Consider the following 288,358-nt stretch of genomic DNA (forward strand, 5'->3'; position numbering starts at 1 on the left):
GGAGGAGGGTATAATAGGAGAGATTGCAGCAACTGGGGAGGTAGGTGTAAGGGGGAGGAAGCTGTAAGGGAAAGAGTTTGAAGGGGGAAGGAGTTTGGAGGGGTGATGGAGTTCGGAGGGGGAAGGACTTTGGATGGAGGAAGGAGTTTGCAGGGGAGCAGGAGTCCAGGAGCAGAAAGGAGTCCAGGGTGAGGAGGAGTTCACAGCGGAGAAGGAGACCAGGGGGATGAAGGAATCCGGTGGGCGAGGAAGGAGTAAAGGTGGAAGAAGAAGTAAGGGTGCTTGAAGGAGTAAGGGGGATGGGGCATTCAGGCGAACATGCAAGGAGGGGGCGGGGGGGCGGTCTGTGGAGTTGATGACTGCCTCCTGGGGAGCAAAATTAGGGTGAGCATTATAGGAGGGAATGATGAGAATGAGAGAGGGCAGAGTGAGCTTGTGGAGTGGGAGGGTGAGGGTGTGACGGTAGCAGTGGAAGGGATAGCGAGGGTAGTTTGGGTGAACATAGAGGCCGATACAGACCCTAAGGTGGGAAGGAGGAGGTTGGGGAGATCAATGAGGTTGGAAGTGGGATTCTCGGGAAGGTAGGAAACGTGCATCTTCACCTGGACATGCCTGGACAAGAAAAGGGTCCTGGCTTGTAGGTGATAGTGGGGAGGTGGAAGGTGATGCCAGGAGGACCAACAATAAAGGGGGAAAGGGCATGGGTGACTGGGGGAGGGGAAAGTACAGGGGAACTGAAGACATACTTCACCAGTACCACATTGCAAAATCAATAGTGAAAGGCTCCTCATGTTGGGCAGGAACAAGTGCTGCATGGGAGTGCTACTAGTGGGTGGGCAGAGATGCAGGGCAGCTCAGATGGCCAACTGAAAGAGAACCCCAGCAGATAGCATTGAAAATGCTCAGGACATTGAGTTGAGTGTGATGGAGAAAGCATCTGTGGGAGAATGCTTGCATGAGGCTGCGAAAGACCTTCACACACACACACACACACACACACGCACACACACACACACACACACACACACACACACACACACACACTCCTCCCTCCAGAATCATTTGTGGGCCAGCTGCATGCAACTGAACTGCTAGTGGGTGGGGAGAATGCAGGGAAGACTCGCAAAGCCTGTAAATGAAGCTGAAAGACACCATGCCACATTATTCAGTGAAACTGAATATATTTTCAGATTATAAAGTGACAAAATGTGTTCATCCATGCAACCATTTGTGTTCAGAAATTCTTAACTTTTCTAGGCCTATCAATTCTTCTAGGTGCTGCCCTGACATCCACAGCAAGTGTGGAGACAGCCTCAAGAATGATTGGCCCTGTTGCCTCTGATGACTTTGGCGTATGCCCTCTGAAAAATCAAGGCCTTGGGGGCCCTGGCTTGCTTTGGCTGTCTTCCTGTGAGCCAGCTGCTCCCTCTGTGGTGACAGGGGACAAGGTTGAGGGGGTCACAGGCAAAGGGGACATGGTGGGAGAGGACAGCCTCTGAGATTCCTGAGTGGATGACCCATGGGTGTCCAGCTGCTTCTCCTCCTCCATTTGGGTGCCCGAGGGCCCCTGCCTGACTCCTTGAGGAGAAGGAGAATCTGGACAGATGTCAAAGTGCCCTGTTTCCCTCTCGTGTTGCCACTGCAGGAACTCACCCATGGCTACCACGATGGAGTGCAGGTCTGTGTGCATCTCCGCATTTTGTTGGACCAAGGTCTCCATGGGGTCTGCCATCCTTCCCATGGAGACCTCCATATATGCACATGTGAGCACCACTTCATCAGAGAGCAGGCAGGCACACTCCCCCAACTTGCGTGGCACTATGTTGAGGGCTTTCAACTGTTCTTCATGATGTTCCTCACCTTCTGCTCACTCTCCATGATGAGTTGGAAGGCCGAATTCAGAGGCTTTTCATCTGACTCGGATGCCTCTTCACCAGAAGTCTCCCAAGTGCCAGGGATCTCCGCTGAACCTGCCTCTTCCTGCTGCAAGCACGTATCCATGCGGTGACCACCAGATTGTGAACCCAAGCCTGCTCTAGATCTAGGTTCCACCAAAGTGTGTGTCTCTGCACTGGTGGAGGGTACGGGTAAGCACTGTGATGGGTCTTCCAGGCTGCTTATTTCCAGCTCTGGTCTGGCGGTGAGGACCTAGATGGAGCTGAGGGACCAGCTGGCTGAGGGTGTCAATCGCTTGGCAGAGCTCCTTGTGAACCAAGTAGAAATGATTTATGCATTGCAGCAGAGTCAAAAGCGTAGTTGCATTGAGGGAGGGATGATGTGTTGCAGGATCCTCACATGGGTTTTTGCCGCTGACCTCACCGTCATCGCAGGCACAGTCCACGTCCTCACCAGTCAGCGCGCTCCTCAATGTAAGTGAGGGGCCTAATCTGAGCCACTCCACACCCAGCCTGGGACCTCCCCCTGCTGTTGTGAGCCAACTTCTCCTGCATGAAAATAAATGGAGACAGTGTGAGCAGGAAACATGGCACTGCATGGAATGTTCATGTGGTGAGCGAAGCATGGATGGGATGAGGGCGTGAGCTCAGAGCCTGATGGAGATGTGAGGGTGTCTGTGAGAGTTAGTAGTGTTGTCGCTTAAGGTGTGAGATCCCTGTGAATATGTGAACGGTTTGTGACTGTGTGAATTGAGAGGGATGAGAGTTACTTACCCTTGCAGAACGGATACGACAATTCATCCTCTTTCTGCACTGGGTGGCTGTCGTCTTTTGCAGGGCATTGGATATCGTGGCAGGCCTTCACTGCATCCAATCATCTTAAATCTGTGCCCCCTAGTTCACAATCCTTCTATCAATGGGGATAATTTCTCCCTATCTACTTTGTCCAGACCTTTCATGATCTTGAATATCTCTTTCCAATCTCCTCTCAACCTTCTTATCTCCAAGAAGAACAGCCCCAGCTTTTCCAATCTTTCTACATAAGAGAAGTTCATCATCCCTGTAACCATTCTCATGAATCTTTTCTGCACCCGCTCTAATGCTTTCACATCCTAGCTAAAGCTTATAACTCAGAACTGGATGCAATATTCCACTTGAGGCCAAACCAATGTTTTATGCCAAACCAGTGGTTTAACTTAACTTTTGAACTATATGTCCCTATTCATAAAGTCCAGCATCATGTTTGCTTTTTTAATTGTTCTCTCAACCTACCCTGATACTTTCAATGATTTGTGCACATATACCCCCAGGTCCCTCTGCTTCTGCACTCCCTTTAGAATTGTATCCTTTATTTTACATTGCCTCTCACCATCCTTCCTAACAAAATAAAACACTTCACACTTCTCTGCGTTAAATTTCATCTTTCATTTGTTCCTCCTCTCTCCATTCCACTAATGTGACTATGTCCTTTTGAAGTCTTCACAGTTCACAATACTCCTGTAGATTTTGAAATTGTGCCCTGTCACACCAAAGTCAAGGTCATTAATCAAGAAGGGCAGTGTTCCTAACACGGACCCCTGGGGAATCCCATGATGAATCATCCTCCAGTCCAAAAAAACAACTCTGCAGCACTACTCCATTTCCTGTCACTCAGCCAATTTTGAATCTTTGTTGCTACTGTCCCTTTTATTCCATGAACTCTACCTTTGCTCACAAGTCTGTTGTGCGGTACTTTATCTAATGCCTTTTGAAAGTGTTTAACTGACATCCTATCTGCTTATTTAATTCAGTGTTAAAGATCTCCTGGTGCCCTGATTAAGATCCCTCCTCAAAAAAAGCAGAGTACATGGTCATTTGTCTCACTGCTATTTGTGGGACTTTTGCTGTGTGAAAGTAATCTGCTGCATTTGTTGACATTGATGACAAAGCAGTTAAATGCTTTGAGGTGCCTTGAGGATGTGAAAGGTGCTCTGTAATTACAGATTCTTTCTTATTGTGTTCAGTTCTGGTCATCGTGCATAAAGCGGATGCACATGCAGTGGACATGTGAGCCAGGTTACTTGCACTAGTGGAAATAATATTAAATTAATGCAAATAATTAAAACAGAAAAACTTTACTTAAGAGATGTGTATCAACTATAGCTCAGTGAGTAGCACTCTCACTTCCTGAGTTAGAAGGTTCTGGATTTGAATCCCATTCTAGACACTTGAATACATAAATCTAAGCTGACACTCCAGTGGAGTGCTGTATTTTTGGCAGTCCTATTTTTTGATGAGATGTTGAGCCAGAGCCCAATCTGTTCTCAAGTAGATGAAAAAGATCCTGTGACAGTATCTTGAAGAAGAGCAGGGGAGTTACCCCAGTGTCCTGTTTAATATTTATCCCTCAATCAACATCACCAAATAGATTATCTTGTCATTATCAAATGGCTATTTGTAGTAGCTTGCTGTGTGCAACTTGGCTGCCATGTTTCTTACATTACAACAGTAACTAATCTTCAAAGTACTTCATTGACTGTAAAGTGCTTAAGGATGTCTTGAAGTTGTAAAAGGTTTATAAATGCAAATCTTTCTCTCTTTAACAGACAAGAAATGCTTGGAACAATCTGCTACTCAGTGCATCAATCAAAATAAAGTTAGATCATAGTCTCAGAGAATTAAGGTACTGGGAATGAGCTTCAGTGGGCTGAATAGTCTTTTGTCAGCCTTTAATATTATGTTCCTACCACTTTAAATGAACTGAGACTGATGATCAAATTTGGGACCTTCCTGGGATAGTGCAACCAAGTCATTTACCGCTTTTGCCACCCGTTATGTTTCTAACCATTGTTCACGGTAACTAGAAGGTAGTGGTGATGTGATGGGAAGGTACCTCAGTCAATAAGGGAGTGTGTGAAAATTAGAGGCAGAGGAATCACCAATTCAATCAGTTCTGGCAGATACTTGGAAGAGCTGGAAATGGAAAAGTTGAGGACTATGAAAACAAAAACATTTATAACCCTTTGAAATCTACAATCTACAGTCAAGATAATTATTGGATTTTTTAAAGGGGAAGATCATATACTCTGGTTTGTATATTGGTGTAGCTGTGGTACATTTTCTTAACATGATATTTACAAGGAAGTACAATAATGGCGTAGTTATGCTTGTGTTAGTTTGGACAGTGGGATAGAATGGAGAGTCAGATAACGGTGCTTTTCAGTTGTGCGAACATTCCCACACCCATACAACTACGTTTGCTAACTCCGTGGTTTGGGGTGATGAATCAAAGCTACAACTCTGAATGCAATGACACGGCTTGTTGGTATTTGATGACACGTTATTTTTAGTAAAAACGTCTACAAAAGCATGGTTTCAGTGATTTTTAATAATTTACTTTAAAGATTTTAAAACCACCATATGAATCAGAAATGACTTAAAAGATTGCCTATAACAGTGATTAACAAAACTACAAATTAACCACACACAAGCAACTGACTTAGTCAAGTGTAAGCTTAGCCAGGAATATTAGAATGCAGGTAAAAAAGTGAAGGCAAGAAAGGACAGCACAGTGCAACCTCCAGAAGTCCAGGGGATAAGAACTTACTCTCAGGGGCTTTGAAGAACGGCGTGTGCTTTCGTTTTTAAAGTTTGCATTTTTTTGTGATGGATAGGGGATAGGTGAAAGGATGAATTTGAGCACAACCACAATAAGTATCATCGTCTCCCCTACCCCCAAGCACACAGGTGTAATTTATGTCGGCAGACCCTGAGCGCCAGCCTCTTGCAGCAGTTGGGAGTGCTGACCTTCCCCTTTAATAATCAGGAGGGGAGGGGGGTTAGTGACGTGTCAATGGAGAAAGCCTTGGAGGGTGGGGGGGGGGGGAGAGAGAGACCGAGAGAGAAAAAAAAAATCCGATTAAATCCCTGAATCAATCGCCATTTTATTATCAAAAATCCTGCTCGGATTGGAAGTAAGAGCGGCGACGGCGAGGCCCGTGAGGGAGGAGGTGGTGGTGGGCGGCGGCGAGTCCTCGGGTATGAGCGGCCTCTTGACGGGGCGGGGGAGAGAAAGAGGGAGGGAGGGGCCGTTAGAGCCGGGAGCGGGGCGGTTATCCTAGAGAGAGAGAGAGAGGGTGGGGGGAGAGGCAGTAACCGGGGGCCTCCGCCCAGCCCAGCATCACTGAGCAGATTGTTGTTGTGAACCGGGAGGGATTCTTCCCCCCACCGCTCCCTCCTCCTCGCCCCACCCGTTAATGTGTTTTTAATCGGTTCACACCCCCTCCCCTTTTTTTTGACATTGAGTGCAGGGAGCCCCCCTCCCGCCGCCGCCGCCACCACCGCCACCTCCTCCTCCTCTTCCCCCCCCCCCCCCCCCGTCCCAGGTGTGAGTCTCTGGATATCTGACAGGCGACCGGCGGCTCCTCATCTCTCTTTTTTGTTTCACTACATTGTATATTCCGTTTTATTGACATCCTTTTTTTCTCTTTTTATTTATATATAAATTATTCATTACAAAGTGAGCGTGTGTGTGTGTGAGAGAGAGAGGGGGAAGAAGAAGGAAGATTAAAGCGAGAAAATGTCGGGCCAGACTATCACGGACCGGATTGCTGCGGCTCAGTACAGTGTGACCGGCTCGGCCGTGGCCAGGGCTGTCTGCAAGGCGACCACCCATGAGGTGATGGGACCCAAGAAGAAACACCTGGACTGTAAGAGACTTTCACCTTCATATCTTATAGCCCCCCCCCCCTCCTTTGTACTTGCCCTTCAGTGTTATATCTCAGGATTCATTGCAAACGGTGCGTTTCCGTGTCTAAATCTGCCCAAACGCAAATCTGGGCTTTTTAAAAAAAATGTTTTTTTTAAACTTGCCAGTATTTTGCTGTCCTGTCCCTGATGTTTTGCAGTTTTTAATTCTATTGACGTGTGCCGCCAGTTTGCTCACACTCCTGCTATTTTAATGGATACTGCTCGCTGGCGTTTCCATTTATTCCCAGGCATTCGCTGGTATTCCTGGCTCTGGGTTTTATTTGCTTTTCTCCATCACTGGTATTTCTGTTGGTTGTAATGGAGTCTCAGTTTGCAAAAAAAAGAGGGTTGTATTCATTGCTCTGGATGCAGGAGGTAACGGTAATGTAGCACCAGTGCCAGAAGTATAATAAATATTTTACTAGCAGAATTGCTGAGGAAGTCTGGTTGTTTAATTTTTTAAACATCGCAAATAAAAATGCACTTTCTGAATTTGGTACACCGAGCGAATGATCGGATATTGCAGGTAAATGTGTTCGTCATATGCAAGAAAGCAGGATTTGGGTTGTAATCCTCCACTTTACTCGCTTAAGTGGAAGCGTATAAAATATGTAGATTTCAGTCGGGTAAAATTTTTTCTCGTTTCTTGAGAATGGCACTGAGAGAATGTATAATGTCCGATTTATCACGGGTTGCAGTATAGTGGGCTACAGAAATATTCAGCCGCATCAGCACTTTTTAGAGGGGAGGAGTGGGGGCGGATTCAAATTGATTTCTTAAAAATTGCAGCTATCGGCTTGTGTCTGAATGGTGCAGTTTACTGAGCATCGATGATTCTGATGTGGCGGTGATCCTTCCTACCCTGCCCCCCACTCCTCCTTCTGTATTGCTAATCCCTCTGGATGTTGCTGTTTAAATACTAGCTCTTGGCTCTGAAATTAGTGTATTTAGATTGTTCAAATGATTAATACTGTGCAAATAGTGAGAATAGTTTACAGTTGTGGTATTTTATAATACTTATAATGGTATATTACTATTCTTTCCTGATGCTGCAATAAACTAGTCAGCAGTTAATATTTAAGCAGAGAAGACTTAATGAACTTTAAATGGTGATTTTATAATTTCATTTTAAATAAAAAATATCTAAACAATCCTCACAGTTTGATTTCCATCTATATTTCTGAAATGAATAGCAGCATACCTTTGGTTATCTATGGCTTTCCTTTAGAAATCAATGCCACATGGGTAATTTCTCTCAGATGTAGTACTGATAAAAGTCATAAACCAATAGTGAAGAGTGTGACTAATTTCTCCATTTTATCATCCCCCGATATTGACACATTGCTGTAGACAAATTACCAGATTATTTTAGAAATTGCTGTAAAAATTGCACTTCATTAAATAGCTGAGCCAGTGTTTTTGGTTTTAAAAAAACATCTAGGTAGTTAATTTAGTATTTTCTCATGAGCTACCATTTTAAAAATTGCTGATTTTTGTTTTTTAGTAACAGCACTGCAGAGTTTATGCAGTAGTGTACATGAAGGTTATAGAAAATATACATTGTGCAACCTTCGGGTTTCCTTGCCCCTCTTTTTCTTGAAGGCGTGGACTTGTGGTGTGATCCTAGGGCTACTAGCTGCTGTCCTATACTGAACCATATTTTGCATGAACTTGAACTTGAAAAGGGAATGTGGGCAGGCTATATGTGCGTGGGGGAGGGTAGCAGTATAGGAACACTGCGCAATCTTGCCATTGCCTAATGTCCATACACGTGCACTTTTCAGCAGAGGTCACTGGATAGCCATCGGTAATGGGAACACCTAATATACTTTTTTAAAAATCTTTACCTACCCCAGGGGTGTTGATTGTAGTTTGAATACCTGTGCTGGCTGTCACCCTGTTTGAGATTAACCATCTCAACACAAGGATTGAACTTGGAACCTTCTTGGTCTGTTTGACTCGAATCTGCACTGGGAAGTGCAGTTAGCTATTGAACCATGGGGAACCCCATAGGATTTCTTGAATAATGAAACTGTGAACTTAGCCTGTGGAAACATAAATTCAATTTCTACATATTTACAACAGATTTCTAAATTTAGAAGCAGTAGTTTGACATTTGGCAACTTTTAAGCCAACCCAAAGTATTCATATGCATATCTAACCTACCAGCATCTTAAATCTACATAAAAGCATCTCATACTTCCTTTATGTAAAGGAGGAGCTCAAAGTGGTGCTCAAATTTCAGTAGTTCCCTCAGCAATGCAGCAAAGGTAATGGTGTGTGAGGAGATAGAATTACTCCTGGATCAATTTAGAACACATTTTATAATGGTTTCAGAAAGTAGTGCATAATCCATAAAGATACTGATGTATGAAAGTGGATTGCAAAACTGTAATCCAAACCAGGGGTTTGTGTCTTGTCTTTAAATTGCAGGAGCTGGTGCCTTTTGCTACTGGATCACAATTGAAAATTTACTACAGATCTCATGGATATGATTTGTTCTCCTGTTATAGTTTGGTGAAGAGTGTTCAGATTTTGACTATTCCAGTCATTAACAAGAATGCTTTAGTATTTTAAAGTTAGTGACTTTGATCTTTCATTCTTCTATAGAATGTCTATAACCCATTACTAGTTTCAGCTGTGCCATGGTGTCTTATTAATAAGTTGTGCACCTACTTACAACACTGTCTTTTCAATTTGGCAATGCATTTATTTTCCAAGTTTTCTGTGGTGGGGTGAGTGGGAGCCCATTGCAAAATGGGCACTTTGCTAATCAGGCCTGTTGTTACTACTGTCTGTGCAAACAAAAATTTGTATCTCAAAGCTTATTTAAACCAGTATACCAATATACTATACCAGTAAGTCAACAAATGTAAAATGAGTAATCGACAGAAATCTTAAATTCTGCCTCCCAACAGACTCTGTGATCTCCCTTTTGGACTCTTTTTGGCCAAAGGGATAAGCGTAAAAATCATGTGCAATTAAAATAAGTGAAATCCATAAATTATGTAGACAGAACTTTGAGGCACAAAGTAAATTAAAGCTCTATACCCAAGTTTGCTAACAGTACTAAGTTAGATGCCACAGTACTTGGTGTAGCTGGGAGCAGAAAATTGCTAAAAGGCATAGATTAAGTGAGTAGGCAAAATTGTAGTAAATGGAATTCAACATGGGCAAGTACCGGGTGAATTGCACTGGACTTGAGAGACCTACCTATTTTCTAAATGCTGAGAAGATAGGAACTGTGGATGAGCAGAGGTTTAGTTTTCCATGTGCCAAAATCACTCAAAATTAGTGAACAGGTAGAAAATATGATTAAAAAGATTAATGGGTTTGTTAATATTCATCTCAAGGGAGCTGAAATACAAAATTGTGGAATTTATGCATAATGCTGCTGTTTGCCCTCATCTGGAGAACTGCATTCAATTCTTGGTATTTCATCTCCGGAAGTATGTTTAATGTTTGAGGGGTTGTGGTGCAGATTCGCCAAAATAATACTAGGCTAAAAACGTTATATCGAGAACAGCTTGCATGGACTCGGCTTATATTCCACTGTGTATAGAAGATTCACGGGTTATCTAATTGAGGTGTTTAAAATGATGTGGTAGGGTAAATAGAGAGAAACTATTTTCCCCAGTAAGGAAATCCGGACTAAGGGCATAGGGAGTGATGGCGGCATAGTGGCAGTGTCACTGGACTAGTAACCAGAGGCCCAGGCTAATGCTTTGGGGACATTGTTTCAAATTCCACCAATGGCAGCTGGTGGAACTTAAACTAAATTAACAATTCTGGATAAAAGCAAACTACTGCGGATGCTGGAAATCTGAAACAAAAACAGCTGGAAAAACTCAGCAGGTCTGACAGCATCTGCGGAGAGGAAAACAGTTAACGTTTCAAGTCCATATGACTCTTCATCAGAACTAAAGAAAAATAGAAATGAGGTGAAATATAAGTTGTTTGAGGGGGGTGGGACAGGTAGAGCTGGATAGAGGGCCAGTGCTAGGTGGAGGCAAAGAAGAGATTGCCAAAGATGTCATAGACAAAAGGACAAAGGGCTGTTGACGGTGGTGATATTAATTAATGTCACCATTAGCACATTCCTTAACTAATATCACCACCGTCAACACCCCTTTATCCTTTTGTCTATGACATCTTTGGCAATCTCTTCTTTGCCTCCACCTAGCACTGGCCCTCTATCCAGCTCTACCTGTCCCACCCCCCTCAAACAACTTATATTTCACCTCATTTCTATTTTTCTCTAGTTCTGATGAAGAGTCATACGGACTCGAAACGTTAACTGTATTCCTCCCCACAGATGCTGTCAGACCTGCTGAGTTTTTCCAGCTATTTTTATTTTTATTAATAATTCTGGAATTCAGTAATGGTGACCATGAAGCTATCATTGGCACAAAAACCTGTCGAGTTCACTGATGTTCTTTTTAGGGAAGAAAATCTGCCAGCCTTACCTGGTCTGGCCTACATGTGACTCCAGACCCATAGTATTGTGGTTGACTCTTAACTGCCCACTGAAACTCAATTAAATGGCAATTAGGGGGCAAGAAATGCTGGTCTTGCCAGTGACACACAGATTTCATGAAAGAATAAATTGTTAAAAACCTTAAAATTACAGCTAGACTGTTCAGGACAATCAGGTAGCACTTCTTCACACAAAGAGAAGCAGAATGTAGAACTTTATGCCCCAAAAAGCTGTTGTGACCAGGTCAATTTAAAAATTTTAAAACTGAAAATCATAAATTTTCATTAGGCAACAATATTGCAGGAATGAGAGTAGGCTATTTTCACCCTCAAACCTGTTACAGCATTCAAGGAGATTATAGCTGATTTGTGACCTAACTCCATTGTCCTGCCTTTTCCCCATATCCTTTTATATGTTTTGGTCAACAAAAAATCTATCAAATCTCAGTTTAAGATGAACAATTGACCTAGCATTAATTGGCATTGGCGAAAGTTTCAAAATTTTACCATGCATTGCAATTAAAAGTGTTTTCTAACTTCACTCCTGAATTCTGTAGCTTTAATTTTTAAATTTTGCCCCTGACTTCTAGAGTTCCCAACCAGCAGAAATAGTTACTCTGTTTCCCCCTTAAACTTTGCTCAAATCAACTCGTAACTTTCTAAATTATAGGGAATGCAAACCTAGTTTGTGTAAACTCTTAAATGCCCTCTGAACAAGGGCAATTAGGGATGGGCAATAAATGTTGGCCTAGCCAGTGACGCCTACATCCCGTGAATGAATATTTTTTTAAAAACTGTCCTTGTAACCCTAGGAGTCCAGGTACCATTCTGTTAATCCAAGTTGCACTCCCTTTAAGGCTGTTGTATTCTTCCCAAGGTATGGTGCCCAGAGCTGCTAACAGTACTCCAGGGGTGATCTAACCAAAGCTTTGTATAACTGTTGCAAAACTTCCTACTATTTAAATACAAACATTCAGCACTTCAATAATTTTCTGATTATTTTCTCGACATGTCCATGACATTTTAATAATCTATGTACATGAATCCTCAAGTCACTTGACCTCCACTATTTCTAGTTTTTCACCATTCAGAAAATAGTGTTCAATCATTTTTTTTAAGTCCAAAGTGATGACCTAATTTGTCTACATTGACATCTATTTGCCATAAATTTTGCCCATTGACTTAATCTATTAATATTTATTTGTAATTTTATGCTTCCATCTGCACTTCCTACAACACCACCTATCTTTGTGTCATCAACAAACTTGGATATGTGGCTTTCCAACCCATCACCTAAGTCGTTAATAAATGCAGTGAATAGTTGAGGACCCAACACAGATCCCTATGGGGCACCAGTGGTCACATTGTGCCAGTTATTGATATCCTTTCTCTCTCTCCTGCTCAGCCAATTTCCTAATCAGGTCAATATTTTGCTTTCAATTCCATGAGTTTCAACTTTAACAGGTTCTTATGAGGAACTTTATCAATTCCTCTGGAAATCGTATAAATAACACACAGACATTTCCCTGTCCATATTTTAGTCACCTCTTCAAAAAAAAATTCAATCGGCTTTGTCAGGCAGGATTTACTCTTTATAAATCCATGTTGCTGCTCTCTGATCAACTAGTATTCATAGTTAGGGAGCAAAGGTGGGTAAATTGAGCTTAAGATACAGATCAACTCTGAACCAGTTGAATGTCAGAGCAGATTCAAGGTACTGAATTATCTGATCCTGTTCCTATGTTCTTAAAATTTCCTGTTGTGACACATTGTATTGATGCATGGAAAATATTCCTGCGTTAGTGAATCTGTATGTAATCTTCAAGTGATACGGCTGGATTTTAAGTTCCTGACACACTGTGAAGTGGATAGCACATCAGAGATCTGGAAGTAAGGGCAGTTCGTCTGTCAGTGATTTCCTGGCAATGCTAGCATTTATTGCCTATTCCCACTTCCAAGTGAGAATGGTGTGTGATATGGAGGGTAACTTGGAGGTTGTGACATTCCCATGCACCTGCTCTTGCCCTCTTGGTAGCAGAGACCACAGGTTTGGGAATGCTATTGAAGAAGCCATGTTGTGCTGGTGTTGGAGGGAGTTAATGTTTGAGGTGGTGGATGGGGTGCTGATTATATGGGCTGCTTTGTCCTGGATGCTGTTACACTTGAGTGTTGTTGGATGCACTCATCCAGGAAAATGGAGAATATTCCATCATATTCCTGACATTTTCCTCATAGAGGATGGAAAGGCTTTGGGGAGTCAGGAGGTGCATCACTTACTGCAGAATAGCCAGCCTCTGACCTGCTCTTACAATCGCAGTATTTATGTGGTTTGTCCAGTTATGTTTATGGTTAATGATGATCCCCAAGATGATCTTTTTGAATGTTGAAAGAGGGTGTCCATATTCTTTTTTGGAGATGGTCAGTGACTGGCACTTGTGCAATGAGTGTTATTTGTCACTTATCAACCCAAGCCTGAATGTTGATGCATTTGGACATGGACTACTTCAATATCTAAGGAGTCATGAACGGTACTGAACATTGTGCAATCGTCATGGAACACCCCATTTTTGACATTATGATGGAAGGAAGGCCATTGATGAAGCAGTTGAAGATGGTTGGGTTTCGGAAACTATCCTGAGGAGGCTTTGCTGAAATCCTGGGCTGAAATGATTAGCCTCCAACAACCACAAAATCTTCCTTTTGTTAGGTATGACTCTACCCAATGGAGAGTTTTCCACCTGATTCCCTTCAATTGTCTTCACTTTTTTCTAGGGGCTCCTTCATGCACATTCAGTCAAATGCTGCCTTGACGTCGAGGGCAGTCACTCTTACCTCGCCTTGAATTCAGCTATTTTGTTCATGTTTGACCCAAGGCTGTAATGAGGTCTGAAGTGAGTGGTCTTGGCAGAATCCAAACTGAATATCAAGGAGTAAGTTATTGGTAAGTGCGGTTTTATAGCACTGTTGATGACTTCTTCCATCACTTTGCTGATTGAACATAGGCTGATGGAGCAGTAATTGGCCAGATTCGATTTGCCCTGCGTTTTGTGGAAAGGATATACCAGGCAATTTTCCATTTTGTTGGGGAGATACCAGTGTAGCTACAGTACTCTGGAATAGCTTGGGTAGCAGCTAGTTGTGGAGCACATGTCTTCACTGCAACCAGAATGCTGTCAATGCCTTTACCCCTTACTGTGTCTTGTGTACTCAACGTTTTCTTTATCATGTGGAGTGCATTGAATTGACTGAAGATTAGAGTTCTGATGATGTGGACCTTTTAGAAGGTGGCGGAGATGAATTATATTCTGGGAACTTCTGGCTGCAGATGGTTGAAAAAGTTGCAGCCTTGCCTTTTGCACTCATGTGCAAGACTCCATCTTTATGGATTCAAGTATGGGGATATTCATGGGATCACCACCTCGTCCTACGCCAACGCCCCCACCCCCAACTCATATTTATTGTTTAATTGTCTACCACCATTCATGACTGTCAGGATTGCAAAGATTTGATTTGACCGTTAGTTGTAAAGTTGCTCTGCTTTGCCTATAACATGTTCTACAGTTTGGCATGCAGGTAGTCCTATGTTGTAGCTTCACCAGGTTGCACCTCATTTTGAGGTTTGCCGATTTCTGGCATGCTCTCCTACAGTCCTCAATGAACCAAGGCTGTGCTTTGATAGAGTAAGGAATATACCAGACATGAGGGTACAGATTGTGGTGAAGTACAACTCTGATGCATACCCTTAGAGCTTCTTCCAAGTGGTGACCAACAGGGAAGCACTGATTCATCAACTGAATGAGAGCAGTAAGTGGCAATCAGCAGGAGGTTTCTTTGCTGATGTTTGTTTGACCTTTGACCTGAGACTTTATGGGATCTGGAGTCAGTGTTGAGGACTCCCAAGGCCACTGCCTGTTGACTATATACAGCTGTGATAATCTTTTAAATGAAAACCAAATCAACAAAATTGGGATAAATCAGGCACAGCCCCTAATTCAGGTCAGCTGTAAAACCAAGAACAAAGTTTAAAGGAAACTTACAAACTTGAAATCAAAATGTGATTAAAGGGCTCAACAAAACACCCCAGTCCCCGCGGTGCCCACCGAGCACGGAAGGCCTCGAGAGTGCCAGCAGACACCGCGTGCTCCTTCTCCAGGGACATCCGGCAGCGAACGTAGCCACGGAAGAGGGACAAACAATCGGGCGGGACTCCCCCGTCGATCGCCCGCTGCCTGGACCTGTTAATGGCCAACTTGGCCAGGCCCAGGAGCAGGTTCACGAGGAGGTCCTCCTCCTTCCCGACCCCCTTCCGCACCGGGTGCCCATAGATCAGGAGCGTGGGGCTGAAGTGCAAACAAAACATCAATAAAAGGTTTTTCAAATAACTAAAAAGGGAGTGCAGCCTACAACACCCTATGTATACATGGTCCACGGACTCCACAAGACCGCAAAAAGGGCATGTGTCCTGAGAGTCCGTGAACCTATGCATCCTCTTATTATAAGGGACTGCTGCATGCAACACCCTCCAACCCAGGTCCCCGATAGAAAGGGGGAGGACACCTCCGTAGAGGGCCTCCCATCGGGGGCCTCCGCCGCCGGACGGCAACAAGGCAAGCCAGGGCGTGTCCGGTCGACGGACAAGGGCGAGAAAATGGAAGGTGTGCAGCAGCAGTCCGTACAAAAAGCCCCTCTTTGCCGTGCCAAAAGGCACAGAGGGCATGTCCCCGAGGCGGCTCATATTGCGGGGCACCAGCACCCGAGGGAGGGTTCGGGGCTTGGGGCCAATGTGGAATTCCGTCCGAACGGGGGAACGCTCAGACGGAAGACCACCGCGCACCTGGGCCACCTCAAGACCCAAAATAACGTCGGGTCCGAGCACGACCGTTCTCAGGTCTTGGATGGCATCGGCTGCGACCTGGACACTCACAGACGCGCGTCGCGCCAACTCCTGCGGGAGCATCCAGCCCAGTCCTCCGCCACCCAGCACGTCCCCGATCCTGGTCACCCCTGCGGCCACAGCCTTCCTCTCCGCCAACCACTGAAAAGGACGGAGGGGCGGATTCCTGAGCAGCAGCTCTCTGACGATAGCCGCTACTCCTGACGGGGGAGAGCTGCGTCGCGAGGCGACCACTTTCCAGACTTTGATCAGGTCCTGCCACTGGGACAGGACGTAACCAGAGATGGTGAAGGAGACTGCTATGTTGGCTGAAAGGTATGATTCTGAGAGTATGACTCAGCTTTTGCTACTCTCCCAATTTTGACACAAGTTCATGTTAGTGAGGAGGAATTTGCAGGGTGTATCTTTGCTATGTCGGAATCCGGTACTTGTGTCGATGCTACATCGTCTATGCGGTTTTAGCAGTTTTGATATAATTGAGTGTCTTGCTTTCAGAAGGCATTAAGAGTCATATAATATTGGGTAAGGATGGCAAATTTCCTTTGCTGAATGATATTAAGGATTCACTAATAATCCAGTAAGTTGCTGGCCATCATGACTCCTGCTAGTATTTTTAATTCAAGATTTGATTTAATTATTTGAGTCTCTACCCATATTAATTTGGAGTTGGGAGCAACACAGAGGCAACTGGCAGAATAGACTCTGGGTGTCCAAAGTCTGTGCCTCAACTTATTGATTGGGGACTGTAAGGGCCTAAAGGGAGGTGCTCTTCCTACTGACTGGAGAAAGAAGCCTGCTGGTAAAGCAATGTAGACGTGGCTGGAGGTTGGCCATGATGTCAGCATCAGGAGTGTGGTACCGTGCTTGTGGGTTCAATACCTAAAGTGGTTTAATGACTGAAGCAGGGCAGGAAAGGGTGGTAGAGGTAGAAACCCTCATTGCATTTAAACCCCCACCTACCCAAATCTGAGTGCTTCTGCATATTAAAATTCAACCTATAGATCTGTTTAGCAGCAGCTTTCTGTGATTGCAATGTCCTCTGAGATGCTAACTCCAAGCATACTTTGCACTTGCATTGCCGTCGCTCAGATTTTTAATGTAAATCTATGTAGAAGTCAATGTGCCTATTTTTTAAAAACCACCCTTCTGCTCTGAGTACTGGCAAAAGCAAATGCAGCCAAATTAGGTCACGATACTGAGGACTGAGGGCTGTGCTAAGTTTCCTGTAAACTAATGATTATCGGAAGTCTGGGAGTGGGTCAACTGACCTTTTTTTTGGAAAAGTATATTACTGCTAGAACAACTTCCGCCCCTGGAGCTATTTTAATGCGATAAAACTTACAAAAGCAGTAAAGAAAGCTAGGAATGGTGAATATTCAAAAAATATGCTGTAATAAATGTCCTTCCCCCTTAATATATTACACACTGTTTATTATCAGATGTTGGTAAAGCAATACACATTATAGATGGCTACTTTACTTTGGTATGGAATGCACTTAGAAATTGGATCACGCTGGGTGTGTATTTGTGGGAGAACTGGTCTGACACTAAGGCCGGGATTTTCCATGCCCACAAGCGTCATGTGTGTTCGGTGGCATAAGCGGACAATGTGTCAAGAAGGCCAAAAATCAGTTTCACAACGTTGTGAAACCAGTTTGCCATTGCACACTCCGCCCGCTGATGGTGGGCCATGTTCCCTGCCATCGGACGTCGGAAATCTGATTGTAATACATACCTTTATAAGGGCAACCTGCCTGACTCATTCCCCTCCAGCCCCCGGTTCGCCTGCCCACGTTGGTGGGAAAACATATCGCCATGTTTCACAACAGCGTATATAAGGCATGCACTTGGCTGCACTTCACTTAAGACCTCAAGTTTCCTTTGCTTACCGTGCTTTGGTCAACACTCGTAGTCTTCAGCGCCAGGCTTTACAGACAGCACCACATCACCTTCAGGGGGGTTCACAGGTAGGTCTCTACTTACCAGATCAGCCATATGTGGGTGGCTTTTTAACAGTTGTAGTGCAAGGTCTTCCTTAGGGAAGGGAGAAAAGCGGCCTCAAGCAAGGGAAGAGGCTGCAGGACGAGAGCTGTACTGGGGAAAGAGGATATCCCAGGGTGTGGGTGGGGGTACATGTGGATCTGTGCAAGTGGCCTCAAGATGGTGAGGGCTGAGGAGACAAAGTCAGATAGACATGAGGGTATGTGTGTGAGAATGGGTGGTGATGTCCCTTGAGCTGGCAGTGAGTGAGATGCTAGTGAATGTGTGATGGGCTTGAGTGTGAGAGTTTAGTGATGAGATGTTTGCCATACCCTGGCTGCATTGGATGAGATCATTCATCCTCTATCTGCATTGGATGTCCAACCTCTTCTGTGCAACATTGACATTGATCACCACTGCCAAAGTGGTAATGTAGCTGCCCCTCCTGTGGCCAGAGCGGGGGTAAAGGACATCACCAAAAGGTGCTCGAGGGCTGTAGTCTTCTTGCCTTTAGGGGCCATGTTGTCATTGCTGCAGTCCTGGGTTGGAAGCGCTGAGCGTGGCTGTACTTTAAATGTGGTGCTTGGGGTGATGAAGCGGTGAGCTGATGATGTGTCGGGCGAATAAAATCCCGCCCGTCAGGGAAACGGTGTGTTTCCCAGGAATGCATAAGTAATGCAGCATGAAAACTTGCTATCCTCTACCCCCCCCTCTGGCTGCAGGAGGGGCAGCTACATTACCACTTTGGCAATGGTGATCAGTGTCAATGTTGTACAGAAGAGGTTGGACATCCAATGCAGATAGAGGATGAATGATCTCATCCAATGCAGCCAGGGTATGGCAAACATCTCATCACTAAACTTTCACACTCAAGCCCATCACAAATTTACTGGCATCTCACTCACTGTCAGCTCAAGGGACATCACCACCCATTCTCTCACACATACCCTCATTGTTTTACTTGCCTGCTACTGCACTTAGGGCAGAATTGTTCCAGTTTTGCACTAGGTTTAAGTATGATTTGAATTATAAAGTGAAAAAGGAAATAGTCCAGCATTTTTTAGGAGTTTAAATGGTTTATGTTCACAGAATCACAGAATTGTTATAGCACTGAAGGAGGCCATTCGGCCCATCATACCTGCCCTGGCTAGCCAAATGAGCAATTCATTTAGTGCCATTCTCCCACCTTCTCCTTGTAAGCTTGCATGTTCTTTCTTTTCAGATAACAGCCAAATTCCCTTTTGAATGTTTCATTTGAACCTTCCAGACTTTAACCACTCACTGTGTGAAAAAGTTTTTCTCATATCGCTTTTGCTGCTTTTACTAATAACTTTAAATCTGTGCCCTCTCATTCATGATCCTTTCACAAGTGGGAACTGCTTCTCCCTATCTACTCTGTCCTGGTGCCTTGTGATTTTGAATACCTCTATCAAATCTCTTCTCAGGCTTTATCTCTCCAAGGAAAACTATCCTAACTTCTCCTTTATCTTCATAACTGGTTCCAAGGATGAGGAACTTTATTCTCGTGAATCTTTTCTGCGCCTGTGCCACCTTATGTTTCCAAAACTGGGCACAATACTTAAGTTGAGGTTGAAGTCTTATGTAAGTTCAACATTACCTCCATGCTCCTGTTCTCTGCCCCGGTTAATAAAGCCAAGACAGGCCAAATTTCTTGTATGCACATCTGAGGAGACAGAGGTTTGCAAATCTGTTGTAGAATGGTTTAAAAAAAAACTGCAATCATCTGTAAAATCCTTTCTATATGCATCCCTAAAATTCCACCATTTTTCTCCATATTTGGAAAAACACTGGAATGGCTAAATTATTAATGTAAGTGTACATTTATCAAAGTAATGTAAATTAATTGACTCAATTTTATAGTTACTAAACCATAAATTAAATTGAACTTTTTCAGAAAAGAATTAGGAACTCTCATCAATGACCCCATCCAATAAGATTTAAAATTTATATATTGAATTAAGTATTCTGTTGCACTTCTGGGGGGATTTTAACATCCCTCCCTGCCACCACACCACCCCCCGCGCCCCCCCGCCCCCTAAAAAAAAAAAGAGGGCCAGTTTGCATCTGGTGGGAATGGGAGGCTGAAATGCTGAAAGTCTGAATCTTGATGGCAACCTGCCTGCTTTGGATTTTAAAGAGGATCAGGTGACCAACCCGCTCCAAGGCATTGGGTTGGCTCTTTTTAAATATAATGAAACTGTGTGTCTCAATTTTATTCACCGTTGAAATTTAATCCTGGTTCAATGGGTTTCAGACAGCTAATCAAGTTGAGGAACTGTTGATATCAGAAAGTAAGTGACTTTCTAGCGTGCCGGCCTGACCAATTTCCCTTCCTCCTCCCTTCCAAATACTGAACCTAGGCCTCTAATCTAGGCCCTCGTTATTGTTTGTGGTGCGGACCTACCTGGTTCTGTGACCTCCTATGGACTTCACCCCACCTCACTGGATGCCAAGATTGGCTATAAGCTGAGTTCCTGACAGGGAACCTGTTGGAGACATCACCTGGATATGGTGGAAATAAAATTAGTGTTTGGGGAATTCCTGGTTTCCAGTGCTCTGCCAGCACCCCACGCACATACACATGATGTTCTCTTGTGTGCTCTTGGTTCAAAATTTAAATTCCTCATACCATACTTAGAGTTGCATTCTAATTTGCCTTGCATAGCTTTTATTCAAATTATAGTATGCTTTTTCATTATTTAAGTACTTAATTTTAATTTGCAGTGTTGTTTCATTAGCTCACTGGCAAATTGATTCCCCAGTTTGTATTTTAATTTTTTAATCTGTATTAAAATATGCCCATTTTCCCCTCTTCCCTGGTTTTGTTGTCTAAGCAACATTAGTGTTTCACAAATTGAAAAGTATTTAGGTTTCTATTTTTTTATATCATTTGTTATTTGCTGCATTATAACTTAGTCAAAGACTTGCAGAACATCAAATTTTTAGGTGCCTTGCACTATTCATATTTGCATGTGCAGATAAACTGGCTATAACATAAAAAAATTATCATACAGCAATATTCATTTAACTTTTTGTATCAGGGTTTAATTGAGAATGATTGAATGGGGGAACTGAGTTAGACACCTTTTTAAGTGATAGTTTTATACTTAATATGTGGCAAAACTATTACTTAGACTTTTGGTCCAACGGAGAGAATCCTGAAGCATGTTACCACTTGCTGTTAAAATGCTCTTAAATCTTTATATAGGAAGGACTAATGGTTACAAGAGGCTGAATGTAGCATGCTGAATTTCACATCAGCCTCCCCCACCACCCTTTTTGGAGTGCCAGTAACTCTTTGGTACTTCGTTCAAATGCTATTTATGAACCTGCATGAATACTGCATTTCTCAGTAAAGGACCTTGGATCTCCTACCAGAACCACCCATTTCTCTAAGATCATCCTGGAGACCAAAATGAGACCAAGCTTTTCTCCAAAGCCAAACATCCCAATCTCATTTCCCTGTTTTTCCCCTCATTAAACTCCAACACGGAATTCTTTGTTTCTAAGATGAGATCTGTTAAACTGCCTCTGCTGCTTCCACCGCCCCCAGCCCATAACTCCAACAAGCAAGACGTAACCTTATTCTATTCGTGAACCTGTCTGTCTCTAGTTTCTTTTCCAGCTCTCTGAATACCCACTCTTAAATTCATTTCATCCATGGCAGCTACCTCCTTACTTCCTTGACTATTCTCACGAATCTACTATCGACTTTGCTTCTCTTCTTGGCAACCATATTAGCTGACATTGTTAATGATTCATAAGTTCATAAGGAGCAGGAGTAGGCCATTCAACCCATTGAGCCTACTGCGCCATTTGATAAGATCATGACTGATCTTACTGTTGCCTTAACTTCGCTTTCTTGTCTATCCCTCATAATCCTTAATTTGCTTGTCAGTCAGAAATCTAACTCCACCTTGAATGTACTCAATGACCCAGCCTTCACTACTCCCTGTGGAAGAGAATTCCAAAGACTAATGACCCTCTTAGAGAGGAAGTTCCTCTTCATCTTAAATAGAAGACCTTTTATATCCTAAATTTCCGTACAAGAGGAAATATCCTCCTAGCTTCCAGCTTGTCAAACTCTCTCAGAATCTTACATGTTTCAGTAAGATCACCTCTCATTCTTCTAAACTCCAATGAGTATAGGCCTGAGGAATCAGACAATTGAGCCTTCTCTGAACTTATGGAGGGATAAGTAAGGAGTCCAAAACTGTGCACACTACTCCAGGTATGACCACTGTCCTATACAGCTGGGGCATGACTTCCCTACTCCATCCCCTTTGCAATAAATTACAACATTCCATTTGCCTTCCTAAATACTTACTGTATCTGCATGTTAACTTTTCGTGACTCATGTACAAGGATACCTAGATCCTTCTGTGCCGCAGCATTCTGCAGTCTCTCTCCATTTAAACGATATTCTGCTCTTCTGCCAAAGTGTCAATTTTTTACCTACTCACTTAATCTATCAATAATCCCTTTGTATCCTCCTTAGAACTTGCTTTACTACCTACTTTGTATCATCAAATTTAGCTGCAATACAGTCGGTTCCTTCAGCCAAGTCATAATATAGATTTTAAATAGTTGAGGTCCCAACACTGATCACTGCGGAATTCCACTAATTATAGTTTGCCAACCTGAAAATAATCCATTTATCCTGACTCTGTTTCCTGTTAGCTCACCAATCCTCTGTCCGTGCCGTTATATCACCCCCAGACCATAAACTCTTACCTTGTGCAGTAACCTTTTATGTGGCACCTTTAATGAATGCCTTTTGAAAATCCAAAGACATACAGGGGAAGATGGTTTTGTGGTAATGCCGTTGGAGTAGTAACCCAGAGGCCCAGCCTAATATTCTGAGGATATGGGTTCAAATCCTATCATGTTAGCTAGTGGAATTTAAAATCAATTAATAAATCTGTAATATAAAGCTAATCTCAGTAATGGTGACCATGAAACTATAATCGGTTGTTATAAAAGTCCATCTGGTTTGGAAAATGGCCTAAATATGATTCTAGATCCATAGTAACGTGGTTGACTCTTAACTGCCCCTGCAATGGCTTAAGCAAGCCACATGGTTCAAGGGCAATTAGGAATGTGCAACAAATGTTGGCCTTGCCAGTGATGCCCATATCTCATGAATAAAAAAAATGCATCTACTGGTTTTTCTTTATCCACTTTGCTTGTTATGTTCTCTAAAAACTCTAATAAATTTGTCAAACATGATTTCCCTTTTGCAAAATTATGTTGACTCTGCCAGATTGTATTATGATTTTCTAAATGACCTGCTATTACCTCTTCAATAATGGATTCTAGAATTTTCCCAGTGACAGATATTAAACTAACTGGCCTATCGATTCCTGCTTTGTCTCCCTCCTTTCTTGAATAGTTTTCTAATCCACAAGGGCCTTTCCAGAATCTAGGGAATTTTGGACGATCAGAAGTAATGCATCCAATATTTCTGTAGCTGCTGCTTTTAAGACTTCTAGGATGTAATCATCTGGCCCAAGCAACTTGTCAACCTTCAGTACCATTAGTTTCCCTAGTACTTTTTCTCTAATGATTGTGATTGTTTTAAGTATCTCCCTCTGTTTACTTCTTTATTCCCTACTATTCTTAGGATGCTTTCTGTGTCTTCTATTGTGAAGACATACAAAATACTTGTTCAAAGTCTGCCATTTCCTTGTTTTCAATTATTAATTCCTTAGTTTCCATGTCTAAGGGACCAACGTGTATTTTACTGTTCCTTTTTTCTCTTTCATGGGATGTGGGCATTGCAGGCAAGGCCAGCATTTATTGCCCATCCCTAGTTGCTCTTGAACTGAGTGGCTTGCTAGGCCTTTTCAGAGGGCAGTTGAAAGTCAACCACAGTACTGTAGGTCTGGAGCCTCATGTAGACTCTTTCCTTCCCTAAAGGGCATGAGTAAAACAGATGGGTTTTTACAAGAATCAGTAATAGTTTTACTAGCTTTCAATTCCAGGCTTATTGATCGATTGAATTCAAATTCCACGGCCTGCTGTGCCCCATGTCCCCAGAGCATTAGCCTGGACGTCTGGATTGCTAGTCCAGTAACATTGCCACTATGCCACTCTCTCTTTCCCCCACCCCCATATACTTGTAGAAGTTTTTACTATCTTTTTATATTTCATGCTAGTTTTTTCTCTTACTCCAATTTCTCCCTTTTTTAAAAAATCCTCATGTTGGTTTCTAGAAGTTTCCCAAATTTTTGGGTTACCACTAGTGTTTGCAGCATAATATATCTTTTCTTTTTCAATTTGATACCATCTCTAACTTAATTTGCCACGGATGGTCCATCCTTCTTGTAGCGTCTTTCTTTCTAAATGGACTGTATCTTTGTGAATTATGAAATATCTCCTGAAATGTCTGCCACTCCTTCTCTACCATCTTAGTTTTTAACCTATTTTCCCAGCCAGCTCTGTCCTCATACGCTTGCAATTGTCTTTATTTCATTTTAAGACACTAGTTTCAGACCCAAATTTCTCACCTTCAAACTGAATTTGAAATTCTCTCCAGCAGTGTTGACTGCTCTTACCCAGAGGATCCCTTACAATAAGGTCATTAATTAATCCAGCCTCATTTCACATTAACAGTGTAACATTTTGGATTCAGGACCACAGGTACCTAAATAGGCAGTCGACTAGTCTTAAGTAATTTTAAGATGGTTCATTAAGTTAATTAAAAAACAACAGTTTAGATGTTAACTAATTAGACAAGAAAAATAGTATAAGACTCGTAACAGCTTGTGATAACAACATTCCACACTCTAATCAAAATGTTAGGAAACTCTTGCCTTGATGATGATCTCCTCACTATCTGGTCCATCTTCCATCTGAAGAAGGCAGCTGCCCAATGAGCACTGCCACCTCACCAGCATCTCAGCCGTATACAATCCCTCAGTAGGACCTCTCCGTATATACTCACCCTTTGGAGGGCCCGGTAGGTTACCCGGTGTCAATCACCTATCTAATTAAACTGACCAATGGATACAGGGACAGGTACTCAAAACATCAGAGTGGTTACCACCACACCCCCCTGGTTCGTCACTCCGCTTGAGGTCAGCGTTTTAGTTTACATCTTGCTGAGGGTCATATCCTTGCCCTTGTTAAACTATTGCATAGATAAGGGGGTACAGAAGACACCATCTAAACTTCGAAATCACAACATGGACTAAGCGACCTTGCCTGTTTCCTCAGACTGTTTATAAACTGTTGCCTTTTTAGAAAACCTTTTAGGGGGTGTTATATTGTGCAGAAAATATTTGTTTTTCTTAAGCTCCAATTTTTTACAGCACGTCTAAAATAGCTGGTTCCTGGTTGGTTCCATGAAACTGTCCCAAATATGCTCTATGAATTCACCCTCCAGGCTATTTTAGCCATTTCAATTCATCCAATCTGTGAACATTTAAAATTTCCCATGATTGTTTGTGTAAAATTCATTTCTGGGATGTGGGTGTTGCTGGCTAGACCAGCATTTATTGCCCATCGCTAAGTGCCTTGAGAAAGTGCTGGTGTGCTGCCTTTCATGAGCTGCTGCAATCTATGTGGTGTAGATAACCCACAGTGCTGTGGAGGAGGGAATTCTAGGATTTTGACCCAGCAAATGTGAAGAAATGGCGACATGTTACCAAGTCAGGATGGTGAGTGGCTTGGAGGGGAACTTCCAGGTGGGTGGTTTCCCGTGTATCTGCTGCCCTTGTCCTTCTAGATGGTAGCGGTCGTGTGTTTGGAAGGTGCTGCCTAAGGAGCCTTGATGAGTTTCTGCAGTGCATCTTGTAGGTGGTACACACTGTGCGTCAGTGATTGAGGGAGTGAATGTTTGCGGAAGGGATGCCAATTAATTGAGCTGCTTTGTCCTGGGTGGTGTCAAGCTTCTTGAGTGGATGGACTTTGGGGAGTCAGGAGGTGAGTTACTTGCTGCAGGACCCCTAGCCCCTGACCTGCTCTTGTAGCCACAGTATTTATTTGGCTAGCCCAGTTCAGTTTATGGTCAATTGTAACCCCCACGATATTAATTTTTGGGGGATTCAGCGATGATAATGCCATTAAACGTCAAGGGGTGATGGTTAGATTCTCTCTTACCCAAGCCTGGATATCGTCCAGGTGTTGCTGCATTTGGACATGGACTGCTTCAGCGTCTGAGGAGCCACAAATTGTGTTGAGTATTGTGAAATCATCAGCGAACATCCCCACTTCTGACCTTATGATGGAAGGAAGGTCATTGATGAAGCAGCTGAGGATGGTTGGGCTGAGAACACTACCCTGAGGAACTCCTATAGTAATGTCCTGGAACTGAGATGATTGACCTCCAACGATCTTCCTTTGTGCTAGGTATGACTCCAATCAGAGAGTTTTCTCTTGATTCCCATTTACTCCAGTTTTGCTTGGGCTCTTCATGCTACACTTGCTTACAAATGCTGCCTGGCTGTCAAGGACAGTCACTCTTATCTCAATACCAATTTATCTCTTGGTTTATACTCTATATGCTACAGTGTAACTACTGTCAGGGGGGTCTATAAAGCACTCCCACAAGTGATTTTTCTTCTTTTGCTGTTTTTTTATCTCCATCTGAACTGATTTTACATTTTTGATCCCCTGAACCAATGTCATTTCTCACTGCTATACTGATCTCATCCTTTGTTAACAGAGCCACCAACTGCCTTTTCCTTTCTTCCTGTCCTTCCGAAATGTTACATATCCTTGAATATTTGGTCATTTTGGAACTGTGTCTCATAATGGCTGTCATATTGTACTCATTTCTATTTGTGTTATCAATTCATCCACGTGTTAGGAAAGCTCTGTGCATTTGGATAAAGAGCATTTAATGCTGTCTTTTTATCATTTTTCCCCACTGACCTTATTTTCTGGTGCACTCTTATGTTTGTACATTCTGTCCCTTCCTGAACACTCACTCTGCTAGGGAGACAAAAAACAGGAAACTAGAGGCCAGTCAGCCTAACATCTGTCGTTGGAAAAATGCTAGGGTCCATTATTAAGGAAGAAATAGCAGGACATTCAGAAAAGCTTAACGCAGTCAAACAGAGTCAACATGGTTTTGTGAAAGGGAAATCATGTTTGACAAATTTGCTAGAGTTCTTTGAGGATATAACAAGCAAAGTTGATAAATGGGACCAGTAGATTTGGATTTCCAGAAGCCATTCAATAAGGTGCCACATAGAAGATTATTGCACAAGATAGAAGCTCACAGTATTGGGGGTAATATATTAGCATGGATTGAGGATTGGGTAACGCACAGAAAACAGAGTCGGGATTAATGGTTCTTTTTCAGGTTGGAAAGATGTAGCTTGTGGAGTGCCACAAGGATCAGTCCTAGGCCCTCAATTATTTACTATCTGTATTCATGACTTGGAGGAGGGGGTAGAGTATAATGTATCCAAATTTGCTGACAAAAATAAATAGGTGGGAGGGCATGTTGTGATGAGGACGTAAGGAATTTGGAAGGGAATATAGACAGGTTGATTGAGTGGGCAAAAACTTGGCAGATGGGGTGTAATGTAGGAAAGTGAGGTCGTGCGCTTTGGTAGGAAGAATCAGAAGGCAGAGTATTATTTAAATGGAGAGACATTCCAAAAAAGTGCAGCACAGAGGGATCTGGGTATTGTGCATGAAACACAAAAGGTTAGCATGCAGGTGCAAATTAAGAATACAAATGGAATTTTGGCCTGTATTCTAGGGGGTTGGAGTTTAAAAATAGGAAAGTCTTGTTACAACCGTACAGGGTGTTGGTGAGGCCACACCTGGGGTACTGTATACAGTTTTGGTCCCCGTATTTAAGAAAAGATATACTGGCATTGGAGGATGTTCAAAAGAGATTCACTCGGCTGATTCCTGGGATGAAGGAGTTGACTTATCAAGAACGGCTAAACAGGTTAGGCCTTTATTCATTAGAGTTTAGGAGAATAAAGGATAATCTTACTGAAACATGCAAGATTCTGAGGGAGATTGACAGGGTAGATGCTGAGAAGATGTTTGCACTAGCGGGGGAATTTTGACATAGTTATAGAACAAGGGGACACTCATTTAAAACTGAGATGTGAAGGAATTTCTTCTGAGGGTAGTAGATGTCTAGAATTCTCTACCCCAGAGAGTTGTGGAGGCTAGATCACTGAAAGTGTCTAAAGAGGAGGGAGATAGATTTTTGAAATATTGGGGAGTTGCGGGCTGTGAGGAGCTGGCATGAAAGAAGATTTGAAGCCTGGGGTAGATCAACCATGATCTTATTGAATGGTGGAGCAGGCTTGAGGGGCCAAATGGCCTACTCCTCCTATTTCTTATGTTGTCTCTGCAGCCCTAGTTATATGATTCAAAAGTACCCTGGTCCCAGTGCAAATCCTGTGAATGCAATCCCAGTGCTATAGCTACCTCTTTCCCTAGCACTGGTGCCAGCCCCCATGAATTGAAACCCATTTCTCAATTTTTGAGCCAAGTATTTAATGCTCTAATATTATTTGCCATATGCGCCTTTGCTTTGTTGTGACTAGCTAGGCATTTTCAGAAAAAAATGGTCTTTGGCACTTCTTTCAAACTAACTCTACATCTTCAACCTCACATTTGCTGTGAAATTTTTCAATGTTTTGTCATCTTTCAGAATCATGCCCATCTCTCCCAAATGCCCCCTTCTAAACCATCCCCCAATCAGTTTTCTTACCATGCTCAGCAATGAAATAGCCATCAACAACATCTTAAACAACATTCTCCATGACTCTGGTTCTTTGTGCCTCTTTATCTTTCTGAACAAATGTGCAGTATTTTGTCCAGCAATGCATCTCCCTTGGTCTCCAGCTTTGTGAGCTGCCCTCACTTAGTCCCACTTTTGCCTAACCGATATGTTTGGAGTATCTCTACCAATGACTTGTCAGCTTTGTCTCAGTGGTAGCACTCTTGCCTCTGAATCAGAAGGGTTTAACTCCCATTCTAGGATTTGAGCACAAAATCTAGCTAGCACTTCAGTGCAAGGGTGAGGGTACATTGTCAAAGGTGCTCCTTTCATATGTCACGTGGACATAAATGATTCTACAATACTACTTGAACAACAGCAAGAGAGTTCTGCCAGGGTTCTAGTCAATGGTTATTGCTCAACCAAAGTCCTTAAAGGTCAGCCATTTAGGACTAAGATGAGGAGAAATTTCTTCATTCAAAAAGTTGTGAACCTTTAGACTTCTCTATCCCAGAGACTGAATTCTCAATTGTCAAACATATTCAAGGCAGAAATCAATAGATTTTGGATTGTAAGATAATCCAGGAATATTGGGATTGGTTGGGAAAGCAGAGTTAAGGCCCCAGAAAATAGTGAATGGTGGAGCAGGCTTAAAGGGCCATATGGCCTGTTCCTGCTCCTATTTCTTATAAATTCTGGTTATTCATTTTATTACTGTGCTCAAATTGGGTTTTGTTTGCTTGTATAACATCTAGCTGTAAAGCATTTTGGAATGTCATGAGGGCATGAAAAAAGTTATATAAATGTAAATTTTTTTTTCCTTACAAGAAAACAGTTACCCTTGTCATCTTGGCTCCAAGGATCCATCCTTGGCCCACTGCTCTGACACCTACATGTTCCCCTTTGCTGACACATCTGCAGACACAGGGTCAGCTTCTATGTATACACTGACACCCAACTCTATCTCCATCATCTCGTTCTCAACCCCTCCACTGCCTCTGATACTGCTTGCCCAGCATTGAGTCACCTTTATGACCCGGCATAAACACCTTGCTGCAAATTCTGAGACTGCTTTCTTGGACTGAAGGAAACTGGCAATATTAGTGTCATATATGATCTTGAGCTTAAATTCCAAACCCGTATGCTCTCTGTCATTAAGATGGACTACTCAGATCCACTGGTGGCTAGTGACTTCAAAACTCCGGTAATGCTTTCTTTGATAACATGGCATGCTCAATGATCTAAGCTTCAGCTGATCCTATCCTAACTCTCATCAGGTATTATATTGCATCATCTGTATTGTCACCAACCAATATTGGCTCCAGGAGGTCAATGCCTCAATTTAAAAATCTGTTGATTAAGCCCACCATGGCCACCCCCCCCCGAATCTATCTCTAACATTTTGCAGTGTAATCACCAATCACTCCCCTTTCTGTTCCTTCAGCTGCACCATTGGTGTTTGTGAATTTAATTGTCTTGATTCCTCTACATTTCCCACGTTTTCTTTTAATATATTCCTGAAGGCCCACCTCAGACACCAAATTTTTGGCTCATTCTTCTAATTACCCCTTTGATCAGTGATTACTGCATTTCTTTTTCCTCTGTGACAAGAAATGTTGGTCAATTTTAAAGGTGATATCTGAGGGAAGTTATTAACCTCAATATTGTAGAGTGATTGTGAATAGCTATATTCTGCAAGACCATTATACCAAAGCCCAGATTAATCAACTTGATATACAATAACCTGGGATGTTCCCAGCTCTTCCAAACACAGTTAGATTAGCTATCCATGAAGTGTCTAAAGGTTATCTGCAGATCATATTTCACTTCTCTTTATGATCTTGTATGATTTTGATGCCTGTCTCAATAGTTGCAAAGCTTTATGTATGCAGCTGTTGGCATTTGAGAATAATAGAGTGGTTGTTTTACTGATAGGATAATGGCTGGGTAACTGATTTGTAACTATGCCAAGTCTTTTTGCTTGCCCTTTGTGCGCAAACTCAGAAATTTCTTAATATATCCATGAGACCTTCAACTTTTCCCAACTTAAGATTCAGTAGTAGTTTTGTCTGATGCTGCAAGTGGATGAGAAATTGCTAAATTTTACATGGTGGTAAGTCAGCTGAACAGAGACTAGTAATACCATATACTTTGTGCTTTGACTCATTGAAAGATTCTGACCCAATATATAACACTGAAGGCAAAACTGGACCTGGTTACTGAGTTTCTTCAACTAATTTCCCCCACTTCTTCCAGTTTATGCTCCTTTCTGAGAATGTAGAACATTTGCTTACAGGGTGATGAGCAGATCAACTATTCTTGTTCTGAAGCTTAATTGATTTCATATAACATAAGCAGCGAGGATAGAATATGTTCAATATTAAAGATCTTTTGATTGGAGCCTTAGAATTGGAGACGGCCTGTTTTTAAGCTAAGCACTTTCATAGCCTGCAATGGGAAGTACTTCAACCATGCTATGACCTTTATTTAGTCTGTGTAGCTGACTGCAGAGTCTACACAACTTTAAATATAGATTTGTGAAAACAACTTTTAAAAAAAAAAAATTTTGGTTTGGGTCTTCCTGAATAAAAGAATAGCTGCTTTAGTTGCAAAGAGCAGAATCCTTGATCCATGATCCAAATTAGATTCCAAATCTATAGAGAAACAAAAGTTGCAAGATGTGCTTCTGGAGAACCAAACCATAGCCTATGGATCACAGTTGGTCTAAAGCCTGGCAATCCGTCCCACAAAGCGGAGGCAACTCTATTTTAATTGTGCTAGAGTTACTTATGAGCTGACCTAGTGATAGACTGTCCAACAATATCCATTACAAGCTTACCGACTCCCACAGCTACCTCCAGCTCCTCACACCCTGCTTCCTGTAAGGACTCCATCCCATTCTCTCAGTTACTTCGCCTCCCTCGCATCTGTTCTGATGATGCCACTTTCAAAAACAATTCCTCTGACATGTCTTCCTTCTTCCTTAACCGAGGTTTCCACCCACGGTGGTTGACAGGGCCCTCAACCGTGTCCGGCCCATCTCCTGCGCATCCGCCCTCACACCTTCCTCTCCCTCCCAGAAACATGATAGGGTCCCCCTTGTCCTCACTTATCACCCCACCAGCCTCCGCATTCAAAGGGTCATCCTCCACCATTTCCGCCAAATCCAGCATGATGCCACTACCAAACACATCTTCCCTCCGCCCAGTTTCCTCTACATTGGAGAGACCAAACGCAGACTGGGTGACCTCTTTGCAGAACACTTACGGTCTGTCCGCAAGCTGTCCCTGTCGCTTGCCATTTCAACACTCCACCCTGCTCTCATGCCCACATGTCCGTCCTTGGCCTGCTGCATTGTTCCAGTGAAGCTTAATGCAAACTGGAGGAACAGCACCTCATCTTCCAACTAGGTACTTTACAGCCTTCCGGACTGAATATTGAGTTCAACAATTTTAGATCATGAATTCTCTCCTCCATCCTCCCCCCCTTTTTTCCCAATAATTTATATAGATTTTTCTTTTCCCACCTATTTGCATTATTTTTAAATGTATTTCCATCCATTGTTTTATCTCTACCTTTTAGCCTTTTTCGATTCCTTCACCCCACCCTACCCCCACTAGGGGTGTACCTTGCTTGTCCTGCTTTCTACCCTTAATTAGCACATTCGTTAGATAATATCACCACCTTCAACACCTCTTTGTCCTTTTGTCTGTGACATCTTTTGGTTATCTCCACCTATCACTGGCCCTCTATCCAGCTCTACTTGTCCCCCCCCCCCCCCAAACCAGCTTATATTTCACCTCTTCTATTTTTACTTAGTTCTGTTGAAGGGTCATTCGGACTCGAAATGTTAACTGTGCTCCTCTCCGCAGATGCTGCCAGACCTGCTGAGTTTTTCCAGGTATTTTTGTTTTTGTTTTGGATTTCCAGCATCTGCAGTTTTTTGCTTTTATCTATTATGAGCTGACCTTATTCTACTAACATTCATGCATTTGAAAAAGTATGTGCTTACCACTGTTGGATAGATGCGAAATCCAGCATTTCACCTTAAAATTCATGCAGTTTAATAAGAAATGTGATTTTAAAATTTGCAGCTTGTAAGCTTCAGGCATGTGTCTAAGTGGCCCATAAAAATGGGAAGCTCGGACTTCCCTAGTTTTGACCCCATTTATTTTTTATTGGGAAAACTAACTTTATTCAAATGCAGCATTTTGTGGATTTCTATCCTTTATCAATTCAATAAAAGGCTTTGAATTTATAACAAACTAGTTATTCCATAAATACCTTGAACACGTAGTTCAAGATTTTTGTAAATCCTATTTTTATGTAACATTTCTGTACATTATTCGTCTGTCTGCCTCCAGCTCCAGTGACCAGTTATTTCAAGCAACTTAATTTCTGTAAAGGTAAAATATACATTGCTATTGGCCATTCTCCCAAGTTAGTATGTATATAGTAAACTTATTGTATGCAACAATAAATATTTAAAATTAGCTCTTAAAATTTCTGGTCTGACAGATCGAAGTCAGCAACTTGTTTTGGCTTCCGGAATTCAGATAAACTAAGAGATCTTAAATGCTGAAAAAAATAACTTTTTTAAAAAAATTGAAGCCATGTTTAATGGTCTTGTTGTAAAGGAGTTTGAAAAGATGTGGACATCTAGACTCAATAGTGATCCTGTGCAATAATTTCATTAATTAACAAAGCAAATAGAATGCTGTTTATATTGCCAACTCAGTAGAGAATAGAGATAATTTAGCAACCTGGTTGGACAACTACTGTGCCTGTGCAAATTTCCAGTGTAAGTCTGACAGGTGAGTTTCTCTTGCAAGTCCAAAGTTGCAAATATTCCTTGAATGAATTCAGATCTAGTTTGGATTTTGTCTTTGTTTTTCTGCCACCTTTTATTTCCATAACAATGTTATTTCCTAAGAATTCTTTCTTAACTCAAGAAACTAATAATCAGTTATATTTTAAAAAGTATTTCAGGACACTAAACTACAACTTTTGTGATCTAAGACTGTTCTGCTAAGCTTTTATGGCTCTTCAAGCTTCATTTTTTTTTCTGGTAGAAAGATTTTATTAATTATCAAAAATGTGCTCCTGTAAAAGTAGTAGATTCTTAAGTTTCAGATTGTAGTGTGATTGATTGTAATCAGACTTGCCTTGTTGATTGAGAGAGCTTGGCATTCCAATCCCCAGGTTATACATACGAGATTTGCCCAGTCAGGATACTTGTTTATCAGTTAGCTGACATTCTATTTGAGCCATTAATTTTCACCACGGGGAATCCCTTTGGATGGGTTTGTTGTTTGTTTTGTCTCAATCTAAATGTACAGTAGAGGAGAAACCTTCCTATTTTCAGACATGGATGGAGATGATTACATTCAGTGGTGGATATTGTCAAATATTCCCATGTTACTGAGAATATAACTGCTCCCTTTGATTCATGAAGCAAACTGTTGTGCGCACACCCTCCAAGAATTTTTGTTTAATGGCAGACTTGGTGTTAGGAAATCTTCTACCCACCCACTACCCTCATGCCCCCCCACACCATGCATAGTATTTTCCAGCCAGTGAATACCTTCAGAGTGTAACTACTGTTTTCTAAATGAATGATGCAGATAATTTGTGTGCATACATGTTCCGTAAACCACCCATGAGAAATGACCAGGTGGCTTGTTTTTTTTAGGTGGTGGTTGACTGACTAATTTACCAATAGCTATTTGTTAATTGGAAGTAAATTAACAGTTGCATGCCACCAGATTTATTGGTGTAAGAATTGAAAAATTGTGTATTTGCACATTTAGCAGGTACTACCTTATAATTGTCTTGAGGCATAATGCAAGAAATATGACTTATTATACAAGATATGAAATTGTGCAAAAAGTCAAAATTCACCCAGAAAAAATATCTGCTTTACAAATTTGCAGGCAGACAACTACTACGTAATGTTATGGCTAAGTCTGCCACAGGTTTGGCTACCTTTGGCACAGTTTTTTTTTAAAAGCAAGAGAAGTGGTTATGTTGTATGCTGTAATGAGGCATATCACAAAATTGATCTTGTTTACTCGGGGCACAGGAATACTTGGCAATGCTGTAGGGTATTAGTGGTGTTAAGATTGCAGTTTGTTAGAATGTTATTTGGGACTTTGCCTTCAATTTAAGGTACAAGAAAGGGGTCATGTGACCTATTCTGAAGTCTGTCTGACAGCAAGCCTGGGTTCGATTGTTAGGGATTAAAGGGGGCCCAGAGTTTTACCAGAAAGAAGGTGCAAACTTTTTTTAAAAAGTTATCTGTCTGAATGGGTATCGTAACAGTAGGGTACATTGTACTAAGTTGTGATATTTTTGCATTCTAGCCCTGTCCTGCCCAGTAAGCAGTAGTAAATTCTTTTAAATTTTTACATTTAATGTACACTACTTCCCATTGTTTTTCTCCTGTCATGGGGTTAATGTTGTCCATTTCTGAAGTCGAGTAAAGCTTTGAATCTTAACCTATTGAGTATTTCAACAGTTCTCAATATTAAGTTTTTATTCTCTTCATCTACCTTGTTGTCCTTTTCATTAACGTGATTTGTCTATCCATTTCTCTTGCAAACAGTGACAACTTTTTGGTTAGCAGTTATCTTTCTTACCAGAATTTCTTCAGCTACTTGCTGGGCAAGGAGCCTTCTGTCCTTGCCTTTCAGTGGTTTAATCTAATTATCTCTCTGACATAGCTTGTTATGATCACAGCAAGAAATTTATCGCTGTTAGTTTTGTGTCATCCAGATTTTCTTGTCACTTCTTGTTTGTACCTCTTAGCTCTCCATTTATTTCTTCTGTTTATAAGATGTTGCTATGGGAACACCATGGGCTCCAGCCGTGCCTCCCAGATTTTAAGACCTGTAGAACACTTTGTCTCAACCCTGCTTGTAGTCCCCAGAATGACAGCTACCTTTGACTGTGGTGGTGTTGCTTCCTGCTATTGCTCTGATATGGGGACTTTCTGTTACCTATGCTTTCAATTTCAATCTACCCCTTCACATCGTCTTTCACTGACCCTTCCCTTCTTGGTAGTGCTCACTTTCCCACTTGTTCACTCTCTCTCACTCTTGTGTGCTGTCTCACCTATGTTCCTTTATCCTTGCAATCAGTGTCCTCACCTCCTGACTCCCCAAAGCCTGTCCACCATCTACAAGGCACAAGTCAGGAATGTGATAGAATACTCCCCGCTTGGCAGGTTGAGTGCAACTCCCACAACACTCAAGAAGCTTGACAAGCGCTCCATGTAATGTGGATAATGGACTTTAGTGTGCATCATTAGCATTAGCTTGGTAGCACTGCTGTGGATTGCATTGGCCAAGTCCTGAAGGACACAGCTGTCAGACTAGAGCTTGCACCAGGGGCTAATGGAATCAGCATAAACTAACCTCATTCTTGCCAACCTATTTGTATCAGACACATTAGTTCACAATAGCACTGGCAGATGTGAGACCACACAGACCTCGGATGTCTCCATTATGAAGTGTGGCACTATCACTAAGGACAAAGCATTGAAACTCAAAACTGATTATTCATGAGATGCTGAGAGCCATCAGTGACAGCATTGTATACTTTCACAATCTGTAAGCTCTAGGCCTGGCACATCTCTAACTTTGTGATTACAATCAAGCTAGGATACCAATCCTGGTTTAATGTGTTTAGAAGTGAATGCTGGGAGCAGCACCAAACATATGTTAGCTTTTTTCATTCATTCATGGAATGTGGACTTCGCTGGCTGGGTCAGCATTTATTGCCCATCCCTTGTTGCCCTTGGGAAGGTGATGGTGAGCTGCCTTCTTGAACAGCTTCAGCCTATGTGCTCTGTGTGCACCCATAGTGCTGTCAGGGAGGGAGTACTAGCATTTTGACCCAGCGACAGTGAAGGAACAGCGATATATTTCCAAGTTAGGATGGTGAGTGGCTTGGAGGGGAATTTCCAGCTGGTGGTTTTCTCATCTATCTGCTACCCTTTTTCTTGATGGCTTATTGGCTTAGTGGCAGGAGGCAGAGAGTGATGGTCGAAGGTTGTTTTTGCGATTGGAAGACTGTGACGAGTGGTGTACCACAGGGATCGGTGCTGGGACCCTTGCTGTTTGTAGTGTCTGTTAATGATTTAGACATGAATAAAGGAGGTATGATCAGTAAGTTCACAGATGACATGAAAATTGGTGGTGTTGCAAATTGTGAGGAGGAAAGCCTTAGGTTACAGGATGACATAGATTGGCTGGTAAGATGGGCAGAGCAGTGGCAAATGGAACTTAATCCTCAGAAGTGCGAGGTGATGCATTTTGGGAGGACTAACACAGCAAGGGAATGGTAGGACTCTAGGAAGTAGAGAATCAGAGGGACCTTGGTGTACATGTCCATAAGTCTCTGAAGGCAGCAGCACTGGTAGATAAGGTGGTTAAGGCGGCATATGGGATACTTGCCTTTATTAGCTGAGGCACAGGTTATAAGAGCAGAGAGGTTATGTTGGAGCTGTATAAAACGCTAGTTAGGCCACACTGGAGTTGTGTGTGCAGTTCTGGTTGCCACACTATAGGAAGGATGTAATAGTACTGGAGAGGGTGCAGAAGGAAGTCTCCAGGATGTTGCCTGGGCTGGAGCGTTTCAGCTATGAAGAGCGATTGGATGGGCTGGGGTTTTCTTTAGAGCAGAGAAGGCTGAGGGGCTCCTGATAGAGGTATGCAAAATTGTGAGAGCCATAGATAGGAAGAAACTTTTCCCCTTAGCGGAGGTGTCAACAACCAGGGGGGCAAAGATTTAAGGTAAGGGACAGGTGGTTTAGAGGGGATTTGAGGAAAAATATTTTTGCCCAGAGGGTGGCTGGAATCTGGAACATACTGCCTGAGGGGGTGGTAGAGTTAGGAACCCTCAACATTTAAGTATTTAGATGAGCACTTGAAACATCATAGTATACAGAGCTATGGTCCAAGTGCTGGAAAATAGGATTAGAATAGATAGGTGCTTGATGGCCAGCACGGACACGATGGGCTGAAGGGCCTGTTTCTGTGCTGTATGACTCTGACTCTGGGGTTTCCTTACACAGGTTCGAATCCTGTCATCTATTTTTCTCATTATTCCTTAGTAGTGGTTTTGTGTTTGGAAGGTGCTGCCTAAGGAGCATTGGTGAGTTCCTGCAGTGCATCTTATAGATGATACACACTGTTGCCACCGTGTGTCAGTGGTGGAGGGAGTGAATGTTTGTGGATGTGGTGCCAATCAAGTGTGCTGCTTTGTCCTTGACGGTGTCAAGTTTCTTGAGTGTTGTTGGAGCTGCACTCATCCAGGCAAATGGAGAGTATACCATCGCACTCCTGACTTGCGCCTTGTAGATGGTGGACAGGCTTTGGGGAGTCAGGAGGTGAGTTACTCACCACAGGATCCCTAACCTCTGACCTGCTCTTGTAGCCACTGTACTTATATGGCTAATCCAGTTCAGTTTCTGGTCAATGGTAACCCCCCCCCCCCAGGATGTTGATAGTGGAGGATTCAGCGATGGTAATGCCATTGAATGTAAAGAGGCAATGATTAGATATTCTTTTGTTGGAGATTGTCATTGATGTGGCACTTGTATACCGCTTGTCAGCTGAGGCCTGGATATTGTCCAAGCCTTGCTGCATTTGTACATGGACTGCTTCAGCATCTGAGGAGTCGCGAATGGTGCTGAACATTGTGCAATCATCAGCAAACATCCCCAACTTCTGACATTATGATGGAAGGAAGGTCATTGATGAAGCAGCTAAAGATGATTGGGCCAAGGACTCTACCCTGAGGAACTTCTGCAGTGATGTCCTGGAGCTGAGATGACAGACCTCCAACAACCACAACCACCTTTCTTTTGTGCCAGATGACATTTTTGTACACAGCCTACCTGCAAACAAAACACCAAAAGTTGCAAGCTATGGACAGCTAAGCAGTCTCAAAATAAATGAGTGAGGAAAAATCTCTAGTCCACTAAATTCAGTCAAGAATGATTGTCAATATTGGGGCAGAGAAAGTGGATTCTCAGTGAACATATTCCAAAGTGAAGCCAGCCTGTGAATGCAAAAGATGTGTGAAGTATTTGCAAGCATTTTCAGCCAAACATGATCCTACTTGGTCTCTTTCCACCCCCAGGTTCTCTACCATCAAAGATGAGTATCCAGCCAATATGGTCACTGATAGTAAAAGAGAATGCACTAATCTCACACAGTCCTGATAACATCCTGGACCACAGTGCTGAAAACCTTTGTACCAGAACTAGCTGCTTTCCTAGTCAAGCTGTTCCAGTAGAGTTATGATACAGCATTGAAAGATGCATTTAAGGGGAGGCTAGATATGCATATGAGGGAAAAGGGAAATGGAATAGAGAGTTATGCTGATAAGAGTTAGATGAGGGAAAGATGGAAGGAGGCTCAAGTGGAGTATAAATGCCATTATGGACTGTGGGCTGAATCACCTTTTTCTGAGCTCTATATTCTATGTATAGAAATAATAGATTGGAAGTACTTTTCTCCCACACCGTAAATATTTTTACGGTTGGCATTGTCTACCTTTGCTTTACTAATATGTGGAACATGTAATCATGCAACAATGTTCGAGAAATTGCTGGTCAAGAAACTAATGAACCATAATTAATTTATTAGTTTTTACTCTTCTGGCGAGGGCCACTTGCCAGCCCTAGAGGTGACCTTTTACATGTTCCCCATCCCAAGAGATTAAAGCTCCATGATTCATTTTGTCTCTTCTAAAAACTTTTATCTAAATTCATTATAAAGGTGCCACGTTAGAAAAAATATTTTGGTTATTGCTTTTTTGAAATGTCACAGAGGGACCTTGAGAGACATAGCCGTGGAGGTGTGAGTTTGGTGTTCTGTTTCCATTCCACCATTCACTTGTCTTGAATGGTTGCAAATGTATACAACCTGAACCTAAACAGAATAAACAGCACTTTTTGAAAGACCTTCCACCTGAATGAACTTCCAGTTACATGAAAGCTGCATAACTACTATATTTCTTCTAATCTGGAGTACTTGACCAAAATTTTTTAATATGTAATCGAATTAGTTGATTTGGATGCTAAACTGTGTTTCCAGTACAGTCAACCATTGGTTTTTATGTACATCTTATCTATGTACTTGAGTTTATTACTAAAGTGATTTTTTGGCAATATTACACAGCTTTTGGAGAATATAGTTTTCCAAGTTATTTTGTAATGGAGAACAACAGATGAGACTGACATTTGACCTGACCTGAAGGTGAACTCAATAAGAATGTACAATGCAAGAATTACATCCTTCTTTGTGACTACAGAATATAGAAGAATTGTACTTGATATTTTACTTTGTCTGTTGCATTGGCAGGCAAGTTATGCCTTTTTGAGCTATAGCCCAGTTACCTTGTGGGCTGCTCAGTCCATTGACTTACCCCATCAGACCAAGCAATGAAAAGAGAAGCATGAAGCTACGAATTGCAATTGAAAGCTGTTAAGGTGGAAGATACAAGTAGAAACATGTACTGAGGAAGTTTGCTATAGAATTGGGCATTGAATGAGGACCGTGAATGCTAAAGTTTAGGCACTGCAAGCCCTATTGCAATCTGGGGGAGGGAAAGAGAGAGAAAGGATGGATATAATTTAAGGAATTGGTCACTCTTTTTTCACTTTCCCATTTTGCAAAATTACCTGAGACATCGATATTGAGAGATAGCGATTGAAAGGCAGCAGCACTTGGCCTTAAAGTTCTAGTTGTGGCTAAATCCAAGCACAGCTCTTGTAATCCACAATCCAACATGGTTGCAGGAATCCTTCTGGGCTTTTGCTTTGTAATTAGGTTTTTCCATCTTGGTCATCAGTGTACGCAGATGCTGGTTTTCAAGGTGAAGTTGTGGATCATATAGCGGATGACAATCATTCTGTAAAGTTTTGTGTGGAGGGGTTGCACTGTAATGTCTTTGGTTCAGATATATGAAGTGATGCTTCAAGATACCAGTGAAATAGTTGATAGTTTCATAAACTTCATTTTGTGTGCACGCTTCTACTCTTGATTTCTGTTCAAGGGAGTCAAAATTACCTCAAAGGTCCCTCAATGCCTTAATTTTATGGAAGAACCTGGTTCTATGTAGGATAGTAATGCACCAGGTCCAAAATGAATGGATGTATATAAAGCCTTGTTCAGGTTGCCCAAGGTATTCTCATTTGTTTTTTCCCATTGCTCTTTCAAACTACTACAATGTAGTGGGACAAATTGACATGATAATTCTTCATTTATTCCTATTGGGTAATTGTATGCTGTGGAGCACAGGGCTCAGACTACTGATTCTTTAGCAATTGAGTTGTTATTCTCGTATTTTTGTTCAAATACTGGCTTCATCTTTCTCCCAGTCCATTAGCTCAAGGGCTAAGTGGATCAGAATTAAGCCCTTCTAACCAAGTTTGCAACCTGATTCATATAGATTTGACATCAAAGCACCATAAATGTATGTTTCTTTCGTATGTCCGAAGATGTGTATTTCTAACAGATTATCATTTCATAAAACCATAGCATGGTACAGCACAGAAAGATGCCATTTGGCCTGTCATACTTGCACTGGTTCTTGGATAAAGCTATCTAATTAATCACATTTCCCTGTTTTTTCTTATGGCTTTGTTATTTTTTTTCCCCTTTTGAGTATTTATCAGTCCTCATTTTATTGAATTTGCTTCCACTATCCTTTCAGGCAACACATTTCAGATCACAAAAACTCTACAATAAAGGAAAAATGCTCCTGTTTTTACTTCTGGTTCTGTTGCTTATCTCTGTCTGTGTCCTCTGGTTACTAACCCTTCTGCCCCTGGAATAAATTTCTCCTTTTATTGTACTTTATGAAAGCTATTCGGGATTGAATATCTTTATCAAATCTTTTTTTGATCTTCTCTGCTCTCGGAAAAAACAACCCACGTGCCCAATCCTCGCCCATAGTACTTGCATGATTGGCAGCAAAGTAGAGAAGTCGCATAGTCCAAGTGGGAAGCATCCTAGTTTGCTGAGGGAAGTAAAAGTTGAAATACACAGAGGCTTTGGCTACAATCTTTTCAATGGCCCTTGGGTATGGAAATGGTTCCAGAGGATTGGAAGGTGGCAAATACTGTATCCCTGTTCAGAAACCAAGCAATTACAAACAATTTCAAAATGTAAACCCCAAGACCTGCAGGAATTGTCAGATTTTGGTAACTTGGACTCCACAGCTTTGATTAAAATGAACCTGTGAAACACTTTAGCTAGCCCCTGCAGTGAACAGGGAATTGGGAAATTTAATGCCCGCAGCATACATTTTCTCTTTGAGTTGACACAATAGAAGAGAAAAACAGTACCTGTCCCAGTTATGTGGAAACCTATTTTGATTTGCAGCTTTGCCCAGCTGCCCCTTAAATACATTGCTATTCTCCTCCAGTACTCCATGTGATAGGAAGTCTCATATTCTCCTAGCTGAAGTTTCTCCTGAATTCCTAATTGGATTTATTGGTGGTTATTTTATTTGTGGATCCTAATTTTGGACTTCCCCACCAGGAGAAACATATTTTCTACAAACCCCTTCATATTTGTAAAGACCTCTTAGTTCACATCTCTTTTTTTGGCTTGCTTTTGACTTTTTTGTAGTTGTACTCTATGCCAAAAATTATATTGGAGTGTTGCGCACAGAAATAAGTGCCAATAGCTACAGTCTGAATTGTTCAGAAGGGACAGCTCCTGCCTTGCCAAATTCCTGGTTTATTTTAAAGAAGTGGCATCTCAAATGGATGTTGGAAAGCCCCCTAAAGCATTCCAACACTTTAAAAGAGCCTTTGATAAACCTCTACTTGAAAAGCTGCTGTAGAGTTTAATACAATGAGTATTGGAATAAAATGATGAAGAGAATCTGACTATTTAGCAGTGAAGTCTGATTGTGGTACTTAAAGAATTCTTGCACAGGATGAGAGTGTCACTGGGTAGACCACCCCTAATTGCCCTTGAGAAGGTGGTGGTGAGCCATCTTCTTCAATTGTTGCAATCCATGTGCTGTAGGTACACGCTGTTAGGAAGGGAGTTGCAGGATTTTGACCCAGCACTAGTGAAGAAATGGTGATATGGTGCCAAGTCAGGATGGTGTGTGGCTTGGAGGGGAACTTACAGGTGCTGGTGTTACTGTGCAACTTCTCATGTCCTTCTAGGTGGTAGAGGTCGAGGTCGCAGGATTGGAAGGTGCTGTCAGAGGAGCCTTTGCCCGTTGCTACAGTGAATCTTGGAGATGGTACACACTGCTGCCACTGTGTTTTGGTGGTGGAGGGCGTGACACCTCATTTCTTTAGGTGTGCTTGGTGCTGCTCCTGGCATGCTCTCCTGCACTTTTCATTGAACCAGGGTTGATCTCCTGGCTTGATGGTAATGGTAGAATGGGGGATGTGCCAGGCCATGAGGTTACAAATTATGGTTGTATACAATTCTGCTGTTGCTCATGGCCTGCAATGCCTCATGGATGATCTGTTTGAAATCTATTCCATTTAGCTTGTTGGTAGTGCCACACAACACGATGGAGGTTATCCTCAATGTGACAATGGGATTTCATCTACACGAAGACTGTGGTGATCGCTCCTACCAATACCTCCATGGATAGATGCAACAGGTGGATTGGTGAGGATGTCAGGTAGGATTCTCCCCCTTGTTCGCTCCCTTATCACCTGCTGCAGATCCAGTCTTGCAGCTATGTCCTTTAGAACTCGGCCAGTTTCAGTCAGCAGTGGTACTACCGAGCCACTCTTGGTGATGAGCGTCGAAGTCCCCCACCCAGATTACATTCTGCATCTTTGCCACCCTCAGTGCTTCCTCCAAATGGTGTTCAACATGGGGGAGTAAGAATATGAATCAGCTGTGTTGGGAGGGAGAGGGGGGCAGTGGGCGATATGTGGTAGCCAGCAGGTGATTTCCGGTTTCCTTGCCCAACTGATGCCATGAGACTTCAGAGTTGATGTTGAGGACTCACAGGGCAACTCCCTCCCAACTGTGTGCCACTGCCGCCTCTGGGCCATACCCAGGGGTGATGGTGTCTGGGACATAGTCACCATACCTTACAGACAATGTCAGATTTGACTAGTCTGTGACAGCTCCCTCGATTTTAGCACAAGTCCCCAGATGTTAGTAAGGAGGACTTTGCAGGTTCAACAGACCTGATTGTGCTGTTGTTGTTTCCAGTGTCTAGGTCAATGCCAGATGGTCTGTCCAGTTTTGTTCCTTTTAGACTTCGTAGCAGTTTGATACAACTGAGTTTCTTGCTAGGCCATTTCAGAGGGCATTTAAGAGTCAACCACAATGCTGTGGGTCTGAAGTCACAAGTAGGCCAGATTTCCTCCCCGAAAGAGCCAGATGGACTTTTCCGACAATGGGCTAGCTTTTAATTCAAGATTTATTAATTGAATTTAATTTCCACCTGCTGCTGTGGTGGGATTTGAATCCATATCTCCAAGCATTAGCCTAGGCTTCTGGATTGCTAGTTCAGTGACGTTACCACTATGCCACTGCCTGCCTTCATGTAATGTTCAATGTTGTAAGTGAACTTGGTTGATCAAATTTACAGTTTATACAAAATTGGATAACAATAGAGATCAATGATGCAAATGTAGAATTGCAAGACATAGTCAATATTTGCAAAAAGAACAATAACAGTAAAAATCAACGCAAGTAAGTACGAAGTCATATGCAACATAAAAATAGGAATGCAGTAAATGTCAAAATTGTTAGCAGGTACACAGAAATCTATCTGTGATACACTCGATCCTGATTATGTCTGTCACATCAGAGCAACAATTAAGCAAGCATGCACAGGCTGAACTAAATTGCCAAATCAGTAAAATAGAAGTCTCAGACTTTCCTAATGAAGCAGAGGTAACACAGAATTTGGGAGTTCAAATCGTATCATGACAACATTAAAAATGTGTTGGTGCCTGACCTGTCTTTCAAGGTAAACTATCTGTAGGAGACAAAGGTACCAGTTTGAGGAATTACTTCTATGAAGAAGTGTATTTAATTTAAAAAAAAATTTCTGGCTCGGTTAAATTTTAAAAGGTATTTTAGATGTTGTAACTGTAGTATAAGGGCCTAGCACACATAGGGTTAATGTGGGACTGAGCACAGAATTGCCCACAAAGTGATCTAAGCGGGCAAATGGCCTGCAGCCAGGGTCAGTACAGAGCTGTGTACACCAGCAAGCATGGAGACGGCTCCTAGCTTGTACCCTTTACTGTATATTTGTAAATAGTTCTAAGAGCCAATAAAGACTTAACTAACCTACATATGACCATATGAAGTTTCTTCAGACCTACCAAACTGTAACCAACACCCTACAACATAGTGGCAGCTTGTGGGAAAAACCCAAGACCTTGCAAAAAATGCAGAGAAAAACTGAAATGCTTGAAGACTGACAAAAAATTCAGCAAAGCAGTCTGACCTGAAAAGAAGTTGCAAAAGTGCAGAGGAAAATTTGCCAGCAAAAAGCTCCAAAGAAAGGCTCGGAAGCCAGAGGCAGAAATTTAAAATTTCATACTGCAGCAGGAAACTCCATTGAGTCTCCTTTGGAAGTTCAGCTTCTAACCCAAGAGAGCTACCGGGGTGAGCTAAATCTTTTAAAGCACCAGACTACAGCAAGTCCTGAGAAATCTTTACAAAATGCAGAGTCAGAAGTGCAGTTTGTTGGCGGGGGTGGGGGGGGTGGGGAACAGTCACTAATACCCAATCCCCAAGTTGGTGCCTGAATATGTGGCATCTGAGGTCAATCCAAAACAGAAAAAATAATTAATTTAAACCTGGGAGAATTGCAATTTTTAAACTCAGTTGAGAGCAAGCCAAGCCAGGATTTGACAAGTCACAACTTTCTAGTAAAACGCTGAATAAGAGAAGTCTGCAGGCAGTCGATAAAGGCAACCATTGTTGCAATTTTTTTTTCCAAGCTGAGCGCAATCGTCATTGTAATGGTTCCGCCAAAACTGGCAAGTGCAGGAAATCCCTTTGTCTCTAAGTAAATGACAACACCATCTTGAAATTCAGGAAATTATTAAAGCAGAACCTACACCTTCAGATCAATTTGGACTAATCTAAGGCCCAGACCAATCACATAACTGAGGACTTTTGAGAAAAGATTCCCAAAATATGGCATCGCTTCAGGTTTAGACAAAGTCAGAGGCGCAGCAGGTTAACACACAGCATTCCTTTGTAGGCCCGATCGCAGACGACATCATTGCAAGACTGAATCAGTTCATCATCCAAATTTGAAGAAGTACTAAAATCATTCAACGTTTATTTTAATCTAACAATTGAGATCAGCCAGGAGAGCCTGTCAATTCATTCATCAACGATCTGTACAAGATGGCAGAAAGTTGTGAATACAGAGACTTAAAATCTAAACTCATCAGAGCAATAATAGTTGTAAGAGTAGAGGGTGATGCGCACTCTAACCTCGTGCAAGCAAAGGAAGATCAGGATTGCCCTGGAAAAGATAGTTAGGCAGTCAGAACTCTGAGCAGCACAGAACCATTTTAAGAGGAGAAAGTAAACCACAATGCAGAGGCTAGCCCACAGTCCAGCTAGTTAAACGACAAAGACACAGACACTCCAGACCAGAGAAAGCAATACCCAAACCAGTCATCAGAGCGACCATGCCAGTGCTGTGGAGCAAAACGTCCCCACAGGTGAGATCAATATCCTGCAGTTCCAGCCCAGTGCTTTCACTGCAGCAAACCGTGCAAGACAAAAACTCTAAAACGCACAGAAGGCCCAAAGATCATCCACGAGGTCGAGACTGCAAGCCCGGAAGAGAGAGAGCCATGCTTCTTGGATGAGTCAAAGATTTTTGGTTTCTCATTTTGGAATGCAGGCATATAGCAATTTAACAAATTTTAAATTAGTCACAGGAACCAGCATAACAGCCCTGTCAGGCAAAAAAACCACGGCCGACATCCCTAATACAGGGCAGGAGGCTTAAAGCTCCCGGTGAAAGGCAGCCTGCAGGCGACACCAAGGTGCAAGAATATAAGAATCTGTGAGACCCTCTTTGTGATCTACCGCCATAATTGTTCATTACAAATCCACAAAGCCTGTGTTGAACTTGACCTGTTACAGAAGATTGACGAGGTCAGCCAGCAAGGGCCTGGCTCCAAGTACAAATGAGAGTTCCTGAAACTTTTCACAGGACTAGGGCAACTCAAAAACGCATACACTGAGAAGGGATGCTAAACCTGTGCCTATTCACACCAAGTAAGATTCCCCCACCCACTTGGGAAGCAGGTGCAGCTGTGGATGGACTACATGGGAATCGTCTCCCCAAACACACAACCAACCACATGGTGTTCCGGGATGGTCCCACTCCCAAAACCAATTGGGTCCATCTGTATCTGCGTCGACTGACACGTAACCAGAGAAGTACATCCCATATCCTCAGTGGACAACAGCCTGACTAAACTCTTGAACACAGCATTTTCAAAACTGGATGCAAGCAGTAGTTTTTGGCAACTCCCTCTTGATAGACTCTAGGCTGCTGACAACATTTATTACCCACTTTGACAGATTCTACCTTAACTGCCTGCCATTTGGAAATGGGTTGAATGACCCTCCTCTCCAGTTAGCTTTGCAAAAAGTCACTACAACAGACTTGCTTGCTAACCATCTCGGGGGGGAAAAAAACTACCTGAATGTTCTGTATGTAGCAATATCGTCTTCCATTGGTTAGCCTCCCTTTTTTTTCCATCCCCTTTAGCTTCAGCTCGTCTAAAACATTGTGCTCACAACCTATCAGGTGGCAAGTCCCACTCACCCATCATCCTTTGTACTTGCTGACTCCTAAATTGGTTTCCAGCCATCCATTGCTGCAGGTGAAAAATTACCATTTTCAACTTCAAATCCCTTCATGGTCTCTATCTTTGTAACCTCTTTCAACTCTGGCAGCTTATGCATCATGCTCTCTCTTCACCCCACCATTGTTGGAATCGATGCATTCAGTTTTCTGGGTGTAAACTGTGGAATTTCCTCCAAGTTTCTTAAGTATTTTTTTCTTTTAAGACCATATCTCTTTGACAAAGCTTTTAGTCACCCCATTTGATATCTATTTCTATGAATTGGTATTAACTTTTGTCTTGTGAAGTACTTGGGGTGTTCTCCTATTTCAAAGGGACTACATAAATGTAAGGTGTTGGGATTTTCTTCTCTGTATGAAGTAGTTTTGGATTGTTACAGGCTACCACACTCTTGACTCTTTCTGACTATATATTATCAGAAGTAGAAGCTAAATGGTTTGCTTGCCAAGAGATTCCAGCCATCCATTTCCACTTTGAGATACTTAAAAGGTTCTATGATCCAGTTCATTGATGTGTCAAGTTGACTAAGCTTTTAGTCAACCTAGCCACCTTGGGAGATTTGGTTGATGAATGCTGTACAATTTTTAGTCATATGATTTAGGTGGCAACCATTCATTTTTCTAATTTTGATGGACCAAGTGTCAAACGTTTGAACTCAGGATTTTTTTGCAAGTGCAAATTTCTTGTATTTATGAGGCCCATAGCTAATGTGTATTTTCTTGGAATTGTGAAATTTTATCTGTATGTCGACTGCATCATTTTTTTTGTATCTTTTATGAGAATGAACTTTTCTAAGGTTAGATCTGTTTTACTTAAGGTTATACCTGACTTTTATGTCAATTCCTGGGTGGCTAATAATTGCCTGGAGTTTGAAATCTTTTGTACCTGCATTGTGGAAACCTCAGATTAATATGTGAAGCAACCATTTTAGCCATCGCCTATAAGGGAGCTACGTGAAGCAACTTTCATGTTTACGCCAAGTGTTATTCTCTCTCTAATATTGCCTTGCTCGTTTGGTTTACATTGTTGAGTAAAACAAGATAAAACATTCAAATCAGCAATAGTAGACATATTCCCATGAATTGTAAAGGTGGTGCTGCAAAGCTGGAGGCATATAGTAAATCACAGGCTACTCATGCAGAAAGGATCCTACCGAATATAAAGGGAAGCAAAATAGAAATTAGAACAAGTAGAATCGGGTGTGAAGAAAGACTAGAAGTTAGCAAAAAATGAAATGGGAGGTAGAGAAGGAAATCTTATGAGGTGTAGCACAGTGGAAATGCTGTGTGCTTAACTTTGTTTGTCACAGAAGATTGTGATAGAATGAAAGCATACGAGGAAAGGTGAAGCAATTAGAAAGGATAACTATAAAGTAGAATTTAAAATATTGCTGGAACTTGGTGAAAAAATGGCAAGTCACTGGCTTCACTCAAAGTGGAGGGGCGAGAGAATTGTCAACTCCCACGCCCCCACTAGAGTCGCATGCAGGGTAGAGGGAAAAGAAAGCTTTAAAGAAGGTAATAGAGAAAATGGGAAAAAAACATTGGCATCCCATTCTGTTCTATCTCATTAATTTTGCAAACAAGATTGTTTCTGCAGACTTGAGAGAGGCACTTGAGTAAACTTCTGTAATCTACATACATGCCGGGGGTACTATCTGTTGAGTAAAAACTACACTAAAGTTAATCAGGTCAGATTATGTTACTGAATAGCAATTTATGCATGATGATTGATTCTAACACTTGGCATGCTTGGTAATTGGCATGATTGGAAAATATCTTTTAAATTGTGATCTCAGAAAATTTACAGTAAATTGCTAAATGTAATTTACTCTGGGTTTTGTCTTTAATTATGTTTACGTGGTGAAAAATTGGATCCTCTTTAAAAATAAACTTCTGAAACATTTTGCAAATTGTGAAATGCTTAGAGCAATCTTTTCATATTCCCCATAATTATTACCATTTCATTAGAAAATGGCTTTCTAGTAAAATAGCTAAGTGACTGCATGATGACATGTGGAATGTTGTGATGTTTTTGCTCTTTTAGATTATCTTTCTTTTCTCTATCTTGGTCACTACAGAATTTTAAAGATGTAAAACAAATTGCAGAAATGGTCACATTCATTTATTTCATTTTCTGTATTTTAAATACCTTGGCTATCTGACAATCCAAAGTCTTAAACTCATTGCTTATAACAATCATATCTACATATGGTTCTTCATAATTATTACCATTTCATTAGTTCCTTGAACCTCATCACTGTCAAGGTTCAAAGGGATCTGGGTGTCCTAGTGCATGAATCACAAAAGGCAAGTACAGCAAGTAATTAGGAAAGCTAACAAAATGTTATGATTTATTGCGAGGGAAATTGAATATAAAACTAGGGAGGTTATGCTACAGTTGTACAGGTCACTAGTGAGACCGCATCTAGAGTACTGTGTACAGTATTGGTCTCCATATTTAAGGAAAAATCTAAATGCATTATAAGCAGTTCAGAGAAGGTTTACTAGGCTAATACCAGGAATGGGTGTGTTATCTTATGAGGAAAGGTTGGACAGGTTAGGCTTGTATCCACTGGAGTTCAGAAGAGTAAGAAGTGACTTGATCGAAATCTTTACAATCCTGAGGGATTTTGACAGAGTGGATGTGGAGAGGATGTTTCCTCTTGGGAGAATCTAGAACTAGGGATCACAGTTTAAAAATAAGGGGTTGCCCATTTAAGGCAGATGGGGAGAAAATTTTTCTGAGGGCTGAGAGTCTTTGTAACACTCTTCCTCAAAAGGCAGTGGAGCAAGATCCTTGAATATTTTTAAGGCAGAGCTAGATAGATTCTTGATTAACAAGGGAGTGAAAGGTTATCAGGGCTAGGCAGGAGGTTACAATCAGATTAGCCATGATATTGAATGGTGGAGCAGGCTTGAAGGGCTGAGTGGCCTACTGTTGCTCCTAGTTGGTATGTATGTAACCAAAGATGTTCAACAAGATAGCAGCCAATGGACCCCTTCATCTTGTCTGTACTGGCATTTTTATATATGGCAAACTTGACCATGTTGTTTGCCAGGGATTGGTGTCAGCAAAACTTGTCCCTACCTGGTATCAATGGAAAACTGCCATGGATAAAAAGCCCCATGGAAACCGTTTGTAGGAGCAATCAAAGCAACTGGGGGATTTTTCTTCAATAAAACATAATCTTTATGGTGCTACTTAAGAAAATAGCTGGAAGCAAATGCAGCATATATTCTAATAGCTGACAGCCTGTAACTAAATTTGGCAAGGGAAGCAAGAGTTACTCCTGCTGGGGAGGAAAAAATGAGTAGGAAGGAGCAGGCATATTGTGTCATCTGGTGTTACATTGCCAAATTTTTTTCTTTGCAGGAAGCCAAAATTATTCTTCTAACACTGCTAGATTCTGAAAGGACACACCTTTTGAACATTGCCTAAAATTCAGGATGATGCTCCAATCAGCCAAAGCTACCACTAATCAGACAATTCAGTTGAGTTGCTTTTTTGCAAAACTGTTTGGCCACCATTTTGGACACAGTAAATGGGAAAGGTTTAGGACTAGAAATAAAGATTGTAAATTTTTAACCGTATTTATTTTATGTTTACAACAAAAGTGGTTAGTCTCATCTGTGCAATAGTTTTTTTTTGTGATTTTTAACATGTATCTAATCACACTTTTATTTCTTGGATGCCTGTAGTTCCTTGAGAACCCAAGGGTTTAAATGCAAAAGCTTTCATAAAGCCATCAAATTTGACGAAAGAGATTCAAGGAACCCTACCAAAACAGATTAATGGGGGTTGAAGGAAAACCCTCCAGTCCCATCTGACACAGAGACAGATGTTGTTGATGTCTTGATATGAGTTATCGCTGTCCCAAGATAATGATGCAGGAGTTCCTTAGGAAAGCGTCCTCAACTGAACTAATCTGAACGGTGTCATCAATAATTTGGGCACTGTCAATTCCAGTTTTCGGCTTCATTCATAACTGTTCTCATGAAGAAGCAGTTTGGACTAGCCTACAGCAAGACCTGGATAATACCCAAACTTGGGATGGCATTTACACCATAAGTGCTGCAAATTAACACCTGTCAGCACTGTTGAGTCCTCGACTATCAGGATCACCATTGACCATATCACCCCCATGTTTGTAGTAGCAGTGCAGGATACTCTGATGTGTAGCTCACCATATAATTCCTCAAAGCCCCTTCACCCCTTTCAAGTCTTGTCATAACTATGATTGAATACTCGTCATTTGCTTGATTTGAGTGCAGCCTAAACCACATTGTGGAGGTTCAGTGACATCCAGCGCACAGTTTGCTTCATCAGTTCCTTTGTCACTGTACTTGTCATTCATCTCCACTACCATACCGTGGCTGCAGTGTGCACTATCTACAGGATACTCTGCAGCAACTCGCCAGTGTTACCATGACAATATTTTTTCCCCTCTACAACCTGCACCATCAAGAGGGAAAAGAGCAGCAATATTGTTGGAACACCACCAGGTTGCACTCCGATCCTGTTGTGTATGCACATTGCTGTTTTCAATTTGTTGTTACTTGTTCGATATTCTGGAATTCCTTGCTTAAAATGGAAGTGGGTGTACAGACTTGCCACAGTTGGAGGAGAAGGTCCGCCACCACGTTCTCGGGCCAACTGGAGATGGACAATAAATATGTCCTTGTTAGCCTTGCCCATATCATAAGCATTTTTAAAAACAAATAGCAGACTATAATGTCCAGGGGTTTCTGAGTTGATCAGAAGTTTGGCATTCATAGTGTAGTGATTTGAGCTTTACACTTTTTGCTCTCTCCTTTCTGCCAGGCATTGGATGAGACTTAAAGTCCATGTGGAAGTCATTATTAGAAGCTGCTAAAGTCATCAGTGTTTTTTTTATATAACACAAAACAACAAAGTATGAACTTTGGAATTTTGAGATCATTCACAGGAGTTTTCAGTGACTACATTAAAGCAGATTAGAAAATGACAGTATGGTAACATTTTTGAGAAATGAAACTTTGTACTTTGATTTGTTGACTTTTTAAAAACTCTTCTATAATGTAGTCTACATAGTTCAAATAGTTGTATGTTGTTCTAGTGTTGTCCAGTTATTATTTCAGTGCCAAAGACTTATTCCTACAAATAAGTAATCCCAGTGAATTGAAGTATATGCATACCACCTGTTAATGCACCATTGCCCAGGAATCAAGCAAAACAACCCAGTTTTGTAAATTGTTCACTGAAATTGTGATGAGTACTTTTAGCCAAAATTCACTGTTTGTGAAAACTATAAGCTACTAATTGTGTTTATTAAAAACAAAAATGAAGCAGTTGCAAATTAGCAATGTTTTTAATGTACTAATCAGTCAGTCACCTGTCACTCCCAAAAATTGAGTTTAATAATCTCCTTGATCTTTGCATTGAAAGAAAACTTCATTTGACTATATGATAGTTGCTGCACTTCAGTAATTTGTAGTTTCAGATGTTTTTGATTGAGCCTTGGCATACAAATCTTTCCTTAAATTTGTTTAGACCATTAATGCTGTAGATGGAACAAAATATTTGGCAAAATACTCTGGAGCTCTTTCATTTGGAGCAGAACTCAGTTTATCCTCACGCCTCAACTGACACCTGAAATGTCTCCACAGATGACTTGCACATCAAGGGGTGTGGTGTTCGTAGAGACTAGAAGGCTAACATAAAAGCTTCTAAATGTTGCTCTATTGTTTTCCTGACCTGATACGACTTCAATCTTTGCTAATGTCAGCCTTCTGCAATTTGAAACTTTGTTAACCTTTGTGTATTTGCATTCATTTGCTATTTCAGTTTTACTACTGCTTCCCTTTATCAAAAATAAGATGCCCAGTAAATAGTTCCCTGTTAGAAGCTAATATTATATACTCTTACAATACTTAATTCTTTAAGGAAGCAAGATTGTCTTCTCAACTTACCTAGAGGTACTGCATTTGATGTAAATACTTCCTATCTTCTACAGAATAGTAAACTCTCCATCCAACAAGCTGATCAAATCACTGGAGAGTGATATTGACAAGCGAGCAAAATTTCAGCATCAAAGTTGGTGATGTAGCTCACCAATTCTTTGTATCCCAAATTTAAATTTTTCAAATCCTTGGTTTAGCGATGAGAACGTTATGACATCCAGGGTAAATGTTGCTGGAGCGGTTGTTGAGTGGGAAATCTCATTCCCAATTGCTATAACTGTTCTACAAAGGCTATATTTAGACAGTGATTGAATTAAACTTGCTCCTGGATTTTCTACAGTTTAAAGCTGTGCATACCAGCAGACTGGATGCAAAAGTCCAGGGGAACTTGCACAAGTTAAGCCAGAAAGCTCTTGGTGGTGTTCTTTTCCAGGCAGAGAATTGTATGCAAATACTATTTATGCTCAGCTGCTTCACTTAAAGGTTAATGGTTGCATAGTTGAGATCATGATTTGCTGTTAGTGGAATTTGAATGCTGACGTTAGAGCTGTTTAAGTGAAAGAGGTTAGCATGCTGTGTGTGTTGTGATAGTGGAGGTAAGCAAAGCTATTTGAATACATGTTTATGCATATTTATGTGTCATGACCTGAAGTGATGTAATTACCCATGTGGTGTGGCTATGATAACTAACTCGGAGCAGAGTCTCTAAATGAAGCACCATGTACAACATGTATGCTGACTCCGAGTTTTGTGTTACCTGTGCTTAGGTCAGTACACATCAGTGCAGTGAAACTAAAATCGGGTGTTAATGCACCTTCAAGTGGGATTTGAAATACTTTATTTCAGGCCACCATTTTTGACGTGTATTATGCCATTGGAGTGCACGCAAATTAAATGAGCAGAATTTTAAAGGATCAGTTGTATTTCTGCTTTGCATTTTGCCCTTTCTTTGTGATCCATGTGTGATAATCTGCATTGTGGTACAGGTAGAACTCTTTGAAAATGCAACCATAACAAAGCCACTTTCATTTCATATAGCACCAATAACAGAAAAGTGCTTCAAGATGATTCAGAAGTTTCATTTATGGGGGTGGGTACCTTGGGGAAATAACTGCTGAACCAAAGAACGAAAGGTGACAAGAAGCTTGGCAAAAGAGTTTGAGTTCTTAAAGGACAAGAGAGTTTTGCAGAAGGAATTTCAGAAATTGGGAGCAAGGTAACCAAAGTTACAACTGCTAAATGGGCAAAGAGAGGAGTGATGCAGCAAATGTTGGTGTCTAGAAGGTGATTGGAACCGGAGAATGCTGGCAGTTTGAGGGATGAGGTTTAAACAGTTGCCAATTGAACAAATTTTCTTTGTAAATCCTGACCAGCAGCAGTTGGATTGGTGTGGATTGGTGTGAAGGAATTAAACTTGTTAGATTTTTTTCTCCTCCTGTTTTAAGAAACTAATCCTTAAATTAATTGGCAATATCAACTTAAATGTTGACTGCACTAGGTTTTGTCTGCGTCAGATTTTGGCAAGAACAAAAAAAGGTATCAACGTATAGTTCTAGAACACTGAGAAGTTTGAGAAAGGAAAAGCTATCCCTATTTTTTTTTTCTGACTATAGCCATCATTGACTTACAAAAAATGGGCGCTTAAGCCCAGTGCATCACTGTAATGCATCCATCTTATTACATGTTTGCTAATGTTTCATAAGAATTCAATGTCTTGGGGTCAGCTGGCACATATGAGTAACTCTAGATTGCACACTTGCCCACAAGGACCACCTTACGAAGGTAACCCAGTAGATCCAAGAGCAGAAATGTCCTCCTAAACAAAGTTGTAGGCTCAACTTGGAGAGCTAATGTGCAAATGTTGTGCAGCTTGGCGCTGGCTCTCTGCCATTCAGTTGAAGAATATTGCGCTCTTGAGTGGTTAAACAGTTCTCGCACAAAACAAGTTGATGTTTGATTTTTTAATAGTACATTGAGAACAATAATGGATTCGTAGACCAACAAATGGCTACCTATGTAGCAAAAATCTTCAAAGACTCTAGATGTCACAAATGCCACTTCTCAGAAGATATCTGGGATGCTACTTACCACTGATCCTTCTGCAGAAGACCAATCCGAGACTATTACCAACCGTCTTGAAGTTGGGTAATCCCTCAGTGATGAACAGAATAAGACAGGGCCGCTACACCTAGGAACTCATCTGAGTGAGCAATTTGCCTGGCTTTGAATTGCCGTGCCATTTTTTCAAACTGTTGTATTGTTATATTATTCCAGCATAATTATGCCTTTGTATGCGTAGGTATCCAGGGTGCCACATCATCTTAAGCAAGATGGTGCTTGAAGGGTGGGTGGATGGGTTGTTTGGAGGTTTGTGCATTCCCTTTGACACCTTGATTTCTTTTCTACGCGCTCTCACTGATGTCTCTGTGTTCAATGCCTTCCTGAGTGAGCCTTCTCCTTTTTGGTGCCACATCACTCACTAATGCCCTACAGTCTATGTATCAAGCTAACAATATGTCCACAGCACATGGTGTGATCTGAGAAGTGATTTAATGAAGCTCCAGCAATCGAGTTTCAAAGTATGATTATTTTGAATTTTTGGGAACCACAAACTCAGCAGTTTTAGATATAGGATGGTAAGGTTTGCGACAAATGTCCAACCTCATGTAATGTCTTTAGTGAGAGCTATTGAAGTACATTTGGTCGCTTGCTAACTTTTTGATTCTGATCAATGCAAGTTGCAAGTCAAAATCGAGGGTTGGTACATCTAGGAAGTTCTTCGATCTCTGCTTCCATTGTTTACTCAATGATTTCAATATTTTGTATCTATGATCCTATCTGTAAACCTGTTTGTTTTCCTTCTTATTTGCTTTTGGTTGTCCTCTTGTAATCTGAAAATTATGTAGTTCAATCCAAAGTGAGAGACAAGTTGGCTGTGGTGGATTTGGAAAATACATTAAAAGATATGACAGTAGACAGGCAATAGCTATATTTAAAAAATTAATACATGGTTTGTAACAAATATATGTTCCTCTAAGGTACAAAAACCAAACGAGAAGTGAGTCAACCATGGCTAACAAAGGAAGTTAAAGATTGTGCTAGATCAAAGGAAGAGGCTTATAAAGATGCCAAAAAAGTAGTAGGCCTGAGAATTGAGAGCATTTTAGAATTTGGCAAAGGAGGAGCAAGAAACTGATAAACGGACAGTGGAATATGAACGTAAATTGGCAAGAAACACAAAAATGGACTGTAAAAGCTGCTATAGTTTTGCAAAAAGGAAAAGATTAGCAAAGACAAATGTGGGTCCAGGCAGAGGCAGGAGAATTTATAATTGGGAATTTATTACTTTGTGTCTGTCTTCACTAAGGAAGATACAAGAAATCTCTCAGAAGTAGTAGAGATCCAAGGGGCAAGTGACAATGAGGAATTTAAAGAAATTAGCATTAGTTATTTAAAAAAAAAGGTAGTACTGGAGAAATTAATGGGACTGTAAGTTGATAAATCCCTGGGACCCAATGATCTGCATCTGAGTGTTGAAAGAGGTGGCTGTAGAGATGGTGGATGCATTGGCAGTCATCTTTCAAAATTCTATAGATTCTGGAATGGTGCCTGCAGATTGGAAGGCTGCAAATGTAACCTCATTGTTTAAGAAAGGCGGAGGTTTAGGTGGCAGGGGAAAGGGAGAAAACGAGGAGCTTACTTATCTGTTAGCCTGACATAAGTAGTAGGGAAAATACTAGAATCTATTATAAAGAATGATCTGATTGGGTAGAGTCAACATAGATTTATGAAAGGGAAATCATGTTTGCCAAACCTGTTAGAGATTTTTGAGGTTGTTACCAGTGGAATCAATATGGGGGAAACCGGTGGATGTAGTGTTCTTCAGTTTTTCAGAAGGCTTTCGATAAGGCCCCACACAGGAGGTTAGTAAAGAACATTAGAGCACGTGGATTGGGGTAATATACTGGCATGGATTAATGACTGGTTAACGGACAGAAAATAGAGTAGGAATAAACGGGCCATTCTCAAGTTCGCAGGCCAGTGGAGTCCCAGCTGTTCACAATCTATATCAACGATTTGGATGTGGGAATCAAATGTAACATTTCCAAATTTGAGGAGAAGACAAAACTAGGTGTAAATGTGTGTTGTGAGAATGCTGCGGAGAGGCTTTAAGGGGATTTAGACAGGCTTAGTGAGTGGGCAAGAACATGGCGGATGGAATATTAATGTGGATAAGTGTGAGGTTATCCACTTGGTAGGAGGAACTAAGGTGCAGAGTATTTCTTAAATGGTGAGAGATTGGGAAGTGTTGCTCTCCAAAGGGATTTGGGTGTCCTTGTTCATAAGCCACTGAAAACCAACATGCAGGTGCAGCAAGCAATTAGGAAGGCAAATGGTATGTTGGCCTTTATTGCAAGAGGATTTGAGTACAGGAGTAAAGATGCCTTGCTTCAGTTGAACAGAACCTTGGTTAGAATGCACCTGGAGTATTGTGTACAGTTTTGGTACCCTTACTTAAGGAAGGAATTACTTGCCATAGAGTGCAGCAGAGGTTCACCAGACTAATTCATGGGATGGAAGGACTGTCATGTGAGAGATTGAGGAGACTGGGCCTGTATTCTCTGGAGTTTAGAAGAATGACAGATGATCTCATTGAAATCTACAGAATTCTTGCAGGAAATAAAAGCAAATACTGCAGATGCTAGAAATCTGAAATAAAAACAAAATGCTGGAAAAACTGTTATAGAAGAGTCATATTGGACTCAATGTTAACTCTGTTTCTCTCTCCTCAGATGCTGCCAGACCTGCAAGAGTTTTTTCCAGCATTTTCTGTTTTTATTTCAAAATTCCGAAGGATATTTTCCCTGCTGGGGCAGGGAGGGGGTCCAGAGCCATGGGACCCAGTCTCAGAATAAGGGGCAAGCTATTTAGGACTGAGATAAGGAGGAATTTCTTAAGAGTAGTGAATCTTTGGAATTCTCTACCCCAGAGGACTGTGGAGGCACAGTTATTGAGTTTATTCAAAACTGAAATCAATCAAGGGATATGGGGATAGTGCGGGAAAATGGCTTTGAGGTAGATGATCAGCCATGATCTCGTTCAATGGTGGAGCAAGTTCGAGGGCCATAATGACCTACTCCTCCTTTGTCGTCTCTCTCTCTCTCTCTCTCTCTCTCTCTATCTCTCTCCCCGCCCCCCCCCCCCCCCCCCTCCCCCAGCAATCTAAATTTTCTGTGCTCTCATTTTCTCTCCTTTCTAACTTGCTTTCTCTCATTGGCACACACACTTTGCTTTTTCTCACTCATCATTACAGTAGTGCAGTGGTTGTTATTGGACTAGTAATTCAGTGACATTAAGGAAAAGTTTGGAAAAAATATGGTGGCATTAAAAGTGACAGATTGTCATAAAACCCCAACTAATTCACTTAACTTCCTTTGGGGAACAAGCTCTGGTCTGGCATGTGTATGACTGTCCTCTGGTACCAACTTGGTTAACCCTTAACTGCTCTTTGAAGTAGCCTAGCAAGCCACTCAGCGGTATCAAACTGCTCATGGCATCTAGAGTTGAGCAATAAATGCTAGCTTTGCCAGTGTGCCCTTACCCTGAGAGTGAATATTTAACAAAAACTGGAATTTGATATTGCTTCTTAGCTGTTCTATCTTTGGAGCAGTTTGTATGTCCCTGGAAATGTAACCCCCCCCTCAAAATATAAATTTAACATCTTTACTCAGCTCTAATATTAAAGTATATTTTCATGCTAAAGTGCATATTTGCAATCCAGATTTTATGTTAAAAATGCCTGCCATTTGTATGCAGAATTTTGAGGTGAATTCCTCCTAATTTTCTGGTTTTCCTATATTTTCCTTCTAGCCATGGCTATGTTTGGAATGTTCTCGGCTTTGTTTCAGAAGCGTGCGCACAAAATCTAGGCTGTGGTGCTGAGTGAGATCAGCACAGTTGGAGGTGCTGCCTTTCCGATGAGACCTTAAACTGAGGTCCTGTCTGGCCCTTCAGATGGATGTAAAAGATCCCATGGCTTTCTTTGAAGAAGAGCAGTGGAGTTCTTTGTGGTGCCCTGGCCAATTTACGAACAAACGTCACTAAATCAGCTGATTTAGTCATTATCCTTTTGCTGTTTGTGGAGTCTTGCTGCACCTAAATTGACTGTTAAGTTTCCCTATATTTACAACAATGACTGCACTTCCAAAAAAAAGTACATCATTGGCTGTTACATGGTTTTGGACACCTTGAGGTCATGAAAGACAGTATACAAATGGAAGTCTAACTTTTTTCATTACTACTCCATGTGGAGCAACTGCATCACTTCTCACAAGCTGCCATCTGCTTGTCACCTCCTGTTGTTAGAACATTTGGCCTCTGTCTGTTCTGGCTTTGCTGATTATTTAGCCCTGTTTCCACTCTGCTTTGTTTATTCTAGACTGCTTTTATTTGCAGGATAATTTGTGGATTGCAAGGTAGGAAGTCTGTTGTTCCTTATATACCAAGAACCCAGTTTCAGTTCTGCTTCTCATGCAGATGACAAAATCATAGCGTTACTACCCTTTGCTGCTCTTGTGCACATATTAATGAACAACTGTAGAGTGATATTGATGGCATCTTCAGCTAATTATTTTTCTGCCGGAATGGGGAAGAGAAGAGGCGCAAAATTCAAGAGTGATAAAATGTGGCATTTGTAAGTGCACTCTGGAATGGTCTTCCTTACAGAATTGTTACAGCACAGAAGGAGACCATTTTGGTCCATCATGTCAGCACTGGCTGTCCAAATGAGCATCATGATTTAATGCCATTCTCCTTTTCCCCCTGTACCCTTGTTTCTATTGAAATAATCATCTAATGCTCTCCTGAATGCCTCGATTGAACCTGCTTCCACCACACTTCTATGCAGTGCATTCCAGACTTCAGACTTGAGCCCCTCGCTGTGTGGTATAAGTGTTTTCTCTCATCGCATTTGCTTCTTTTGCAAATCACTTTAAATCTGTACCCCATCCCTCTCGATCTTTTAACAAGCAGGAACAGTTTGGACAGGAAAGTTGGGACAGACTGGGCTTGTTTCCAATGGAGTTTAGAAGGGTGATTTGATTGAATCATACAAGATTCTGCACGGCCTTGACAAGATGGGCATCAAAAGGATGTTTCCCCTTGTGGGTGAGTCCAGAACTAGGGGGCACTGTTTTAAAATTAGGGGACATCCTTTTAGGTCAGAGATGAGAAATCTTTTGAAGATTGTGCGACTTTGAAATTCTCTGCCTCAGAAGGTGGTGAAGGCAGGATCATTGAATATTTTTAAGGCAGAGGTAGATAGATTCTTGTTAGGCAAGGGAATCAAAGGTTATCAGGGTTAGATGGGAGTGTAGAAATCGAAACACAAGATCATCAGCCATGATCTTATCGAATGGCAGAGCAGGCTTGAGGGGCTGAAAGGCCTACTCCTGTTCCTATTTCTTATGTTTGTCCCTATACTCTATCCAGCCCCTCATGATTTTGAAGGAGAAAAATTCACCTTGAAAATTGAAAGTTTAATTGAGGCATAACGCCATTAGCTATAAATAAGAAACTGCAGTGTACTGCCAATGTTAATTCATGAATCTTGGTTGAGCCCTTTGCTGTAGGGATCTATAAAATGCATTGTACTGTATGGAAGTATTTCTGTGATCAGAAATTGATCTAATTTTTTTTGTTTTGGAAAGTGCTAGATTTCAGGGGCACCTGATTCCAGTTGTATGTCTGAATTATAGACTTGTGTAATGGTTGAAGATGTCATCCACAAGCTGTAAGTTGTGACAGTATCTGTGGTACCTTATCTATAACTGGTGGACAGTACCTGGTTGTTATGCCTTCCATTAAACACATTTGCAAACAAAATCTTGATAAATCTGTTGCACCAAGGAATTGACTTCTGTTGTAGTTCACTGTTTTATATTGGAGCTCCTTAAATTATTCTGTCTGATAACAGTATAAATTTCAGTTAATAATTTCATCCCTTCCATTCAATATAGCACTGATAAATATTGCAGAAATAACCAAAACCCTTCAAGACAGATTGTCAAACATTTTTCAGTTTGCATTGCAAAACTTAAACTCTTGATTTATTGTAATGGAATGTATGGTAGAATATTCTGTTTCTTTTGAAACCTAGTATCTTGATACTGGATCAGCATCCTAGCATGATATTGTGGGGGCAAATAGCTTAGTGGGTTAGTGCCTGTAGTCCATCACTACTTTTCTCCCATTCTTTTGTCTTGCCAGGACTTGAAGGGATAAATGTTTTCCTTCTCTGCATAAGTATCCAGAAATAAGGCTCGATTGGCACTAGCCACCTTGTATTTGACACAAATTGGGAATGTCAATCAAACTGAGTACCCACTTATTGCAAAGTGGGCAAGAAAAATAGAGAAGAGATAAAGCGTGGGAAAGGAATACTAATGACTTTTGATACAGATGAAGAAAGTGCTTGTTGAATAAAGTTGGAAGTGGCAAAGGGAAAACTTGAAGTGGAGGAGAGCAAGAATAATCCTTAGTAGATACTGGTATTAGTGTGTTGGCTTGAGTCAGTTAGCAGCATTTCCCCCTGAATCAGATGGTTGAGTTCAAGCATGTCATCCAAACTGGTGCACTATTGTGGTAGGGCTGCATTGTCAGAGGTAGTATTCTTTTGATTAGACAATCAACACCTTGACATCTGGGACACCACCTGCCTGTTCAGGTGAAAGCTAAAGAGTTTTGACTCTTTGAGCAGTGATATCCTAGTGAACATCCTTCCCCCAACCAGTGTCATCCAAAAGTAGATTAACTTGCTAATTTGTCCCTGTTATTTGTGGGATCTTGATATTTGCAAATTGCTGTCTTGTTTTCCTACATAATCAGTGACTGATCTTACAGAGTAAATTTTGTGAAGTTCTTGATGGCTGTTTTATCTTTATGCTTATTTTAAAGTAATTGCCCTACTCCTTTTTTTTTACAGCACTTGTCAAATGCCCCTTTTTTTTGCTATCTTTGAAATCGAAGCTTGAATGATAATGGATGGGTTGAATAATGTTGCAGCTTCCATTTCAAAGTAGTTGTAAATTACTTAAAACAGCATAGTGAGGTTTGTGGTTAAAATAAAAACCAGAAACACTGTGTCACACAGCACTTGTGGAGACAGAAATAGTTAATGTTTCAGGTTGATGACCGTGCATCAGAACTGGAAAGAGACAACATTTCAAGCAAAAAGCAAAAAACTGCAGATGCTGGAAATCTAAAACAAATAGAGGCAAGGAAAGTTGTGGTGGTGGTGAACAAAAAAGAACGTTTGTGATGGGGTGGAAGGGAGGTGGGGTTAAGTGGAAAAGGATGGTGCAAAGCAGAAGCAGATGTCTCCAGATCATATTCTGTGCCCCATTTTATTTGGATGGCAGCTGTTGATGATTCTACTTTTCCCATTTACATCTCCTCTTGACTCATCTTTTGTTTCTTGTCCCATTAACATCTCCTTTTGCCTTGTACCCACACAACCCTTTTTGTCATTTATACCCCCTGACTTCCAACTTGTCACAGACCTTCCCATTGATCCTTCCCTCTGCCACTGTATTTGCTTAAAACCTCTTGCATGTGTGATTCTGATTTTCCGGTTCTGATGAAAGGTCACAACCTGAAGCATTAACTCTGTTCTCGCTCTCCACAGATACTGTCTGACCTGCTGAGTATTTCAGAATTTTCATTTCAAATTTCCAGCATCTGCAGTATTTTGCTTTTACATATGTTTAAGCTGTTTTTAGTAATTATCTAATCTCTAAAGTCTTCGTAGTTTCAGACTTACTCTGTTCTATACAAACTAAATCACTTGTCATTTCAGTGGAGAAGGTAAACTGCAAATTGTTTTGCTTTTCTTTTCTAGTTTGAATTGCATGATATTCTTGTCTTTTCAGATCTTATACAAGCTACAAATGAGACCAATGTTAACATACCTCAGATGGCTGACACACTTTTTGAGAGAGCAACAAACAGCAGCTGGGTAGTGGTGTTTAAGGCATTGGTTACTACACATCATTTGATGGTCCATGGCAATGAGGTACACTTTAATTTGTCAAATGTTATTTTTAATGTGGCTGAGAACACTTATCTAATGCAAACTGTACTATTTCAGTTCACTTGTGCGTGGAGCAATTCTGGTAGGGAAAATTAATTATTATAACTCTCATTTATACTGTGGATAAGTAAACGCTGATGATTCTAATAATTCTGTTGAAAATGTATGGGGTACCACTGAAACTGTAACTGGTTTGGCATGATTATTCATCGTGATTTTAAGTAGATTTTATGGATACAAGCCATGAATAGAGCTTCACTTGATGCTAGTGTAGTGTGTAGAATCTGATGTGCAGATTAGTACACCTGATTTTCAGACCACAGGGATTTTTTTCTTGGTGGTATTGTTCAGGAACAATATGAATTGAGTATACTCACCACTGCACCAGATTTGTGCTCTCTAAGTAGGACACTACTACCAGAAATCCTTAAATTTCAGGGTTACCTGCAATAAATTGGGGTCTGATGCATTGATCCAACAAATCTTAATAGAACAAAACTGCCTTATTTGAACCACCATGTTTTCCTGTTAATGTAATTGTATTAATTTTGACGAATCAGTAAATGTGTCTGGGAGAATGTATAGTATAGCACGATGTTGATTTGAAACTGAAAAATTAAATGACCATTGACATAAGTTGCACTTCTGTTGAATTCTTGTTGTATATATCTTCCCCACCTATTCCTATCTTCCAAAACAAATTAAGATGACATATAAAGAAATAAATTGCTTTGTCAATTCCTTTGTCTCAAGCGTATTGAAATGCAAGGGGGTGGAAACTATGCTACAGTTGTTTGCAGCTCAGTTCTGAGTTCAGCTTTGGACACCTCAGGAAGGATATGTTGGCCTTGAGGAGCTACAGCACAAGTTCACCAGGATGATATAGGGACTAAGTAGGTTTAATTATGAGGACAGCTTGCATAAACTTGGCCTGTATTCCCTTGATTTTAGAAAGTTAAATTGTGATCTAATTAAGTTTAAATAATAAATGGACTTAAATAGATAGAAAAGCTATTTGGTTAGGGATTGCAGAACAAAGGAGCACAATCTTGAAATTGGAGCTAGATCGTTCAGGGATGAAACCAGAAGTGGGTTTTTACCCAAAGAGTAGTGGATCCTGGGTTAATTAAATTTTTCAAGACCGAGAATTTTTTGTTAGGTAAGAATATCAAAGAATACGGAAGAAAGATGGATAAACTGAGTTCTGGTACATAGCCAACCTTCTAATTAAATAGTGGGACAGGCTTCACTGGTCTAATCCTGTTCCTATCACTGCAGAATTTTTTCCGATTTGCCTAATAACAAACAGGGGATTCAAGCACACATTTATTGGTCATTCCAGTGAATTTATTGTTCAAGTTATTAATACAAGCAAGCAGTGCAGGATGTGTGGGTGGAGCAAGAACACAGCTGGCTAGGTAGGTGGATGCATGGTACTTAGAGAATACTTTGCCAGTAAATTATGAAGAGGCCAGCAGGTAGTTTCTTGATTTTTGTTTTGTGGTTTAGATTAGGTAAACAAGCCTATATGTTATTGGTTTTCTTTCGTAACAGTCCTTAATGTTAAAAATCTCGCCTGTCCAATGTTACCTTTTAGATTGCTTAAAATTCCCTTCCACGATCTTTAACAAACTGGGTAACTCATCAAAATAGCCAATGACCAGGATCGGTAGTGTGTTTGGTGGTATTAGACAACTCTGGACTTAAAGGCTACCAGTTGTCCTATGCTATTGTCACTACTTCAGAATGGCGCACATGACTGCTATGGACCCATGTAATAGACTCCATACTGCCTCCGCTATGCTGTCAGACTTCCAGATAGCCCATAAGGCAATTTATTATAGCTGGAAAATTGAATGTTTGTTCTCTCTACACTAACATTGGTATCAAAGTTGAAAACCTGATGGCATTGTGAAACTTGGAATCTAAGCTTTAGCCTCTCTTCATTCCAAAAAAGGCTGGAAGAAATACTGGTGGCAATCATGCAGAAGGCATTTTTTCACTGTTCCTTTGGCTTGTATTTTTGGGGATACCAAAATCAGTAGTAAATTATTCATCTGTGATATTAGTTTAAACGCATGAGTCCTAGCGCCTGGGTCCCTTGTTACTCCCATTGGCCTACAGGCTTGTGATGATGATTATAGGAACATCGGAACAGGGGAAGGCCATTCAGCCTGTTGAACCTGGTCTGCCATTCCAAACGATGGCTGCTCGAACTTTTCAATATCTTTTACCCACACTATCCCCTTTAACCCTTACATTATTGTTGATCAGAAATCTGTCAATCCCTACCTTAAACATACTCAATGATTGAGCTTCCGTGGCCCTCTGGGGTAGAGAATTCCAGAGATTCACAAACCACTTGAGTAAAGAATTTTCTCCTCATCTCAGTCCTATGTGGCTCCCCCTTATTTTGAAATTGTGTCCCCTGGTTCTAAACTCCCCAGCCAGGGGAAACATCTTAACTGCATCTGTCCTGTCTATTCCTTTAAGTATTTTGCAGGTTTCAATGAGATTTGAAATTCTAGAAAATACAGCCCCAGTTTCCCCAATCTCCCTTCATAAGACAGTCCTGCCATCCCCAGAACAAGCCTGGTGAATCTCCCTCTATGGGAATAATATCCTTTGAGGTGAGAGGACCAAAACTGCACACATAACTCCAGGTGTGGCTTAACCAAGCGTCTCTACAATTAAAACAAGACTTCACTACTCGTGTACTCAAATCCTCTTGCATTAAAGGCTAACATTCCATTAGCCTTCCTAATTGCCTGCTGCATCTGCATGTTAGCTTTTAGTGGCTTATGGACAAGGACACCCAGGTCCCTTTGTACATCTACACTTTCTAATCTCTTACCATTTAGGAAATACTTTGCACATCTGTTCCTTCTACCAAAATGGATAACCTCACATTCGTCCACATTATATTCCATCTTCCATGTACTTGCCCACTCACTAAATCTGTCCAAGTCCTTTTGAAACCGCTTTACATTTTCCTCACAACACATTCCCACCTAGCTTCGTATCATTTGCAAACTTGGAAATATTACATTTGGTCCCCACATCCAAATCATTGATATATATTTTGAACAGCTGGGACCCAAGTACTGATCTTTGCGGTACCCCACTAGTCAGAGCCTACCAATGCAAGAATGACTCATTTATTCCTACTCGTGGTTTTCTGTCTGTTGGCCAATCCTTAATCCATGCCAGTATATTGCCTCCTATCCCATGTGCACTTATTTTACTAGTCAAACTCCTGTGGGTGACTTCTGAAAATCCAAGCATACTATGTCCATCAACTCTCCTTAATCAATTTTGTTAGTAATTTTCTCAAAAACGTTCGACAAGTTAATCAAACATGATTTCCCATTCGCAAATCCGTGCTGACTGTGCTCGATTAGATCATGATTATCCAAGTATCCATTTATCACATCCATTATAATAGATTCTAGCATTTTCCCTACTACTGTTGTAAAGCTAACAGGTCCGTAGTTCCTTGCTTTCTCCCTCCCTCCCTTAAATAGCGAAGTGCCATTTGCGACCTTCCAATCTTCAGGAACCGTTCCAGAATTTATAGAATTTCGGAAAATGATCACCAAAACATCCACTATCTCTGTAGTAACCTCTTTCAATACTCCGGGATGCAGAATATCAGGTCCTGGGGACTTATCAACCTTCAGTCCCATTAATCTCTCCAATACAACCTTCTTAATTATACTAATTTCCTTCAACTCCTCATTCTCCCTAATCCCTTGGATCTCTAAATCTAGGAAATTTCCTGTACCTCCTCAGTGAAAACAGACACAAAGTAATCATTTAGCTTCTCTCCATATCACTATTCCCCATTATGAATTCTGACACTGCCTATAATGGACCCACATTTGTCTTGGACAAATGCTTCCTTTTTACATACCTATAGCCACTTTTACAGCCTGTTATTGTTTTTTGCTAGATTGCATTCATATTCTATTCTCCCTTTCTTTACGAGTTTCTTGGTCTTCCTTTCCTGTAAGCTTAAAAATCTCTCAATCTCAGGTTTATTACTACTTCTGGCAACTTTATAAGCCTTTTCTTTTAATTTTATACAATCCTTAACTTCCTTTGTCAGCCACGGTTGACTGACCTTTTGGGGGGGTTTGCACCTTGAAGGAATGTATAGGCGCTGTAAGCTATGTAATAGTTCTTTTGAAGTCTATCCAATGTCTATGTACAGTTATATCTTTTAATATATTTTCCCGATCCACCTCAGCCAATTTGTCCCTCATGCTTTCCTGATTTCCTTTTATTCAGCTTCAGAGTGAACTACCTCACTTTCAAACATAAAGTAAAATTCTCATATTGGGGTCACTGATTCCTAAAGGTTCCCTTACACCAAGATTATTAACCAGCCCTTATTCATTACGTAATACTAGATCTAAAATAGCCTGTCCTCTAGTCGGCTCCTCAACATACTGCTCTAGAAAACCATCCCTAACACACCAGAAACTCGTCTGCCACAGCATTAGTGCTTAATTGGTTTACCCAGTCTGTATGCAGATTGAAGCCGCCCATGATTACTGTATTGCCCATGCCCCATGCTTCTCTTATCTCCTGATTAATACATGCCCCACATTACCACTACTGTTTGGTGGCCTATAAACAACTCCAACCAATATTTGTTGCCCTTTGCTGTTTCTTAGCTCCACCCAAAAAGATAGCACACATTGTTCTTCCGATCTGAGATCCTCCCTTACTAATGCACTGATCCCATTATCAGCGTAACTCCATCTCCTTTCCCTTCTTGTTAGTCCTTCCTAAATGTTGAATATCCTTGAATATTCAGTTCCCAGTCTTGGTCATCATGCAGCCATGTTTCTGTAATGGCAATTATATCATACCCATTTACCTTTATTTGTGCCTTTAGATCATCTACCTTATTGTGAATGCTGCATGCATTCAGGTAGAGTGCCCTTAACTTTGTCTTTTTGACATCATTCCGCATTCAAAGCATACTCAATGCTCTGCTTTGTTTCTCCTGCCTTCTGGTCTCACTACTACTTCCAGTTACCAACTTTACTTTTTTCCAATTTGGGCCACCCCTCTAACAAGCCAGTTTAAGCCCATCCCAGCAGCACTATCTAATCTCCCTGTGAAGATATCAGTCTAAGTCCGATTGAGTTGTAACTCACCTGGCTTGCTTAGATCCCACCTGTCCCAGAACCGTCCCAATGCCTCAGAAATCTTATGTCCTCCCTCCTATACCAGTTCTCCAGCCACTTATTTAGTTGATCAATCCTACTATTCCTATGCTCACTAGCACGTGGCACTTGGATAATCCTGAGATTACTGATCTTGAGGTCCTATTTGTTAGTTCCTGTCCTAACTCCCTGAAATCTGCTTTCAGGACCTCATCTCTCTTCCTACTTATGTCTTAGGCACCAATGTGGACCATGACTTCTGGCTGACTTTCTCCCGCCGAAGGATGTCCTGCAACCGCTCCAAGACACCCTTGCCCCTGGCACCAGGGAGGCAACACACCATCCTGGAATCATGTTTACTGCTGCAGAAATGGTTGTCTGATCCCCTGACTATGGAATCCCCTATCACTATTGCCCTTCCATTCTTCTTCCTCCCAACCCCTGTACAGCTGAGCTGCCTGTGGGGCCACAGTCTTGGCTCTGGCTGTACTCCCCTGAGGAATCATCTCCCTCAGCATCCAAAATGGAAAACCAATTAGCAAGCAGGATAGACTTGGGGGGACTCCTGCATCACCTGCCTGGTTCCCTTAGACTGCCTGATGGTCAGCCGTCCCCTTCTGACTGTATGCTTCTGACCTGCAGTGTAACCACCTTCCTAAATGTGCTATCCATGTAGTCCTCTGCCCCACGGATGTACAGCAGTGACTCCAGCCACTGCTCCAGTTCTGAAACCCAGAGCTCAAGCTTGTGTAGCTGGTGACGCTTCCTACAGATGTGTTTGTCAGAGACACATGGTATGTCCACCACTTCACACACACAGTGGGATATACATTCCACTTGGCCGAGCTGACCTACCATCCTGTAATTCCTAAAAACTATTTAGTACACTTAGAGTAAGTAGAATGAGTAGAAAAAGTTGCTGGTAACTTAAAGTTAGCGTTAGTGTAGTAAAGTTATCTTTCTTTGGTTTACTTTATTACATTATTTCACTTTGACTTGATTTAATTTTACTTCTCTATTGCTAGTGCTGCTTACTGAAATTCAAGTAGCTACTTCTTTATAAATGATGCTAGTTTTCTAGTTTTAAGCTATTTAAACACACTCCCTAACAGCAGCTTCTCACAAACCAATGAACTTAGTTTTCCTGTGATGTCCCGCCTGATTTTTTTTTCAAACTCAGCCTGCTGCCCCAGTAAAGGTGTTCCTTGCAGGCCTGGCTGTCTCTGCTTTGGGAAGGAGCATGCCATCTCCAGGTGCACAGTTTTGTAATTGTGTTTGGGAGCAAAAAAACTCAAATATTTAACTTTTATAATATTTGCATTTCTTTAATGCAAAAATTACTTAGCAATTCATGATGTGTGGAAGAAAGTAGATTGGCGGTTTCCTTCGCAAGCAGCTCTTGTTCACTGAGTGAAAACACACCTTCTCAGGGAAAATTTAATCAGTATCATCTCTCATCTTTCTAAGTTGAGAGAGTATGTCTTTGGAAAACTTTATTTGCATCAAACTATTTGCTCACTTCAGTCTATAGCGAAGTCAGTACAAACACAGATAAGGGAACCCCCCCTACCAATTACCACCTACCGACCTCCCCCAGCTGATGAATTGGCAATCCTCCATGTTGAACACCAATTGGAAGAAACACTGAGCATTGCAAAAGCACAGAATGTACCCTGGGTGGGCGACTTAATCACCACTAAGAATAGCTCTGGCTCTGTAGCACCATAGAGTTATAAAGTACAGAAACAGGCCCTTCAGCCCACCCTGTCCATGCTGGCCATCAAGCACCTTTCTATTCTAATCCCATTTTCCAGCACTTGGTCCATGTCCTGTATGCTATGGCGTTTCAAGTGCTCATCTAAATACTAAAATGTTGTGAGGGTTCCTGCCTCTACCACCCCCAGGCAGTGTGTTCCAGATTCCAGCCACCCTCTGGATGAAAAGATTTTTCCTCAAATCCCCTCTGAACCTCCCCCTTACCTTAAATCTATGCTCCCTGGTTATTGACACCTCCGCTAAGGGGAAAAGCTTCTTCCTATCTACACTATCTATGCTTCTCATAATTTTGTATACTTCTATCAGATCCCCCTCAGCCTTCTCTGCTCTAAAGAAAACACCTCTAGCCTATTCAGTCTCTCTTCATAGCTGAAATGCTCTAGCCCAGGCAACATCCTTGTGAATCTCCTCTGCACCCTCTCCAATGCACTCACATCCTTCCTATAGTGTGGCAACCAGAACTGTACACAATCCTCCAGCTGTGGCCTAACTAGCGTTTTAAACAGCTCCAATGTAACTCCTTGCTCTTATATTCTATGCCTCAGCTAATAAAGGCAAATATCCCATATGCCTTATTAACTACCTTATCTATCTGTGCTGATGCCTTCAGGGATCTATGGACATGTACACCAAGGTCCCACTGATCCTCTGTACTTCCTAGGGTCCTACCATTCATTGTGTATTCCCTTGCTGTGTTAGTCCTCCCAAAATGCATCACCTCACACTTTTCAGGATTAGATTCCATTTGCCACTGGTCTGCCCATCTTACCAGCCCATCTATATCGTTCTGTAATCTAAGGCTTTCCTCCTCACTATTTGTGACACCACCAATTTTCATGTCATCTGCGAACTTGCTGATCATATCTCCTATATTCATGTCTAAATCATTAATTAACTACAAACAGCAAGGGTCCCAGCACCGATCCCTGCAGTACACCACTCACCACGGGCTTCCAATTGCAAAAACAACTTTGACCATCACTCCTGCCACTGAGCCAATTTCGGATTCAATTTGCCAAATTGTCCTGGATCCCATGGGCTCTCAACTTGACCATTCTCCCATGCGGAACCTTGTCAAAAGCCTTACTGAAGCCCACATAGACTACATGAACTGCACTACTCTCATCTCCACAACTAGTCACCTCCTCAAAAAATTCAATCAAGTTTGTTAGACATGAACTCCCCCTGACAAAGCCATGCTGACTATTCCTGATTAATCCCTGCCTCTTCAAGTGGAGATTAACCCTGTCCCTCAGAATTTTTTCCAATAGTTTCCCTACCACTGATGTTAGACCAGCACTGACCAAACTGGCTGAGTTCTGAAGGACATAAATGCCTAACTGGGCCTGCAGTAGGTGGTGAGAGAACCAACACGAAGGAAACCCTACTAGACTTTGTCCTCACCAATCCACGTGTCACAGATGCATCTATCCATGACAGTATTGATGGAAGTAACAACTGCATAGGAACATATAAAATGTATGACACAGAAAAAAGCCATTGGCTCTTTGTCTTTATATCCAGCCTAATCCCACTTCCTAGTTCTTAGTCCATAGTCGTGTAGGTTACTGCACTTCAAGTACACATCAAAGTATTTTTTTTAAATGCAATCGGGGTTTCAGCCTCTACCACACTTCCAGGCATTGAGGTCCAGACATCCACCACCCTCTGGATGAAAAATGTTCCTCTTCAAACCTTCTCATTATTCATACTAATTTCTTAAAATCTATGTCCCTGGGTATTGACCTGTCTGCTAGGGGAATTGATCCTTTAAATCCACTGTATCACACACCAATTAAATCTCCACTTAGTCTCCCCTGTTCTAAAGGAATCAACCCCACTCTATCCAATTTTTCCTCATTGCCAGGAATGGAGAATTTTAGCTATGTCCTCATAAACCTCTTCTCTATCCTCTCTTCCTGTTGTGCAGTGACAAATTAGTGTTTTGTGAATAAAATAAAGTATCCCTTAAATCTCTTGTAAACACTTTATCTAAAACTGATCTAGACTTCAACTATTGGGTCTCTTCCTGTTCCCTTCAGTATACTTTCACAGACTCATAGATGTTTACAGCAAGAAGGAGGCCATTCGACCCGTCGTGTCTGCGACAGGCAACAAAGATCTGATGACACTAATCTCACTTAGCACTTGGCCCATAGCCCTGGAGGCTATGGCAATACAAGTGAATATCGAAACAATACTTAAATGCTATGAGAGTTTCTGACTCAACCACCCTTTAAGGCAGAGTGTTCCAGACTCCCACCACCTTCTGGGCTGTCTGCTGTCCCCTATGTATTGCTCTATTTCTTACACCCTCATTCACATTATAAAGAAGGATTTACTCAAATAATTATGCTGTAAATTTTGTAACTACAAAAATTGCAATTTCTATGCCTGTAGTTTAGGTTAATGGGACAATGGCAGGCAGAATACAGGCATCACATACCTTCACTGCATCGTCACTCCAGCCTTCCTGTTTGGGTTAATAGTCATGGTGAAATCAAAAGAGTGATGTGAATTTGCAGAGGCTTAGTTCGGTGAGAGGGGAAGTGGTGGAAAACTGGTCATGATGGGTGTATTCAATTAATTTTAGTTTGGAACGTCATTAATAAACGTTATAGAAGTGACAACATTAACTCCTGCTGGTGCAAGGTCTGTGCATGCCTCTAATGCTGATGACATCATTCCCCTGAGTCCAGCATGCCAGAGCACCTCTGCACATGCATGAAAAGCTTTTATATCTGCATGGACACGCTGCCTGCAATGAATATGGTTGGAAGTTAGGTTTAGCCTGAAGAACAAAAAAGCTTCCTATTAATTAACTGGGGACAGAGACAGGTATCCTTCTAAATTCCAATGTTGAGCCAGTCAAACTCAGAACAATAGAGCGCCCTGGCATACTGTGTATGTCTCTGGCTTACGTATCAAATTGTTGAGTTTGCCAGGGAAGATAGGCTGAACTCCAATCTCCCATGGTTAAAACTCTTGTCTAAGGAGACCCTTCTTAAACGGAAGTTGCATGAAATCAGAAGAACCCAAATCAAGCAATAATGACACATAGAGGACTTTGTTTAGCTGATAAGAACCATTAAAATACATTTGTATGAAACACCCCTTATTTCATGACTTGACTTCAAGCCTACTATTAAGTTTTGAGCTTAAATTACACTTCTGTGAAATTATATCTTTAGTTGGGAAAAAAAAAGGGGATGGCTTTGGCTGTTGCCTAAACAGAGGAGAAAACACAGCTGTGATTAAGCGACACAATTTTTGGTCCTGGCCACTGTTGATGCCATTGTTTGCTATGACGTAAGGGAGCAACAGAATCAACTGCGTAGTCCGGCGTTGGCAGCAATTGACAAATCGTTAATGACTGCAAGTCTGGTTCTCATGGTTCATGGTTTAGTGATCTGATTGAATAAAAACTAATTGAAGTTCAAATAATCTTCGTCATTGACCTAATAATTGATTACAATAGAATTGGATCAGGGATAGTCTCCCTCACGCCTTAGGACATTTCTGAGGTGCAGATTGAAGTAAGATAGATTTTTTTTTACTAATGAGCTGTTATGTGAAATTTTAGCTTTTTCAAAATGCAAGTTAATTTTTAAAAATTATTCCTGGGATGTGGTTGATTGTCAATCTTAATTGCCCTCAAGGTGATGGTGACCTGTTTCTTAAACTATTTTAGTCCCTGTGGTGATGGTATTCACACAGTGCAATAAGGTAAGAAGTTCCAGGAACTTGATCCAATGTTGATAAAGAAACAACAATATATTTCCAAATTAGGATGGTCTGTGACTTGGATGGAAACTTAAAGCTGTTGGCATTCCTTTGCTCTTCTAAGTATTAGTGGTCTAGGGTTTGGGAGGTGCTGTTGCAAACTAGACTAGTAGCTGCAGTGCATCTTGTAGATGGCAGGCACTATAGCCACATTGTGCCAGTGTACGGGTATTGAATGGTTAAGGTGATGATGGGATACCAATGAAGCAGACTGCTTGGCTTGAATGCTGGTGCCAGAGGACTGGAGAATTGCAAATGTTACACCTTTGTTCAAAAATGTAATGCAAGGATAACACTGGCAACTACAGACCAGCCAGTTTTACTTCAGTGGCAGGGAAACTTCCTGAAACTATAGTGCAGGACAAGATCCAGGATCACTTGGACAAGTTGAAGATAATTAAGAAAAGCCCGCATGGATTTATTTAAGGGAAAATCATGTTTAACTAACTTGTTGGAGCTTTTTGAAGAGGTAGCAACAGTTGACAAGAGCAACACTGATGATGTGTATATGGATTTTCAAAAGCATTTGATGCAGTGCCACATAACAGACTTGAGCAAAATTCTAGCTCATGGAATAAAAGGAAAAGTAGGCACTTTGATAAGAAATTGACTGAGTGACAGGAAACAGAGTAGTGATAAATAGTTGCTTTTCAGATTGGAGGAAGGTCTGTAGTGGAGTTCCCCAGGGGTCAGTATTGCGACTCTTGCTGCTCTTTGATATATATTAAAGACCTAGACTGTGTTGTTCAGGGCATGATTTCAAAATTTGCAGATGATATGAAGATTGGAAACATTGTCAACTGTGATGAAGATAGCCTTGAACTTCAAAAAGACATAGACATTTTGGTGGATTGGGCAGACAAGTGGCTGATGAAATTCAGTGCAGAGAAGCGTGAGGTGATTCATTTTGGCAGGAAGGATATGGAGAGACAGTATAAAATAAAGGGAGAAACTCTAAAGGAGGTGCAGGAACAGAGGGACCTTGGTGTATATGTACATAATTCATTGAAGATGGCAGGGTATGTTGTGAGATCAGTTAATAAAGCATATAGTATCTCAGGCTTTATAAATATGGGCACTGAATATAAGAGTAAGGAGGTCATGTTGAACTTGTCTACGACACCAGTTAGGCCTCATTTGAAGTACTGCATCCAGTTTTGGGCACCATACTTAAGAAACGATGTGAAGGCATTGGAGACAGTACAGAGGAGATTCACAAGAATTATTCCAGGAATAAAGAACTGTAGCTATGAGAATAGATTGGAGAGATTGGGACTCTTTTTCCTTGGTGAAAAGAGGTTGAGAGGAGCTTGCTAGAGGTATTTTCAAGATCCTGAGGGGTATGGACAGGATGAATAGTGAGAAATGATGCTCTCTTCAGTGGGAATAAAGAACTAGAGGGCACAGATTTAAAATAATTGGCAAAAGGAGTAAAAGTAATGAGGATAAAAAATTTTACTCAGGCGGTTGGAGTCTGAAACAAACTTCCTGAAAGGGTAACAAAAACAGAATTACCTGGAAAAACTCAGCAGGTCTGGCAGCATCGGCGGAGAAGAAAAGAGTTGACGTTTCGAGTCCTCATGACCCTTCGACAGAACTTGAGTTCGAGTCCAGGAAAGAGCTGAAATATAAGCTGGTTTAAGGTGTGTGTGTGGGGGGCGGAGAGATAGAGAGACAGAGAGGTGGAGGGGGTTGGTGTGGTTGTAGCGACAAACAAGCAGTGATAGAAGCAGAATATCAAAAGATGTCAACAACAATAGTACAATAGAACACATAGGTGTTAAAGATAAAGTTGGTGATATTATCTAAACGAATGTGCTAATTAAGAATGGATGGTAGGGCACTCAAGGTATAGCTCTAGTGGGTTTTTTTTTTATTTTATATAATGGAAATAGGTGGGAAAAGGAAAATCTTTATAATTTATTGGGAAAAAAAAGAGAAGGGGGAAACAGAAAGGGGGTGGGGATGGGGGAGGGGACTCACGACCTAAAGTTGTTGAATTCAATATTCAGTCCGGAAGGCTGTAAAGTCCCTAGTCGGAAGATGAGGTGTTGTTCCTCCAGTTTGCGTTGGGCTTCACTGGAACAATGCAGCAAGCCAAGGACAGACATGTGGGCAAGAGAGCAGGGTGGAGTGTTAAAATGGCAAGCGACAGGGAGGTTTGGGTCATTCTTGCGGACAGACCGCAGGTGTTCTGCAAAGCGGTCGCCCAGTTTACGTTTGGTCTCTCCAATGTAGAGGAGACCACATTGGGAGCAACGAATGCAGTAGACTAAGTTGGGGGAAATGCAAGTGAAATGCTGCTTCACTTGAAAGGAGTGTTTGGGTCCTTGGACGGTGAGGAGAGAGGAAGTGAAGGGGCAGGTGTTGCATCTTTTGCGTGGGCAAGGGGTTGTGCCATAGGAGGGGGTTGAGGAGTAGGGGGTGATGGAGGAGTGGACCAGGGTGTCCCGGAGGGAGCGATCCCTACGGAATGCCGATAAGGGGGGTGAAGGGAAGATGTGTTTGGTAGTGGCATCATGCTGGAGTTGGCGGAAATGGCGGAGGATGATCCTTTGAATGCGGAGGCTGGTGGGGTGATAAGTGAGGACAAGGGGGACCCTATCATGTTTCTGGGAGGGAGGAGAAGGAGTGAGGGCGGATGCGCGGGAGATGGGCCGGACACGGTTGAGGGCCCTGTCAACGACCGTGGGTGGAAAACCTCGGTTAAGGAAGAAGGAGGACATGTCAGAGGAACTGTTTTTGAATGTAGCATCATCGGAACAGATGCGACGGAGGCGAAGGAACTGAGAGAATGGGATGGAGTCCTTACAGGAAGTGGGGTGTGAGGAGCTGTAGTCGAGATAGCTGTGGGTGTCGGTGGGTTTGTAATGGATATTGGTGGACAGTCTATCACCAGAGATTGAGACAGAGAGGTCAAGGAAGGGAAGGGAAGTGTCAGAGATGGACCACGTGAAAATGATGGAGGGGTGGAGATTGGAAGCAAAATTAATAAATTTTTCCAAGTCCTGACGAGAGCATGAAGCAGCACCGAAATAATCATCGATGTACCGGAGAAAGAGTTGTGGAAGGGGGCCGGAGTAGGACTGCAACAAGGAATGTTCCACATACCCCATAAAGAGACAGGCATAGCTGGGGCCCTTTCCTTTCAAGTGAAGCAGCATTTCACTTGCATTTCCCCCAACTTAGTCTACTGCATTCGTTGCTCCCAATGTGGTCTCCTCTACATTGGAGAGACCAAACGTAAACTGGGCGACCGCTTTGCAGAACACCTGCGGTCTGTCCGCAAGAATGACCCAAACCTCCCTGTCGCTTGCCATTTTAACACTCCACCCTGCTCTCTTGCCCACATGTCTGTCCTTGGCTTGCTGCATTGTTCCAGTGAAGCCCAACGCAAACTGGAGGAACAACACCTCATCTTCCGACTAGGGACTTTACAGCCTTCCGGACTGAATATTGAATTCAACAACTTTAGGTCGTGAGTCCCCTCCCCCATCCCCACCCCCTTTCTGTTTCCCCCTTCTCTTTTTTTTCCCAATAAATTATAAAGATTTTCCTTTTCCCACCTATTTCCATTATATAAAATAAAAAAAAAAAAAACCCACTAGAGCTATACCTTGAGTGCCCTACCATCCATTCTTAATTAGCACATTCGTTTAGATAATATCACCAACTTTATCTTTAACACCTATGTGTTCTATTGTACTATTGTTGTTGACATCTTTTGATATTCTGCTTCTATCACTGCTTGTTTGTCGCTACAACCACACCAACCCCCTCCACCTCTCTGTCTCTCTATCTCTCCGCCCCCCACACACACACCTTAAACCAGCTTATATTTCAGCTCTTTCCTGGACTCGAACTCAAGTTCTGTCGAAGGGTCATGAGGACTCGAAACGTCAACTCTTTTCTTCTCCGCCGATGCTGCCAGACCTGCTGAGTTTTTCCAGGTAATTCTGTTTTTGTTTTGGATTTCCAGCATCCGCAGTTTTTTTGTTTTTATTCCTGAAAGGGTGGTGGAGGCAGATTTAATCAAGGTATTCAAAAGAAAATTGGATTGCTATCTGAGAAGAGAGAATGTGCAGGGATAAGGCAGGGGAGTGGGATAGGTAGAATGCTCTTTCAGACAACCAGTGCAGCCTCAATGGACTAAATGGCATCCTTCTGCTCCGTGATTCTGAATGGTGCTTGAGTGTTGTTGGAGCGGCAAAATCTGGGCACGTGGCGAGTATTCCATCAGAGTCATTCAGCCCAAGGAGCCTGTTCTGCTATATTAGATAATGGTTGATCAATACCTCAACACCATCTACCCACCTACCTACCTTTATTCCACCTCCCTTGACACTTTTACCCAATAAAATCTGATCTCTGTCTTGACTGGAATGAAGAGTTCAGGACTGCATGTAACTGGCTTCTTTTAGGTCTGCATATAACTGGCTTCTTTCCCCCTCTGTCTCCTTAAATAAATAACAACTGCATAATTCCATCTGCATTTCCTCACCTATAATATTCTGATGGTAATTGAAGTAAATTGTCACACTTCACAATTTTAATATCAGGCAGGCAGCCTGACAGCATAAAGGAAATCATGGGAAGTGATGGCAAAGCAGTTTGCTGTCATCAGCACAGAGGCAGAACCTGACTCTTCCCCTCCCCGACCCCCCAAAACCATCTGAAAATGATGTCACTGAGGGACAGCATGTAGATAACAAAGAACAGACTCCTGGGAGGGAGAGGAAAGAGAAGCCTGGCTTCTGCTTCATTTGCTGTGCTGGGACAGGTAGACCTGAAATCACAAGTGCAGTGTTATGGAGCTGGATGACAAAGGAGACACATGAAGGATGATGGCATGGTTGCCAGTGTTGAATGCTGTGAAACGGTTAAGAAGAAATAACTGATCATCATCATGTCACATTAGACTTGGACCAGGATGGAAGTTGGATTGAGTAGTTTTGATTGTGGAGTTTTGTCAGAGATGGACATAGAGCTGCGGAGGTGAGAAGTTAAGGGTCTGAGAGGTGAAAGGGAGTACTGAGATGGGGCATAGTTGAAGACAGCGCAGGTCAATGATGTATTTTTTTTTAGGAGGAGGAAGGTCATTTTGAATGTGAGATTTTGAGCCGTGGTTAATAAACTTTGGGCAAGGAAAGTAATTGGTCAGGAGTTTCAACAGGGAGCTGATAACATGGGTATAAACAGTACAAGAATTTGATTGAGGGGAAATCTAAACTTTAAATAAAATTGAAGTCCTTTTCTCTGGTTGGTACTGAATCCCTTTCAATGTTTGGGTTGAAATTTAAATCCAAACAACTTTAGAAAAAAGCTCAGTGGGGTGTAGTTGCTCCTGAGCTTCACTGTTGTGCCATGTAATAGATCAGACTTTATTACATTTTGTGTTGGATTAAAACAGGTATGTGGCAATGTCTGACTAATCAGCTATGGCTTTTGCAGGTAAACTACAGTGGCTATTTTTTGTCAACTAAATTCTGATCTTTTGTATTCCAAAAGACTTTACAAATTCGGAATTGGGGGTGTGGTTGAGGGGCAGGGCATGGTGTTGGGTTTGTATCCCATATGGGTTAGTCAGTTGAGGTGCAGCAGTTGTCCAGACAAATGTGAAATGTGACGTGCACTGTAAGATCTGCTAATCAGCAATTACGTGCGCTCACTTTTAGTGGTTGGGGGGAGAAATGTTGGGAAGGATATGGCGGACTTCTGTCTGGTCCTCACCTCGCAACCATTTCCTCTTAATATGCTCCTCCCCTTTTTTTTATCCTTGACCACTCCTTCTGTACCCACCCGTACCTCTGGTTTGACAGAATTAGATTTCTGTGAAATATACTAAGTCTGATAATAGTGGCGTGAGAATTTATGGAGCAGTTAATTTTGTATTTTTGAATCCTGATTACCATTTAATTTTTACTAATGATTGTAATAAATTGGGGATTTTTGTAGCCATGAATGTATTTTTGGTATGACATGCCTTGAGGGATAGGTTTCTAATATCATCGTTCTTGAATTACTCAATTTATACAATATATAAATATCCATTTATCGAAAGTCGTATCCCTCCTCTAGTTTGGATTATAGCTCTCTATATGTCAGCCAGTGGTGCTTAATGGGAAGCAATCAGCAATCTAGAGCATTTCATTAATGTTTGAAAAGCTCTGCCATTTTAATTTCATGAATGATTTAGTGTTGCCCATGATAGGTGACATTTACTGTCATATCACCCATGCTTCAGTTGGATTACACACCCCTCCAGATCCAAAGTGTAATTTTGTGAGGAAAACAGATGTCTGCGAAGAAAGATGGGTAATTATCAAACTGTGTGTTCAGGCTAGACTATGCTGTTATTTTATGTGAACAGCAAATGTTCTGTAGAGTTGCTGCATGTTTCTGCATTTTATTCAAATAAAGGCATAATTGAAGTACATTTAAAGAGCAAAATAATATTTAATGCTCCAGATTTCCTTTTAATTCCGCAACACTGACTGCATATTATAATAGTTGGGTAATATCAAGAAACAGATGGATTCACAGCAGGACATATGACTGCTAAGACCACTCTTATTTGAGTTTCGACTAATGTAATCTGCAATATGCAGAAGTTGTTGAAGAGTGAAAGCATTAAATATGATGCAGTTAGCTTATACAGCTGTTGTATGTTTGTTAGATATATATATAGCGTTTTATAAAATATTCTATCCAGGTTGTCCTTGAGGAAAATAGTATATATAATAACAGTTAATAGTAGCAACTTTAGGTAGTGTACTTATACAGTAAGATGTTGTAAGTCATTTCACAGAGGCATTATCAGACAAAAACAGTCACTGTGCCAAAGAAGGAGCTATCGTGAGGTGTGACCAAAAGTTCGATTGTAGGTGGATTTTAAGCAGGGCCTTTAAAAGCAACAGAATGGAACGTTTAGGGAGATAACTCCAGAGGATGAGGCCTAGATGGCTGAAGGCTTGGGTGTGAATAGAGGCGTAAAGTGGCAGGGGAATGCATAAGAGGCCACAGCTGGAAGAATGGAGTTCTGAGGAATTATAGGCCTTGGAGTTAGATTTGGGGGGAGGGGTTCAGAGGGGGTGGGGACATTGCCATGAAGGAATTTAATTACAAAGATGAGAGTTTTAAATTTGAGTCATTGGGATAATGAGAAATCAATGTGGGTAAGTGATGGGTGAGTGGTACTTGGTGCAAGATATAATACAGGCAGCAGAGTTTTGGATGAAATTAATTTACAGATGAAGGGATGTTGGCCAGAAGAGAATTTGAACAGTCAAGCACGAAAGCAACAAAAGCATGGAAGAGTACTTTGGCTGCAAATGGGCTATAACGTAGAGATGTGCAATGTTAGAGATCGGTAGACTTTGGGGAGGACATGAACTTGGAAGCTTCATTCTAGGTATAATGGTCACCAAGGTTGAAAACTATCATTCCACTGAAGACACTGGCTGAAAAGGGGGATGGACTTGATGATCTTCCGAAACATTCTTGATTCTAGAATTGTCCCATTTGATTTTTAAAATTACTAGTCTTACTCCTATATTTTAGATGAGTAAGAAAGATAAGCTGGAAAATTATCAGCCTCTTAGGGTTTCAATTTTGGGGAAGTTATTATAACCTGTCAGCGACAGATTGAGCAATTAGACAAATATGAGTTGATCAGAGAGAGCCAGCAAAGGTTTGTAAAGAATCAGTAATGTCTGATGAGTCTAGTTCAACTTTCTGAGGAAGCAACTAACGTTTAAATAATGGAGCATTTTTGGATGTTATTTTTATGGATTTCCCAAAGACATTCAACAACGCTCCACGTAAGGGACTGTTAACACAAATGTTAGTGGAATTGGAAGCAGCGTATTAGCTTGTATAGGGAGCTGGTTAGAGTAGAAGAGTGGGGAAAACAGTAAGTACTCCAATTGGCAGGATGTTCCCAAGGAATCTATACTGGGGCCACAGCTTTTCAGTATATTTATTAAGGCATTGGATGAAGGATTAGAAAGCCAGGAAGCTATAATACTGATGACACTAAGTTCAGTGGCACAGTAAATGTGTAAATGGGAGCAGAAGGTTGCAAAGGGACATTGATGGATTAAGCGAGTCAGCAAAATTAGCAGATGGAGTTCCAAGTAGGAAATCATGAAGTCTTCCACTTTGGATTGAAGAAAGGTAAATCAGCATATTTTATAAATGGTAAGAATCTGAGAATAGTGGATGAGTGGAGAGAAAATGGGATCCAAGAACACAAATGACTAAAAGTTTGTGGACAGATACAGAAAAAAACAATTAAAATGGCTAATGGCGCATTGGCCTTAATTTCAATTGTGCTGGAATCCAAATGGATGGAAATTGCCTCTCAGTGCTACAGAGCTCTGGCTAGAACTGTATTCAGTTTTGGGGACCATACTTGAACAATATATTGGCCTTAGAGGAGATGCGTTGAAGATTCATTGGAATGATATCAGGCTAAAAGGGTTAAATTGAGGGCAGGCTGCATAGATTAGGCTTGTATTCTCTTCCAATATCAATTAAAGGGCAATCTAATTGATTATGAAGGAATTTGCTAGGGTTAATGGGGAGAAACTATATCCTCTGCTGGGCAGTTCAGAACAAGAGGCATAACCTTAAAATTAGAGCTAGGCTGGTCAGAGATCATGATGGAAAGTATTTTGTCACAAAGTGTAGTGGGAATCTGGAACTCTGTTCCCCCAGAAAGCTGGTGAGGCTAGGCCAATTGAAAAATTTAAAACAAAATTGACAAATATTTGTTAGCCGAAGGTATTAAAGGTTACAGAACTAATTATAATGTTTAGGTTGACAGTATAAAAGGACAATGTACAGTCCAGGGTAAGAATAATTCACTGGACGAGAGCCGACTTCAATGAGGGCAAGAATGGGGTTGGGCCAGATAGACTGGAACCAAAGATTGGCAGGAGAAACTGTAACTGAACAATGGGCTACCTACAGAGAAGAAATGGTTCGAGCACAGCCAAGTTATATTCCCTCAAAAGGGAAAGATAGGGCAAACAAATCCAGGGGTCCCTGGATGAAAAAGATAGAAACTAAGATAAAGGTGCACTTATGGCAGGTGTCGAGTGAAAAATACAATTGAGAACCAAGCTGAATACAGAAGGTTCAGAGGAGAAGTGAAACAATTAAGAGAAGAGGGATTATGAGACAAGACTGGCAGCCAACATAAAGGGGAATCCCAAAGTCTTCTATAGGCACATAAAAAGTAAAAAGGTGGTAAAAGGAGTAGGGTCAGTTGGGGACCAAAAAGAGGATTTACACATGGAAGGGGGTGTTGGGGGAGGTGGTGGGGAGCATAGCTGTGGTGTTTAGTTAATACTTAGCATCTGCTTCCTTGGTAAAGAAAGATGCAATCTAAGCCATGGTGACAGAGATGGAGATACTGTCACTGGAAGGGTTCAAAATTGACAAGAAAGAGGTATTGGATTAAAGTTGACAAGGGACCGGATGAGATGCATCCAAGGATATTGAAGGAAGTGAGAGTGGAAATTGCAAGGGAATTGGCAATAACCTTACAGACTTTCCTAGACTCGGGAGGTGCCAGAGAACTGGAGAATTGCAAAAATTACGCCCTTGTTCAAGAAATGTTGTAAGGATAAGTCCAGCACTTACCAGTCAGTTTAACTTTGGTGGTGAGGAAGTTTCTAGAAACAATTATTTGGGATAGAATTAATAGTCGCATAGAAAAATGTGTGTTGATTAGGGAGAGCCAGCATGGATTTCTTAAGGGAAAATCGTGTTTAACTAACTTGCTAGAGCTTTTGAAGAGGTAACAGAGAGGGTTGATGAGGGTAGTGCTGTTGATGTGGTGTGCATAAACTTCCAAAAGTCGTTCGATACACTGTCTCACAACAGAATTGTGAGAAAAATTATAGTTTATGGAATAAAAGGGACAGTAGCAACGTGGATACAAAATTGGCTGAGTAATAGGAAACAGCAAGTAATGGTTAATGGATATTTTTTGAGCTGGAGGAAGGTTTGTAGTAGAGTTCCCCAGGGTTTGGTTTGGGACCCTGATGTATATTAATGATCTAGATCTTGTTGTGCAGGAGGCAATTTCAAGTTTGCAGATGGTACAAAACTTGGAAGCATTGTAAACTGAGGACAACAGTAGAACTTTAAAAGGGCATAGACAAGTTGGTGGAATGGGCAGACAGGAGGCAGATGAAAATTAATGTGGCAAAGTGTCAGGTGATTTATTTTGATGGGAAAAACGTGGCGAGAATATAAAATAAGGGGTACATCTCTAAAGGGTGTACAGGAGCAGAGAGACCTGGGTGTATATATGTGCATAAGTAATTTAAGACGGCAGAATAGGTAGCGAGAGCATTCAATAAAGTATATAGTATTCGAGGCTTTATTAATAGGGGCGTAGAGTACAAGAGCAAGAAGGTTATGCTGAACTTTTGTAGGACATTAGTTAGACCTCAGCTGGAGTATTGTGTACAGTTCTGGGTGGCACAGTTTAGGAAGGATGTGAACACATTGGAGAGAGTACAGAAGAGGTTTACAAAAATGGTTCCAGGGATGAGAAACTTCAGTTATGAAGATAGATTGGAGAAGTTGCGACTGTTCTCCTTGGAGAGGAGAAGGCTAAGAGGAGATTTGATAGAGATGCTCAAAATCATGAGGCTGGATAGAGTAGATTGGGAGAAATTGTTCCCACTTGTAAAAGGATCAAGAGGGCAGATATTTAAAGCGATTTGCAAAAGAAGCAAATGCCATGTGAGAAAAAACTTTTTCTCAGCAAATGGTTTGGGTCTGGAATGCACTGCCTGGAAGTGTGGTGGAGGCAGGTTCAATCGGGGCATTCAAGAGGGCATTATTTAAATAGAAATAATGTGCAGGGTTACGGGCAAAAGCTAGGAGAATGGCACTGAGTCATAATGCTCATTTGGAGAACTGGTGCAGGCACCACGGGCCGAATGGCCTCCTTCTGCACCATACAATTCTGTTATTCTGTGAACTGGAAGAAGTTGTACCTCTTGAAAGACTGATGAGTAGTCTGACAACCGACACAGTGGAGGGGTCAAGGTAGGTGTTGGAATTGAAGAGCACATCTTTCCACAATTTTATTCTGGACACTTAAAACAGTTGACAGATTATTTTCTCCATACTGATTTTAAACCATTCTCACCTCTTCCTCTGTAATACCCCACCCCTACCCTGACCTCCCAGGAAATGTGAGGAACTTATGAATTTCTTTGTCACCATAAGACTGAGATCATATGTTCAGCTGGCTAAGCTGCAACTCCGACTCCACTTGCCCATCAAGCTAGATTTTTTGCTTGGTTCCCCCTTGCTCTGACCAGAACTCCTGTGCGGCTGTAAAAAAAAAGATAGCTATAAGGAATAAGAAAGTGGCACTGTTCACTACAGTAATGGCTCTAACCTTTAATCGAACTGCAAGTCCTGCCACTGTTGTCAACTGAAACCTGAGGGAGGGCTTTTCTACCATGTTGATCTCGCTGCCTTCCTGCTCTGGCATTCATCCCTTTTCTCTTGCCCTTAAGAAAAACACCAAAACAGGTTCACAGTTATGAACCAGGAATCGAGGTTAAACTCTTTAAAAACCTATTGGTTTTAAAGTGATTTAAGGTACTTAAATCAGGTTCCTGGAACACAGCACAGAATGTGGCCTTATTGCATTTACTGGAAGTAGAATTCCATAGAGGGTTTCCCCAGCATTGAATTGGGTGGAGAGTCTATTTTAGTTATTAACATACACAAGAGAAAAATAAATGTATAACGATTGGCATCAGTAAAAAGGAAAACAAAAGAACTCTCCAGAATAAGGTATTATTAGAGGTCATAGACTTTAAAAACTTGAGATCATCAATTATAGAACAGCAGAAAGGGGTAACTCTAAAAATGATGAGTCTTGGTCAGGTTGTATTCAGATGAACAAATTGAGAGTCCCAAAGTGCAAAGAGCTGGGGAAGAAAGATAAGATCAAGATATGCTTAAACACAAATGAAGTCAGTGTTGACATATGGTGCTGCCACTTTAACATTTACGAGATGTAGCAAACTTCACTTGAATTTTAAAATGAAAATGAAAAATTTAAAAGCATCAACTGTGCTAAATGTCCAGTTACTAACTGCTGAAGGATTCTTATTCCATCTGCATGTAATATTTTGACATTCACTTTCAATCAAATACATTACTGTGTAACAATTTTGTTTTTCAGAGATTTATTCAATATCTGGCATCTAGAAATACTTTGTTCAACCTCAGCAATTTTTTGGATAAAAGCGGGACACATGGTAAGAAATCAGCATTTTTGTTTGAACAGAAACTAATCTTAATGTCAATATATGGGCAATGTTTGTACTAAGAGGTGGATTAGCTTTCTTTTATTATTGATAATATTGTGGGTAGATTTACTATTTTCATAGAGATTTGAATTCCTTAATTTATTAGGGCTTGCACAGCTGTGAAACTAATTTGGAAAGGTTTAGACTGCATGTGTAACGAGAGATCCTAATATTTTTGCTTTATCTGTTTCCATGAAAGCAATAACTATATTTATATCTGCCTGTACCAAATAATTATGAAGGTAATAACTGGGAAAATAAGTTGTCAGTTTATATTTCATGAGTGTGAGGTGATGCTTGAGTATGCTTTGAGCCCCATGCCACTTTAAAGTAGCAGGATTCTAGGACATGATATCTGTTTATTTTGTCCATCTGTTCAGAAGTACTGACTGATCCTGAGTTTAACTGCCCTTGCCTGGTGAAAATTGGTGGGAGAGCAGTTAAAGTAGGTCCGGTTACCTGGGCCCTTCTAATCTGCTATCTTCCTGCCATCTTTTAAACAGGCAGAATAACACTCGCAGGAAAATTGTAGGGTCCTTAATTAAAATGCAAATGGTTTCCAATGGCCATCAGAATCCGTTCTGCAGCTTCAATTGAAGGCCTGAGTGGAGAGCAATGACTGCTTCTCCATCAGGTCAATCCAGGGCCAGAAGAGGCCCAGCAAGGAAAGATTTTTTTTTTATTCATTCATAGGATGTGGACTTCACCGGTTGGACCAACATTTATTGCCCATTCCTAATTGCCCTTGAGAAGGTGGTGGTGAGCTGACTTCTTGAGCTGCTGCAGTCCATGTGTAGGAACACCCCACAGTGCTGTTAGGAAGGAAGGTCCAAGATTTTGACCCAGCAACAGTGAAGGAACAGCGATATATTTCCAAGTCAGAATGGTGAGTGACTTGGAGGGGTACTTCCAGGTGGTGATGTTCCCATCTATCTGCTGCCATGTCCTTCTAGACGGCAGTGGTCATGGGTTTGGAAGGTGCTGTCTGAGGAGCGTTGGTGAATACCTGCAGTGTATCTTGTAGATGGCACACGCTGCTGTTCCTGTGCATCGGTGGGAGGGAATGTTTGTTTGTGGATGGGACGCCAATCAAGCGGACTGCTTTGTCCTGGACGGTGTCAAGCTTCTTGAGTGTTGTTGGAGCTGCACTCATCCAGGCAAGTGGAGAGTATTGCATCTCACACCTGACTTACGTCTTGTAGATGGTAGGAGGTGAGTTACTTGCTGCAGGATTCCTGGCCTCTGACCTACTTTTGGAGCCACAGTATTTATATGGCTAGTCCAGTTCAGTTTCTGGTCAATGGTAACCCCCCCAGGATGTTGATTGTGGGGGTATTCAGTGATGGTAATGCCATTGAACATCAAGTGGTGATGGTTAGATTCTCTCTTGTTGGAGATAGTCATTGCCTGACACTTCCTTATGAACTGAGGGCTCCTTCATGGCTTATAAGGAAACCTTGGACGTCTTTTAGCCTTCTCCACCCCCACCATCCAACCAACCTCCTTGCCCTGCCTGATTGTGCCCATATTGCTTCAGCTTGGTTTCTGTGTTGCACTTGTAGACTTTATCCTGATTAGCTTCTCAATAAAGCAATGATTAAGCCTACAGAAGAGTAGATACCATTTGTATATGATTGCTTTTAATTCATACAAGACCACTAATCTGATAACTGAGCATCCTTACTCCAATAAGTTGATAGTGGTCAGATCCCAGGTAATGGTGCAGGGAGTCTTAGAGCTGGGGGGAGAGTAGTGGTGGGAAATTAGAGCAATAAGACCCAGCTGATCTTATCAGACTTGGGGCTCCCTAAGTTTGTCATCCCCTTGGGCTTCTACCAGTCAATGACGAGCCATCTAGGGAAATGTGGTCGACTGTACCTGATGTGATCCAGATTGGATTATAAATGATCTGGCGATTAGTACCATGCCATTGTGAAGTGCTATATATCAGCATTTTGCATGACACTGCCTCGGTGCTGTATTAAAAGTAAAAACAGAGGAAGAAAGCAGTTTTTTTGCAGCTGCCTGACAACATCCATCACTTTGTGTCAGTCGTCACACGCATTTGAGTTGAAAACTTAAACCCTAAGGGAATGGTGGTGGAAAATTAAACAACTCACTGGAGGAGGTGGCTCCACAAATATTCCTATCCTCACTGATGGAGGAGCCCAGCACAGCAGTGCAAAAGATAAGGCTGAAGCATTCACAGCAATCTTCAGCCAGAATTGCCAAGTGGATGATCCATCTCGGCCTCCTCTGGAGGTCCCCAGCATCACAGATGCCAGGTAAACCTATAAGGCTAACCTATATTTAAGGGGAGGTGATGGTATAATGGTATTGTAGCTGGACTAGTAATCCAGAGACCCAGGGTAATGCTCTGGGGACCCAGCTCGAATCCTGCCACGATGGTGGAATTTGAATTCAATAAAAATCTGGAATTTGTTCATTAGCAGCAAGTGATAGACAGAGCTATGAAACCATTGTCGATTGTTGTAAAAACCCATCTGGTCCTTTAGGGAAGGAAATCTGTACTCCTTACCTGGTCTGGCCTACATGAGACTGCAGATCCAAAACAATGTGGTTGACTCTGAAATGGCCTAGCAAGCCACCCAGTTGTAACAAACCACTACAAAGGCACAAAAAAGGAATGAAACCAGACAGACCACCCAGCATCGACCAAGGCACCCAAAGTGAAAATGGCAATCTCTACCCTACAAAGTCCTCCTTACTAGTCGACCAACAGCCTGACGTAGTCATCCTCACAGAATCATACCTTACAGGTAATGCCCCAGACTCCATTCCAGCAGGACGGACCAGCAGAGGTGGCGGCACAGTGGTGTACAGTCGGAAGGGAATTGCCCTGGGAGTCCTCAACATCGACTCTGGACCCCATGAAGTCTCATGGCATCAGGTCAAATATGGGCAAGGAAATCTGTTGATTACCACATACTCTCTCAGCTGATGAATCTGTGCTCCTCCACGTTGAACATCACTTGGAGGAAGCACTGAGGGCGGCAAGGGCACAGAATGTACTCTGGGTGGGGGACTTCATTGTCCATCGCCGAGAGTGGCTCACTACTGGCCGAGTCCTAAATGACTTAGCTGCGAGACTGGGCCTGCGGCAGGTGGTGAGGGAACCAACCAGAGGGAAAAACATTGTTGACCTCATCCTCACTAACCTGCCTGCCGAAGATGCATCTGTCCATGACAATATCGGTAAGAGTGACCAGTGCACAGTCGTTATGGAGATGAAGTCCCGCCCTCACATTGGGGATACCCTTCATCGTGTTGTGTGGCACTTACCACCTTGCTAAATGGGATAGATTTTGAACAGAGCTAGCAACTCAAGACTGGGCATCCATGAGGCGCTGTGGGCCATCAGCATCAGCAGAATTATACTCGAGCACAATCTGTAACTTCATGGCTTGGCATATCCCCCACTCTAGCATTACTAACAAGCCAGGGGATCAACCCTGGTTCAATGAAGCATGCAGGAGAGCATGCCAGGAGCAGCACCAGGCATACCTAAAAATGAGGTGTCAACCTGGTGAAGCTATAACAGGACTACTTGTATGCAAACAGCATAAGTAGCAAGTGATAGAGTTAAGCGATCCCACAGCCAACGGATCATATCTAAGCTCTGCAGTCCTGCCACATCTAGTCGTGAATGGTGGTGGAAAATTAAACAACTCACTGGAGGAGGTGGCTCCACAAATATTCCTATCCTCACTGATGGAGGAGCCCAGCACAGCAGTGCAAAAGATAAGGCTGAAGCATTCACAACAATCTTTAGCCAGAATTGCCAAGTGGATGATCCATCTCGGCCTCCTCTGGAGTCCCCAGCATCACAGATGCCAGTCTTCAGCCAATTCGATTCACTCCATATATCAAGAAACAGCTGAAGGCACTGGATACTGCAAAGGCTATGGGCCCTGACAATATTCCGGCAAAAGTACCGAAAACCTGTGCTCCAGAGGTTGCCGCACTCCTAGCCAATCTGTTCCAGTACAGCTGCAACACTGGCATCTACCCGGCTATGTGGAAAATTGCCCAGGTATGTCCTGTAAACAAAAAGCAACCCGATCAATTATTGCCCCCATTAATCTACTCTTGGTCATCAGTAAAGTAATGGAAGGGATCATCAACAGTGCTATCAAGTGGCACCTGCTTAGCAATAACCTGTTCATTGACGCCCAGTTTGGGTTCCGCTCAGCTCCTGACCTCATTACAACCTTGGTTCAAACATGAACAAAAAAGCTGAACCCCCATTTGCCTCACTTTGTCTCACTAACTTGATTGAGTTTGCCGAGGAAGTGACAGAGATGATCGACGATGGAAGGGCAGTGGATGTTACATACGTGGATTTCAGTAAGGCCTTTGACAAGGTCCCTCATGGCAGACTGGTACAGAAGGTAAAGTTGCACAGGATCAGAGATGAGCTGGCAAGATGGATACAGAATTGGCTTGGTCATAGAAGACAGAGGGTAGCAGTGGAAGGGTGCTTTTCTGAATGGAGAGCTGTGACTAGTGGAGTTCCGCAGGGATCAGTGCTGGGACCTTTGCTGTTTGTAGTATACATAAATGATTTGGAGGAAAATGTAACTGGGCTAATTAGTAAGTTTGCAGACGACACTAAGATTGGAGGAGTTGCAGTTTGTGAAGAGGATTGTCAAAGGATACAACGGGATATAGATCGGTTGGAGACTTGGGCAGAGAAATGGCAGATGGAGTTTAATCCGGACAAATGCGAGGTAATGCATTTTGGAAGGTCGAATACAGGCAGGAATTATACAGTAAATGGCACATCCTTAAGTGCATCGATGGGCAGAGGGATCTGGATGTACAGGTCCACAGGTCACTGAAAGTGACAACGCAGGTGGATAAGGTAGTCAGGAAGGCATATGGCATGCTTGCCTTCATTGGCAGGGGTATTGAGAATAAAGCTGGGAAGTCATGCTGCAGCTGTATAGAACCTTGGTTAGGCCACACTTGGAATGTTGCGTGCAATTCTGGGCACCACATTACCAGAAGGATATGGAGGCATTGGAGAGGGTGCAGAGGAGGTTTACTAGGATGCTGCCTGGTCTGGAGGTTATTAGCTATGAGGAGAGGTTGGAGAAACTCAGATTGTTCTCACTAGAGCGACAGAGAATGAGTGGCGACTTGATAGAAGTTTACAAAGTTATGAGGGACATGGACAGAGGAGATAGTCACAAGCCTTTGCCCAGGGTGGAAGAGTCAATTACCAGGGGACATAAATTTAAGGTGAGAGGAGAAAACTATAAAGGAGATGTGCGGGGCAGGCTTTTTACACAGAAGGTAGTGAGTGTCTGGAATTCACTGCCAGAGGTGGTGGAAGCAGGTATGATAGTGGTGTTTAAGAGGCAGCTTGACAAATACATGAATAGGATGGGAATAGAGGGATACAGACCCTGGAAATGCAAAATGTTTTAGTTGACGGGCAATGTGATTGGCGCAGGCTTGGAGGGCCGAAGGGCCTGTTCCTGCGCTGTACTTTTCTTTGTTCTTTGTTCTTTGTTCTTTGCTTGGATGAGTGCAGCTCCTACAACACTGAAGAACACTGTCCAGGACAAAGCAGTCCTCTTGATTGGCACTACATCCACAAACATTCACTCCCTCCACCACCGACACACAGTAGCAGCAGTGTGTACCATCTACAAGATGCACTGCAGGAATTCACCAAGGCTTCTGAGACAGCACCTTCCAAATCCACAACCAGTACCATTTAGAAGGACAAGGGCAGCAGATAGATGGGAACACCACCACCTGAAAGTTCCCCTCCAAGTCACCATCCTGACTTGGAAATATATCGCCATTCCTTCACTGTCACTGGGTCAAAATCCTGGAACTCCCTTCCTGACAACACTGTGGGTGTACCTCCACCACATAGACTGCAGTGGTTCAAGAAGTCAGCTCACCACCACCTCCTTGAGGGCAGCTAGGAATGGGCAATAAATGCTGGCCCAGCCAGCGAAGCCCACATCCCATGAATGAATAAATATTTTTTTAAATGACTATGGTAGCATTGGTATGGTTGCAGCTATAATCTGTACGATGTTTGACTGTTCATAATCCTTGACTATTCCGAGGAAAGTTTTCCAAATTTAATCCCTGCATTAGCTCCAATTAGTTTGCATCAGATGCTATTTTCAGTTTAGATTAACTATACATTCTCACAATTTACCACTGGGGCAGAGGCTGGAGTTAATGGCTTTGATGGCAAATTGCATGATAAAAAATGTTAGTCATTCTGGCACAGAAGGCCAGTCAGCCCATCAAGTCCATGTCGACTTTGAGTAGACCAATCCAATCAGTCCCATTCTCCCACTTTCTAACCATAGCCCTACAAATTTATTTCCCTTGAATGCCTGTCCAGTTTTCTTTCAAAATTGTCTCCTTCAACTCCACTCATCCTCCAAATAAAAGATGTTGCCATGGGAACCGTTATGCCTGCCTTTTTGTGGGATATGTGGAACATCCATGACTCAGGGGATGGAGGGGCCTCCCTCAACTCTTCTTTAGTACTCTATTGGTGCTGCCCCCTGTTGTCACCATGAATTGAAAAATTTCATTCACTTTGTTTCCAATTTTGACTCTTCCTTCATCTGGTCTATCTCTGATTCTTCCCTTTCCTTCCTCAACTTCTCTGCCTCCATTTCTGGAGATAGGCTATCTACTAATGTTCGCTGCAAACCCACGGACTCCCACAGTTACATCAACTACATTGCCTCTTACCCTGTTTCCTGTAGGAATCCATTCCATTCACCCAGTTTCTTTGCCTTCGTTGCATCTGTTCCGATGACGCAATCTTCCACACCAGCGCTTCCGACATGTCTTCCTTTTTTTCTCAACCAAGGATTCCCACCCAGCGTGGGTGATGGGGCCCTCCAACATGTCCAATCCATTTCAAGCACCTCTGCTCTCACCCCTTCTGCTCCCTCCCAGAATCATGATAGGGTGCCCCTTGTCCACCCTTCCACCCCCACCATTTCTGCCAGCTTCAGCATGATGCAATGACCAAACATGTCGCCTTGCCATTTTTAGCATTTTTGGGACTGTTCCCTCGGCGACATCCTAGTCCACTCCTCAGTCACCCCTGACACCCCCTCCCTTCCCTACACTACCTTTCCATGCAAGCACAGGAAATGCAAGACCTGCCCTTTTACCTCCTCCCTTCTCACTGTCCATGGCCCCAAACACTCCTTCCAAATGAAACAGCAATTTACTTATACTTTGAATTTAGTATACTGTATTCGCTACTCACCATGTAGTCTCTACATTGAGAAGAACAAATGCAGACTGGGTGACTGCTGTGCAGAGCACCTTCATTCCGTCCACAAGCATGACTCCAAGCTTCCAGTTGCTTGTCATTTTAATTCTTCACCTTTCTCCCGTGTTGACATTCCTGTCCATGGCCTGCTACAGTGTACCAGAGAAGCTCAATGCAAGCTTGAGGAACAACAGCTTATCTTTTGACTCACCACTCTTCAACCTTCTGGACTCAACGTTAAGTTCAACTACTTTTGATCATAATCTCTTGCCTCCATCTTGTATGTTTTTTTTCTTTCTCTTTTGATTTGCTGGATCAGTCTTGTCTTGTTTCTTTATCCCTTAATGTTGCATTCAGATAATTTTTACGTAGCAATTTGTGCCTCATTTGGATACAACCTTTGTTTCTTTATGATTTACATTACCACTCTGGCTGTTGCATCATGAAATCATCTTCTGTTATTTAGTCTCCCTTGACTTCTGCCCTATCACAGACTTTCTCCTTTGTTCTTCCTGTCCCATCACCCCTTCCACTGGCTTAAACATTTCTATTTTATTTCTGATGATAGGTCATTGATCTGAAACATTAACTTTTTCCACAACGCAGCGGTTCAAGAAGGCAGCTCACTGCCAATTTCTCAAGGGCAATTAGGGATTGGCAATAAATGCTGGCCTAGTCGGTGAATCCCATGAAAGAATTTTTTTAAAGTCCATGGTACACACTGGTACACACTGCCACTGTGTGTCAGTGGTGGAGGGAATGAATGTTTGTGGATGGGGTGCCAATCAAGTGGGCTGCTTTGTCCTGGATAGTGTCAAGCTTAAGTGTTATTGGAGTTGCACTCATCCAGGCAAGAGAGGAGTATTCCATCACACTCCTGACTTGTGCCTTGCAGATGGTGGACAGGCTTTGGGGAGTCAGGAGGTGAGTTGAGTCATTGACTTATTACAGCTGCCACTTGGGTCTGGATAGAGACTGTTGTAAATTTGTGTGTAAGGTTAGCAATGTCAAACAAAATACGTGTGTTTAGGGGGCGAATCAAAAAACGTCCATTTCAAAACTTATTTCTGTTCAGAGGTATACATTTAGATAGGATTTTAAACTAATGAATGGTGGGCGATTCAAAAGCTAGAAAAATACCAAGGTTATAGAGCAGAGTAGTGCTTTAGGTACAAAGAAACAATGATCAGGAAGGTTTAGAGAACTTTAGAGAGCATTAGTGACTAAGATGATATTGGGGAAAATGAGAACTCAAATTAAAGGCACTGTATCAGTGCAGAGCTTTGAATAAAATAGATGAATTGGGGAGGAGTTGGTGTAGTGGTATTGTTGCTGGACTAGTAATCCAGAGACCCAGGGTAATGCTCTGGGGACCCAGGTTTGAATCTCACTGCAACAGATGGTGGAATTTGAACTCAATTAAAAAAAAAAATCTGGAATTAAAAGTCTAATGATGACCATGGAACCATTGTCGATTGATTGTTGTAAAAACTCATCTGGTTTCCTTCAGGGAAGCAAATCTGTGGACCTAACCTGGCCTGACCTACATGTAACTCATGACCCACAACAATGTAGTTGACTCTGAAATGGCCTAGCAAGCCACTTAGTTGTATCAAACTGCTACAAAGTCACAAAAAAGGAATGAAACCGAATGGACTACTTGGCATCGGCGTAGGCACCAGAAGCAACAACAGCAATCTCAGCCCAGCAAAGTCCTCCTTATTAACATCTGGGGGCTAGTGCCAAAATTTGGAGAGCTGTTTCACAGACTAGTCAAGTAATAGCCTGACATTGTCATCCTCACAGAATTATATCTTGCAGATAATATCCCAGACATCACCATCACCACTCTTGGGTATGTCCTGGCCCACTGGCAGGACAGTGATGGCAGCACAGTGGTATATGGTGGGGAGCGAGTTGCCCTGGGAATCCTCAAAATCGACTCCAGACCCGATGCATCAGGTCAAACCTGGGCAAGGAAGCCTATTGCTGATTACCACCTACCACCCTCCTTCAGCTGATGAATCAGTGCTTCTCCATGTTCAACACCACATGGAGGAAGTGCTGTTGAGGGAACCAACAATAGGGGAAAAACATACTTGATCTCATCCATATCAGTAAGAGTGACCATTGCACAGTCGTTGTGGTGGTGAAGTCCTGCTTTCACATTGAGGATACCCTCCATTGTGTTGTGTGCTAAATGGGATTTCGAACAGATCTAGCAACTGAAGACTGGGCATCCATGAGGCGCTGTGGGCCATCAGCAGCAGCAGAATTGTACTCTAACAAATCTGTAACCTCATGGCCCGTCATAACCCCCCACTCTACGCTTACCATATCCCTCATTATACCCTTACCATCAAGCCAGGGGATCAACTGTGCAGGAGGGCATGCCAGGAACAACACCTGGCATACCTAAAAAATGAGGTGTCAACTTGGTTAAGTTACAAGACAGGACTACTTGCATGCCAAACAGCATAAGCAGCAAATGATAGATGGAGCTAAGCAATCCCACAAACAACAGTTTGACAGCTCTGCAGTCCTGCCACACCCAGTCATGAATGGTGGTGGACAATTAAACAACTCAATGGAGAAGGAGGCGCCACAAATATCCCCATGCTCAAATGATGGAGGAGCCCAGCACATTAGAGCAAAAGAAGAGGCTGAAGCATTTGCTACAATCTTCAGCCAGAAATGCCGAGTGCATGATCCATCTCAGCCTCCTCCGGAGGTCCCCAGCATCACAGACGCCAGTCTTCAGCCAGTTTGATTCGCTCCATTTGATATCAAGAAACGGCTGAAGGCACTGGATACTGCAAAAGCTACGGGCCCTGACAATATTCTGGCAATAGTACTGAAGACTTGTGCTCCAGAACTTGCCGTGCCCCTAGCCAAGCAGTTCCAGTACAGCTACAACATTGACATCTACCTGGCTATGTGGAAAATTGCCCAGATGTGCCCTGTGTACACAAATCAGGACAAATCCAACCCGGCCAATTACCGCCCCATCAGTCTATTCTTGATCATCAGTAAAGTAATGGAAGGGGTCATCAACAGTGCTATCAAGTGGCACTTGCTTAGCAATAACCTGCTCACTGACGCCCAGTTGGGTTCCACTAGGACCACTCAGCTCCTGACCTCATTGCAGCCTTGATTCAAACATGGATAAAAGAACTGAACTCTCGAGGTGAGGTGAGAGTGACTGTCCTTGACATCAAGACATCATTTGACCAAGTGTGGCATCAAGGAGCCCAAGCAAAACTGAATCAATGGGAATTAGGGGAAAACTCTCCACTGGTTGAAGTCATACCTAGGAAGATGGTTGTGATTGTGTCCCTCCGGAACACCCTGGTCCACTCCTCCATCACCCCCTACTCCTCAACCCCCTCCTATGGCACCACCCCATGCCCACGCAAAAGATGCAACACCTGCCTCTTCACTTCCTCTCTCCTCACCGTCCAAGGACCCAAACACTCCTTTCAAGTGAAGCAGCATTTCACTTGCATTTCCCCCAACTTAGTCTACTGCATTCGTTGCTCCCAATGTGGTCTCCTCTACATTGGAGAGACCAAACGTAAACTGGGTGACCGCTTTGCAGAACACCTGCGGTCTGTCCGCAAGAATGACCCAAACCTCCCTGTCGCTTGCCATTTTAACACTCCACCCTGCTCTCTTGCCCACATGTCTGTCCTTGGCTTGCTGCATTGTTCCAGTGAAGCCCAACGCAAACTGGAGGAACAACACCTCATCTTCCGACTAGGCACTTTACAGCCTTCCGGACTGAATATTGAATTCAACAACTTTAGGTCGTGAGCTCCCTCCCCCATCCCCACCCCCTTTCTGTTTCCCCCTTCCTTTTTTTTTCTCCAATAAATTATAAAGATTTTCCTTTTCCCACCTATTTCCATTATTTTAAATTAAAAAAAAAATTTTTTTAAATTTTTTTTAAAATCTTTTATGCTTTCCCCACCCCCACTAGAGCTATACCTTGAGTGCCCTACCATCCATTCTTAATTAGCACATTCGTTTAGATAATATCACCAACTTTAACTTTAACACCTATGCGTTCTTTTGTACTATTGTTGTTGACATCTTTTGATGATCTGCTTCTACCACTGCTTGTTTGTCCCTACAACCACACCCCCACTCCACTTCTCTCTCTCTCTCTCTCCCTCTCTCCGCCCCCCACACACACACCTTAAACCAGCTTATATTTCAACTCTTTCTTGGACTCGAACTCAAGTTCTGTCGAAGGGTCATGAGGACTCGAAACGTCAACTCTTCTTCTCCGCCGATGCTGCCAGACCTGCTGAGTTTTTTCAGGTAATTCTGTTTTTTTATTTGTTTTGGATTTCCAGCATCCGCAGTTTTTTTGTTTTTATCTCTGTGATTGTTGGAAGTCAGTCATCTCAGCTCCAGGACATCACTGCAGGAGTTCCTCAGGGTAGTGTCCTCGGCCCAACCATCTTCAGCTGCTTCATCAATGACTTTCCTTCCATCATATGGTCAGAAGTGGGGGTGTTCACCGATGATTGCACAATGTTCAGCACCATTCGCCACTCCTTAAGCAGTCCATGTCCAAATGCAGCAAGACCTGGACAATATCCAGGCTTGGGCTGACAAGTGGCAGGTAACATTTGCACCACACGAGTGTCAAGCAATGACCATCTCCAAAAAGAGAGAAACCAACTATCGTCCCCTGATGTTCAATGGCATTACCAAGACTGAATCCCTCACCATCAACATCCTGGGGGTTACCATTTACCAGACACTGAACTGGGGACTAGCCATATAAACACTGTGGCAACAAGAGCAGTTCAGAGGCTAGGAATCTCTGCGACAAGTAACTCACCGCCCCCCCGCCACCCCCCCCCCCCCCCCCACCACCACCACCACCACCACCACCACAAAAAAGCCTGTCCACCATCTACAAGGCACAACTCGGGAGTGTGATGGAATACTACCCACTTGCCTGGATAAGTGCAGCTCCCACAACACTCAAGAACCTTGACACTGTCCAGGACAAAGCAGCCCGCTTGATTGGCACCACATTCACAAACATTCACTCCTTCCAGCACCAATGCACAGTAGAAGCAGTGTGTACCATCTAAAAGGTGCACTGCAGGAATTCACCGCCGCTCCTTCGACAGCGCATCTCAAACCCATGACTACTACCATCTAGAAGGACAAGGGCAGCAGATAGATGGGAATACCATCACCTGAAAGTTCTCCTCCAAATCACTCACTATCCTGACTTGGAAATATGTCGCTGTTCCTTCACAGCCCCTGGGTCAAAATCCTGGAACTCCCTCCCTAACAGCACTGTGGGTGTCCCTACACCATGCAGACTGCAGCTCTCCACCACCTTCTCAAGGGCAACTAGGGATGGGCAATAAATGCTGGCCCAGCCAGTGAAGCCCACATCCCATGAATGAATTTTTTAAAAAAAATTATTCGCACAGATACAAATAAAGGGGATTGACCTAATAGCCATTACAGAGGCATATTTGCAGCGTGATCAAGGTTAAGTGTTCCAGCATATTGACTTTTAGAAGGTGAAATGGAAAAGGTGGCAGAGTAGCCCTGAAGGGAGGGATAAAGATAGCAGAGAGAAAGGATCTTAGCTTAGAAAATCAAGATGTAGAATTAGTTTGGGTGGAGATGAGATACATGGCAGAAAACACTGGTGGGAGTGGTTTTTAGGCCTCCTAATGGTAGCTGTTGAGTCGGGTACAGGAATTAGTATTGCATGTAACAACTGTAATACAATAGGCATGGGAGGTTTCTATCATCGTATAGACTGGTAAAACCAAATTTGTAGTAGTAATGTGGAGGACATGTTCCGATTGCATTCAAAATAGTCTTTGAGATCAGTATGTTGAGGAAACAGAGGGAATTGGCGATTTTAGATCTAGTATTGTGCAATGAGACGGGATTAATTTTGAACTTTGCAATAAAGGAGCCTCTGGAGAAGGGTGATCAAATTTTCTGTTGAGTTTGAAAGTGATTTTGTTAAATACAATACTAAGGTTGTAAATCTAAACAAAGCAAACTACGTAGATATAAGGGGGGGTGAAATGTCTAAAGTAGTTGGGAAATTAGATTAAAGATATGATAGTTATGGAATGGCAGACATGTTGAGAGTTAATTCATAATTGCCAATAAATATACTTTTTCTTAGGAATAAAAGTCCATGGGGTAAATGGGCCAACCAAAGCTAACAAAATTAAAGGTAGTATTAGATTAAAGGAAAGAGGTTTATAATGTTGCAAAGGATGACAAAGACATGGTTAAGACGAGAGGATATGGGAGTAAATTAGTAAGAAACGCAAATGTTTGTAAAACCTTCTATTGGTATTTAAAAAGGGAGAAATTAGGGAATGTGAAGATAAGTTCATTCGAGGCAGAGGTGAGAGAAATAATAACGGGGAATAAGGAAATGGCAAACAAATTAAGCATTTTTTATCCATATTTGATAGAGGAGACAAAAAACTTTCCAGACATAGTGGAGAACCAAGGGTCTAATGAGTATTAAGAAATTGAAGAAATTAGCATTAGCAAATCAATAATACTGAAGAAAATAATGGGTTTAAAAGCAGACAAAACCTTGGGCTTGATGGTCAACGTTTTGGGCTTTTGAAGAGCAGCTACAGATTTGATTTGGATCTTCCAGAATTCCCTAGGTTCTAGAATGAGGAATTCCCTAAAAATGCTATAATCTAACAGGACTAGAAACCACAGAAAAGTTACAATGCAGAAAGAGGCCATTCAGCCCATTGTGTCTGTGCCGGCCAAAAAGAGAAAGCAGAAACTAGTCACTCATTTTAATCTCCCTTTTCCAGCACCTGGTCCGTAGCCTTGCAGGTTACAGCACTTCAGATGCAGATCCAAGTACCTTTTAAATGAATTGAGCATTTCAGCCTCAATCACCAACTTAGGCAGTGAAGTCCAAATGCCTACCACCCTCTGGGTGAAAAAGATTTTCCTCATGTCCCCTCTAATCCTTCTACCAATCACCTTAAATCTATGCCCCCTGATAATTGATCCCTCAGCTAGGGGAACCAAGTCCTTCCTGTCTAACCTAATTAGGCACCTTGTAATTTTGTAGACCTCAATTAGGTCACCCCTTAGCCTCCTCTGTTCTAAGGAAAACAACCCTAACATAATCAATCTCTCCTCATAGCCGCAGTTTTCAAGCCCTGGCAACGTTCTTGTAAATCTCCTCTGTACTCTCTCCAGAGCAATTATATCCTTCCTGTAATGTGGTGACCCGAAGTGTACACAAAATGCCAGCAGTAGCTTAACCAGCGTTTTATACAGTTCCATCATTATATCCCTGCTTTTGTATTCAGTATCTCGCCCAATAAAGGAAAGCATTCCAAAAGCTTTCTTGACCACCTGTCCTACCATCTTCAGGGACCTCTGGACATGCACTCCAAGGTCTCTCACTTCCTCTACCCCTCTCAATAACTTCCCATTTATTGAGTATTCCCTTGCTCTATTTTCCCTCCCCAAATGCATTGCCCCTCTCACTTTTCCGGATTGAATTCCATTTGCCACTTCTCCGTCCACTCGACCAAACCATTTATATCATTCTGGAGTCAACAGCTATCCTCTTCACTATCAACTACATGGCCAATTTTTGTGGTCATACGCAAATTTCACAATCATGCCTTCCACATTTAAGTCTATATCATTCACATGTACAGCAAACAGCAAGGGTCCCAACACTGAGCCCTGTGGAACACCACTGGAAACCGTTTTTCATTCGCAAAAGCATCCAGCGACCATTACTCTTTGTGTCTTGTCACCGAGCCAATTTTGGATTCAACTTACCACTTTCCGCTGTATCCCATGATTCCTCACTTTCCTGAACAGTGTGCCATGTGGGACCTTGTCAAATGCCTTACTGAAATCCATGCAGACAACATCCATGCATCTCATCAACCCTTCTTGTTACTTCCTCAAAAAATTTTATTAAGTTAGTAAGACTATCTTGCCCTAACAAAACAATGCTGACAATCCCTGATCAATCTGTGCCTTTCTAAGTGATGATTTATCCTGTGTCTCAGAATTGTTTCCAATAATTTGCCCACCACTAAAATCTGACTGACCAGCCTATAATTTTCTGGCCTATCCCTCTTACCCTTCTTAAATAATGGTATAACGATCGCAGACCTCCAATCCTCTAGGACCTCACCTGTTTCTAGTGAGGATTGGAAAATGATCCTCGGAGCATCTGCTGTTTCCTCCTTGGCTTCCTTTAACAGTCTGGGATCCAATCCATCTGGCCCTGGCCATTTATCTACCTTTAAAGATGCCAGTACCTCCAGTACTTCCTCCCTTGCTATGCTTATTGTATCTAATATCTCACACTCCTCCTCTTTAACTAGAATGTCTGCATCATCCCTCTCCTTAGTGAAGACAAAATACTCATTGAGAATCCTGCCCACATCTTCAGCAACAACCCACAAGTTACCATGCACATCCCTGATAGGCTTTTCCTTAGTTATTCCCTTGTTCATAATTCACTGGCAAAACATCTTAGGATTTTCTTTGATTTTTACCTGCCAATATTTTTCCGTATCCTCTCTTTGCTTTCCTAATTTCCATTTTTATTTCACCCCTGTACTTTCTATACTTTCCTAGGCTTTCAACAGTATTAAGTCTTTTGTGACTATCATAAACTTTCTTTTTCTGCTTTGGCCTGTTCACTTCTAAATAACCAGGGGGCTCTAGCTTTGGCTGTACCACCCTTTTTCTTTGTGGGGACATGTCTACACTGTGCCCATTGAATCTCACCTTTGAATGCCTCCCACTGATTTGACATCGTTTTTGCTTCTATTAGCTGTATTGAGCCCACTCTCTCACCAGCTTACCTTTCAGCTTTGTAAAATCTGTCTTCCCCCAATTTAGAACTTTCACTCCTATTCTATCTTTGTCCTTTTGCATAATGATACTAAATCTAACTATATTGTGGTCACTATCTCCAAAATGTTCCCCTGCTGCTACTTCATCCACTTGCCCAGCTTCTTTTCCTAAGACTAAATCTAGAGTTGTGTACCCTCTCGCTGGGCTTATGATGTGCTGGCTAAAAAATTCTCTTGAATGCAGTTCAAGAATTTTGCGCCCTTCACACTGTTCGTATCCCAGCTGATATTAGGGTGGTTGAAGTCCCCAACGGTTACTGCACTATTGTTGTTGCACTCTGATGTCTGTCTAGCTCCCTTCCACTATTTTGGGGTCTATAGTACACTCCTAGCAGTGTGGCTGCCCCTTTTTTTTTATCCCTGAGCTCAATCCATATGACTTCATTTGATGCTTCATTTAGTATATCATCCCCCCTCACAGCTGTAATTGATTCTTTAACCAATAATGTTATACCCCCACCTTTTTTATCCCCCTCCCTATCCTGCCTGAAAACTCTATACCCAGGGACATTGAGCTGCCATTTTTGCCCCTCCTTAAGCCCAGTTTCAGTTACAGTGATGATACCATGCCGCCATGTGTCCATCTGTGCCCTCAGCTCATTGACTTTATTTACTATGCTCCTTGCATTTACATATATACCTTTTAACTCTGCCAAATTCCTGTGCTGGGCACTTATTAACCTGTGCTGCTTCTGTCTTTCAGAGTCACTGATTAATTCTCCATTTCCTGCCCCCTGCTCTGAATTTACCTGAGGTTCCCATCCCCCTGCCAATTTAGTTTAAAACCCTCAATAGCACCAGCAAATCTTCCTGCGAGGATATTCATCCCAGTCCTGTTCAGGTGTAGACCATCCGACTTGTACAAGTCTTACCATCCCCATAATCGGTCCCAATGCTTCAGAAATTTGATGCCCTCTCTCCTACACCAGCATTCCAGCCGCGTGTTCAACCGCTCAATCCTCCTGTTTGTATACTCGCACATGGGATTGGGAGTAATTCTGAGATTACTGCTTTAGAGGTCCTGCTTTTCAATCTCTTTCCGAGCTCCCTAAAATCTTCTTTCAGGACCTCACCCCCTTTCCTACCTAAATCATTGGTACCAATGTGGACCATGACCTTTGGCTGATTACCCTGCCCCAGAAGAATGTCCTGCAGCCGCTCCGTGACATCTTTTACCCTGACACCAGGGAGGCAACATACCATCCTGGAGTCACGTCTACCGCCACAGAAGCACCTGTGTGTTCCCCTAACCAATGAATCCCCTATTATCACTGCTCTTCCCCTCTTTTTTCCTCCCCCTCCTGTACAGCAGAGCTGCCTGTGGTGCCACAAACTTGGTTCTGATTGTGCTTCTCCGAGGAACCAACACCTTCACTGGTACTCAAAATGGAAAACCGAGTGACGAGCGGGACCCGAGGGGACTGCTTCACTACCTGCTTAATTCGCTTGGACTGCCAGGTGGTCACCCATTCCCTTTCTGCCTCCAGAGCTGCAGTGTGACCACCTCTCCGAACGTGCTATCCACGTAGCTCTCAGCTATAAGGGCATTTAGAAACTCATAATATGGTTAGGCAGAGTCAGCAGTGATTTATGAAATGGAGGTAATATTTGACAAATCTCTTATTTTTTCAGGGTGGCATTCAATAAAGTGCCACACAAGAGATTATTACACAAAATTAGGACTCATGGGATTGGGGTAATAAAATGGATTGAGATTAATTAACAGACCAAAAAAACATACATCATAAATGAGCAAATTTCAGATTGGCAGGCTGTAATTAACAGTACCAAACAGATCAGTGCTTGGATCTAGCTTTTTACAATTGAAATCCATGACTTAACTGAGGAGATCAAATGTAATGTACCCAGGTTTGCTGACATTATTGTTAAAGACTGATAACTTCTAAAAAAATATTTGAATTCCCACTGACTGACTAAAATGAATTGCATGACACTGACTAAGATGAATTGCATGACAGGATTTCAAGTTTTAAGACTTCTGTAGTAACAAACAAACTAAAAGCATCTCAACGAAACACTACTTAGTAGGCAACTGGCTGATGGATTGTCATGTGAAGAAATGATATCGCTTCAAGAAAAATAGAAGAGCAGGATACATTATAAATAGTAAGAGGATGGAAATATTAGTATTCATAGGTACCTGTATGTTCTCGTACATGAATCACAGTTGACAAGCAGGTATAGCAAGCAATTAGGAAAAGAAATGTTATGTTGGCTTTAATTACAAAGGAATTGGAGTATATGAGTGAAGAAGAATTACTGCAACTGTATAGAGGCTTGGTTAGATCACATCTGGAGTACTGTTTATGATTTGATCTCCTTATCAGAGAATATACTTAGCTTAAAGGGAATGCAACAAAGGTCCACTAAGGTGACAACTACAGTGAGGGAATTGTCCTATTATAGAGTAGATTGGGCCTCTCTTCCTAGAGTTTAAAAGAATGAGAGATGATTTTATATCTTTAGAAAGATATAAAATTTTTACGGGGCCTGACAGGGTAGATTTTGGGAGGATGTTTCCCCTGACTGGATGGCCTAGTACTGGGAGGCACAGTCTCAGGATAATTCTGAATTATCTACCTCAGAGTTGTGGACCTTCAGTCAAGTAGATTCAAGACATGGACAGATAGATTTTTGGATATTAGAGGGATCATGGGATTTTGAGATAGTGTTGGAAAGGATAGCTGAGGTCAAGGTCAGCTATGATACCGAATGGTGGAGCAGGCTCAAAGGGCCAAATGGTCTATTCCCACTTCTATTTCTTTCTTATGTACTTTATTTTAGTTAAGGTTGAGAGTTAACACTTGCCTAGCAATAAAAGTTGATGTGAACTTTTTGATTTGTTCTATGAATGGGGAGAAAGGATAGTGATTTAAAATGACCAAACTTCAAGAAAAATACAAGGAGAAATGTGTTCCCCTAAATTCTTAGCAAAAAGAATTGATGATTCAGAGCTGGATATGCATTGAAATTGAATAAATATTCTGAAATTTTGATTTTATGTTTAGTGATTTAGAGAAACCTTTGTGTAGAACTTGTCTGAAGGGGATTAGTTAGATGTGGTTGAAGGGAGAGAAAATTTGCAGTGGTCTTTCATATATTATTTATGTAGTGGGAACGAATGGATCTATCAGAGTATGGAGCTATCAAATAGAGGCTGATGGCATCAGTATTTGGGAAAGGTAAAGTTTTGATCAGTCAGTCATACCTGGGAAATCCCTGGTACCACTTAGTCACATGGGGTAGTAACAAGCGTAGGAAATAGGAGCAGGAATAGGCATTCATCTATATCATGGCTGATCCACCTCAATGCCATTTTACCTGCACTATCCCCATATCCCTTGATATCTTTAATATCTAGAAATCTATCGATCTCAGTCTTGAATATACTCAATCACAGAGCATCTACAGCCCTCTGAGGTAGAGAATTCCAAAGATTCATTACCCTCTGACTGAAGAAATTCCTCCTCAGTCCTAAATGGCCTACTCCTCATTCTGAGACTCTGTCCCCTGGTTCTAGAGAACCTCAACCAGGGGAGACATCCTTCCTGCATCTGCCATAAAACGTAGGAGTAGAAGTAGGCCTTTCAGACAATGGAGTCTGCTCCACTATTCAATGATCTGATAATCCTCAACTCCACTTTCCTGCCTTTTCCCCATAACCCTCACTGATTAAAAACCTGTCTATCTCAACCTTGAATATACTCAACAACCCAGCCTCTACAGCTCACTGGGGTAAAGAATTCCACTGATTGACTATCCTCTGATAGAAGAAATTCCTCCTCATCTCTGTTTTAAATGGGTGCCCCCTTACTCTGAGATTATGCCCTCTGGTCGTAGACTCTCCCACAAGGGAGAACAACCTCTCAGCATCTAAAACAAAAACAGAATTACCTGGAAAAACTCAGCAGGTCTGGCAGCATCGGCGGAGAAGAAAAGAGTTGACGTTTCGAGTCCTCATGACCCTTCGACCGAACTGAACTCTCAGCATCTACCCTGTCAAGCCCTCTAAGAATCTTGTATGTTTCAATAAGGTCACCTCTCATTCTTCTAAACTCCAATGAGTACAGGCCCAACCTACTCAACTTCTCCTCATAAAATCCCTCCATACCTGGGATCAACCCTAGTGAACCTTCTCTGGACTGCCTCCAATGCCATTATACCTTTCCTTAGATAAGGGGACCAAAATTGTTCACAGTATTCTAGGTGTGGTCTACCAAGTGCCTTGTATTGTTTTAACCAGACTTCCTTATTTTTAGACTCCATTCCCTTTGAAATAAAGCCAACATTCCATTTGCCCTCCCTATTACCTGTTGAACTTGCATGTTAGCTTTTTGTGATTCATGCACGAGGACTCCCAAATCCCTCTGTGTTGCAGCCTTTATCCATTTAAATAATATTGAGTTCCCCTATTCTCCCTGCCAAAGTGCATAACCTCACATTTTCCACATTATATTCCATCTGCCAAGTTTTTGCCCACTCACTTAATCTGTCCATATCCCTCTGTAGACTCCTTGTGTTGCCCTCACCACTTGCCTTCCCACCTATTTTTGTGTCATCCGCAAACTTGGCAATAGTACATTCACTTCCCTCATCTCAATCGTTTATATATATTGTAAATAATTAAGGCCCCAGCACTGATTCCTGTGGCACTTCACTTGTTACAGGTTGCCATCCTGAAAATGTCCCCCTTATCCCAACTCTGTCTTCTATTAGTTAGTCAATCCTCTATCCATGCTAATATACGACCTCCAACACCATGGGCTCTTATCTTATTAAGTAGCCTTATGTGCGACACCTTATCGAATGCCTTTTGGAAATCCAAATATATTACATCTACTAGTTCCCCTTTATATATCCTGCTTGTGACCGCCTCAAAGAATTCTAATAAAGTTGCCAGGCATGATTTCCCCTCCATGAAGCCATGCTGACTCTGCTTGATTATATTATGCATTTTTAAATGCTCTGCTGCTACATCCTTTTATAATAGACTCTAACATTTTACCAATGATAAATGTTAAGCTAACTGGCCAATAGTTACCTGTTTTTTGTCTCCCTCCCTTTTTGAATAAGGGTGTTGCATTGGCTGTTCTCCAATCCTCTGGAACTTTTCCAGAATCTAAGATTCTTGGCAGATTACTACCAGTGCATCCACTGTCTCTGTAGCTACTTCAATTACTATCCTAGGATGCAACTCATCAGGTCCAGGGGACTTAAAGCCCTTTAGTCCCATTAGTTTCTCTAGTAGTTTTTCTCTCGTGATATTTATTGTATTTATTTTCTTCCCCTCCTTTTGCTGCTTGATTATTTAGTATTTTTGGAATGCTATTAGTATCTTCTACCATGAAGCCGGAAGTAAAGTATTTATTCAACTCCTCAGCCATTTCTTGTTTCCCCATTATTATTTCCCCAGCCTCATTCTCTACAGGACCGATGTTCACTTTGGCTTCTCTCTTCCTTTTTATAAATTTAAAGAAGCTCTTACTCTCTGTTTTTATATTACTTGGTAGTTTACCTTCAAAGTTTATTTTCTCCCTCTTTATATATTTGGTCATCTTTTGTTGCTTTTCAAAACATTCCTAATCCTCTGGCTTACTGCTAATCTTTGTCACATTGTATGTTTTTTCTTTCAATTTGATACTGCGCTTAACTTCCTTGGTTAACAATAGTTGGTTTGCCCCCTTCCTCACTGGGATATATCTTTGTTGAGAGTCATGAACTATTTTCTTAAACATCGGCCATTATTCATCAACCATCTTTACTGCTAAAATGCTTTCCCAGTCCACTCCAGCCAGCCCTGCCCTCGTTCCTTTGTAATTACCCTTATTAAGTTTAGCACTATTGTTTCTGACCCAAGTTTGTCACACTCAAACGGAATGCTAAATTCTACCATATTATGGTCACTGTTTCAAAGGGGATCCTTTACTCTGAGGCCATTTATTAAACCTGCCTCATTACACATTACCAGATCCAAAATAGCCTGATCCTTCGTTGGATCCACAACATATTGTTCTAGGAAACTGTCTGGAATGAATTCTTGCTCGTGGCTACCTCTGCCAATTTGATATTCCCAATCTACATGAAGATTGAAGCCACCATGATTAATGTGCTGCCTTTTTTACATGCCCTCAATATCTCCTGATTTATCCTCTGTCCTACAGGAAAGCTACTGTCAGGGGGCATAGAAACTACTCTCACTGGTGTCGTCTTCCCCTTGTTATTTCTTAGCTTCACCCATATGGATTCAACATCTTCCAACCCAAGATCCTTTCTTGCTATCATGCTTATTCCATCTCATACTAACAAAATTACCCCACCACCCTTTCCTTCCTGCTTGTCCTTTCGAAAAGACACACACCCCAGAATATTTAGTTCCCAGATAAAAGCAAAATACTGTGTAAAAAAATAAAAATGAATGTTGGAAAAAGGGGATTAAAAAAGGGGGTGAGGATGGAGCAGAGAGTTCATGACCTGAAGTTGTTGAACTCAAGGCTGTAAAGTGCTTAATTGGAAGATGAGGTGCTGTTTCTCCAGTTTGCATTGGGCTTCACTGGAACATCTGTGGTTTTATCCCTCAGCCTCATCCCATTTTCTATCCTTTTTATTCCTCACCACTGCCCCCACCCCATCCCCTATAGGGCCATCTGTTACTTGTTCCATGTTGTTCTTCCACACAATGACCCTTGTTCTATTATTATCACATTCTGCTTTCTTACCTTTATGCTACTATCAGCACCTTTTTTTAGCACTAACAACTACCATTAACACTCCCTTTGCCCTTTTGTGCATGACATCTTTGTCAATTCCTCCTTTGTCCCCACCTACCTCTGGCCTTCGATCCAGCTCCACCTGCTTGGCCCCCCCCCCCCCACAGTATAAATATTATCACATTTCCACTTCTCTTCAGCTCTGAAGAAGGGCCTTATGGACGCGAAACGTAAACTGTTTCTCCCTCCACAGATGCTGCTAGACCTGCTGAGTTTTTCCAGCATTTTCTGTATTTAGTTCCCAGCTTTGATCTCCTTGCAACCACATCTCCATAATGGTATAAGGTCACACCCATTAACCTCTATTTGTGTCGTTAATTCATTTATTTTGTTCTGAATATGATGTGCATTTAAGTAAAGGGCCATTAATTTTGCCCTTTTTACCATTTTTTTTCCCCATTTGACCTTACTTGCCGCAGTTTTTTATATTTGTGTACACTGTCCCTTCCTGTCACACTCTGGGTATCATTACCTAAATAACTGCCCTGCGATGCTGCCATATCCTTTTACTTTGTAAGCCTACGTATCCCCTTTCCAGAAACCTCCCCTCAATTTAGTTTAAAGCCCTCTCTACAACCCAAGATATTCAGTTTGTCAGGACACTGGTCCCAGCACCGTTCTAGTGACGCCCATCCTACTGGAACAGCTCCCTTCTACCCCAGTACTGGTGCCAGCGCCCATGAACTGAAACCCATTCTTCCCACACCAATCTCTGAGCCACGCATTTAACTCCTTGATTTTGTATACCCTATGCCAATTTGCCCGTGACTCAGGTAGCGATCCCAAGATTATTACCTTGGAGGTTCTGCTTTTTAACTTAACTCCTAACTGTTCAAATTCTTTCAGCAGAACCTCCTTTCTAGTCCTATCAATGTCGTTGATACCAACATGGACGACGACAACTGGATCCCTTCCCTTCCTCTCCAGCCCTGAGGAGATGTCCTTAACCCTGGCACCAGGTAGGCAACACAGCCTATGGGACACACGCTCATCCCTGCAGAGAACAGTATCTATCCCCCTAATTATACTGTCCCCTACCACGACTACGCTCCCATTTCCTCCTCCCACTTGAATGTCTGCCTGTACCACAGTGCTGTGGTCAGTTCACTCATCCTCCCTGCAGTCTCCGCTCTCATCCACACAGCTTGCAATAACCTCATAACTGTTGGACATTTGCAGGGGCCAAGGCCTCTCGTACGCTACCCCTGGGCCCCTACACCTGTTTCACCTGCAGTCACATCCTCCTGCCCCTGATAACAGACCAAATTTGAATCACCAAATCTAAGGGGTGTGACCGCTTCCTGGAGCAAAGTGTCCAGGTAACTTTCCCCCTCCCTGATGTAGCGCAATTCTGACTCCAGCTCCTCAACTCGGACTGAAGTTCCTTGAGCTGCAAACACTTGGTATAGATGTGTTCGCTCTGGATCACCTTGGTGTCCAGCAGCAGAACCCACAACTTGCAGCAGCAACACATCACCCGTCCTGCCATTGCTATCGTATTTTATTCAATTTATTAATTCATTACTCTAGGGTCCCCACTCTTTACACTTTATTATAATTTTTTTATACACGCCTGTTTCGATCTTATACTTAACAAGCTATTTTTAAGAAAAAGAGCAAATAAAAGACTAGAGGTCTAAATTCAAACTAACGACCTTACTTTTATTTTAAAGGCTAAAAATACTCATCAATCCTGCTCATCAATCAGCTGTTCTCCGTGCTCTTTTTCCACTTGCGCTTTTTAATGGTGTCTCACTCTTCTCTAACTCTTTCACTGTTAAAGGTCCCAGTCCCCCCTCTCACACTTGCTGTAAATTACCACGCTGTTTCCCCCTCTCTCTCTCTCCCTGTAAATGGCTCTGTCTGTCTGTCTCTCTCTCGCTCACTCTCTCACTGTAAATGGCCCCGCTGTTTCTCTCTCACTCCCTGCCCTGTCGAGCCCTGTAGGCATTTTGTATGCTTTAATGAGATCAAGTCTCGTTCTTCTAAACTCGAGAGAATATAGGCCCGGTCTTCTCAATTTTGCCATCTTGAAGATCAATCTGGTGATCCTTTGTTGCACTTCCCCCATCCTTAATTATAAGGAGGCCAAAACTGTGCACACTACTCCAGATGCAATCTCACCAAGGCTCTATACAATTGCAGCAAGACTACTTTACTCCTGTACTCAAATCCTCTTGCAATAAAGGCCAACATACAATTTTCCATCCTAATTGCTTGCTGCACCTGCATGTTGGTTTTCAATTACTTATGAACAAGGACACCCAAAACCTATTGGACGTCAACACTTCCCAATCTCTCACCATTTAAGAAATACTCTGCATTTCTGTTTTTCCTACCAAAGTGAATAACTTCACATTTTTCACATTCTATTCCTTCTGCCTTGCAAATATATTTGTGCCTGGCATCTTGGCAACAAATGTAGAAGCTGGGTAGGTGGGCATAAATTGCAGAGTAAAAGGAGCAATATAGTGCACAAGTGATCAACAGATGTCTTGACTAAAAATGAAATATCACCATTTTGAATAGAAAACAATGTGTCTATCGGAAAATGATGCAGTATATCCTGCAACATTATGATGCACTTCCTTTAACAACTTTAATTAACAACTTCCTTAATTTATTTGGATGAGGGGACCAAATGTATGATAGCTACATTTTTCCTTGGCACCAAGAAAGGTAGGCAAATAAGTTGTCCAGAGGAAGTTGAGAGTCTACAATGAGATATAGATAGGTTAAGTGAGTGGGCAAAAATTTAGCGGATGGAGTATAATGTGGGAAAATGTGAACTTGTCCAATTTGGCTGAAATAATAGAAAAGCAGCATACTATTTAAATGGAGATTGCAGAACTTGATGGTACATAGGGTTCTGAGTGTCCCAGTACTTGAATCACAAAAAGTTAGCATGCAGGTACAGCAAGTGATTAGGCAGACAAATGGAATGTTGATGTTTATTGCAAGGGGAATGGAATGTAAAAGTAGGTAAGATTTCCTGCAACTATATAGGGCTTTGGTGAGACCTCATCTGGAACTTTGCATAGTTTTGGTTTCCTTAATTGAAAAAGGAGATAAATACATTAGAAGCAGCTCAGAAATAGTTCACTCAGCTCATTCCCGGGATGAAGGGCTTATGACGAAAGGTTGAACAGGTTGGGGCCTATACCCATTTTGGTTTAGAAAAATGAGATGCGATGGGCCAATTACCGCCGCATCAGTCTACTCTCGACCATCAGTAAAGTAATGGAAGAGGTTGTCATCAGTGCTATCAAGCAGCACTTGCTTAGCATTAACCTGTTCACTGACGCCTACTTTGGGTGCCGCCATGGGCCACCCGACTCCTGACCTCATTAAAGCCTTGGTTAAAACATGGACAAAAGAGCTGAACTCCCGAGGTGAGGTGAGAGTGACTGCCTTTGACATCAAGGCAGCATTTGACCAAGTGTGGCATCAAGGAGCCCTAGCAAAACTGGAGTCGATGGGAATTGGGGAAATCTCTCGGCAGAATCACAGTGCAGAAGAGAGGTTCTTCGGCCCATCGAGTCTGCACCCACACGTGAGAAATACCTGACCTACCTATCTAATCCCGTTTACCAGCACTTGGCCCGTAGCCTTGAATGTTATGACGTGCCAAGTGCTCATCCAGGTACTTTTTAAAAGATATGAGGCAGCCCGCCTCCACCACCCTCCCAGGCAGTGCATTCCAGACCATCACCACCCTTTGGGTAAAAAAGTTTTTCTTCACAGCCCCCCTAAACCTCCTGTTCCTCACCTTGAACTTATGCCCCCTTGTAACTGACCCTTCAACTAAGGGGAACAGCTGCCCCCTATCCACCCTGTCCATGCCCCTCATAATCTTGTACATCTCGATCAGGTTGCCCCTCAGACTTCTCTGCTCCAATGAAAACAACCCAAGTCTATCCAACCCCTCTTCATAACTTAAATGTTTCATCCCAGGCAGCATCCTGGTGAATCTCCTCTGCAACCCCTCCAGTGCAATCACATCCTTTCTATAATGTGATGACCAGAACTGCACATAGTACTCCAGCTGTGGCCTCACCAAGGTTCTTTACAACTCCAACATGACCTCCTACTTTTGTAATCCATGCCTCGATTGATAAAGGCAAGTGTCCTATATGCCTTTTTCACCACCCCACTAATATGCCCCTCTGCCTTCAGAGATCTATGGACACACACGCCAAGGTCCCTTTGTTCCTCAGAACTTCCTAGTGCCATGCCGTTCATTGAATACTTCCTTATCAAAATACTCCTTCCAAAGTGTATCAACTCACACTTTTCAGGGTTAAATTCCATCTGCCACTTATCTGCCCATTTGACCATCCCGTCTATATCTTCCTGTAGTCCAAGACACTCAACCTCAGTGTTAACCACCCGGCCAATATTTGTGTCATCTGCAAACTTACTAATCCTACACCCCACATAGTCATCTATGTTGTTTTTATAAATGACAAATAATAGGGGACCGAGCACAGATTCCTGTGGTACGCCACTGGACACTGGCTTCCAGTCACTAAAGCATCTTTCTGTCATCACCCTCTGCCTCCTACAACTAAGCCAATTTTGAATCCACCTTATCAAATTACCCTGTATCCCATGTGCATTTGCCTTCTTTATAAGTCTCCCATGTGGGACCTTGTCAAAGGCTTTGCTGAAATCCATATAAACTACATCAACTGCACTACCCTCACCTACACACCTGGTCACCTCAAAAAATTCAATCAGATTTGTTAGGCATGACCTCCCTCTGACAAAGCCATGCTGACTATCCCTGATCAAACCTTGCCTGTCCAAGTGGCGATAGGTCCTCTCCTTCAGAACTTTCTCCAAATTTTCCCTACCGTTGACATGAGACTCACTGGCCTGTGGTTCCCTGGCTTATCTCTACAAACCTTCTTAAATAGCAGAACCACATTAGCCGTTCTCCAATCCTCTGGCACCTCCCCCGTGGCCAGCAAGGAATTAAAAATTCGGGTCAGAGCCGCTGCAATCTCCTCCCTTGCCTCCCTCAGCAGTCTGGGACACAAATCATCCGAACCTGGAGATTTGTCCACTTTTAAGCCTGCCAACAACCCCAGTACTTTGTCACTCCCTATATCAATTTGCTTAAGAACTTCGCAGTCTCTCTCCCTGAGTTCAATACCTTCATCCTCATTCTCTTGGGTGAAGACGGATGTGAAGTATTCACTCAACACTCTAGTGAAGTCCTCTGGCTCCACCCATAGATTGCCCCCTTGGTCCCTTATGGGCCTTACTCTTTCCCTGGTTATCCTCTTCCCATTGATATACTTATAGAATATTTTGGGATTTTCCCTACTTTTACCAGCCAGAGCTTTCTCATATCCCCTCTTTGCTCTCCTAATTGCTTTCTTAAGCTCCACCCTGCACTGTCTGTACTCTATAATGCCTCTGCTGATTTGACTCCTTTGTACCTGCTAAAAGCCTCTCTTTTCCTTCTCATCGTAACCTGAATATCTCTGGTCATCCATGGTTCTCTGGGCTTGTTACTCCTTCCTATCACCCTAGATGGAACATGTTCAGCCTGTACCCTCCCCATTTCCTTTTTGAACACCCCCACTGTTGCTATGTAGATTTCCCCACAAGTACCTGTTCCCAGTCTACCTTGGCCAGATCCTGCCTTATTTTACTAAAATCCACTCTCCCCCAATCCAAAACATTTTTTTGCAACTTGTCGACTTATTTGCTCATAACAAACTTAAACTGTACCATGTTGTGGTCGTTATCACTAAAATGCTCGCCCGCCACCACCTCAGCCACCTGTCTGGCTTCATTCCCCAGAATTAGGTCCAGCACTGTGCCGTCCCTTGTTGGATCCTCTACATATTGACCTAAAAAGTTCTCCTGTACACATTTCAAGAAATCCACTCCATCCAAGCCCTTAACACTATGTCTAACCCAATTAATGTTGGGAAAGTTGAAATCACGGAATACAATTACCCTATTGTTATTGTTTTTACACACCTCCACAAATTGTGCACATATTTGCTCCTCAATTTCCTGCTGACAATCTGGAGGTCTATAATAAACACCTAACGATGTGGCTGCCCCTTTTTTTATTCCTAAGCTCTATCCACAAAGCTTCATTCAGTGCCCCCTCCAAGATATTATCTCTCCTTACTGCAATAACTGACTCCTTAACTAATAAATGCAACACCTCCTCGTCTTTTACTACCCCACCCCCCATGTCTCGCCTGAAGATTCTATATCCCGGAATGTTGAGCTGCCAATCCTGCCTTTCCGTCAACCACATCTCGTTGATGGCTACTATATCACTGGTTGGAGTCAAAGCTAGCACAAAGGAAAATGGTTATGATTGTTGGAAGCCAGTCATCTCATCTTCAGGACATCACTGCAGGAGCTCCTCAGGGTCGTGTCCTTGGCCCAACCATCTTCAGCTGCTTCATCAAAGACCTTCCTTCCATCATAAGGTCAGAAGTGGGGGTGTTCGCTGATGATTGCACAATGTTCAGTACCATTCGCGACAACTCAAATACTGAAGCAGTCCATGTCTAAATGCAGCAAGACCTGGACAATATCCAGGCTTGGGCTGACAAGTGGCAAGTAACATTCGCATCACAAGTGTCAGGCAATGACCATCTCCAATAAAAGAGAATCCAACTATCGCCCCTTGATGGTCAATGGTATTACCATCACTGAATTCCCCACTAGCAACACCCTTCGGGTTGCCATTCGCCAGAAACTGAACTGGACTAGCCATGTATAAATACTGTGCCTACAAGAGCAGGTCAGAGGCTAGGAATCCTGTGCCGAATAGCTCACCTCCTGACTCCCCAAAGCCTGTTCACCATCTATAAGGCACAAGTCAGGAGTGTGATGGAATACTCCCCACTTGCACCCACAACATTCAAGAAGCTTGACACCGTCCAGGACAAAGCAGCCTGCTTGCTTGGCACTACATCCACAAACATTCACTCCCTCTGCCACCAACGCACAGTAGCAGCAGTGTGTACCATCTACAAGATGCACTGCGGGAATTCACCAAGGCTCCTTCAACAGCACCTTCCAAACCTATAACCGCTACCATCTAAAAGAACAAGGGCAACAGATAGATGGGAACCCCACCACCTGGAAGTTCCCCTCTAAGTCACTCACCATCCTGACTTGGAAATATATCACCATTCCTTCACTGTCACTGGGTTAAAATCCTGGAACTCCCTTCCTAACAGCACTATGGGTGTACTTACTCCACATGGACTACAATGGCTCAAGAAGGCAGCTCACCACCACCTGCTCAAGGGCAACTAGGGATGGGCAGTAAATGCTGGCCAAGCCAACAAAGCCACATACTGTGAATGAATATAAAAAAAATCATATTGAAACATACAAGATCCCTGAGGGGATTTGATAGGGTGGATACCAGGAAGATGTTTCCTCTTTTGGGGCTGGAACTGGGGGATACAGTCCTTCCTTTTAAGATTGAGATGAGTTTAAAAAAAAAATGGTGAGTTGTTAGCTCATGGAATTCTCTTCCCTAGAAAGCAGTGGAGGCTGGGTCATTGAATTTATTCAAGGCTGAGTTGGATATATTTTTACTAGACAAGGGATTCAGGGGTTATTGGGGACAGACAAGAAAGTGGTGTTTGAGACCACAATCAAATGCACCATGAGTTTATTGAATGGTGGAGCAGGCTCGAAGGGCTGAATGGCTTACTTCTGCTCGAAGTCCTATATTCCTTTTAAAGCTGCTATAAATCCCTGTATGAAGGGGGGTAAACTAACACATGGCTTTTGCACCAGCATAACGCAATAAAAATGAAGTTGCCAAGCAGTAGAAGTTTGCCGAAATGAAATTGAGTATTTTTTTGGCATAGTTTGAAACGGCCATTCTTAGCTCTGGCTGACTCCTTGCTTTGTAAATAGGAATTATTTACAAGTCTGATATTGAGCAGTGGCTATTAAGTGTATTGTGTAGACCAATTAATTCTTTTTCAACATTAAGTTTGCGACAGCATATTCATTCTCCAGTTTTTGTGACACAATATTAATCTCAATTGTGCAATTTTTTTTCTGTCTTGCATATTTAGTCCTGATCAAAAAAACCTGCTGCCCCTCATAGCAAAATTTGTCAGCAAAATTAGCTGTCAAATACAGCCATTTAAAAAGCTATTACGGCTAAATCACAAGCTAGAATCTGTATAATTGTGTCAGTAGAAAATGCTGATATTTTCTAAGTTCTATTCATATAACTGTGCTTTAATTCTTGCAGGTTATGATATGTCTACATTTATTAGACGATACAGCAGATATTTAAATGAAAAGGCATATTCCTATAGACAGATGGCATTTGACTTTGCAAGAGTGAAAAAAGGGTAAGTTTGAGATTTTTGTGAACGTCAGTTGTGCAGTTAAATATACTGTAGAATGGTGGCCTACAAAAATTGGCACTGTATTAAGTGCAATTAGATTTATTGTTTCCCAGTCTTTTGCTTGTTGCTTTTGTGAAAAAAGTTTATAACAGTTCAGCAGTTGATTGGAAAATTTAACTGTAGGACTGTACACCAAATGTTCATAGAAACTAGTCTGACTCTGCTGGTTTCTTGGCAAATATTGTATAATGTTGCTATGTTGAATGAGCAGAAGTATTAATGAGTAATGGGTTTGTAGCACAGGCCTGTTAGAAGGAAGCGAGATGTGACATTTTGTAGGAAGATATATGCACAAGAGTTAACTATATGGATGTTTAAAAGGTTAGGTTCTAAATTCAAATGTTATATTTTTATTATGGCTTGTGAGGAATGAATTGGTGGTGCACTGTATATTCTGATGGCTTGTTGACAGCCATTTCTAAAGCTTCTAAATGTTTGTATTTTTTAAATGTACAACATTTTCTAATGTATTTCAAAACTATTTTAAATTCCTTTTGTACATCATTGTACAAATGTGTTGCTTTGTTAATGTGGTGCCAGCAACATACAGATCGCTCTTTAGAAATTAGTGCAATTTTGTTTAACTGAGCTTCTGTCATTCATTAGGACTAGCTACTGTTGAAGCATGTGATGAAAATTGTAACTAGCGTTAAAACTCATGCACTGAGTCACGGGCTTTTGACAAACCTGATTGAGTTAAATAAGTTTACCTGCAGGTCTTGTGCTTCACTAAGCAGTATCCTCAGCTTCTAATTTGCTTTAATTGCTCAATACTGTGAAAGAAAAGATCAAAATGTGTCCTGAATTATCCTCAGTTGTGTTTAAATTTGGGCTTTCCAGCAAATATATTGCTTTATCTAAAGAAATTAAATTTGGGATTGCAAGGATATATTAAGTTGTAATATAAACTTGTTATAATTGACTTTGCATTTATAAATGAGAAGCAGTTTCATGTTTGGTTGCAGAAAGCAAAACTTGCTAATTTTCCATCCGTGGTTAAGGCCCATGAAAATGGTAATGCGGCAGAAGATTCACCAAGCCACAAACATTCTTCTGGGTCTTCAAGGTAGTTGTGTTAAGCAATTTCAAAATTTGGTTTTGTAAAGCCATCTGGTTAGACTTCTGGTTGAGTTAGCCCTAAGTTAGATTGAGTATTGCTGAAAAAAGAGACATGATGTCGAAACTTATTGTCTTGCACTCACCAGGGCAGTCGCAATAATGCTAAGTTTCAAAGGGAACAATGATTTATACTGCACGAGAAAAAGGTGCTGATTGGTAGACAAGAGTTGATTCTGATTGGTAGAGACATTGGAGAATGTACCATAGAACTATTGTTTAATTCAAAAAGATGCAATGCCTACACACATTCCTTTGCAGAGGACAAAACCAAAGGGTGGGGGACAATAATTCGCTGGTGCATTCGCCAAGGCAGTGCCTCAAGCAGTCAGAGTCGACTTGCCAAGCGACCAGCACCCTTTTTTCATGCAGCATAAATTGTTGCCCCCTTTGATATTTGGCATTCCAGTGTCTGTCCCAATGAGTACAGGACGAAAAGCATTTGGCAGCATGTCACTTTTCTAAGTTAGCTTGAAGTCACAATTGATTAATGTATTTGCAAGTTGGAGGGCTGTGCCATATGAAAAGTATTTAAACATCAAAATATTGCTACTCTTCAAATATTTGTTCCAGCTGTTTGTGCATTTTTTTCTGTATCCTAATTTATGTGCAGATATACATTAGGCTACATGTTCCAAAAAGCGTAATTAGGCTTTATGGAACTTACAATTTACCAGAATTCTTCTTAATCTGAGGAAATACAACTGTAAAGAAAGACCTAATAATTGGGGCTGCATTTAAAAAAAACACACAACAGAGATTACAAGGCATCACGATCTATTTAAAATTGAAAGAATGGGACCTGATTGATGGAAGAAGGCGGCCTCCAGTAGTTGATGCCAGAGCTGTGATTTTAAAGTATTTACACTCGAGATGTAGTTTTTGCTGACAAGGCCAGCATTTATTGTCCATCCCAAGTTGCCCTTGAAGCTGAAAGTGGGCTGCAGCCTTGAACTGACGCAGTCCATGTAGTGAAGATACTCCAACAACACTGTTAACTAAGGAGCTGCCTCCCATGCACCCCTCCCACCCCACAACTTAGTTGTACCCCTTATCTTCCCCTTACCTATTCAGTGGAATCTTGGCCCCTGATTCTCCTGATTGCTAAAAACGTGGAAATGCTTCTTCACGGGAGAGAATTCATTCTCCTTCTGGTCGACCAAACAGTAGTGGAATGCAGTAATTTTCACCTCCCTTTAGGTGTCTGGATTCATTAGGCCTGGCAAACCTGACGGGCCCACATTCAAGCTGAAAAGAAGAAAAAAATCTAATGCATGAAGCCTCATTAAAATATTTAAATGAGCAGCCCACCTCCCACGAATAGATTAGTGTGTGCCTCTGTTAAAATGGGCAGTTGGTGGGCTCAAGGTGGGTTGGATTTGAGATTTTTTTTACATTTTTTATTTGCCACCTAACCCCAACCCATCTGTTTTTTGGGAGTTAAAATTGCTGTTTTTGTACCATTGTCACAGTAACTCTTGAATACAAATGAATGAGTCTGTACAGAACCAGTGATATCAAAGACCTAGTTTTGCAGTTGCTGAACCAGGGCCCAAGCTGTAATTTAAAATGATTATTTTTGTCATTTAAATCTGGCTCAAGAGCCTTGAAAGGCTGTCCACCACAGCTACATTTGGATTCCATTTATATATGGCTAATTTGGTACCTATGAAATGTATTTAAAATATGCTCTCTCCCACCATCCTCCCCTTTCTTAGTAGTGGGTTTCTTTAAGTTCTTTCAGTTACTTTTTCATCTTCTCAAAATTTGCTTCCTTGACGTTGGAGGGACTGTTGTATTGCTGAACTTTTTAACTCGACCAGTGCCATGAAATCTAATCTGAAGTGGGCAGCATTAGGCTGTGGCATGACATCTAATGGCATCTGCCCTTGTGTTTAGGTTTTTAAATTTTTTTGACATGAGAACTTTCTGAAAGGCTGAGCTGATAATGTTACAGCAAGGGAATCGACGTCTGAGTAAATATTCCAGTAACCGTACCGACATAAATAGTACTTCCCCATTTAACTTTCTTTAGAGTTGTTCAAATTCAGTTTTTTTTTAAGCTCTTTGGTAATCAGTGCCTGTTCTCTAGTCTCTCCTCAAAGTCATTCAATTGCTATGATCAACTTAAAAGGAGAGGAAATAAATACAAATTATTTAGAGTATTTTTCTATTGAGGTCTAAATGGTGAAATATAAAATGCAAGAATTGATTCCAAAGCTGCAATTTTTTTCAGGGTTGATGGTGTTATGAGAATCATGACTTCAGAAAAATTGTTGAAAACTATGCAGATACTTCAAGGACATTTGGATGCTCTGCTGGAATTTGATGTAAGTGGTTTTCATGCAGATAAAATAGATTATTTAGCTCACATGCTCTTTTTTTTACAGGTCTGATGGTGCAATGAGAACTATGGCTCCAGAAAAATTGTTGAAAGGCATGCCAATACTGCAAGGGCAGCTGGATGCACTACTGGAGTTTGATGTGAGTAGTTCATCAGCATGACAGTTTGCAGTTGTGACTGTCATTGCTGAACTGGACAATTCATTTTAGTAACTAATGGAGGTTGTTTCCAATCTACCTGTATTTTAAACCTTGCATGCGTATATGGTATTGCAAAAGCTGAATGCTTACTGATGCATGGGCAGTTTGCATTCATAGAAATGCACAGTCTTATTTGAACATCCCCTTTTGCATCCCTTATTGCATGTTCATTCAGAAAACGAATGTTTCTTCCATTTCTAATCTCTTTGTAGCTTGTACCTGCTCTTTACATTTTCAGATGATACAGAATTGTATCAACGCATGCCATAAATTGCTCTCTTGGCTGTATAAGATTTTAATCGTGCCAATATCTAAACTGAACTTGTGCATCCATTTCATTGTTAGCCTGAATGCTAACAATGCAATGCAATTTTATCTCTAAAGCTGAAAAACCTTTTGGAAGAATTTGATTTGGGAACAGAAGATCTCCAAACCCTGCACTAACTATACTTGCTCTGTTCCAATTGTTTTGGTATCTTCCTGTGTAAGCCACAACATTTCAAAGTGTAGTCCCTGATTTTCTTTCACCTTAAAAGTGGCCCTTGCTTCATTATTAGTTTGGGCTGTTTGATGATTGCAGTGCTCAGCTCCATTTGCCATTTTCCAGACGATGAAGCAGTCCATGCCTGCATAATAAGTGGCAGGCAACATTTGTGCCATGTGCCAGGCAATGATGATCTCCCCATAAGAGAGAACCTAACTACCTCCACTTGAAATTCAATGACATTAGCATTGCCATATCCTTCACCAACATCATTGATCAGAAACTCAATTGAAGCAGCTACAAAAATGCTGTGGTCACTATAGCGGGTCAGATTCTGGGTTTCTACAATGAGCGGCTCACCGGACTCCCAAAACCCTCTAAAATCAACAAGGCAAAAGTCAAATGTGTAATGAAATACTCTCCACATGCCTGGCTAAGTGCAACTGCAATATTGCTCCTATCAAGGAAGAAGCATTCCACTTGATCAGAGCTCCATCCACCAGCTGAAGTATCCACTCCCTCTACCACTGACGTACCCTGTCTGCAGTTTGTACTATCTGCTGGATTCACTATGGCATTAGTAAGGCTTCTTTGGCAAGGCATCTCAAAACCCACAACCACCGCCACCTAGAATGATGAGGGGAGCAGGTGCTTGGGAACAGTATCACCTTCAAAATCGCCTCCAAGTCACATAGCATCCCAACTTGAAGATGCATCTTCAGTTCTTCATTACCAGGTCAAAATCGTTGAACTCCCTACCTAACACTATAGGAGACCCTTTACCACAAGTACTGTGATACAATCCCTGTGGAAACCGATGACTTTTTAAAGAGATTTGAATTTCCTAGAGACAAACTCAAAGGATCCCACTACAAGGTCTCACATTAAGATTTTTATTGTAACAAACAACATAAAATCAGCATCGACTAAACATTTCATAGCAGGCAATTAATTTTCTAAACTACAGAAAGGATATTCCTCACCTCTTTACCCAACCTCTCCCCCCCCACCCCCCACTCCCCATCCCTTAACTTTCTTACATGATCGAAAGCCCCACGCTGCGTTTATACATTATACCACACTCTCCGAAGAATTGTCGCCTTTACAGAAACCAGTTGAAAGTTACTCCCAGCTTCCAACAGGCTGGCTTCTCTCCATTTTGCTGAGTTGTAACATCCAGTCTCTGTCAAACGTTGTTTCCCTCAGTCTTTAAGAATCACTTCAGCACCAGATCCACTCTGGCGACGACTCCTCCCCAGCCATGCTAGGGTGGGTGCCTTTAAATCTCCACAGGTCCCATGTCTGATCAGAGTGAGCTTCCATCAGCATCCTGCCTCGTGGTTAACAGAAACTCCTATTCTGTTCACAGCAGCTGCTGTTTTCCTGTCTCTTTTTCTAGGAAACTCTCCTGCCCACTCACGCTCTATGCCAGAGATCTGTGTCAATAAGTCTGGCAACAGTAGGGCCAGCTGCTTTTTCCTTTGTCTCCAGGTGTTAAAAACTGGCACATTGCTTTCAATAGGGCTTGACAAGGACCCCTTGTCCCCATGGGAAACAAACCACTTCAGAAATGGCCTACTTGAGATAAGCTGTTGCTGTCTCCAGTGATTTCCAAAAAGCCCAATGAAGCTGCTAAAACTGAAAATATACAAGGGAAATTGAATGGCATACAAAAATCAATGCTTTGTGTAATCATGCTGTGAAAATTACTGTTTCAACTAAAGATGTTCCCAAAGAGTCTGAAACTCAGACTGCTAATGTTAATTGGACCATTAGACTGACGGCAAAGTGTTAATAGCAGAGACAGCACTCCCTGTGAGTTCTTTTATGAAGAAAATCAAGTTAGTCAGACATAATTTACCTTGAACAAATACTTGCTGACTTTTATTTATGGGCCCATACTTTCCTAAGTGCCAGTTAATTTTTTCTCTGGATTATTGTTTCTAAAAGTTGCCACCACTAACATTGGGCTGGCTGCCCTATAATTGCCAAGTTCATCCCTTCTTAATTGTCGAACAGAGGTGTGACATTTGCAATTCTCCGTTTCTCTGGCAACATCCCATATGTTTTTGTCATAGGATGTGCGCATCAGTTCTGATGGAAAGTCATCAACCTGAAACGTTAAATCTGTTTCTCTCCACAGATGCTGCCTGATCTGTTGAGTATTTCCAGACTTTTGTTTTTCTTTTTTTATTATGACCGTCTTCTGTCCTCTTTTGCTACGTTGGTTATTATCAAAGCCTGGGAGTTTAATTTTAACTTTGTGTAAGTGAATGAATTTTGACTAGATTACAATCGAAGCCTTTATCTTGAGTAAGTCTTCTGTGGGATACTTGGATCCAATCTGTTTAGCTCTTAAAACTTGATAGAGCTGTCATTTTCAACAGATACAGAAGTGGTCTTACCTGTTCAGTAAGTAAAAACAGAATTACCTGGAAAAACTCAGCAGGTCTGGCAGCATCGGCGGAGAAGAAAAGAGTTGACGTTTCGAGTCCTCATGACTCTTCGACAGAACTTGCGTTCGAGTCCAAGAAAGAGTTAAAATATAAGCTGGTTTAAGGTGTGTGTGTGGGGGGCGGAGAGATAGAGAGACAAAGAGGTGGAGGGGGGGCGGGGTGTGGTTGTAGGGACAAACAAGCAGTGATTGAAGCAGATCATCAAAAGATGTCAACGACAATAGTACAATAGAACACATAGGTGTTAAAATTAAAGTTGGTGATATTATCTAAACGAATGTGCTAATTAAGAATGGATGGTAGGGCACTCAAGATATAGCTCTAGTGGGGTTTTTTTTTTATATAATGGAAATAGGTGGGAAAAGGAAAATCTTTATAATTTATTGGAAAAAAAAAGGGAAGGGGGAAACAGAAAGGGGGTGGGGATGGGGGAGGGAGCTTACCCCCTTTCTGTTTCCCCCTTCCCTTTTTTTTCCAATAAATTATAAAGATTTTCCTTTTCCCACCTATTTCCATTATATAAAAAAAAACCCCACTAGAGCTATATCTTGAGTGCCCTACCATCCATTCTTAATTAGCACATTCGTTTAGATAATATCACCAACTTTAATTTTAACACCTATGTGTTCTATTGTACTATTGTCGTTGACATCTTTTGATGATCTGCTTCTATCACTGCTTGTTTGTCCCTACAACCACACCCCACCCCCCCTCCACCTCTTTGTCTCTCTATCTCTCCGCCCCCCACACACACACCTTAAACCAGCTTATATTTCAACTCTTTCTTGGACTCGAACGCAAGTTCTGTCGAAGAGTCATGAGGACTCGAAACTTCAACTCTTTTCTTCTCCGCCGATGCTGCCAGACCTGCTGAGTTTTTCCAGGTAATTCTGTTTTTGTTTTGGATTTCCAGCATCCGCAGTTTTTTTGTTTTTATCTCTGTTCAGTAAGTAGTCTGTTCAGTAAGGTTACAAATTCCAATATTCCTGACTTGAAGGTTGGTACAGAAAGAAACAGTGACTACACAGTATCTAGCAGACATTGAGAATGTGGAGGCAAGGACAGGTATTCTCAAAGTACAGTAAGTCCTCATTTTAAAAAGTTGTAGTTACGCTCCTGAAAATTGCCACTTTTAAGTGAATCATGGGTTCTTAGAGGAATAAATGTTAAAGCCAGAGTTAAGTTCCTTAATACGTTTCTCGCCTGGAAACACCAAGGTACAAATTGAAATACTGTACCGTACATGTGCAGCACTGTGCATTCCTAACTGAAATAACTTGCAGAATAAAATAAGTCACTAAATATAAAAGAAATACTGTATAAATTGAAGAGAGAACATTGTGGGGCTATGGGGAAGGAGCAGGGAAGTGGGGCTAGTTGGATAGCTATTTCAAAGAGCTGGCACAGGCATGATAGGCCAAATGGCTTCCTCCTGTGCTATATAATTTGATTATTCTATGATTAGAAGTTGAGGAGAGGCCCCTAAATCTAATGCTCTGACCCTTTCCCTATTATGCACAGAAAATCTCTGCCATATTTTGCACTTTAAGCTTCAGAAACCTTGTTCCCTAAAAGCTTCCTTCTGCAGCTCTTCTAGTTTAACAGCTAAATGCATTTTTTTGGATAACTTATCAATCATGAAATGTAGCGTTACATTTTTACATCTCTTATCTCAAAGCATTGTGTTTAGTTGCCCCAGTGATCTTTTTCTGGAGCATTCTTCACCCTTTGAAGAAAACATTTAATGCTGTGTCATAGATGATTAACCAAGCTTTCAATTACCTTCAGATGGGTTTCCAGTATTCTTTATCTGAATTTCTGTAGATTTATGTCAATAAGATTTCTGTTCACTTGCTGATGCACAATGCCAGCGTGCAACTCCACTGACAATACATTCATACAAAGTAAAAATGAAAGTGGTGCAAATCAGAAAAACAGGCCCTAAAGAATAAACAACTTTAAAACAAAACTTTAGGCGGGATGACCTAAAGTAAAGACTTACTGTATCCGAGTCCTATCCTACAATTTAATTGCCACCAGATTTTCAGGATTGCAATTGCAACAACACAACAGTTGGTTAAAACTAACCTGTTTCATGGTGAGCTATTTGAGTGAAAGTGTACAGTCAATCTACAATCCTCATTATCCAGAATACAAAATCTTAACACCTTCTGATGGAACTCTTCAGTCCCTTTTCACTGATACCAAAATAATGTGAAAATAGATAAGCCAAATTGTGGTTGTAACTCACTACTGAATTATTTTTATAATTTTTGAACTAAAAAGCACTGAGCCAAGTCAGCTAATGAATCCAAAATGGTTTTCCCAATCTCTCTATTTTTCTATTACCGCTTGTTTGTCCCTACAACCACACCAACCCCCTCCACTTCTCTCTCTTCCCCCCCCGCCCCCCCCCCCCAACACACACCTTAAACCAGTTTATATTTCACCCCTTTCCTGGACTCACTCAAGTTCTGTCGAAGGGTCATGAGGACTCGAAACGTCAACTCTTTTCTTCTCCGCCGATGCTGCCAGACCTGCTGAGTTTTTCCAGGTAATTCTGTTTTTGTTTTCCCAATCTCCGGCCTGCCCTGACCTCTGCAACTTAACAATACCATGCATGGTTGTGTTGGCCTGCTATAAGCTTTCTAAAAACTGTATAAAAAGCTGCAGACTGCAGTGTCAGAATTGTGACATAAACCTATCACTGAACTAGTCATTTTCTAATGACATTTTTTATTTATTCGTTCATGGGATGTGGGTATCGCTTGTTAGATCAGCATTTATTCTCCATCCCTGATTGCCCTTGAAGGTGGTGGTGAGTTGCCACCTTGAACCACTGTAATCCATGACTAGAAATTTTATTTATGTTCAATTTTGTTGGAATATACCTAGTTGTATCATCTACCTGTCTCATGATTTGCTCCGCTCTTCACCATTTCAGCAATATATTCCTTCAACCCTGTGGATGTCAAGAGGGGTCTTACGTTTTAGGCTGTATTTTCCACATAATGTAGTTTTACTCAGTAGTCACATGCTATGCTCATAAGTGAGCTATGTTGATTGCACCCAATTTTCCACAGCCGTATCAGTATTGTTGTTTATAGCTGCATGTGAGAATGAAGGTAATTAAATGTAGACAATTAATAAATGGCACAATCACAGGACAAAGCTAGTTGCACTAGGAAAATCTCCGAGTGGGGGTGGCATTTCAATCATTTGGGAACTTTCATCTAGACTTGAAAGGGAAATAATAAAATAACTAGAAAAAATGAAGTGACGTGACCTACCCACTATGTGGCTGCTGAAATGGGGATGCTGCTGCATGCCAGTTACTGTTTGCCACTTCAGGGCAACATCTCCACAAATCAGAATTTCAGCACGCTTTGGCGGGAGAGAGCTTCTCTAGTGCTGTCTGACTTTCCCTATAATACTTTCAGCTTTGGAATCGTCTTTGATAAACCTATTGATGTAGTGAAGAAGCAGATTTTTTAAAAATGAAGGAAATTGGCAATAAGATATGGAACAGTGACTCTAATCAAGCTGGAAAAATTAGTTGGGTTCATCTCTACTGTTTTAGGATATATTTTGTCCAGATCATTGGAAGAATCTTGCATACCTGAATGAACAATTGTAACTGGATCTAACTGCTAAGAAATATGACATTTGGCTGAACTGTCCTTTGCCCGAAACAAATATTCCTATTTTTTCATGAGATTAGGCTGATGAGCATTTGACCAAAATAAGTCAGAAAGCCAGTCAAACAATTTGCATAGCAATATTTCATTGCCCTGTGACTTCGTATTGACACTGCTCCCTGCAAGAAATGACTAGAAAGAAGATTGAGATTTGTAGAATAGAACTAAGTACAAAGGAAGCTAAATTGAATACTTTGAAATACAAATAAAGGGCACACATTAACATTGAAAAACACCTGTAGTTATACAGATGGCAATGATTAAACTTTTAAAGGTTTTGCATTGAACTTTGCTTCACTTTTGAAACAACTTTTTCATAAATCCGTAGTCTTTCCACTGATCTTTAAGCTAAGGTGCTATCTCTAATTGAAAGATTGAATGGGTGATGGTGCATGAAATAAAGCAATGAGCCATGAATTATAGTTAGTGGCTCAAGTGACTGACCCCGCATGCATTTGATTACAGCATATGGAATTTTTTGAACTGCTAACTATCAGACCTAAAGTTTGTCTTTTACTCCATATATTGATGTAGCCTTTGAATGAAGGTAATAGGGGTGTGGTTAACCTCGTTCTTAAAAATGACATTTCCCATACAAGGGAAGATTTGTCACGGGGGAGCTTTAACCTAATATTAGATGTGTTTCCCTCCCCTGCATCGAACTTTTTAAATTCATGGTTGTAGTTTCTGGCTGTTGGGGTGAAAGAAACTTTGTTTTAATTTTCTTCACTCTTTCCCCACCCCACAACCCAGACCATCTGATGAAGAAGCTGATTCATGGTTTTTATATTATTCATTCTCGAAAAGCAGTGGAGACGTTGTTACTCCCTCTTACTTTATTCAGAATCTGGAAGGAAAGACACATATAGAAGAAGTGAAGTGAAAAAGGCCATTTGTTACAAACTACCTCCTGGAGATTTTGTGTGTGGACAATACTTAATTTTGTTAATCACTTTGTAATTGAGTCTTGAGTAGCATGATTTGTTCTCGAGCATTTTGATCATTTAAATCATTTTTAAATTATAGTGTTTGCTATACTTAAATGTAGTATGTGACTTTGTTTTGCTTTTATGGCAGCTGACCCACATGCAACATTCAGCATGAACCTGATCATTCTGTTAGCATCTGCATGGAAAAAGCATTCATTGCATCATAATTTGCATAGCTACTCGTGTGTGTGAATCTGTCAAGAACTGAATGATACTTGTAGATGTACTGAAACAAAAATTTAGTCTGCAACTACACTGATAAATGATCATGATTTGGTATTGCAGGTCAGCCCTGGTGAATTGTCAAATGGAGTAATAAATGCAGCTTTCTTGCTACTTTTCAAAGATCTAATCAAATTATTTGCGTGTTACAATGACGGAATCATTAATTTGTTAGGTGAGTACAATTGCATAAATTGAGACCAAATAGAAAAAATGCCATGTTCCATTACTGACGCAAACTTTGTGCAGGTGTTGTCGACATCATTAGCTTCAGCATTCAAAGCACCATCTCTTTTTGCTTACTATTAACGTGCTGATGTATATCTAAACCCTTGGACTCTTAACTTCTGCTAGAAAAGTATTAACATTTGGTGATACAGTTAAATGTTATGTTTTCTGATTTTAGAAAAATATTTTGAAATGAAGAAGGGACAATGTAAAGAAGCACTAGAAATTTATAAAAAATTTCTCACTAGAATGACGAGAGTTTCAGAATTTCTTAAAGTCGCTGAAGTAAGTAATTAACTGGTATCCACTTGATGTTTGTAGCCTGTGGAGCATTGCCTTGTATTGACTTTCTTTGTTAACTATTTTAAAGTTTGAAGATTGATCCTGAGAGAAAATACACAATGTTACCTACAGAATATAATAAAACAAAAGAAATAAGACACAAGATTTGTAGTTTTAAAATTTTCGCCTGCTGCATTTATCTGTGCGTTAGATTTTGGTGCTTCCCCTCTGACCCTATTTCCTTTTTTTTCTGTCAGTTTACCATAAGCATGTTTTTATGTTCTCATTCACTGACCTAAATATTATACTGCTGTGGACCATCACTCATACTGAACTGCAACTCTTAGCTACTGTACCCATTATTTTATTAAACTTGTTTACTCTGCATTATTATTTTAGTTTGAATAATTCCTCTAAAATTAAAACATTATATATCCATAAATGTAATGTTTTACGTATACACCATGGTGCTGTGATCCTGCTGTGATTTGGTATTTGGGCAACTCGTTGATCTGATCAGCTGTAGCATCCCTATGTGTGTTGCATGGTCAGGTCCAATCAAGTTTTATTTATTGTATTAGTATAGCAATTTATCATAATTCAGGTTGGATTGTTTACGTTGTGTTTGAAGTTAACATTTGTCTTTACAAGTGTGCCAGAGTGTAACTGAGCACCAATGTCTCATTAAAAAAATGTAAAAACATTCTCAAATTTGAAATTCATAAAATATTGTCTTTGTATTCACCTTGTTCTATTAATTGTTGTCATTTGTGTCCAGCCTTAAATATCACATAGCCCGTGGCATAGCTCAAAATTAAGCAAACATTGCTTTAGAGTAACATGTACATTGGGAATTAAATTGATGGAAGGCAATGTTCTAATTGATATTTTTGAGAAATCTACAAAATGTGAACCTGTTGGAAAGTTATAGGCATAAACTTGTGTATAAACCATGCATGATGCAAGTTAGTAGGTTTCCAGTGTGTTGCACCGTCATTTAAAGCTCCCATTCTTGTTTCCAATTGTATGTTTGCTCTTTAAATTTGGTGACCTTAACTCTATTACTTCTCTTGCATTTGGATGCATAAATAACTGGCATTCTCCCAAAATCAGGCAGAGGTCCCACTAAAATGATGTTCTAGGATCCAACATTTGGCACATGTTGCTGAAAAAGCTGAATATCTAGAATACGAGCAGGTAGTTATGTGGTCTCAGGAGATTGAGTGGAGTTTTGTACACACAAATAGGCTATTTATTCATATAGCACCTTTCTTTGTGGTGCTTCCAGTTGGTAGGTATAATAGCTTTCAGGGCAAATTGAGGAAATATTAAGAATGATAAGATGGGTGATAGGCAGACTGAGGGCACAAAAAGGATTACATCAGGCTGAAGTGGACTGCAAAATAACGACAGCACATTATTTTTATGTAGAATATGTAATGTAGTAAAATATCCTAATCACTTCACAGGAGCATTATCAGTTTGGCACAGAGTCCTTAAGCATATATTAGGACATGGCTCAAAGCAAGGGGTAATTTAAGATCTTGAAGGTAATTGATGGAGGGTTGTTCGTTAGTGTGTTGGAATAATCAAGTCTGGAGGTAGTGAAGATGTGGATGAGGGTTTCAGCAGATGATATTATGCTGGTGGAAATAAGTAGTTTTGGTATTGATGGGGACATGCAAGCAGAAGTTCATCTTGAGCTGAAATACGACACCAAGATTACCAAAAGTCTGATTCAGGCTTACAGTGACCAGTGAGTGGGATGTTGTCAGTGAGGGACCAAAGATAATGGCTGTGGTCTTGCTAATATTTGGAGCAAATCATTGATCATCCAGTGCTGGATGTTGGGCAGGCAGTTTGACAAATTACAGACAATGGAGGAGTAGAGAAGGGTTGTGGTGATGTAGAGTTGGTTATCATCAGCATACATGTGGAATCTGATGTTGTATTTTCAGATGTTGTCACCAAGAGTTAGCATTGAGATGAGGCACCTGAGGAAGTAGCTTAGTGAATTGGTCACATACTGGTGGGGTATCTTCATCTATCATTAGAAATAGTAGTGGTGCTTGAGGATTGGAAAAGATTGAATGCAATGCCAGTTTATAAAGAGGAACACACACCTTTTGAACTGGACAATGAGACTGAATTATGCAATGATGGCAGATTTCCTTCCCTAAAGAACATTAATGAACCAGATGGAATTTTACAACAGTCAGCGATTCATGGTCACCATTACTGGGCTGGCTTTTAATTCCAGATTTATTAATTAATTAAGTTTAAGTTCCACCAGCTGGTTGAACATGAACCAGTGTCCCCAGAACATTCTAATAACTTATATAAATTTTTCTTTTCCCACCTATTTCCATTATTTTTAAATGTATTTCCGTCCATTGTTTTATATCTACCTTTTAGCCTATTTCGATTCCTTCCCCCCCCCACCTCACCCCCACTAGGGGCTATCTGTACCTTGCTCATCCTGCTTTCTATCCTTAATGGCACCTATTAGTGCATTCCTTAGATAATATCACCACCTTCAATACCTTTGTCCTTTTGTCTATGACATCTTTTGGCTATCTCCATCTATCACTGGCCCTCTATCCAGCTCTACTTGTCCCATTAAACCAGCTTATATTTCACCTCTTTTCTATTTTTCTTTAGTTCTGTTGAAGAGTCATATGGACTCAACATTAACTGTGTCCCTCTCCGCAGATGCTGCCAGACCTGCTGAGTTTTACCAGGTATTATTTTCCCCAGAACGTTAGCCTGGGCCTCTGGATTGCTAGTCCAGTGACATTACCACTATGCCACCATCTCCCCTTAAATTGATAAAAGAAGCAATGATGACACGTGGAAAAGCTTTTTCAAGCAGCAAGTAGCTGGGATCTGGAATACACTGCCTGAGCGTGGTGGAGGCTGGATCAAAAGGGAATTGGATTATTTTCTGAAAAGGAAGAATAGTGGGACTATGGGAAGGTGATGTGGGGAGTGGCACAAGGCATTGCTCCTTTGGAGAGCCAACATGGATATGATGGGCCAAATGCCACCCTCCTGTGCTGTAAGCATTCTGTGATTTTGACCATGGATGGCATTCAATCCCTCTACACCTTCATTCCTTACCAGGATGCTCTTGGAGCGCTCCATTGCTTCCTGAAATAGAAGCCTTACCATTTGCCACCACTCTCCTGCACCTGACTGAGCTTGTTCTCAAACAATTTCTGCACTCAGTCCCTCCAAATATTATATATTATAATATTAAGTACTCAAATTACTGTGAAATCTATTTGATCACATCTGCACTGCATTTTCCAGAATCAAAGCATTTTGTTTTGGTTTCTGGCAAGCTATGTTCAGCATGCTTGTTACACCTTCGAGAATGTTTTGTGACCAGATTCCATTTTGCAAATAGGATTGTTTATTAAATCCTGAAATAATACCAAGAATAGGAAATATCTAACTGTAAAAGAATTCCATTTCACCATTGAGAACACATTTCATGCTGGCATCACTCTGACATTAGTGGAAGTGCTGTTCCTATTTATTCTAAGAGCCCAAAAAATAAATCTTGTGCTCAACAGAACAAAATGGAACAAAGTTACGTTTGCCCCAAAGTTCATGCTACTGCAAATTTGTATATATTTGTTGTCCAACATAGCTGTTTTGAATTGACTGAGGTAGCTACTAATTTTCGCCACCTGTGACCTTTTTTTGGCAGTTTTGTAGTGATTTATTTTGAGCCTATAAGTACCAAATAAACACTTCAAATCTCATTCACTATTAAAACATTTCTTCTCGCTCTACCTTCCTCATTCTCTGTACTACTCTTCTGCCCTCTCCTCCCATTTTCACCTGATTCTGAAAAGCTCTAACCTATTTCCCCTTTGTATTTTTAGCTCCATGTACCAGTATATATTTTTTATTTAGGCTATTTATCTCTTGTGATGGTGCACATCAACAAAAAAAAATGGGGCAACTTTTCCTCTTCATTGTAAAACATCATAATCGAGCCTATTTAGCGTCTTTTCATTTAAGTGGCTGGGAAATCAGACATGCTTCAGCGTGGATGTGTGATCCTTCTGACCTGCTTTTCCCCTGACTTCCTCTCCTCAGGTAATGCTTTAAGCCCAAATGCCAGAAGGAAATGTGTACTCTCTATCCTTGTAACTGCTTCTGCTTTCTCTTGTTCCTAATTTGTTTGTGTTCCTGTGCTTTTCATTTTTTATTTTTCCCTGGTTTCAGTGACCATTTTGATCTAAGCTTGCCCAGTTTATGCCTGTATGATAGGAACTTGCTCTTCCTTGTAAAATTATGCCATTGTATATGTGCAGTTGTTGCCTATTTTCTTCCCTTTTTTTAAAAAACTCAACATTTTTGACATACATAAAATGTTGCCAAACATCCCAGTTCACAGAATCACAGAATTGTTACTGTGTAGAAGGAGGTTATTCAGCCCATCATATCTGTACCAGCTCTCTGAGCCTTTTAACTTAGTGCCAATCTCCTGCCTTTTCCCCATAACCCTGCTTTGTTTCTATTTAGATAATCATCCAATGTCCTCTTAAATGCCTCAATTGAACCTACCTCCACCACACTTTGAAGCAATGCATTCCAAACCCTAACTACTTGCTGTGTGAAAGTTTTTTTTTCACCCCTTATTTGCTGCTTTTGCAGAACATCTCAAAACTGCCCTCTGCTTCTCGATCTGTTTATGAGCGGGAACAGTTTCTCCTTATCTACTCTGTCCAGGCCCCTCATTATTTTGAAAACTTCTTTCAAGTCTCCTCTCAGCCTTCTCTCCAAGGAAAACAGTCCCAAGTTCTCCAAACTTTCCTCATAACTGAAGTGTCTCACCCCGGAGCCATTCTCGTAAACCTCTTCTGCACTCTCTCACCAATGCGTTCACATCCTTCCTATAGTGTAGTGCCCAGAACAGTACACAATACTCCAGCTGAGGCCTAAGTCCGTCATAACCTTCCTGCTCTTGTACTGTATGTCCCTATTAATGAAGCCTAGAATACTGTACGCTTTGGAAACAGCTCTCTGTACATGTCCTGCCACTTTTAATGACTTACGTACATATACACTCAGGTCTCTCTGCTCCTGGACACACTTTAAAATAAAGGATACTATTCTATACTGTCTCTTCATGTTCTTTGTGCCAAATTGTATCACCTCACATTTCTCCACACTGAGCGTCATCTGCCATCTATCTGCCCACTCCACCAATGTGACTATGTCCTTTTGAAGTTCTACGCTGTCGTCCTCGCAGTTTACAATTCTCCCAAGTTTTGTGTTGTCCGCAAACTTTGAAATTGTCCCCTGCACACCAAGATCTAGATAATTTATGTAAATCAGGAAGAGCAAGGGTCCCAATACCGACCCCTGGGGAGCTCCACTGCAAACCTTTTTCCAGCCCGAAAAATACCGTTACTCTCTGTCTCCTATCCCTTGGCCAATTTTGTATGCTACTGGCCCTTTTATTCCATGACCTATAGCTTTCCTTACAAGTCTGTTGTGTGGCACTGTATCAAACACATCAACAGCCTTGCCCTCATGTACCATCTCTGTTACCTCTTCAAAAAACTCCAGCAAATTAGTTAGACACAATTTTCCTTTAACAAGTCCATGCCAAATCTTTCAAATCAATCCAAATTTTTCCATGTGATTATTAATTCTATCCCACATAATTTTTTCTAAAAGTTTCCCCACCACTGAAGTTAAACTGACTTGGTCTGTAATTGCAGGGTAGATCTTCACAACCTTTTTTGAACACGGGCGTAATGTTTGCAATTCTCCAGTCCTCTGGCACCTCCCCCGAATCCAGGGAACATTGAAAGATTATTGCCAGTGCCTCTGCAATTTCCACTCTCACTTCCTTCAGTTTTCTTGAATACATCTCATCTGGTCCCGGTGCCTTATCAACTTTAAGTACCTAATACAATATAAAACAGTACTTTATCGTAAAAGATGCGCACTAGTAAATTATTAAATGAATGCAAGTCTGGAAATAAAATGCTAAATTTAACACAGAAAGTGACTTTCAGGACGTTTTGTACACATGCTTGCTCTTTTCACTGGAATTCTATTTACAGGTTTCCCTGCATGAAGAAAAGCATTCAAGTAGTGGCCTCCTAGAATGTACCAGTGTTTTATTCTTAGAGCTGAAATTTCCTGAAGGCTGCCATATTTTTAAAATCTAATTCAGGATAGGAACAAATAGACAGTTTTGTTAATCGTCAAAATGTTCTGGTGCTTTAAGGACACAGCTTGATTTTTGACCAGACAAACACAATTTTCATCTCTTAGATGCAGATCCATGAAAGGTTGTCTGAACAGTTGACATCACAGTTCCCTGTGTTGCTTGTTGTGAAGGCATTGTTTTGCATTGTAACGCAGAAATCAATGAGCACTGTTCTTTGAGGACCATTGTTTTCAATATTTTTTTTTTAAATTGTAATCTCTGCTCTCAACTGATCAGCTCTTTGCTGATCTGCCATACTTTCCAACCCCCAATGAGTTATACTCAATTGTTTAAAATGGGCCCATGCTAAGTACCACAGCCACACTTCATCCCCAAAGTGCCAATGAATAATGGTAATTCTTTTTTAATATGTACCCACAAAACCAAAATGATGCTTTGAAAGTTGTGAAATAACATTCGCCAAGACCTTTATAGTGCAATGCCAAAATAATCGCAGATTCGTGGAGTGTGTAATGAGAGCTCTGCAACAACGTATTAACTTGCTGTTTTTATGTTTTACAGCAAGTAGGGATTGACAAAGGTGACATTCCTGATCTGTCTCAAGTAAGTTTTTAATATTCATTTTACATTCTGGTGGATTAATTTTAAAAGTCACGTTATAAATGCATATGAACCTAGCACGCTGACATTACTTGGCCTCGTCTGCTTATGATGGAGGCCCAGTGGAGTAAGATCTTAATAGGTAAATTAGCTTATCATGCTGTTTCAGTTCCCACTTCCATTTGTTATTCCTTGTGATACTGGTTTATTTGCAGATTATCTGGACTGCAGGAGCAGTGGCCTATACACTGGCACTAAATAATTCTCACCCAGATCATATATGCGATCCGAAAAATGAAGAGCGATGTTTTAACCACAAAGAACAAAACTGGGTTTTGCAAGGGATAATGACAGGGACATGCTCCTTCTGTTCTTTCTGAGGTTAAAGATTCATCCTGGAGACAGTATGAGTAATATATGTTGCTTTGCAGTTTGAACAGCATCAGTGAAACAAAATGAATCCCAATTTCACTTTAAGAAATGGTCTCTACTTAAACTTTTTCGAACTTGTCACAATTTAAAGTTTTGAATCATTTATCCGGTGGAGCCAATGCATTCATATTTTGATCCACTAGCAAAACAATACTTTCCTTTAAAACTACAGGAAGTGCAAGAAAGTCGAAAGACTGAACTTGCTTAATGTTTATACGTGTACCTGAATACTGCATCCGTGGAAAAAAAAAACTCCCATAGGTAAATTATTGTGGTGGGATCCACAAGTAGGTTTGGTGGCATCACTATTCCTGTAATTTTTTTTTTCTCACACCAACTGCTGCCTTTAATAGAATGTACATCAGCATAAAGTGTTCGTCTATGATTCCATTTACATAAGTCCAAAGCAAATGCTAAAAATTGTATGTCATTCTGCGCATGTATTCTATGCTATCCAGGTGGTTTGATACAAGGCAATCTAAATGTGATTTTAAGAAACTTCCAAAAGGATTAAAAACTTCTTGGAACCTGCTCTTAATTTTGCCTAAAGTACCTTTACAGTTAAAAGCAAAATTTGCTCAATCCTCACATTGTGGCTTGTAACTTAGCACAGACCAATCGATGTTTGTGACAATGAAGCGCTGTTTTGATTCTAGTGTTGTATAATAGCGTCATTATTACCTTTTAATGTATAAAGTGTTCAATGAATATTAAAGAAGTGACAATGATTTCAGTTCTTTGTAGCTAATGGTAACATTTCACTAAGACCTTTTGGCTGCATTTAGCTACTCCTTTTAGGAATACTTGTTTGATAAAGTGATGAGATATTTTGCATGTGCGCATTGGTGGATCCAATCAACTTCTGTATAAGAAATGTTTTGTCTCTGTGCTATGGTAGAAAGTTAAGGTGGAAAACCCAATCTCATGCCAAAACCTGCATTTCTTCACATGCAAGTCTCCATTATTTTGGATAGGGATAAACCAAAATAGGTTCCTCCTTACAGAATGTCAAAAACTGCATTTGATATGTTAAATTTAGGTATAGAGAAATGTTAATCAATCTAAATAACTGTGGAGATGAAGAATGAATGCAAAAGTGTGGCATTATCATGAAAGCAAAATACTGTAGATGCTGGAGATCTGAAACAAAACAGTGCTAGAAAAACTCGGTAGGTCTGGCAGCATGTGTGGAGAGAGAAACAAAGTTAACATTTTGAGTCTAATATGACTTCAGAACCCTTTCATTCCTCAAACAGTATTTTTGAAACTTTATACTTCAGCTGAATGTGGCAGTGCCTAAAGTTCTGAGATTACCAAACATTGTTTTTAAAGCTATCATAATGTTATATGCTGACAGATTTCACCCTAGATCTATCGGACTAACTTCCATACCTTTTTATTTTGCCAATTAGTATGTGGCAATACATCGTTACTTAATTTGTATCAAAACTTCACTGTTTAAATGTACATTTTATGTTACCCTCTAAAAGGAAGGAATATGGAGTACATGAAGGCCCAGATTTTATGGGATTGGGGAGATGGTGCGTTGGCAAGAGATTGATGTCAAACTGTCAGCATTCACCATCATTACCCCCTCTGCATCAGGCATGCATAGATTCGTACGGAAATTCAGAAGTTGCATTCTGTCATTCAGTGCCACGCTACAGGCTTTGCTGTGGACTTCCCAGAACTAGTAGCCACGCAATCAGCAAGAACTTCAAGCTCCCAACTCACACATCACTGGTGGAAACCCTTTGAAAAGTTGCACCTAGCTTGGTCAATGTAACTGGGTTTTTAATAGTGCTGTGATTTAATAAAAGTTGATTAACAGCAAAACTGGCCCTGGCAGAATTTTATATTTGTACAGTATGTTAAATGAATAATTAGTAAATTCTTTTAACTTTTTTAAATTAAATATTTTTCACTATTTTAGCTTCTACCTTCATCCAACTTTAATTTGCTCTACGTATAAAAATAAAGGAAAGAAAAATTGTGATTTTTATCTTAATGCTTTTTGTTTCCTGTTTGGGTATTTGAAAATCCTTTAAGATGATTGGCTGCTTATACAGTGTAGGAGTTCCCCTTTTCCCTCAGAGACCCTCCCCACACTCAAGTTCGTGACACCAGATTCACAAGTGGATGGCTTGAACAGAATGATCAGCGAGATAAGTTTCTTACAATTCACATTTGCTTTATTGAATCACCCACAACCCTGCAGTACAAAACCCAAAATTTAAAACAATCCATTCCCAGTACCCAACACAGTCACCATAACTCAGTTAAAACTTTCAAAAACACAGGCAAAACACCATGCCCTGTCCTGAAACCTTAAGATAAAAAACCCTCCGACCAATAGCACCAAGGTATAGCTGAAACAAGTTATAAGGTACCGGCAAAAAGCACCAAATTTTCAACCCAAACCTTCACAAAACCCTCAGACCAATATCACTACGATTTGGCTGAAACTTAGTCCTCCACACGGCTGGCCTGTCCGGTGTTGACTGTAGGCCTGAGTCAAGGTGACCAAACTCGACCCTTGACCCTTCTGTCTGCAACCCAAAATCCTCAGGCCAGTATCACGATATGGTTGAAAATACTTACAACCCCCAATCCGGCTGGTCCTTCCGGAGAGAACTGTAGGTCTGTGAGCCAGGTTGACCCTTCCTGACCCCCCTCCTCGACTATAGCCCAAATGCTCAGATCTGCTCTGCTTTTATATTAATCTAACTCATGTTGTTCCAATGTCCATTAGTTGATTTCACACCAAGTCCAGACAAATGTCATCAGCTCCTGCAGTTTGAAACAATGCAGGGTTTTCCATGGAAGCTGTATCCAGATGAATATTATCAGTTCTCATTGTATGAGCAATTCTCCTGCTGTTTGAGGTAGCACAGTAACAGCACCTGGCTCCAAAGTTAATGGGAGTTTGAATGACCCTGTTCCTGTATTATTGGCTGTGGTGGTTGAATAATTCCTTGAGTGTATTGTGTTGATGATATGTCCTTTGTGTCATTGTATTGGGTAATCAGACTTCTTGATCGTGTTAGTTCAATGTCCAAACCCTTTTGATGAGTCACTGCGTTTTCACTAAATGTCTGAATTAACCCCTTGCTCTCCAGCCCTATACTGCTGACTGCAGCTTATATTTTTGAAATTTATAATTCCATAAATTTCCCAGTTGGAGGGGATTTTGATCCTACAGCAGGCTGATGACATCATTCCAGCTCCATCCTGGGAATTCCCAGTAAAGAACATGGCAATCAGTTGCATTACCACTGCACAGCGATAGAGCTGAAATTCTCACCAGAGCAATCACTAGATCTTAGTGCAAAACTTAGTCCAAGGTCAATGGTGAGCACCTTTGCTTCATTGCAAACTCCAGGCATAGACTTTATTGACAAGGCTTATATCTGTAACCACAAATGCTGCGATTTAACTTACTGCTTTGAATAAAATTGAGACTTCGTAATTATACAAAACACGCTAAATGGCTTGGAGGGTTTTGAGGTTAAAAGAAGTCTTGAATATTAAGTGCATGTGCTATTTTATTGAAGCACTGAATTATAATTGAGATCAAAATTTCAAGCACTCATGTTACGTTAAACAATCTAAATGACTTAAAGTTTGAATAACCAAATATAAATTTAGGCTAAGATTGCTTTCAGGTGTATGAACACAGATAAAGGCTATCCACTATTTTGGTCCCACTGTTGAATAGGCTTTGATATTTGCTATGCAGTTCATGCATAAATAATGACTAGCTCAACAAAGATTGCTGTCGAATGTTGGCCCAGTCTGGCCACTACCTATGACAGTGAAGCAGGAGAATATCTGGTACTGGAGGAATTCGTAAAGTAGCTTTTATTGCATTTATAAAACTTTTAATTGCTGAAGTTTCTACTAAGTATTAATGTCATGAATGTATTTTCTAAGAGTAGAGTTAAATGTGACATAAAATACATTGGATAAAGCACTTTGTTTACCAGAAGGTAACACTGAGAGACCTAGCAAAGATCAAAAAGATTCTTCTGGGATTTACTATTCCTGATGAAGTGTTTTACAGTTAAATTCATGTGATTGGCCACAGCCCAACTAATCTGTCATCGGCAGTAATATACAGGCAAAATGTGGATGTTTGTTTACTTTCTTATAACAATTCTCTTTGAAAATGCAGGCAATACACCGGAGAATTCTTGCTGACCTTAAAAATTCTGACACTGAAAATTCACCTTTTAAAGACTGTACCATTGATAATCCGGTAACCATCCATGTTATCCACTATAACTTTGGTTTGCTAATCTTTCTATTACTGTATTTGAGGTTATTGAATTAGATTGCCCAATGGATACTTAATTAACTCAGTATTTAGATTGACTTAGAATCTGATAACTGACTTTATATAACCTCACTTTTCAAAAATCATCTTGACAACAGCGGGAGCATCTGGTAAATAGCTATGATATAGTTGCTTGGTGTTCAATGCAATCCATAGATTTCCCTTTGGAGAATATATCTTTGTAAAGGCGCATCAAACACTTCACTTAAAAAAAAACAAACAAGAATAAATTTGATCTTTCAGTGCTTCTGGTTGAACCAATTTACACACAGCCAAAATACCTATCCAACCAAAGGTTCACAGACTACGCTTGGATCTTTAAACTATTTCTTGATGCATAGAAAGGTATTGACTTCATTTAGTCTTAGAATAAAAACTCAACAGTGATATGTAAATCCAGTAACCAACAATCAAAAGAACTAGGGCTAGTGTTAATATAGAAACAGAAACTGCAGGAACTACTCAGCATGTTAGGCAGCACCTGGAGAGAGAAAACATTGTTAATGTTTTAGGTGGTTGACCTTCATCAGAACTGGAAAAAATAGAGATGTAACAGCTTTTAAGCAAGGAAATTTGGGAGGAGATGAAGAACAAAAGGGAACGTCTATGATGGGATGGAAAGCAGGAATGATTAAATGACTGAAAAAAATGATGGCAAAAATCAAATAAAGGTGGCAAAAAGAAACAATTTGAACCAGGAAACTGGTAACTGTTAAAGTGACAAAAAGGTTTGGAAGAGTTGCCTATGTTGATAGGAAGAAACTGGAAACTGGGAGAAAGAGCCGAGATGTTAAAAAATAGCTCCGTGAGGCAAGAACAGGTTGAGACAATGGGTGTACCAGGGCAGTCCAACTTGAGAAGGATTTAGAGTCAGGCTGTGTGGCATTGGGGCCTGAAGTTGGCAGATAGAATTCCCAGAGGAGGTGAGGTCTGGGAAACTGTGGTTTTTGTTCGGTGATGGGGTTTTGGTTGAAGGGGAAGTAGGGAGTGCTGTCAGAGTATTGCTACTCCGGCTCTGCAGGGGAGGGGTTGGTTTGCCAATCAACAACACTGTCCCTTGTCAGGAGGTTTGGGCCTGAGAGAACGAAGTGCTACAAGTCCATGCTGATGCATGGATTTGTAGAACAACAACAAAAATACCTGGAAAAACTCAGCAGGTCCGACAGCATCTGGGGAGAGAGATACAGTTGACGTTTCGAGTCCGTATGACCCTTCATCAGAACTAAGACATATAGAAATGAGATGAAATATAAGCTGGTAGAAGAGGGTGGAACAAGAGAGCTTGTTAGGGGGCCAGTGATAGGTTGAGGCCAAGAAGAGACTGCCAAAGATGTCATAGACAAAAGGATAAAGGGGTGTTGACGGTGGTGAAGGATGTGCTAATGGGGACATTAAGGGAAGCAAGCTAGTGGCAGATGGCCCTAGTGCGAGTGGAGTAGGTTGTGTACTTAAAAAATGACCGATGTCAGTTAACTTCATAATAGAGACTGTGTTATACTTGATACAATGATAACCTAACCCTTAATCCAAAACTGATCAGGAAACATGCAGGCAGGGATAGGCCTTTTTAAGCTTTTTGGAGGAAAGAAAAATTTGAGGAAATAAATAAAATGTGGACCATGTTGTGTCTTGGCTCAGTGGTAGTCCTCTCACCTCTGAAGCAGAAGATCATGAGTTAAAGTCCCACTGCAGAGATTTGAGCACATACTCTAATATTGAGAGCGTGCTGCACTATCTCAGATGCCAACTTTTCAATGAGACATTAAACCAAGGACCTGCCAGCTGCCTCGAGTGGATGTCATAGAGCTCAGTGCACTAATCATAGAGCATGGGAATTTCTGTCGTGTTCTTGTCAACATTTATCCCACAAACAGTGCCTTGTGTGTTTTGTTGACAGAAAAAGTCAGTGCTAATCACGTAACTTTCTTGTTTGTTAAAAATTATGGGGCAAAAACAGTTTATTTTCACTTGCTCATTTTATTTTTTTTTTAAGTAGTATTTTGAAGTCAATGTAGTAATTTTGAGGGGAATCGACAGGAAAGTTGGGGAAACAGGTGCAGGTGGGGAACGTTGGGGATTTAAGGGTGAGGTGTGTGCCAGTGGTGCAGAAGAAAGATAGAAAACAACGGTCGTCTAGTTCAAAGCAAAAAGCTTAGAGGTGGTGAGGAAGCAATAATGGTGCAGGGGTGTGATGGGAGTAAAGAGGTGTGATTAGAGTAATTGGAGGAGGGGATGGAAAAGGAACCAATTAGCCAGATTGGTTTCCCACAACACAAACAGAAATACAGTTTTCTAGCATTGGTTGCTCCCCTGTCCATCACGTAATTGTCATACCATCCACAGCTTCTCAGCCTGAAATACAGAGAAGCTGGAGTTGATAGAAGCAAAAAGGGATATTATGGGGTGAGAAGCAGAAAGAGTGAGTGGCAAAACACCAGCTATATGAAGACAACGGACAATAAAGGAAGAGGCCATACTCTGCCATTTACTGTAGAATGCCACAGGAGATCAATAGTAATAAAATATTGCATCTAACATGAACTTCTTGGCCATTTCACAATTTCTTTCCTGTCGACCATCCAGGTTACAGCACTTCCATGCTTTTATGTATTTTCAAGTTTTTCGTAGTTTTCTATTTTACCATTGTTATACATACTGATTCAGTCATTACATTTTCCATTTGTTCTATTTCACTATATTCTCTGCTGACTAACCACAGGAGTGAGCAATGTGACTGCTCCAAGTATATCTTGGTTTCTGTCTTGTTTCTAATAAAAAAAAGGCTTTTGTGGTGATGTAAAGTACATTTTTAAGATGTAATGATTTCCTAAAATATGTTTTAACTCTACTTGCTTAAAAATAGCATTTCTTTAAATTACTCTATTTTAATAGACATACACTTGATCTAATTTCCATCTCTTCCTCCTTTACCTTGCATTCTTCTAGATGAAGTGGATGTATTTGACATTTTGTTTCAGCTACTCAAAAGGTGGCCAAAAATGAGGGCTTTATGATTCTTTATTTCCAACAATGTGTGACATATGCTAGACATCTGAAGTAAAGTCACAAAATGCTGGGAACACTCGGCAGACCAGGCAACATCACGGAATTGATGTTTTGGAAGGTCAATGACCTGAAATGTTAACTTTCTCTTTCCTCAAAGGCTACCTGATCTGTCAAGTGTTTCCAGTATTTTCTTTGTGGGGGGTGGGGGGTTCCAGTTTTTTTTTGTGACTTTGTGGCCAAGTATTTTGTCTTCCTTCAGGCCTCCTTGCAATAGCTTAGCTAAAGTGGGGAAGTTGGCAAATCTCTGGTAAAATCCAGTGTCAAAGTGGAGTGAACTAGCATGCTATGCAGGAAACTACAAGGAAACTTTCAGTAAAAATTACATCCGTTTAACACTTGAACCAAAGGAATTGATCTTTTGAATGAGTTTCTAGCAAGAAGTGCTTGTAGCAAAAACTGGTATTAAAATGAAGGCACGCTAATTCTGAAAATGGTGAATTATTTGAGGGTAATTTTGAAGAATTAATAGCATTATTTGGAATGTGATTTTACCTGTACAATGAATTATTTAAAATATCAAGCTTTCTTCTCAACTCTCCAAAGAGCATGATACAGCTGTACATTCACTCAACCAACTGACTATTTGGATGCTCAAGCTTGATTCTCTGGATACCAATGCATTATAGGCACCAAATCTGTCTGAAAACAGTCTTTCCCGTTAGGGAACAACATGAAGATAGGAATATACTCTGCCTCTCCACCTCCATCCCCGCCCCATACCTCTCCTCAGTGACCAAATCAACAGTATATTCTACATTTCACTAACACAGTGAAGGAAAAGTTGTTGGGGTCCCTGGTGTTTCTGTAACTGTTGGAGCATTGATCAATTCAAGCATTCTTTAATTTGAGGGTACTGTAAGGTCTGATACCATATAATCCTTGTTTCAAGAAAGTTTCAAAAGCAGAAACCTGAGGCTCCACACTAGTTTAGATCTTGATTTGGGCAATAGGAGGAAGACTGTTAAACTCTGCTGAACCTTTTCTCTCTGCTATCCACTGCTTTGAGGAAAAAGGAAGGAGAAAAACAAAAACGACCGCACTTAACCTTTTTCGTTTCTTAACCTGCTTCACTTTGCCATGCACACTTTTTTCTCTATTGTGTCCTTGTCAACCAAGGGTTGCTAATCACTGCCTCTGAATCATGGCTAAGTGAGGAAAGAAGCCTCAAGAACTACTTCAGCTGGTATGGGAATTGAACCAGCAGTGTTTTCATTATTTTGCACTATGCTCTAGCCATCCAGCCGACTGAGCCAACTGGTCTCCCTTTAATTGGGCTTATTTCTTTGAATGGATCTCCATGTTATGCAGTCTTTGAATTGGTAGTTTAGCATTAACATTCCCATTAAAGAATAAAGTTCCTTTCTGTGACTGATGCTAATGAATCCTGGGAATACCTGGTATATAAATGGTCTAAAGTTTTAAATATTCTGAATCGACTGGGCAGATACTTAACCATCAAAATGCATAGGTTCATCAGTATTTAGATATGAGTGCTTCAAGGGTCAATCCAGATTTTAGACTGTGGCTTGTATTAATTCAGCCACAATGCATCTTAAAAATCAGCAAATTTAGAATTGATTTCAAATACCTCAATAATATTTCCAGTATTGAACTATCTCTTGTAGAATGCTCATGCTGTTGTCAAACCCAAAGTCAATCCATATAATGTTTGTTATGCAAGTGCAATCTTACTTTGTCACATCAACAGACTTGTAAGAAATTGTATTAAATGAGGTGTGTGTGTCAGTTTAAACTTTTATCTTATGCTAGTTCAGGCCTTTTAATTTAGGATCTTTTACGGAAATAAATAAAACTTTCAAATGAGTTTATTCAAGTGTGTACTTGTTTAAATTCAAGGTTTTAATTGGATTCAATGCATGGAGTTTATTTTGTGATGCTTTGGTTTTATGGAGAAAGTAAAATAAAGCATGAAAATACAGTGTCTTGCCATTTTCATGGTAAATGATTGCAGATGGTTGCACGAGTTCCTCATATAGCTGGCTGGTGAATTACCAGTAAAAATGTAATCAATTTGTTGTACTGTTACACCTTTAGGCTCCTAGCAGTCTTCTGGAAGCCCTTGAACAACATTTGACTACACTGGAAGGCAAGAAAAATGCAGCTGGTAGTAGGTAGGATCACACCTGTTTAGATGATGCATTTTCATAAAATAAGTTCTCAATGTTTGGTTTATGTTTACAGCTTACAAGCTACCTTATAACATTTCATAATTGTAATTGCTGCTGTAATTGAGATGCTCATATAAAAGTGTTTAATGACAATTGTACAGTTACCATGAGAAATAAATTGAGTATGAGAAATTGTTTAAATAGTGCATTTTGTATTGCGATGCCAGGAAACACTTTTACATCTGTTGAACAAATAAGTTCCATAAGCGGTGTATGATTTAGTTAGTATTACACAATTTATAAGTTTATTTACACAAAGTAGTAAGCAATCAAAGCACACTGCTACCTCTGCAAATTGGTGCTTTAAAATTAACCTTCAACTAATTGCACAAAATTTACAATGAGAAATTTACACTACAACATTTTTTTTACTGAAAATCTACACACTGTCACAGTCCCTCGAAGTCTTAGATTTTTCCAGGGAATCCAATTATTTTGTACCTAAACACACATCTGTAAAGCTAAGTGTGTATTTTAAGGCGGAAGGGGTCATGGTTTAATTCAGGAAACATCTGGTGAGATTTATTGTTTCTTGCAAGAGATTTGGGGAATACCAATTTGTATATTCGGGCTGATATTTGATTGAGATTATCAAACCTGATTCCAAAAATCTGTTAATTTGTTCCACTTAAATTACTCTTGCATTTGGTAATTTTCATTATGCAGATTATGGAATTGAAGGCCTGATTTATTTCAGTTTCCTGCCTTTTTTTGGGATTGTTGGGTTGGTAAGGGGGGATTAAAGCCAAGTCATTGACATCTGCACTGTCGAGTTAATTATCAGAATAGCTAGAAATTAATTAAAAAGAGAAATTAGTTACTGTGCTTTGTGTGCATTTTAAGCATTGTAGAAAGAAGTGTTGTGATCCTGTGGAGGAACTGTTAACCAAAATAAGGAAATTTACTGTATGACCCCCAAATGAAAAAATTACCAACAAGATTGCACATTTTGCAGTTTATACTTCAACAGGAATTAGAATCCACATAAAGTAAACAAGAATTAACTGGCAAGCTATTAATTACACATGGAAGAGCAGATACAACCTCACAAGATTACAAGCATTCATACCACATCCCATACAGCTGTGGCACCATGTGCAATCTGTCTTTCCATCTGTCTCGCCAGAATGTAGGATCTCTCACTTATCTCATTCAATGGATTTGGTCCTTGAGTCACCTGCAGTAGCAACTCCACTCCATCTGAGACCCCAAAGACAGTCTTCATCCAAATGGCACACTCCTGCAGAACCTCCTTATCTAGGTTCACAGTCTTGATAGCACAAATTTCCCAGAGACTCATTCATCTGACCTCTTTATTAAACCTCATTAAACAGTCTAGTGGGTTCCGGCTAATGGCTGTAGTATTGACTAATTCACAATCTCTGCTCTGAGTCTAAGCTTTTTGTCCTCCTTAACTGTATTACACAAAGACGCGCACACACCCCCTTGTAAATGTGCCGCCTTTGTTTCCCCCCTCTCCAGGCCAAGAGTCGCCAGGTCACATGGATGAATATTTCTTCAAAATTGCAGTTAATTCCTTTATAATTGATGCAAACTTTTTAAAGTTGTTTTCAGACACTCTTAAGAATAATTACAGATTCCATAGACATTTTAAAGAAATTACAAGTTTTCCTCACTGCACTGCTTTTGGGTCAAAGATTGTCACAATAGTTTTAACTTGGAGAGGGTGTAGAAGAGATTTTACTAGACTGGTACCATGGAAGAGTGACTTCAGCTGTATAGACATACTGGAAAAGCTGGAATTGTTTTCGTTAGAGCAGAAAAGGTTGCAAGGAGATTTGATTGTGGTGTATAGAGCAAATGAGGATAAACTGTTTCCAGTGGATGAAGGATCAATGATTGGAGGGCACCAGATTTAAATTGATGATTTGCAAAGAAAAACCAGAGGTCACATGAGAATTTATTTTAGCGTGATTGCGATATGGAATGCAGTGCTTGAAAGGGTGGTGGAAGCTGATTCAATAACATTCATAGAGAATTCGATAAATATTTGAAGGGGAACAATAATTAAATTGAAATAATTATGAAATAAATAATTATGATGGCATGGAATACACCCTGGAGTACTATTAATTTGTCACGGAGTTAGTCAAAATTCTCCTGATCAGCTGTAACTATTAATACTACAAAACTATTTTTTGTTTAAAACAAAAACAGTGGAAGTATATAGTAATCCTACTGAAGCAGCAAATTGTTATTTTACAGACTGGAAACAAACATAGAAGAGCCCCATTCGGCTTACTTCCTTATCAGAATCATATTAGTTGAAAGCTTTGCTGCTTTCCTGGGAGAGAAAGGAAAAATTGAGCTGGGCTATCATTAGTAGGGTCACTTCAAAGCACAAAGGTGTTGCTTTGAGCTAACTAATTGCAATGTATTCCTTTTGCCTTAAAGAGGATAAAACCTCTAGTTCAGATGGATTCTATCCACATCATTTTGAGTCTAGGGAAGAGAGAGGGTGTTACTTATATTTTAAAAGGGGGGTCGAACATGACTGGATCATTATAAACCACTCAGCTTAACATTGGTGGAGAGTGTGAGAGGAGGACCTTGGAACAGGCAATCAGCAGCACCTAAAGGAGGGTGTGAGAGGAGGACCCCAGGATAGGCAGTCAGCAGCACTAGAGGATCTAGTCTATCTGGAAGATCTAGCATTTAGTCTATACTCAAGTAGGAGTAAGGGTAAAGTAAAAGCAAGGGTCCATATTGTATTTAGTTAAGATATGCCTGGGGAGCTCAGTCTCGTGATTTGCAAACCCTATGCTATGTGGAAAATCCTAGACGCTCCTGGCGGTCTGGATGACCATGTGTGCAGGAGATGCCTCCGACTGGAGCAACTCGACCTCCGGGTTTTGGAGTTTGAGCAGCAGCTGGGGGCACAACGGTGCATTCACGAGGCTGAGAGGTTTGTGGATAGCACGTTTCAGGAAGTGCAAGCAGAGAGGGAATGGGTGACTGCCAGACAGAAGAAAGGGACCAGGCACCTAGTGAGGGAATAGCCCAAGTGCAACTCGCTCGCAAACAGTTTTTCGGCCAAGGAAAACGGTGAGAGTGACGGTTCCTCTGTGGAGGCCAACCAGATCCAAGGTCATGCGCTTTGGTTGCCTAGCTGGGGGGGCAGGAAGAAGTGTGGAAGGGCAATAGTGGTAGGGGATTTGTTAGTGAGGGGAGTAGACAGGCACTTCTGAGGCCATAGATGTGACTCCAGGTTGGTACATTGCCCCCTTCGTGTGCCAGGGTCAAGGATGTCATGGAACGGTTGCAGGGCATTCTGAAGGGGGAGGGTGAACAGCCAGAGATTGTGATCCATGTTGGGACCAGTGATGAAGGGAGAAAGAGAAATGAGGTCCTGCAAGCAGACTTAAGGGAGTTCGGTAGGAAATTGAAAAACAGGGCTTCAAAGGTAATAATCTCTGGATTACTCCCAGTGCCACATAGTAGTGAATATAGGAACAGATGGATAGAGCAAATAAATGCATGGCTGGAGAGATGGTGCAGCATGGAAGGCTTTAGATTCCTGGGGCATTGGGACCTGTACAATTTGGATGGGCTACATCTGAACAGGAACGGGACCACCATTTTCACGGGGAGGTTTGCTGATGCTGTTGGGGCGGTTTAAACTAAATTGGCAGGGGGGTGGGATCCTAAAAAGTAGTTCAGAGGGGAGAGAAGCTAAGGTGCAATTAGAAGTTAAAACACTAGTAAGTGAATCTAGAAGGCAGAGGAAACATCGGATAGATAAGAAAGAAGTGAGTTTAGCAAGGCTAAATGGAATATATTTTAATGCAAGGAGCCTGAGGAATAAGACAGGTGAGCTGAGGGCACAAAGAGGTGCGTGGGAGTATATCACAGATATAACCGAGACTTGGCTAAAAGAAGGGCAGGATTGGCAGCTTAGCATTCCTGGTTGTAGGATATTCAGACAAGATGGAGAGGCGGGGGTCGCAATATTGGTCAAGGTATCAATTATAGCAATGAGGAGGGATGATATTTTGGAAGGATCATCAAATGAGGCCATATGGGTAGAAGTAAAAAACACAAAAGGGGCAAACACGCTGTTGAGTGTGTACTGTGGGCTCCCAAACAGTCAAGGAGAGATAGAGGATCGAATATGTAATCAAATTTCAGAGGTGTAAGAATAATAAGGCAGTAATAGGAGGGGATATTAACCACCCAAATATTAACTGGGATAGTTTTAGTGTGCAGGGTAGGGAGGGAGCAAAATTCGTAAGTTGCATCCAGGCGAACTTGTTGGGCTTTCTACATAATGGCTAAACAATGAGGGAGCAGTTCTGGTCCTAATGTTTGCAAATGAGCCCAGGTGGAACGCAAATCAGTAAGGGAGCATTTTGGAGATAGTGACCATAACTCAGTTAGATTTAGGATAGTTATGGAAAAGGGTAACGTTGGGCTGGGAATAAAAGTTCTAAACTGGGGAAAGGCTAATTTTACTAAGATGAGATACAATTTGGCTCAAGTGGACCGGGAGCAGCTACTTGCCAATAAAACTGTATCAGATCGGGGAGGCATTCAAGGAGGAAATAGCGAGAGTACAGAGCAAATATGGTCCCGCCTTTATCTTTACAGAAACATGTCCAGAGAACCCTGGATGTCAAGGGATATAAAGGTTAGGATTAAGTGAAAAAGGAGAAACTTATGGCAAATACAGAGGGCTTAATACAGCAGAGGCCCTAGAGGAGTATTTAAAAAGTGCAGGGGGGTACTTAAAAGGGAAATTAGGAAAGCTAAGAGAGTGCATGAGACAGCTTTAGTGGGTAGAATAAAGCAAAACCCAAAGTTTTTTTTAATATATAAAGAACAAGAGAATAACTAGGGAAAGAATAGGGCCAATTAGGGACCATAGAGGTAATCTGTGGACCCGGGAGGCATGGATACAGTCCTCCATGAATACTTTACGTCAGTCTTCACTATTGAAATGGACGACGGAGGCATAGACATCTGGGTAGAGGACTGAAATATTAGAGCAAGTTCACATAGAGAGAGGAGGTACTAACGGGCTTAGCGGCCTTAAGTGGATAAATCCTCAGGCCCAGATGAGATGTATCCCAGGTTGTTGAGGGAGGCAAGGGAAGAGATATCAGGAACCCTGGCTGTAATTTTCAAATCCTCTCTTGCCACAGGTACGGTGCCAGAGGACGAGAGGACTGCTAACGTTGTCCCATTATTAAACAAGGAAGGAAGGGATAGACCAGGAAATTATAGGCCACTCTAACCTCTGTGGTGGGAAGTTACTCGAAAGAGCTCTAAAGGACAGAATATATCTGGATTAATCAGGGATAGTCAGCATGGATTTGTTAAGGGAAAGTAGTGTTTGACAAATTTGATCAAATTTTTTGAAGAGGTAACCAGGAGTGTTGATGAGGGTAATGCGTTTGATGTGGCCTACATGGACTTTAGCAAGGCTTTTGATAAGGTCCCTCATGGCAGACTGGTCAAGAAAGTAAGAACCCCTGGGATCCAAAGCAAAGTGGCATGTGGGATCCAAAATTGGCTGAGAGACAGGAAGCAGAGGACAATGGTAAAAGGATGTTTCTGTGATGGGAAGTCTGTTTCCAGTGGGGTTCCGCAGGGCTCAGTGCTGGGGCCCTTGCTGTTTGTGGTGTAAGTAAATGATTTGTACTTAAATTTAGGAGGTATGATCAAGAAGTTTGCAGATGACATGAAAATTGATAGGGTGGTAAATAGTGAGGAGGATAGCTCTAAACTGCAGGAGGATATCAATGGGCTGGTCAGGTGGGCAGAGCAGTGGCAAATGGAATTCAACCTGAAAAAGTGTGAGCTAATACACTTGGGGAGGGCTAACAAGGTAAAGGGTTATACTGTGAATGGTAGGACCCTGGAAAGTACTGAAGATCAGAGGGACCTTGATGTGCATATCCACAGATCCCTGAAGGTACCAGGGCAGGTAGATAAGGTGGTTAAGAAGGCATATGGGATACTTGCCTTTATTAGCTGAGGCGTAGAATACACGCGCAGGGAGGTTATGCTGGAACTGTATAAAATGCTGGTTAGGCGGCAACTGCAGTACTGCTTGCAGTCTCGGTCATCACATTATAGGAAGGATGTGATTGCACTGGAGAGGGTGCAGAGGAGATTCACCAGTATACTGCCTGAGCTGGAGGGCCAGAGCTATGAGGAAAGATTGGATGAGCTGGGGTTGTTTTTCTTGGAGCAGCAAAGGTTGCGAGGGGACCAGATAGAGGTGCATAAGATTGAGAGGCATAGATAGGGTGGACAGGAAGGCACTTTTTCCATTAGTAGAGGGGTCAATAACCAGGGGCATAGATTTAAGGTAAGAGCTAGAAGGCTAAGAGGAGAGTTGAGAAATTTTTTCACCCAGAGGGTGGTGGGAGTCTAGAACTCACTGTCTGAAAGCCTATTTGAGTCAGAAATTCTTGTAACATCTAAGAAGTATTTAGATATTCACTTGCATTGCCGTAGCCCCCAGGGCAATGGGCCAAGTGCTGGAACATGGGATTAGTGTAGTCAGATCTTTGTTGACCGGTGTGGACAAGATGGGTCGAATGGCCTCCTGTGCTGTAAACATCTGAGCCTGAGAAAAATAACGGCACACTTAGTAAAGGGAGGAATGGAAAATATCTAGAAAAGAAAAATTTAACAATGAATTTCAACCATGGATTTCAAAAGGGAAAATTTTGCTTGACTAACCTTTATTGAATTTTTTGAGGAGGTAACAGCAAGTAGACAATGGTAATACAGTAGATGTAAATTATCTGAATTCTAAAGGACCTTTGTTACAGTGTCCCATAATAGACAAATGAAAAGGGTTAGAAAATGTAGAGTCAGTGCACCAATGGCAGAATGGATTGCTAGCTGGCTTCAAGCAGAAAGCTGGGAGTGGTAGTTATTCGGATTAACAGTAGGTGGAAGTGGTGTTCCAGAGAAATCAGTGCTGGAACCTCTGTTGTTCATAATTTACATTAACAATTTGGACTTTGGAATCAAAAGCTTATATAAATTTGCAGATGGCATCAATTTTTTGGAGCAATGATGGTGGGGGAGGACAGTTAACACTGAGGAGGGCTGCAACAAATTACAGAAAGATATGAATAAACTTGCAAAATGGGAAAATAATTGGCAAATAAAGTTCAACACACATAAATGTGAGGCAGTGCATTTTGGTGGGAAGAATATGAAAGTCACTTATTACTTGGAAGGTGCAAATATAGATAGGGTAGAGGAACAAAAGGATCTGAGTATAAACACACCATTCGCTGAAAGTTGCACCGCAGATTAGCAAGATCATAAAAAGGCAAACCAACATACGTACGAACATATGAATTAGGAGCAGGGGTAGGCCCCTTGAGCCTGCTCCACCATCCAATAAGATCATGGTTGATCTGAATTTAACCTCAACCCCACATTCCTGCCAACCCTCAATAACCTTTCACCCCTTTGCTAATCAAGAATCTATGTAGCTCTGCCTTAAAAATGTTCCAAGACTCTGCTTCCACTGCCTTTTGGAGATGAGTGTTCCAAAGAATCTCAACCCTCAGAAAATGTTTCTCCTCATCTCTGTCTTAAATGAGCGACCCCTTATTTTTAAACAGTGATCCCTAGTTCTAGTTTTTCCTACAAGAGGATACGTCCTCTTCACATCCACCCTGTCAAGACCCCTCAGAATCTTAAAAGGTTTCAATTAAGTCATCTCTTACTCAAAATTCCAGTGGATACAAGCCTAACCTGTCCAGTCTTTCCTCTTGAGACAACCCACCCATTCCTGGTATTAGCCTAGTAAACCTTCTCTGACCTGCTTCTAATGCATTTACATCTTTCTTTAAATAAGGAGACCAGTACTGTACACAGTACTGCTGATGTGGTGTCACCAGTGCCCTATATAACTGAAGCATAACTTCCTTACTATTGTATCAATTCCTCTCAAATTATAACTTTCTATTAGCTTTCCTAATTACCTACTGTACCTGCATACTGATTCTTGCAGTAGGATACCCAGATCCCTCTGAATCTGAGCTCTGCAATCTCTCACCATTTAAATAACCTTCCTTTCTACTCTTCCTGCCAAAATGAACGATTTCACATTTACCCACATTATACTCCATTTGCCAGATCTTTGCCTACTCTCTTAAGCTATGCTACTTTGTAGCCTGCTTACGTCCTCTTCACAATTTACTCTCCTACCTATCTTTATGTCGTCAGCAAATTTAGTCGCCATGCCTTCAGTCCCTTCATCCAAGTCACTTATATAAATTGTAAATAGCTGAGGCCTCAGCACTGATCCATGTGCACACCACTTGTCACATCCTGCCAACCAGAAAAAGACCCATTTATGCCAACTCTGCTTCCTGTTAGCTAGCCAATCTTCTATCCATGCCAATATGTTATCCCCTACACAATGAGCTCTTATTTTCTGTAATAAACTTTGATGTGGCACTTTATCAAATGCCTTCTGGAAATTTAAGTACAGTACATCCCCTTTATCCACAGTACATGTGGCTCCTTCAAAGAACTTCAATAAATTGATTAAACTTGATTTCCTTTCACAAAATCATGTTTACTCTGCCTGAATGTCTTGATTTTTTCTAAGTGCCTTGCTATAACATTTAACATCATAGCACTAGGCTTTATTTCTAGAAAGATAGAATTGAAAAGTAGGGAAATTAGGCTAAACCTGCATTGAACCTTGGTTAGACCAGACTTAGGATATTGCATGCAATTCTGGTTGCCATGTTACAAATACGTTATGGCACAGCGGATGGTAAATGCTGAGCTGCTCAAATCCCAGAGGGAAACTTGAAACAGCTGTCGCAACAGCTTGCAATTTGTACTTCATTATTTCAAGATGTGTGCCTTGAATTCAGTAGTAATGAGCCCATCAAGACTTAGAGGTTTTTTACAAAACTAAATTAAACACTTATTAATAGAAGAAAAAAAGGATTTTAAGCACATACATAGGTCTACAAATTACTACAATAATAACTCCTAAATCTCCTAATTAATCTAGCTCCCAGTTACACCTCCATTAAGGCAACAGTAAAACAAGATAGACTTCAACAGACCCAGGCAAAGTCCACAATACCCTGGACAGGAAAATTCACAATGTTTTCTTAGCTTCGGTTCCTGTAGACAGCAGCTTGATGCATAGAAGCTGGAGGTTTTTCACGCGGCATATGGGATACTTGCCTTTATTAGCTGAGGCTCAGAGTATAAGATCAGAGAGATTATGTTGGAGCTTTATAAAACACTAGTTAGGCCACACTGGAGTACTGTGTGCAGTTCTGGTTGCAGAAAGGATGTGATAGTACTGGAGAGGGTGCAGAGGGAATTCACCAGGATGCTGCCTGGGCTGGAGCGTTTCAGCTATGAAGAGAGACTGGATGGGCTGGGGTTTTCTTTAGAGCAGAGAAGGCTGAGGGGGGACCTGATAGAGATATACAAAATTGAGGGCCATAGGTAGGAAGAAACTTTTCCCCTTAGCGGAGCTGTCAACAACTAGGGGGCAAAGATTTAAGATAAGGGACAGGTGGTTTAGAGGGGATTTGAGGAAAAATATTTTCGCCCAGAGGGTGGTTGGAATCTGAAGCACACTGCCTGAGGGGGTGGTAGAGACAGGAACCCTCAACATTTAAGAAGTATTTAGATGAGCACTTGAAATATAGTTTACAGGGCTATGGTCCAGGTGCTGGAAAACAGGATTAGAATAGATAGGTGCTTGATGGCCGGCATGGACATGATGGGCCGAAGGGCCTGTTTCTGTGCTGTATGACTCTGACTTGTTAGACTTTAGAATGCCTTTTCCTTACACATAACCTCATCTCCTTTATACAGGTTTCTCCCTTTTTAATGTAAATCCCATTGTCCCAATATGCCTTTGCAACTTTATTTTTTATATAAAGTAAATTTTCCATTGTACTCATATCAGTAACCTTTGTGAAAAAATAAACACACTGCTCGGCTTAGCCTCTGTTGCCTAGGTGTAGCATCTTACCATCTCTTTGAAATTTCTTACTCCGGTTTATCTAAAAATGCAAATGTCCTTCACACCTCACATTCTAAAACAACAGCATTACGTATTTAGCATTTCAAACCTAGCTTCTCTTTTGATAACTCAAAAGCCCCAGGCTAGCTGTCTGCAATTCAATTAAACCCCCCCTCCGCCACACACACACACACACACACACACACACACACACACATAACCTCACACAGAAACTAACCCAAACCCCACTATTAACCTACCTTTACAATAAATCACAATATTATGAAAATTATTATATTTTCATGACAAAAATGATTGAGGCACTCGAGAAGGTGCAGGGAGCATTTACAAGGACAGTAACAGAAATGCATGGGTATACATACCAGGAAAGGATTGGCAGGATTGGGCCTGTTTTTCTCTTTTATAAGAAAAATGAGGGGTGATCTAATAAATTATGAATCTTAAAATTATGAAAGTTTTTGCTAGAGTGGATACAGTGAGAATGTTTCCGCAAGAGCGTAACTAGAGACCATCAATACAAAATGATTAGCAAGAAAACCAATGGGGCATTCAGAAGAAACTTTTTTACCTAGAGATTGTTGAGAATGTGGAACTCGCAACCACAGGGAGTGGTTGAAGTGAGTGATGTAGATGTATTTAAGGGGCAATTAGACAAGCATGTGAGGTGGAAGGGAATAGAGGATTATGATAAACTCAGATGTGGAAAGATGGGAGGAGGCTCAAGTTGAGCATAAACGTCAGTATGGACTAGTTGGATAGAATGGCCTTTTTGCAGTTCCACATATCCTATATAATCGTATGTTTTCTTGACTTGCCCAAATGTTACTAACACTTTTTGTATTTAGAGTCACAAAATTAAAATATATTTGAATTTACGTAATGTTTATGTTATTTAACCAATGTCTGAGCTGAAACTTAAATTATTCTATTGATATCTTCAAATGTTTTTAATCTATGTATGAATGTTAAGAACTTGTGCTTTTTTAAAATCAATTTGCGCACTTGTACAGGTTGTACAAAACTGGTACTAAATATACAAGGAAATTTTCAAAAGTTGTTTAAATGCCACTAGGAGTCAATTATTTACTCTTTTAAATTTGAAAGATTTTTTTTTTAAAGTGAATTTTAAAACTTTCATTTTTCCTGCTGCCTTGGGAACTTAGTGAAGGGTAAGTTTTTAACAAATAACATATTTACATTAGAAAAGTCTTAAGACCGTGGAAGGATATCTGCTTCTAATGGTACAGATGGTGGCGATCATTAAATCTCTTACTCCCAGTTTTCCCCCCAGAAAGGGTGGAGTAAAGTTACTTTTTAAAAACTTAAGTCTTTTTGCTTGTTAACTAGCTTTGCTTGCCTGCTGAGCTGGAGTTAATTTACCAATGGAGCAGCCTTTGCTATTGCTACAATAACTGGTTTAGTGCCATTGGTGAGAATAGGAAACGAGAACACAGCTAGCAAAGGACCATGTACCTATTCTGTCAGTGACTGTCAGGATTTTGAATAGTTTGAACTGTTCACTCCCAGTTTTAAGCAGATTTTGCCTGAGAGGGAGGTTAAGCTGATTGTGCTAAACTGTTGAAAAACATTGCACTGCTCAGCTGTATATTTCATTCTCCCTCAAGAGAATTGAAAATATCAATGTTTGGATACAGCTGGGAAAAGTCATTGAAAATACAAAGCATATTAGAACCAATTAAGAAATAACTTTTAATATTTTCTGTAGACTCAAACAATGGGCACACTTTCAAATTTACAATATGACCATATGATCAACCCAAGTGTTGAAATCAAAAACAATCAGCCATTCAGAATTGTCAATAAATTGCGCTAAATTGTCCACAATTTCCCATTCTTTGGAGTTGGAGTAATGTGTTTGGTCATAACTTATATGTAATAAATAGCTGTCAAAACACACAGGAAGAACATTGTGCATAATTGCAGATTGGGCATAACCATAGATCACAACATGTACTGAGTACACTGTTCAAAGTGGAAAGTTTGGAATTTGGTGCAGAGGGGAAAGAGGTTCCTTTAAAACTTGTATAAGCTTGAGGCTGTGGGTAGAGCAGCAGATTTAAACGGCACATGAGAGCTAACAGCAACAGGTCCTATCAGGAGCAACAGAACAGCAGACAAATGGAAAAACTTTAATTGGCAGCATAGACAGGCTGAGTATTGAATTTGTTGATGTGTTTTTCATGTCTACTGTCTTTTAGTGGTTTGAATTTGTGTATTGGTATTCGCTAAACAGTTAATAGCCTTAAAATTAAAAAATCTATCAAGTTTTTATTTATGCATAAATATGTACTATGATATGGCTGAGCAGGCTGTGTGTCTGTACTGCAGTACATGGGAGTTTGTCACCAGTGAGATTGCTGAATGAACACCCACGCAGTTGATATCTGCTCCACAGATCTCTCTGGCTCAGAGTTGTTGAACTGGAATGTGAGTTGGAAGCACTGTAACATGTAAGAGTGGTTGAGTATCCAGACAGTTTGCTTCGGGCCTCAGTTACACCTTGTAAAGAGGTTCAGGATCAGCATGGGGTTGATGTGACCAGTGGCATACAGAGTAAGAACATAAGAAATAGGAGCAGTAGGCCAGCTGGCTTTTGAGCCTGCTTTGCCATTCAGTAAGATCATGGCTGATCAAACTCACATTTGCCTTTTTGCACAATCCCCATATCTCAGATATTTTGATGCTAAGCGGATCAATCGACCTCTGTCTTGAGTATACTCATTGATTGAGCATCCACAGCTCTCTGAATAGAGAATTCCAAAAAACCCTTTGAAGGAATTTCTCCTCATTTCAGTCTTAAATCGCCTAACCCTTCCCCTGACCATCTACATGTAGACTAGCCAGCCACAGGAAATGTGCCCTCAGCACCTACCCTGTAAAGCTCCTTAAGAATTTTATGTGCTTAAGTGAGAGTAAGGGGAAACCCAGATGAGAGAGAAAGAATGAGGATCCACAAAAACTGATCCTAACTAATAGATACCAAGTATTTGTTATCTGTGTGGGTAAGGAAGAAGACTTTTGGATGGACAGCCAGAATGTTGACCATTACACCTGGGACCAGGAGGCTATCCAGACACAAGAGGAGCATAATGTAGTGATTGTATGAGTTTTAATCGTTATTGGGGGTGCAGGTAGCATCCTAAATGATATGTTTCCAATCTAGGAACATCTCATTTGGCTTGAAAAGATGCTGGACAGGGAAAGATTCAGTCGTCGTGATTAGTTTGGGGCCAACAACATAGGAAAAAGTAGGCAAGAGGTCAGATTCAGAGAGTACCAGGGTAGAAGCTAAATTAAAAGAAATTTCCTCGAGCCATGTACACATTGAGATGCAGATTAGGGAGGTGAGCATGTGGTTGAATGTGTGCTTTGGGAAAGGGGTTCAATTTCATGGGACACTGGCACCAGTACTGGGACAGATACAGGGAGTGGATCCACCTGAACCAGACTGGGATGATGATCCTTGTAGAAAGGATAAACATGGCAATCGGAAGGGCTCAGGTGGAAAAGGTAGCATGAATAATTCTAACGCAGGAGTAGAGTATGGTCAAAAATTGTTAGGCACTACAGATAAAGGGAAAGCTTAAAAGATGCAAAGAACTAAATTATGAGAGAGAAATAAGGACTGAGAAAAATATAGGAATAGAAGGCCAAGAATGTGTTTGGTCTATAGAAGTAGTTATAAGTATGCAAAAGCATGGAGCATACAGAATAATTTGAATGAATTTCAGGTGCAAATTCAACTTGTAGGATTCGGCATGTGGGGTAACCATTCCTGTAACATGGCTGCAGTGAAGTCAGGACTGGGAACTAAACATACCATGTTGTGGTCTACAAGAGGGATATGGAATCTAATGGAGGGAAAGTACTTAAGCTTGGCACAGTTGAGGACAAAATAACTTCCTTGATTGTAACCCCATCTACCCCATCACAAACGTTCACTCCCTCCATCACCAGCATAGGTTGGCAGCAGTATGTACGCACTACAAGAAGCATTGCAGCAACTCATCCAAGGCTCCTTCGGCAACACCTTCCATATTGATGACCTCTACCACCAAGAAGGACAAGGGCAGCAGGCACATGGGAATGCAGCCACCTGCAAGTTTGCCTCCAAGTCACACACCATCCAGACTCTGAAATATATCGCCATTCCTTCTGTCGCTGGGTCAAAATCCTGAAGCCCATTCCCTAATAGCACTGTGGGTGTCCCTACACTGCATGGACTGCTGTGATTCAGGAAAGCAGCTCACCACCACCAGCTTCTCAAGGGAATGGGCAATGAATGCTGAGCTTGCCAGTGATACCCAAATCCTGTGAACAAATTTTTAAACAAAGTAATATTAGCAATTAAGGATAAAATTACTTTTATCAAGGGAGGATATAACAAGAGGTAAGCAGGTAGAGGAGACTTTATTGATAGAATTAAAAGTAGAGGGAAAAAAAACTAATTGGAGTTGTGTAGAGGCCTGGTAGCAGCAGTGAAGTGACAGAATGCATTCATGCATAGATTAGAAAAGTGTGTAGTAAAGGCTGAGCGGTTTTAATGGGAGATTTTTAACTTGCGTCGATTTAGGATAAGCATACGAGCTTAGAAGTGAAAAGAATACCTTTCTTTATTTTGAGTACTTCCATATTAGCTCATGCTACAATTTTTGCGCTGTATTCTATCGGTAAATAGAACACTTCGTTAACCAGCATGTTTGATTAACTGGCACCACTCATTCCCTGGGCATGCCAGATAATAGATTTTGCTGTAGTTCCATCTAAAATATATTTGAGTTCAGTATTGGGTTGGGGACAAAAAGACTTCTACAAAGAGCCTAGATTTAGGTAAAGTACACTTCAACAGGATGCGAGACTGTCTGCAGTAAACTGGGCAAACTTGTTCAGAGTTAAAATGACAAGATCTGTGGAAGATGTTCAAAAATAATTTACCATGCCACTGAACCAGTTTATACCCCCAAGGGGCAAGAGCTCTAGTTGCAAAAATAAAAACAACCATGGATGACTAAAGAGATTGGGACAACATAAAACTAAAAGAAAAAGCATTTTAGAATGCACTAAGTAGCTCAGATATGACAAATGGGAGAAATACAAAGAACAGCAAAGGGTGACAAAACAAATAATTTAATAAAAGGGAGCACGAAAAGAAATGTGCAATGGGTATTAAAATGAACACAGCTTTTACTATTATATTAGGAAAAAAGGTGGTTATAGAGCTGTGTTGGCTCCCCAAATAGATAATGGTGGGCTAACGGAAAATGGCAAGCCTGCTGAATAATTACTGTCAGTATTTAAAGTCATCCTAAGGCTTCTAATATTAAATCAGGGACTCACCAGATTAACATAAACAAAATAACAGTAATCTCGAAAATAATGTCACTGAAGAGTGACAGATCCCTAGGACCAGATTGCTTTCATCCCAAGATTTTGAAATCGGTGAAAACATTGAACAGCAAGTAATTAAGAAGGCTAATGGAGTGCTATCCTTTATTACAAGGGGAATTGAACATAAAAGTAAGGATGTTATGCTTCAGTTAGACAGGGCATGATGAGACCACATCTCTGATATTATGTTCAGATTTGGTCTCCTTATTTAAGGAAAGATGCAAATGCATTGGAGGTGGTTCAGAGGAGGTTTACTACATTTATACCTGGAGCAAGCAGGTTATCTTATGAGGAAAGGCTAGACAGACTGGGCTTGTTTCCACAGAGCTTAGAAGAGTATTGAAGTATAATGAGATCCTGAACGATGTTGACAAGGTGGACATGGGAAGGATGTTTCCTATTGTGGGTGAGTCCAGAACTAGGGGACACTGTTTTAAAATTAGGTGTTTCCCTTTTAGGACAGAGTTGAGGAGAATTTTTTTTGAGGGTTGTGTGACTTTGGAACTCTGCTTCAGGAGGCAGTGGAGGCAGGGTCATTGAATATTTTTAAGGCAAAGGTAGATAGATTCTTGTTAGGCAAAGGAATCAAAAGTTTTTGGAGGTAGATGGGAATGTGGAATTCAAAACAAACAGATCAGCCATGATCTTATTGAATAGCGGAGCAGGCTCAAGGGGTTGAATGGTCGTCTCCTATTTCGGATGTTCATATACCTTAATTATGATCTTCCAAAATTCTCTCTTTTCATGTACCATTTCTTTAGTTTGAAAAATTAAACGCATCACTCTGCTATTTAAGCAAGTTGAGAAGGGGAAGCCTAGGAATTAAAAGCAAAATACTGCAGATGCTGGAAATCTGAAATAAAAACAGAAAATGCTGTAAAAACTCAGCAGGTCTGACAGCATCTATGCAGGGAGAAACAGAGTTAATGTGTCAAGTCCATATGACTTTTCTTCAGAGCTAAAGAGAATTAGGAGTCATATGGACTCAATATGTTAACTCTGTTTCTCTCTGCACAGATGCTGTCGGATCTCCTGAGTTTTTACAGCATTTTCTGTTTATAAGCATGGGAATTAGGTTAGCATAACATTTGTTGTAACTAATTTCCTGACTGGAGTCTACAATTAAGGATAGAGTGAATGAACACTTTGAAAATTTTCAGCAGATTGGAAGAGCCAGCATGTATTTAAGTGTAGATCATACTTGACAGACTTGATTGAATGTTTTGAAGAAGTGACTAAAGTAGTGGACAGGAGAATGTTTATGGGTTTATAAGGACTTGCAGAAGGCATTTGGCAAAGTTTCTCAAGAGACTATTAGCTAAATGTGAAGCTCATGAAACTGAGGACAAATTATTGACCTGTTAGGAGATTGGCTGAGTGGCAGCAGACGGTGTAGGGAAAACACTGAGCAGGTACCCTAATTGGCAGGATGTAACTAATGGTATCCCACAGAGATCTTTGGGCCCCAACAATTTACTGTATTTATTAATGACTGGGATGATGAGATAGAGCCACATGCTCATGCTTTGCTGATGACACAAAGATAAGTGGCAGAACTGTGCCAATTGGCTTTCAATAAAGGCAATTGTGAGGTTATCCATTTGGACCTAGAAAGGACAGATTGGATTATTTTCTGAATGATGAAAAGCTAGCAACAGTGAAGGTCCAAAGAGACCTCAGGGTCCATTTACTTGACCATTAAAATATGGACAGGTACGAAAGGCTACAGGGATGCTGGTCTTTATATCTAGAGTACAAGAATACAAGGGGATAGAAACAGTGTAAATCTACCTGCACTCCAAACTTTTAATTACGAGGAGTGATTATCCAAACTTATATTGCAAATGAGAAGTAAGAAGGTTAAGGGGTTATTTAAAGTGATTAAGGTAAACTGGTGGTAGGTAGAGAGCAACTTTTGCCACTGGCTGAGGAATCTAGGACAGGGGAACATGGCTTAAAAACTAGAGCCATGCCTTTCAGGAGTGAGATTAGGAAACTGTTCTACACACACAGGGTGAAACAAGTTTGGAACTCTTCGCACCTGGCAATCGATGCTCAATTAATTATAAATTTTAAATCTGATCTAGATTTCTGTTAAGCAAAGGTATTGAAGGATATGACTCAAGGGGCTAAATGGCCTACTCCTGTCCCTAGCTAATGCTAATGCAATCATTCATAACAATTTCTTCAGCAAAATACTGAAGTTATCAACATCTCTATTTGTTGCTGTTGATGTAAAAACATATTGAGGTTAGAAGTGAAAAACCGCTCCTTAATTTCTATTAAATTAGTAATTTACAGGAATTTAAAACTTGGGCCTGAATTTTCCCGTTGGCGTGCAGGGATGAGCCTCGCACGCCCATGCGTAAAATGACGAGCGGTGACATTGGGCAGGCGTCTCAATGTCACTGTGTGCCATCGCAATATTTGGGAAGGCAGGCATGCTATAAATTCAGATGCATGCCCACCATCAATTAATGGGCCAGTTAAGGCCCTTGAGGCAGCAATTAATCACGATTTTTCGCAGCCTGTGCGATCTTCAGGACATCGCAAGGGTGCAACAGGCAGATGGGTAGGAGACATTTGTATAAGCCTCATCCACGGGTGGGATAAGAGGGGTGAGTGGGGTTGTAAATGTGATGTTTGAGGGATTTAACTGTGAAAATAACTTTTACTTGCCTGAGTGAGCAGGAAGACTTCAAAACTCATACCAGCTGCTAGGACAGGAGTAAAAGCCTTGGCCAGGACTCTACAGTAGAAATCATTTCTGGGCCTGCTGCTTTCAGGAAGCCTTCCCTTAGCCTTGGGAATGCACTTGTGCTCTGCACTGGAGGCACCTCCTCTGAGGAGGAAGGGAGGGCCAGAAGGGGGAGGAGGCCACATTCAGCCTTCAGGAGAGCCACCTTTGGGAGGAGAGGCACAGGCACAAGGGTGCAGGGCCAAGAGGAAGTGCAAGGCAAAAGGGGCTACAGAAGATGCCAATATCCTGCTGCCAGTGTTTACATGCAGCGAAGCAGCTACCCCAAGATGTCTGAGGTCCAGTGCTGAAGGAGGCTCCATCTCTCAAGGGAGACAGTCACCACCATCTGTCAGATGATAGGCCCTGAGATCTCTGCAAACTGTGTGGGTGGGCACCCCATGCCTGCAGCTCTAAAGGTCACAGCTGCCCTCAACTTCTATGCCTCCGGCTCTTTCCAGGGTCGGTGGGTGACCTCTGCAGAATCTCCCAGTCAGCTGTCTACACTTGTGTCAAGCAGGTGACAGACGCTGTATTCAGGATTGCATTGACTTTCATCTGTCTAGCTGGCATTGTCCTCCGACTGCCAGCGCCCTGGGCACACACTGTCTCTGCCCGCCCCTCAAGCGAGTGTGAAGTGCCCTCACCACCATGCCCTGGGACATTAGCCAAAGATCTAATTCCCACCGAGGTTCTAGTATCTGCGCTGATGCCTGCCTGGCTGAGATGCTGGAGAGTGCATTTGCTCGGGGGTTTCAGGGATGAGAGGTGGGCCCTCTGTCTTCTCCTCCTGGCCTTGCTCCAGTGATCCTGAAAGGACGAAAAAAGACATTTGATTAGTTACGGTGCAGACAACGTCAACTTGCATTCAAGTCCCCCAGATCATTATGCACTCATCCTTCCATGATCAAGGGTAAACCCATGTTGCTAACTTCAATCATGGAGCATTCAGCATTGCTATGGCTTTTGTGACACACATGATGACCTGAGTGCTCGCCAAACATACCTCCCCGTGGCACCCCCAGCCTCACTGCCACCGGTGGACCTCTCAAGGTCCATGACCTGCTGCTTGAAAGCCATTAAGATGGCCAATTAGGCCTGCCCTCCGCCAGTCCACATTTGTTCTGACGTAATGTGCGGAGTCTTTTTCTGAAAAGGAGAGAGGAGCATTGATTAGTCCAGCCTGCACCTGAATTTCCATCACATCCCTGCCAACCCAGCCAGTGTGGCACATTGCAGGACTACAGTTCTTCATCACCCCACAGCTGCCCCACACTCACCCAAACAGGCCAGGTCTGACACCCACACCCCCACCAACCCCCACCCCCATTACCCAAATGCAGCCTTCATCACATGTGGCACCATAAGGTGCCACTTTGCTAAACAAGGAGGCACAAGCACGTGGAGCAGAAACTCCAGAAGATGGATTGGTGCCCTGCCAACTGGAAGCTCCCCTCCCAGCATGTTAGCACCCTGACTTCAACATGCTTTGCAGTTCCAGCACTCTGGCTAGTTGCAGACCCTTGACTTTCAAACCCATTCTATATTCTGGGTGTCAGTGTCACACATGCTGCGGATGCAGAACACATCCTAGCTCAACCCTCTTGGTGAACTGGGTGTGGGCAATCTCTGCTGGCATACCCAGCAAGGGATCCATGCCGTGAGGGATTCAGTGATGTTACTGTACTGAGGTAGGGGGGGTTGGGGGTGGTATGGCGGAAAAGGTGACGATTGCATTTAGTGACTTGAGGCAACATGTACTCACCCATCCCGAGTGCAGGAGATCATTGAACCCTTTGCGGCACTAGAGCCACGTGCACCGCACCACATCAAGGGGGCTAACACTTGACCACCTTCTCCCATGCACGTTTGGCCAGGTGGGGGGACCTTCGCCTTCCGTTCCTCAGAAGAAGGACCTCCCACTGCACTGCCACCTCCTCCAGGACGGCAGCTAGGCACTCACCTGAAAAACGATGGGCACACTGCCCCACTGGCCTGCCCTGATAGCCTACCCTCTGGACTTGCTTTATAACATTACCCCTCTGCAGAGCCCTTCGCCCAGCTATTGCAAGCAGCCTTTCCAAGCCTGCCAAGCCTTCCTTTATACAAGCCGCTAGGTCGCCATTGGACCCAGCGGGCTGAGCGTGCTAGCCACCACCTGCCCACTCCCACTATGCACAGGAGTCGTGAAGTACGCTGGGCAGGTCTTAATTGGCCCGCCTGCGTAAAATGGCGGAGCAGACCCGATCACAGCCAGGGATCGGGCGCACTCCCGACCGTCCCGCCCGATGTGGGGAAAATTCTCTCCTTAGAGAACTAAGCCATAGTTATTGTGACTGATCTTTAGGGGGCGATGATGGACAAAGCAAAGGCCTTTCTAAAAATGTACATGGTCATACAGAACAAAGAGGGAGGAAAATGTATAGTTTGGTTCCTTTTGCTTTCTCCCCCTCCCCCCCCCATTTTGGTTCTCTCTTTAATGCAATACCTGAAATGGGGAATTCAGCTGTACCGTGGAAACTGTATCATCATCTCTTGGGAGAAATGAATGGTTGCAAATTGTTAATTGTGAAAATGGTAATACAAATAATGCTGTTTTGTTGCTAATAGAACTTAAGGTTTGTTTAATCTTCAGGTTGCCTTTTCCACATGTAAATGTATCCTTGCTAAATTTAAAGCTACAGTGCCCCAGAAATGCAATTTAAAACATACTCTGTTTCAAGGATTCTTAAAGGGAATGTTAAATAGTGTACTTTGAAAATTGCAATGACTTCTTCTGTGCAATACATCTTGTTGCCATCACTCACAGGCCAAAGTTCAAATGAGCATTTTATGGTGCATCAAATAGTTGTATGGGAACATGTCAACATTAATTCACTATCTCTCCATTCTTAAACATCTTGAATAGTTTGTTCATTTTTATTGCAGGGTGCATCTCTTCTGTCCTGCTGAACCTCTAGTCCATACAGTATTTCTTCTTTCTTAACATTTATTTCCTTTTGTGCATCTCTGGTGGAAGGTTGAACTCACTAAGCTGGTGTCTGAATAATTCACAAATTCTTATTCCTTTTCTAAGCATCTGATTATTTTAAGTTTGTCCGGTAATGTGACAGGACATAATTGAATACACAGTGCTCTAATCTATGATCGTGGCAGGAAGGAATTGAGTTAATGTTTTTAATGTTGTGGATAGAAATTTGAAACAAATTTGAAACCTCTACTGTAGTAACTGGTCATGTAGAGGATTGACATTAATCTAGAAGGCCTCCATCCAGGCAGATTGAATGTGGGGGGGTGGGGGGGGAAGAGCAGGAGTTAGGGAGAAGAGCTAAATCCAGTATAAAAATATTACTTTTGCACTTCTGCAAGATTATTGATATCAAAATGTCAACATACAGTTCTATGTTTGAGTTGAAATAACAAACATACATAAATTGGAATGAATCAATTAAAATATTTAATGGACAAACAATAAAATTGGTAGTAAATAGTCATTTGGTAGTACAGAACTTGAGTATTGCCAAAAGAAAAGACATGCTGTCAAAGCTTTTCATTTTGCGCTTTTAGGACAGATTTGCAAGAATACCAATTGTAAAAGAAATGACAATTTATACTGCATGAGAAGAATGCTGATTAGTTGGTAGAGGTGTTGCCATGGAGAATGCATCAGAGAACAGTTAACTGCCAAGCTTTTGTTTGAATTCAGATCAGGTAGGTTGATTCTGGTCAAAGCATTGACATGGGAAATGAACCAGGGAATGGCTGCCCCCACAACCCCCCCCTCCAAGCTTTTGTTTAGTTGAAAGGGATGCAATACATGGACATAATCCTTAAGTCTGCAAAGGATAGGGCCCTGTGTCTGAATATATGTAGCTTCTAGTACGTGTAAGTGAGCCACACTGCGAGCCCAACTGATAATGTTAAATTGGCCGTCAGTGTAATTCTTAGCACAATCAGAATTGTTTAGCAGGCACTGTCCAATTGCGGAATCACATCTAGTGTTGGACACTATGATTTGAGTTTTGCAAGCGTTGGCTGGTTGGGTACGGTCAGTACTTTGCCTGTTGGAAACAGCTGAAGAGATGTGCTGTTTGATACGATCCACTAGTCATTGGGACGTACTGCTTACGTACTGGCACTGAAATTCATATACCACATTACTCATTCGTGTGATAGGCAGAATGTCTTTTTGGCTTGAGGACAGCACTCTGTTAGTGGAAAGTACCACTCATGTTGGTACTGCACAGTAGCAGTGTGAAATGGCTAGCTTCACCTGTTGCTCAAATTTTTAAAACACCTTACCCCTTCCAGGGTAATCTGAAGTAGACTGGGCACTTTTCAGGACTGAAAGTGTTAGCCTTGGGCTCATTCTTAAGTTTGCTTGATGCATAGCAAGAAATTGGCACTCTTTTCATTCAGTATCAATTGTTGTTCCCTTTACAATTGGTATTCCTAGGAATCTATCCTAATGAGTACAAGACGTGCTTTAACAGCATGTCTCTGTTATTTTCAGCAATACTCCAAGAATTGGTAGTCTGGGAGAATGAAAATAAGTGGGCTTTCAAAAAAATGTATCTTGTGATCATCCCAGGAAGGACTAGTTTTCTCTTTCTCCATTCCCTAAGGAGTCATACAGCGAAACAGTGCAGCGGAATCAAAACTGGTCTACTAACTTTGTCATGCTGCATTTTGATGCCCCAGCAAGCAGCATCACTATGCAGTCCTATCTTACAAATATATTTGATTAAAGAATGTTATGCCATCTCTAAGCACCTTTTGTTTGCAATGTCAAGAATGCTACCTGTACATACCAGTAATAATTGATCCCTGTGGTATATGGCAGATGAAAACATTTTTTTAAAAATTCACTTTCTCCCACTTCTCATTTTCTTTTAGGACTACTGGAGCACCAACGCAGGGGAATATGGTAATAATTATTGAATTGCATTTTATAGAAGGTACAAAATAGGATGTTCACTTTATTTTTCACGAGAGAGAACTTTGAAATGATGAAATCTTCTTATTGTACAATGCCAATGCACAATTAATGTTGGATAAAATTTGATTACCTAATTTATGTATTTCTAAAAACTTTGTTCATGTATTTCTGTTAAGGATAAAAAACAATATTTTCCATCAGATAGTTAATTATAAGAAATAATTTTCCCCTCTCTTCACTGCCCCAAAAAATGATCAGACGTGTTGCATATGAACTGTTCCTAATACTATCAATTTCATAGATCATGTGGTCATATATCAATAACTATTGTTACCTGATGTTCAGTTTCTTGTCTGTTAACCAATCCTCTATCCATACTAATATGTTCCCCCAACTCCATGAGCCCTTATCTTGTACATTAACCTTTTTGTGTGGGACCATAATTGGAAATCCAAGTATGCTACCATCAACTGAAGTAAAAGTAAAAGCAAAATACTGCTGAAGATCTGAAATAAAAACAAAGTGCAGGGAAAGCTCAGCAGGTCGGGCAGCACCTGTGGAGAGAGAAACAGTTAAAATTTCAAGTCCGCTATATAGTTCCATGTTTTCTCACTCGAATAGCAGTGTTATATTTGTTAACTTTGGAACCCTTCCAAGTCTAGGGAATTTTTGAAAATCATAATCAGTGCATCCACTGTCTCTGCAGCAACCTCTTTTATTCCCCTCAATGTCTCTGCCATTTCCTCATTCCGCATGATAAATTATTCGCTCTCTGCCACTAAGGGACCAACCGTTATTTTGTTTACACTCCTCCTCCTATGTGTGTACTTGTAAAATTTCTTGCAATCTTTTTATATTCCTGGCTAGTTTACTCTCATTCTATTTTTTTTTTGTTTTTTTATTAACTTTTTTTGACCCTTTGTTGGTTTCTAAAATACTTCCAATCCTCAGGCTTACTACTATTTTTTGCAGCCTCTTCTTTTAATCTAATACTATTCTTAACTTCCCTTGTCAGTCATGGATGGAGCTTGCTGAATTTTTGTTCTTTAATGGAATGTATTTTTTGTTGAACATTTTGAGTTATTTATTTAAATGTTTCCTGCTGCTTATTAGCCACCATACCTTTTAGTCTACTTACCTAATCAATCTTAGTCAGCTCTCCCTTCATATCCATGTAATGGATTTGTTTAAGTTTAAGCTCCTTGTTTGGGACTGGAATATGTTGCTTTCAAAATTAATATGAAATTCAATTGTATTTTAATCACTTTTTCTCTAGGAGATTTTTTACTACGCATTCTCTGGTTAATCTTGCCTCGTTGCACAATGCTCAGTCTAAAATAGCTTTATCCCTAGTTGATTTCGCATTGTATTCTTCCAGGAAACTTATGAAAGCATTATAAAAACTCAGCTTCCAGTATTTGATTAGCCCAACTATATGAAGATTAATGTCTCCCTAATTATTATATTGCCTTTGTTACAAGCTCAAATTATTTCTTGCTTAATGCTCTGTCCAATGGTGTAACTACTGTTAGGAGGCCTAGAAACTACTCCCACTATCGTTTTTTGATCCTTGTTATTCCTAATCTCCACCCATGCTGATTCTACTTCCTGATCTTCTAAATCAGAATCCTTTTTCACTATTGCCCTTATGTCATCCTTTACTATGAAGGCTATTCCTGTTCCTTTTTCATTCCGTCCATCTTTTTAAATGTTGTACACCCTGGAATATTTATTTTCCAACCTTGGTCACCTTAAAAGCCTCTCTGCAATGATGATGAGATATAAACCATTTTTTTGTGCCACTTGTTCATTTATCTTTTTGTGAATGCTTTGTGCATTCAGATAAAAAGCATTTTTTTGCATAGATCTTATTTACTGATGCACTATTATGGTTAAACACAGTCCCTTCCTGTCCCACTCTGGTGTAGCGATTTTAGTAAAGTCCAGCATAGATTGTTGTGACCTTTCTCTTTAAATTTCTAAATCTCCCTTCACCAGAACCCTCCCCACCTTGCTTTTATTTTTAAGTCCTATAGTTGACTAACTATACGATTCGCCAATCTCATGTTTTTTCCTTGTATCTTTCTCCAATCTTGCGTGTTGGGGTACTCTCCGCTCAGCCAACATTGCCTTTCTGTGTATCTCTTGTCCCACTGCTATATCTTTTGTAGCAGAACTTTCAGCAATTTCAGGCTAGAATTTGTTTCCCCGCAACCCTTGCTGCCAGCCCCCACCTTCAAAAACCTTCTCAAAACCCCTCTGTCTGACTTTGCCACCTTGCCTAAATCTTTCTATCGCTATTGTTCAATATCTAGTTTATGTCTTGTACATTAAAGACATTATATAAATGCTATTTTGTTGGTACAGTTTTTGGAGTGTTGTTAAATATCTTCCAAAGTGTGGCATCCAGGCTGCCTACAGTACTCGATGTATAATCTGGCCACTGCAGATTATGCAAGCTCAGCATGCATTCAGCAGATTTACATTCCATTTTCTGGCTTTATGTTCAGCATTTTATTAACTTGAGTTGGTTTGCCACAATATTGATGTCATTATTACTCACTCATGCCATTAAGCCTCTTAATTCTACTATTTTTATTTTCTACTTGTATGTTACTTCACTAAATTTGCAGTTGCTTGCATTTATCAGTAGCAAGCATCATTTTTCAGCTGTTCATTTGCATAAATGATTCAAATTATTAGTTAAATTTTAAGAAATTCTCTTTGTCACTCACTTTAAATCCTTTATTTCTCCATTTGCTCATAATGCAACCCTTTGACACTAAAAAAACAATCTTGTAAATCTTCTCTATATCACCTCAATGACTATAGTGTTTCCTCGGTGACCAAAGGAACTCTGTATTCAGTGCTGTTTGGCAAGAGCACAGTACAGTTTTAGCATGATATCGTACATGTATCCAACTATCCCAGCAATATAATTTGGTATAATGGTTGAGCTTGCTACATGAGAAACTGATGAGATGTAGCTCTGCATCATTGGACAATAAATGCTCGCCTAGCCAGCGATGCCCATATCCCTTGAATTATTTTTTTTTAAAATGGTTCCCGGTGAGCCCTGGATCTCAATCATGCAGTTCTTACAAGTTAGTGAATGTAAACCAAACAATTCTCAACATCATTAAATGTATCAGTTTTGGATTTTATATAGGAGCTGACATAGTGATTCTAATATAGAACCACTCCATTCCTCAAAACTAGAGCTCAGTGTTTTCAGGGGCTGAATTTGGTGCTAGTAAAGCTGCTGTAAATAGATTTATTTTCATGCAACTTTATGAAACTTGTACAACAGAGTTCCACTGGGCAAATCAGTGCAAAACTGCAGGCATGTGTCAACACTCACTTGTGCTGGTTTCAGTACTCATTGAACTGAATATTAACAGCATTCTGCATTGTTCTATAGTTAGTTACAAGGATATGTTTTAAAGTGATCTAGAGTGGTCACATTTTCTTTGTTCTGCTCTCTATAAAAGTGCTTGTATTTTTTTGGATGTGACGCTGAGTAGCATTTGTTGTTTTCATAAATATATGATTTTTTGGCTAATTTTGGAATACTTTATTCATGCTCGAAATCCAAATTCTATACTTATAAATAATTAAAATATGTCCAATTGCAGATCAACACCAATACTGCTTTGAGGGTCAAAAGACAAATCTTTAATAGCCCATTTCAACAATGGATGAAAATAATGGAAATTATTGTATCATTTTGCTATTTTATTGCTCAAACTATTGTTGTGTTTAAGTTACTAGAGCTGTGGGAATTGAATATTGGGAATCTGCAAGCTTAATCAAATTCATTTTGCACGCTTGAGTATTTAAAATATTTTCTATGCCAATCAACTCTCTGAATATAAAATTAATGCACCTTGTGGTTTTGACATCTGAGTAAGTATCTCACGAGCTGTGTAGAAAGATACATCTGCAGTAATAGAACCAATCCAGAGTTTTAGTGTAACGGTTTGCTTATTAAATTACTGTACTATATTTGAGAGAGGAACTGGACTAGTTTGGTTTAATGTGATCTCTGAGAAGTCTAATATGGTTGAATGTAAAGCAAAAACCAGATCTTCCTCCTGAGATGATGGGAAATTGACAGTAGTTGGTTCTGGAGCTCAAATGCTCAGAAGGTTTCCTTTCATTAAAATTACTTTACAAAGATATTTTGAGTTAGTTAAAATTTGAGGAGATTCAGACTTCATGGTTGTGCAAATAGTGAGTTCAATAAACAGATTTCACTACATACTTAAAAGGTTTTTTCTATGTATCCTTCTCCTTCCAGGGCTCTCCAGAAAACACAGGATCATCTCCCACTTCTAGTCCAGCAAAGGTGGCCGATACATCTGCAGTAGTCGATCTCTTTTCGCCCCCACCCTCTGTAGTTCCAACAAAGTGAGTCTATCCTTAATCTGGAAGGTTTTGTTGTAATGTTGCTGGATCTTTTGGCTCTTAGTCTTTCTATGCTATTTGCATCTTGCTAAATCTAGTGAAAATATTTGTCAGCTTGGAACATATCTATAGAGATACAAATGTTTTTATATGTAATTATCATATTTACAAGTGGCATGCAAATTAGTAAAGCTGCAACTCCAAAGTAAACTTATTCAGATACATTGATGACATGTCAATTCCTATTTGAAATTAGTTTTATCAGTTTTCCCGCATAATCTTAGATGATCTTTAGCTGCAGATGAATTCAAAGTTGTAATTAGCATGAAAATTAAATTTATCCCAGGCATTGAAAAAGAAATGGTGGAAATTAAGTACTTGAAAAAGGCAGTGTTGGCCAAGTTGTGGGATTCACCTTATTTTAAGGATGGACTTTGGGCAACATTTAGGAGAGAATTTTATATATATTTAACTGTTTGAAAGCAAACACAATACACTAGTGTCTTTTGGACAACTAACTTATAATGTGGAGAGCTTTTGGCTATATCACTGGAGTGCATCCACTTTTTTTTTTGCACACTATGTAGAGCCGTATAGGGTAATGCACAGTAATATGTTAATGTACCTAGGAGAAAGTATTTAAAGGTTTTGCATATAGAGTTACCTGTGCTATTGGGGTTATGTTTTTGAGTTTTTATACTTAAGGTTTTTTCAGTTATTATGGACTGAAGCAGTCCATGTCCAAATGCAGCAAGACCTGGACAGTATCCGGGCTTGGGATGGCAAATGGCACATAACATTCGTGCCACACAAGTGCCAAGCAATGATCATCTCCAACAAGAGAGGATCTAACCATTGCCCCATGACATTCAATGGCATTGCCATCTCTGAATCCCCCACTATCAACGTCCTGGAGGTTGTCATTGACCAGAAACTGAACTGGACCAGCCACATAAATACTGTGTCTACAAGAGCAGGTCAGTGTATAGGAATCCTGTGGTGGGTAACTCACTTCCTAACTCCCCAAATCCTATCCATCATTTACAAAGCACAAGTCAGGAGTGTGATGGAATAAAAATTTAAACATTTTAGGTACAATCTGTTGGCAAATGAATTGAATTGTAACCATTTAAACAATAGCACGAGCAAATTCAAGATTTTCATTGATTGTTACTTACGTCTCCTTAGCATATGATACCACAAAGTCACTATTTCTGCATCAACATGAGAAACTGAGCATTGAAACACTATCCCTATGTAGTGGTTAGCTGCTGACTAACCAGCATTTTTAGCCTGTCTGTGATTCATTTTGACTTCAAATGGTTCTGAAACCAGGTAAAAGCTGTCAAATATAAACCCATGTCACAGCTTTGGGCTACAGAGCTATCCATCTAATGAGCTAGGAGGGGACACACCCGCTTCCATTTCATTTAACTGATTCAAGCGTTCCCTTGATTCTCGAAAGCAAAGACTTGAAAACTGCCTGAGCAAATATAGCTGCCACTAACAGTAAAGTTCAAAGATGCCTCCTAACTTATGTTTGAATTGAATGGCTCGACCCTCTACCTAGAATATCCCATCCCACCCGGAGCAATTCATTTGACACTTAGTAACCATATTTTGAATACAGTACTCTATGCAAACAGATTTCCAATTTACATAAAAATATCCCCTTAGTTCTTATGTCAGCCGCTCGACTGGGCCTGGATTGTATTGAAAACCTGTATTCTTTTGAGGCAAATTTTAAACCTTAACCCTTTATCTACCATGACCTGTAAAACGAAAGTTCATAAACTAGCCCATCATAGATAAAATAATTTTTTGTCACGTTTTTTAGAAAAATTGGAGTTTTTTATAAACCATAGAAATAGTTACTTAACTGATACAAAAGCAGATAATGAAAATCAGAAATAACAATGGAAAATGCTAGAAATACTCAACAGGTCAGGCTGCATCTGTGGAGAAAGTGTTAACATTTCAGGTAAATGATCTTTCATCTGAACTGATCATCCATCTGAAAAACTAACATTTTCTCTTTCCACAGATGCCACCAGATCTGAGTATTGGCACATTATTCTTCATTTTGTTAACTAATCTGGTCTCTGTTGTGGTATTGACAGAACCAGAAGCACCCAAATTTAACCTGTTTTGGGTTAGCTGATCTGCAGTCACTTGATGCAAAAGTGATTCAGTTTGAAACCCTTAAGCAACAGAGGAAAAAATAAGAACAGGCTCCTAGTTCCTACTTAGCTAGCCCTGCTTAAAGAGTTGCTGATATGGCATTCCGCATGGAAGAAGACATTAGCTACGAGGCTCACAATTTTTAAAAACGGCTACTTATTATCAGAAGGTATATTAGTCCCTAAATTGTGAGGCACAACTCAAGCCAAGCTTTTGTTGGGAATTTGGTATTTTGGTGTTCAGGCCTAATATTAGCACATTGCATTGCATTGCATCTCACAACACAGAAAAATGCCTGAGAGAAGCTGCAGTACTATATGCAAGCTTAATTGTATAGCAAAGATTATAATTCGGCGCTGTTCTGAAATTCACATTGTTCATGAGTTTGATTCCCACGGCTTACCTTGCTTTTAATCCCTTGGTTTGTTCAGCTGAGGCTTGATTCTTGAAGCAGGGTTGCAGTTTCAAATGTTGATTCCAAACCTGTGCTATTGTGGAAGAAATATTAATATTAAATACATTAATGTAATTAACATTATTTTACTTGTATATTGTTCCTGGCGTTACTTTATTTTGCTTGGAGAGTGCCATTTTTATTATATTTATGCAATGCTTCTTTGCCAAACTTCACTTAGGGTATTGTTACTTGCTGTTGCAAATGAACTTGCAGCAGACAAATCCTTCAAGGTTCCTATTGTGCTGCATGATGTAAATGAGGAATAAAAGTTCAGAAGGGAACAGGAAAATATAGATGCAGTGACACACCTGTCACTATCTATGTAGCCATATTTAAATGCCTACAATCTCGTATCTAGTTTTTACCATTTCCACCTTGCAAGAATAGCTGGCACTTAGCTGTGCTATCTTCTCCAAGCTAATCTTAAGTCAATTTATGTAATCGAGTTGCAAGGGTTACTGCAGCATTAACCTTTTGTACACAGAATCCCTCAAGCAACTGTAATCATCTTAATAAAAACAAAAAATGCTGGAAAAACTCAGCAGGCCTAACAGCATATGTGGAGAGAGGAACAGAGTTAACTTTCTGGGTCCGTATGACTTTGCTACAGCACAGAATTGAGTACCGCTTGCAAATGTAATGATTTTGCATTGAGTTTCTGAATCCAAATTAATGATAGAACAGTATAACAGGGCTCAGTATGTTTGTTTTTGAACACTTACAGAAAGTGCAACTGCTCCAGTTTTATGTACCTAAATATATGGTTTAACTGCCCCAATTAATGAAATAAACTATTTTTAGATATAAATGACCTTTTTAATTCTATACTGCTTTAACCTACTACTCCCCACCCCTTCCCCCACCCCTCAAGCACCTCATTTTGACCTTTTTTTTTAACATCTTGGGCACAACTGGACTCCTATTACAAACACCACTTGGGGAATAATATATCCAGATAGAACTCAGAGGCTTAGCACAGAGGATGACAGTCCCCAAAGTCTTTGCAATTATTGTTTCTGAGGATAATGATTTTATTCAAAAGTGTTTTTATTGTAATAATAAATGCAATAAGACCATTTGATATATCAGTGTCTGCTCTAAGGAAGGACTACATGTTTATTACAATTGCACCTATTTTGTAGTAAGTACCTGAATTTGAATGGAAGAAGTATTTTGATAGTTTGAAATAGTTATTAATGGTGTTTCCTTTTCTACTTCAGTGCATCTAAATTGTCCAGTGATCTTCTTGATCTACAACCAGATTTTACATCTACAGTGCAATCAACAGTGGCTGCTAATCCACCAGCCAGTGCTTGGGGAGGTAAGAATGGTGCATTGCAAACTACTTTTAACCTGCTGGCAAAATATTCTTAAATTGATTGTGTGCTTTCAATTTGGGACTCAGAAAATCAATAAATGGGTGGCTGGTACTGAATCCTCCTGGTTATTTCTCTTTGCCACTATTGATTTTTGGAGAAGGGTTTCTGTTGGAATGAGTGTTGTATTGTGTAGTTGCTGGCGCAGTTCTTTGGTACAGATTTTTTTTTTAATCTACTTAAATCTAGATACAAAAAAAGTTGGTCTGTAGTCAAAATAAAAATGTGATATAGGAAGAAAAACTATCCTCTTGTAAAAACGTTTAATTAGTTTTGTTTTGTTTATGGTTTGAGTATGTTCTCATTAAGTGATTTAAACCAATTTCCAATATTCAAGTTACATAATCAACGTGTTATATATTTTGAAGGTTGAAAGATTTTTGTATTGTATTAAATACTAGCAACATTAAGTGGGTTCATTTAATAATGAAACAAAATCCCACTTAAGAGAATAAAATATCACCTTGCTCATTCTTTTATGACTGTCAATGTTTTTCAGACTATTTAATCAAATTGGGTAGCAGGTTTAAATGACAAGCAGCAGCTCCATTTCAAAACACTTAAGAGCTTTTGCTCTTTGCTTTTATCTCTCTATGCTGAATTTCACTCGGTTGTATTGAGTAAATTGTTTGTGCCTGATATAGCAAGGGTAGAAATAGCAATAGAAGTAAAACGCAAAGTGAAGAGAATGGGTAGAATAACCATCTTAAATAAAGTTCTGGTGACAAACCAGTTATTCTATTATTTGACAGTTTGCTATTGTTCAAATAAAAATATGTTTGTGATCTTCATATCAGTCTAGCCACCAGTTCATTTGCTTTTGTCATTTTTGTAGTTAACTGTGTTGACTGTAGTTTGATGTTACCCACTGACTTGCAGCAATGCCTGATACCATGGCAAAGGATAGGCTGATAATTTTGTCTTGCTTGAATTGGCTTTAAGCAAGATGGTTTTGTCAGTAATTGTTTCTAAAATATACAAATGAGGGATATCCTGACATGGCATTTCAAGAAGAAAAATGTTGACTTCCATAAAAGCTACTTTATCTATTGTATGATAAATTTTAAATGTCTTCTGGTACTAATTAGTACACTATCTTGGACTACCTTAACTCTATTGTATAACACTAACATATAGAAATAATGGAGATCAAAATCATATTTCCACATGTATGGCACAAACAAGCAGCTTCAACTGTTTTTCTTAAGCTACAGAATATAGAAAATTATTTCTGTTAAACCTTTTTTGAGCTGATCACAATGCATTCGAAACCTTAACACGTCTATCATTTCAGGCTCACCTGCAGGGATGCTTTGTTCTGTAATTAAAAATAACATCATATTACATATACAATGTCAATGATGTAAACGGTGGAAGCAAAGGCTTTCTGTGTTGTCGTCTTATTTTGAAAATTGACATGGCACTGAAGTGGCATTTTTGTTCTGGGCAGTTCTCAATAAACTGACCTAATCTGCAAGAATCTGATAAGTTGTGGGTAGAAGGCAAAAAGCATGATGAAATAATGTTGAATGTTGCATTGTTTTCAATATTCTTGGCAATTAAATTATATACAGCAGCTAAGTTAAATTAAGATGAAAACTGTTCCAGAAATCCATTTGACAAGGCATCCTTTTTTGAACCATTATCTCTTTACACTTTTTTTTACTCTGCACTGTTGCAATGGATACAACAGATCTCTTGGGTGAAGGTGAGTAGTTTAATGTGTTTCATTTGAATTAATATTTACAAGCTGTCATCTCTCGCACATTTGCGATGCTTACTAAACTACAGAGTTGGAATCTGGCTTCAAGAGAATGTTTGTTTTTATTCTTTTTTTCTTCCCCTCCTTACTTTTGACACTTGCAATACAGATTCTTTGACTTCTCCTGCCCTTCCTAATGCCTCTGAGGCACCACCTTCTGATCCATTTGTAGCAGAGGCTTCCCTGACCACTCCTCCTACAACTGCTGATACTGCTACACCTGCTGCTGCTACTACAGCAACAACCACTGATCTGGATCTTTTTGGAGGTCAGTTTAGGTGTTTTAGCATCTCGTCTCAGTGATACTGGTATCTCCATGATGGGAGGGATCTTAGCTTTGTCGTTAAGATTTTCAGTAACTTCTGTAGTCTTTGCTTGGCTACAACTGATATGGAAATATCTCATGTTGAGCTGTTATATGTATAGATTATGGAAACTTAAGATTTAAATTAAGTAGTGATTGTGAATATTTGGTGATATTTACTGTGAAGTGAAATGACCTGAATCTTTTCAAAATCTTTACAGTTATTTAAAGTGAACCAACCTGGTACCTATTCATATCGGGCAGAAGTTTACGGCTCCCTGCTAGTGGGTTTACAGGTGGAGGGGGTGTAAAATTCACCTGGGTGGCCTCCCTGCCAGCTTCCTGCCTATCTGCTGACCTATCTGCAATTTTACGTGGGGTGCCAGCTAGTCTGATTGGCAAATCTCTGAACCGGGGCTTCTGCCTGAGCGAGGGAAGTTAGTCAAGCAGACTAACTTGGAGAAAGAAGCAGTTATTGGGGAAACTTTTAAACCCAAACTGTCCAATTTTAGCAGGGGCAGGCAGCTAACTCCCTCGCAGGAGGTGATTGACAATTTAAATATTGTAAAGAGGTATCATGCCTCACAATTTAACCCTGGCTGACTGAGTTTTTGGGGCTTCAGGAAATCTGACAGCTAAACTGAGGCGAAACTGCAAGACCCTGGAGATGAGTACCTTTACCACCTGGATCCAATCTACCTGCTTAACCAACCCCTCTCCATCCCGTGCCCTCCAACACCAGCTTTGTGATCTCCTCCACAAAGCCTCCAATCTCTGATCTCCCCAATTCTGGCTCTCAATCTTCATCTAACATCCAATCTCCCCCAATCCCAGCCTTTGGTCTGCCTGTGGTCCCTGATGACGTCCAGCCTATCCTGCCCAATCTTCCCCAGCTTTTCTCTGTTCCCTGGCTGTGGTCTTGTTCCGAGGGCCGACCTGCCCAATAGCCAATAAGCCCCTCGCTCTGGATGGCTGCAGCTTGGTAACAGAGACCAAGTGCTGATCAGATCCTGCTGTTAAATTCTGAATGACTTTGGAAAGCCTATTTTTCTGGGTTTCCTCCTGCTGCTCCTTTCTCACCTCCAAGTGCTCGGTCCTTTTTTAAAATTCTGTTTCATAGCATGGTGATGGTTGATCCAAAATATATATTGTCATAATGCATTTATGTTGATAAAGTAGGACCAATCAATGTTTAAACCAAAGAATGTGTAAAATAAATGGAAACACAGCTCCTGCAGCTATTGTAATATTGTTACCATAAAAATCAGACTTGCTTGAAAAGTAACATGATTTTCAAACCTGTTCACTTGCAATACAACTCTTTGCAGTTTAACAATTCTGGTTGCATTCATTTTCCTACTAAATCTAGATTGTCGATGTGGGTTCAAAAGTTTGACCAGGCACAAAATTAGCCTCAGTTGATAATTTATTTAATGATCATTTTTATTCCATTCTTGTAAAGAGTAAGCATCCTTGAAATTTTATCTGATAACCTAAACAAGTTAATGTACCAACACTGCTTATGTGCAAAATATAACATTTAAATCCAATGTTTGTGAGAGGAACAAATCACTCAACAAAAATGTCATAAATATGCCTTATGTGGTTGCTCAATTATCTCTGCTCTCAAGGAAACATAATCAATACAATGCAGGGCAATCAGTCTTTAATACTGCTTAGTAGTTTTTTTTTTAAGCAGCTCCTTTTTAATTCTAATTTAAAACCAACAGACATGTATTTTGTTGACTAAAAACTGTTTAATATCCAAAAATGACTACCAGGTGAGAAGTTAAATTGAAGTCCATTAAAATCTGGAGCCTTGTCAATGCCGTTTAACTAATGGCATGTTACATGTTGCCATGCAGGCACTAGCTAAGATTTTCCATACATTCATCATAGCATAGGTACGTGTGTGCATGCAACATGCAGTTTGGACCCACTCTAGTATAAATTGGCAACAGCAGCACTGTACATTTATATTGCACCTTTAATGTGTCAATGTCTCGAGCTGCTTCACAGGACTGTTGACCAGCAAGAATTGGCACTGAGCCAAAAAAGGAGATATTAGGATAGGTGATCAAAAGCTTGATCAAGAATATATGTTTTAAAGGACATCTTAAAGGTGGAGAGCAAGATGAAGAATTGGAGATGTTTAGAGCTTGGAACCTCTACAGCTGAAAGCATAACCAGCAATAGTGTACTGAAAGCTGCCAGGTGTGCACAAGAGATGACAATTGGAGGGATGCAATTCTGAGGGTTGTAGGACTAGAGGAGGTTAGAGATAGGGAAGGGGGTGAGGCCATGGAGGGATTTGAACATGAGGATTAGAAGTTTAAGATTGGCTCCTAGTCCACCAATGGCTCGATGTAAGTCATGGATGAGATGGTGTAGTAGTTTGCAAGAAGAATGGGGTCAAGAGTGGATTTTTTGAAGAAGGGGGTGACAGTGAATTTGAAAAGTAGGGAAGCGGTACTAGAGGAGAGGAATCCATTTACAATATCACTAACATGAAATCCTGGAAGGAAAGTTGGTTGATCAATAGTTTAGTGAGAATAGAGTTGAGCAAATGGATGGCGAATCTTGTGGACAAGTTGAACTTAGAATGGGTATATGAAGAGATAGATAAAGATGTAAGTTCAGGGCTAAGGCTGTTGGTGGAAACCTTGGGGAAGTTTATCTTTGTGAGATTAGAGAAGGGAAGTAAATAAAATACGGTAGTGATGGCAGGAGCTGTTGGACACATCTATTGTAAGTGTTTGCAGCTTGAGGAATTTTGGATCAGAGTTAAGGAGTTGGAATCCAAGCTGCAAATATTGCACCACATCAGGGAGGGGGAAAGTTACCTGGACACTTTGCTCCAGGAAGGGTCACACCTCTCAGATTAGGTAATTCAAATTTGGTCTGTGATCAGGGACAGGAGGGTGTGACTGCAGGTGAAGCAGGTATGGGAACCTGGGGGTAGCGTTCAAGGAACCTTGGCCCCTTCAATTGTCCAACAGTTGCAAGGTTCTTGCAGCTATGTGGATGAGAGCAGGGACTGCAGAGAAGATGACCAAACTGACAATGGCACCGTGATACAGGGAGCCATTCAAGTGGGGTGAGGAAATAGGAACGTAGTAGTAGGGGGACAGTATAATTAGGGGTATAGATGCTGTTGTTTGCAGCCGTGAGCGTTAGTCCCGTAGGCTGTGTTCCTCCCCGGTGCCAGATTAAGGGCATCTTCTCAGGGCTGGAGTGGAAGGGGAGGGACCCAGTTTTCATTGTCCAATGATAGGACATTGACATTAATAGGACTAGAAAGGAGGTTCTGTTGAAATAATTTGAACAGTTGGGAGCTAAATTAAAAAGCAGAACCTCCAAGGTAATAATCTCAGGATTTGCCATGGGCAAACTGGCATAGGGTAAATAAAGTCAAGGAGTTAAATACGTGGCTGAAAGATTGGTGTGGGAGGAATGGGTTTTAGTTGATGGACCACTGGCACCTGTACTGGGGTAGAAGGGAGCTGTTCCGGTGGGACCGGCTTCACTTGAACCATGCTGGGACCAGTGTCCTGGCAAATCCAATAACTAGGCCCGTAGAGAGGGCTTTAAACTAAATAGAGTTGGGGGAGGGTTCTGGAAAGGGGGTACTTAGGCTTACAAAGCAAAAGCATATGGGAGCGTTGCAGGGCAGCCATTTAGGTAATGATACCCGGAGTGTGACAGGAAAGGACAGTGTACAAGCATTAAAAAAAAGCAGCAAAGGGGGAAAAATGGTAAACAGGCAAAATTAATGGCTCTTAAATGAACATAGTATTAGTAACAAAATCAATTAATTAATAGCACAAATAGAGGTTAATGGGTACGATCATACAGCCATCATGGAGACATGGTTACATGGAGATCAAAGCTGGGAACTAAACATTCAGGGGTATGTGATTTTTCGAAAGGACAGGCAGGAAGGAAAGGGTGGTAGGGAGGCTTTGTTAGTACAAGATAGTTTCTTGCTATTGTATTTATTCTATCTTGGATTGGAAGATATAGAATCCATATGGGTAGAGGTAAGAAATAACAAGGGGAAGGAGACACTGGTGGGAGTAGTCTATAGGCCCCCTTACAGTAGCTATACTGTAGGACAGAGAATAAATCAGGAGATAATGAGGACATGTGAAAAAGGCAGTACATTAATTATGGGTGGCTTTAATCATCATGTAGCTTGGGGATATCAAGTTGGCAGAGGTAGCCACGAGCAAGAATTCATTCCAGACAGTTTCCTAGAATAGTATGTTGTGGATCCAACCAGGAACCAGGCTATTTTGGACCTGATAATGTGTAATGAGGCAGGTTTAATAAATGGCCTCAGAGTAAAAGATTCTCTAGGAAGCAGTGACCATAACATGGTAGAATTTAGCACTCAGTTTGAGTGAGAGAAACTTGGGTCAAAAACAACTGTGCTAAACTTAAAGGTAATTACAAAGGAATGAGGACAGAGATGGCTGGAGTGGGAAAGGAGTTTAGCAGAAAAGATAGTTGATAAACAATGACACATTTAAGAAAGTAGTTCATGACTCACAACAAAGATATATCCTAGTGAGGAAGAAAGACTGTAGGAAGGGTATAAACCAACCATGGTTAAATGAGGAAGTTAAGAACAGTATCAAATTGAAAGAAAAAACATACATTGTGGCAAAGATTAGTGGTAAGCCAGAGGATTGGGAAAGTTTTAAAATCCAACAAAAGATGACCAAAGAAATAAGAGGGAGAAAATAAACTTTGAGGATAAACTAACAAGTAATATAAGAATGGACAGTAAGAGCTTCTTTAAATATATAAAAAGGGAGAGAGACAAAGTGAGCATAGGCCACTTAGAGAATGAGGCTGGGGCAGTAATAATGAGGAACCAGGAAATTGAATAAATACTTTGCTTCAGTCTTCACGATAGAAAACACTAATAGCATTCCAAAAATACTAAATAAGCAAGGGGCAAAAGTGGGGGGAGAAAATAAATACAATAACTTTCACTAGAGAAAAAGTACTAGGGAAACTAATGGGGCTAAAGGCTGTAAAGTCCCCTGGACCTGAAGGGCTGCATCCTAGGATATTAAAGGAAGTAGCTGCAGAGATAATGGATGCACTGGTAGTAATCTTGCAAGAATCCTTAGATTCTGGAAAAGCCCCAGAGGATTGGAAAATTGCCAATGTAATACACTTTCTCAAAAAAGAGGGAGACATAAAACAAGCAGCTATAGGTCAGTTAGCTTAACATCAGTCATTAGAAAAACGTTAGAGAGCCTGTTATAAAGGATGTAATAGCAGAGCATATAGATGAGTCAGCATGGCTTCATGAAGGGGAAATCATGCCTGACAAGTTTATTAGAATCCCTTGAGGTGACAAGCAAGATAGATAATGGGGGAGCCAGCAGGTGTAATATATTTGGATTTCCAAAAGGCGTTCGATAAGGTACTGCACATAAGCTTTCTTAATAAGATAAGAGCCCATGGTGTTGGGGGTAGTATATTAGCATGGATAGAGGATTAGCTAACTAGTAGAAGAGTTAGGATAAGGAGGGCATTTTCAGTATGGCAACCTTTAACTAGTGGAGTGCCACAAGGATCAGTGCTGGGCCGCAATTATTTACAATATAAATGACTTGGATGAGGGAAGTGAATGTAATATTGCCATATTTGCAGATGACACAAAAATAGGTGGGAAGGCAAATGGTGAGGATGACACAAGGGAGTCTACAGAGGGATATAGACAGGTTAAGTGAGTGGGCAGAAACTTGGCAGATGGAATATAATGTGAGAAAATGTGAGGTTACGCACTTTGGCAGGAAGAATATAGGAGCTGAATATTATTTAAATGGAGAAAGACTGCAGAAAGCTGCAGCACAGAGGAATTTGGGAGTCCTCGTGCATGAATCACAAAAGGTTAAAATACAAGTTCAGCAGCTAATAGGGAAGACAGATGGAATGTTGGCCTTTATTTCAAAGGAATGGAGTATAGAAATAGGGAAGTCTTGCTAAAACTATACAAGGTGCTAGTTAGACCACATCTAGACTACTGTGAACAGTTTTGGCCCCCTTATCTAAGGAAAGATATACTGGCATTGGAGGCAGTCCAGAGAAGGTTCACTAGGGTTGATCCTGGATATGGAGAGATTTTCTTATGAGGAGAGGTTGAGTAGGTTGGGCCTGTACTCATTGGAGTTTAGAGGAATGAAAGGGGGCCTTATTGAAACATACAAGATTCTTCAGGGGCTTGACCAGGTAGATGCTGAGAGGATGTTCTACCTTGTGGGAGAGTCTAGGGCCAGAGGGCATAATCTCAAAGTAAGGAGTCACCCATTTAAGAGAGAAATAAGGAGGAATTTTTTTTTTCTGAGGGTAGTGAATCTGTGGAATTCTTTACCGTAGAGGTTGTGTTGGGGCGGGGGGGGTGGGGGGGGGGGTGTTTGTTAAATATATTCAAGGCTGAGATAGACAGATTTTTAATAGGTAAGGGAATTGAGGGTTATGGGGCAAAGGCAGGAGAGTGGAGTTGAGGATTATCAGACCAGCCATGATCTAACTGGTAGAGCAGACTCGATGGTCCAAATGGCCAACTTCTGCTCCCATATCTTATGGTCTTATGGAAGGATGCAGCGGAACAGATGGCCTCAGCCATAGTGACACAAGTCAATTAAAAGCCTTTTGCAGTTGAGGGTGGAGAAGACTGGGGAAGGGTAAAGATGATACACTTTATATATTGTATTGGCTGGCAGGATTTTGACTTGTGAAGTAAGCTGATAGAGGGCAGTTTTGCATGTCTATATATCAACAGGATCCTAGAATGTCTGCTGCATCAACTATTACAGCATGACAGTACGACACTGTGGCAGATGAAGTGCGAAGTGATACACTTGGTAGGATAATAAGAGGAGGCAATGTAAAATAAAGGATATAATTCTAAAGGGAGTGTAGAAACTGCACACCCATACTAGTGTATACAGTTTTGGTCTCCTCGCTTAAGGAGAGATATACTGCGTTGGAAGCAGTTCAGAGAAGTTCACTAGGCTGATTCTAGAATGAAGGGGTAGCCTTGTGAGGAACGGTTGGGCAGGTTAGGCCTATACTCATTGGAGCTTAGAAGAATGAGATATGGTCTTATTGAAACACACAAGATTCTGAGGAGGTTTGATGGGGTAAATTCTGAGAGAATGTTTCCCCTCATGGCAGAATCTAGAACTAAGGGACACAGTTTAAAACTAAGATGAGAAATTTTGTGGCCTATGATGGGGTTGGTGGCCCAAGTCAGGAGTTTATGATGGGGACTGAGAGCAATGGCTTTGGTCTCCTCAGTACTTCATTTGGAAAAAATGTCTGCTCATCCAATACTTGATGTCTGATGAGCACCATGACAAATCCAAAACAGCGAAGATGAGGTAGAACGGTGAAGCTTCGATTCATGGAAACTGATGTGTTTCTGGTTATTGTCCCGAGGTACAGCATATAGATGAGAGATAGGTGGGGACCAAAGCTAGAACCTTGGGGAATTCCAAAGGAAATGGTGCAGGAGCAGGAAGAAGGACTGTTGCAGCTGACTCTGGCTATGACATGACAGATGGGAATGGAACCACTGAGCTGTATGAGAGAGAGCATGAGGCATTGGAGGAGGATCAACCAAATCAAAGGGTGCAGAAAGGATGAGAAGCATGAATGTTTATTGTTGTCACAGCTGCATAGGATGTTATTTGTGATTTTGATTAGGTTTGTTTGTGCATTGAAATGTTACCCCATCTCAGACCTGCCATTCTTGGGTGGCTCTGACAAATTAGTAACACTTTAAGATTTTTGTTCCAATTTTCATCATTCTTTAATTTGAGGTTCAGGTATATTGCAAGAGCAATGGGTGCTCTGTTGTATCTGACCTGTGTGTCTTACAAGGATGTAACTTTGTGAAGTTGAAAATAGTGCCATCATCCTTCACTTTGAATACAACCATGAAACATAAAAGTGAAAACTATGAACCATATCACTTGCATCAGCGAACATACCTGAATAATTATTCAGCTTCAAAGCTATCTTAATTGCAAATTGTAAATTGATGTCTACAGTAGTGTACAAATTAATTCCCTATTTTGTTACCATTTTGCTAACTTTATATCAACAAATCACTTAATTCATAAAAGCAAACATTTAGCTTATCATTGTGCCAGAATACATTAATGTGCTAAAAATAAAGTTATTAAAATGAGAAAGTAAAAATGATGCACACTTCAAAGAGAAGAATGCACATACTGATGCATATTTTCATTTTGTATGCTGTTTATCCTGGTTATCTAATAGAAAATCTCTTCCCTGTTCCCATGCTCCCTGCCCCCAAATCCAGGTGATTTCTTGCATGGCTTAAATTCCAACATTTGTGTCTCTAGTTTTGGGAAGTTTATATACTGTAATGGAGACTTTGATTTGCCTTTAGCTTACAGACTTGTGACTTGTTTCTTGCTCTATATATCCCTGTCTCTTTCTTTTTGCTTTTCTTTCCATTTTCTGTTGTGAATGGTGTTGGTAATGCATCTTAGATGCATTTGCAGCTTCGCCTACTGAAGAATCAACAGCATCTGAAGGGGCAGGAGCAACAGCAGCCCCTGCAACAGCAGCGCTTGATGCATGTGCTGGAACTGGTGGGTCTCATATCATTAGTTTACTTGCAGTTGTCACAACTACAATTTTTGGTCATTCTTTATTTGTATGGAATTTCTCTTAAAATCTGAGAATTCAGATAATTTTAACTCAATTTTTTAGTATAAAATGTGATATATATTTTGCTTTGTTTGTAAAGGAGAAGAAAAAGCTATCTGGTGTTATAAATCTCCTAAGTAAGGACATTTTTCTCCAACCTTAAATGCAGAGCAAAATATCATTGATGTCTGTTATCAGCAGTTTCTTCTATGTTCCTTTCATCCCATAAAATTGTAACACTATTTTATTTTATTTCATATTGGTCTGAAACCTATTAATGTTTTTGAGTACCCAAGTCACCACTGTTTCCTGGACTGCTTTTCTTCTCCTGTTTTCTTTGCCCTCCCCTTTCTCAACATCTCTTCCCCATTATTTCCCCCTGCAATGAATTTACTCTTTGCCAGCAGCTTCCTGTCATGCATCCTCTACCAGCTAACTGAGAGTGTAGCACAGTCTAAATGACAAACTATCCTGCTACCACTATATCTACTTTGCTAAAACTGTAACTGATGGAAGTGATTCATTTGATTTTGACCTGCACAGTATTTCTATCGATGTCCACAATTTTATTTATGAGCACTGTGCAGTTTTGTTTAATAAAAAGCCAAAAATGCAGTTAATTTTGTCGGGCTGTCCGACAAAATTATGTTGTCTCATAATTTTAGCATGAGGTTGGCAAAAACCCACGAGGATTGATATAAGCAGTTGTTTATGCACTTCTACAGGAACTTCACTGATCTCAATTATGGATTGTGTATTGGAAGCTTGATTCAAAATTAACAGCAGCTGGCCAGATTTTCTAGGACTCGTGAAATGGAGGAGAGACACGACAGATCCAGCAAGTCAGTGTTTTATAGAGCACTCCTTAAGAGCAAAGAGGAGCAGGACTAGTCTCACCTGGTCCCTCAAGGAAGTCTTCAGCCTCCCAGGTGCTGGTTGTGGCTTCTCATCGCTGCCACAATTGGTGACACCCCTCCTCCAGTTCCCAGTCTCGAACACCCTGCTGGGCTTTGACTATTCCCTCCTCTACCAAGCCTTGATCCAACCAGATTGCCAGCTTTCCAACCCTTGCCCCCACCCCTTACTTTCTCCCAGCAAGCCTCAATCTCTCCCAGCAGCTGGGAACCATCACCCTCAGCCCTGAGAGGCAGTCTCCTGCGAATGGCTTGCCAGCCTAGCAATTTGGCTGACTTCTGGGCAGGAAACTGAAAAAGAAAATGATACAGAACCCCTGTTGTTGAGCGTGGATCTCTGCACTCCTGGGCTTTCAGGATTCTCTCCCCCCCCCCCCCCCCCCACCCCCCCACCCCACCCCACCCCACCATCCCATGACTGCACTCCCCAGCCCTTCCTGTCTTGATGTAAATATTGGGCTTTGGTGAATGGAAATTGCAATGGGAAAGGAGGGGTTAGAAGGGTAACCTAAAGCTTGGCCTCTGGCTCAATTAGTCACATTTGTCCCTGAACTAAAATATTGCGAGTTCAAGTCCCATCTTAGATTTGAGCACAGAAATCTACACCGACATTGCGGTGGAGTACTGAGAGAGTGCTACTCAGTTCGAATGTTGTCTTTTGGATGCGACATTAAAACTGAGGCCCCGTTTGCACACTTGGGTAGACATAAAAGCTACTGGAGCATTCTTTGAAGAACAATGGGAGTTATTCCCAGGTTTCTGGCCAATGTTCATCCCTCAATCAACACTGGTTAAAAAGTTACCTGGTCAATGTCACATTGCACATTTCGGCTGCTGCGTTTCCTACTTTACAAAAGTGACTACATTTCAAAAGTATCAGTGATATAAACCACTTTGGGATGCATTGGGTTGTGAAAGTTGCAATATAAATGCAAGTCTTTTTTAAGAAGCAGGAGATTAGCAAAGCAACCTATTGGAGAAGGATACAATTGGCAAAGGGGTCTCTGAACAGTGGTGATGTGAAGGAACAGGTTTGCAGAAGGGGAGAGGCCAGGGATGCATTTGAGGCATTGGAGACAGGGAGCCATTTTGGGTCATGTAGGTCAATGGGTGAGCAGGTAGTGCTATACAAGATAAATACAGCAGAGTTTTCAACAAGTTCAGGTTTCTGAGGGATGACAAGCTTGGAACACTCAATTTGAAGGTAACAGACATTTAGGTAGCATGGGGTCTGAGGTAAATGTGAAGATGGGCAATGCTTGACTTGTCTTAGTGATTGAAAATATAATAAGTTTCAACCACCGGCTAACTGTTTCTAGCCTGTAAAACAGATGATTGGCTGAGGAAATTCTGGCGGATCCTCATTTGCCTGTCTTGTCCAGTTTTTGGGCAGGCCTTTAAATGTGTGCCCTTAGTCCCTTCCCAAAATAGCTGAGAGGCTGTTTGAATATTGAATGAAAGTCCTACTTCAGCTGTAGGACCTTGTGCAATTTTAATGTGCAAATGAATGGAGCCTTTGTCATGCTTGCTTGTCTCGATTGGTAATAGTTTTTGAGCGGCCTAATCCATGGTCCTTAAAAAGACAACACGGTCACTCAGGAAATGGTCAGCATTGAAAAAAAAAATTCAAGTCCAGCAAGTGTATTCTCCTAACCCCACAAAGATCTCTGGCCAACTTCTACCCTGCTCTCCTTCTGCTCCCACCCAACAGGTTTTATTGTTTCATGCAGCTCACTGAAAGTGAGCCCCTCCTTACTAGCCTGCTGTCCCCCAGAAACCTGTTTTTGCTTCAAACTCATCTTTATTTATACTGCCAACACTCTCCTGCTCACTCCATCACTTTTGTCCTTGTTTGCCATACTGACTCCTGTCTATAATGCCTCAGGTACCTTCCTGGCCTTGTCTAAGCCAGCCAGTTTTCTGCCATGTAAATCCATGACAACAGAGCACCCATTTGGTATCTGCAGCTTTCAGGTATAATTGAGAGGACCAAATCTGAAAGCTTCCCAACTAGGATCTGCAATGGGTGTTTTTAACTTTGTGGCAATTTTGGGCTATAAGTTGAAAATCTGTCTCCTCCTTCCCAATCCTACTGCCTCCATTTGAGGTCTAAAATTCAGCTCATGGTCAAGGGCTGCTCTGAATTGGCAAAGTATTCTTTATCCCACTGTTGCTAAGACAGTACCATTATTCATCACATTGTCAAGCACAAAAGCACCTCTTAAACCTGATGCCATCAGCTTTCTTTCAAACATGCTAAACTTTCATTTAAATCTAAAATAATAGAAATATTTTTAGAACAAGGAATGCTTTTGAGCCTTTGTGTTAAATCACTAAACTTATTAAAAGTTATCTAATCAGCAATTTACAGTACAGTTTCTTGACTTGGTGTGGCGCTCGCAATTGTGGGATAATTTAGTTGGCTGTGAGAAGAATGTATAAAATGTTATTTGCTTGTTAGTGTAAGCTAATCCTTCTATAAATGCAGCTTTTGAAACTTGTACAAAAATATGTAATTAGGGTTAATGAAATGTCGTAACTGTTATTTGGAAAAATAATCCACTCTGCTGCTGTGTAGATGTTAACCCTAGTTTCTTGATTGTAAACCCTTAACTTTCCATCCTCTGACCCTCTTTCTTCCCACCTCTGTCCATTTTCAAAGACCCTTTTGCACCATCTGAAGGTAGTGCAGAGGCTGCTGCTGAACTGGACCTTTTTGCTATGAAGCCTGCTGAGGCCAGCGTTCCTGCAACTACCCCCACTACCAGTGCAACTGCCAGTACAACTACCAGTGCCATTACCAGCACAACAACTAGCGTGACAACGACTGAGACTGTTACTGTTACTGCTACTGCGACTGCTACTACTACTATTACTGCGACTGCTACTACTCCTGCTACTGCTCCTACCACTACAACTGCTGATACTACTGTCACCACCACTGCACCTGTTCTTGATATTTTTGGTGGTAATTTTATTCTTTATCTTGACATTTCTGATCTATGGCGGTGATAATTCAGCAAAGTAAATTTTAATGCTTAGTAAACTCATTGCAAAAGTATTTATAAGTTCCTTAGAGCAAACTTACATAATCCTGGTCAGAGATTAGCTTGTGTTAATAGATTTGTTGATGTGCTTTTTAAAAAAAAATGTATACTTTTAGTGCACAGATTTCGTGTGGGTCAGGAGAATTAATGCATCTTATCTTTGTTCTTAGATTTATTTGATTCTGTTCCTGAACCAAATGCATCCACAACTCCCAAACCAGAAGCAGGTCCTAGTGTAGACCTGTTTGCCTCAGGTACAAAACAGGAAAATGCCTATTTCCTGTCTGAAATCCTCAGACACCAAGAAAACTTCAGATGTTTTGTGTAATCTTTTGGAGTCTGTTTTAACTGAAAATATGTATGAAATTTTTTTTGGAAAAGGGACTAATTTGTCTTTTAATTTTTGATGTTTATTTGCTTTCACTTTCCAAAGATGCTTTTTCAACCCCTTCTCGTGGGGCTTCCCCTTTGCCTGAAAGTAGTCTTACTGCTGATCTGTTATCCGGTGAGTCCTCCTCTTCTTTCTGAGCACATAAGATTGGCAACTGTGCAACCTCAATTGGATTGTGACACTATCAGTATGAACAAAGCAGTTTTTAAAAAAAAAATAGTCTTGCATTTTGGGCTTTGTGGATAGTCGCTAACTTTCACCTCTGATGGCTTTTAGGCCCATTTAGAACTAGTATGGGGAATCCCTAACCAGTTCCTAGGGAGAATGGATCTACAGTATAAAAATATTGTAACTTGAACTAAGTTGACAACTATGTTGATGGAAGCTCGAAAGTGGCTTAAGTGGCAAACAGAAAGATGTGGGGGTCGTTTTTCTGATTTCAAGAGCTCTGTACGCAATCATATTGATGTGAGAGAGCACGATGCTCACGCTGTGTATCTAAAAAGGAAATGTGCCAATTCTTCAATCCCACATACTGAACAAAATTCACTTGTTTTACATTTGATGTGCAGCCAACCTGATTTGCTATTAGTTGTCTTTAGCTTTTCGGATTCTTAATATCAGGTATCTAAATGATTGCGAATACACTTGGCTTTGAATTCTTTGAAATAATAGGATATACTGGAAGCATCTGAAAAGAAAAATGGGGTTAGTATTTTAACTGTAGAACTTTCCTCAGTACTGGACAAGAAACATGCATCTGAGCGAAGGAAAAGGGAGAATAATAGAAGTTGAAAAGCATTGCCTCTTGTCACAGAAAGTAATGGGTCCAATCTCAAGAAAAAAAAAACTTTATTTTATCAAATGTTGGCAAGAGGTGAAATCTAATGTGATTATATAAAGGTGGGATAATTTTAAAAGACACAAAGAAAGGGTATGAAAAGATGCATGACAAACAAAAAATTGAAGAAAATTACAAAGGCTAAAATGGCAGATCCGCTAACCAGGAAATAAAACAAAAAATGCTTGAAAAATGCAGGTGGTCTGTCAGTACCCAAAAAGAGGGTGATCTAATTTTTTCCTACCTCTCAGCCAACCTTACGGACCCATCACCTCCCTCCCCCTGGCAAACAATGAACGGCCCCAAACAAGGTTTTAATTGAAAATGCCAGTCTGGGTGTCTCCTGCTTCTCCCAGCTGCCAATGGGCAAAACGTGCACCACATGCGAAGAAAACTAGTGCATAGAAGTTGTTGCGGTCAATGTTTGAACCAAAGGGCCAAAGAAGAGGCTGCGATACTGTTCCTGTAGCTTGCATTCAGCTTGATTGGAACAGTGGAGGAAGCCAAAGACTGAGGTCAGAGTGATGTGGGAAGGTGAATTTATGAAGTCATGGGAGATTAGGATCACAATTTGAACCAGAAAGCAAGTTTCTGGCAAATTGCTCAGCTACTGTGTGTTTTTTTCCCTCCCTTCTGCATTGCAGATTACAATATAAGCAGCAAAGAGAATGGATGTTGGGAATGGAATGGTAGTTTGGTAGGAATGTTCACCTACAAGGGACACACATTGGGAAATCTACTTCTTGTGATTTTGATATTAATTTTAATTATGAGAAATGCACCAGTAATTTCCTGTTAATTGAGACTCTGCACCCCAGTGCATTCATGTGTAAAATCAGCCTGAATGGATATGCTGGGACAGTTTTGTTTGTGTTATTTTGGTGGAGAATGTGTCTTTGCTTTTTTTGGTCATTTTCCTGCTATTTTCATGCCATTTCTTTTAATTAACTAGATTCCCCCTCCTCCAGCTTCTCAAAAACCTGTTAGAGCATTCAGCTGTGTTTGCAGATGGCACTCTTAAATTTTGAGTTCTCTTGAGTGATTCCTCCCTGTCCCCACCTGAACCATTTTTGGTTTGTTCAAAACTTTTAAGGATCTTCTATTTCCAGTGCTGACCAAAGGTCTACGTGCACAGCCTACACCCATACGTCCAAAAGTCAAATAAAATCAGAAAATATTGGAAATATTGAGCAAGCCTGGCAGAGAAAGAGAATTAATGTTTCAGGTTGTAACCTTTCATCCGAAGAAGAGAAAGTTAGAAATGTTTTTAAGGAGAAGTTGGAGAAAAACGATCTTTGATAGGGCAGAAGGCATTAATGAATGAAATGTGGCTGTGAAAACGAGTTTTGGTAGATACCTGATCAAGCATGAGAAGGGAAATAGAAAGCAATGAAGGTGAACAAGGTAAAAGAGGAAAATGGAGAGAAGAGCAGAACTTCTTCAAGTTGGGTGTTCCTGGAAGAGAAGTGGCAGTGGCTTAAATACTTAACCCAAAAACAATACACTGCAAATGTTGAAAACCTGAAATAAAAACAGAAAATGTTGGAAATTTTCAGTTTGGCAGCTTCTGTGGAGAAACCAAGTTAATGTTTCAGTTTGTGACCCTTCGCCAGAACTAGAACATGTTAGAAGTGTAATAGCTTTTAAGGAGGTGAAATGGGGGAGGATGGGGAAAGAATTGAAAGAGGGAGGTCTGTGACACTGAAATAAAAAGGAATGCTGGAAATGTCAAATCACTCAAATGTCAACCCATCTTTTACTTTTTCAGATGCTGATGGGCACTTTAGGGAAATAAACTTGAAGGGCTCCAGGAATGGAGCTGTAGAATTTGCAACTTAAAAAAAAAAATTACAAAACTCAGAAGTAGTTTAGTTATCACAAGCTCCACAGATTTAGATTTTCATGGAGATGAGGGTGTGCCAGCTTTTAATGAATTTATTTATGTTCTTAACTAGCCTATTTATGAAGCCTCACCACCAGTAAAAAAAAAACCTCCTTCAGGAGCTAAAGGAGTATTTCAATTTTGTTGTCTGCATGGGTGGCTTCAGTACATGTCATGGAGCCTCACTGGTCACATAAAATTTAAATCAGTTTTCTGATTAATTTGTCAAGGTGCAGAGACTAACAGATCTTAGTATTCTGACTTATTTGATAACATATATGCTTTGTCTTTTTTGGGTTTTGTGCTTTGCTACAACTATTGTTCTGATTGAGAGAAACCTTTGTACTTGTACTTGTTATTTACACATTTTCCTTTATATTACTGCCTGCTACAGTTGATGCATTTGTAGCACCACCACCTACAATCAATGCCTCTCCTGCTAAATCAGAATCTTCGGCAGTAATTGATCTGTTTGGTGGTGGGTATATCTCTTCAGATTTCTTCCCAAGTTAAGCAGTCATTCAGTATTGTACTAGACTTTGTTGTCTAAAAATCAAATGGCAGAATAGCTGAATACAGTGAAGGGCAATATTGCTGTTCAAAATAACCATTGAATAATAATTGTATTGAAAAAGTAAAAATGTAGAAATATTTTTGCCTTATGTGCAGTCATTGTTCATTATCAAAATCTACTGTAGTAACAATTAAAATTGTTGAACACATGCCTGTTGCATGTATAAGAAACAACTGCAGAATTTTTCACTGAAATATAGTTCAACATTTTAAACTGAATCTTGTCTAAATGTATCTAAATGAAGTAAATTATGTAAACTTCAAATTAGCATGATATATAAATGCTTAATAAAACTCTGGGCATCTTTATGAATTGAGGTTGAAATAATATGAATGTTATACCCATCATTGAGCTAGACCGCCCTTGTATTTCAGTGGGTGCCATGTGTAAAGTTTTTTGATGATTGTGGAAATCAGTTGGTCTAAGTTTGGTGCTTTCCTCCCTTTCTGTGCTGCATTTTCGGATCACAATACTAGATGCTTTTGGTACTTCTGCTCCTGAGTCTCAGCCTGCCACTCAGGCTGTTTCCAGTTCATCTGCTTCATCGGACTTACTAGCTGGTAACTGACTTTTATTAATTGTGGCAGGGGAGGGAGAAGACAGATTACTTGAAAAATATTCATTCACCTTGGGAGTACCAATGCATTATTTGCATTATTATTTGTCAGAATACTTTTAGTAATGCTTGTTTTCCTTGATTGAAGCTTGCTTGTAAGAGTTGTAATTTTGGTAGACTTTATATTAAATATATTAAATGATTTACTGCAATGTGTTAGTGTAATTGAGACACTAGTGAAACATTGTCTTGTCTCAGCATAATGTAACTAATTGGGATTGTATTTACCCCACCTTATCCACAGTGCTGATTTTTGGACTGTCCAAAATTGTGCGCTGTTCAGCTGTTCACAAGAATGCTTCCTAGAGGAGACATAAGCACTCCAACATCACCCTTAATCAAAAAGAACATGGAATATTTGGCATTGCTTTTTTAAAAAAAAATCTTTTGTCTCTTTCCCTAAGGCTTTGGAAATGCATTTATGACACCAACAGCTACACCAATGCCTGTGGTCCAGAATAACGTTTTGCAGCCTGACTTTGAAGCAGCTTTTGGTTTGACAGCCACAAGTAACACTTTTGATTCATCAGGTAAGGGAAAGAAAATAGTTTATTTTTGAAGAAATTGGAGAGAAAAATAGCTTGAGAATTTGCCACTTTTGACAGTAACTTCAATAAATCAAAATAAAATAAACTAACGTCTTAGAATTATAAAGAATGTAAATACACATCCTATCTGTTCAGCAACACCTCGAAGACAAAAAGGAATTCTATTTTAAATCTTCAACCACTATTTGAGGTAACGTCTAAGTTGTAATAAGGGAAGGTCTTTCATTCAGCTGGCAGTTTATCACCAGCGGGTCACAAAGCACATACTTGAACATTCATGAGGGAATATTTTACTCCACATTTAAAACAAAAATGTTCTAAATTATAATTTTTTTAGTTTGTGATGCTTGCAATTACATTTCATAAATTTCATATTCTATGTCAGAAAGTATTAGATGATGTGAAACTGGTCAATAATACACTTTATTTCTTCAGTCTTTTGAGCACTGTAGGATTTTTATACAAGTTTTAAAGCTACATTTTAAGGAATTTTATCATTAACCAGAAAATTTGACTTCTTCCAAAGCATCCTTACATTAATTAGTACTACATCAGTGTTCAATGGGTGAAATTTGTTTAGTAGGTAAATGCCAATTTAGACTCCTTAATTTCTGGCTGTTTTGTGTGCCAAAGCTGTATAAATGCTTGGGTGAGTTCTTGCAGATTCTACTTGTAACAATTGTAGCTGTGTAGTGAAAGGCTTTTTCCTTTAAGCATATTATGCAACATTTGCCAGGCTGCATTGTTATTTAACTTGCATTAAATTCTGCATGACTTGCTTCTGCTGTTGAAAAAGCCATACTGAGATGCAACTACTTTTGTTCAGTATTGAGTCAAAGCTTTCAGTTCTTAATGGTGCTATCATATTTTATTTCTCTTCCATTTCACGCCATCACCGTTGGCACCTTGTTTGATGCGATTTCATTCTTGGTGAGTTTTTGCCTTAATTGTGACTTGGCTTAATTTGTACTATGATATAAGCTTGTTGCACCATTAGTGTGTTGTACATGATTTTTTAACAAACTGACAATTTGCATTTTCTTGTAAGCTTCTTTTCTAAATTCAGATTAACATACAATTTCAAACCAATGCCTGACTACCTTTTCACATTGCTATGAGAACAGCACCTAATGTACTCTACCTCAAATTCAAAGTAGTTGGGACATGCATTATGATTTAAAACACCATTCAAAAGATTCAGGGAGAGATGCTTTGATTAGTGTATCTTTCTTATTCTTTGGTATAGTTATACAGCGTATTAAGATGCAAGAGATTATAGTACAGAGTCATTTATATCTGTGATTGGTTTGCTATGTAATCTTAACATGGTTCAGGTGAACTTAGAGGATTGTTTGCATATAAGTGGATCTTAAAAAAAAAAGGAATTATGTTGGAAGAAACTGTTTACTGACATCTCCACTCCTGTATGTTAATCCTTTCTTTTGGCTGTCAAAGTTTTTGATGGATTAGGTGATCTCCTTATGCCCACCATGGCATCACAGAATCAAGCGATACTTTCAGGACTGCCAACAGCAGGTGGAACACAGCCAATGAAAGGCCTAGGGAGTGACCTCGATTCCTCACTTGCAAACCTTGTCGGAAGTAAGTTGATCAGTTGTTTTAGAATATTGTGTGCAAAATTTATGTTAGCACTTCTGTACTTTATGCAATCCAACTAGTTTTAGTAGTTCATGCTTTCTAAATGCTATGAAGAATAAACATATTAGCTGCTCGTAGTGATTAGAATCTGAAATTGTAAGGCAATATGTACTGCTTAACTTGTACATGATCTATTATGTTAAAAATATTGGTTAAATTAAGTTGTATTTATAGGACTATTCAAAACAGCCAAGCAAAGATAAGGTATGAGAGAAAATTTAGTAATTGATAACCAGAGTTTTCCAATTATTGAATGCTTTTCAAGCTTTATAAGTTTCAGAGAAGTGACAGATGGGTTTGATATGAATTTTGTTTCTTGTGAGATTACATAGAAATGACTTGTGTGTATGCACCATCAAAAGGTGCTTGATAAAGAGCAACATAATGTACTAGCAAAATTAAAGCCCATTGGGTTGAAGAAAGGCTTGCATTTATATAGTGCTTTCCACAGCCACTGGTCATCTCAAAGCACTTTATAGCCAGTGAAATACTTTTTGAGGTTTGGTCGCTATCGTAATGTACGAAATGTTGCAGCTAATTTGCACTAGAAACTCCCACGAACAGCAATGTGATAATGACATCATAAGACAAGATAATCTGTTTTGTGATGTTGATTGAGGATAAATATTGGTCAGGACACCAGGGATAAATCCCCTGCTCTTCTTTGAAATGGTGCCATTGGGTTGAAGAGGCAGTGGCAGTTGGGTGCAGATTTAGCTAGGCAACAAAGCGGTGTTTGTTTGCTTGTTTCAGGCTGGGAGCAAGTGTACTTGGTGGCCCCAAGGATTGTTGTGGGGATCACAGCCCTTTTTTTATGTATACTGATGACCTACATTTGGGTATATGAGGCATAATTACAAATATTGCACGGAAAATAGGAGCAAACTTCAGAATGACATTTACAGGTGAAATTTAATGCAGAAAAGTATGCAGTTATGCATTTTGGAAGGAAGAATGATGAGATACAATGTAACCTTAATGGTACAATTTTACTTGAGGGTTTACATCTTCAAAGGCGGCTGGTCAAATTAAAATGGCTGCTTTTTTAAAAAAAAAAAGTACAATGAATTCTTGGCTTGCTAAAATTCCACCTTCTGTCTCCATTTACAAGGGGTTTCTGAATCCCAGTGTCAAGACCTGATGTCCTGAGGTAGCATTTACAGCAGTGCTCAGTGATTTTACCAGAGGTGGCCTCCCAAATTGTCACCTCTGGGCCCACCAGCCAATTAAGAGTGATATGCGGGCTTCCGATGCTGCTGACCTAATCAAGTGGGCGAGCAGTTCTGAAGCCTCAGCAGGCCAATTGGGAGAGGTGGGCACCGCTGAGACAGCTGGGAGACCTCAAAGGGGGTAACTATTATTTCAAGTTCAAGATGGCCGAAGGTGGAAGGCTCACTGATCAGAGGGAAAATCCTTCAGTATAGGGCAGTCATTGGGACAGCGGGGTCTGCCTTTGCTACATGCAGCCCCATCTTTTAGGGCATGGAGCCTCTGGCTCTGAATCCCCCCGCCTCCCCCAACCACAGGCTGTCATGGTGGGGGGGGGGGGAGCTCCATGAAGCTGGTAGCCTTTCCATGTGGCTAGGGGCTGCCCAGCTGCTTAATGGCCCTTACTAGTTCACTTAATTATGCAAATTGGCTGCCTGCCCCAGTAGAAAGGGCAGCCAATCTGCACCCCAGCCCACCACAGGCAAACTTACCTGGTTGTGGGACTGAATCAGGGAACTTTCCAGATGCATCTCCCTGCTATCTTTACAACACATCCTGCCCCACCACTGCCTCCATTCTCACTGCCTGGGGGCTGGTAAATTTCAGGCAATGGAGTACAAAAGCAGTGACTTTATGACAGACCTTATAAATCACTGATTAGGCCTCATCTAATTGTCTAATTCTGAGCAGCACACTTTAGAAAAGATATCCAGCCCATGGAGATGACACAGATGTGATTTACCAGAATACTATCAGGAATAAGGGACTTCAGTTGTGATGAAATGAGAGAAACTGGGACAAAAACAAAAATACCTGGAAAAATTCAGCAGGTCTGACAGCATCTGCGGAGAGGAATACAGTCAACGTTTCCGAATGACTCCTCATCAGAATTAAGGAAATATAGAAAAGAGGTGAAATATAAGCTAGTTTAAGGGGGTGGGGGGTTGGGGGGGTGGGACAGGTAGAGCTGGATAGAGGGCCAGTGATAGGTGGAGATTGCCAAAAGATGTCATGGACAAAAGGACAAAGAGGTGTTGACGGTGGCGATATTAGCTAAGAAATGTGCTAATGGGGACATTAAGGGTAGAAAGCAGGACGAGCAAGGGACAGATAGCCCTAGTGGGGTGGAGTTGGGGGGGGAATCGAAATAAGCTAAAAAGTAGAGCTAAAACAATGGATGGAAATACATTTAAAAATAATGGAAATAGGCGAGAAAAGAAAAATATCTATAAATTATTGGAAAAAGGGGGGTCGGAAAGGGGGTGGGAAAGGAGGAGAGAGTTCATGATCTAAAGTTGTTGAACTCAATATTCAGTGCGGTAGGCTGGAAAGTACCTAGTCGGAAGATGAGGTGCTGTTCCTCCAGTTTGCGTTGAGCTTCACTGGAACATTGCAGCAGGCCAAGGACGGACATGTGGGCATGAGAGCAGGGTGGTGTGTTGAAATGGCAAGCGACTGGGAGGTCTGGGACATGTTTGCAGACAGACCAAAGGTGTTCTGCAAAGCAGTCACCCAGTCTTTGGTTTGCCTCCCTGTCACTTGCCATTTCAACACACCACCCTGCTCTCATGCCCACATGTCCGACCTAGGCCTGCTGCAATGTTCCAGTGAAGCTCAACGCAAACTGGAGGAACAGCACCTCATCTTCCAACTAGGTTCTTTACAGCCTTTCGGACTGAATATTGAGTTTAACAACTTTAGATCATGAACTCTCTCCTCCTTCCCCACCCCCTTTCCGATCCCCCCTTTTCCAATAATTTATATGTATCTTTCTTTTCCCACCTATTTCCATTATTTTAAATGTATTTCCATCCATTGTTTTATCTCTACCTTTTAGCCTATTTCTATTCCCTCCCCACCCCACCCCCACTAGGGCTATCTGTCCCTTGCTCGTCCTGCTTTCCACCCTTAATGTCCCCATTAGCACATTTCCTAACTAATATAAAAACAAAAAACTGTGGATGCTGGAAATCCAAAACAAAAATAAAAATACCTGGAAAAACTCAGCAGGTCTGGCAGCATCGGCAGAGAAGAGCAAAGTTGACATTTCGAGTCCTCATGACCCTTCAACAGAACTAGGTAGATGTGGGAAAGGGGTGAAATATAAGCTGGTTTAAGGGGTGGGGGTGGAGAGTTAACAACTTTAGATCTTAAACTCCCTCCTCCATCCCCACCCCCTTTCCGTTTCTTCCCCCTCCCTTTTGTTTTTTCCAATAATTTATATAGATTTTTCTTTTCCCACCTATTTCCATTATTTTTAAATGTATACCACCCATCGGTTATTTCACCCCAACCCCCCCTAAAGCTACCTTGCTTGTCCTGCTCTCTAATCCTAATTAGCACATTCTTTTAGATAATATCACCACCTTCAACACCTCTTTGTTCTTTTGTCTGTGACTTCTTTTGGTTATCTCCTCCTATCACTGCTTGCTTGTCCCAACAACACCCCCCCACTCCCCAAACCAGCTTATATTTCACCCCTTTCCCATTTCTACTTAGTTCTGTTGAAGGGTCATGAGGACTCGAAACGTCAACTTTGCTCTTCTCCGCCGATGTTACCAGACCTGCTGAGTTTTTCATAGCTAATATCACCACCGTCAACACCTCTTTGTTCTTTTGTTTATGACATCTTTAGGCAATCTCCACCTATCACTGGCCCTTTATCCAGCTCTACCTGTCCCACCCTTAAACTAGCTTATGTTTCACCTCTTTTCTATTTTTCCTTAGTCCTGATGAAGAGTCATTCTTACTCAAAGTTGACTGTATTCCTCTCCACAGATGCTGCCAGATCTGCTGAGTTTTTCCCGGTATTTTTGTTTTTGTTCTAGATTTCCAGCATCCGCAATATTTTGCTTTTATTTGAGAGAAACTGGGATTGCTCTCCTTACTGAAGAGAAGATTAAGGGGAGATTTCATAGAGGTGTTAAAAGTTATGGAGGGTTTTGATGGAGTAGATGGGGAGCAATAGTTTCCACTAGCAGGAGGATTGATAACTGGAGGATACAGATCTAAGGTAATTGCAAAAGAACTAAAAATGGGGTGGCAGGGAAGGGGTGATTTACGAAAACCTTTCCATACAGTGAGTTATAATGACGTGGAATGAAAAAGGGTGTTGGAAGCAGATTCAATCTTCATTATTCAAAAGGGAAATCAGTGTATACTTAAAAACAAATTGCAGGTCATTTGGGCAATGAGTAGGGGAGTGGCACTAATTATTTCTATTCTTTAACTGTTTCCAATAGCTGAAGGGTCGATAACCAGTGGGTACAGATTTAAGTTAATTGGCAAAAGAACCACCAGCTACTTAAGGAAAAACCTTTTAACACAGTGAGTGGTTAGGATTTGGAATGCATTGCCTAAGGTTAGTGGAAATAGTTTCAATAGTAGCTTTCAAAGGGGAATTGTAAAAATACTTAAAGGAGAAAAAGTTGAAGGGATATGGGGAGAAACTGGGGAGTAAGACTAACTGCATTGCTGTTCAGAAGAGCCAGCTTGGACTTGATGGACCCAATGGCCTCCTGTGCTCTATTATATAATTCTTGTGCTAAGAATCGTCTATGTCTAAAAGTCTCACGATGTGCACTTTGAGTTGCTGTGCAGCTTTGAGGGAACATTTGATAGCACCCTCACTTCCTTGTTCTGTTATTGATTGATTTGTCATATATGCAGTATATTTCAAATGCTTTATCCAGAGGTGTGTCATTTACTGATTTGTATTTTTTTGTTTCTCATTAGCAATGCCTGATAAAAGTTTAATGTCTGATTACTCTTGCACGTCTCTCTTTCTATTTCTAGACCTGGGTATTTCTCCTGCTCCAGGAAAGAAGTAAGTTATGTTGCACTACTGTACATGGCATACTAACTTAGTAAATACTGCTTGCGTAATTTGAGGTTTGCTCTGAAACATTTCATCATTCTTTTCTAATGTACATTTTTACAAGCCAACAAGTTTCTGAGGGCTGCAGTGCTGGAGGAGATATAGATAGGAAGAGGGCTGAGGCCATGAAGGGATTTGAACAGGAAGATGAAAGTTTTAATTTGGAGGTGTTGGGGAATTGAAAGGCAGTGTAGATCAGGGAACTTAGGGTTGATGGGTGTGTGGGGTTTGGTGCACAGCTGCAATGAAGGAGGTCAAGAGAGGTGAAGAAGAGGTAGAGCAGAGTGTTGTCAGTGGATGTGTTGAACCTGATATTATGCATTCAAGTGTCACAGGAGCAGCATGTAAATATAGAATAGAAGGTGGCCACAGGTCCCTATAGGACTCCAGAAGTAATATTTTTGCCCAGTTAATATATCTGGGCAGAAAATGTGTGACGTGGTGCCTGAACCACGGTATCTCCATCTTGGCCCTTCATCTGGTGGGAGGGAGCAACGCAGCTGCCTTATTGTCTGTCCACACAAGTGAAAATCCATTCTGTTATTCAAGAAATATGCCATAAATGAGTGGCTGAATATTCACTTGCTTGTGTCCTCGGAGAATTATCAACTCCCCTGAAAAAGAAATGATACAGTATGTAAACAGGACAATATATCTTTCTGCTGAAGATATGATGCCACCCATAATGAGATGGCAACTACCTGAAATCTTTCCACGCCTGGTGGTTTTCACAATTACTTTTTCATTTATGCTGTTAAAATTTCAGAAAAATCACTTGTTCCAGTTTGAAATTGCTGTTCGTTGAAATTATAGTGAAGCCATTTTGGCAAATTCAGTTTAAGTAGCTTACACCATCTATCTGCACCCTATCCTGGCACTGTCATTTTTATCTTCAGAGGGCTGGAGGACTATACCTGTTATTGAAAATTAAATCCCTTTTTAAGCCCATCAAACAGATTTTATGCTAGTGAAATTTGTAAAATAAATGTTCAGTAATATTTCTAACATAACTACAATACAATGTCATTGTAAATTGCAAAATGAGAGCAAAATTAAAGTATTAGGTTCTATAGTGTAGTATAGTTGGAATTTAGTATGCATTTTGTCCCAATTTTACATTTGCTAAACATAATGAAACGTTCAAAATTTATTGCTCAAATATTAAAGATGGAAGTAAATCATTGCATGCAAATGATCACATCTCCAAAGAGGATTTTTTTTTAAATTTATTTTTTCATAGTTTTTGGGCATTGCTGGCAAAGCCAGCATTTATTGCCCTTGAGAATTGAACCACTGCATTCCATTGCGGTGTAGTACACCCGTGGTACTGTTAGGAAAGGGTTCCAAGATTTTGACCCAGTGACTATAGGAATGGTGATATAGTTCCAAATCAGGATGGTGTGTGGCTTGGAGGGGAACTTGGTGGTGTTCCCTTGCACCTGCTGCTCTTGTCCTTCTTGGTGGTAGAAGTTGTGGATTTGGAAGGTGCTGTCGAAGGAGACTTGACAAGTTGCTGCAGTGCATCTTGCAAATGGTAATGCACTACTGCCATTGTGTTAGTGGTGGAGTGAGTGAATGTTTAGGGTGGTGAATGGAGTGCCAAACAAGTGGGCTGCTTTTTCCTGGGTGGTGTCAAGCACCTTGAGTGTTGTTGAGCTGCATTCTCCCAGGCAAGTGGGGAGTATTCCATCACACTGCTGACTTGTGCCTTATAGATGATGGACAGGCTCTGGGCAGTCAGGAGGTGAGTTACTTGCCACAGGGTTCCTAGCCTCTGACATACTCTTATAACCCCACAGTATTTATATGGCTAGTCCAGTTCAGTTTCTGATCAGTGGTAACCCTAGGGTGCTGATACTGGAGGATTCAACGATGGTAATGTCATTGAATGCCAAGGGGAGATGGTTAGATTCTCTCTTGTTGGAGATGGCCATTGCCTGGCACTTGTGCGACGCAGATGTTACCAGCCACTTGTCAGCCCAAGCCTGAATATTGTCCAAGTCATACTGTATATGGACCACAGACTGCTTCAGCATCTGAGGAGTTACAAATGATACTGAACATTGTGTAATCATCAGTGAGCATCCCCACTCTGACTTCATAATGAAGGGCAGGTCATTGATGAAGCAGCTGAAGATGTTTGGGCTTAGGATGTTACCCTGACTGAGTGTATTTTTAACCTGTTTTTAATATTTCCTGTAATTATAGGAGTGACCTTCAATGGAATGCCTCCGAAAGGAAGTTGACAGGAGGAGCAAACTGGCAGCCTAAGGTTGCTCCAACTACAGCTTGGCCAGCAGGTTGTCCACCCAGCAATCAAATGGTACTCTCTCAGTTTTGCTTTACTAAATAAACTTTAAAGATCTTTATTATTTTATAAAGATGTTGATGCAACACAGTTTGCTTCTAGATCCCAATGAACTTCTGAGTGGTTGGTCTTTTCAAATATGGTGTCCACATTTTCCAGTTAGAAGTGCAATCAAATAATACACGGTCAACTTGTTGGCTACTCGGTATCACCTCAGTAAATCTGTATGTCCAAATCTAATATCTTTTGTTGTATCATAATTCTCACCTTTTTAAAAAAAAGCATTTCTTTTTTAGCCTACTGTAGCAGCATTATCTATCCATGAAAGTAGATAGGTCACCTATGTATAATTCTCTGTGAATGTCACTCTAACCAGCCTTAAGAAAATGCACAACTGCATATCAGAGCAACTCGCCCTGAAACATTTTTTTCTGCCTTTCAGAATTTGAATGACATTTTTGTGGTACAGTGTATAGGTGTTTGAAAGGGGTAAAGGTTCTATCGGGTTGCAGAGAAATGAACTGCAGTGATTCTGTCATATCCATTGTTCTTTGTGCACATAGTTGCTGTTCTGATCTGGAATAATCCTCAGTATGACTGCCTGAAGCGATTCTAGGGCAGCACTAGCTTAAATTTCAAATAATTCAGTGGAAATGTACTGAAATATGTTAAAATAGTTCAAGGTTTAGGAACAATCTGCTTCCTTCCAAAAACATTATGAAATAATTTGTTATTTGGGACACAGCACTGGTAGAAAGGTGGATTGTTGGACTTATCAGAGTACTTGCTGGCATGCTATTTTCATTATAACTACAAGTTTGATTCTTTCAGCTGCTATGACATTGAGTGCTTCACTAGCATAATTCAGTAGAAATGTTCAGAATCATGCAATTTAATACTTGAGATTGCATTGTTAGTAACATTTTCAAATGCAGCTTTTATTAAGTTATCACATTTGTATTATGCATCCGTTGTTAGAAATCAATAGTTAACAGTAACATTTAACTACAATTTTCCTTAACAGAATGGTTGGCCAATCCCAGGTTATGTAAGTGAGACCTATTCTACACTACAGCCTATGACAGCATTACTAACCATTTCCTGAGCAGCATTCTTTAGAAATATTGACTCTGCAAGAAGTATTAATCTTTCAATTTTAACTGCATGATAACTGAACTCTCCTATGCCCCAAATTGGTATGAAACGTCAGACTAAGAGACAAGATTTACAACGCAGAAGAGGGAGATGGAGGCAAGAAGTGCAAGAGATCAGCTTTTTAAGACAATTCAGCCTTGGGCTGTATGCTGTAGATATAGAGTGTCATATCTGGTGTTTATGAAAACTTTGTTCTTAAGAATTGCTTAAATAATCTCAGCCTGCCAAGACTTAATGCTTCGTGGTAATCATATATTTTTCTGCTATCCAAACTTTTCTATTTTCATTGCCTAAAATATTAGATAAAACAACATTTTTTATAAATTTATTTCCAGTCTCCATTGAGGAAAATTTTGGCTTGCCTACTAACATGCCATAGTACATTTTATTAAACTTTTTGTTACTATTTTACAAATTGTTAGAATGCTCAACTGACTGATATTGTTGCCTGCCTCTGGCATTAATGGGCGATATAAACCAAATATTTAATGTAATTGAGTTTTGCATTTTTCCCTTTACATCCTGTGCTCATAAATTGTTTCCCTGTACAAAAGAATAAGATGTGTATTCACAAATTTCCTGTTTTATGTTGGTAATGTCAAATAAGGATGATGGCACTTAATAACTCATCATGTCAGTGTCACAGGAAATTAGTTAACTTGTATCCATGTCAAAGCTCTTAAGCTAAGAACATAGTTAAAGCTAGTAAGAATGATTATACTTTATATGATAGATACTTATCAAAAGATTGCAGCCACTGTGCTCTGCCAGATAATTGCTGGACATGACATTTGTAGTTTGTCGTCACTTGAACCACTTAAATAATAATTTCTTAGTGTACTCAACCATATATTCTTATGATATAGTTTGTGAACTTTTTGAATGGTGTGTATTGTAGTTCTTCAACTATTTTATGGATTTGCAAAGTTTCTGTGCATTTGAATCTCCAGAGAAGATATTTTCTTGGTTCCAAAAAATAGTGTGGGTTACGTCTTTGGTTTAAAAATTAGTTTTCGATAAAAGATGCCATACAATTTTCTTCTTAATTACACCCCTGTTTGTTTTTAAATTCCAAAGAAGAATTGATGTGATTTTTTTTTTCCCAATTTCTATTTACCAAAAATAAAGTGACCTCCCAGCTATTCATTTGAGTTACTCCTTTCTTTGCAGCATTTGGCATTATAGGGCATCCAGATCTCCTAATCTATGCAAATGAGGAATTCATTTGTATGCTTTGCTCCATAATGGAAAATATAGCAAATTGGGCTCAAATACGAAAAATTGTAACGAATCAGGTTATGCTCTGTAATATTGAATAACCTTGCACAGCTCTTTATTAACCTGTTACAACATAGATATTTTTTGCAACCTGAGATGTGCTCAATTCTCTAAACAGCCATCAAAAATAACTCTTGGATCTGTTTACTCCTTTCCAAACAAATACATTTTATTTGCATTCTAACCAGAGATTTTTGTGCCCCTTTCAGGATCAACTCCTATCTTACCAGCTGCGTACAGTCCATATTTTACTATTTCTCCAATGATTCCATGTTCTTCAGAAAGCCTTTTTAAATTTGTTTTCCTTTTGCAGTGTTTTGTCATATGAAAAACATTAAAGTTTTGTTTTCATATACATCTTTTCTCAAAGTTTTCATAAAGAATCCCCTAGCGTTTAGAACATGGCCTTTCTGGATAAAAAGCATCGATTTATTTTGAAACTTTGCTACCTTTTAGTAGAAAATTGAGACCTCTTGTCCAAAATATTGTCCAAAGCTAATTACATCAAGTACAGATGAAACCTAAAAAAGGAATAAAAGAGGTAAAGGGAGTATAAGAGTACATAAGCAGCTAACATAAAAGGAACCCAAAAATCTTTTCTAAAAATATAAATAGTTAAATACTAGTCAAAGAAAGAGTGGGACTGATTAAAGACCAAAAAGGAGATTATTTTGTGAAGTTAGAGCATGGCTGAAGTTCACTAGAGAAAGGGATGCTGCCAGTGTAGCAGTAAAATTGAATATGTTTTTCCTTGATGAAAGGAGGAAAAAGCTCTGTCTGGATTTTGATAGAAAACTCTTGAATCCCACCTTCCATTTCCATGATCTGTTGCTACAATACACTCAAGTAAACGTGCAATGGAATCAAGGGGAAAATAGACCATTCCGCAAATAAGATATAGAATGGATAGACTACAAGATAGCCCAATTCCCTACTTTATAAAACTCATAGTATGTAAAAAGAATTTAACAAACTCAACCTGATGACATAATCCATGGATTTTAATACAAAATGCAGAGTACAGACTATTCTGTAAATTAATGAGACCTCCATTGTAATTATTTGTATTCTGAAATGATTGTAATTGTGCAATCCTTTTATTTTATATTTTTATTTTAATGATTGTCCATAACTATGTCATGAATAATGATTTTGTTTCATTTGTATTGTCATCACAATTCTACACCTGCCACCATGACAATTTCTCAATAAACCAATTTTCTTTATCTAAAAGGGGACACTGCCAATGTAGCAGCAAAAGAGAAGATAGTGGTGATATTGGGCATGATAAAACTAGAGTTACTTAAAAATAAGTTAAAAGTTGGTAGTACTCAAAGTAGACAGGTCACGTGGTCCAGATGAGCTGCATCCTAGGCGTTTAATGGAAGTAAGGATGGAAATAGTGGAAGTTCTGGTCACAATTTTCTAATCATCTTTATATGGGTAGGTATGCCAGAGGACTGGAGGATTGCAAATGTTACACTCCCCCTGCTGAAAAAAGGGAAGAGGAATAAACCCAACAGTTAGAGGCTAGTCAGCCTAATGTCCATGGTTGAAAAATGTTTAAAGACAAGAACTTGAGAGAAAATTAATTGTTGTGGGCTAATAAATGAAAGTCAACAATGATTTGAAGTCAGTTTGTTTATGATTAAGTTGCTGATTCTTTTGATCAAGTAACAGAGGGTTAATGAGGTTAGTGCAGTTGATTTTGATGCACATGAGTGTTCAAAAGTTTGATAAAGTACCACATAATAGCCTTACTAGCAAAATTAAAGTCCATGGGATTAAATGGACAGTGATAGCATGGATATGAAATTGGCTAAGGAATAGAAAGTAGAGAGTAGTGGCGAACAATTATTTTCCAGACCAGGGGGAAATATACAATGATGTCCCTTAGCATTAGGACCACAGCTCTTTTTATATAAATGACCTAGACCTGGGTTTGCACAGCACTCAAATGCAACAAACAATGAGAAGATTACAAACAGATTTCACAGGGGCAAAGATAGATTGATAAAATAGACAGACACATTTGTAAAGTGCACGTTCAATGAAATCGGACTGCCAAAAGGACTTCAGGTGTTCTGTGGGAATGTGAAGTAATGGATGAGAAAGATAAACTTGAATCCTGTGACAGTGGGAGGAGTGGTAATCCAGTTGGAGTTTTTTTTAATGGGGTCCTATCATTTCAATAGTGTTATGTGATTTGAAAATCAAAATCTACTGAAAGGTTTACCCGATTCCCAATCCCATCAGTCATTGTAAAAGCTATTATCATCATGATTGGCTTTACCCATCAGAAGTTGCCACTGGTGGTAATTTAATCTTTAAAATGCCAGGTGCAAAGTAAGTGATAGCAAGTCGTAAATATTCTTTTGTTTTGTATTGGATTTACTTCCCCCACTCTGTCTCACATTTCAGCTCCCTAGGTTGAGACTACACAGAGGAAAATTCCAAAGATCAGGTGTAGAGGACAGTTCTTCTGTGTGCCTCCTGGCACGTTCATTCCAGCTGACTCTGGAAAGTCAGTGGGTTTCAGGAAAGCATTAAAAGAGCAAATAATTATAGGGATTTGGGAAAAGGAAGTGGGACTAGCTGGATTACTTTTTAAAAAAATCTGGTATAGACCCAATGGGCCAAGTGGCCTCATTCTATAACTCTAAATATGAAATGATGTATTTTAGTAGGAAGAATGAGGAGAGGCAATATAAATGAAATGGTACAATTTTAAAGGGATGCAAGAAGAGAGAGATCTGGGGGAGGGGTTGTGTACACAAATTCTTGAAGGTAGCAGGACATGTTGAGAAGGTTGTTTTTTTGGAAAAACATATGGGATCCTTGGTTTTATTAATTGAGGCATAGAGTTTAAAAGCAAATAAGTTAGGCAAATGCTTTATAAAACACTTATTCAGCTTCAACTGCAGTATTGTGTTCTGGGCACACATTTGAGGAGGAAAGTCAAGATTTTAGAGAGGGTGAAGAAGAGATTTTCCATGATAACCAAAGTCTTTCATGACTCGTTCTATGTGGAGAAGCTGGAGGAGTTCTCCTTGAGCAAAGAAAGTTAAGAGGTGTGATATTGATGGTCACAATCATGAAACGTTTTGATAGAGTAAACAAGAAGATACTTTTTCCAGTGGCAGAAGAACCAGAGCTGACAGGAGGAAAAACAAATTACACAGTGAGTTGTTGTGATCTGGAATGCACTGCTTGAAAAGTTGATGGAAGTAGATTCAACAGTAGCTCTCAAAAGGTAACTGGATAAGTACTTGAAGGAAAAAATATGATAGGGTTATGTGCAAAGCGCAGGGAGTGGGACTAATCAGATAACTGCCAAAGTTGGCATCGGTACAGTGGGCTGAATGGCCTGTTTCTGTGCTGTATCATTGAACACAGTTCCCCATTCAACCTTAAAATGAAAACCTAGTTGTCTAAATAAAGATCTTCCTCTTTTTATTCTCAGTCCCTACTGTCTTAAGGATTAATAAAATGTAGGTGTACATTTGACAACCATTGTAGCCTGCTGTTCTGTGGAGAGTAAAACAGTGATCAAGATGCATGGCAGCTTCAACCAATGAATTGAAACTTTGTTCTCAACAGATGTAGGTTTGCTTTTTTTTCTCCAATATGTGGCCTTTAATTGTCTCAATTTCTCTCATCTTGTATTTTACCTAACAACCCTTTCCTCCAAGATCAAACCTAAATTTCTCTGAAGTAATATTTAGCGTGCTTGACTTACTGACAGATAGAAATAAAGGGATATACAAGTCGAGGCAACTGTTTCCCATGCATCAAGATCTGTTCCAGCATAGGTATAAATTATTTTGCTGACTGTGAAACATTGTACAAGGTATAAGCATATTTCACTGGTTTATCCAAGTTTTCTCTTGGTTTATTTGCAAGCTATTCTATTTCAAGCAGCTTTGATGTCTTCTAATCATTGGTTGGACCTTTCTGCTAAGAAGAGATTACACTTGAAACCACTGCACCTCAAGATGGTCTTAGCAAATCGGATTATCTTGTTTCACTTTCTGCATTTGGTCTACTCTTCATTGTATTTGGAAAGTAAATGAGGATGAAAATCATTATTTCCCTTTGTAGCTATCTTTCCTTCTGCATTTTCACTTGCCCTATGCATGGCTTCAGAAAAGAACCTAGAGTACGATAGTGCACAAAACCATTAACTTAATAAAGCAATGAGGGAACCTGTGTGAATCTTAAAGTGGGCAGGTTCTGACTCTTGAAAGGCAAAATCCCTTGATCATCCAATTTTGTACTAATGCTAGTCCCGTTATGCATGATGGATAGTTCTCAAAGAACAAGATCCTACTGAAGGTAGGAAATTGTACTTCCTCCTTCATTTTTGATCTCCAAAATAACAGCAAAGATTATTCCACCATTTGTTATCACTACAAAAGCATGTTTTAATCAAACTTATCTGTACCTACATACTTACACCTGCTTTTCTATGAATTGTTCATAGGGAGCTGTTCCACCTGTAGGGCCTCCGCCTACTGCTCAACCAGTTCCTGGATTTGGGATAGTAAGTAGTAGAAGGTTCAATCTCTCTTTTGACTATAAGATAGCCCCAATAAAGCAGGACCTCATAAAAATTTATATGATCTGAAGAGCAACCAGTGCTCTGATTGTTAAGATCTATAAAGTTTTTATTTCAGCAAGGACTTTTCTGATTTAAATTGATAATTTATTCTATTACCTTGTTAAAAACTGTCTTATCAGGCAAATTAGCTAAGACTGTGTAAAATCACATTTTCTTTAACACTGTAGTTACTGTTTATTTCAACAAGTAACTCAAGTACTTATTAAATGTGCTGTTTGATTAAGCCATCTGCAAGTGCAGGTATACCCATGATGCCTCAGCAACCAATGATGTACCCTCAGCCCGTGATGAGACCAGCATTTGGAGCTGGAGCAGTTCCTGGAGCACCGGTAAGCTTTGTTATGAGAACTTAGTAGTCTTTGGAAAGAAACAATAATCTATTATGAAAAGTATGTTTGAAAATGTATAGATATGGACATGGGAGCGCAATAAGAGAAACTTGGGATTAAAACAGAGTGCAGGAAAAGCTCTGGCAGCAGATATCTTCAGTCGCCAGCTTCCACAGTATTTTGCTTTTATTATAAAGAGAAATTTGGGTACTGCAAATTCAAGTCCCAGTGCTGCCTGGCAGTTGAGCTAGTCACTGCTAGCTGGACTAAAACGAGGCAATGCATTCCTTCTGAGTAAAGGGAAAACTTCCCACTTTATTACACAATATACATGCAGCTAAAGTTTGAGGTAAATTTTCAGAAGCATCATACATGTGGAGCTTTGTGTGCTAAGGGAACATAGCAGGAATTTGTAACTCCAATGATTTTGTTATACTGGGAGTTTTCTGTATGCCCACTACAATCTTCAGGACATTTTCCTGCTGCACAAAGTTCTGTTGAAAATCAACATTTCACAATATATGAAGGAAGGAGCCGCACAAGGCCAAAAAGCTATGACCTTTTATATTTCAACAGGGATCAGTCTTGGTTCAGGAATAGCTCACTTGCCTCTTGAGTCAAGAGCTTGTAGTTAAAAGCTCCACTCCCAGACATTTAAATATATTATTTAGGCTAATATTTTAGTGCAGTTACTGAAGGAGTACTTCAATTTCAATTGGTTTCTATCCTCTTATCAATGGCATCCGAGTGGCTTTGTTGTTTAACAGAATATACTTCTGTAACGTTGCAATATCTCAAGTCGACCCATTGTTGCTGTACGTTCCAGTGTGGCAGCTTCTCCCTCCACCTCGCTGGAGATAGCTCACTTCATTTTCTATACTGACATTTTCCATCCTGGCTTGATCTTGTTTGACCTTAAACCTTTATCATACTACAGTGATTAAACCCAAGTTGCTCATTCACATTTGACCTATATTCCTAATCATTTATTCATAACTAACAATGCTTCTGACACTGTAACTTGCTAACAATACTGCTTGAGGAAGGGACTTGCCTGCTTCTCACCACTAGAAAACAGTTGTAAATAATTTCAACAAATGGACTTAAAATGCCAACTGCAATCACTAATTTTTTTTTAGTTCATTATGTTCAGTTTCTGGATGCTTGTAAACAGAATTGCATCATTTAACTAGTTACTCTTTAGATTGTGCTCTTGATTGGTCTGAACTCTGACTTGGTCAGATTAGACTTTCTTTCTTGTGGCTATTATTAGTATTAGTAAATGATTCTTACTATGCAGAGTCATCAGTCACAGATAAATAAATGAGAGATTAGAGGCTGGGCGTAGTATAAAGAAAGTTACTTTGTATAACTGTCATGAGTAGTCATAAGTGGCTTTATTCCAAGAGCATGGTCTCCAAACATGACTTTGACTGGAGCAAGAGAGGAAATTTTCCATAGATCCAGATGGCAAAGGGACAGCATATGGATAATTTATTTAAGCATAATTCTGTATAACAGAGCTTATTCTGAACGTTTTATATAGGAAAGAGAAGTGAATGTTTGAGATGCTAGCTTGACATTTTATTATTGTAGTGAAAGTGGTGTAATGGGACTGTTTAGAGAGCTTTCAATAAGCATTTCCCATAATTCTTAAGAAAAGTGTTACAAAGGGAATAAAGCAAACATGAAGACATGAATTGAAAGGAATTTAAGGGATGAAATTTGTCTCTGGGAAAGAGTGCTGGTACAAGAGCATTATTCTACTGATGACATGAGGCAAATTTAAAATGAGGACGAGGGCGATAAGGCATTAATATTTGTATTCCACTTAATTTTGCTACAGAAGAAATTTATGTTGGGTGAAAATAGAATTAGGATGAAACCATTCCTAGTTAATATATTGCTATAGTTAATCATATAATTAAAATGTGAAACCTGAATATATCCTGATCTAAATACGGGGATTGGTTTTCCTGTGGTGTTTGAGAAGTTTTTCTTTGGCACAAAGCCTGTGCTTAATATAGTTGCTGGCTGTTTCATGTTTCTTATCTTCATGAATATATTTTAAAAAACTAATTTTTGAAAAATAGTGTGTTGTATGTTTTATCATGTTTGAAATCAGATAACTGCTGCATGACCAGAATGTGCATGTAAAGTATAATTATAACCTTTCTAACCTCTCGGCCTCACTATATTGCTGCTTTTTCTGCCTTCTTTGGTCTCTGCTTTGTTAGCTCTCCCCAAGCCCAACGCCTGCCACTCAGAGTCCCAAGAAACCTGCAACAAAGGACCCTCTAGCAGATCTAAACATCAAGGATTTCTTGTAAACAAAGGTACACTCCAGGTTCTATCTGGAACTCTTTTTGTGTGCAGAAAGTTAGAATTGCATGGATAGTGTGTGGGCTTGTGACTTACAGCGGGTATTAAAGGTAGATTGCACAAGTTTCTACTGGAGGGGCTTTCTAGCACAGTGAAGGATGTTATAAAGATTTAAGTTTTCAAAAAGGTCAGTTTTCTTACCTCATATACAAAAAGTCAAACGGCATAAGAATAAAATTGCCTGTAGTTTAAATCCTAACTTGGATGCTGAATACAAAACAGTAAGAGGTCTGATTGGTGTTTCACAGCATACAATGTAAAAAAAAGTATTCTTTTTACATTCTGTATTACAGGTGTTTTAATGTCTTGCCAATTTGTCCTCCTCTCTTCATCCTCCTAAGTTCCTTGCATCCTTCCTAAAGCGCACTTCCAGAAGCCCTAGCTGCTCTCTTCTTTGTGCCTAGCCTAAGTAACGATTATTAGTATTGAACTTCCAGAATCTCAGCATTGTTACAGCACAGAAGGAGGCCATTCGGCCCATCAACCTACGCCAGCTCTCCACATGAACAATTCACCTAAAGCCATTTCCTTTAACAGTAAGCATAGGGTAGAAATATGATTGCAGGTATATTTTAGCTGAACCAGATTCATCCTCATCAGTTTCTTCACACATAATTTTTTCAAAGCAGTGACTGCAGTGGCAGTTAAGAACGGATATTCCCTTCTAATCCAGGAGTCTTGAAGACATTTATTGAGATCAACTTTGTGGAGACTGGGGATTTCCCTAGGCTGTGCGGCTGAGCTATCTACTCCTTAAACTTCTGGAAAGCTATATAAGTATTTAGGTCAGAGAACCTGAGCTAATTTTCATTTCAGCATTTCATTGTATATTAGTTTGCCTTGCTTTGTATTTTATAATTAAAATTAATGGCCTGGATTTTGTGATTATAATGATGACAAAACAATTTACTCTGTGAAAGCGATAGTAGCCTCTACCAACCACACATTCCCAGTTAAATATGGAAATCCAGAAGTTGCTGTCAGTGATTACCCACTCCTCCAAAGGGTGCACTGTTGATGTCCTTCCTGATGGAAGCAAGTAGAAATCACTGAATTGACATGAACTTCCACTTTTTATGTTTCTATTCATGCTGTTTTAAAAACACTTGTAAGAGTTTTGCCTTGTTGAATGAGGTGTAACTGGGTTTTTATTGATGTACTAAGTCATAATTATGGCTGAACAACCTCTGCACTTAAAAAATTAATTTTATAGATATGGACTATCAAATTTCTGCATTGTCTGATAATTCCATAGAACTTTAGAAACTGTAAGTTTCTGATTTCAACCTTATTCCTGTGTGTATGTCCCAATCTTTTTTGGCTTGCTGTAATATTATAAAAAGTGAATGATAAAAGCTGCTTATTAATTATTGGTTTGCTGCTGTGAGGATTCTTAACTATGATTGACTGCCTAGTCTCCTTGGTGACGTCACAGTTGCTGTTAGAGATATTGCCTATAGTTGGCATCAAAATAATATTCACGGCAGGAAAGGTGAAATCTACGCCATGAGGTTGCTAGATCTTTGTGACTAGCTTTCTTCGAAGTAGGTAGCGAACGCAGTCACTTCGCCACTGACCACGTTATCTAGTCCATTAGCATGAGACTTAAACCATTAAGGGACACCCTAAAACTGAGTTTGTTTACATTAGAGAAGACTGAGAGGGGATCTTACTGAGGCATTCAAGGGACTAAATTTTATGGGGTTGGAAAGGAGGCCTATTCAGGGGAAGCACAAAGCATAGGGATGATCACCTTTTCACCAAATTTGATGAAAAAAATGGCCTTCCCACTCTCACCAGTGTATTTTGGCAGTGAAGGAGGATTTAGGCCCTTAATTATCACTTGAGCCTCTGGTGGATGTCTTACCATGCACTATTATGGGAAGATGGTTGGGTTGGCATGAAGGTGATGGACTTCCTACCCGTAGTATTTAATGTACCTCTCCGCCAAAAACGATGGGGTGGGCTGTAAAATCCAACGCAAGATCTTTAAAGCTATGACCATGGGTAATCTAAGAAAGTTGGGTATGGGAAGAAGTTCCCAAGCCATAATAACTAGATACACAACTCATCACTTTCACAGACAATTGTGATTTTTTTTTAAAAGGGCAGTTCAGGGAAATAGAAGTTGATAAAGTCAGAAGGACTTGGACTGGTATTTAAGAATATCAGTTGAGCTGTAACAGTTGAACTGTATAAGTAGTGAATTGCATGAAAGTGTGAGTTGATCACATTGCAGTGAGGGAAATGGACACCTGGAACTGAGTGAACAAGACAAGCAACCCTAACCAATCAAATTGAAGATTTGTGAAATTAACAGCGCAAGGACTGTGAAGGAAGTGGATATTAAAGTATCTGAATTCTATATCAAATCAGATACACAAAGAGAAATAGAGAAAGCAAAATTGAATTGAGATAGAAGAAAGACAAAGGAAAAATAAAGAACAAAATTTAAATCTCTAGCATTAAGAAACTGAATAAATGAGATTGAAAGGCACCAGAGAGGATGATTGGCAATAATTAACATGCATCTCACGTGCCATTAAAAGGATACTGAGACTGAAAGGCAAGGACTAGTTATACGGTTTTGGGCAAGACGTGAGAGAGAATGTTTTTTACACAGCAATTGGTAATGACGTGGAGCTTGCTGCCCATGAGGGTGGCGGAAGCAGAGACGGTGAACAACTTCAGAAGGAAATTGGATGGGCACTCGAGCAAAATAAACTTGCAAGCCTACGGGCACAGCGAGGGTGAACGGAATTGATTGGGTTGCTCTACAGAGAGCCAGAATGAGCTTAATGGGCTGAATGGCCACCTCCTGTGCCTTAATAGTTCTGATTATGACTTGACTTTCTTGGTGAGTTTGGTTTGTATCTGCCACTCAAATACTGAAGCTTCATGACATTCAATGCATTTCAATGGCAGGCGGAAAGAGAGGTGCCTTTTTTGCAGAGCAAAGCAACTTCAAAAGCGACTTTTGGATTTATACACTTAACCACGCGCCCGTCCTTGCCTGAAGTTGCTCTACTAGTTGTGCGTAAATAATTGAAACACCATTAGCCTTGCTGTTATTTTGATAGTAAATTATTGCCTATTTACTTTTGTGAATTTTTTCATTTGTAATATCTAACATTTTGTGTCAGCCTTGCTCGTGTCAGCCATGGCTCAGTGGTAGCACTATTACCTATGAATCAGAAAGGTCCAAGTTCAAGCTGAACTCCAGGGATGAACATAAATCATGTGCAGTAATGAGAGAGGCTGCATTGTGTTAGTGTTGACTTTGACGTAAGGTAATAAATTCAGGCCCCATCTGTCCATGGGTGGATGCAAAAGATCTCTGGGATCAAAGAAGAGCAAGAGGTTTCTCCCAGTGCCCTGGCCAACCTTCTTCCTGCAATAAATATTGCTGAAGCAAATTAGTGTTGTCAGGAAGTTTATATATGCAAAAGGATGGTCTCAGACATTGCTCAGACTCTCTTCCACATCCCTCCAAATTATCTGGTCATTACATTAATGCTATTTGTTGGATCTTACTGTGTACAAATTACCTGCTGGGTTTTCCCTATGTTACAACATTTTGGGGCAACCTATATGGTAGTTTTAAAGTGCGCGTAGCCAAAGTTCATAAAAACCACCATTCCTTTCTTCTCTGAATTTGACAAGTGGAGCATAGCAATATCTGTATTATATGTCATGAACAAAATATGCCAGTCTTTATTATTCCATGTTATGGAAAAGAATAATTACAGAAGTGCACCCTGTCCCAAACCAATCCATGTATTATCTTTGCATTTGAAACAGAGGAGATGCATTTTGATAGCACCCTTTGTGACCTTGGGAAGAGCAAAAACATTTTACTTGTGAAGTGTAGCCACAGTTGAAGGAAAAATGACCATCACAGCAGTAATGTTCTTGCTCCAGTCTTGGATCTGAGCTCACGAAAAGAGAAATTTATTGAAAACTTATTAAGTTTAATCACCTGATCTATCTCATTTATTTATGGCTTACTTTGCAGCTACAGTTCTTGCGATGATGGGAACGCTGAAGGTGACAACAGTTGATATTCAATACCCCAAGCAATCTACCAGTCATATTTCAATGCTTATTCAGACTTCCATATTGTAAAAGGTGTAGCACAACTGTGAAAGTAATCCTTAGAAATGTGTACTTTTTGATGTTATGCCCTAATTTATCAGAAGTTGTGCATTTTGGATTGTGTTTTGCAACTTGAAAGATGGGTGTATGTTACTGATGCCTTTTAGTGCTTCTCTGTACCTAACTTAATAGTTTAGGTTGCAGATTTGCAGCTGTTGTGTGATGAGCCACTTGGAGTAATGTGTTTGTATTCTTGAAAGTGCAAATGTATATAATTTCATTGCAGAGCCTAGGATGTCATGTCTGTTCTGTATACCTATTAGCTTACAGTCATGATTCTGATAGCAATTTGCATATAAATTAATGTGCTGACACCCTTCAAATCTTCCAAGTCTGAAGTTTTGTCTGAAACCATTCACAACTGCAAAAATTGGGTTAAACATGCTATCAAACTGTTTTTAAGGAAACATTTGTGCATTACATTCAGAATTATTTATAATTCCTTAAAGTAATATAAAATTTGATGTTAAACTTCCATAGTATGCACTGATCTTGGCATAAAGGTATTACTTGACAAAGATGTATGCTGTTTGCCAAGACAGAAAATGTTATCTAAATAGATCTCATATTTATATCTGAGTATGTTAAATTGTTGTATTTAATTTCTTTGTTACATTATGTATTCTTTGCTTAATGGACCAGCAGTAAAATATTGGACAGTGTGAGAATGCATATTTTGGAAAAGACAATAATGGATTTATGTTCTCAGATGTGTCTTCATTATAAGGGATCACAAACCAGTTCAAACGCACCTTTTTTGTCCATTACCAACCTTCATATCATTTTCCATTCAGCAGCATATCATATTTTGTGTTTGTTTTTAGTTGGAAGTACTTTTATCATTAGCGTTGTCAGTAAGTTTTTATACGCAAGTAGATGGTCTCAAACCTTGCCCAGAATCTCTCCTACATCCCTCCACCCATAAAGAAACGACATGTACTGTGTGATTCCCAGGGAAATGTCATATTGTTTGCGCAAAATGCTTGGCAAAAGGTGTAGGCACCAACAAAGGAGATCACTGTTGATCAGTGGGATTAGTGTTCTCAGGCATGGCAGCTGTTTTGTAAAAATGCTATGCAGTTTGAAAGTGTTTCATTTCTGTCTCTTCAGATCTATCAGTATATCTATATATTGTACCATTCCAAGTAAGTGTATCTGGAATTAATGTGGGAAAAATACATTATATTTAAAATATTACTCTTTTTATTTAAATTTGTTTGATTTTTTTGTTTATGATCCAGTGCATGTATGCCCTTTGAGATGCAATAAATGCATTGAACAAAGTAAATTTAAAAATGTTTGTTTTGCTGAAATAATTGTGTGCTTTCTTTGTGTGCATTTAAACAATACATCTCTTACTAAAACTGTTAAAAACATTTCTTTGCATCTAGTTGAAGTACTGTTTTTCTTGGACTATATCAGGTCCCCATACTATTATGCTAAATTGGGATTTCATGTTTCATTGAGCAATCCCCCTGTCTGTAGCCTGCACAGGACTAGTGTCATTGTTTAAATGAGGCACGAGAAGGTCGTTTCTGGTTTCCAACTCATTCTCTACAAACTGTTGAAGAGGCTGTCAAAATATAGTGCTGCGCTAACAAAATGGCTTGTCGGTAGTCCTGGAGCAGGCTGAAGAATTCACAAGCAATTGGGGCTTTTAGCTTCCAAGTCAGAATTACATTACAGTGGGGGAAACACTGATAGCTATAGCAGTCAATGTGTTACATGAAACATCTGCTAAACAATTTGAATACCTACCTGCATTATTGTGGTTCTAATCTAAAATCTTTAGCACAAAGCTTTTTGGTATGTCATGTGCCAATGAAAACCGCCACCTCCTTCGGGAAAATCAACCAAAGAATATGTTTTAACTAGAATACCTAAAAATGTAATTTAAGTCTAAAGGAACCATCTATAACTTTGGGAAAGTACAATTATGACATTTTGTCATCCTGCATAAAAGCACTAATCAGCTGCATCAGATTTCTAAACACCTTGGATCAGACATGGTATGAAATTTATTCCGAGAGCATTTTTGATTATTTCTATCCTACATTCCAGAGGAAGCAGCCTTGACAAGTTTCTCTTGGAGCTGTAAAAACAAAGTTTTAATGTGAAGCACAAATCTTTAACATGAATTAAAGGGCCAGGTAGAAAATCAGTGAAAGATATATTACAGGAATGAACACTTTACACAACTCAAAGGCTTTTTCTGTATTTTGATGCTACTACCCTAGAGGTCTCAAGCCAGATAGTCCATTTGTGTAAACCTGAGCTTAAAATGGCAGAGCACCATTCATGCCAAGGGCTGAGAATAGGCTGACCCCACTAAAAGTTTGAAGATCAGCCTAACTAAAATAACAGTCCTTTTTTAAAATTTATTCATGGGCTGTAGGCATCACTGGCCAAGCCAGCATTTATTACCCATCCCTGGTTCAGGGGGCATTTAAGAGTCAACCACATTGCTGTGGTCTGGTGTCACATGTAAGCCAGACCAGATAAGGATGGCAGATTTCCTTCCCTAAAGTGAACCAGGTGGGTTTTCACAACAATCGACAATGGTTTCATGTTCATCATTAGACATTTTCATTGAATTCAAATTCCACCATCTACCATGGTGGGATTTGAACCCAGATCCCCAGAGTGTTACCCTGGGTCTCTGGATTACTAACCCAGTGACAATACCACTACACCGTTGCCTCCCCACACCTAATGTTAGATAGGGCAATCTTTGAAGAGTTAAAAACAGAAAATTTATGGCACAGGAGGAAGCCATTCAGCCCATCATACTTGTGCCAGTAGGAAGAATTTTCCATCCTCATCCCACATTCCAGCTCTTGGCCTGTAGATTACAGCACTTCAAGTGCATATCCAAATAAGTGCTTTTCAACCGAGTTTTTCTTTCTTTACTACCCTTTCAGACAGTGAGCTCCAGACCCCCAAATTGACAAGCTGAAAAAAAATTATTCCCTCGAATCCTTCTGCCAATTATTTTGAATTTGCCCCCTGTTTGTTGACTTCTCTAAGAATAATGGGTCTTCTCTATTCACTCTCTCTAGACCCCTCATAATTTTATGCACTTCAAATAAATCACCCCTCAACCTCCCTTGTTCAAAGAAAACAACCCAGCCTATCCAATCTTTCCCCATAGCTACATCATCGGAAATCTTCTCCGTACCCTCTAGTGCAATCAATTCTTCTGGTAATGCAGTGACCAGAACTCTATGCATTACCTTAGCTATGACTTAACTAGTGTTTTATAGCACAACTCCTGCACTTGTATTCTATGCCTTGACTAATAAAGGATAGTATCCTAAATGTTGCTTTAACCCCTATATCTGTTCTACCTTCACGGAAGTGTTGGCACTACCCTGGTCTTTCTGTTCTATTATACTTACCTGTAGCCTGCCATTTATTGTGTATTTCTTTCATCGTTTGCCCTCCACAATACAAAAATAATTTTGAATGTAGCACAAAAAGTTTTCTTTGAACAATATCTGGAATTTTTTCAGAAGTGTCCAGAGCTCATCGGTTATTATATTAAGATGCTGAAGTACATTTTTTATGAAGCCAGTTAACATATACTCTCACTACCTTCGTCCAATGTCTGCACATGGCTGAAAGAGTTGACTATCCTAAGCGTTTCTGGACATATAACGTATTCAGTCCCATTAGAATGTTTGATACCAACATTTTGTTTTATAGCTTTCCTTCAATATTAAACAACTAGGTCATATCAAGTTTCCATGCAATGCTTGTGGATCCCAATAAGAAATATCCTCCTGCGAATCAGTTAATAATCTCTGTAATACTCTACAATCGAATACTGCAATTGCTTTTAGATTGTGCCTTTCAAATTTTGTCTGATTACTTTCCTGTGAAGCCCCCTGGGATGTGTTACTACATTAAATGCCCTATATAAATGCAAATTGTACAAGGGGAAAAGTTATGAATATTTCAATTTTAATTGATGATCCACTTTAAAGTTATAGATGGAAGCCTGTTTTGGGTTCTTTGAAGGAGCTTTCCAATTAGCCCCTCTGCTCTTTCCCAAAAGCCCTGCATTTTTTTTGTTTATCCCTTTTAAAATTTACTGTTGTATCTGCTTCCTTTTCGGGAAGTTCATTTCAGATTATCAGAACTCGCTGTGTTTTTAAAGAAATTGTCATCGTGTTTATTGTTTTACTAATTACCTTGAATCTGTGTCCTTTGGTTATTGCCTCAGCTGTCGGTGGAAATTGTTCCTCTTTATTCTGTTAAAGCCCTTTGTACGGTGATAAGAAAAGGGCATTATCTCCAACTGTGTCTGCATACCTTTTTGATCACAAAAAATTCTCAAGTATTTAGAAGACTTAAAATGAGAGAAACAAATGGACTCGTTTTTACAAAGCCCAAAATTATATTTTACAGCATGTTTGTATTATATTAGTTTTTTTAACCTCATTTAATTTTATGAACTCTCTTGATTATTGTCGTAAGGTGTTGCTCATAGTTTGATAGGTCCTATTAAGGTATTCGTAGTCTTAGGTAGTTCAATACTAGAAACTATATACATAGGTACAGTAAAGGTCCAAGCTAGGAACTGTCTCCATGTTTGTTCTACACATAGCTCTGTCCAACGTTATTATGACCTGAGGTATAGGCCATATGTTCTTTTACATCACTGTGTGGGCACTACTGTACTCAGTCCCACGTTAACCCTTTATGTGCTGGACCCTTACACTAGAGCAAGCCATACACAGCCGTACTGTGCAATGAGATGGGATTAATTGATAACCTAATAGTGAAGGATCCCTAGGTTGCAACGATCATAATATGATTGAACTTTACATTCAGTTTGAGGGAGAGAAGAGTGGGTCCAAGACTAGCATTTTAAACTAAAATAAGGGCAATCATTAGAGCATGAAAGTAGAGCTAGTTAAAGTGACTGGTGAATGAGGTTAAGGGATAGGTCCATAGAGATGCAGTGGCAGACTATTAAAGGGATATTTCAGAATACACAGAACAGATACATTCCAATGAAAAAGAAAACTTTCAAGAGCAGAACCCCCCCCCCCATCCATGGTTGACTAAAAAAGTGAAAGACAGTATCAAACTTAAAGAAGAAGCATATTATTGCAAAAGTTGGGCGGCAGATCAGAAAATTGGACTGAATATAAAGAACAGGAAAGAATGACGATTAATAAGGAGGGGGTATAAGAGAAAGCTAGCTGGAAATATAAAGATGGATAGTAAGAATTTCCATAGATATTTAACGAAAAGAGTTTACAAAGTGAGCATTGGTCCTATAGAAAGTGAGTCTGGGGAATTAATTGGAAAGTTAAGAGATGGCAGATGAATTGAACAGGTATTTTGCATCAGTTTTCACCACAGAATACAAATAACATTCCAGAAATAGCTGAAAATCAGGAAATGGAAAGGTGGGAGGAACTTGGGAAAATTACAATCACCAGAGAAGTCGTATTCAGCAAATTGTTGGAGCTGGGGGCTGACAAATCCCTGGGTCCTGATGGACTTCACCCTAGGGTCTTGAAAGTAGTGGCTAGTGAAAGTTGATGCGTAGGTTTTAATTTTCCAAAATTCCCTAGATTCAGGGAAGGTTCCATTAGATTGGAAAATAGCAAACAGCTCCTTTATTCAAAAAGGGAGGGAGACGGAAAGCAAGAAACTGCAAGTCAGTTAGCTTACCATCTGTCATAGGGAAAATGTCCGAAACTATTATTAAAGATGCTATAGCAGGGCACTCAGAAAAGTTTAAGGCAATCAGGCAGAGTCAACATGGTTTTGTGCAGGAGAAATCATGTTGAACCAATTTATTGGAGTTCTTTGAAGGAGTCTCGTGTTGTGGATAAAGGGGAACTGGTCGATGTACTTAAATTTCCAGAAGACATTTAATAAGGTGCCAATCAAAGGTTATTGCGGAAAATAAAAACTCGTGATGTAGTGGGTAACATTGGCATAGATAGAAGACTGGCTAGCTAATGGTCAGCAGAGTATTAATGGCCATTAATGAGTCTTTTCCTGGTTGGCAGGATATAACAAATGGTGTACCACAGGGATCAGTGCTGGGGCCTCAAGGACAGATGGTGTGGTCGCTAAATTTGCTGACACAAAGATCGGTAGGAAAGTAAGTTGTGAAGAGGATGTAAGGAGGCTACAAAGTGACATTGATAGTTTAAGCAAGTGGGCAAACACCTGGCAAATGGAGTATAATGTGGACAAATATGAAATTGTCCATTTTGGCAGGAAGAATTAAAAAGCATATTATCTAAATGGTAAGAGATTGCAGAGCTCAATTCAGAAGGATCTGAGTGCCCTAGTGCATGATTCACAAAAGGCTAGTATGCAGGTACAGCAAATAATTAGGAAAGCTAATAGAATGTTATCGTTTATCGTGAGGGGAAATGAATACAGAAGTAAGGAGGTTATGTTTCAGTTGTACACGGCACTGGTGAGACCATATCTGCAGTACTGTGTGCTGTATTGGTCTCCTTATTCTAGGAAAGATGTTAATGCTATAGAAGTTCAGAGAAGATTTACTAGACTAATATCTGGAATGGGCAGGTTGTCTTATGAAGAAAGGTTGCACAGGTTATGGTTGTATTCCCTGGAATTTAGAGGAATAAGAGGTGACTTGATCAAAATGTTTAAGATCCTGAGGGATCTTGAGTGGCTGTGAAGAGAATGTTTCCTCTTAGATCATAAGACATAGGAGCAGAAGTAGGCCATTCAGCCCATCGGGTCTGCTCCACCATTCAATGAGATTATAGCTGATCTGATAATCCTCACCTACACTTTCCTGCCTTTTCCCCATAACCCTTACTGATTAAAGATCTGTCTTTCTCAGCCTTGAATATACTTAATGACCCAGCCTCTACAGCCCTCAGTGGTAAAGAATTCACAGATTCACTACCCTCTGAGAGAAGAAATTCCTCCTCATCTCTGTTTTAAATGGGCAACCCCTTACACTGAGATTATGCCCTCTGGTCCTCGAGTCTCACACAAGGAGAAACAGCCTCTCAGCATCTATCCTCTAAGCCCCCTAAGAATCTTATGTTTCAATAAGGTCACCTCATTCTTCTGAACTCCAATGAGTACAGGCCCAACCAACTCAACCCCTCATCTTAAGAAAATCCCTCCATACACTGAATCAACCTAGTGAATCTTCTCCGGACTGCTTCCAATGCTAATATATCTTTCCTTAGGTAAGGGGACCAAAACTGTTCAATTTATTCTAGGTGTAGTCTAACTTGTGACTTGTATAGTTTTAGCAAGACTTCCCTATTTTTATACTCCATTCCCTTTGAGATAAAGGCCAACATTCCATTTGCCTTCCTTTTACCTGCTGAACTTGTATGTTAGCTTTTTGTGATTCATGCACGAGGACTCCCAAATCCCTCTGTGCTGTAGATTTCTGTAATCTTTCTCCATTTAAATAATTTTCATCTCTTCTTCCTGCCAAAGTGCATAATCTCACATTTTCCCCATTTAATTCCATCTGCCCTTTCACTTAACCTGTCTCTATTCCCCTGTAGACTCTGTGTCGTCCTCACCGCTTGCCATGAGAGAAACTAGAATTAGGGGTCACGATTTAAATTTAATACAGAGATGAGATTTTTTTTCTGAGGGTCATGAGTCTTTGGAACACTCTTCCTCAAAAGGCAGTTGAATATATTTTTAAGGCAGAGCTAGATAGATTCTTGATTAACTAGGAGTTGGAAGGTTATCGGGGGTATGCAGGAGGTTACAATCAAATCAGCCACGATCTTATTGGATGGTGGAGCAGGCTTGAAGGGCTGGGTGGCCTTCTCCTGCTCCTATTTCATATGTACAATTATGGCCAGGGTTTTCCATGTCAATCGGGATCAGATAAAATCTTTCTTGTGATGTCATGTTTTTATACATTCATGTAACAATGACAACAGAACAAAATAGTTTTGTCTTTTAACTTGACATGACATTTTGTAGCCATTGAGCCCAGCTGCTAGAGTGAGTGGTGTTGCAAAAGAAACTGTTCAGATGTGATCATTCTGATTAATTAGTGTCCTGGGCCCAAACATCTTCAGCTGCTTCATCAATGACCTTCCATCATAAACTGAGAAGTGAGCATGTTCCTGATCTAGATAACTCCTTATAACTTGCAGTGTGATTGTATGCAATTTGATCTGTTATTTATAATTATGCTTGGAGGCTTTTTGAAACTGACTTCTCTTAATACCTGTTTTGTTAACTGCAGCATTTTTTTATTCACATAGATAATAAATGCAGGCCTAGTCAGTGATGCCCACATCCCGTAAATGAACTTTAAAAATGTTGCAGTTAACAAAATGGGTATTATGAAAAGCCAGTTTCAAAAAGCCTCCAAAGATAATTATAAATAACAGATCAAATTGCAAATAATCACACTGCAAGCTATAAGGAGTGATGTGGATCAGCTGGTTTGCTAGAAGTACTGAGCAATTGTTTACAGAAAGAGATTTAGATGTACTGACAATAGAAATTTAATAAAACAAAACTACAAAACAACAACTTACATAGCACTGTTATTGTAATGAAACTCCCCAGAGTGTTTCATTGGATCATTATAAGACAAAGTAGGACACAGAGCCATAAGGAAATAAAAATACCTGGAAAAGCTCAGCAGGTCTGGCAGCATTTGCGGAGAGGAACACAGTTAACGTTTCGAGTCCGTATGACTCTTCAACAGAACTAAGGAAAAATAGAAAAGAAGTGAAATATAAGCTGGTTTAAGGGTAGACAGGTAGAGCTGGATAGAGGGCCAGTGATAGGTGGAGATTGCCATAAGGTGTCATAGACAAAAGGCCAAAGAGGTGTTGAAGGTGGTGATATTGTCTAAGGAATGTGCTAATTGGTGACATTAAGGGTAGAAAGCAGTATGAGCAAGATACAGATACCCTTAGTGGGGGTGGGGTGGAGGGAAGGGATCGAAATAGGCTAAAAGGAAGAGATAAAACAATGGATGGAAATACATTTAAAAATGATGGAAATAAGTGGGAAAAGAAAAATCTATATAAATTATTGGGAAGGAAAGCGGGTGGGGATGGAGGACAGAGTTCATGATCTCAAATTGTTGAACTCATTATTCAGTCTAGAAGGCTGTAAAGTGCCTAGTCGGAAGATGAGGTGCTGTTCCTCCAGTTTGCGTTGAGCTTCACTGGAACATTGCAGCAGCCCAAGGATGGACATATGGGCAAGAGAGCAGAGTGAAGTGTTGAAATGGCATGCGACAGGGAGGCCTGGGTCATGCTTGCGGACAGACCAAAGGTGTTGCACAAAGCGGTCACCCGGTCTGCGTTTGGTGGGGGGAGGGGATCGGACTCTCCTTCATCCCCACACCCTTTCCGATCCCCCTTTACTCCAATAATTTATATAGATTTTTCTTTTCCACCTATTTCCATTATTTTTAAATGTATTTCCATCCATTGTTTTATCTCTACCTCTTAGCCTATTTCGATCCCTTCCCTTCCCCCCACCCCACCCCCACTAGGGCTATATGTACCTTGCTCATCCAGGTTTCTACCCTTAATGTCACCAATTAGCACATTCCTTAGATAATATCACCACCTTCAACACCTTTGTCCTTTTGTCTATGACAACTTGTGGCAATCTACACCTCACACTCACACTGGCCCTCTATCCAGCTCTACCTGTCCCACCACCAGCGCCCCCCTCCCCCCCCCCAACCCCTCCAAACCAGCTTATTTCACCTCTTTTCTAATTTTAATTAGTTCTGTTGAAGAGTAATACGGACTCGAAATGTTAACTGTGTTCCTCTCCGCAGATGCTGCCAGACCTGCTGAGTTTTTCCAGGTATTTTTATTTTTGTTCTGGATTTCCAGCATCTGCAGTTTTTTGCTTTTAACTGAGCCATATGAGGTTAGCTCAAATGACTAAAATTGGTCAAAAAGGTGTTTTAAGGAGTGTTTTAAAGAAGGAAAGCAAGGAACTGGGCTGGAGAGGTGTGGGGAGGAAATTCCAGATGTCGGGGCCTAGGCAACTGAAGGCACAGCCACCAATGATGAAGCAATAATGATTGGTAATGCACAAGAAGCCGGAATTAGAGGAGTGGAGTGTTGTGGACTTGAATGAAGTTACAGATATATAGGCAGGAGCAGGGCCATGGAGGAATTTGAAAACAATGAGAATTTTAAAATCAAAGCATTGCTTGACTGGGAGTTGATGAAAGTTAACAAGCACGGGGTTCGATGGGGAAATGGGGCTTGCTGCAAGTTAAGACATATGCAGCAGAGTTTTGGATGACCTCAAGTCTACAGACTGTAGATTGTGGAAGACCAGCCATAAGTGTGTTGGAATAGTCAAGTCTAGAGGTAACAAAGGCACAGAGTTGGGTTTCAGAAGCAGATGAGCTAAGACAGGTGAAGTTGGGTGATGTTATGGAAGTGGAGAAAAGCAGTCTTAGAGCACAAATGAGGTTAGAAGCTCATCTTGGGATCAAATGTGACACCACATTGCAAACAGGCTTAATTTAAGAATTAAAAACAAAAAAACTGCGGATGCTGGAAATCCAAAACAAAAACAGAATTACCTGGAAAAACTCAGCAGGTCTGGCAGCATCGGTGGAGAAGAAAAGAGGTGACGTTTCGAGTTAATTTAAGACTTGGCAGGGAGAGGGAAGATGTTGGTAGTTGGGGACCAGAATTTGGAGTGGGGTACAAAAGCAATGGCTTAAACCTTCCTAATATTTAATTGGTGGAAATTTCTTCTGCTCCAGTACTGGATGTTGGATAAGCAGGCTGATAATTTTGTGACAGTGGAGGAGTCAAGAGAGGTCAGGGTGAGGTAGAGCTGGATGTCACCAGCATATGTGTGAAAACTAATGCTGTGTTTTCAGATGTTGCCAAGGGGCAGCATGTGGATGAGAAATAGGAGGGGGCCGAGGACTGACTGTGGGGGACACCAGAGGTAACGGCATGGGAACAGGAAGGGAATCCATTGCATGTGATTCTCTGGCTTTGATTAGATAACCATAGAACCATATGAGAGCAGTCACCCCTAGCTGGACAATAGTGGAAAGGCATTGGAGGAGGATGGTGTGGTCAACGGTATCAAAAGCCGCAGAGAGAAAGTTTAACTTTTGTCATAGTCGCACAGCATAATGTTTATGATTTTGATTAGAGCTTTTTGGTATTCTGGCAGGGATGGAAACCATGATTGGAGAGATTCAAACATGGGGGAAAATTTTACACTTGCAGGATTTTACGGTCCCGCCAATATCAATGGACTTTTGAATGGCCCGCTGGAATTTATGGACCTGACCCCACCTCAATGGGGCTGTAAAATTCAGCCCATGGAGTTTCGAGAAAGATGGGAATGGATTTGAGGGAACAACATCTTCAAAGTCTTTGGAGTGGAGATGGGACAGTAGTTTGCAAGGTCAGAGGTGTCATGGGTTGGTTTTTGAGGAGAGGTGATAGTAGATTTAAAGGAGATTGGACAACAACTGAAGAGAGAGAACAGTTTAAGCTATAGACTATCATTGGTGGGAGGAGGAGGAGTAGTTGGGTGATCAGTTTAGCGGGAATAGGATTGAGGGAACAGGAGATGGATCTTGTAGATGAGATGACCTCACTGAGGGCATGAGGGGAGAAACCAGAGAAAGATGCGAGTTTAAGTTTTGGGCAAGGAAGAGCGTTAAAGGAAGTTTGAGCGGGCGGCTAGTGGAAGGGAGGGGTTTGGCACAGGCAACTGATCAGATTGTCTCAATCTTAGTGACAATGAAGTCTATGAGCTCCTCTCATTTGTTGGAGGTAAGGGTGAAGGGAACAGTTGGGAGGAGTTTAAGATGACGGTCCACAGTCAGAAAAAGAAATCAGCGATTATCCTGGAGTAGTGAGCAGTTTTAGTAGATGAAAGAAAGAATCTGTTTATTTGCTGTGATATTTTACCATATTTTTTTCTTCATCATTCACGGTATGTGGGCTTCGCAGGCTGGGCCAGCATTTATTGCCCAGAAGATGGTGGTGAGCTGCCTTATTAAACCACTGCAGTCCATATGGTGTAGGTACACTTAGGAAGGAAGTTCCAGGATTTTGACCCAGCGACAGTGAAGGAATGGTGATATATTTCCAAGTCAGGATGGTGTGGTTTGGAGGGGAACTTCCAGATGGTGGTGTTCCCAACTATCTGCTGGCCTTATCCTTCTAGATGGTTGTGATCTTGGAAGGTGCCTTGGTGAATTCCTGCAGTGCATCTTGTAGCTAGTACACACTTGCTTTTCCTGTGCATACAGGGCTATGGGCCAAGTGCTGGATAATGGGATTAGAATAGAGAGGTGCTTGATGGCCAGCATGGTTTCTGTGCTCTATGACTCTGTGACCATCCAGGACAAAGCAGCCTGCTTGATCAGTACCGTGTCTCTTCACCACCACTGCAAAGCAGTAGCAGTGTGTACCACCTACAAGATGCACTTGAATTTGACTTTAGTTTATAACAAACTATTCACACCTGGAATAAAGCACTAACAACACATAATTACCATGAAGCTCCTGAATTGCAGGAAAAACCAGAAGTGCTAAGTGAATGATCCTTCTCAGCACCCTCCTGAGGTCCCCATCACCACTCATGCCAGCTTTTAGCCAATTCAATTCACTCCACATAAAATGGAGAAATGACTGAGCACACTGAATACAGCAATGGCTGTGGGCCCCCACAGCATCCCAGCTGTAGTGCGAAAGGCCTGTACTTTAGAATGAGTCACATCTCAGACAAGCTTATTCCAGTACAGCTACGTACTTGGTGTCTACCTGATGAATCAGAAAATTACCCAGGTATATCTGTTCACAAGCAGGAAAAATTCAATCTAGGCAATTACCACCCCAGCAGGGACTTAATCACCAGCAAGGCATCATTGCCAGTACAATCAAGTGGCACTTACTCTCTAATACCTTGCTTCACCAATGCTTCACATGTCATTGCAACCTTGATATGGGCAAAGCCCACATGCCATGAATGAATAATTTTTAAAAAGATCAAAATATGGACAAAAGAGCTGAATTCCATAGGTGTGGCAACAACTGCCAATTTGCAGTATTTGACTGAGTTAATGGGATCAGGAAAGTGGGGAGGGGAACTCTCCACTGGCTGCAGTCTTGTATAGCGCAAATAAAGTTGTGGTTGTTGGAAGCCAATCATCTCTGCCCCGGATATCACTGTAGGAGGTCCTGAGTGCAGCATCCTAGGCCCAATCATCTTCAGTTGCTTCAATGAGCTTCCCTGCATCATAAGGTCAGAAGTGGGGATGTTCGCTGATGATTGCAGCTTTTAGTATTATTTGTAGCACCTCATGCTGAAGTATTCTGTGCCTGCATGCAGCAATTAGACTTAGCATGCAGGCTTGGCCTGATAAATGGCAAAGTAAAATTCACACCACACAAAAGCCAAGTATGACAATCCCCGACAAGGGAGAACCTAACCATGCCCCCTTGACATTCAATGGCATTGCCATCGCTGAATCCCCCACCATCGATATGCTGGACGTTACCAATGTCCTGAAACTCAACTGGAACAGACATATAAATACTGTGGGTACAAGAGCAGGTCAGAAGCTGGGAATTCTGCAATGGTTAATTTAGCTCCTGACTCCCCAGGCCTATCTACAGTGAATGAGGCACAAGTCAGGCATGTAATCCACTTACAATTACTTTTTTTTTGCCAGCAAGCTCCACAGCAACTGTTCTAGAAATCAAACCTATCCAAAACTGCAGTAATGCTTCTTTGGTCATTATTAACAAAAGTGGTGAAATAAGATTTTCAGCCTATCACAATAAGGGCTGAATAATTCACCAGTAAAGTTGTAAATTTTCATCAACCACAAGTTAGTTTTCAGAGCAAGAAGGTAACTTTATGAGGACGTGCTGCTGGTGAAGTCTCAGGCAAACTGGAAATTAAAATGAATGGTTGGGAAATCACAGCAGCATACCCCTGAATTCCTCCATTGCACTGATTGTGGATGAAGCAGCCTGCCGCTAGAGGAGGTTCATAAAATAACCACCCCCATTGTTTGGGATTCTTGATCATATACTCTATTTATAAAATGCTTTTTGTAGGAAATTAAAATGTACCTGCAAGTTTTCATTTTAAATGGAAGCTAGGCAGGTTTGTAGATTGAAAATTGCCCCAGCAACACTGCTCTGGTATGTGTTCTCGCTGGGGGCCATCTGTTCGCAGTGGTTGAGTCACCGTTCTGAAATGCCAACACGTTTCCTGGAAACATCACACCTCTTTAAATCTGTGCTTCTGTTGATTAAAAAAATGAATAATGTGCAAGGATTGCAAAGAAACTAGGCTCCATCGGCAAATATAATTGGAATTGAGAGACGACTGTGTGCATTGTCATCAATTTTTGACTACGTTATTCAACAATGTTTTTGTATTAATTGGCCTAGTTAGTTAATCAAATTTGCCCACCTTTGTAATCATTTTTTTCAAAAACGATCATAAAAATATATATCTGAAGTTAATAAGCATGGATTTGAACACAGAAATCTTACTCCAAGCCATTATTGCAATCCTTAAATTAAAATAGATAACTTGCTTCGATGCAGATCATAGTTTTTATTTCAAAGCACAGGGGGCGTGATATCATTTTACAACATCCAAATTCAACAGTGAGTGTGATTTTTGCATGTTAAGCACCCATGTTCCTTTGGCATAACTGGGGAGCCCAACAACATTCAGAGCAGGAATTTTGGAAGGGCATCTTGCTTCTGTCCCAGTAGGAGCAGTATTCCAGCCAAAAGAAAACAAAAAGGGAATAATTGGATAAGGGCTGCAAATGGGTGAGGGGATCATGATGTGCACTTAACCCATGCCTGTTGCTTCTGTGTTACCCAAAATTTAAATGATGGCATGCAGCCCAATGCACAAAGTGGTTGCATGCTTCAGCCAGAACAAGGCTAGCACCACTTAAAACTGCCCACACATTTAAGGGGAGGGGCGTTCTAGCTATAGCAGGTTCTGGAAGTGGCTGGAGAATAGTGTCTGACCTGCAAGAAAAATAGCAGGGCAGAGAGCATGCTTCAAGATTCTCAGGCACAGCACTGGAGGCCTTGGTAAAGCAGGAGGACAGGAGAGACAAACAGGCCCTCCAAACTGACACTGCGAAGTCAAGGGGAGCTGATACCCATCACATTCACCAAAGTCTAATCAATAACAACAATAACTTGTATATGTGTGTGTCTATATATATATATATATATATATATATATAGTGCTTTTAATGCAATAAAATGTGCTGCTGAAAAAGAACATTTTTGTCAAAGCTTTTCGCCTTGCACTCATAGGGCACATCAAAGACAGTTGCGTTTGCAAAACTCAAAACACAATGTCCAACACTAGATTTGATTCCACTTTTGGACAACATTTGTTAAATAATCCTCAGTGTGCTAAGAATTACACAGACACCCAATTTAAGATTGTCAGTCAGGCTCGCCGTGTGGTGCATTTGCTTGTACTGGAAGCTACATATATTAATAGACAGGGCCCTGTTCTTTGCAGATGGAAAGAACATGTACACACATTGCACCTGTTTCAGCTAAACAAAATAAGTGATAGTCATTCATTGGTTCTTTCCTCAGAGCAATGCCTTGACCAATCAGAGTCAAGCTGCCTGGTTTAAATTTCAAGCAATGCTTGGCAGTTAACTGTCAACGGCCATTAACTGGTGCATTCTTCATGGCAATGTCTCTATCAATCAGCGTCCACTTGCCAACCAATCAGCACTCCTTTCTCACATAGTACAAAGTTGTTGCTTCCCCCGGTATTGGTATTCTTTTGATTGTCCTGATGGGTGCAAGATGAAAAGCTTTGACAAAATGTATTTTTTCAGCAATACTCAAGTTCTGTACTACCAAACAACTATTTGTAATAAAATGTCCCCATGCACTTCACAGCAGCAATATAAAACAAAATATGATGCTGAGTCATGTTAGACAATATCAGGGAATTTGACCAAAGCTTTGTCAAAGAGATAGGTTTTAAGGAGTGTCTTAAAGTAGAAAAGACAGGTGAAGAGATTTAGGGAAGCAATTCCAGAGCTTAGGGTACAGGCAGCTGAAGGCATGCCATGAATGGTGCAGCTATTAAAATCAGGGATGCTCAAGAGACCAAAATGAGAAGAGCGCAGATACATTGGCAATTGAAGGCTGGAGGAGATTACAGAGATAGGGAGGGGAGAGAACATGGAGAGATTTGAAAACAAGGATGAGAATATTAAAATTGAGCTGTTGCTTCACTGGGAGCCAATATTGGTCAGCAAGCACAGAGATGATGGATGGATGGGACTTGGTGTATGCAGGGACACTGGCAGCAGCGTTTTGGATAATGACAAGTTTACAGAGGATACAATGTCGGAGGCTGGCCAGGAGTGCTTGGGGACAGTCAATTTTGGAAGTAAATAATGACATGGAAGAGTATCTGGATACAGTGCGCAAGAAATTGAATGATTTCACATGAGTGGTCAAGGTCAGTGAATGCATCTTCAAATACTATACCATTTCAAATGAACCACTAATCTCAGACACTGCTCAATCCACCCCTCCCCACCTTCACTCACCTACAAATTCTATAACTCATACTTCACCTCACCCTCAAACACACAACACTGCTATAAGCCTCACACCTTGTACATACTGCCATCTATTCAATTATTGCAGGCACATCATCCAAACACACTGCTTCACACTCACTGATATACATCCCACTCTCCTGCATGACAGGTGGCGCACAATCAGAGACAGCATCGTCTAACTGGTGGGAGGATAGGCATGGCTGTATATCCTCACTCCCATGGAGAAGACAGTGCAGGTCATTATTGGAGCATCCTGACAGAAACCATTGAAATAACAATATGTTCGTGCCTAATCCTCCTTCTCATATCTGACTTCCCCTCATTTTTCAATCTCACCTGATTCCCAAGCTACGGACGGCACAGGCATGCTTATGTTGCTTTCCCCCATTTGCCTTCCCTACCTTTATGCCTTTCTCCTTACAGGTAATCAAAAACTGCCACATGGCAAGGCAGTGGTGCTAGAGTGTGAACTGCAAGACGTACAACAGACTGATGATGATGAAGTGCCATTGTTCATTCTCATGCTTACAGTCACCAGCTCAGATGCTGCAGGTATTTCGCAAGGTAGCATAGAGGAAGATTGTGCGTCAGTGAGCAGGAGTGGCTAGCAGCCAGGATAGAGGGCAAAGGTAGCACAGGTGCCAGGATATTTGAGAACAAATTTTCTGCAGCGGACTCAGATGTGAACTTCAGTTGGGCAGCATGTAGAAAAAGGCTGATGCAGATGCGCAATGAAATTCTTGGTGTAATGCAAGGTATGGCAGAAAATATGCTGTCACTGCCAAGGAGCATGGAGGAATCCAGAACCAACTTGTCACAGTGCTTTATCCAGAGCTTGGAGCCCATCCTTTTCATTGTGAAAGTGATGGCCAAACCCAAGCAAGCAATTGCAGACCCAACCGTGGTGCAGGTCTCCCAGCTTTCCAACAATTTGGCCATCAACAGATTATTAGGGATGCTAGGGCACTGCCCCTGGAGAATGGCAGTGGAGCCATGGAGGACAAACATATTGTCCACCCTCAGGATAATGGTGTTCATCCCCCACCACTGCTGCTCTGCCAGTCATGCTTGTCAACCAGCCAGCTCAGACTGCTGCCACCCATGCCAAGATGGTGAAGTCCAAAACCTGGTCATTTGGGGGCTTAGAGCTGCTCAAGGGCATCCTGCATGACTGTCTGCAGTCTCCCAGAGTGAAAACAAGCAACCTTCCACCAGCCATGCTGCAGCCACTGAACTAGCACTGCATACAAGCACTAGGACAAGCAAAAGCATTTAATGGACAGGCACTAAAGGAATGTACATGGGTGATTAGGTGGCTTTTACTTGGAATATTGAATGGCTTGTTTGATAAAGTTGGTCTGGAATGTTTGTGTTTGTTTTTACTTTAGCACTGTGACAGGATGCTGTGATGATCAGTAGCAAATTGAATATAAAGTGTGGGACCTCTGTAGAATAGGGAATTGAGGTCACGTTCACTGATAATGCAGTCAGATGAGCAGATCACAGGCAACATGGCTGGAAAGGGAATGTGTTTGTTGCCACCTCTCTTTTCTCGCCTCCTCTTCCACTTCCACCTCCTCTACTTCCAGCTCTTTCGTTTCCTCCTCCTTTCAGCTGCTCGCTGTGTCCCTGGGGATGAGGGTTGCACCTTCATGATGATGAGGCTGTGCAGAATAGAGCAGACCATGACAGACAGTGACACATGCCCTGGTGAGTACTGCAGGGCCTCTTCACTGCAGTCCTGTCAGTGCAAGTTAAAACAAAAAATGCTGGAAGTACTCAGCAGGTCAGGCAGCATCTGTGGAGACAGGAACAAAGTTAAAATTTCAGGCGGATGATCTTTCATCAAAACTGGAATAGTTAGAAATATCATATGGTTTAAGCAAATAAACCACAGGGGTCAGGGGTGGAGTACTGGTGCAGTATAAGCAGAGGGTGTAGATTTAAGACAATTAGCAAATGAACCAGAGGCAACATGACAGGAATTTTTTATGCAGAAAGATTCTGTAACCTGGAATGTACGAGCTGAAAGGATTATAGAAGCAGGTTCAATAGTAACTTTCCAAAGGGTGTTGGGTAACTGAGGGCAATGAGGAATGAGCAAGGTGTTGAACTAATTGCATAGTTCTTATGATAAATTGCCACAGGCACAAAATGCTAATGCCCTCCTGCTGTAATGTCACCATATCTTTAGGAGAGGTAAAATGTAGACATGAATTGTCATTGCCCAGTCTGCATTATGGGTGTAGGGCAGAGGCTGGCAGTGTGCAACTCTGGCGCCTTGACATCTTACTTGTGGCTCCCAACCTTTATCAACCAGTTCTCATTTTCATGAAAATAAATTTAGAAATATTAAGTTGAACTAGAAGCTAGTTCCATTTTCGTGTGGAAATTTAAGGTTAACGATTATGATAGATTTTGTGGTTTCAAAGGGTTTTCTCAACAGAAAATGGCATCATGCTTGAAATAAACCTGTTTGGCCATATGTCTATTCACTGGTTATAGATAAGTCCTTGGCTTCAAGGATCATGTTTCATGTTTGCAACATTAATGTTTCTAATATAAGCTGAAAGCAATAAATTATTCTGAACACTATTATAGGAAGTTCTCACTTAATGGCATCCCCCACAATGTTGTTTCACATTAATGTCACTCTCCAATTAGAAGCTTACATTGCATTGCTGCTATTTTGCATTGACCTTGCCATATGCCTGAGATATTCCACCATAACCCCCATGTTAAGCTTGTGAGAGCTAGATCTCAGGTCTCGGGTCTCGGGGTCTCGGGTCTTGGGGTCTCAGGTCTCGGGGTCTCGGGTCTCAGGGTCTCGGGAGGTCTCGGGGTCTCGGGGTCCTGGGGTCTCGGGTCTCGGGTCTTGTTAAGGTGGGGAGCAGGCAGTCTTGAGACGGGGTTTATGAGCCTTTGGCAGACTGTATCATGTAACATCATTTCAAATAGCATCGCTTTTTCCAGGAACCAATTAATAACATTAAACTAGGCCTTCCTGTATAAACTATTTTTGCGTCATTTGAGTCTATGGGCTGGAAAACTGTCTTTGTTCTGAACATCTTAAGCAAAAATGCTGGGCAAGATTTTCACATTAGAAGTTGGTAGAGGGAGTCAGGAAATTTTGTGGCTTGGTATTCTCGCCCCAGGAAAAAGTGCCCACAAATGCACAATTTTTGCTCCAAGGGGTGGGGTGCATACAGGAGTTGGGCCCAGCATCCCCAACACAGAGTCTGCCGAGTGCCAAGACAGGCTGGTTAAAAGGTCCGCCTCAGCTCTCTTGGACTTTTTCCCAGTTTGGCGGTTGGATTTTAAGCCTTCTAGCCCTCATCCCTCACATCCGCTCACCCTCCCACCCACACCCCATGCACCATCCATACCAACTCATACCAAACCATGCTCTCTACCCATCTCGCCATGGCTCCTCATAGCTTCCATGCTAAGCCATGCACCTCCACCCTCTCCCAATGGTCCCTCATATTTCCCATTCTAAACTAGGCCCCTCCACCAAATCGAATGCCCCCTCATACTCTCCATGTCAACACATTCATCCGGCATAGACTCTATACAGACCTAATGAACCCTATAGTCACTAATACCAATGGGGTCGCAAGACAAGATTTTAGGAACGCGAGCTCCGAGGCAGCAATGGCTGCCATCGAGCTTGGACTGATTTCTGAGAGCTCTGAGGCCTCTTTATACGTTTGTGTTTTTTTTTGTTGGTAGGCGTGACCTAACAGACTACTCTCTGAGACTGCTGTGAAAAAGCCTGTGACAAGGTAGGTGTTTGGGTTTTTTCATAGGGAGCTTATTTCTTCAATAATCAGGATCACCTTGCATTAATAGTCATGATTCTATTGCAATAATAATCAGAATCCTATTGCATGAATAATGAGGATCCTATTACTTCACTGCTCAGAATCCTATTACATTCATAATCAGAGTCATATTTCTTTAAGATTCAGAATACTACTACATTAATAATCAGGATAATATTACATTAATAGTCTAGTGCCTATTGCATCAACAATCAGGATCCTATTGCATCAATAATCAGTGTCCTATTACATTAATAATCAGGATTCCATTACATTCTAATCAGGAGCTAGTTACATTAATTACACTGTTCCTATTGCATTAATAATCAGGAATATATTGCATCAATAATCAGAATGTTAATGCTAATAATAATGCTAATAATCAGATTTATTTCAGTTAATAATGAGTCCTATCACATCAATAATCAGGATCCTATTATTTGTCAATTTGACATTTGTGAATTGTGTCAATAATCATGATTCTATAGGATTAATAATCAGGATGCTTTACATTAATAATCAGAGTCCAAATATATTAATAATCTGTGCACTTTTTCATTGATTAATGACCTATTGCATCGATAATGTGGATTCTTTAACATTATGCAGAGTCCACCCCCACCCTGCCCAACATCTGAAGCCTCCCCCCTACTCAACAACTCTTGTACACCCCAAATTTTCACTCTTGCATCACATGAAGTCTGAAGTATTTAAATGGGGACACATCAGGAAAAGCTTTGGGAAGCACTGCTATAGTAACAATGGCATGTGTAGAAAAACTTTTAAAAATAGCCATTCATAATTTTATTTTTTTAAAAACCGCTGTTACTACAACCCTATGAAGGTGACAATCAACCAAACCCTTAAAGTATCAATAGCAGAAACTATTTGCCCTTGACACCTCTTTATCTCATGTAAATGAACATTGAGCCATTGGAAAAATAGATCTAAGAAAAAACTGTTCATCGAACAATGCTTTCCCTTGAGTACAATTTTTCAGCAAATTAATGGAAGTCTGGGCTCTCAGACAAACCTCATTCTGCATGCTAGGCTGAGAACCAAGACTTCCATTAGTTTGTTTGCAGAGAATGTGTCCACAATGGCCATTGTTTGCTGTGTATCACATAAACTCGCAAATGGGCCAAAGGCGCCATCTTTGGACCTGAAAAGTGCCCAGTATACCTCAAATTACCCTGGAAAGGCAAAGTATATTAAAAATCTGAACAGCAGGTTAAGCAAGTCATTTCAAGCTGTTACTATCCGGTGGCTATGCGGTTGGTATTTTCCACCAACAGATTGCTGCCATCAGTCCAAAAAGACGTTTTGCCTTCCACACAGTTAAACAACATTGTATATAAATTTCAGTGCCAGTGCAATGCCCAGCAGGTAGGCCATACGTCTGAATGGTTGGTTGATGTCTCTCTTTTCAGCAATATTCAAGTTCTGTTGTACCAAGTGACTACATTCACCAAGTGTGTTATGTATATATAAAAATTGTGAGAGTATCACATTTCAAAGTAAGTCAAAATAATTGCAGCTCAAAAGTTGAAAAATCACTGTTGAGATAAATTCAATAGTATAGAAGGAATGCTGTGGAGTGATTTATATTTATTTGTCCTACCTTTATTTTTAAAGTTCTCCATCAGAAAAGATAAAGGCCTAGAAATTTATTGGCAATAAACAAGCAATATTGAGGGCAGCTTGTGCATACATTCTAAATGGACAGCACAGGAGATGTTCCATCCACCATGTTGGTAAAGCCTCCTGTATAGGGAACAATCATTATTCCTTTCCTATGTGCAAATAGGTGGGACCTAAATCCTGTTTGAGGACTCCATCCCAAAATTGGACTGCCCTGAACTCAACCAGCATGAGGCCTAGTGCATTAAGGCTAACTAACAGCCCTTAATGAAGGTCCCCACCAGAAAGCTACATTTTGTAAAGAATACGTAGCTGAATGTGGAGCCATGTGGTGGAGGAGTGCTGCCCGCGACTCTGCAATAGTCCCAGTTTGATTGGCCCTCAGACTTAACAGTTCCAGCAGAGGGGTCATCCCTTAGCACATTTTCTATCCCTTTTCTTTGCTTATGTTTCTAACAATATAAAGCAGAATGTACATCTGTTTTGGTTATTCAGAAGTTTGATCCCACATCAATTCAAAATTAACATTAACGGCAAATATACCAATGGTTTTGGCAATCAGAGCAGTGGTGGGGAATTTGTTACCATAGGGTCAACGCATCAAGTAACTACATTAATCTATTGTGACTGACCTGGGTATACTCTGAAATGCATTGGATATGATGTAATTATCATTCTCAATAGTTGAAGCTTACAAGCTAATCTAATCCAGTTCACATTCTTCTCCTATTTAAAAAAAAATCACACTGGGGTTTTAGGTGTCATTTGAAAGGTCAACATATGCCCTTCGGGTGATGGCAATGAACTTTCTTCATTAACCACTACAATACATGTGATGAAGGAGCTATTAGTTAGGGAGTTCCTACATTTTGATCCAGGAAGAAGGAATGCTGATGCATGCCTAAATCAGGATGTTGTCTGATTTGGTGGAGGGGGTGGGGGAGGAATTTGGAGGTCATGCTCTGAATGCAATTATATGTTAATCTACTAATTTAATGGTTTTATCTTTTAGTGCCAGAGGAGAGTAAAACTGAGAAATTGCTGGTGTTAACACATCAGCTGAGCAGCAGTTGATAAACCTTGCAAATCGTAACTTGCTTGTGGTATGCTCTGTACTTCTTAACTGGCCTTTGGCTGTGTAAACATTGTTGTAGCAATGCTACTTATGAGGCATATAATTATTATTTTTGCTGAGAGCATACAACTTCCAGGCTGCATAAATTCAGATAGGTTCGGGCTCTTTTTGCCATGTAGCTTATGGTATTTAGTCAGCTTGGTTTTACACTCCATGAGTAAGAAGTACAGTCAGGTTGAGTCAAAATAATGCCTAATCTAATCCTGTCAGTTTCCCACCCCTTACATATATGTCTTTTCAATTTATGGGGGTAGTTTATAAGCCTCTCTGACAGTAGCCAACTTAAGGACAGAGCATACAGGAAGAAGGGTCCTTTGACAGCACCTTCCAAAACCACGACCACTACCATCTAGAAGGCCAAGGGCAGCAGATAGATGGGAACACCATCAGCTCCAAGTCACTCACCATCCTGACTTGGAAATATATCGCCGTTCCTTCACTGTCGCTGGGTCAAAATCCTGGAACTCCTGTCCTAACAGCACTGTGGGTGTATCTACACTACATAGACTGCAGCAGTTCATGAAGGCAGCTTACCAGGGCAACTGGGGATGGGCAATAAATGCTGGCCCAACCTGCGAAGCCCACCTTCCATGAATGAATTAAAAAAAAGTACAGGAAGAAATAAATGGGGTGTAAGAAAGGTACTGCGATGATCAGGGGTGACTTTAATCTACATTTAGATTGGGAAAATCAGAATGGCAAAAATAGCCTGGAAAATGAATTCATAGTGTTTTCGGCACAATTTCTTAGAGCAGCATGTTCTAGAGTCAACCAAGGATCAGGCTATTCTAGACCTGGTATTGTGCAATGAGTTAGGATTAATCAATAACCTCATGGTAAAGGAACCTCTAGGTGATAGCAATCACAACATGATAGAAGTTCATGTTCAGTTTGAAATGGAGAATTGTGAGTCCATGACTAGTGTTTTAAACTTAAATAAAAGTAACTACGAGAGTGTCAAGACAGAGCTGGCTAAGGTGAACTGGGAAACTGGGTTAAGAGGTAGTAGAGTTGCAGTGGCAGACTTTTAAGGAGATATTTAATAATGCTCAGAAAAGATTTATCCCAGTGAGAAAGAAAGAGTCTTTGAGAAGGCTTAATAAGGACACTTATATTAAATTGAAAGAAGCACTGTACAAATCTGCAAAGATTAGTGGTAGGTCAGAAGACTAAGAACCAGCGAAGAATGACTAAAGAGATAATAAAGAGGCAGAAAGCAGAGTATGAGAGATATCTAGCTAGTAATATAAAAACAGAGTAAAAATTTCTACAAGCATATGAATAGGAAAAGAGTAACTAAAGTTAGTGCTGGTCCTCTAGAGAGAGCCTGTGGAATTGATAATGGAAAACAAAGAAATGGTGGAGGTGTAAAACAGGTATTTTGTGTCTGTCTTCCCATTAGAGGACGTGGAAAACTTCCCAAAGATTCTGGAAAATCAAGAGATGATAAGGAGGGATGAACTTAATACAATCACCATTACCAAGGGAAGGATGCTAGGAAAACTAATGGACCTAAAGGCTGACAAATCCCCAGGACCAGGTGGCCTGCATCCTAGGCTCTTAAAAGAAATGGTGGAACAGATAATGGAACAGGTTATAATCTTCCAAAATACGTTAGATTCTGGAAAGGTTCCAATGAATTGGATAATAACTAATGTAGCATTTTTATTCAAAAAAGGAGGGAGACAGAAAGCAGGAAACTACAGGCCAGTTTGTCTGACCTATGTCATAGGGAAAGTGCTAGAATCCATCATTAAGCAGGTTAATGCTTAGGATCAGGATTTGATCAGGCAGAGCCAGCACGTCTTTGTGAAGGGAAATTGTGTTTAACTAATCTATTAGAGTATTTTTGACAAAGTAATGTTCAAGGTGGATAAAGGGGAACTGGTAGATGTGGTGTACTTGGATTTGCAAAGGGCATATGATAAGGTACCACGTCAAAGGTTACTAGACAAGAAAAGAGCACATGGGCCGGGATTCTTCGTGCCCACAGGACAATATGGTGAGAAGGCCAAAAATCGGTTTCACAATGTTGTGAAACCAGTTTGTGATTGTCTGCTCCACCCACCGATGGCGGGTGGGCCGCATTTACCGCCATCAGACATCGGGAGCCTCATTGTAATACATCAGCATATCATTTTAAGTCCAGTCTGCCAGACTCATTCACCCCCACACCCCTGGATCATTTGTCCTTCCTGCCAACATATTCCACAACAGCCCATAAGTGCAATTGCAATTGAAGGGTGCACTTCGCTCAGGACTTCAATGTTTGTTTGCCTACCTTGCTTCTATTGCAGTGATCAGCACCAGGCTTCTCAGACAAGACCACATCACTTTTAGGGAGGCTCACAGGTAGGTGTCAACCTACCAGATCAGCCATATGTGGACAGCTTTTCAATGGCTGCAGGGCAAGGTCTTGTATGGGGAACAGAAAGAAGTGGCTTCAGGCAAGAGAAGAGGCTTCTGAATGAGGGCTATACTGGGGAAGGAGGGTACCCCAGGGTGTGTGTGGGGGCGCATGTGGGGGCAAGTAGCCTCAAGATGGTGAGGGCTGAGGAGGCAGTCTCCAGGGGAGATGAGGCCAGGTGGACATGTGAGGGTATGTGTGTGAGGAAGTGAGTGGTGATGTCCCTTGAGCTGGCAGTCAGTGAATTGCCAGTGAATGCGTGATGGCCTTGAGTATGTGAGTTTAGAGTGATGAGATAGTTGCCATATCCTGGCTGCATAGATGAGGTCATTCATCCTCTATCTGCATTGGATGGGCAATATCTTCTGTGCAGCATTGGCACTCACCACTGCTGCCACCACCTGCCATGCTGGGTTGGTGATCCTGCTGCCCACCCTGTAGTCGGAGCGGGAGTAAAGGACATCACAACAGGCCACCATGGTGTCCAAATGGCATTCCAGTGATGCATCAATAAACCTGGGGGCTGCAGTCTTTTTGCCTTTCATGGACAACTTCCCTGCAGTAGTCATAGGCTGAAAGCACTGAGATGTGTATGTGCAGCTGGACTTTAAATAGGGCACCCAGTGTAATGAAGCAGTGAGGTGATAGCGTGGTGGGTGAATGAGCTCCCGTCCATCAAGGAAATACGTGTTTCCCAGGAATGCATTAGTAATGCAGCAGGTTTGGGATGATACCGCATGAAAACCCACCATTGCGGCCGCACTTAAAATTATGTTTTACCCACCTGCTACCACACTTAGTGCAAATCTGGGATGATTCTTCCCATGGTCAAAGGGGTAACATATTAGCATAGATAAAGGATTGGTTAGCTAACAGGAAACAGGAAGTAGGAATAAATGTGTCTTTTTGGATTGCAAGCTGTAACTAGTGGAGTGCCACAGGGATCAATGCTGGGTCCTCAACTATTTACAATCTATATCAATGATTTGGATGAAGGGAGAGAACATATAGTAGCTAAATTTGCCAATGATATTGTTATGACGTGGCTGATGATGTGTGCCAGGTGGACCAAATCCACAAGGGAAACTTAGTTGCACTATCACACCAGTTTAGCAACTTATATTTATTACGAGATGTGTGCACTGAATTCAGAAGTAATGAGTCTACCAACACCTGTGCAGATTTTAAAAACTAAATTAAAATATTTATTAACAAAATAAAAGATTTCAAGACTAGCATTACTTAATACAATAACAAATCCTAAAATTCCTAATTAACCTGACTCCCAGTTACACACCCCCTTTAAGGCAACAGTCCAAAATAGATTTTAGATTTAAGACCAAAACCAGCAAGTTAACACAGTACCCACTTGATAGTGGAAGTCCAAATGGCTTTCTCCAACTTCAGTTACTGGACAGAGTCGACTTATGCACAAATGGTTGGAGGCTTCTTGAAGGCTGTTTCACACACTCCTATTAGATCTTACACGGTCCTCACTTCACATTTCTAGTCATTGCCCTTTATATATGTTTCTCTCTCTTTAATGTGTAAATTGTATTGTTCCGTATGTCTTTGAAATTGTACCTTTCCCATAAGATAGAAACTTTCATGTTGCCAATATTATCAGTAACCTTTGAGAAAAATAAACAACCCTTATCCTTGTTTATCTGACTAGTTGTAAACAGATTAACATCCTTTTGAAATGCAAACAATCCCTTCACTTATCTAAAAATGCAAATTCACATCACAACCTCCATGCTAACCCAGCATCCATGTTTACTCATTAGCACTTCAAGCAACTTTCCACACCTAGCTTCTTTTGATAATTCCAAACTTTCAGTCTACCTGATTCCAAATGAAATTAAATCACACAGACAGGACCAACTATACTCACCCCCATAAACCAGAAAAATATCATAAAAATTATGATACTTTCGTAACAACACCTAGATAGGTAGGAAAGTAAGTTGTCAAGAGGAGGTAGAGGGCTGCAAAGGGATAAAGCTAGGTTAATTAAGTGGGCAAGAATTTGGCAGATTGAGTATAACTTGGGTAAATGTGAACTTGTCCACTTTGGCAGGAAGAATAGAAAAGCACTATACTACTTAAATGGAGAAAGATTACAGAACTCAGCGGTAGAGGAGTTTCCAGGTGTCCAGGTAACATGAATCACATAACGTTAATATGCAGGTATAGCAAGTGATTAGGAAGGCAGCTGCAAGAGGAATGGGCTATAAAAGTAGGGAAGTTTTACTATAGGTCTATAAGGCCTTGGTGAGACCACATCTGGAATACTGCGTGTCAGGGTTCCCATTGCCCCCTTAAAACTATCCTTGGACTTTAAGATTTATAAAGAAGAAAATTGCACAAACACAGTGTTTGGCTCAACCAAGATTTTGATGTTTTATTGAACCCAGTAACCTTCCTATTACAGATACTTCTATGACCAGTTAAAATAACACAGGAAAACCCCAAAATTAAAACAACCCATTCTCAGTACAAAACCTTCTGCGGCTGGCTGAAATTGACACCCCAATTCCCAGCTGAACCCTTCAGCGATTCGAACCCAGCTCCAAGTTAACCCAAAACAGAGACGCCGTGACTCGGTTTAAAACTTACAAAATACAGGCAAAACATTAAGTCTTGTCCCGAAACCTTCTGCAACCCTCAGGCCAATATCACTACGATATGGCTATACTTGCAAATTACCAGGAAAAACACCACGTTTTCACCCTAAACCTGCACAAAACCCTCAGATCAATATCACTACGATTTAGTCTGAAACAATTTACAGTCCCCAACACAGTTGGTCTGTTCAGTGTTGATTGTAGGTCCTGAGTCAAGGTGACCTGTCCTTTTCTTCTGACTGCAGCATAACACCCTGATATGTTCTTCTGTTTATAATGATTCAGCTCCAACATATCAAACATATTTCCTGTTGTTCCTGCTGTTCCAATGTCCGGCAGTTAGCACTCTTAGTTTATTCCAAGCATAGCCCAGGTGAATGTGATCAGCTGATGCTGGTTGAAGCAATACCGGGTTTTTTCCATGGGAGATATATCCCAGACAAATATTATCAGTTCTCATCGAATGAGCAGTTCTCCTGCTGCTTGGGGTAACACAGTAATAGCACCTGGCTCCAAGGTTAATGAAGGTTTGAATGACCCTATTCTTCTTCTCAGGACAAACCAATCATTGTTGCAATGCCAGATTCCAGTACTATTGTTTGTGGTGCAGGCCTTAGTGGTGTTACCATTCCTTGAGTGTTTTGTATTGATGACATGTTTCTTGTGCCATTGCATTGGATAATCAGCCTCTTAATTGCGTTAGTCAATGGCAGGTAATGGCATTTCCCTGGTCCCTGGTATCATAAACACTCTAATAGCAATCAGTCAATGTCCAAACCCTTTTGATGAGCCACCATTTTTTTAACTAAATGTCTGAATTAACCCATTGCTGCCCAGCACTGTGCTGTTGGCTGCAGCTTGTCTTTTGAAGTTTATAGTTTCAAACATGATGTCCGTGGGTTTGGATTTTTTTATTTCATATATTTCCCATTTGGAGGCGATTCCAAAATGTACGCTGTTGGTCTCCTTATTTAAAAAAAAGATATGATCGCTTTAGAATCAGTTCAGAGATGGTTTGCTGGACTCATTCCTGGGATGAAGGGGTTCTCTTATGAAGAAAGGTTGAACACATTAGGCCTATATACCCATTGCAGTTTAGAAGAATGGGAGGTGGTCTTATTGAAACACATAAGATCCTGAGGCGACTTAATAGGGTGGATACCTAGAGGATGCTTCCTCTCGTTGGGGAGATTAAAACTAGGGGAAGTAGTTTAAAATACAAGAGGTCTCCCTTTTAAGACAGAGATGAGCAGAAACTTTTCTCCCAAAAGGGTCATTGGTTTGTGGAATTCTCTTCACCAGAAAATAGTGGAGGCTGGGTCTTTGAATTTACGCAAGGCAGAGTTCAACAGATTTTTGTTAGGCACAGAAGGCAAGGGTTATGGCAGGAAGACAGGAAAGTGGAGCTGAGATCACAACCAGACCAGCCGTGATTTTAACGAATGGTGGACCAGACTCAAAGGGCCAAATGACCTATTCCTGCTCCTACGTTCCTATGTACCTAACTTATTTTATGTTTTTAATTTCTGGGTGAGAGTATTATACCTAACAGTCATCAATCTGAGATGAAAATTAAATTAATTAACAACTAAATAATTTAAGAATTAGAAAATATGCAGCAAAAAATTCCACATTGGCAATTTCTATTCAGAACAACTGCTTAAGAATTTATAATGGAAAAAGTTGACAGGAAAAGTGCACAAATGTATATTTTTTAACATATTAAGGTAATAAAATCAGATCAAGCATTACATAAAATTAAGTGAAAAATTCATGACTCTGGAAAGAGTGCACCCTGGTCCAGTTGTCCTCTCCCCTTTAATCCCATTTCACTGAAGGCTGCATCTGAATTTTCCAAATCAGGCTGAACCTAAGTATCTAAAGAAAAACATTTACCTTATGAAATTCTTAAAATTTCAGCATTATGCAGTTTCCACACTGTTAAATTTTAAAAATTCTTAAGACTCAAATACCATTAATAAATTTTTAATAGCAATAAATAGAAATCGAATCCCTATAAGTTCCTCTCCTTCCAAGTGCTTTTCCAGGTACTGGTTGTCTGTTAGAACCTCATAACTGAAAAGTACAGTTGATAATAAATTTAGATAAATGTCATTTACTTTCCATAGGGGAATAAAAAGGAGTTGAGAATTCATACGCTGCCTCACAAGACTTTTGGAAAGAGCAAAGTGAGAAACCACAAACACAGTTTCTTCACTGCATTGTTTGCAACTATTGTTTATATAAGTCAACAAATGCTCAAATATTCACAGGGTGAGACATCACATGATTCAAACAATCAAAACCTGCTAACATGACGGGGTGACCCAATAGAGACATTTAAAATTATGAAAGGTTTTGATAGAGTGGACACAGAGAGAATGTTTCCTCTTATGGGGGACAGCTTAACCATATATCAAATATCAATATAAGATAGTCATCAGGGAATCATCTTTAGCTAAAGAATGGCGAGAATGTGGAACTTGCTACCACCGGGAGTGGTTGAAGCAAATAGTATGGGTGCATTTAGGGGAAGCTAACCAAGCCTATGAGGGAGAAGAGAATAGAGGTTACAGTGGTGAGAAAAGATGGGAGAAGGCTCAAGTGGAGCATAAACACCAGCTGGTTGGGCCAAATGGCCTGTTTTTGTGCCATATATTTGATGTAATCTTATGTATAGCTTGCAATTTGGGATGTCCTTCAAATTGTGCATGCGCAGAAAAAACAGAGCTGTTTGGAATTTCCTAACTGTTATGGGGAAATGATTCAGTCAAAGCCTAGGCTTTTGAGGTAGAATGAGGCCTCACTGTAATAGCACGATAAAAGAGATTGGAAATATAAAACATGTTTTAATTAATAAATGTACTCATATTTACATGAAACATATATTTTATTTTACTTTGGAAATTATATCATTCAGTTACTGAGAAAAAATGGCAAGCAAAATTTATTTACAAATTGAGTGACTTGAAGGAAAAGTCTACTACAATACCACTTAGTGATGTGACAGAGATACTTGACCATATTTTCTATCAGAGGTTATGCCAATGACAGAAACATGAACATTGAGTTCACGTAGTTTCCCAGCCCAAGCACTGCCACATCTGCCAGGATGCATTGTGGGCACAGCTTCTCATTTGTTTCATGATCTTTAGAAAGATTGGCCACTCACAGCACATGTAAACATTTCCTGTTTATTAGCCCTAATCTCCTTTATATTGGTGGACAATTGCTGGAGATGGAAATTCTCTTGAAGGATTATTATCAGTAGTTAAGATAATCTATATTTTCGAGCAAAGCAAAGAAATCATAAACTCTAGGGGCAGAGTTTTCCCTTTGTCGGGCAGGCGGTGGGTGGGCCTGGGAGTGGCTGCGAAACAGACCACTGCCCGTGATCAGGCCCCGATCGTGATTTCACGCTGGCGGGCTAATTAAGGCCTGCCTGATGTGAAACACAGCTCTGCACTTTCCGGGAAGGGCTGAGCAGGGTCAGGGGCCTGTTGGCCGTCGGGTCCAATGGCGACCCGGCCACTGGTTTAAAAGCAGCCCAGGTAGCCCGCCACAAAGGACATCCCCTGAGCTGACACTATAGACCCAAGTTCAGCTGGATGCAGCAGGTTGGGTGGGCATTCAGCCCCCCGCTTCTCTGATGAGTGCCTTGCTGCCCCCCTGGAGGAGGAGGCCACCGCATCTCACCAAGAGGGTATGGGAGGAGGAGGCAGCACTGGTCAGCAGCCATGATGTGGTGCAGCACTCCTGGGTGCAGTGCCAGAAGTGCTTCAATGACCTGCTGCACTCAGGATGGGTGAATACCAAGTTGGCATTTTTACTTTTATTTGTTCATGTGATATGGGCATCACTGGCTAGGCCAGCATTTATTGCCCATCCCTAATTTCCTTTGTTCAGAGGGCATTTTAAGAGGCAACCACATTGCTGTGGGTCTGGAGTCACATGTAGGCCAGACTAGGTAAGGGCATTAGTGAACCAGATGGGTTTTTACAATGTTTTCATGGTCATCATTAGACCTTTAATTCCAGATTTTTATTGGATTCAACTTTCACCATCTGCTGTGGTGAGATTGAAACTCAGGTCCCCAGAGCATTACCCTGGGTCTCTGGAGTACCAGTCCAGTGACAATACCGTCATGCCACCACCTCCCCACCCTGAAATAGAAAAGTTGCGGACTGGTGGAGGCCCACTAGCCTCCTAATCCTCTCAAGAAATGAACAAGATGCCCTGGAGCTCCAGAGAGGCAGGGATGTCAGACGAAGGTAAGAGTGCAGTGCACTGAGATGAGAATTTCAGCTTATGCAACCATTCTAGTGTAGCCACTTCATTGCCCTTTTCTCTTGCAGTATAAATTGTTGCTCCCTTTGAAATTTGGCATTCTTGGATCTGTCCTGGTGACTGCAAGTCGAAAAGCTGTGCTATAAATCCCTAGAAAATGTTTTCTGTAAGAGGCCAGTGTCACAGTGTCAGCAATAATTGATAACCTTGGAATGAAAACCAAATATTGGTACAGCCAAGGGCGAAACTAATGCATGGGGAAAGATATGGACAGGAATGGCTTGCAACAGATTTTTATATTTTGTAATATATTTTTTAAAAACTAATATAACTGCTTTTCATAATTGTTTATGTTGAAAAGTCAAAATACAATAATTATTCATATAAAATACATATTTCTTGAAGTTCTGGAAGAGCTTTCAATGTTCAAGTTTGGAGTGTCTGAATAAAATTACTGAATTAAATGAGCGTTTAAATAAAACATTTTACATTGTTTTGGTAATATTAGATAAATAATGAAGGGTACATGTTGGTTTAATATTTTCTTAAATTTTATGTATTTCTCAGCACTTACTGCAAAAATTCATAGTTCAAAGAGTCGGAAGGTAAATGTGAAAGGCTGCTTCTCCATATTATACACAGTGGTTTGTTTATTTGTCTCTAATGCCTGCAGGGGTGAGAAAGCTGGCCTGAAATTCCATTCGGTTCTCTCAATCATTTTTTCTAACTTTGGCAGAAGATCAACTGAAACCCTGGAGAAACTGTAAGTTTTTTTTTTAAGTTAGCATAAGAAACTTCCACAAAATGCTAAGCAGTTGTGAATAAAAAGTGTAATCTTAATCATAGAACTGTTAGTATAGTGCTATAAATCCCTAGAAAATGTTTTCTGTAAGAGGCCAGTGTCACAGGCCTGAAGTTTAATTTGGAGTAGTTGGCTGCAGTGTGGATTATTGGGTGAAGCTGATCATTTTTTTCCAAGTACTTTGGTTCCTTTTGATTAGCTGCAGTCATTGCTAATTAGTCAACTTCCTCAATATGGTTCCAAAATGCAGGTTATTGATTACTGCCTGTATTATTCACAGAAAACCACGCATTTACAAATCATGTTGTTGATAAGCGCCATCCACCAAGAGTGCTTTACAGTTTGCACACTGTAGTAATTGAAGGTATAGCATTTCCGACTGCCTATCAGCGGTCACGTGATTGTCCTTGGAGACTCCGGCCAATGAGCCCTAAGCATGGGTAATCCAGGGGTGGTGTGGGAGTGGGGCTTTCTTGTCAGGGACCTGGTTCAAGAATGAGGCTTGAAGAGCTCTCTGTAATAAAGTTTATCTGTTTCAAGTTAAACCTGTCTGGTATCTCAAGTCATTACGTCTGGTGATGAGGGTAAAATATCTCCAACAATGCACCTCACCTTGTGAATATGAGTACATCAAATCTTAAGGAAAAAGATAAGAATACTCACCAGTCAGGCCACGCTTCAGCAGAATCGATCCTTACGATGTGACTGTGGAAGACTGGAGCCAGTAAGTACAGTGTTTTGGTTTTTATTTCAAAATTACCATGTAGGAGAAGCAGAAAGCTGTCCTTTTGAGTGTATGTGGTAGCAAGACATACAATCTCATCCGCAGCCTGACGACCCCAAATGTGCCCAATTTTAAGTCCTTTAATGAATTAGTGGACCTTGTGAAAACACATTTCCAGCCGAAGCCATCCGTAATAATGCAGAGGTTTAAGTTTAATTCCAGGGTGAAGGCCCCGGCAGAGTCCATCACACCCTATATAGGGAGGAGGTGGTAGCGGCATAGTGGTGTTGATACTGGACTAGTGTTCCAGAGATCCAGGGTAATGCTCTGGGGACCTGGGTTCGAATCCCAGCAACAGATGGTAAAATTTGAATTCAATAAAAATCCGGAATTAAAAGCCTGATGATGACCATGAAACCATTGTCGATTATCATAAAAACTAATGCCCTTTAGGGAAGGAAATCTGCTGTCCTACATGTGACTCCAGATTGACAGCAAGGTGGCTGACTCTTAAATGTCCTCTGAACAAGGGAAATTAGGGATGAACAATAAATGCTGGCCTAGCCGGCATTGCCCACATCTCATGAATGAACTTAAAAAAAAGTTGAAGCTGTTGGCTGAGCTCTAGCGACTTTGGCAACACAGTGATTGTTGTGTTGCGGGACCGAATAGTTTGTGAAGTTCACGATGATGCCATTGAGTGCTGTTTACTCGCAGAAGTCAACATCAATTTGAAGTGTGCTGTGAGAAACTCACAGCTTTACAAGATGTACAACATGGCGCTGTTCTTCATGTGGGGCAGGAACCTACTGCTAGGTGTGGCGTAAAAACCAGAGACACAGCAGCAAAGTGAGAGGCAATGTCTGCTGTTAGCACAACAAAAAGGCCTAGCAGAAAGATTTCAGCAGTGACTCCAAGGTTAATCTGTTAAAGATGCAGGGTTGACCACGTACTGGACACCTGCAGATTTAAAGGAGTCAGAATGCCATTACTGCCACAAGGAAGGTCACTTAATAAAGCAATGGGCGAAATCAAAACAGCCCATAAAGCAGCAAACCAATATGATTGAACTGAACAGCACAACAGAACCTGAATCTGCCAAAACCAACATCTATTCCCTGTACAATACCACAGTGGTAAAAAACGGAACCTATTACTGTTACAATCCAAGTTAATGGGAAGCCACTAATAATGAGGTAGATACAGGAGCCTCAACCACAGTGGTGGGAGAGCACACATTTAAATACCTAAATAAAGATAGTCAGCCACTGAATCTGGAGTGAACAACGGCTCAATTGAAGACATACACTGGGGAATCCATACAGGTAAAGGGCATCGCCTCCGTACCTGTGCCCTATAGGCATCAGACAGCCCAGCTTCCAGTGATCATAGTGACAGGCGAAGGACCTAGTCTTCTGGGCCGAGACTGGTTACAAAAAATTAAGCTCAACTGATCTGAAATACTTTATTTGAGAACAGGAGGAATTCCTGAATTACTAAGGAATTATGACAGTGTACTTTGTGATGAATTAGGAAAGCTAAAAGGCTTGCAAGCAAAAATATATGTGGATTATCAGGCAACACCCTATTTCTTTAAGGCTAGGCCTGTGCCTCATGCCTTAAAAGAGAAGGTGGATGCAGATCTGTGCCAGTTAGAAAATCTGGGCATCATCTAACCAGTCCAGTTTTTGGAGTGGGCAGCACCCATAGTCCCAGTGGTGAAACCTGACTGACTTCTATGCATTTGTGGGGACTATAAATTGACTGTGAACAAGGCAGCCAAACTCGATAAATATCCTATCCCAAGGATAGATGACTTACGTGCAAAGTTAGCTGATGGTAAATTATATACAAAACTGGACATGAGCCATGCATACCAACAGTTAGAACAGGATAGCATGTCTAGAGGGTATGTAACCATCAATGTGCACAAGGGTTCATATCAATATACTTGCCTACCCTTTGGATTATCGTCTGCATGTGCGATCTTCTAAAGGACAAGCAAGAGTCTTTTGCAAGGAGATCCCTGAGTGGTACTATACCTAGATAATGTTCTGATCACAGGGTCAACCGAGACCAAACACTTTGCCAACCTGGAAGAGGTGCTAAGGAGATTCTTGGAAGCTGGTATATGATTAAAAAAAGAGAAGTCTACATTCCAAACACCAGAAGTTACTTACCAGGGTCACAGGGTGGACGCCATGGGTTTGCATCCAGTAGAAGAGAAAGTTAGGGCAATCAAAGAGGCGCTCTCTCCGTCCATTGTAACTGAACTCAAGTCTTTTCTGGACTTGATCAACTATTAAATCCGCTTCTTGCCAAACTCTCAAAAGTGTTAGCACCATTACACTTGTTGAAAAAGAATCATCGTTGGTCATTGAATTCACAACAAGAAGAAGCCTTTTTGAAAGTTAAGAAGCTATTACAATCAACATGTTTATTGGTACGCTATGACCCATCGAAAGAATTAGTATTAGCATGTGATGCATCCCTTTATGGTGTGGGAGCTGTGTTATCACACAGGACAGAAGATGGATCAGAAAGGCCAATCGGCTATGTCTCCAGAACCCTCTCTGCAGCCAAGAAGGGTTATTCCCAAATAAAAAAGGAAGGTTTATCGGTGAAATTCAGAGTGAAGAAATTCCACCAGTATCTGCATGGACAACATTTCAGCATTGTGTCAGACCATAAACCATTAATGGGTTTATTCAGTGAGGATAAAACTGTTCCACCAGTTGCCTTAGCAAGAATTCAACATTGGGCTCTGATATTATCTGCATATGAGTATACCTTTATGCACCATCCTGACTTGCATATTGCAAATGCAGACATACTCAGTTGTCCCCCATTAACAGATAAAATTGTACATGCTCCAGTGCCACAAGAAGCTGTGCTACAACTGAATTTCTTGAATTCTTCACCTGTGCATGCAAAGCAGATTAGGAATTGGATGAACAAAGGTACAATTTTGTCGAAAGTCCGAGACCTTGTATTGCAAGGGTGGTCTGAAGAGATGAGACTATTCCATACCCAAGAAACAGTTAAGTTGTCAAGATGGAATCTCGTTGTAGGCATCAAGAGTCATTGTCCCTTCACAAGGAAGAGAACCACTCTTGACAGAGCTTCACAGTGCACATCCAGGCTTATCAAAGATTAAAATGCCTGTATGAAGCTATGTCTGGTGGCCAGGCATTAACAGTGACATTGAAAGCATGGTCAAGCTCTGTCTCCATTGTCAGCAACAACAGAAGTTGCCTGTTTCAGCTGTACTGCATCCGTGGGAGTGGCCTGGTTGACCCTGGGTTAGACTACAAATTGATTACGTAGAACCATTCTTAGGTACTGTGTTTTTGTTGATCGTAGATGTGCATTCTAAACGGATGGATGTATATGAAGCCAGATCATTGACATCGAGCGTAACTATTGAAAAGCTGTATCAATGTTTTAGTATACATGGCCTACCAGAAGTCATCCTTTCGGATAACGATACAGTCTTTACTAGTACAGAGTTTCAGAGATTCATGAGTTTAAATGGAATCAGACATATTAAAACAGCTCCGTGCCATCCCTCTTCAAATAGTTTAGCTGAGAGAGCTGTGCAAACTCGACTTTTCTGCTTTCTTCTCAATTATTCTACAATGCCTCATTCTCAGCTATGGGTTCAACGCCTTCTGAATTATTGATGAAAAGCTGCCTACATACAGGGTTAAGTCTGGTGTTTCCAAACTTAGAGGAGAACGTAGAGAAGAATCAGAGTAATCAAAAATTGAATCACAATATTCATAGCAAAGCTTGATGATTCACTGTAGGAGATGCAGTTTTTGTGCAGAGTTTTGGAAGTGGAGCTGGTTGGGTTCCTGGTACAATTGTCTCAGAAACTGGTCCTTTACCTTTCCAGGTGGAAGTGGAAGACCAAATCATTTGAAAACATGTGGATCATCTTAGGAGAGACATTCCAATAACCAGCTATTCCGCCTGTGATTAATGTCAAACCATTAATCCCTGAGGTGACAGATCAACCTAGAATTGACATGCCAAATGTCTCTGTAGAGTTGCCAAACCCTGAACTGCCATTTTCTAATGATGTATCTGATGCTGCAGTTCCTGATCATGTCGATCCAGTGGAAGAACCTCAAGTGGTAGACCGACATCGCTCTAACTGAATAAGGAAACCACCTCAGAGACTTAATCTTTAAACACCTGAGTTGTATATATGTATATGTTCTGGGATACTCAAATGTTCTCTGTAAATAAAAACTGTAAAAAAAACCAAAGGGGGAGGAAATGTACTAACTGAAGGTATAGCCTCTCCTACTGCCTATCAGGGGTCACATCATTGTCCTTGGAGGGTCTCACCAATGAACCCTAAGCGTGGGTAATCTGGGGGGGAGGGCGGGGATGGTGTTTTCTTGTGGTGGACCTGAATCAAGCATTCATCATCGGAAAAGCTCTCAATAATAAAATTATCCATTTCAAGTTTAAACCTGTCTGGTACAACACATACTTAATCAACCAGCCTGAATACTTCCTTGTCCAACAGTAATGATTCCTGGTCTGCTGAAATGTGCAAGAGTAAAGGAAATAAAGGAGGAGATTAACAGATAGTGGGCACAAAAGAAAGGAATGAAAGCAAAAGAAAACAAGACATGAATGACAGAAATCAATGAATTTCAGGAAAATGAGAAAGAAGGAGAAAAGAAGGAACTTGCAGTTGTATAGTATTTTATCATACCAGTAAAGAGATCCCAAATTGTTTCATATACAAGGAACTGACTTTGAAGTGAAGAGAAACTGTGTGGGTGCCACAGAAGCACTGAAAACATACAAAAGACAGAGGGGAGGACAGAATTACAGAAAAAATATTGGACAGTGATTCAAACACAGGACTAAAGAAAAATGGGACAGTATGTGTTGCATTCAGACCGGTTGAGTGCATGCAAACTAGCAAGTAAGTATTCTTGGCTTACAATCAGTGAGGAATAAGAAAAGAAAGAGTGCAAGACGAGAGAGAAACCAAAACTAAGGGCTGAATGTTCCCCTCCTACAGAGGTGGGACCAGGGGCAAAGTTGTAAAATAGCCACTGGACAAGTTCCTACCTCCTAGAGGAGGGATCAATGAAGCAGCAGCCACCTGCCTGCCAGTAGTGGGTAGCCAATTAGGCCCATTAATAGGCTAATTGGGTGCAAGGTAATGGCAGCACTAGGATCTTCCAGGCTGTGTATGGGACTGCAAGCAACCACATGGTCGCCTAACAGCTGTGGCCATGCATGCATGAGTTTTAATGTTCCTCATAGCTGCAGGGAGCATCTACACTTTGAAATGCACTCACAGCCTGCTTCCTGCATCAACAGCACCCTCCTCTCCTGGTGGGGCTGCCAGCCAGACACTTCTATGGGCCCTGTTATTGGACTCCTACATCCCTGCTCTGCTTGCCCTGCTCTGTTGGATGGTGTTCCTGGGAGCAGCTACTGCCAAGGAAATTGTGACTGATACTCCACCCACCATGTTCTCTTCCAGTTTCCCGACTGGAATTGAGATCACATCTGGACCGTGACCAAACCCGGAAAATTCAGCCCTTAAGATTTAAGAATGGGAAACAGACAGCTATTTACAGGAGATTTCCAGGGTACCAGAAAGGAGATATTTTTGGTTGTAAGTAATGCAATGGAGATCAACTATAGTACATTGTGCTATGTGTTATTGTAAAATGCACAGGTAATACACTAATCTTGAAGAAAAGCAGGTAATCTTCTGTTTTTTAATTCAAAGATAACAACATGTGCAGAAGTAATCTGCTTAAATTGAGTAAAAAAAACCCATCAGGCAATATATGGAGTGCAAGCCAAATAAAGGATGACACTTGAAGGAAGATCTTCAGATTACGCAGTTACCTCAGGTGAGCAAGTGGAAAGATCATCCAGGGTTCTGATTTCCATAAAAAAATCAGTTTTTATTTCTCATTCAAAGCATCATAGTGATATGACACTTAACAGTAAGCTGCATGTGTATGGGTGTGGCTGAGACAGAATAGGCTGAGCATGCACTATCATGCTGACACATGAAGAATGGTCAGTCAGGCACAGTTCTGGAATGATGCTGGCACTCAGTGAACTGTAGTCTAATTTGTCTGAGTCCACTTTGCAGGAATTTCGATGCAGAGACACAACAGGCAGAGTATGACACTTTTGTGTAAAGTTTACCCTTGTGTCTCATGTTGAGACATCTGCTTCAGAAACAAGATGGAGACATTGGTGAAATAAAATCAGATCACACCCCAAAGAGCTGATGAAAATGAAATTTAATATGGTCAGGCACACACATATTTAATGTGTGCAAATGAAATCCAAAAGAACTGAAGAGGCCACCTGATATTGTAGTACAATGGGATCTGGCATAGCATGGGTTAATATAGGACTGGGAACCATTATCGCCCACCATGTGATGTAAAGAAAAACATGACCTGAGACTAGGGTGAGTTGTGGACTGGACCGAGACCTGTGTTGAAGCAAGCATGGAGTTAGCTCATAGCTTGGGCTATACTCTATATATGTACATAGTTATGTGTTCTCAATAAACGCTTAATGTTCAACCATAAAAGACCCAGAACCTCTTTGTGAGGCCTACTGAACATACAACATATAACAGACATCACGGGTTGTGATGGCATTATTGAACTGTAAACTAACTTCTGGATAGTGTGTAATTGCTTTGCAATCATTCCTTCTAATAACTGTTTATATAAAGCATAGTGTGCAATATTTATTTGTTTACACCCTTGAGAAATAATTTACCAGTCATTTGTGGTCAGCAGATTCGTTTGTGATCTTTAGCAGCTATTGCAATGCAGGTTGCTGTGTGAGTGATTGCATGAATTATAGAAAATAATTACAATACAATCTGGATAATTTACAGGATTATTGACTGAATAAATGAATTTGATAGTGCCTCTGCTTGGAATTAATAGAATATATAGCTGAAGAGGTTCAATATACTTCAATAATATATGTATGCAGAATGTATAACTAGTTCCTTTGAGAAGAAAAACACAACAGAACAATAGACAGAGAAGGTCTGTATTTTTCTGAATATACAGTGAGGCTCAAAGGAATAGGTCATGTCTTACAGTATACAAAAACTCAATGAATCTACAAAAAAAGTCATTTTCTAAACATGCATTTCATGAAATTCTTATAACAACATAAGAGCAAGAATGTAAAGCAACATGTATACTGCTTGAAGCAAACAAACTGATCAATGCTCACTTTTTCCCCTCTTATATAATTTTTTTTTTGATGACCATTGTCAGTCATTATCCAGTCCAGAACATTTTTCTATGGGACTCTATTTGGGTTCAGGCGTTGCATAATTATATTATGTAGATGTGTACTCTTTTAAATATTTAAAAGTAATGAATGATACCAATAATTTTTGAGGAGGATATTTTTCATCAATGTTTACATAAGTGTGATCACTCTCTATTTGTTAACAATTCATCATTATTCAAACTACTCATCAAAGAATTGCTCAGGTTTCCTTAACACAGCTTCTATGTTTTATTTGAGTACAATTACATTTAATTTTAAAAAGAGTGAAAGATCTGACTAAGCAGAATGAGCCACTTGACAGTTCTTAATTAAATACTTTTTCTATTCTATTTTTACAGTTCTGATATATGAAAATTACTTATTATGCAAAGACTGTGATTGTAGCGAATAGCCTAGCACCAGTGCATTTAAACTGATATAACCTTCCTAACATTCCTCATTTACATAATGCTATGATTCACTCCATATATGTGTATTTCTCGTGGTTTTAATGCCACTGGAATACGTGTTTCAAGACAAAATGTAGTACCAAAATATTATTTCAGTTTTTGTTTCGGAAAGCATTCTGAAATGCACTTTAAAGAACTGTACTTGTCACTAAACCCCTCTGCCAAAGATATCTGAATTATGTTAATGATTTACATATGTTTTTATTTAAGGCAAGCCTGCAGATCTTAACCATTGCTCTCTACATAAATAAAAATTGTATACTGTTAGCACAACAAATGATTAGACTGGTACTTTAAGCATTAGTTTCTAATTCTATTCAGATGGTTAGATGCAATTGAATAAGATAAATCAGTCAACTCACTTCAAGAGATTGTTCAGAGTTTCTGAAAAGAAAAATTGTTCTTGGTCAGTTTTAACCCCACAGGCACTAATTTTCATCGCAGTGCTATAGATACATTTTTTTGATCGATCACTGACTCAGTGTTTTGGGGGGAAGAATGGAGAATGGTTGAAATTTGAACACTTTTAACTGGATAAATTACCAAATTTATTTTACACAAAATATTTTAAAGGATTTGCTCTATGAATTCTATCATAAATTGTAATATAGTAACAAACCACATTATTACCTTTTCTTTAGCTTCACTAAACTTTCTTATTCCAATATTGATGAGAGCCATTACTTTATCTTTGCTCCATTAAAACTGTTAGTTTATGAAGTGGTATACTTTGGTTGAGGTCATCAAAAGTTAAGCATATCCACAATTTATTTCGCTGGAAGCAAGATATGAACAACACCCATTATGAACCTCCAATTCCAAATGCTCCAAGATTGATCAGTACAACTAAGACAAATGACAAACACACCTTCACTTAATTACAAACAACTTTAAATTCAGTAACAAATTACATGTGTGGATAGTTTTGTACATTTTGCTACTACACAAATAGTTAATCTTTGATAAATGAAAATGCTTAAAATCTGAGTCTATATTAGTTTTTTACGTATGCAGGACAAATAATGAGGTTCTGGGGAGTGCAGTAATGCATTCTTCAAACCCTTAAAAATAACTTTAGAAATAAGAATAAGCACCATTCTCCATTTTAATATATCTTTCAAAAATCATTAGGTAGAATACTTATTGGGCTATCAACCTTGAATAATTTGTTCCACAGATTAATTATTGCAGTAAATTTTATACTGAATAACTAAACATTTTGAACAGCAATGTTACCCAGTCAAAAATATACTCTGAAAGACTCCCATTAATTTTACATTTTATATACTTAAATTAGAGCACCCTGAACATATTTTTTAGTCGAGATGAAATTGCACATATCTTTTCAATGTGCCTTGATGGATCACCATCATCCACTTTGTATGCAAAGGATTAATGTCTGCACACAAGTATATAGATACAAAAGCATGTAATATAGTTAATGAATCCAATCAACCATCTCTGCAATCAGCGTAGTTCCCGTGTATCCAGAAGCATATCTGTGCATATTTAAGTGGAGTAATGCGCACAGCCACATTGTAATCCTGTTGTACACCATTGATATCCACCCACTGATGACCAGAAAAGACTCCAATGATCTTGCGTTTCCATACACGCTTGTCTGGCTCCTTAAGACGAATGTAAATACCTGAGCCACTTGATCCAGGATTAGCATCACAATATTGATAGAATAGATCATTGGATTCATCAGACACGGTGCAGAAACGATATACCAATTTCCCTGGTCTATCGTTATCAAAGCCTGAAAAGTGAATCCGGTTGCTTGGCATATTCTGGACAGAGGGACTAATTCCTAGCTCCATATACTTGTGTTTCTGAGGTCTCTTTAATTCAAGAATAGCATAATCATAATCCACTGCAATATCATCGGCCACTCCTTTGAACCAGCCTTTTGGTACTTGGGTACGCTTTACTCTTGACCACTGGAAAGATGGCTTATCCTTAGTTGACCATTTATTCCTCTTAGATCCCCTCCTTTTTCCACCCCCCTTGGATCTCATCTTTAAAAATCCTACTCTTAGCCTTTTGGCACCTTTCACATAGTCTTTACCATCGTGAATGCAGTGAGCTGCCGTCAGCACATGTTTCTTTGACACTAGAATCCCAGTACATCCTGTGGAGATTTTCACAGCTGTATTAAAAGGATAGCTTGTTATGAAATGCTTGTTACCAATACTAAATCTGCTGTCCAACCCAAAGACCTGCCTCTTCCTCCTAGAATGGCTTCTTGTCTGAGCAAACTCTAATTCGTTTTTCAGGTCAAATTCTCTGATATCTACCTCAGTCAATGTACGTGTCCCATTGTTGTACATGGTTTCATAAGAAAGGTAATTCTGAAGGTCAGACACAGTTGGCCGTGGTAGTTTCTTTTGGCAAGCAATCCCACAGGTAGAGTTGATCAACAGTTTGGTTTTAGCCTCAAACCTTGGAGGTCCTATGATTATGGTTCTTCTTTCCAACACTCGGGGTGCTCTTCGTAAATGCCAGGTATAATCTTCTGCAGTATCAATCCCAAAGGAGAATGTTAATGTGCTCATGGAAAGTAATAATAAAAGTTTTATCGTTCCCATGGTGAAACCAGATCTTCTCCTGAGGAAAAGAAAGAAAAAACAATGACTTAATGTAAAAATGTCAATTTCAATTCTGCTCTTCATATGTTTACATTAAAAAGTGTTTCATTTTGTGTCTATCAAAATTATTAAATGCTGTCATCTCTATAGCATTGTGGAACTTAGAACTGTAATATAATTTAAACCAACATTTACTGCTTAAGAAAGGGAAGATGGACACATTTATAATATAGAAGCACAAAGGATATCCTTCAGCCCACATGAATTATGAAGAGCTTTCTGAAAGTGTTGTCTACTTAGTTCCATTCTCTGGCCCTTTCATTGCAATATTTATTTTTTTTCTTTTTGAAAATAGAAGACAGAATTGTACATATGTGTATGGAACTTGTAATCTTGCTTCAGAGATCTAGAAGAAACAGTAACAATCGAACACATTTCTCATGAGTGCTGAACAACGCAAACTATTTTGCAAGATAACTGGGTAGGTTACACCAGGCCTTTACTAATTTCAAACTTTTGTCCTTTCATTTGATGCCAGCAGCCTGGACAATTCAGATCAATAACTTTTCCCATTAATCAGAGAAAAATAAGGTGCATCACAAATTATCACAGAGTTAAGATAGGGAAGCCATTCGTAGAAATTTACTTCTTTTTATTCTTTCTTGCGATATCAGCATCACTGCTAAGTCCAGCATTTATTGCCCATCCCTAATTTCCCTTAAAAAGGTTATAGTGAGCTCCATTCTTGAACTGCTGCAATGCATCTGGTGCAGGTACACTCACATGATGGGGTTTTCTGGCCCCGCCCACCGCCAGGATTGTCCGCTCCCACCGAAGTCAATGGACTTTTGGCTGGGCCACCGAATCTCCCGCAGCAGGTCCCATCATAAAGGGCTGAAAAATCCAGGCCTAAATGTTGTTAGGAATGGAGTTCCAGGATTTTGGCCCAGTGACAATGAAGGAAGGGCAATATAGTCCCACGTCAGGATGGTGTGTGGTTTCGAGGGGCACTTGCAGGTAGTCATATTCCCAAGTGTCAGCTGCCCTTGTCCTTCTATGCAGTAAAGGTCATGGGTTTGGAAGGTGCTGTGAAAGCAGGCTTGGCAGGATGTTGCACTGCATCCTGTATATACTGCACACTGTTGCCACCATATGCTGGTGTTGGAGGGAGTGAATGTTTAAGGTGGTAGATGGGGTGCTGACCAAGCACTATGAATATCTCACAGAAACATACTCTCTCCCTGCCCCCACCCCCATTATAGAAACTAACAGCTTCATGACTAATTCCACAGTTTACCTTCCACTGCTTTACTTGGAATACAATCTCAGGTAATGATTATTCTTTGTGTGAAGAAATACTTCCTGATGTCAATGGCAAACTTGCCAAGGGACCAGCCTTGGTTCTATGGCACTAATCTAATTACTGAGTCAGAAGGTCACAAGTTCAGTCTCACATCAGAGGCTTAAGCAGGTAGGTCCAGCTGACATTTCAGTGCAGTGCTCAGGAGATTGCAGGAGGAGCCACAGTTCAACATTGCATGTAAAGGGAGCACCTCTGACACTGAAATGCTCCCTTTAGGGTGTGATGTTGAACCATGACTCCTTCTGCCTTTTTGTGGTGGATGTAAAGACGACTAGGTTATTTTTGTAGGAGAACAGAGAGCTCTCCCAACACTAATTACTGGGTAATTTACTTCATTGGTGTTTATGGAAAGGACCTTATTGTGTGTAATTTGGCTTTCACATTTACCCATACTGCAACAGTAACTTCACTTCAAAGTACTTCATACAGGTACTCTGTAAATCCAAGTTATTATTACCTGCCTGTACCTATGTCCCCTATGTTCAATTAAGGTACATGCTAATATTTTACTGAAGGCTACATCATCAAGTGGTAATTTATCATAGGATAATACTCACAAATCCACAGATATTTACTTCATAAAGCTATTCTCCCCCTCCACCCTCGCCCCCGGGATAAACGTTAACCTTTATCAACACCTACTTCGAATCAATGCTGAAGGTGCTTAACATGCCCAAGGGTATCCTGCTTAAAATCGGGGTAGATTTCCTACATCTCATGTGGACATAAAACTGGTATTGTGGATTGGCTGCCCATTGCAGAATGCCCGATCTGCAATGCCAATTTTATGCCAGGATAGCAAGTTGAAAATCTACCCCATAATGTCTGCATAAGGTGTCTGCAAAATGCCTGAAATTAACACACTGTCCTTACATCCATTCAACATGGGTCTACATGTAGATCAGATTGATGGGATGGAAGTCCAACCTCTTTGCTGGCTATGACCATCCTATGTGAACTGAGTGTGGGCAACCTCAACCCAATTGCAAATAAGTGAGGTCACAGAATAAACTTGCATTTAATTCAGCATAAAATCTAAGTTCAAAGTAAAAAAATCTAGTTCAGAAACATCATAAGTCTGAGTGAAGCTAAAGTGACATCCATTTTATCCTCCCCAACATATCCCCCAACTCCCCCAAAATAAAGCATCAAAAAGTAAGTGCATTTCTATAAAAATTAATTTCAATGAAAGATGTATTCAAATGTTACCAGAGTTGTGATGTAGGCAATTTCAGATAATGGGAGGCAGTACTGGAACCCTGAATTTAATTAATTCAGAAAAAATACAATGGTGTTGACTCTTCAGAACTTCCCCTCTGCTGTTCTGTGTCCCTGGTCAACAACTACTATTGAATTTTCTCTTGTCTATGGTTTTCAAGCCATAATGTTCCTCTTGCCTTTGATATGACTTGTACATACCTTCAACGAGCATTGTACTCTTCATGCCTGATACCTTCCCTGTCTCTGCCTGCTTTTAATGGTCCTATTTTCACCTTATTGACTTCATCTCTTGACCTTTCACTGTATCTTCTCTAACCTGGCCTCTCAATTACTGGCTTTCCATACTTAATATTTAAATACGTTTAATGCATTTAAGGCTGGGATAGACTTTTTGTCTCTCAGGGAATTAAGGGATATGGGAGCTGACAGGAAAATGGAGTTGAAGCCCAAGACCAGCCATGATCATAGTGAATGGTGGAGCAGCTCAATGGGCTTTATGATCTTTCTCTCCTCCTATCTCTTGCATTCTTGTAATACTTCCCCATTTACATCTTCCATGCACTTTTTTTATTAAATGTCTGTTTCTGCTCTGATCACACTGATACAGAAAGGTGGTCAGGGTACTTTATTAGGGTGGCTATATCTCAGTTTCCTCTGTGCTGTGAAAGTCACCCCCTGCAGTAAGAATACCCTAGTTCTAAATTACAAGGGAGGTTATGATAGCCTTGTCTCACAAGACAACCCCTGGCGGCCATCCAATAACAGAGCTAAACATATATTTTTCATAAGGAGAAGAGTCAACAGGGACTCCAGTACACATTGGGAAGAATTTTTCCCCCGTTGGAGGAGGAAGTGCAGGACAAGGCACGAGCCGGCGTGCCTCCGATCAGCGCCCCCAATCGAGGACATGCCGCCATTTTATGTGGGCAGGCCAATTAAGGCCTGCCCAGCGTGATGTCCACCCGGAAGTGCTATGTGCTCCCTGTGCGGTCTGGGGGGGGATTCCCTAAGCCAGGAGTGTGTTCTTTCACACATGCACGCGAAAGAGCGCATTCATCTCCCTGAGGCTAAGTGCTGCCTTAGGGAGATCAGCGCCAAATTCAAAAATGGTCAATGCACAAACATAAAATTTCCCTGACAGGTCCATTAACTACTTGAATTACGTATTAAATGGCCTTAATTGGCCGTTGACAGGTAGGGTGGCGCACAGCTGATTCAGCTGTGCCCCCGCTGACCTGAAAATTGAAATGACATGGGGTGACATCAGGTGTTCTGCCCAATGTCATCCCACGTCATTTTACACATCAGCGAGTGGGCCCGCCCCCACTCGCCGACCTCAATATCCTGGCCATTGGGTGAAAAACACATTAAGGAGAGGTGGTGGTGATGTAGTGGTAATGTCACTGGACTAGTCCATGTAGGCTAGTTCTCAGGGGTTTGGGTTAAAATCCCACCATAGCAGTTGGTAGAATTTAAATTCAATTAATAAAACCTAGAATTAAAAACTAATCCCAGTCATGGTGACCTTGGACAGAATTTTATGCTGATGGGATTATAAGGTCCCACTAAAATCAATGGATGTTTGAATGGCTCACCACATTTTACAGTCCCTCCCCTGGCACGATGGGGCCATAAAATTCCACCCCATGAAACCATACTCGATTGTTGTAAAAACCAATCAGGTTCACTAATGTCCTTTAGGGAAGGAAATCCACCATCCTTACCTGGCCTGGCTTACCTGTGACTCCAGACCCACAGCAATGTTGTTGACTCTTAACTGCCCTCTGAGATGGCCTAGCAAGCTACTCAGTTCAAGGGCAATTAGAGATGCAAAGCAAATGCTAGCCTTGCCAAGTGACATCCACATCCCAGGAAAGAGTTAAGAGAAAAAATATTGAACCGGAAGAAGATCATTACATTCAACGCAGGTGATGGGGAGGAAGATCATCAGTAGCTATTGTAACAGTTTGAGCATGCAGCTGAATAACAATACATGCAACAGATTGAGAGGAATATTGTTATGGGTTCTGTGTACTCAGATTTGCATTTCACAGCAATGGCTACAATTGTACTGACCGACTCAGCTTTAAAAACATTTACTTTGTTTATGAACTCACCAGGTGTTCTATCATTGTATGATCCAATTGCCGACATGTGGATTTGACTGTATTTAATTAAGGGTTGTATATCTTTGAAGCTGCTATATATTGTCATCCATAGAAAATTTCAAAGGATACAAATTTATAATAACAGAAAATTATAGCATTAGCTGAGAAGTAAGTACATGTATAACATATATATATTTAATTTGAACTAGTTTCTGTATTTTTAAATGTTCTAACTTCACTATAAAATTCTTTCCATTTTCCTCAAATGGTATTTCATATTATTACATAAGCAGGTTTTATGAGAGTTAAAAATGGCATAAATACATGCTCATGTTATTCCTCTCCAAATGGATTGTGTACTTATATTTCTTTTTTGAGATAATTGGAGTAAATTAAAGACAATTAAAAACAATATGCATTTTTTAATGTGACGTTGCACTGAGGCTTTGACTCCTCTCTCACTGATTCCAGGGCACTATTAGAAGAAGAGCAGGGGAATCACTTATTTTTATAAATTTATCAGATGTGAATGGCCAGCATTTATTGCCCATCTCTAATTGCCCTTGAGGAGGCGCTGGCGAGCTGCCATTTTGAACTGTTGTAGTCCATGTGATGTAGGTACACCCACAGTGCTGTGGCACAGGGGCAGAGCTCCAAGAATTTGACCAAGCAACGATTAAGAGGCGGTGACTCATTTCTAAGTCAAGATGATGTGGGACTTCGCGAGGAATTTGCAGATGGTAATGTGCCCATGCACCTGCTGCCTTTGTTCTTCTAGGTGGTCAAGGTCGCAGCATTGGAAGGTGCTGATGAAGGAGCCTTGGTGAGCTGCTGTAGTGCATCTTGTATACAGTACACACTGCTGCCACTCTGTGCCGATGGCGGAGAGAACGAATGTTTAAGGTGGCGGTTGGGATGTCGGTCAAGCTTTGTCCTGGATATTGCTGAGTTTCTTGAGAGTTGCTGGAGCTGCACTCATCAAGGCAAATGGAGAGTATTCCATTCTTAATTCTTCATAATAAGTAATATTGTCTGTCAGTACTTCAGTTCATTATACAGTAAAGTCCCCCCCCCCAGTTCCCTGGGGTTACATCCTTGGAAAAACCTCACAAATGGCAAATTTGCAAACAGCGAACATTTTATAATGGGAGTCAATTAGTTGGTTCCAACAATCCAAAAATTTGATACGTATAGAGAATAAAAGACAATAAAAACAATGTTTTGAATAAGTATAAAGATGTCCGGCTGCTTAACAGAGTAAGAAATATATGAGTCACACTTACTCTTATAAGGATCTCTAGCAGAACGTGATGGGCTTGGATGTGAAGTTGGTGGAGGTTTACGTGAAGCTGGAAGTGGAGGATGTGAACGAGGTGGCTGATATAGATATAGATGTGGTAATAGATTTTAAAAAAGTTATTTTTGACTGCTTCGCTTTTTGCTTTTCAATCTTGTGAAGTTCTCTGTCAATCACTCCACAAAAGCCAATGCTTCTTTTCATGTTTGTCTCATAGTCTGTCACCTGTTATTTCCATTCTTCAGTTGATCTTATGAGGCCTGCCATCATCACAGATGCAAATTGAGCCTACCATGGCTCTTATTCCTCCTCTTTACATTCACTTGATTTCATCAGTTCCACCAATTCTTCTGCAGAGAGTTCTGATTGATGAGACTGAAGTAACTCCTCTACTTCATATGTGGCCAGGTCTTCAAAACCCTCCTTTTTGACTTGTTTTGCCAACTCAACGGTCTTGGTTACTTTGGCATCCACATTGGGAAACTCTGTGAAATCATTCACAGCCTCAGGCCAAACTTTTTATCCAGCAGATATTTATTAATTATTTTGGCGCTTTGGTCCATTAACTGGGATTTTTTTTTGATACTGGTTGTTATGATACAGCATTTGGTAAAGGCTGAGTTGTTTAAATCCCAGAAGGAAACCTGAATAACTGTCATAACTTATATTTTCAATTGGTATGTTTGAGATGCAGCTCTGAATTCAGAAATGAAACCACCAAGCCTCAAGAGGTTTTTTTATATAAACAAAATTAAACATTTATTAATTTAACGAAATTAAACACATACACATGTCTACAAATTACTACCATAACAACTTTTAAACAAATCCCCAAATTAATTACTCCCAGGTAAATCTTCACCAAGGCAACAATAACCTATAGACTTTAAACAGACATCAGGCAGAGCACAGTTGACCATGCCACATTGCCATGGGGATAGATTGCAGTGAGGTAGTTTTTTTTTTGTTTTGGGTTTATCTCTGGGATTTCTCACAGAAACAGGCAGTCAGTTGGGGCCTGGAAGCAGCTTCAAGACAAGCAGAGAGAGAAAATGTTTTTATATATATATATATTCATTCATGGGATGTGGCCTTCGCTGGCTGGGCCAGCATTTATTGCCCATTCCTAATTGCCCTTGAGAAGGTGGTGGTGAGCTGCCTTCTTGAACTGCTGCAGTCCATGTGGTGAGACACACATGAATAACTTATATCTGTAATGGGGACAATGTAATCATACCAGACTCCTGGCTCCATTACGAAGCTAACAGAGGACCACCAGGGAGGGAATTCCAGGATTTTGACCCAGTGACAGTGAAGGAACGGTAATATATTTCCAAGTCAGAATAGTGAATTGCTTGGAGGGAAACTTCCAGGTGCTGGTGTTCCAATCTATCTGCTGCCCTTGTCCTTCTAGATGATAGTGGTCGTGGGCTTGGAAGGTTGTGTCTAAGCAGCCTTGGTGAATTTCTGCAGTGCATCTTGTAGATGGTACACACTGCTGCTACTGTGCATTGGTGGCGGAGGAAGTGAATGTTTGTGGATGTGATGCCAATCAAGTGGGCTGCTTTGTCCTGGACAGTGTCAAGCTTCTTGTGTTGTTGGAGCTGCACCCATCCAGGCAAGTGAGAAGTATTCCAACACACTCCTGACTTGAGCCTTGTAGATGGTGGACAGGCTTTGGGGAGTCTGGAGGTGAGTTACTCGTCGCAGGATTCCTAGTCTCTGACCTGTTCTTATAGCCACAATATTTATATGACTAGTCCAGTTCAGTTTCTGATCAATGGTAACCCCCAGGATATTGGCAGTGGGGGATTCAGTGATGATAATGCCATGGAACGTCAAGGAGCGATCTGCCAGAAGATGCAGACCTGCAACAAAGGGCTATCAGAAATGAAGGGTGTTTGTGATTTTAGAGTCACTGAGCAAGGAAGCAGTGGGGCCCATGCTTGAGCTGGGGTGGCCACAATTGTGAGATGCTTAAGGATAGTTGGACGGTCACCTATAATGGGAAGTGTCCTGTTGAGATTTTCAGGCTTAAAGAATAAGTGCTTACGAAATATAGTTTTAAGTTTGTAATACTTGCTTTTTTAACCAACAGGCAGTAATGTTTTTTTGTTTAAAACATGATGTGGCGTAATTCTTTCAGTTAATAATTGGGAGTTATTAAAAGGTAATGGTCTACATCAAAACTCTAGCAAGTGAAAAGAAAACAATTCCTTTGTGAATGATCCTTGAAGCTTAAGGAAAATGTTTACATTAATAATCAGAGAAGGTATGTAACAATGAACTTTCTAAGTTCAAAGATATCTTTGAAATTCAAAGATAAGTACAAGATAATTGTGTGACTTCTGTGAAAATGTGTTTATGAAAAAGCTATAACTCCTGTACTAATTGCTTTAAAACAAAACATAAAGTCAGCATGAGAGCAGTTTGCTTGCCTGCCCTATCTACACAAGAACTGTGTGTGGTTTGGTAAGACCTAAAGGTGCTGCAAAAATAAAAATATTATTATAAGGAAGCTCCAGCACATCTGTCTTTCATGAAGGTGTTCCATAGGGCTCAATAAAATCTCAACAGACAGGAGTATCAGGTGCCAACAATGATGGATCAATCTGTTAGCTTTGGCTCAGTGAGAACATTTGGGCCGTTTCAAAGTTTCTGGGATGTATTTTTTTGTTCATTCATGGGATGTGGGCACCACTAATCCCATGCCCATCCCTAATTGCCCTTGTGGGCATTTAAGAGTCAACCACGTTGCTATGGGTCTGGAGTCACATGTATGCCAAACCAGGTAAGGACAGCAGATTTCCTTCCCTAAAGGACATTAGTGAACCAGATGGGTTTTTATGACAATCAACAATGGTTTCATATTCATCATCAGACTTTTAATTCCATATTTTTTTTATTGAACTCAAATTCCATCATCTGCTGTGGAGGGTTTCAAATCCAGGTCCCCAGAGAACTACCCTGAGTCTCGGGATTACTAGTCTTGCGACAATAGTACTATACCACTATAGCCTTCCTTCTAGCTATTGTAACAATGAAAATAACAGCAAGCATATCACAACTGCAACTTATGGCTTTTTGAAAAACTATTTTTTCCAGCCTCTGACCTTTGAAAGGCTGGCCACGCCTCGATTAGCCTTGTAACTAACTAGTTAAACTAGCTGCTGCTTGTTGTTAAGTCGCCACGAGGTGGCAGAACACGACAAGGGACCTTTCACAAATTCTTAGTTTAGCAATATACCAAGGCAATAAAAATACTCAAACTGCTAAAATAAAACGCATTTGTTTTCTTTATTTGGAATATTTAATAGCAGGTCCTCTTTACATATTGGATTCTGATTGTTGCCTTTATATCTGTTTTGTCGTTTGTTTACTTAGAACAGCATTATTTAAAGTTCAGGTCGCTTTATACGATCTCTTAAATTCCATCGCTACAACATTACATGCTAATTATTTTACATGATTATAAGCAACAAACAGCATTGGGTTTTGCAAACTTACCCAAAGCCAGTAGAATCAATCTACTAAACTCAGAGAATATGTGCCACTGTTAACTTTTGCAGCTCTCTATTTAATCTGCACGATTATCTCGCGACTTCAGATAATCTGAAACAAAATACTCGCGAACCTGAACAGGTGCCACAACAGACAATGTTCCACAATATTCGCACTGGATCAGTTGAAAATCCGACTGATGTACAGTTTGGTCTTCTCCACCCGGTTCACGGGCAGGAAGATCTCTCCTCGGGTCCGAACCGCAATCTGGTCCATCACTAATCCCAAATATATGAGATCTATACATCGCGATATACTCAATTCATGGTGAAGAGTCATACGGACTCGAAACGTTAACTGTGTTCCTCTCCGCAGATGCTGTCAGACCTGCTGAGTTTTTCCAGGTATTTTTGTTTTTGTCTATGATAACTGTTTCTGGTGTATCTAGGCAAGTTTAAACTGTATCTCTTCTGAAAGATCAGAGACTCTGTTTCTCTGTCTCTCGCCACTGATGTTGGCTGACTTGCTGAGTGTTTCTATTCTGTATTTCGTTTTCCACTGATAATTTCTAAATCTGCACACTTTTCCTCCATAACTGACTTGCTTCCCCAGCAGCCTCTGCCGAAAAGTCCATGGTGTCATCCTTATGCTGGCGTTCTTGGACATTCCAAGTTATACTTCAAAATAGGAACTTAGATTTTTTGTAATGCCTTCTGGAATCTGGAATGACTTTTCAACGTGATTTAAGTTTTGACTTTATGTCCACCCATAGTTGAAAAATAATTTGTAACGTTTAATTCATTTTAGCTAACGAGTGTTCAAACCTGCGGGTTTTAACGGGACAGAAGTGCATTCGCCTTTGGAGGGGGAACTCGGGATGGGGGTGCTCCACAAAGGGAGGTGGCAAAGGCACATCCCCGCGGATTAAACTGGATTCTTGCCAAGTGGTTAGAAAGGAGATGATGGAAACAGCCCACGTAGATGCTTGGCGGTGTGAAGACCCTGGGGGAGTGTGTGTGTGTGTGTGTGTGCGTGCGCTTAAAGAAAAACTGCAGTCAGTCAAGTTCAGTGAAGTAATGCAGTGCAGGAAAGTTGACGATTTCAGATCCCGGTTGACAGCAGCGGCGGACAAAGGGCGACAGACAAGTTGGAAGCCGCTCTACCAATTCCTGAGGGGAGAGTGAGAGGCTCCCCTTCCAGCACGTACATACAGCCCCTCAGAAAGAGCTGCACCCCCAAACCTTCTTATCACCATGTAGCATGTTAAAATAGTTAGCAACCGGGATAAAGCTCTTCACCTAATTCTAGTGATCTTAGAACTATCTCCATGATAAATCAACGGAGCACAATGAACAGGAAAGCTGGAGATTTGATGTTTTATCTCAACATCATTTAAAATAACGAGGGCTCCTGGTAAATGCCCAACAAGGTGGGGGGGGGGGGGGAGAGGTGAGAGCTGTACTTTAACATACTGATCTTCACCAGAATTAGACAAAAAGCTGAAAAGTAACAATACATTTGTTTGAATGTGTTTGAATTCGTTAGGGAGCAAAGTTCAGTAAAGTCTGTAAAACTTGCCACTTTTGAATTTGATCAAGTAAGACACTTAGGAAGACTAAACAAAGCCCTCGCTTTGTCAGGCACGTCTCTGTAGAAATTGTGAGCAGCGTCCTTTACAATGTTTGCCACAGAAATGTATACTATCCGCACCTAAATCCAATACACGAATTGATTCGTGTCACTGCCCCAGGCTGGCTGCTTTTCGCCTCTTTCCAACCAAACAGCTGCTAGGCTCAAACCCTAATTCTTCTTCCGCTCCCAATGAAGAGCTCACCTACAATGACCCGAACCTATGAACACACTGATCAGTTCTTGCAGCATCGGTGGAGAAGAAAAGAGTTGACGTTTCGAGTCCTCATGACCCTTCGACAGAACTTGTCGAAGGGTCATGAGGACTCGAAACGTCAACTCTTTTCTTCTCCACCGATGCTGCCAGACCTGCTGAGTTTTTCCAGGTAATTCTGTTTTTGTTTTGGATTTCCAGCATCCGCAGTTTTTTTGTTTTTATATCTGATCAGTTCTTACCTGTTACCATTCGCTAGGGAGATGATGCACGATCCTCTCGCCGAAGTATCGCTCCCGGCCCCTCACATTGCAGGGGAGAGGTGGGTTATAACAGGACAGATCCCCTGGCGTTCACATTCAACACCAACGCAACACTGCCGAGCAAGTCTCGTCTACACAGTGCACTTGATGCTTCTGAAAAAAAAACAAAACCTTCCCTTTTCTTCCCAGTACAAGGGAACTCGAAGGGGTGTGTCCAATAGGATCAGCAGCCCCACACGCTCGCCTTGCCTTTCTTTCCCATTCTGAAACGACCAGCCCCCCTGCTTCTGACAGCTGGTCACACTGCACTGTTTAGTTTCCAAGTTACTGTTTACAAACCGATTCACAAACGCACACATAGGCATGACTGGAAACAAAAAGCTCTTGTGAAGCACGAAGGATTCCCCCTCTCTCCCTGGCCCCACCCCCCCCCCCCCCCACCCCCTCCTCTCCCAGATCATCCCCTTGTTACTGCTGGAGAGAAAGTTTCAATGTCTGTTCCGACATGCCAGAGAGAGGGTGAATCAGAGTGCTTCATACACCTGGAACTCTTAGATCGCGTGGTATCTCCCAGTGTTAAATCTATGAACCTACTGCAGTCTATATTTTTCTTTGTTATTTGATACAACAAAATGAGTGTTCTAAACACCAGTCACCTGCGTGTAAATTGGAACTATTTCTGCAAACTTTACATTGGCAATAATGTCCATCTTGCGGCGTGTCCTTAAATAAACCAGAGCACGGTCGTGCATTCCAAAAGCAGAATATTTGGTGTCTGCACTCATTATTAACAGATATTTAAATGAGTTAGTTCTTGCTTAGAATCGCAAACCATCCTTCCAACTCTGGGAACAGTAAAATTCAAAAGCCAAATGTTTTGGAGAAAGAAACTCGAGAAGTTTGTGATAAGCAGGACTCTGAGCTCACATCTGAAGGGCTGCAATCTATGCTGACATCTGTGGAGTTCTGAAGAAGACGTATTCGACTGGAAACATTTTCTCTCTCCACCGATGCGGTCAGACCCGCTGAGTATTTACAGCACTTCTAGTTTTTATTTCAGATTTCCAGCATCCAGTGTTTTGCTTTTAATATTAAGATGACCTCTTTCAGTACAGCAATGCCTTGCGCTAGACCCGTGAGCAGGAAGGTCAATAGAGAAAACCTTTTGTAGTTTTTCATGACGAACCCGAAAGGCGATGGCAACAATAGGGACACAGTATAAACTAAACTGGGAGGGGGGAAAGGGGTTGAAAATTCCAGAAATCTGAAACAAGTTTGGAAAATGTTGGAAGAACGCAGCAGATCAGTCAGCATCTGTGGAGCGAACAGCTATATTAACGGTATATATGAGAGCTAGAATAAATAAAGCTGTAGCACTGTGCTTGCAGAGGAATCTGCTGTCTCGTGTGGTAGATAATGGAAAGTCTAAATTACATATAAGAAAACAGAATGACAAACAAGGATGGAGGGAAGCAAACATGAAGAGTTGGTAAGGGAAGGGAAAATGCAATCCTGGGGTAATCTGCGAAAGGGGCACTCATGCAAAAATGTTTTCAAGCATAGGCCACACTGAGGTGTTTTTGTGTGTAAGATCACGGTGAAGCCAATCAAAATGCCTCTCCCTGGCTCTTCTTCCCGAACAAAGTTATTAAAGAAGATGGGAATGTTTCCATCACATGTGTAGAATTTCCTATAAGGAAATAATCAGAAAGTTACACCTGAAAGTCAGTCCATTTGTCCATCAATTTTTGCCGGTGGCTATTTCCACTCAAATTTCTGGCGACTCTAACATGCGCTGTTCAGTGTGGAAATTACAACTTAAAGGGCAAGTATCTTCCAAACCGTTGCTACAGGCAGAAGTGGACTCCTCTGGACTTGTCCAAGGAACGTATCTCTGCAGGCTAAAATATTCAGGGAGGCTGTGTCAGACAGTATTTCCTTTGCTTCACCTCCTTAGCAAAAGGCTGCTTTGCCCTGTGCTGTTGCAGGAATTCTGTGCTGTTCCAGACCAAGACCCAGATTCCACTCGCTCTCCCTCAATTCATCTGGATGTTGATATCTTCCAGGTGTTCACGTTACTGGGCACCTGGAGGTTTGGAGGGGCAAGAATTCAGTCGGGGGGGGGGGTGGGGAGGGGCAGGAATTCGGGTGCGTTGGGTAGGAATTCGGGTGAGTGGGGGGAAGGGAAGACCGCCCATTGGCCACTCCCCCCCCCCCCACCTTACACTCATCGTCGCCTTGTCTGAACAGCAGAGAGATTCTGTCTGCTCCAGTTTCCAGAAGGAATTCATTCTGTTGACAGTAACTTCAGGTTCAGTCTGTTTGTTCACTCCACCTGACAGCCAGTTCACTCCCAGATATTTGAAGTCTCTCTCTCTCATGCCTTTATCCTTTTATGCAGCCACATTATCTTTTCACTCATTCTGGGTATGCTTGTACCCTTTTTCTGTCAAGTTTGCACAGAGACATGAGAATTGGCCATTGACTCTTCAAGCAAAGTAAGACTGTCAGCTGAAGAAATACATGTAAATAAATGTAGAAATATTCCAGAGAGGTAATTAACAGTGGTGAATTATCTTATACACGCGTGTAAAAGTCAAGCTTTTGAGACCAAATGTTTAGGCAAAAAGTAAGGGGTTGATTTATACACGAGTAATATTTTTGAGGATTGAAATTATTTCGCGCTGGGGCCAACAGAGCATGTGTGACCCCTTCAGCACCATTTTAGTGTGGCCTCCTCCCCGAGACTCTCACACTCACCCCATCCCTCCCTGAGACTTTCCCGCTCACCTCTTCCCCTCCTGAGTCTCGCCACTTCCCTTTTCAACTCTTCAATTCACAGCTCCTTTCGCTTGGTTCCTCCCTCTTGCCACCCCCCTCCTGAGCCCTCTCTTATAGCAAGGGTTCGGGAGAGAAAGCGATCAATGTGACAGCTGGGCAGAGAAGTGGCAAGAGGGAGGGAGTGGCCAACAGGCAACCAGGTGGGAAGTAGAAAGAGTTAGGATTTTTTAGCCAAAAGTTGGGGTTGTCTTTTACATGAGATCGACTATTACCTGAGTGTATATGGCAACATGTTGTCTTTTCACCTTTGGAAGATGGGTCTATCGTTTAGTAAGTTTGGTAAGATTAATAAGTTTGCGGATGACACAAAGATTGGCCAGGTGGTTAACAGTGAGGTTGAGTGTCTTGGGCTACAGGAAGATATAGACGGGATGCTCAAATGGGCAGATAAGTGGCAGATGGAATTTAACTCTGCAAAGTGTGAGGTGATACACTTTGGAAGGAGTAATTTGACAAGGAAGTATTCAATGAACGGCATGACACCAAGAAGTTCTGAGGAACAAAGAGACCTTGGCATATGTGTCCATAGATCTCTGAAGGCGGAGGGGCATGTTAGTGGGGTGGGGAAAATGGCATAAGGGACACTCGCCTTTAGCAATCGAGGCATAGATTACAAAAGTAGGGAGGTCATGTTGGAGTTGTATAGAACCTTGGTGAGGCCACAGCTGGAGTAATATGTGCAGTTCTGTCACCACATTATAGGAAGGATGTGATTGCACTGGAGTGAGTGCAGAGGAGATTCACCAGGATGTTGCCTGGGATGAAATATTTAAGTTATGAAGAAAGGTTGGATAGACTTGGGTTGTTTTTGTTGAAGCAGAGAAGACTGAGGGATGAGCTGATTGAGGTGTACAAGATTATGAGGGTCATAGACAGGGTGGATAGGGAGCAGCTGTTCCTCTTAGTTGAAGTGTCAGTCACAAGGGGACATAAGTTCCAGGTGAGGGGCAGGAGGTTTAGGGGGATGTGAGGAAAAACCTTTTTACCCAGAGGGTGGTGATGGTCTGGAATGCACTGCCTGGGAGGGTGGTGGAGGCGGCTTGCCTCACATCCTTTAAAAGGTACCTGGATGAGCACTTGGCACGTCATAACATTCAAGGCAATGGGCCAAGTGCTGGTAAATGGGATTAGGTAGGTAGGTCAGGTGTTTCTCACATGTTGGTGCAGACTCGATGGGCCGAAGAGCCTCTTCTGCACTGTGATTCTGATTCTGCCCATTCTGATGTGTTATAGGTCTGCTCACTCTACTGCCTGTAAAGATTCTCTGTGAAATGAGTTTGGCTAGTATCTTCACCTAGCATTCAATGAATGTCAACTCAACAGCACAAAACTGTCCAGGATTTGGCACTGATCATCACAAAATGGGCAGATTATTTCAAAGGGTGAGAAAAATTTTGTTCATGCAGGACTAAAGTTGTTTCCTCTGAGTAAGTCTAAAGCACATTGTTGTGGCAGAATAAAGGAGTTAAGTAGATAGCTGTGCTGTGCCTGATCATGGTAATGCTTGATAATGACTGGGTGTAAGAAATGAGAAAAGCGTGCTCAACTCTTCTGTACTGAAACCCTCCTTAAGTACAAAAAATCCTCTTCAAAAATCAGGAGAAAAATATCTCTGTGCAATATAGTAACCAACACAATTTAATTTAAAGATTACAGACAGTATATTCTTGCTTATCATTGCTGAGCTGTTAGTCAGTGCCTTGATGTCTGCAAGAATATTTTCTCAACCAGAGAAATATTCAGCTCCAGACTGACTCTTGCCTGACCTGCTGTAACTCAGATAACAACGTAGGGCTAGGTGCTACTGAAAACTGCAGGTCAGACAGCATTTGTCTTTGTAAATCCTTATCGGTGAGTGCCTTCATTCCAGACATAAAGTCCACTTCAAATAAGCATACATCAGATTATTTTGAAGCAATCAGAGAATTACTGTGAAGCATTCTGCTTCAGGGATTTTTTAATACACCTTCATAATGAATATTGTGAATATAGTAAGGGTAAGGGCAGCAGCATGTATTCATTTTTTAATCTTCAGCAAATTAAAGAGGGCACTGTCTCCAATGCTGGAAAAGTAAATCTTCCATTTTTGTTCTGATGATAAACGCAAGTGATGATACTAATGTTGTCAATACAATGGTGTCTCCCAATGCAATGTACATCATTGCATTATGGATTTAGCAAACAAATGAGAAAATATTTATAAATAGTTCTATTTGAAGACATTGTGCTTCTAACAGTTTCTTGTAGGTAAAATTTGCTAATATCCAATTACTTTATAGCATCTGAATGTTAATCATAGAGTCAGTTTGGCACAGAAGGAAGCCATGTGGCCTTTTGAGTCTTTGCCAGCTCTCTGCAGAGCAATCCAATCAGTCCCATTCCCCTGATCTATCCCCACAGCCCTGCAAATTATTTCATTCAACTGCCCATCCAATTTCCTTTTGAAATCATTCATGATCTCCTCTTCTGCCACCCTTGCAGGTAGCAAGTTCCAGATCTTTACCACTCGCTGTGCAAAAAATTCTTCCTCACATTTCCTCTTTCATCTCTTGCACAAAACCTTAAATCAAGGCTTAAATCTAAGTGTCCCTAGTTCTTGTATCATTAGAAAATGGGAACAGCATTTCTTTGTCCATCTTAGCTAAGCATGTCATCATCTTGTACACCTCTATCAAATCCCGTTTCAGTCATCTTACCTCCAAGAGAACAACACCAGCTTCTGCAATCCAACCTTAAATCCCTCATCCCTATTCTGGTACATCTCCTCTCCACCCTCACAAGAACCCTCACAAACTTCCTAAAAGTGTGCTGAACTGAACTGCACACAATACTCAAGTTGTGGCTTAATCAGAGATTTATACAGGTTTGTCATAACTTCCCTGCTTTTGTACTCATTACCTCTATTTATGTAGCCCAAGATCCATATGCTTTTCTAACTACTGTCTCTCAGATATCCTGCCACCTTCAAAGATCCATACACATATCCCTGCACATACTTTAAAACTGTGCCATTAAGTCTACATTGCTTCTCCCTATCCTTTCTGCTAATATACATTTACCTCACACTTCCCAGTATTAAATTCTATGTCCCACTTGTTGCGGTCGATTGGTGTCATCCCCACTGTCAGCCACACCTGCAAGTTTGGTAAAAACAAAAAAACTGCGGATGCTGGAAATCCAAAACAAAAACAGAATTACCTGGAAAAACTCAGCAGGTCTGGCAGCATCGGCGGAGAAGAAAAGAGTTGACGTTTCGAGTCCTCATGACCCTTCGACAGAACTTGAGTTCGAGTCCAAGAAAGAGTTGAAATATAAGCTGGTTTAAAGTGTGTGTGTGGGGGGCGGAGAGATAGAGAGACAGAGAGGTGGAGGGGGGGGTGTGGTTGTAGGGACAAACAAGCAGTGATTGAAGCAGATCATCAAAAGATGTCAACGACAATAGTACAATAGAACACATAGGTGTTAAAGTTAAAGTTGGTGATATTATCTAAACGAATGTGCTAATTAAGAATGGATGGTAGGGCACTCAAGGTATAGCTCTAGTGGGGTTTTTTTTTATAATGGAAATAGGTGGGAAAAGGAAAATCTTTATGATTTATTGGAAAAAAAGGAAGGGGGAAACAGAAAGGGGATGGGGATGGGGGAGGGAGCTCACGACCTAAAGTTGTTGAATTCAATATTCAGTCCGGAAGGCTGTAAAATGCCTAGTTGGAAGATGAGGTGTTGTTCCTCCAGTTTGCGTTGGGCTTCACTGGAACAATGCAGCAAGCCAAGGACAGCCGTGTGGGCAAGAGAGCAGGGTGGAGTGTTAAAATGGCAAGCGACAGGGAGGTTTGGGTCATTCTTGCGGACAGACCGCAGGTGTTCTGCAAAGCGGTCGCCTAGTTTACGTTTGGTCTCTCCAATGTAGAGGAGACCACATTGGGAGCAACGAATGCAGTAGACTAGGTTGGGGGAAATGCAAGTGAAATGCTGCTTCACTTGAAAGGAGTGTTTGGGTCCTTGGACGGTGAGGAGAGAGGAAGTGAAGGGGCAGGTGTTGCATCTTTTGCGTGGGCATGGGGTGGTGCCATAGGAGGGGGTTGAGGAGTAGGGGGTGATGGAGGAGTGGACCAGGGTGTCCTGGAGGGAGCTATCCCTACGGAATGCCAATAAGGGTGGTGAAGGGAAGATGTGTTTGTTGGTGGCATCATGCTGGAGTTGGCGGAAATGGCGGAGGATGATCCTTTGAATGCGGAGGCTGGTGGGGTGATAAGTGAGGACAAGGGGGACCCTATCACGTTTCTGGGAGGGAGGAGAAGGCGTGAGGGCGGATGCGTGGGAGATGGGCCGGACACGGTTGAGGGCCCTGTCAACGACCGTGGGTGGAAAACCTCGGTTAATGAAGAAGGAGGACATGTCAGAGGAACTGTTTTTGAAGGTAGCATCATCGGAACAGATGCGACGGAGGCGAAGGAACTGAGAGAATGGGATGGAGTCCTTACAGGAAGCGGGGTGTGAGGAGCTGTAGTCGAGATAGCTGTGGGAGTCGGTGGGTTTGTAATGGATATTGGTGGACAGTCTATCACCAGAGATTGAGACAGAGAGGTCAAGGAAGGGAAGGGAAGTGTCAGAGATGGACCACGTGAAAATGATGGAGGGGTGGAGATTGGAAGCAAAATTAATAAATTTTTCCAAGTCCCGACGAGAGCATGAAGCGGCACCGAAGTAATCATCGATGTACCGGAGAAAGATTTGTGGAAGGGGGCCGGCGTAGGACTGCAACAGGAATGTTCCACATACCCCATAAAGAGACAGGCATAGCTGGGGCCCATGCGGGTACCCATAGCCACACCTTTTATTTGGAGGAAGTGAGAGGAGTTGAAGGAGAAATTGTTCAGCGTGAGAACAAGTTCAGCCAGACGGAGGAGAGTAGTGGTGGATGGGGATTGTTCGGGCCTCTGTTCGAGGAAGAAGCTAAGGGCCCTCAGACCATCCTGGTGGGGGATGGAGGTGTAGAGGGATTGGACGTCCATGGTGAAGAGGAAGCGGTTGGGGCCAGGGAACTGGAAATTGTTGATGTGACGTAAGGTGTCAGAGGAATCACAGATGTAGGTGGGAAGGGACTGGACAAGGGGAGAGAGAAGGGAGTCAAGATAACGAGAAATGAGTTCTGTGGGGCAGGAGCAAGCTGAGACGATCGGTCTACCGGGGCAGTTCTGTTTGTGGATTTTGGGTAGGAGATAGAAGCGGGCCGTCCGAGATTGGGCGACTATCAGGTTGGAAGCTGTGGGAGGGAGATCCCCAGAGGAGATGAGGTCAGTGACAGTCCTGGAAACAATGGCTTGATGTTCAGTGGTGGGGTCATGGTCCAGGGAGAGGTAGGAGGAAGTGTCTGCGAGTTGACGCTCAGCCTCCGCGAGGTAGAGGTCAGTGCGCCAGACAACAACAGCACCACCCTTGTCAGCGGGTTTGATGACAATGTCAGGGTTGGACCTGAGAGAATGGAGTGCAGTAAGTTCAGAGAGAGACAGGTTAGAATGGGTGAGAGGAGCAGAGAAATTGAGACGACTAATGTCGCGCCGACAGTTCTCAATGAAAAGATCGAGAGAAGGTAAGAATCCAGAGGGAGGGGTCCAGGTGGAGGGAGAATATTGGAGATGAGTAAAAGGATCCGTTGAACTGGGAGAGGACTCCTGCCCAAAGAAGTGAGCCTGGAGACGAAGACGGCGGAAGAAGAGTTCAGTATCATGCCGAGCCCGAAATTCATTGAGGTGAGGGCGTAAGGGTATGAAACTAAGTCCTTTGCTGAGCACTGAACGTTCAGCATCGGAGAGGGGAAGGTCAGGGGGTATAGTGAATACACGGCTGGGGTTGGGATTGGAAGAAAGGGTGGGGACGGAGGGACAGGCAGGGGTGGAGGGTCCTAGATGGGTGTTGGTGTTGATGAGTTGTTGGAGTTTGCGTTCCTTAGAACTTGAGAGAAAGAGAAAAAGTTTCTTGTTGAGGCGTCGGATGAGCCGAAGGATAAAATGAAACCGGGGGCACGCGCAGATTTGAAAAAGGGTACGGCGGTGCTGCTGGAGGGAGAGGTCGAGTGTGTTCATATGGTGGCGCATGGCACTGAGTGTGGATTTCAGAATGTGACGGGAACAGCAGTCCAAGAAACGTTTTATGTCCCGGAGATACCTGTAATCCTGGGTGGGTTCGAAACATGAGGGGTGGAATTTCAGTTGAAATCCACATGGGGTAAGTCGGAGACGGAGACAGTCACTGAGAAAGGAGATATGGCTGTGAAAGCGGGTTTTAGTAAACACCTTGTCAAACACTAGGAGGGAAATGGAAAGCAAGGAAGGTGAGCAAGACAACAGAGAGATACGGAAATCTTGTCGCAGAGAGGAACAGAACTTCTTCAAGGAGGTAGGCATTTCTTGAAGAGCAGTGGCAGTCAATTAAACACAGAGATAAAAACAAAAAAACTGCGGATGCTGGAAATCCAAAACAAAAACAGAATTACCTGGAAAAACTCAGCAGGTCTGGCAGCATTGGCGGAGAAGAAAAGAGTTGACGTTTCGAGTCCTCACGACCCTTCGACAGAACTTGAGTTCGAGTCCAAGAAAGAGTTGAAATATAAGCTGGTTTAAAGTGTGTGTGTGGGGGGTGGAGAGATAGAGAGACAGAGAGGTGGAGGGGGGGGGGTGTGGTTGTAGGGACAAACAAGCAGTGATTGAAGCAGATCATCAAAAGATGTCAACGACAATAGTACAATAGAACACATAGGTGTTAAAGTTAAAGTTGGTGATATTATCTAAACGAATGTGTTAATTAAGAATGGATGGTAGGGCACTCAAGGTATAGCTCTAGTGGGGTTTTTTTTTATATAATGGAAATAAGTGGGAAAAGGAAAATCTTTATAATTTATTGGAAAAAAAAGGAAGGGGGAAACAGAAAGGGGGTGGGGATGGGGGAGGGAGCTCACGACCTAAAGTTGTTGAATTCAATATTCAGTCCGGAAGGCTGTAAAGTGCCTAGTTGGAAGATGAGGTGTTGTTCCTCCAGTTTGCGTTGGGCTTCACTGAAACAATGCAGCAAGCCAAGGTCAGACATGTGGGCAAGAGAGCAGGGTGGAGTGTTAAAATGGCAAGCGACAGGGAGGTTTGGGTCATTCTTGCGGACAGACCGCAGGTGTTCTGCAAAGCGGTCGCCCAGTTTACGTTTGGTCTCTCCAATGTGGAGGAGACCACATTGGGAGCAACGAATGCAGTAGACTAAGTTGGGGGAAATGCAAGTGAAATGCTGCTTCACTTGAAAAGAGTGTTTGGGTCCTTGGACGGTGAGGAGAGAGGAAGTGAAGGGGCAGGTGTTGCATCTTTTGCGTGGGCATGGGGTGGTACCATAGGAGGGGGTTGAGGAGTAGGGGGTGATGGAGGAGTGGACCAGGGTGTCCTGGAGGGAGCGATCCCTACGGAATGCCGATAAGGGGGATGAAGGGAAGATGTGTTTGGTGGTGGCATCATGCTGGAGTTGGCGGAAATGTCGGAGGATGATCCTTTGAATGCGGAGGCTGGTGGGGTGATAAGTGAGGACACCTGCGGTCTGTCCGCAAGAATGACCCAAACCTCCCTGTCGCTTGCCATTTTAACACTCCACCCTGCTCTCTTGCCCACATGTCTGTCCTTGGCTTGCTGCATTGTTCCAGTGAAGCCCAACGCAAACTGGAGGAATAACACCTCATCTTCCGACTAGGCACTTTACAGCCTTCCGGACTGAATATTGAATTCAATAACTTTAGGTCGTGAGTTCCCTCCCCCATCCCCACCCCCTTTCTGTTTCCCCCTTCCTTTTTTTTCCAATAAATTATTAAGATTTTCCTTTTCCCACCTATTTCCATTATAAAAAAAACCCCACTAGAGCTATACCTTGAGTGCCCTACCATCCATTCTTAATTAGCACATTCGTTTAGATAATATCACCAACTTTAACTTTAACACCTATGTGTTCTATTGTACTATTGTCGTTGACATCTTTTGATGATCTGCTTCTATCACTGCTTGTTTGTCCCTACAACCACACCAACCCCCTCCACCTCTCTGTCTCTCTATCTCTCCGCCCCCCCCACACACACCTTAAACCAGCTTATATTTCAACTCTTTCTTGGACTCGAACTCAAGTTCTGTCGAAGGGTCATGAGGACTCGAAACGTCAACTCTTTTCTTCTCCGCCGATGCTGCCAGACCTGCTGAGTTTTTCCAGGTAATTCTGTTTTTGTTTTGCAAGTTTGGTAACATTGACAATTTTTAAATTTAACTCTGTATTCCAATATCCAAGTCAATTTCATATATAATATTTATATGTTCATGAATATCTGCATATATAGATATGAGGAACATGACTATCTACCATCCTCCAGTTTCAAAAATGACCATTTACCATGAATCACTGTTTTCATTCCTTAAGCCAATTTTTTATCCAATCTGACATTG

At 40.9% G+C, this 288,358-nt stretch overlaps 2 protein-coding genes across 21 annotated transcripts; one reads left to right on the plus strand and one right to left on the minus strand.

The window, feature by feature from the left end:
* Positions 1 to 5,838: 5,838 nt before the first annotated feature.
* On the plus strand, positions 5,839 to 222,333 carry snap91a (synaptosome associated protein 91a). Of its 20 annotated transcripts, XM_041187597.1 has the most exons (29): positions 5,839 to 5,912; positions 6,395 to 6,583; positions 63,430 to 63,572; positions 86,553 to 86,628; positions 117,952 to 118,054; positions 121,618 to 121,711; positions 129,684 to 129,795; positions 130,027 to 130,133; positions 136,894 to 136,935; positions 141,539 to 141,622; positions 146,822 to 146,898; positions 170,019 to 170,049; positions 174,362 to 174,471; positions 178,327 to 178,427; positions 180,354 to 180,512; positions 189,092 to 189,193; positions 192,828 to 193,133; positions 193,383 to 193,466; positions 193,646 to 193,717; positions 196,721 to 196,804; positions 197,377 to 197,460; positions 197,921 to 198,046; positions 199,520 to 199,666; positions 204,728 to 204,758; positions 207,018 to 207,132; positions 208,142 to 208,165; positions 214,034 to 214,093; positions 214,396 to 214,500; positions 216,738 to 216,845. In XM_041187597.1, the coding sequence occupies exons 2-29, from the start codon at positions 6,454 to 6,456 to the stop codon at positions 216,828 to 216,830; spliced, it is 2,802 nt and encodes a 933-aa protein (XP_041043531.1). In that variant the 5' UTR covers positions 5,839 to 5,912; positions 6,395 to 6,453; the 3' UTR covers positions 216,831 to 216,845. The 20 variants fall into 20 exon arrangements, with proteins under 20 accessions (XP_041043531.1, XP_041043535.1, XP_041043530.1 ...); XM_041187601.1 differs by lacking the exons at positions 5,839 to 5,912; positions 216,738 to 216,845 and adding an exon at positions 220,898 to 222,333 and having other exon boundaries at positions 6,264 to 6,583; XM_041187596.1 differs by lacking the exon at positions 5,839 to 5,912 and having other exon boundaries at positions 6,264 to 6,583.
* A 39,820-nt stretch (positions 222,334 to 262,153) lies between these two features.
* Positions 262,154 to 277,344, minus strand: prss35 (serine protease 35). Its single transcript, XM_041188049.1, has 2 exons — positions 277,035 to 277,344; positions 262,154 to 265,478 (listed from the first exon to the last, which is right to left on the minus strand). Exon 2 carries the CDS (start codon positions 265,457 to 265,459, stop codon positions 264,320 to 264,322), a length of 1,140 nt encoding a protein of 379 aa, XP_041043983.1. The 5' UTR covers positions 265,460 to 265,478; positions 277,035 to 277,344; the 3' UTR covers positions 262,154 to 264,319.
* Between the last annotated feature and the right edge of the window lie 11,014 nt (positions 277,345 to 288,358).

The sequence above is a fragment of the Carcharodon carcharias genome, chromosome 5 (assembly GCF_017639515.1).
Source record: "Carcharodon carcharias isolate sCarCar2 chromosome 5, sCarCar2.pri, whole genome shotgun sequence".
Classification (NCBI taxonomy): domain Eukaryota; kingdom Metazoa; phylum Chordata; class Chondrichthyes; order Lamniformes; family Lamnidae; genus Carcharodon; species Carcharodon carcharias.

Excerpts from the sequence above, each read along its gene's own strand:
- snap91a (XM_041187597.1), top strand. The coding sequence starts at position 6,454 with ATGTCGGGCCAGACTATCACGGACCGGATTGCTGCGGCTCAGTACAGT. Across the intron at positions 6,584-63,429 it reads CAAGAAGAAACACCTGGACT|ATCTTATACAAGCTACAAAT; the intron begins GTAAGAGACTTT and ends TTGTCTTTTCAG. Across the intron at positions 204,759-207,017 it reads TCTCCTGCTCCAGGAAAGAA|GAGTGACCTTCAATGGAATG; the intron begins GTAAGTTATGTT and ends CTGTAATTATAG.
- prss35 (XM_041188049.1), bottom strand. The coding sequence starts at position 265,459 with ATGGGAACGATAAAACTTTTATTATTACTTTCCATGAGCACATTAACA.